Below are 218,057 nucleotides of genomic sequence, written 5' to 3'. Positions count from 1 at the left end.
CAAAAACCTCCCCCCTTTTCTCACATCCTACATCCAATCCCTCAGTAAGTCTTATTGCTTCTATCTTTCTTATCTGCCTAGAATGTGACTATTTTTCATTATCCTCACCCACTACCACCCAAGTCCAAGCCACTGTCTATTGGACTACTGGTCTCCCTCCATTCTAGTCCCGCACTCTCTATACTCTACTCTCCACACAGCAGCCAAATGGATCTGTTTAAAACGTGTCATATCATTTCCTCTACACTGCTCAAAACCCTCCAATGGATTTTCATCTCATTCAGAATAAAATCCAAAGTTCTTACTTGATGCCACCTACACAACCTTCTTGCTCTTCCTCAAATATGCCAAACACATTCATATCAGACCTCCCCACTGCTAGTCCCTCCACCTGGAATGCTCTTCCCCCAAATACCCACAGAACTCACTCCCTCACTTTTTTCGAGTCACTGTTCATCTGTTACCCCATCAGAGAAAACTTCCCTGAGTGCTACATAGGAAACCCTTGTCATTCTCTATCCCCTTACCTACCTGATTTTTTTCCATAGCACTTATCGCCAACTGACATATTATACATCCATTTGATTTTTGTCTGCAAACAGGGACATTGTTTTCTAGAATAGGCCTTCACTGCTTACTGATGAAGAGCGAATTTATGGCACCTCTGCTCTGGGCCAGACCTAATGCTAGGGCTGGGTACAGAAAAAGAGAGAATGATTAGGTTGGAAATTAGTGGAACAAACAACGAAGAGGTTTCTTAAGCCCAGATAGAAAAGGCTTTAGCAACTGACAGTAAACTTTGAGTCAAGTAAAATATCCAGGCCAGCACTGGGAATTGTTGGAGCTCACTGATGGGTAAATGGGGGTTCATTATACTATTCTCTCCACTCTTTATATGTTTGAAATTTTCTATAATAAAGGTTTTTCTTTTTTAAAATCTTCAGGTAAATTACACCTCAGAATCTTATAACTAAAATAGCTCAACCCCTAGGGGTGCTTTTAGAGACACTGTGGAGACTGGGAGAATTCATGCCAATTCCAATCGGTGGTTTATGAGGATAGTCATGATCAATGGTAATCAGCACAGCTTCACTAAGTTGGAGTACACCAAACTAACTTCATTCTATTTTAATTTAAGCGTTCAGGTCTGATTTACCAGGGGACTGTAGTAGACAACATCCCTAGATTTCAGCAAATTGTTTGACAGTATCTTATGATGTTCCCTTGAGAGGCCCGCAGTCGGGTGGAAAGGCCTGCTTTGTTTTATACAGATTTAGGGGAAAGAACTTCGTCCCAGAGTTAACAGACTGGTTTGAATTCTCACTCTTTTCTAGCTGTGTATTTGGTTCTGTTACTTCACCTCTCTGAGCTTTAATTTCTTCATCAGTAAAGGTAATATTTACCTTCTAGGGTTGTCGGAAGGAAGAATAACTTATACTAAAGTACCTTAATAGTGTACCTGGCACATTCCATTTTCCAGCAAGATGAAGAGGAGAGGAAACAGGAAATAGCCCAAATTGAGGGCCATAATGATCTCTATGTAGAGCCAGTGCAGGCCTGTAATTCCATTACGAAGAAGGTCAGGGGCAAATTGCAGGAAAGATCTGAAACAACAGCCTGTGTTCTACCGTGAGCCTAAGGGAGGACGACTCCAAGAATGGAGATTACTCATCGCACCTCCTAAAGAGAAACTCTTCCAACCAGAGATGTCCAGCTTCTGCATCAGCACTTTGTGAAATCCTGTACTGACCTTGCTGCCACCAGCGTTCAAGAGGACGTTGAGAACTATATAAAAGGCAATTTCCTACATCGGAAGAAGTTTGAAATATTAAGATTTTAAATGCATTTTAAATTCTAACATGAGTTCCTGAGCTCAAGTGGGTGTAAAAGTCTGGCTCACTGTGAACCTGTCATTTATAGAAGAGGTTTTAGGTCGGTATTCTCTCTTCCAGGGGAGACGGAAGGGAGGATTACAGAAGCTCCGTGAGGCTCCAGAGAGGCCACCAGATGGCGCTCTGGGACCGACTGCACAATCAACTTCCTTCCTCTTCTCTAGCTCTTCCCCGCAGCAGGGTCCCGCTCTAGGCGAGGGACCAGAGGGCTGGGGCCCGCCAGCTTCCCCCTGGGGTTCCTCGGCTTCAGAGGTGGCCAAGCGTTAGGCACAGCATAAGCCAAGCAGCGGCGAGGACTGCCAGCCGTCTGGGGCAACCCTGGGCGGGAGAGGAGACCGGAGCCGGGGCCCTCGGCCTGGAGATGGCAATCGGTCAGCGGAACCCACCTCAGTCTGGGCCCCCCCCCCCCCCGCCCGACCGTCATCCCAGCTCGCGGCTCCGCGCGCTGTGCGAAGCTTTCCCCTCTAAGGGGCGCACCTGAATCGCTCCCGATTGGCTGCGCGGGTCAGGGAGTTAAACTTTCGGCCAATGAAAAAGGGCATGGAGCGTGACGCACGCACACGTCACGGGAATTCCCCCCCCCGGGGGGCGGAAAAGGGGCTTTCCCGACCTGAGCCTTGGTGGCTGCAGAGGTGTCGCCACCAGTCCGAGGTGGGTCGGGCGGGGAGAGAAGCCGGAACCGGAGCCGCCGCCGCGGTGAGTGGCCGGGTTCAGACCCCCGGGTGGCTGGGACACGGAGAAGGGTGGGAAGAGGGCCCTTACCTGACTCTTAGCCCGGGACTGGAGAGCGGCTTATGCACGCGCACACACACAAAGAGCACGCACACGAACAAGACACACAGATACACAGCGACATCCTTGTATAAAGACATGCTGACCCGTACGTACACCTACACGTATACCAGCGTGTGCACAGCATTGCCCATGCACTACACCCGCACACATTTGCACACGCAAACATGCTCACCCATGCACAGGTGCCTAGATCCATATTCTTGACGCACAAACTCAAAGACAGGTTCACCTGTGCCCTTACATATTAAAACATATTCAGACATGTGTCTACACTGAGAAGTTTAAGGACGCTCATCTGTACACAGACATGCTGACTTGCACACGCACGTAAGCACATGGGCCGAAACACACTTGTTTACCTGTGATGGAGAAACACACATACACACGGCTATGGGACTGGGGCGGGGGGCGTGGGCACCCAAAGCAGGTGCGGTGTGAGAATCAACAGCTGTTGGGATGTTTCGGGGAGAAGGAATAGAGGAGCCCATCCCAAGGAGGAGACGGCTTTCCTCCACCCTCCTCACCCCCATCCCCCCGCCCCGCGGCCCCAGAGTTCGGTTCTCGGGGCAGAACCCCGGGGCCCCCCACTGGGAAGAGCCCCCGCCTACAGGCCTTCGGGGAGGAGGCCTTCCTGCAACAGGAATGTCCCCCCAAAAGCCCCCGGGGTGAATCAGCCGTGGCCTCCCTCGGGGTAGAAAATCCCAAGGTTGCTCCAGGAACGGGGGAGGGGATGGGGGCAGGTCTGGCCCCGGACTGGGAGCCTCCCCAGGCCTTGAAAGACCCTCCGGTCCCCGGCGCCTGCCTGGAGGGAGGAGGGGGGCTCAGTTTCCACGGGGGCTTCCCTGGGTCTGGCTGCCCCTCTGCCCGCCGAAAGACTACCGGCGCCCGCAGGCCAAAGACGACCTCGCGCCCCTCCCGCCGCGGGGGCGTGGCCAGTGGCGTCATTTCCAGGCCCGCCTCCTCCGGCCCCGCCTCCCCCTGGTATTTTCGGGACTTTCCTAAGCTGTTCTAACTTTCCTGCCCCTTCCCCGGCCCAGCCCAGCCCCGGATCTCGCCCTCCACCGGATCTCGCCCGCCACACCCGGACGGGTGGCTGGAGGAGATCGGACCCTCCCCCAAATCTGGACCTCCCTTTCTCCCCCCACTCTGGTCCTCATCTGTCTCTCTCTCCCCCCGCCACTCCCCCCGACCTAAGGCGGGCGCCTGAAACTCTGGGAAACAGAACCCGGCCGGAGCCACCAGACAGAGCCGGGCCTAGCCCAGAGACATGGAGAGTTGCTACGACCCAGTGAGTCACGCCACCTGACCCGAAGCCGGCGGCTGCCCCCCGTGTGTGTCTGCTTGTCTGCCTGTTTGTCCGAGCTCTCTCTGCTCCCCTACACCTATAATGCCCTCAGATTGTCTCAGCCTGCCTATCACTCAGCCTGTCTGCCTGCAAACTGTTTCCAATAGGAGCTTTCTTATGGGCCTGGTGAGGAGAAGGAGTGATTACTAAGGGCTTCCAGAGCTGGGAGGTGGAGGGCTCTGGGGGTGGCTCAGAATCAGCTGCCACCTGTCTCCAAACCAGGGTCTGGATGGTATTATTGACTATGATGATTTCAAATTCAACCCATCCATTGTGGAGCCCAAGGAGCCGGCCCCAGAGACAGGTTAGTAAGTCCCCTAACATCCCCTCGTCTTAGGGGGAGGGGGAGAGAGGAGCATGTGCCCTTTGCCTTGTGGATGAGCTCAGAGATCCTGGCTCAGCAAGGCCCCTCTGTCCCCAGCTGATGGCCCCTACTTGGTGATCGTCGAACAGCCTAAGCAGGTGAGTGGAAGGGATGGTGTGGGATTGCCTCAGCTTTGGGAGAAAGTGGGGTAGTTGTAGCTGGGTGGCCATGGGGAGGGTCAGTGACTCCAGAGGCCATTTAGGTTGAGATAGTTGGTTGCTGCTGATCACAGTGGTATGATTGTGGTTCAGGACAGACACTACCACTCATCATGGTCACTGCTGTCTGGGGGTGTGGCTGCCTTGGGGGGGTCTCTCCTGGTCACAATGTCACTCTGCCCTGGGACCTTCAGCGAGGCTTCCGATTTCGATATGGCTGTGAAGGCCCTTCCCATGGGGGACTGCCAGGTGCCTCCAGCGAGAAGGGCCGGAAGACTTACCCCACTGTCAAGGTGAGTGGGGATGGTACTGGAGGGTGGGCTAGTGGACAATGTGTCCAGGGGCATTACTGACAGCCCTCGCCCCTGCCAGATCTGTAACTACGAGGGACCAGCCAAGATTGAGGTGGACCTGGTAACACACAGTGACCCGCCTCGTGCTCACGCCCACAGCCTGGTGGGCAAGCAGTGCTCGGAGCTGGGGGTCTGCGCCGTGTCTGTGGGACCCAAGGACATGACTGCCCAGTAGGTGCCTTCTACCCCTCGCCCCCACTGGCTTGCCCTTTCATTGCCTGCCAGTCCTAGGCCGCAGCCCACCTCTATGATCTTAGCATCTGACCAAGGAGAGAGACTTGGGTTGGCCCCAGAACCCAAGGCCCCAAGTAAAACCCAGAAAACTTCCTAGAGGAAGTAGGGCTGAGCTGAGCCCTGGCAGTGGGGAGGGTGCCTTAGGTGGAAAGAACTGCCTGTAAAGCCTCTGAGTCCCTCCCCAACCAGATTTAACAACCTGGGTGTCCTGCATGTGACCAAGAAGAACATGATGGAGATTATGATACAAAAACTTCAGAGGCAGCGACTCCGCTCCAGGCCCCAGGGCCTTACGGGTATGGAGGGGAGAGAGGGCGTGACGGGAGGTGGTCGTGCAAGGAGTAGAGGAGCAGTTCTGGGGTCATGTGTGTGCCCACTGCCCAGAGACTGAGCGGCGGGAGCTGGAGCAGGAGGCCAAGGAGCTGAAGAAGGTGATGGACCTGAGCATTGTGCGCCTGCGCTTCTCTGCCTTCCTTCGAGCCAGTGACGGCTCCTTCTCCCTGCCCCTGAAGCCAGTTATCTCCCAACCCATCCACGACAGCAGTGAGTATCCTGACCACCTGGGGTGCCAGAGGGAGATGGGGGGCAGCCTCAAGCTATGGATTCAGATAGGTCTGGGTTTGAACTTGGCCTTACCATGGATGAGCTGAATGACATTGAGCAAGTCATTTCCCCTCTCTGAATATGGCTTCCGTCTTTGGTAAATGAAGATTCTAGCAGTTTCTGTACCTCTTGAGGTTGTTCAGATGATAATACAAAGCACCTGGCTGCATAAATGGGGCTATGGCTATTATATCATCTCAAGTAATTGCTATCCCACCCCCTAGAGTCTCCTGGGGCCTCAAACCTGAAGATTTCTCGAATGGACAAGACAGCTGGCTCTGTGCGAGGTGGAGATGAGGTTTATCTGCTTTGTGACAAGGTGCAGAAAGGTGAGGCTGGAGCCCAGGCTGGGAGCTACGGACAGTGGGTGTCAAGACTGAGGGTCAGGGCAGCTGCAGGACACATGGCCCTGGAGATTCCACTAGGAGCTGTGGCTAAGCTTCAGTTTTCCCTGTAGATGACATTGAGGTTCGATTCTACGAGGATGATGAGAATGGATGGCAGGCCTTTGGGGACTTCTCTCCCACAGATGTCCATAAACAGGTACCGTAGGGCCAGGGCTTGGGGCCTAACTAGGCCAAGGCCTCAGTGACACCTTATGTTCTTCTTCCCCTAGTATGCCATTGTGTTCCGGACGCCTCCCTATCACAAGATGAAGATTGAGCGTCCTGTAACCGTATTCCTGCAACTGAAACGCAAGCGTGGAGGGGATGTCTCTGACTCCAAACAGTTCACCTATTACCCTCTGGTAGAAGGTGGGGCTGGGCTGAAGATCCCAGGGGGGCTGGAGGGTGGGAGCTGGGCTGGACAGTCCCAAGAACTAGATCAGGGGACCCATGAGTCAAGTCAGAAGTGGGGAAGGTCCCAGGAAGAGGTGGTCCTAAGAGCCAGCCTGAGGGCTTTTTGGGGAAAGAGCCATTACCAAACTTGGGATAGGTCTCTTGAGGCCCATGAGTTGGGGTTTTAACATCTCATTTCCCTCTGCCCCCAGACAAGGAGGAGGTGCAGCGCAAGCGGAGGAAAGCCTTGCCCACCTTCTCTCAGCACTTCGGGGGTGGCTCCCACATGGGTGGAGGCTCCGGGGGCTCAGCTGGGGGTTATGGAGGAGCTGGAGGAGGAGGTGAGGGGGTGCTGATGGCGGGAAGAGGGATGGAGGAGGGAAGGGTAAAGGAGAGAGAAACTGGGGGAAGAAATCTGGCAGAGTCCTGGCTGGTGCTCCCTCCCTGCAGCCCTGCCTGTCTCCACAGGTGGCAGCCTCGGCTTTTTCCCCTCCTCCTTGACCTACAACCCCTACCAGTCCGGCGCGGCCCCAATGGGCTGCTACCCGGGAGGCGGGGGCGGGGCGCAGATGGCCGCCGGGGCGCCTAGTGTGGATGCTGGGGAGGAAGCGGCAGAGCCGAGCGCGTCCCCCGTGATCCCTCAGCACGAACCACAGGCCCCGGAGCTGCTGCAGCAGGGTATGGCCTCCGGAATCCGGGCGGTCGGGACCCTGGGGATGGGGACCTAGCCCGCGCCCATGCCCCCTGTCTCCCCCAGCCCGGGAGTACAACGAGCGCCTGTTCGGCCTGGCGCGGCGCAGCGCCCGAGCCTTGCTCGACTACGGCGTCACAGCGGACGCGCGCGCGCTGCTGGCGGGACAGCGCCACCTGCTGACCGCGCAGGACGAGAACGGAGACACGTAGGTGGGCGGGAGGGTGGACGATGGGGGCTAGCGGGGGAAGGCGGGAAGAAGGGCCCGGGCTCGACGCCTGATGGAAGATAATGGGGTGCGGGGCAGGAAAGGGACCTGCAAAGAGCCAGGGCCCTGGAGTTGGACAGACCCGGTTTCAAGTCCGACCTCGATCTGTACTAGTTCTGTTCAAGTACTTAATCTCTCCAGACTTCAGTTTAGTCGACTTTAAAAGGGATACAATAATAGCATTTATCTACCGCAAAAGGTGCTCTGAAGGATTAAGTTTACGTGCTGCGATGCCCTTGGAGATGTCTGGGCTCGACGGGCCCAGCGAGGGAGGTTATGGAGGCAGTGGGCTTTTCAGGGTAGAGGGTGCTGTGAGAGGCTGGGCTTGCTAGGCTAGAGTCTCACTCCCCAACCCCCAGGCCGCTACACCTGGCCATCATCCATGGGCAGACCAGTGTCATCGAGCAGATAGCTCACGTTATCTACCATGCCCAGCACCTCGGCGTTGTCAATCTCACCAACCACCTGCACCAGGTGAGGGGCACCTATTGGTGAGGGGGTAGGGGTTGGAAGGCAGGTGGGTCTCGGCCAGGGGCAGGCGTGGCTCACTTTGCCTGTGTCCCCAGACACCCCTGCATCTGGCAGTGATCACCGGGCAGACAAGGGTGGTGAGCTTCCTGCTGCAGGTAGGCGCAGACCCGGCACTGCTGGATCGGCACGGAGACTCAGCGGTGCACCTGGCACTGCGGGTGGGTGCTGGTGCCCCAGACCTGCTGCGTGCCCTGCTGCAGAGTGGGGTTCCCGCCATGCCCCAGCTGTTGCACCTGCCGGACTTTGAAGGTAAGTTCATCACCTCATCTGGACCTGGAGGCAAGGGTGGGGACTAGGGAGAGTAATTGGTGAGTGCCTAGAGTGGATATGAGGTGTCGAGCTCAGCTGGTCAGGGAGCCACGTTGGGGATCACAGCTGCAGCCTGAGTATCCTCTCTCCCTAGGGCTGTACCCAGTACACCTGGCGGTCCGTGCCCGGAGCCCTGAGTGCCTAGATCTGCTGGTGGACAATGGGGCTGAAGTGGAGGCTGCAGAGCGGCAGGGGGGCCGAACAGCCCTGCATCTGGCCACCGAGATGGAAGAGCTGGGGTTGGTCACCCATCTGGTCACCAAGGTAGCTCTAAAGATTGTGCAAGGGGTTGGGCCAAGGGTTGTGGAGGGACCAAGGATGGTGAAGATACAGGGGGAGGGGTAGCCAATCTGTGGTGCTGTGATCACCCACTCCCTTGCACCCCACAGCTCCGTGCCAATGTGAATGCCCGCACTTTCGCGGGAAACACACCCCTACACCTGGCAGCCGGACTGGGATCCCCAACTCTTACCCGCCTCCTTCTAAAAGCTGGTCAGTCTCACCCTTGGGGGCATATGAACAGGGCTGGGGAGGAAAAGGGGTGCCTCCCAGTTTCCCCTACTTTGCAGTCTTTAATGTGGGCTTCCACTGTACCTCCCCATGACTATCTCCCTCCCCCAGGTGCTGATATCCATGCAGAGAATGAGGAGCCCCTGTGCCCACTGCCTTCACCGCCCACCTCTGATAGTGACTCAGACTCTGAGGGGCCTGAGAGGGACATCCGAAGTAGCTTCCGGGGCCACACACCTCTTGACCTCACTCGTAGCAGCAAGGTGAGGCCACCCTGAGACTAGAAGTACCAGGGAATGGGCATCTGGGCTTACGGATGGGGTCCAGAGAAACCGGTACCTGGGCTTAAGGACTGGGATAAGAGAGAGTTAAGGCTGAGGCTGTCTCCCCAGGTGAAGACCTTGCTGCTAAATGCTGCTCAGGACACCATGGCGCCCCCCCTGACTCCACCCAGCCCTGCAGGTGAGATCTCTCCACCCACTGCCAGACCCAGAGCCCTGCTCACAGAAGTCTCTTCTCCTTCAGGAGGCCTCTCTTTCTCCATCCTTGTCCTCCATCCATTGCCCCCAATGGCCCTGTCTGCCTTGTCTGTCAGATTACCATGGGAGAGGGGTGGCGTCCAAGTGTCTGTGCCTGTGCCCATCTGTGGGGGCAACTAACATGTCTGTGTGTGTTGCCTTCAGGACCAGAGCTGCCACTCGAGGATACAGTCCTGCAGAACCTGGAGCATCTGCTAGATGGGCCAGGAGCCCAGGGCAGCTGGGCAGAGCTGGCAGAACGGCTGGGGCTACGCAGTCTGGTGGACACGTATCGAAAGACAGCCTCACCCAGTGGCAGCCTCCTGCGCAGCTACAAGGTCAGTCAGTCCCTGTCCCCTGCTCCACGCTCCAGCTTCCTTTCCCCAGTCTCAGATCCCAGGTGCTTCCTTGGCCTCAAGGCTCCTGACCCCATGCCCTAACCATAACTCAGGTCTCACGCCTCTTCCTTCTCCTCAGCTGGCTGGTGGGGACTTGGCAGGCCTGCTGGATGCCCTGTCTGACATGGGCCTAGAGGAGGGAGTGAGGCTGCTGCGGGGTCCTGAGGCCCGAGACAAGCTGCCCAGCACAGGTAAAGGGGTGCTACCTGGAAGGTGGATCTGGGCCTGGAGGGTGGGAGGCCTAAGCCTTGACTCTTCCCTATCCCCGCTCCTGTGTCCACTCCCCCAGCAGAGGCGAAGGAGGACAGTGCATATGGGAGCCAGTCGGTGGAACAGGAGGCAGAGAAGCTGGGCCCACCCCCTGAGCCACCAGGAGGGCTCTGCCATGGGCACCCACAGCCTCAGGTGCACTGAACTGTCACCCACTCAGCAGCCCCCTTCCTGGGCCCCTCTGTACAGCATCCCCCCATTCCAGTTCTTATTTAACACCCCATGCCCACCCCTCAGCTGGGGCAAATAAAAGATTCTCATGGGAAAGGATTCTTATTCCAAACTTATGGCAGCCCCGATGTGACTCTTGTCCCCAGAACCAGCTGCCTACCCCTGGCCCCAAGCCAGGCACTGGTGAGAGAAAGAGGCCCAGCCAGCAAGTCCAGAGCAGTTTTAATGGGAGTGGAGGCTGTACAAGGGCAGGGCCCACTGAAGGAGGGAAAGCAAGGCCATGCTGCCCCCAGCCTGTGTATGGGGGCCTCGGCATGGACACCCTTCCTCTGCCTCTGGAAAGAGAGAGGGTGAGCCCTCAGGGAGGAAGGAGGGAAAACCAGCTAGCCCCAACTCCTGGCCTCTGTCTGAGCCAGGCCCCAGGATGGAGGGAGATTGCTGGTGTCAGGGGTGGGAGTGGTCTCAGCAGAAAGCAGAAAGGTCAGGCCTCCCCCACAAAAGAAAAAAAGCATCAAAAGTCCAGGAGCCCTGGCCCCTCCCGCCCCAGCCCCCCATACGAAAAAGTGCAAAACATTATCACAAAAAGGGGATCTCAGAGGGGCCCTTAGCCTAGGCTCCCGAGGCCCATGGCCTAGCCCTGCCCTGCCCCGGACACCGCGTCCGGCGCGGTCGGGCCCTGAGCCAAGGGGCCCTCATGGGTGGCCCGAGGCCGGCCCGGGCTTAGGCGGGGCCATGTCATGCAGGTACCCAATGGGCACCACCCCCCTACACACCCACCCCCGACTCAGGGCTTCCACCGTCCGCTGCCTGCGCCTGCCCGAGCCTCTGAGCCATGACACTGAGCCCGGGGCTGGCTGGAGGTGTTGGGCTGCAGGGAAGGACTGGAATGAGGTGGGGGGAGTCCATCCTCCGTGCTCCCAGCCTGGGCCAGTGCTGCCTCTACCGCATCCAGCTCTTCACTGCCCGCCTTCAGCTTGACCCGAAGCAGCGTTGCGTATGTGCCATAGCGGGATTTCTGAGGCAGAGGGTCAGGGCTGGGAGCCTGCTCTCCACCCTCTGTCCCTCCCACCCCCATCTAGACCAGGGAGGGAGGCCAAAGAGGATTACGTGATAGCAGGTTCTTGCCTACCTCTGAAGCCCCAAAAGCCCCCAAGAACTGTGACATGATCCCCTGGTAAGTCGGTGACCCTCTCTGGGCTCTCTCAAGACTGCCAATTGTAACAGCTAATGTTTCTGAGCCTTTACCAGAGTTGAGAAAGCCAAGCACTTGACAGACAGCATCTCACTTCGTTACCCTGGTGGAAATGGAATGTTACCCCTGTCCCACAGAAGAGGAAACTGAGGGTCAGAGGGATTAAGCAACCTGCCCAAGGTCACCCAGCTGGTCCCACTCTTAGAATCTGTGTCCTTAACCACTAGTCTGAGCTGTGTGTGGAGATGCAGAGGTCCCACTGATGGAGAAAGGAGCCAAGAGATGCCCAGGCAGGGAGGCTCACCTCAAACTCCAGGTAGGCCTCCTTGTGCCGCTGCTCCTCAGCCTCCTTGCCCCGGGCCTTCTTGCCTAGTTGGGCAGCCCGGTGCTCCCGCAGCTCACTTGCCATGGCCCTCAGCTTGGCCTCGTGAGTCCGCACCTGCTCCTCCTAGAGGCCAGGGGTAGCTGGTCAGGATCACTAGCAAATACAGTGCCTTTGTGTAAGTTTTTTAAAAAGGTGTCCCTTTCTTTGGGCGAACAAAGCACCGTGTCTGGGTTAACAGCTTGGCAAGTGGAGTGGAGACTGGATTACAGCCTCTGCTCACCTCCATGACCAGTGTCCTGGTGTAGTGGGCATCTAGGTAATCGTACACTGCAGCCTTGAGTGCAGTCTGCCCCCCTCCATCCCACTGGCACCAAGTAGACAGAGCTGGGGGGGTGGGTACCTGGGAGAGGCGAGTGGCAGCACTGGGCAGCAGAGGGCGGCTGAACTTCTTCTGGGAACTAACAGCAGCTGGGAAGGGGGGTGCAGAGAACATGGCAGCCACCACATTGATGCGAGTGATCCAGGACTGCATCTGCTCCAGGCTCCTGGGGAGACAACACAGCCATTTGGGACCTGGGCCCAGGGTTCCTGTCCAGGGATGCTAGTCCTGGCTCAGGGTATGGCCTGAGAAGGAATGAGGCAATCCAGGGACAAGGGAGGGGAACAGGTTGAGAGTAGGGTGAAGGGGTCTGGGATTGGCAGGAAGAGGAAAACTCACGGGGCCTGGAAGAGGAAGACCCGCCAGTCAGCTGTGCGTAGATAGAAGACATGGGGCCTCTTGCTGTAGTCGCTGGCACGTGTGGCCAGCGCGTGGTGGATGCTGATGGCGTTCTTAAGTTCTGCCTCTGATAGCGCCTTCCCGGGCTGGTACTCCTCCTGGGGGGTGCCCATCTTGTCCTGGCTGCAGTCCCAGCCTGGCCCAGCCCAGCCCCCCCCCGCACTCCCCTGAGCCAGCTCAGCCCCAACCCCTTGGGCTGTCCCCGCACCTTCTGCAGGTAGAGGATCATGCCCTTGAGGATTCCGTGGAAGCTCTTCCAGCCCCGCTTGCCCCGAGGTGCTGCGGGGAGGAAGACAGGTCAGGGGAGCCTGACTCAGGCCTACTCCCAACCATCCCCCAGACCCTCCCACCCAGCCACGTACTCTTCCTGCAGTCAGGGTCTGCGTGCACCTTTCGCACCAGGGCCCCGTGCTTGTAGACTGCAGCCCCAGGCTCAGGAGTCAGGTCCAGGAAAGGGCTGGAGCCGCTGCCACTGCCCCCGCTGACCCTCTTGATGACCTTGGGGTTGGGGTCGGCCAACTCAGACAGAGAGCGTCTCAGCTCCTCCTCGTCTCTGCAGGTGTGATCACCTCAGAGGGGGCTGGCTGTGGAGCCACAACCCCCTCTTCAGTCCTGGCCTCCACCCAGGAAGGCTCCTCCAGTGGTGATGGAGATGGGGGTGGGGAACTGCTCCTCTTGTAGGGTGTGGCTCCCGTCAACCTGAGGCTCCCAGAGCCCTATCTGCCGCTTCAGACCAGGTCTCCCCAGGGTATAGCTGAAGCTTCCCTGCTCAGATCAGGACTTGGGAGGCAGCATGTCACCTCCCTCAGACTGGAGCTCCCAAGGGTAGGGCCAGGCCTATCCCTGCCTCACCTCACATGTAACCTGCCCCAGCCTCTCCATTTCTGCACACACATCCCCAGCCCTCACACCCTGTTCCACTAGGGCAGACACATGTCTGACTCAGCTGTCTCAACCACACCTAGCACCAAGCTTTGCTCATGGCTCGTTGGCTAAATGGTGGTAGAAGTAGCTTCCTAGTGGTCCCCTGGTACATCCTGGTCTGCAGGCTCGGTCAGATGCCATCTAAACATATCATCTGTCTTGTCACTCCCTCACTCAGAAACCTGCAGTAGCTCCCTGTTGCCTCCCACATGGAGCCTATGCTACATCCCTGCCAACGCTGTCTCTTTCTCCTTCTACTCTCCATTCCAGCCAGGCCCGCCGCCTCTTGGTCTCCCCACCCTACACTCATTTCAGCCACCACATACTTGTCTCCCAAATATCAGCTTCTCTCTTTACCCAAACAAATACTTCCCCCCTCCTTCAAGGCTTGCCCCAAGTCCCAATCCTCCAGGAAGCCTTCGCTGATCTCTCCCTGCACCCCAAGCCTGAGCTCTGCCTCCTCTGAGGTCTTCCCTCCTGCGGACTGGGAGCTCCCAGCTAAACTGAGCAGTGACTGGACTCTCAGCAGATACCAGCAAATAGGAGTGATCTATTGACCATTTAGGTGAGGGCTCTACCCTCAGACTGGAGGATCCCAGGCTAAAACTGGACCTCTTCCCTCAGCCTCTTCCAAACTTACTCTGAGTCTCTCTTTCCACTGAGGCTGCCAAGAGTAGACAATGTAGTCCTTTGTTCTGTGACACCCTGGGCTCCCTAGGACCCAAGAGGGGGCTCTTGCACTACTGGTTAGGGCCCTACCTCCAGAGACTTCTGCTTTCCCACTTGGGTTGCCAAGGGACCTCCCCTTTTTGTTTCCACACCCTCCTCCCTGGCCAGCTGACAGTGGCCACCCACCCCAACCCAGCTTGTCATAACAACCCAGCTAGAGACAAGACACAGAAGCCCGAGTACAGGCAGGCATCTCCAAAGAAGGAAGTGAGGTAGCCTCACTGCCTCTTGCGGCCTCACCCACCTCCTGCCCCGTGGCCCCAGGATTCACAGGGCCTACCTCACACTCTTGGTTTCTCCAGGCAGACCCTTCCCCACAGTCCATCCCCACCCCCCCTCACAGCCCCAAGACTCACATGGCCCACTGCAACTTTTCATTCTTGATGGAGCTGTACAGGGCCTGGGAAGGGAGGAACAAATCAGGGAGGTTTGGGTCAATCCTGTGGGGGCAGTGCATCATGTACCCCAATGCCAGAGTTAGAGCCCTCCCTCCCAACTTGGGGGAGGAGACAGAACTGTGCTGGGGAGGGGGAGGCAGCAGGGTGTAACAACCAAGAACACAGGCTCTGGAACAGAGGATTAGGACCCGGGCCCAGCTCTGCCATTTTAACTGCATGACTTTGGGCAAGGAGCCATGGGGAGAACAAACGTGGTAATAAGTGTTTAACGTAGGGCAAGCAATCAGCGCAGGGCATCCTGACATAGTAAATGGCAGCTGCTATTATTATCTTTAATGTTATTGCTATTGTTAAGGGTCATCCTGTTCAGATCCTGGGTGGAAGAACCACCCTAGAGGGAATGGAAAAGAGCAGCCCAAGAAGCTCTTTCCCCAACAGTGTGCTCTGGCCTTTTTCCACAGGATAAACCCACACAGAGTATATGGGGAAATTGAGGCCTAGGAACAGGGACTCACCCTGTCACCTCCTTCCTTGGCTAATAGAGAACACACTCTCATGGCTCCCAACCCCAAGACAAGCTGAGAGCTTCCCCTAACCCAGACAGCCCCATCAAGCCAAATGCCAGGGTGGTCCAACCCCCTGCCCACTCCCATACTTCATGTTACTAGGGAGTGAGCACTAGTCTAAAAGGCAGTAGTTTTAGCTTTCAAACGCTGCACACCCTAAAGTCCCTGTGTGCTCCTAAACCAGTCACTTCGCCTCTGTATATTTGGCCTGGAGTACCTGTGGGGGCCTTGGGGTGGTCTCAGAGGAGAGAAGGGGCTCCAGGAGTGGCATAGGGGACTCTTGGGAGTGGCCTACAACATGGGGCTACACCAGTGCCTCCCACTGTGGGGGCGCTTCTGCCAGCCTGTCTGTGAGTGGGTGTGTCCCTGGCATGTGCGTGTTGGGCTAAGCGTGTGGCGTGTGATGCTGCCTGCGTGTGAGCTGGGTGCAGTGGTGACGTCGGTACCTTCTCCGCGATGGGACACAGCACCCCTCCAACACATCACACTCTCTGACTCTCTCACTGCCCACGGCCATGCCCAGCCACAAGGCTAGCCAAGCATCCCAGATAAGCACACCCTGTCTGGGGGTGGGTACACCCCACAACCTCCATCCCCCACACAGCACAACCCAGGCTTATACACACACAGCCCTCCCAGCACACACCCAGCCCAAACCCAGCAGAGCTCAGACCCTAAACCCTCAGTCTCCAACTCTCTGGCCAGGAGGCTGAAGTGGCCACTGAGGTCCCACCTGCAGTCCCTGTCTCCAGCCTTCCAGTTCATCCTCTGTCTGCCCCCTCTCAAGACCCTCTTTGGCCCACAACCAGGTCTTCGTTGAAAGTCCTAAACCCCATTGTTGAGCCCCACGTCATACTCCCATCTAGAAGACCCAAAGACCCCTTGGTTTGAAATGCCCACTTTGATCCGAGGGTCTGTGCCCTTCCCCCTCAAGTCCATGCCCACCCCTGGCTACCCATCGGCTCTGTCCCTGCTGGGCTCCCCCCTCAGCCCCACCGATGTCCTCCTCGGCTCATGCCGCCTTCAGTGCCGCCCTCAAGCCACCCCCTCAGCTGAGCCGCCCTCGGCAACTCCCTCGGTCGCCCCCCCAGCCCGGCGTGGGCCGCGGCCCCAACGCCCTCACCGCCTTTTTCTTCTTGCGGCTCTGCAGGCGGCTGACCACCAGGTCCGTGTAGAGCACGGGCTTGAGACTGCGCGAGCGCTGCGGCCAGCCGTAGCACAGAGTCTCCGCGCCGCGGTGGGTGCGCCCGTAGCGCACGGAGCACAGCGAGCGCGAGCGCAGCCGCCCGGCGCTGCTGTGGATGCTGTTGACGCCGATCATGCTGGCCCGGCCGGCGCGCCGTGGCCCCCGGCCATGCCCCCGCCCGCCCTCGGCCCCCGACGGCCCGCGGACGGCTCCCCCGACAGCCGGCGCGAGCGGCCCGGCCCGGCCCGGCGCGAGCCCGGCCCGGCTCCCACCGACGCACGAAGCGCGCGGCGGCGGCGGCGCTGTCTGCTCTGCAGCTCGGCGAGAGCGGGAGGGGGGGCGCCGATGGGGAGGGGAGGGCGAGGGCTGGGGGCGGGGACGGCGCAAATTGGAGGCGTCCGACCGAGAGGGGGGCCCGCAGCGCGGCCGCCACGGAGGAGGGGCCTGGGAAGGCCAGTGGGGCACTTGCGTGGGGGTGGGCTGCTTTGGGAATGCTGGGAGGTTGCGCTCGCTCGGAGCCCTTACGTTACGCCTGGGGCTGTGGAGGTGGGCAGACCCTGCAGGGTCTGGAACTCCCTCCTGGCTCGTCAGGGTTGGCGGGAGAGAGAGGGGCGAGGTCGGAACGCCACTCTGCGGCCCTTTTTTACCAAGCCAGGAGGGGCCGCGAGGCATAAAGGTGACACAGGATGGAGGCAGCCACGGAATCACAGTGGCCTCATCCAACCCAACGACCCTTAGCTACCTCAAATGCCCGTGTATATACCCCAACTCACGTACTCAAATCCCAGTTTACAGACACACATCCCACTAGCTAGATGCACCAATTCACATTCACCTCAACTCACACTATAAATTCGGATGCACATCTCAAAATTTATAGTCTTTAACTCACATACACCCCCGACTCATGGACACATGTAATAAATCAGACAGCCAATTCGTAGATGTACACCCCAACATACATAAACACCGAACCTACACCCCATCTCAGACACACACGCTAAATCATAAGCCCTAAAGCACAAACACACCCCAAGTCAGACAAACCCCCTTGATTCACCAACACCCTAAATCATACATACACAACTCAACTCAGGCATCACCCCATCTCAATGACCCCCAACTCATAATGGACCCCCCCCCACTCAGAGACATTCGTAAACTCAGAAGCCCAACACACCCCATGCTCACAAACAGGCCCAAGGACACTCCTGCGCAGTCACATGTATCTGGTGGCCCAGAAACCCTGCCAACCCTAGGGGTTTCAAGTGAGTCCAGGCCTCCCTGGATGAAACACCACCGGACCAGGGAAATGAGTGAACCCATGGGACCGGGGCGCCCCATTCTCCACCCAGCCTCTGTATAGCTAACCCCTCAAGTGCTGACCCCTGGGCGCGGGACCTGCCCACAAGGGAGCCAGAAGCGCTGTATCTAGTCCCAGCTTGGCGCTAACTCGCTGCGAGACCTTGGAAAAGCCATCGTCCCTCTCCTGTCCCTCTACCTCCGAGTTCCTCCAGCGCAGCGGTACCTGGGAGGCTTTTGTGGCTTTATAACCTGGGGCAGGAGGTGGAGGGGAGGAACGAAGTGGTGTATCTGTGTGACCCCGCCCCCTGCAGGGACCCCCTCCCATCCTCAGTGAACACAGGAAGACGTCCCCTGATAAAGGCAAAAGCAGAGTCCAGGGCTGCCTGATCACGTGTTTTCGACATCCGTCTCCCCTCCCCCGCTGCGCGTGGCCGCGACTGCACGCTAGTGCGCATGTTCCGGGAGAGGAGAGCCTACGTGTCGGGACTGGGGGGAGGGGGCGGTCCCCAGGCTGAGTCACCAAGCCCAGGCTCCCGCGGCAGGAGCTGGCGGCTGGTCGGCCCCTCACCTCACCTCCCTCCAATGCAGCTGACAGGTCCCCTAACCCTCCCCTCCAGCAACCTCTACCCTGCCCCGCCCCCCACCTTGAGCAGCTCCCTGGGGAAGTCGCCGCCTTCGTTGAGGCCCTCCAAGTTCCCGATGAAGTCTCCGCAGGTCATGCGCTTCCCGATGTTCTAAGGGAGGGCACAGAGGCCTGTGAGCTTGGCGAGACCCTTAGCCTCCCAGGCCTCGAAGTCTCTGGACCAGGTCTGTTTTCCAGGCTACCTCCCTCCAGCCCCCCACTCACGTGGCCGTGGAGATCTGTGTTGAGTAGCATGAGGGCGCAGGTCAGCGTGTGCGCACCGTCTAGGGGAGAATTGATGTTCAGTCTTGGCCATCTCCCAGGGACTCTTCCCACAGCTGTCTTCCCCAACTTCCAGTTCATCCCTTGCCCATTTTCAGGACGCCCTTTGGCCCACAATCATATTTTTGTAAGTCCTGAACCCCATTAGTGACACCCTGATCCCAAGCAAAGACCTTTCTTTTCCAGCAGATCCCTCAGAAGGAACCTCTCTCTCTTCTCTGGTCACCCTCCCCAGCTCCCTAAGGTGCTGGGGGCTGCCCACTGCTTGCCCCCGACGCCCACATGCCTCTATGTCTATGTGCTAAATACAAGCAGGTGGGCCTCACACAGTTATGCAGACCAGTGCAGCCAAACAGAATCCCCACTCAGGCCAAGCACTGTCTTGTACATGTATGTGAACGATGACATGCAAACACACCTGCTGCTTGCCTCTTCACAGCACACACTGGACTCTAGCAATATGCCTGCCCACATGGAAAGTTCCACAGCCATGTCAGCGCTGCCTGCACACAGAAATGCTCACATGCCTGCAAGCTTGTGCATTCATTCACTCCTGCACACACACTCATGCTGCTATGCACACACGCAGTGCCGTTTGCCTCAGTAACCAGCCGGGAAAACCCTGCCCCCGGCCTCCTCACCCTCTGAGGACAGGGCTCCAGGATTGCACTGGAAGTATCTCTGGGAGAAGTGGGCCAGCACACGCTCCCGTTCCTGGGTCTCACCCATTAAGGCCAGCTCCTTCAGAAACACCCTGGGGAGAGGGGGAGAGGGAGCACGTCACCCCATCCAAGGTCTCCTTACCAGGCAGCCCCAGCTCTTGACCATGCCCAGCCAGCTTGGGAAGGGTGACATCAGGGCAGCTTAGGGGAGGCACAGGGGCTCAGAGGAGGCATAGCTGAGGCCAGGCACACCAGGCCTGGAGAGAGGGGGCTGCCCTCAAAGGGCTCAACACCCACCTGAGAGCTTGGTCCAGAGTCATGCCCGTGAAAACAAAGAACTTGAGGTACTCGCCAGCCACAAGTTTGCTGAAGTCATTGCTGTGGGCAGGGCAGAGAGACAGGTGGAGTCTCAAGGGGAAGTATCAGGGGGCCAGGTGGGGGTTACCTAGACACCTGGGAGCATTAGATAGAGGGGATGTGGAGGTACTGCCCACAAGATGCATCCCCTCTCCCCCCATTCTCAATCCCACCCCAGTGGCTGTACTTCTTGCCGAGGTGCCTGGCCACGTCAGCCTTCCTGAAGCCATCTAGTCGGTAGAGCCTCTTAGCTAGGCGCTGCGCAGCCTCCAGGTCTGCTTTCTGCCCATTGGACAAGGTATCTGTGCTTCCCAGGGCCAGCCGCTCTGTGCTGTCCAGCTCTGAGTCTGAGTCAGACACCAGCTGGCTCAGGGGTGGTTCACTGCCAGGGTAGAACACCAGCTCAGAGGTGGGGCATGCCCTCTGGGGGTCATCCAGATTCTTCCTATGCCTCCAGACCGGAAGACAGAGAAGGGGAGACTGGGACGTGGGGAAGCCAGTTTTCTTTTCTCCAGAGGAAGAGATTGTGCAGGTTCCCTCCACCAGCTAGCTCCATCATTACCACCTCTCTCTGGAAGTCCTGCCTCAAATCTAACCCACATCCATCTTGCTGCTATGGGCGTTCTGGCTGCTTCCCTAAAGCTCCCTTAGTTTGCTACTAGACATAGATTCCCTGTCCCCACACTGGCCCTACTCAAAACATAGTCCTCTATCTCTGAAAATATGGGCAAAGGTGGGATAGATAGGCTCCCAGGGAGGAACAGTGGAAGGTCAAACAAAGATTTGAGGGCAGCAGGGACACCTTCACACTCCTTTGTCTTTCCTCCTCTGGCCTTTTAGGGAGAGGAACCTCTCCCTTAGTCCTTCTCTTCTACCCGCAAAGAAGTAGGCTCTGGGGTAGAGGGAATTGGGGGTCAGACTGAATCCCCTCATCCCTTGTCTCCTCCTCCCCTTCCCTTCCCACCCCAGCTGCTCTATTCGCAAAGCCACCTGTCACCCCAGAGACAGAGGCCGGAAACTCCTGGTTGCTAAGCAACCCTGTCTCCTTGGCCACCCCCTTCTGTTGCTATGGCTTCCATGACAGAGAGGGTAGCCGGCAGAGGGGAGAGCAGAAAGGTTAGACTGGTGAAAGGACTTCCTGGAGAAGGGTGAGAGACTCCTGCTTGGAAGGGGAGGCAACATGGGAGGGAGGCAGTGGGAGAGCTGGGGGCTGCATCTTTGGGAGAAGCCTCCAGGCTGGGTGGGGCTAAGGTCACGAGACTTCTAAGCAGGTTAGAGGCTCTGTCTGGGGAGGGAAGGGCCCTCCTGGAGAGAAAGGAGGGTGCTCTTGGGGGACCCTTCAATCCTGAATCATGGTTTCTCAAGTCACTGGATCTGAGACGAAGGGGGCAGGCTGTGAGGGGCTCCCCCTCACGGCCAATGGAAGTAGTCCTCCAAATGGGAAAACAGGCACCAGCATCCCCTAATCACCCTATCCAGGGTCAGGAATATCAACTACATCGTCGCACTCAGGCTCTGGCCCTTGGAGCAGACATTCCCAGAATGTTCCAAAGGAATCACTCACCTGCCCAGGGGTGCTGCCCCCAGCCCAAAGCTGTCCTCTGAGCGGCAGGGACTAGGGGGCTCCCTCCCAGGGGCTTGCTTGGCTCCAGCCTCTGCCTCCTCTTCCTCCCCTCTCTGTGTCCAAGGCCCATCGGCAGCAGAGCTGGTACCAGAATCCGGATCGAGAGGGGCAAGTGGGGCAGGAGCAGGTGGGTCAGGCCGGGGGGCAGGGGGTTGGGGAGGCAGCTCAAAGGTGAAGAAGGGGCTCTGGGTTGGGCCAGGTGAGGCCAGGGCTTCCAGCGAGGCAAGGCTGGTGTAGGAGGTGCCCTTGGCCCGATGTGACTCCAAGATGGCTTCAAATACACAACTGAAAGAGTCAGGCCCATCAGCCGAGGGGCTGGTCCCAGGTAGAAAGGGCACAGGCGATTTGAGAGGCCCAGGGTGAGGCATTCGGGTGCCTGGCCTGCAGGGGCAGGGAGAATCTCTGATCAGGTGCACAGGGAACAACTCTTGGGTGGCATTTCATTGAACTTTCATACCGACTCTGTGAAGGGGCTTATCATCTCCTTTTCACAGGCCCCCACCTCCCCTAAAAAGAGCCACCTGGGTAAGAGGCCCCACCACAGCGTTCGCCAAGCTATTCAGTGCGCCTGTGGCAACCCAGCACAACCTCGCCCCAGCACCCAATCCCTTCCTCTCTCCCTCCCCGCTAATCTCCCTTTCTCCTCCTTCTCCCTGATCCTCTCCCCTCCTGCCATCCCATTTCTATTTCTGGCAACATCTTAGGAGAAGAAGATGAGGCTCCAAGCTGCAATGGGGTGTGAGAGGGAGAGGAAAGCCCCCACACTCCCCACTCTCCCACCGGGATCCAGGACCCAGATTGATGTTCCCACCCCTCCAGGCTTGATTCTGGCCTCTGGCCTCTCACCCTGCCCCTGCTTCCTCACTAGTACCACTTTCCTCCTCTATCCAGGCTGCCCCCTACCCTCCTGGGTTCCTGCTGATACCCCCCCACTATTCTGCCAGGCCTCAGGCCCCTGTCCCGATTCTCCTGCTACACCACCCTGTCAGCACCACCAGCTTGGTCCTGACCCTCCCAGCTTCTCGTCTCCCTTCCAGTCCCTCTGACCCCAGCTCGGCCTCTGGGCCAGTGGGAAGGAGCAAGTCACTTTCCTCTCCCACTCCCCCACTCACCGGGCCCCCTCTGAGGCCTCAAACACCTCGTCGTCCACATCCTCTTCCCCACCTGCCTCATCCTCGTCCTCATTACCACTGCCCAGGCTGGAATGAGGGCCAAGGCATGGGCTTGGACGTGGGGCAGGTGGGCGGGCAGTGCCAGGTGGGCCCTCAGAGCTGGGCTGACTCTCGATGGCTGAGTCAGCCTCCTCCCGCTCAGCCAGCACCTCATCGATGTCGGTCTCGCGGTAGCACCTCAGGGGCACTGTGTCCAGGTCCGTCTCGGAGTACTTGGCTGCTCGCCCCACAGCCACCCCAGAGCCCTGTCCTGAGCCCACCCCAGGTGGAGATGGGGGGGCCTGCTCTGGGGGCTTAGCACCTGCAGTATGCATAGGCATCCCGGTCAGGAGGTTATCCAGGTCAGCACCCTGTCCTGATTCTGTTCTAGGAAGGAACTCTCCCCCACTGCCTCATATTGGCAGGAAGTTCTTTCACTGTCTAGCCACCATTTCTCCTGCTACAAACTCAGCTTATTCCTGGTGCCAGTGGAGCTCATTTCAAATCAAGTTCTTATCAAACAAATTTGAGGGGCCTGAGGGAGACCAGTCTTTTCTACTCCAAGGAATGACCCTGATATCCTGTCATCCCCTCCCTCCAGGGGCCCAACCCAGCCACCATCCCGCAACCCCCCATCATAACACAGAAGGAAAGACTGAGGCCTGGAGAGGCATTAGCTGACTCATGAGCCCAGGAAAGGAGTGGGGAGGTTTAAAGGAAGGCTCCCTACCCCACCTCAGCTGCTGTGCAGAAGGCTGGCCCTGTTCCCCTGGCCTCAGTTTCAGACCTTACCTGAGCTGGGGGGGTCCAAGGAGCCATAGAAGAACTCCCATTTGGCTCGAGCAATTCTCTGGGCATGAGAAGAGACTTCCCGGGGGGAGAACCAGGTGTCCCCCTAAGGCAAGGAGGAAGAGAGAGACACAGGCACCCAAAGATAAAGTCAGACATACAGAGACACAGAAACAGGACAGAAACCAGAAACACAGAAAGAAAAACACACAGGGACCAAGAAAGAGGTGCAGAGACACAGGGACAAACACAGAGGGCAAGAAAGAGACAAATTTAGGATAGACTGACGGATTCAGAGTGAACTGCCAACAGGCCCAATATCGCCAAGGGGCCAAGCCTCGCCCCTTTGCTGGGACTCTGGGGTTCCAGGGAGGTCACGACATACCTGGTTCAGGAGTCCAGTGTCAGCAGCTCCTCGGAATAGCGTGGCCAGGTGCTCAGAGTGGCCCCCCAGTCCATTGGGGAGAGAGGAGTAAAGGCCATCTGCCCCAACCTGAGGTTGGCCTGGTGGACCATGTGAAAGGCCCTGGCTGCCAGGCAGGGCTGAGCCTCTTCCTGCTGGGAGTGGGTCTGATGTGGATGCCTCCAGCCGCAACTTCCGGTTGGAGCCAGGCCCAAAGGCTGGGGTGGGCCTGGGAGGAGAGACCCCACCCAGGTCCCAGCTCCGACTCAAGCCTCCAGGAGAAGGTAGCCCATTCAGTGGCCTCACACTGGCCTTCTCCACAAAACGGAATATGACCACAGAGCTCTGGGCCCCTGGTGGGGGCTGCCCAGTGGGTGAAGAGGGTGCCCAGGGTGAAGGAGCAACACGGGGTGAGGGGGGGCCACGCAGGGGTGTACAGGGTGCCGTCACACGTCCCAGTTCCCGGCCTCGGGGACCTGGACCTGCCACCCGCTGTAGCAGGGAGCCTGTGCTGCCATACATGCTGGCCGGGGGACTCTGGGGCACCGGGCCTTCGGGGAGCCACCGGCGTGGGCATCGTGGTGGGGAGATGGCACAGTCGCCTTCTGAGCAGAAGCGCATGGCACCCTGGGCCATGCTGGGGCCGGGGGTCAGGCTGGGGGGGCAGGGATGGCGAGGCCAGGCGGGGAGTGAGGGGGCAGCATGCTCTTCAGACAGGCCTGCAAAAGAGGAAGGGGTGCAGGGAGTGAACTGCCAGGGAGTTGGATGGGCAGGAGAGCAGAGATAGGGAGGGAAAAGCTGGCTGGGGCAGCTGAGCACCAGGGGCCTAGCCCACCCTGGGAATCTGGCATCATTGATCCCACCCCTGGGGGTAATCAGGCCTGTTGCTTGGGCTAGTTCCATGGAAGCCTGGGGAGAAAAGAACTGTACCCTCAACAAGCCCTTGACTCCTCTCCTTCTGCCTGGGGGCTCTGAGCATCACACTGGGAGGGGCCCTGAGCATCACCTCAACTATTTCAAAAGTTGAGGGAGCCTAGAGTCATTGTGGCATTTTGGAGTTACTTCTGGTGGGGGAAGGGGAAGGCTGTTACCCCATCCTCTGAACCAGGAGTCTCAGCTAACCATCACCATCCATACAGCCAGGGTTCCCCCCATAGTCCCTTTCATGGAGGCCCCTCACTCAGGGAGATAGAACTCAGGACCCCTGGAAGGAGAAGGAGGGATGGCAGGGGGAGGGTTATATAGGGACCATGAGGGGCTGAGAGGCATAGGGTGAAGGGGAAGCCCCTAAACAGAGGCCCCTACCCCTAATACATCCATGCTGAATGGGAAAGGGACATTCTTGTTCTCCACCCAGGTACACACATTCATGAACACACATGTACATAAAGACAAATAATGTCAGTACACAGTTAAACACATTCATAGGCAACACTCTCCAGCACACATAGACACAGGCACACACACACACACACTGCTCAAAGACACACCCTCATACACTCTCACAGTCATAACAAAAAATGCGTGTAATGGAAAAGCACATGCTTGTTTTACACACACACTGTCATCAAATGGGAACACACAAAGAGATACCCAGATATACACAGGGGCCCTCATTCTCCAATGCACACAGAGACACAGGCATATCAGACACTCACAGAGACCTACTGGTCACAATCACACACAAATACAGATGCATACTCACATACATACTCAAGCAGAGGCACACACCCTCTCCCCCAACCCCCACCAGTCATTGGTCTCTGGGGGAAGGCTGCACCAGACCCCTCTCCCCTCTGCCCCCCAGGGGTATGACAGATCTTGTCCAGCCCAGGTGGGACCATAAAGGGGTAAAAGGGGCTTCTGGTGGCAATGCAGGGTAGGGGCAGAAGTCAGGAGCAGCAACCCTGCCAGGCAGGTTCCTGAAGCTCAGTCGGGGCCCACCTCCTCCTCAGTGCAGCCCGGGCTCAAGCCGCCTCAGTACTCACCGCTGCTCGCCAGGAGCTGGGGCCGAGGAGAGGCAGGGGAGAGGCTGGGCCCAGCTTAGCTGTGAAGGCAGCGCGGCTCCCGCTTGCTCCCGCTTGCTCCAGGCCCGCCCGCCTCTCAGTCCCTCCCCTTCCCCCCCTACGCGCGTCTCAGGCAGAGCTAATCCCCCCACCCACCCCCTCGCCCTCTCCTGGGGCCCTGAGCCCCGGAGGCTGCCCCTCCTTCTCGACGCTAGATCCCTGCTGGGCTCTCCCGCCAACCTGAGACCCGCCCCTGACAAGGGGGAGGAAGTAGGGAACCCCCAGTTCTGTTCCCCAGACCCTCACGTGCCCCACCCCAATCGTGTCCACGTCCCTCTCGTCCACCGCCCCTTGAGGCACATGCAGGACCCAGCTGCACACGCCTGTCCCGCTCCAGACCCCACGCGTGTCCCGAGGAGGTTGCCACATGACCTGTTACATGCCACACGCACTCCCGCCCCCACCAGCACGCGGCCGCGCCAAGCACACGGTATAGGTGTCGACCAGACCCGCCCCCTAAACCCAGGAGACCAACATATGGAAGAGAGATCTAGGGAACGCCACCTCAAACCCTCTGGGGTTCTCAGTCTCGGACCCAGGAGACCCAACCCTAACCACTCGCCCAGGATGCAGCAGGAGGGATGTTAGTCGGACTTCAGAAAGAACTTGTTTGCTGCCTGTTAGGTCTACTGCCCGACTCGGGGTAAGAGGTTAGACGGGATGAAGTGGGACTGGAGGAAGTGGGGGACAGGCAACCTTTGTGCCCTTGGCCAAGGTAGAAGAGGGCCCAGGTATTTTAAGAAGGCGCCGCTAGAGCTATTATGGCAACTGCTTTCCTTGGGAATGCCAGGGCAGGCAAGTGGTGACCTCGGAAGGAAGAAGGGGTCTGTTCGGGCGGCCAGGGGGCGCGAGGACGTGCGAGGCGGGGGCGCGCGGGGCTCACCGCGGGGAGGGGCGGCACGGGCTCCGCGTGGTGCTGAAGGGGACAGCGCCAGATTTGTCGCACTGCGCAGGCGCAAAGGCTCAAACAAAATGGGGAGGGGGAGGAGGCGCGCAGCCCGAAGTGGTGCGCGGCCCTGTGGTTCTACCTTAGCAGAGGTCGGCCCTCCCAGCTACTCCCTCCCCAAGCTGGCTGAAGAAGAGGGAGCAATTCCCTCACCCAAGTTGACCCTCTTTGATCCTTCCCGGCGAATAGCTTTTCCCTTCTCGCTGCACTGGGGGATGGGGGAGTTTGGAAGGGATTCTGGGAAAACCAGGAGGCCTGAGTTCTCTATCCCGACTCGCTTGACCCTGGACAAGGCGCCGACTCTCCAGGGCCTCGGCTTCATCTTTAAAGTGAAGCGCCCGAACCCCTGATGAGATCATGAACGGGAAGTAGTTTTCGCTATGAAGAGGCAGGTGAGGCGGTTGCGCGAAGGGAGAGGGCAACCCTCCTGGGGGGTAGGGGGGCAGCTCTCAGCGACAGGGTTAGCCCTCGGCGTTCTTCACACCCTCCCCACCAGTGGTTGATGGGAAAAGCACTGCTCCGGGGGAGCCGACCCTGGAACTAGGACCTGGGGACGCGATGAGAGAGCAGCCCCGAGTCTGAGCCTAGAGCTCGGGGGCGTCACTGCCCCAGGGTGGGCCGGCCCCATATCCCACAACTAAGCCCCCAGGCCAACTGAGAAGCAGTACTCCCGGCGGGCTGAGCTGAGCACTAATTCTTCTCAGGACTGTAGACCTCCTGGGGAAAGGAAAGGGACCCAGCCGGAGATATAGTCCTTCTCAGCGCCCCCTACATCTCTCTCCCCAAGGTGTAAACCCACTCCAAATCATCCGGGAATGGAAGGGGCTGCATAGTCCTGTACTTCAAAATTAACCACAAATGGGAGGTTTTGGCAAGTTGGCTTGATGAAGAAAAGAAAACTCTAGCTTCGCCCATTCAATTCATTCTCCAATTACTGGGCACCTACTACGTGCCAGACAGAGGTGGAATAATTTCTCCCCTTTTTCAAAGTCGCTAAAAGCGACCAGAGGGCATAGGGTAGGACCCGAACTTGGAGTCCTGGCTCCGCCCCTTCCGTATTTGGCTTTGCCTGCTCTTCCCATCACCACTTCACTCAGAGGCGGCCACTGGCCCAAGACGAAAAAAGAAGCCAGTCTCTGCAGCACCATCACGTTTTCCAGCTTCAGGTCTCAGGCCACGTAGCTGAGGAGAGCTCTGATGTTACACCACCGGTCTGTTCCGCCCTCAGTTTCGGGATCCATCCTGAACGCTTTCAGATAGGATCCTCAGTGAGACGACACTCGATTGAATTGGTCTGTCTCTACAGCCCAAGGAGGCGGGTTCGCTGCGGCTGCTCAAAGGCCAAAGCGAGAAGACCTTATTGCGCACGCGCAATAGACAGCCGATGGAGCCACCAATGGAGCCGTCCGGAGGGGAGCAAGAGCCGGGAGCCGTCAGGTACCGAGCACCGGAGGGGCCGACCGAGAGAAGGATCTCGGGGAGCGAAGCTGAACCAGGGCCGGTTTGGGGGCCGCTTTTAGGAGGCGGGGCGCAGGAGCACAACGGAGGCGGACTAGCAGGTAACAGCGGCCCGGGGCCGCCGCCGCCAACGCCCCTTTACCCGCAGGCTCCTGGACCTGCCCTGGGAAGACGTGCTGCTCCCACATGTCCTGAGCCTGGTGCCGCTGCGCCAGCTGCTCCGGCTGCAACGCGTCAGCCGGGCCTTCCGGGCACTAGTGCAGCTGCACCTGGCGGGGCTTCGCCGATTTGACGCCGCTCAGGTGAGCCAGGGGCTGGAGCCCCGCCCCCGTCTGGGTACCGCCCCCGCCCCGCCCCCAGCCCAGCTCCCAACCCGGCTGTTTACCCTTCCGGACCCCCTTGGGCCTCCAGGAATGGCCGGGAAGCGATCTATCCAGCGGGAAGTATTCTCAAAGGGCGAGTACTGGGTATCAACTCAGAGGGCGCGTGGGGTCTCTCCTGGGAGGGCAGGTGGCAAGCCCCGAGGGCAGGCTGTTGCCGGGAAAGAACTCAGGGCTGGATAGGCAGCGCCTGCCCGGGCCCCGGGATCAGCTGAGAGTCGAGGTGCCTCCCCACCCGCAGGTGGGTCCGCAGATCCCGCGGGCTGCATTGGCCTGGCTGCTGCGGGACGCCGAGGGGCTGCAGGAGCTGGCGCTGGCGCCGTGTCACGAATGGCTGTCGGACGAGGATCTGGTGCCGGTGCTGGCACGGAATCCGCAGCTGCGGAGTGTGGCGCTGGCAGGCTGCGGGCAACTGAGCCGCCGCGCGCTGGGGGCGCTAGCCGAGGGCTGCCCCCGCCTGCAGCGCCTGTCGCTCGCACACTGTGACTGGGTAGACGGGCTGGCGCTGCGGGGCCTTGCCGACCGCTGTCCGGCCCTTGAGGAACTGGACCTCACCGCCTGCCGTCAGCTCAAGGATGAGGCCATCGTGTACCTGGCGCAGAGGCGCGGCGCGGGCCTCCGCAGCCTCTCGCTGGCGGTCAACGCCAATGTGGGGGACACCGCTGTCCAGGAATTGGCTCGGAACTGCCCAGAACTCGAGCACCTCGACCTAACCGGCTGCCTCCGCGTCGGAAGCGACGGCGTCAGGTGCCTGGGCCTGGGGTCGGTGGGATGGGAGGAGGCAACACTTAGCCTCTGGGTGTAGGCGTGGGCTGTAGTTGCCAAAAGGCAGAACTGGGGTTTCTGGATCTTTCTGCTACCACGGCACCCCGATTCTGAACAGGAAAGGCCTCTAGAATTGCCTAGACCAGAAAGCCCACAGTTTAAAAACTCTTTGAATCGCTATTTACACATTGGGAGATTTCACATACAAAGTCAGATTTCTGGCTTTTCTTCAACAAGTGGAGAACCTTGCAATCCCAGGTGGAGCCGAGCAGCAGGTTCCCTCTTTAAGAGACAGGAAGTCTCCGGTTCACTGGAGGCATTGAGTGTATGACCCCAACCCAGGCCCCCTCCCTCCTGCATGGAGGGAAAACGTATGCCCCAAGTTGGAGGGAGACAGGGGCTTGACTAACGACTCCATGCCCCTAGCCTCACCCCCCTCCTCCCCCAGGACACTGGCCGAGTACTGCCCAGCGCTGCGCTCACTGCGGGTGCGGCACTGCCACCATGTGGCCGAGCCCAGCCTGAGCCGCTTGCGGAAGCGTGGCGTGGACATCGACGTGGAGCCGCCACTGCATCAGGCCCTGGTGCTGCTGCAGGACATGGCCGGCTTTGCACCCTTTGTCAACCTGCAGGTCTGACCCACCCGCCAGTAGGGCACAGCTGGACTGTGTGGCGGGGGCTGGCTATGAACTGTAGGGAAACTGGACTGTGGGGGCCTCTGGTCAGAGACCAATGCCCTCCCCACCCTGGAGTTTCAAATAAAGAGCTTTTTACCCCTTCTTGCCTGGCGCTGCTGCCATGTTGGGGACAGGGGATGTGAGATTGGGAGAGAAAGTCAGACAGACACAGTACCCCAGCACCCCAGCTCTGAGGCAGAAATGACCAGAGTGCACTCACACCTTCTTGGGGCTACCTTTACTGTGCCCATGGGTAGCTCCAAGAGGAGGTTAACAGTGTGGAGAAAGGAAGTACAGAAGGGGGACAGGAGTTAGGGCCGACCCTGTGTGGGGGTGTAGGGCTCCTGCATCCCTCTGGGATCTGAGACTAGAAGGCTCCGGCAGAGTCCAGTGAATGCCTCAGTGGAAGCGGTACTTTCTGGCCGGTTTGAGGTTGATATATGTGGCCTTCATCTCCTCAGCCTCAGGGTTCCGCACATCTTTGAATCGCTCCCCTTTGGTGCTCACTACCTGGTTGTCGATGTATCGGATCAGCTTCTTGGGGGCCTGTCAAGCAATCAGGCAGTGAGTCACAGAGCCCAGGAGACAGTCCCACCCACTCCACACCGCTAGCAGCCCCAACCCTCTCACCTCCCTGGGAGCCATGGGCCGGTGAATCTTCTGATCCTCTGCACTATCCACCATCATGTACCTGCCAAAAACTGGCTGGGTGAAGTTCCTGCCACCCTGGGAAGACCCTCTAAGGCCCAGCTTAGCCCAGCCCAGACTTACTTCTGCAGGATGAAGGACTTCAGTTCATCCTTTTGGGGGCCTCTGAGGCGCCTGGGCAGGTCCTGCAGAGAGGGGAAGCCTGGTCTAGGTCCTAGGGCACCAGCAGGAGAAGCAGATAGGGAGAGGCTAGGGACGGGGGCTTAACACTAAGGTAGGATGTAGCTGAGGCTACATGGGTTGGGGGGCATCTAACAGAGGATACCTGGTTGGGGCCATCCCAGGCTGGAGGCCCTTCCTCTTTCCCCTCTACTAGCATCTGCACAGCTTCTTCCAAGTCCCCCCGAGCTTTGGCCAGCACCCACTGGGCCTGCTCCACCGAACAGGTAGGGAACACCTCCAGGAGTACATCCACCCCTGGCAGCAGCTCCTCCTCGGTGCCGGCTGCCTGTGGGCATAAATGTTGACAAGAGGCAGTACTCCCTCCTTTCCTGCCCCCTTGCTCCCTCATCGGTACCCTCCTCTAGCAGTACCTCATCTTGAGTATCCCCAGCAGCAGTAGGAGAAGACCTAGTCTCTTCTTTGAGCTTTTCGGGCCGCTGCAGGGTCTCTGGGGAGATGAGCACCTGACCTTGGACCTCAGAGCTCTGCGGTTGCAGGTTCTCTTAAAGAGGCAGAGAGAGCATCAGGTTTGCCAGGGCTTTGGGGGTTGGGGGTTATGAGCCACCCGAGTGCCTGATCCCCAGACTCACCTTTGTTCCTGGCACCACTCAACTGCCCTGAGAGCTTCTGCATCATGTCCCCTATTGTAACCCTAAAAAGACAAGGAGGGTGGTAAGAAGACAACTCTGCCCGCCCTCCACAATCAGCTAGCCCCCCTCCTCCTCTTGGCTCCAGCCAGGCCCCACCTTGGAATGTGGGCGAAACCAGGCACGTAGGCTTCCATCATCTCTGTGAAGGCCTCCATATCGAAGTTCTCCTCTGACGGGCCTGAGGGGCCCAGGTCCTCCAGGACCCCGAGCACATAGGAGAAGATGACCTCATCCAAGCCGCTGCAGGAAGGGGACAGGACAAGCCCTGGGTAGGATACTGGATACCTCCAGCACCCCCACCTAGCCTGAGACCCCAGCCCTTGGCTTCACGGGGTCCATGAGCCAGACCTCAAGGCTTGAGGCCAGAGTATCCCACCCTCCCTCAGAACTTTGGGTTCCCATCTATCCAACAAGGGTGACAGGGACAGGATAAGAGGAAAGGCCATACCAGCAAATCATAATCAGCCCTCCCCCACCTCAGGAATAGCCAAGTGCTTCCCACCCCAGTCTTTCCATTGACCAGGGCCCAGAGTACGGCCCAGCAGCTCCAACCCTGGCCCTAGCATGATCCTTCTAGGAGAGCTGCTTCTACCTGAGGTCAGCCTCTGGGAGGTGCGTCTGGACAAAGGCAAGGAGGGCTGCACTGACAATCCTCTCCAGCTCCATGCTCTCTCCTCTTCTGAAGGGACACAAGATGTTGGTTTGTCAGGCCCTCTTCTGCCTGCCCCTACCCACTAGGCCCAGGGGCTGCCAGCTCCTCCCTCCTGCCCTGCTATGGAAACCATTTGTTGATGCTGCCCATAGCTTCCAGCTCTCCAGCCCTCCCCCGCTCCCTCAAGGAGAGCCACAGCCCCCTCCCTGCCTGTCTCTCCACCTCCTCCAGCCTGAGACAGGGCAGGGCACTGTCTCAACAGAAGGCCTCCAGAGTGGGGGTGCCCCTCGCCCCTCCCCCTGACCTCTCCCCATCTCCCCACCCCATTCCCCAGCAGCAGGCCCAGACCCTCTGGCAAGAAACCAAGGTCTTGGAGTCACATGCCTCCTGGCTGAGGAATCTCATCATTGAGAGGGCCACTTGGCCCCCAAGTCCAACCACAAGTGCCCCATTGTCCAGCCCCCCAAGGAGCAGGCCTCAGGATAGAGCACAGCCCTTCCCCCACCCAGAGTGGGCCACCCACCCTCTGCACAAAGGGGCTTTTCTGGCTCTGGGGCCCAGATAGAAGGGGAAGTCTTTCATGAATTCTCTCTTCCTGCCCAATCCTTGCCCTTCCAGCAGCTTGGGACTATCTCCAAAGGACTTTCCATCCTCCTTCCCAAGGTCTACAGAGACCTACAAGATTTGCCTACCTCTCCAACCTCACCACTCTCTCCTCACTCACTCCACTCCTGCCCCACCAGCCTCCTTGCTGTTCCTCAAACTTGCTCAGCTTCTTCCTACCTACTCCCCAGACATCCACATGGCTCACCCCCTCACCTCCTCCAGAGCTCTGCTCAGATGCTGCCTCCTCAGAGAGACCTTCCCTGGCTAACCTACCGAAAATAGCTATTCCTCATACTCCCTGATCCCAACCCTGCTTTATTTTCTATATAGCATTTGCCACAGCTTAATGTTATTTGATCTTTATTTGCCTATTGTCTGTCCTCCCCCATAGAATGTAAGCTCCAAGAAGAGCGAGGTGGAGGGACTTTGTGTTATTCATTGGTATAGCCTTTACACCTAGAAAAACGCCTGCACTTAGTAGGTACTCAGTAAATACTTACTGACTTACTTCATTCCCACCTGCATGCTTTTGGCTCTCAAAAGTCTGTATTTAGGAGTCAGGAACATGTAGGTGGGAAGGAATCCCATCATTCCCCCTCGGAAGACTCAAGAGGCACCTCAAATTCCACCTACTCCAAATTCATGATATCCTCCCCATCTGTGTACATCCCCTCTCCAAATATACATCTCTTCCTGTTTCACCGGTTGACACACCATTCACTCACTCAGCTGCCAAACCTGAAACTTGGGGATTACCCTTGATTTTGCCCTGTCTCAGCCCCACCTGCTGCATTCTATCAACCACCAAGTCCTAGATTCTATGCCCTTATTATTCTCCATTCTAGCAACTTCTCTCCAACTCCAGTCTCGCTTCTCCTCCCAAATCTTTCCCAGAATTTCTTAGGCTAACGTCAAGAGTTACTTTTTCAGGTTTTGGTCTAATTAGGTTGAACCATATGAGCTTGCCAATACTGCCTGTTTTTGAGAAGGAAGGAAGGAAGGAAGGAGAAGGAGAAGGGGAAGGAGGGGAAAGAAGGCGGGGGGAGGGGGAGAGGGAGAAAGGAAGAAAGGGGCAATTTCTTATGGTTTCACCTAATATTTGCCTTTTCAAGCAGCATCACTGTTGGTTTCTGAGGCACCACACTCTCCTGTTTCTCTTCTACTTCTCTGCCCCCTCTCCTCTACTGCCCTCTAAATGTGGCAGCAAAGCTCAGGCTCAAGGCTGCCCCTCCTCTGTCCTCACTCTGCACCCTCTCTCTCTAGATCTCCAGAAGATCTCATCTGGGCCCACATCTTTATGTACCAACTCCATGTCACCAATTCCTAAATGTCCAACCCTCCAGTCCAGTCTACTCCTCTGAGCTACAAAATTGTACATAGACCTCTCTGAAACTTCCATGTGGATGACTTAACATGTCCCAAACTGACATTCTCCCAAACCTTTTACTCCTCCAAGGCTGTCCTCAGTAAATGCACATCTATGCAGCCAGCTGTTCCTGCCACCGTCTGAGAATTAACCTTGACATCATCCTACGCCTTGCCATCCCATATCCAATCAGTCTCCAAGCCCTGATCATTATCTCTCAACACATCTACTTCTCTCCATCTCTGCTCCCACTCTGCTCCATCTCTTGCCTTAACTGCAAGAGCTTCTTAACCCTTCTCCCACTACCATCTTGGCCCCACAAACCTATTCTCCTCAAAGGTCATAGTTGTGTGATCTTTACCAAAAATCATGTTTTTCCTGCTTAAAATCTTCCCCCTAGGGCAAGCCCGGTGGCACAGCGGTTAAGTTCCCACATTCTGCTTCTTGGCAGCCTGGGCTTCGCCAGTTTGGATCCCAGGTGCGGACATGGCACCACTTGGCAAAAGCCATGCTGTGGTAGGCGTCCCATGTATAAAGTAGAGGAAGATGGGCGTGGATGTTGGCTCAGGGCCAGTCTTCCTCAGCAAAAAGAGAAGGATTGGCAGTAGTTAGCTCAGGGCTAATCTTCCTCCAAAAAAAAAAAAAGTATAAAGGAGCCGGCCCTGTGGCCGAGTGGTTAAGTTTGCACGCTCCGCTGCAGGCGGCTCAGTGTTTTGTCGGTTCGAATCCTGGGCATGGACATGGCACTGCTCATCAAGCCACACTGAGGTGGCGTCCCACATGCCACAACTAGAAGGACCCACAACTAAGAATATACAACTATGTACCGGGGGGGCTTTGGGGAGAAAAAGGAAAAAAAAAAAAATCTTCCCCCTTCCCTTCAGATAAGTCCAGATTCTTTTTGTCGCCTTTGATTCAGGGCCTTACCCCTGCCTACATCTCTCCAGCCTCACCATGCACCACACCCTCCCTGGATCATTCCTCTCCACCCTGGCTTTCTTTCAGTTTGCCAACACTCAAGCCCTTTCATGGTAAGGGCCTATTGTTTGCTCTGCCTAGGCAACCTTCCACCTCCACCCCTTCATTTGTCTAACTCCTCACCTTTCAGGTCTCAGTTTAAAATTTCCTTCCTCATGGGATGCTGCCCCTGACCCTCTAGAACTGGTTTGGTCCCTTCCATCTTACACCCTCATTGCAGACTGCACTTTTCCTTACTTAGCAGCACCTTTCACAGTTATAATTAAGTAGTTGTTGGGCAATGTTTAATGTTTCCTCTAGTTGTTTCATGAGAGCAGGTGCTACACACCTGGCTTATTCATCAAAATACACTCAGTATCTCCTGTGAAGTAGATAATCGATAAACAGTTACTCCCTGCCTTACAGATGAAGAAACTGAAGCTCAGTGAGTATAGTGACTTGCCCAAAGTCACCTGGCTTGACTGTGGGAGTCAAGATGTAAATCCAAGTTGCCTAGCTGACTGCATATTCTAGGGGCTACTCTGGGGATGGGGAGATAGCAAGACTCTCCAGTGGGTTGAGACAGGGCTACCATCTACGATCACAGTTCCCTGGTCCCAAGTGGCAACACAGAGTTGCTGTGTTAGCACAAGGGTCACTTTGGACAGCAGGACTGAGAAGCCCTAGCCTACCAGGGGGATGCCTGCCTCTTGCTCCAGACCCCAGCATGGGCCCTGGGGAGGAGCAGAACTGCTCAGACCAGGCATACCAGATCCCATCATGCAGCTCTCCCAAGAGGTCAGCCCCCTGTGGAGACCTACATCCACACTGGGTTACATCAAATCCTGGCTGCTGTCAGTTGCTGACAACCTCTGCTGGGACAAAGGCCCATGGATGCTGCATGAAAGCTGGGTTACTAGGGAAGAAGCTCTCAAGAATGTGTCTGATGCCTCTAGGTTTCTAACCAAGGTCTGGAGCCAGGGAGTTGTTACTGGGAAACTCCTCACTGTGCCCAAGATAAATGTCTTCCTCCCCTGAGCTTTTGCTCTAGCCTGTCTCCTAAAGGAACATCCTCCCGCCTCCTGTTCTTGGGCTGCCCAAACTTTATCCAGCCTTCAAGGCTTTCCACTTCTTACTTTCACCCTTCTCCATTCCCCTAGCCTTCCTCAGCATTTCTTTCCTGCCTAGAGTCTTCTCCTCCACAGTTCCTGAGTCGGGGAAACTGCAGCCTGAGCAGCCAGCCTTCTTCAGGTTTAGAACATGCTACCCAAGAGACTTTTCAAATTCTAGTTGTAGCCTACAGAACTCCATTACTTTCTAGCGGCTCCAAATCAGGGCTCACTGGTTAGTGGCACTCATAAAATGTGATTGTCGTCTTGTCATGAGTCCTGTTTAAACATGTCTGATGATGCTAATAACACCTAGCATTTACTGACTGCTTACAATGTGCCAGGGATTATTCCATGCACTTTACATGTATTAATTTACCTAATCCTCAAAATAACCCTAAAATATAAATACTAATATTATCACATTATCCCATTTTACCTAAAAGGAAATGGAGGCACTGAGAAGTTAACTAACTTGCCCAAGGTCACAAAGTAAGTTAATGGCAGATTTACACCCAGGCAGTCTGGCTCCAGAACCCTCACTGTTAACCACTAACACTACACCACCTCTCAGGATGCAAACCGTGTGGCCCCAGCCTATATTCTGATCCTCCTCTCCTCCATGGCTGGTCCTCTTGCCTAACTCAGAATCTTTGCTCATACCATTTCTCCCTACTCAGAACGTCTTTCCTTCTGCCTCTCATTCTGCAGGACTCACTTATTCCAGGCAGCCAACCCCAACTGCCCATCCTCACTGCCCCCAGCTGGCCTGAGAGCGTCCTCAGGACCAAGCACATCTCCAGATGCTTGGTATAGATCCTCTGGACAAATTTAAGTGAGACTGAGGTTAGGAGTACTATGCTGTTCCCTTGGGGAGGGGAGGTGCTCAAGGTGGAGGGAGAGCAGAAAGCCATGTGGGAGGAGTCCTGGGAACCAGGGTGAAAGAAGTCCTGGGCACCCAGAGGATCTAGCACGGAGGTCTTCACTGCTTGTCCCAGCCCCTATGAAGCCCAGCTCCTGGGGCCCTAGTCCCATAACGCAGGTTCCAGAGGACATCATTGTCCCCTGAGCCCCAAGTCAGGTCTTAGAGGCGCCAAGGACACAGGGGTACAAGGAATTCCGGCATCCAAAGTCAGGCGGGAGCACAAACGCGGGGAGGAGGGAACACAGGAAGTGGGACCGCGATGATGGCGGACCCCTGAAGCAGGAGCTCGCTAAACAAGCTAGCGCGGTACCCGTAAGGGTTCAGAACAGTGGGCTAGAGGGCACCGGGATGCGGTTGCGGCCCTAGGGGACACATGACGAGGGAGGCCTGAGCAAGCTGGGATGTGCCTTGATACAGGCTATGGGAAGAATCAGAGATGGGGGTCCGGCGGGCCCCGGGGGAGGGTGCCGTGGGGGAACACACAGAATGGGTACCCTGGGTCAACGCTCTCCGCGACTCTCCTAGCCCTGGGTCGGGGGCTGGAGGGGAAATCACCTGCTCCGTCGGGCGCCGCCGGCGACTTGTCCCGCGCGGTGCAGCTCTCATCCCCCAGCCCCACCAACGAGATCAAAGGCGGGGCCCAGAGCGGTTCCCTTCTAGAAGCGCAGCGGTAGCCATTTTGGAGAAGGGCAAGTGCCCAAAACTGGGCGGGGCCTCTTCTCCCACTCTCGTTTGTCTCCGTCTTTGGACTCGCTTGGCGGCGGCCGTTTTTCTTGCGGGTAGGGAGGAGTTAGGCATGGAAGTGCTGCCAGTGGGTGGAGTAGCAGCGGCTGATTGTATCCCCGCCTAGTTCCTTGTCATCTGCTAGGGAGCGAGAATCTTTCGACCTCACCCAGAATCTTCCCGTCCGCCTTATTTCCTCACCCTAGAATTTCTGCCCTCAAATCCTATAGCTTTCTCCCCCTCTCCTTGTCTTTCCTGTCCTTCCACAGACCCGTTGCTGCTTGGTTGGACCTGGTGTTCTTCCCCAAATCCCAGTGTCTTTCCCCCTTCATGTCCAGTTCAGGTTTAAGCCCTGTCACCCAATGAACTCTTAGGTGCTGATTTCCCCACCCTGTTTGTCCCTTTTGCATTCGTTTAACAGCAATGTCCCCTCAAGATCAGGGTGGGTTACAAGGGTCTGGGTCTTGGAACTGATATCGAGCCTGAAGTGAGTTCACTCACCCTCGGAGCAAAAGCCAATCTTTGACATAAGGTGTAGTGGAAGAAAGTAGGAATTTTATTGCAAAGCACTGATCAGGGAGAATAGGCAGCTAATGCTGTAATCCAGAACTCTCAAAAAGCTACAAGCAAGGGTTTTTATTTGGGGTTTTAGGTAGGGCAGGGGGAGCTGACGTTCTCGGCGCTGAAGTTCTAAAAGTCCTTGCACAGGCATGATTATCTGTTGCACACGGTGGAGTTTTGGTCTGTGACATCCAAAGTTTACAATCAGTCATTTTAGCTTCTCAATGCTAGGGCAAGAGGCTTAGGCAGGCAGGAGGCTGTCAGCAAGTTTCTCTGGTATCAGTGGTCCTCCTGCTGTTCTGCAAGGCAAGCTCAGAAACCTTGGTTATTTTGTTTCCCACATTAATCTTGTGGGTACAAGGCACAATTTCACCTTAATCCAGCGAAATTTTGACTGCTTCATCCTCAGTTTCAATGCCCCCCTCTCTTTTGATCATTCCTCAATCTTGGGAAATGGGGGTGAAGACTGCTCTAGCTGCGTCTTGCTGTGAAAGGGCAAAGTTTGAGGTCAGAGAAATGAAATTGTTCTACCTTTATTTAAAAAATATTCTTGGGTACCAGATGGGGGAGAGTGAGGTATGTTCTGCATGACTAATATTTTACTACTCTGATCAGTGTCTTCAGAACAACACATAAGTCCACATTTTATGATTACATAGACAACCACACATATTAGCAAAATACACAACCAAAATTTTAGTATCCCCTCCACAATGGACCTTACTCCTTGGGGAATCCAGGAGAAGAGGCCTGTAAACCAATCAAGGTTAGGGCCTGAAACTTCAAGTGAAATCTGATGTAACTAAATAGCATGCTGTTTAGTAGTCCAACAAGTAAGGTAAGAATCTGAGAGTCATTTATTATCTTTAGGAGACTGTCTTCTGTATAGCAACTTGAGGTCTATCAGAGGTTCATTTGTCCATTCAGAGAAGTGAGTGTCTAGAGTATGAAGCCAGCCAAGATTTGGGTGATCCTGGTTGTGATGTTCTTCTATGGCATGGTTTCTGTTCCCTTGTGGCATTTCTTGTATGGTCCCATTCAGTGGGGATGAAGTTGATCTTCTGGGTGCTTGTGTTTTCAGGACTTTAATAGGATTCAGTCTCCACTACAAAGATGATGCAGAGGAACATCTGACAGCGTCTAGTTCCTTAATTTGAGTTCTCTCTGGTTCTTTTGGATCATCTCTAGAACATAGGAAGGGTCTCCCAAAGCTAGGCCTATATTCTGTAAGCAAGTAACCAGGTACTTAATAAGAAGCATTTCTAGAGAAACAAAATGAAAACAAGGTTAATGGGTGGAGCAAATTATAAATAAATTCCTGAGCCCAGGGGATGACCCATCAAGATTTATAGATGTCAGGGTTGAAGTATCCCCTGCAGTTTGAAATGTCTCTGATGATGTCATCAGGTGCTCAGGCAAACTTTTTGAGTGGTTTATACAGCAACAGGCATGAAGATTTTCTAAATATGGGCTAGCATGGTGTTCTCTCTTAAGTTTACATCAAGTTGTCAAGCTTCAGTTTGCAGATAGAAAACTAAAATCTCAAATACAATTAACAGAACCAGAATCTAATATCCACAAATGTGTATTATAATTTCTATTGAAACACAATTTTTCTCTCTAAAATCACCCTCATTTTTACTGAAGATAGTCAAATTAAGACTGATTGGTTCACAAAATAAGTCTAGTTTCAGTAAACTTGAAACCATTTACAAAACTACAGCAGGAACAGCAATTGATCATAGAGGCTCCTTTAAATCTGCTTTGATGGAACATTTTGTAAGGAATCTCAGATTGAACTTTAAAGGCCTCTTGAGGCCAGGAAAGCCAAGCGAAGGACTTGTCATCAGATTCTGCCTGAAACACCTACAGATTTGGGTGAATTCCTCTCTTCTCGAGATCCTTCAAACATCCTTAGGTTCTTGCACCTGCCAGGGAAGTGACCTTCTTTACTCACCTGGTAAGGTTCCTGGGTATCCTGTTCGCAAGGTACCAGGCCAATATTTCCAAGTGGCTTTATTTCATAAAGACAACCTTTGTTCCTCAAAAGTTATATGGTCATATCTGAGTTTATACACTTTTTTCAAATATGACATTCCAGTCAAAGTCGGGGTAATATAACCAGTGTTTCCACTTGTGTCCTACTATAAGGAGAACAGATTCTTATTGAACTTACGTAAATACCTGTATCACCATAAAAATAAGAATACTCACTCATCAAGAGTTTTTAAATTCTCAAAGTATCAGGTAGGGAGAAAGAGATAAATGCTTCAATTCTGCTTACAAATTGCTATAAGGCATAGTTCCTTAAGAGAAAAGAGGGGCCGGCCCTGTGGCCAAGTGGTTAAGTTTGCGCACTCTGCTTCAGCGGCCCAGGGTGTCACTGGTTTGGATCCTGGGCATGGACATGGCATCACCCATCAAGCCATGCTGAGGTGGCATCCCACATGCCACAACTAGAAGGACCCACAACTAAATAATATATACAACTATGTACTGGGGGGCTTTTGGGAGAAAAAGAAAAAATAAAATCTTAAAAAAAAAAAAAGAGTGAAAAGAAAAAAAGATTTTCTTAAATCTGAAAAAACAAAACATTAAGAAATCAGCATATTTCAAACAAAAAGTCATAAAAATTATGACTCATCAATTTATTCAGTCTCATGTAATAAATTCTTTTTTAAATTTATTTTTTATTTTTCCTTCTTCTCCCCAAATCCTCCCAGTACATAGCTGTATATTTTAGTTGTGGGTCCTTCTAGCTGCTGCATGTGGGATGCCCCCTCAGCATGGCTTGATGAGTGGTGCCGGGTCCATGCCCAGGATCTGAACTGGTGAAACCCTGGGCTGCCAAAGCAGAGCGCATGAGCCCAACCACTCAGCCATGGGGCTGGCCCTTGTAATTAATTCTTGATCCTGATCTTCTGTTAGCAGTTTTACGAGGCCATTGGTTTCTCCATGAGAGTTCTGTAATTTTTTATCCAGCTCAGTTTATAATCTGCAAGTTTATCAGAAACCTGCATTCTAGAGCAAGTGTCAGAGTCCTTTCCATGAATCTCTCTAAAGATGAAACACATCTGCAAAAACATCAGAGTAAAACAACAACTGTCTGCAAATAATGAAACATTAAAAAATGGCAATTGACAAAGACACTTGACCATTTCTGTGACATATAACAGTTTGAGATAACAACCAGAATTATGACTGATAACCAAGACAGGTCAGAATTTTAGGAATGTTGTATAATTTTTAAAAACACTGATATTAATAACATTTTCCCCCACAAAATAACGCCAGGAAGGTTTATCATCATTTATATGACAATGCTTCCCATGTAATTTAACACACCAAATAGGTCTAATTATTTTAATATCTCTCTTTATAGAAAGAGAGAAGACATTCTTTGAGAAGACCCGGGGCCCATTGGAAATTCTCAAAGTTCCTTTTTAAGTCAAAAGAAAGACGTTACCCAGGATTTGAACCTTGGGAGAATTTGTCAAAAATATCAAAAGGGTTTAAAACACTTGGTCAAATAGGAAACAATGCTTACTTATCCATTCAATCAAGGTGACAACAGAAGATGTCAAAGGCAAATAGAGAGAGTTTAAACAGATTAATAATTTTTTTTAAAACCTTAATAAAGAGACCTCAGTCTTTTCGAACATAAGAAGTTATTTTAACAAAACATAGATTTTTTTTTGCCTTTTAGGTAGACTCACTCAAAAATAAAGAGAAATCTTTTATAGCCTCTTTGTCAAGAGCAGACCAAAAGTTCAGAAAGATCATCCTTTCAAAAGAGAGAAAGCCAAATGCTAATTTTTCACCAGCTTACGCTTGATATTGAAACTCATTCATTTAATTGAATTCATTTAAATCTCAGCCAACTTGACCATGCACAAAATTCCTCAGGGTTTTATGTCCACAAATCTTCTGTCACTTGCTTTTTACATTCAGCATTTGTCCCCTGTTTTCTTTCCTTTTTTTCTTTTCTAGTACTTTAGGACAAATTTATCTTTCTTAAGAAAACTAAGAAAAATACCTCTATTCTTTTTACCTTCTTTCATGAAAATATACATTTTACTTTCCTTGTATACGGAAATATGTACTTTCTCATAGAAAATTCCCCATCATACATGAAACATGTTTATCAGTAAATCTAAGCATCTTTCAGTTTCTCTGAGATAAGAAACCAAAGGCAGACAAATCTATGCTTAGTAATCAATTTCTAATATTTTTTATTACATGGAAATGACCTAGATACTCAATAAATTTCTATTATTTAATTTAGCAAAACTCTGAAGTTTCAAGTTGCCAAAAAGATTTTGGAAGCTGTTTTTCAAGTACACAGACCATAAAACACAATTATTGCACTCAAAAACTTTTACCCATTTTCATCTATCTAAGTCATTTATTCCCAACAGTTAGGTTTAGATTACTCACAGAAACTTCATGTGACATTAGAGCAGTTAGCCATCATTTTAAGATGTTTTAAATATGTACATCATAACACATAATTATTGTTAAAAAGTTCCCCAAAAAACTTTCATCCTTTTTGCACCTATTTAGTTTACCTGTTCTCAACAATTATATTTAGGTTGCCTACAAAAACCTCATGAGACATCAAACAAAATTAACTATTATACTAAGTTATTATTTTTTGCTGACAAATTTTGTAATAGAGATAACATGTTTGTATCATATCCAATGTTGATAACGCTGAAATCACATTTATTTCAATTAAACCAACAAACTTAAACAAGCTCTTATTTGCCAAAGATCATTTTATATCATGTTAACTTGAAAGACCTCTGGGCTAGTTTCTATAACATTTAGAAAAAATTTATATAAGTGCTGACTTCAAGCCAATTAAATAGAACTCCTTCAGAAATTATACCATCCAGGGGCTGGCCCGGTGGCGCAGCAGTTAAGTTCGCACGTTCCCCTTTGGCGGCCCGAAGTTCGCCGGTTCAGATCCCAGGTGAGGACATGGCACTACTTGCTATGGTAGGAGTCCCACATATAAAAAGTAGACGAAGATGGGCACAGATGTTAGCTCAGGGCCAGTCTTCCTCAGCAAAAGGACGAGAATTGGCAGCAGATGTTAGTTCTGGGCCAGTCTTCCTCAAAAAAAAAAGACAGAAATTATACCATCCAAGAAAGACAAATACATAGAGAGACTTACACATATAAACATACAGATAAACACAAACAGAGATCTTCAAAATTTTAGCCATGTCTCTGATACAAAACTCAAAAGAACAGTTGGATCCAAACTGTGCCTCTGGCAGATGAACCTGTTCAGATGGCCAAAGATCTTTACAAAAGATTCTTTTCTTTTCTTTTTGCTGTTAGGATCCTTTTAAGAGATGTTTTAAGTCATTTTGTCTTTTAGAAGCTTCTTCATATTAATCAAAGAACACATTTAGGTTTTGAATTCTCTCTCTCTTAACGGTGACCCTCAAAGTGGATTCATCTGAAACAAGGTTCCCCAGAATGGCCATTTTAAAGTGAAATCTCCTTTAGCATGTTTAACCAACATTGCCTGAAGGATGGATGTATATGCTCTTACAATATCAGGCAGGGGAAACTTTCACCAGTGAGACACAATGTTTATCCCCACAACATAATCTATCAAACAGGCAAAAGAGATACAATCATTTCACAAAAAGCCCACTTAAATATACCAATTTTTTTTACAAGGTTTTATCTTTATTTTATCAACTCTTATACCTCTAATCATAGCTTCCATTAAGATTCCATTAACAAGGGGAAGCATTCCCAGCTAGAGATAACATCCATTCCCAAAAAACACTCAGGCAAAGTTGACATAACCTCTTTATAAAATATTAGCTCAAACATTTTAATCTTTATAATTTTATCAACCTTAGTGGCTTAACTGTTGCCCCAAATGACGGTTGGTCAGATTTCTCATTGTAATTTCTGCCTTCTGGCTTTTTTTTTCCCTCTTCATAGGTTCATAATTGAAAACATTTCAATTTTGCAATATACACCCTAGACGGCTGCCACGGGGAACTGAATCTGAGTTCCCATTGTGGCACCATTCACACGCACACATATCAAGACAAACGGGGCCAAGAGTTCCTCTGTGAGTGAAAAATCTCTAGTCTTTTCAACAAATTGGGGTCCTCCATGAACAAACTCCAGTAACCTTGAACAAAACCCCTGAAACGGGCAAACAAATGAAAGGAAAAATAAGATTCCAGTCAGTTAACAAGGAAACTCAACAAAAGGATTGTCCATTGCAAACCAAAGCAAATGGAGCCCAGAGGGCTGCCAGGTACCCATTATTTCTGGCTGGTCCTGTTGGAAAAGGTTGGCACAAAGACAAAAACAAAAACTGCCAGCTACTTACAAGAGATGTCTTCCCAAATCCCCAACCTTGCTTCTTCCACCACCAAAAGCAAAAGTGCCGTGGGCCAACGATGTCTGGTCAGCAGCCAGTTGCTTGGGGTTCTCCCTGAGACAAGGGGCTCAGGCAGCTGCAGGACAGCCTCCAAGAGAGGCCTTTAGCCAGAGGCTGGTGTGCCAGAGGTGAGACGTCCACATTGAACACAGTCCCATCTGGGTCACCAAATTTGATATCGAACTTAAAGTGAGTTTACTCAGCCATTGCGCAGCAAGCCAATCTCTGACACAGGGTGTAGTGGAAGAAAGTGGGAATTTTACTGCAAAGTGCTGAGCAGGGAGAACAGGCAGCTAATGCTGTAATCCTGAACTCCCCGAAAAGTTACAGACAAGGGTTTTTATTTGGGGTTTCAGGTAGGGGAGGGGGAGCACATGGCCTTGGCGCTGAAGTTCTGAGTCTTCTGCACAGGCATGACTATCTGTTCTATGTGTTGCACACAGTGGAGTTTTGGTCTTTGAAGTTTAAAGTTTACAATCAGTCATTTTAGCTTCTCAATGCTTGGGCAAGAGGCTTAGGCAGGCAGGAGGCTGTCAGCAAGTTCCTCTAGTATCAGCGGTCCTCCTGCTGTTCTGCAAGGCAAGCTCAGAAACCTTGGTTATTTTGTTTCCCTAACCATGTGGGTACAAGGCACAGTTTCACCACAATCCAGGGAAATTCTAACTCCATCCTCAGTCTCAGGACCATGGAGCCTGGTTTGGATGGAGGGAGGGCAGCAGGTGCTCTGAGTGAGGATGCACCTGAGCCCAGACCCTGGATGGCCTGCAGGCCATGCCTACCCCAGTGCCTTCATGCCCATGTTGGTGGGGCTTCTCATTTAAAACAGGGCAGCTGAACTCCAGGACCCAGCAGGCCTCAGCTTCCTCTTTTCTGTTCCTGCCACCTCAACTTCCTGGTTCTACCCTGAGGGGAAGCCCACAGTGGGTTGTGAGGAAAAGAATTCCCTTAAAGGATAAGCTAGTTCATCTCCAATCAGCAGGGATGAATCCCTCTTCAGAGCTAGTCCTCTTGTAGGGTGCTGGGGACTCAGAGACTGTGCCTGCCCTTAGGAGCCCACAGCCCAAGGTAGAAAGTTGCATCCTTTCCCCTAAGGACTGAGGCAGTGCCAAAATATGGAGAAAAAGGGGATCCCTGCTCCCTCCTCCAGTCCTGTCCCTCACTGCAGGCTCCCACCTCCCCACCAGGGTCCTCCGGCCTCAGAGAGAGCAAGATGTTGGCTGCTGAGGAGAGGAGGCAGGAAAGGGGAGGGAGGAAGGAAGGAGCCCGTTTGGCGTCGCGTCTCCCATAAAAACACACTGGTGCTGCCAGCCTGGCGCTGCTGGGGTTAATGAGGGGTGGGGTAACAGCCACTTTGAACTCTGGCCAGGCAGGCCCCTGGGAAGGGGGTGATGGGTAGTTCAGTCAGGCCCCAGCCTCTGCCAGCCCTCTAAGGATATGGCCACTCCTCCCCTCACCCAGCCCCCCAGCCTCCTCCCCCTCCATTGCACAATACCGATGACTCTTCTCTCCCTACCACCCTCATTACGGGAAATTTCAGGTTTCCTCACTAGAACTGTCCCTAGTTCTGGCCCAAGACCCCTGCAGCCATCGCTGACACTGCGCCTTTCCCTCCTCCCCGACTGCCTGTTTCTTGGATGCCAGTTGGATGTAGCTAGATAACATCATCGGAAAGAACTTCCAGAGCTTTTGGGGAAGGATGATGGGAAAGATCACTTAGGGGGAGCCTCTCAACTTCCAACTCAAACTCTGGAGGGTCCCAACTCTGTGCAGCAGGGGTCAGGTTCTGGGGTCAGAGGAGAGAGGGTGGGCTAAGGAGAGGGACCACCACAGACACAAGGACACACACAGACTATAAGGTAGGGGCTCCAGGGAACACTCTCCTGCTTGGCATTCCACAGCTGGCCAGACCTTAAGCCGTTGATTTTCCATCCCCTTGGGTCTTAGTCTCTCCCTCCCCAAGACAGGAATAGACTCCACTTGCCCTTTGAGTGCTGCTTGAAGCCACACGGGGTGAAAGGAGGTCCGTGATGGCTCCTCTCTCTCCATTCCCTCAAAGGAATTCTGCAGCTGGTGTTTGGGAGCCTGGGTCTCCTCATCTGAGGGGAAAAGCTAGAAGCCTATGCTGAAGCTTCCCCGTGCACACCGACGCCTCACCATCCAACCTCAGAGAGAAATTAGGCTCGAAGTAGGCATAAAGGGCAGATTTCTCAGACATTAAGAGCAGAGAAAGAAGCCAGCTGGCTGGTCTCAACGGGTGGGAGGAACTCAGTCAGTGGCTGAGTTGAGGAAGAGGATTCTTCGAAGGATGGGGGGGAGGGGGTGCTGGAGAAGTGTCCCCCCTCTTGCTTGAGGTCAGAAAGGGCTCTTTGGGCAGGGTGCCCAGCCCTCCCACACCTTCCTCCTTTCTCAGAAGAGCCAGGATGGGGCAGGGGTGGGAGTTGGCTGGGGCGGGGTGGGGGCCCTATTTAAGGAGCACTCTCTGAGAGCATCACTGCAGATCCAGCCCCAAGAGCGAGAGGAGCCTTCACTGGTAAGTGCGAGCCCCTTTCTCCCAACTCAAGCAGGGTGGGGGTAGGGTGACTTCTGAGCCTGCCGGCTTGCCTTTCCCTCTCCAGGGATAGGCTCTGCCTTGTGAGTGGGAACAGCACCGCAGCCCTCAGTTTAACTCTCCAGAAAGTGAAAGTGTGTTTCGGGAAATCTTTCCCTTCCACTGCCCTGCCTATTCCAGGTACTTCAGATTTTCCCTTCAGGTGTGGAGATTTTCAGGGAGCTGGGACTCCTGGGCCCCTATGTTGGGGATCCACATTTTTGGCGTCCCCTTTGGCTCAGGAAGCCCCTCAGCCTCTAGAGAGATGCCCTTCTCAGTGTACATGTTCTGGCTCTTCCCCCAGTCCTTTGCCCCTCCAGCTCGACATCTGGCTCCACCAGGAGCATGTCTGGGCAGGAGATGATGGGACTAACTCCCAAGTACCTATGGAATCCCTACCTGAGCCCCTGAGCCCCCTCCCCTCATGTCCTACATCAATTCCTGTTGGAATTTAGAGAACCCTTGCCCTTTCCCTAACTGTGGGGCCCTATTTTCAGGTCCAAGCTCAGACCCTCCCTGGGATAGGAGGAATCTTGAAATCCCAGGTTCCTCATCTGACCCATCCTGGAAATGGGAAAAATTCCCAGAAGAGAGCATGGGAGGGCAGCATCAAGACTGAGAGAACTTTGGCCACCTGGCTCTGAGAACTGAATTCCATAGGCTGTGAGCTCCAGCAAATGCCCTAGGGACTCAGTTCTGGTGCCCGGCTGTGCTACACCATCAATACTGAGGTCAGGGGGAAGCCGCTGGCTCAGGTTCATAGCATCCCAGCAAGGCGCTCCTCCAGGCACCCATCCTGCCACTGGGCAGATCTTTTAATAACTGCAACTTGGGTTACTCTTCTGCTCAAAGACTTTGATGGCTCCCCAAACCTCCTTACCTTGCCATTAAAGTTTTTCCACTTAGAAGCCTGATCTTCCATTGCTCCCTGCTTGTAACCTGCCCTCCATGCTTTTACTCATGCTGACCCTTCCTCAATTCTTCCGGGGACACCTCCTTCCCATCACTATCCGTTGGAATCCTATACATCCTTCAAAGCCTCTCTCAGATGCCTCTTCCAAGAAGCCTCTCTCAACTCCCCAGCGGTACATATTATCTTCTGCAAATCCCCCCACTCCTCTCCAGTGGGGCTCGATTCATGAGCCCCATAATATCTAGCCCAGGGTTCTGCACATAGTAGCTGTTCAATAAGTGTTCCTTGCATTTTGCTGAGTGTGTCTCATGTATATGAGAGGCACTTTGGTCTAGAGGTTAAAGCTAATCAGATTTCCCAGTTGCATTTTCCACGTGTGACCTTGGGTAAGTTGTTAACCTCTATAGCCCTCAGTTTCCTCATCTGTAATAATTATATCCACATCAAGCTTTTGTGAACATTAAATTAAGTGAGCTGATAGTTTCCATACAGGGCTTTAGCTCAGTGCCTGCACATAGTAGGTTCTCAGTTAAGTGTGTGAGGTTGTTATGATTCTTATTATCCTCCCTTAAGTAGAATGTGAGCTATCCAGTTGGGAGGTAGGATAGGACTTAAAATTTGTCAGTCAGGGTTTATTGAGTGAAGGGCTCCAGACCAGATGCCAGGGTTGGGTAACACTGGGGCCAGGAGGAAGAGGCCATCAGGATCAGGGTTTGGTGGTCCAAGCCCTGCTGGGATCTAGGAGCTCTGGATTCTCACCTACTGTGTGACCTTGGGTGAGTCACTCCTTCTCTCTGGCCTTGGTTTCCAAGCATAATGTACATCGAGGGGGTTGGGCCAGGTGAACAGTAAGGTCCCTGGCAGCCCAGATGTTTTATGAGTTCTAAGCTTCTAAGGGTTCAGTTCAAAGGAAAGATCAAAGAAGGAAGCATCTAGGCTCCCTGCAGGGCTCCCTTACGTCTACAGGGCCTGGAGAGCACGCACTGGGGTTGGAAGTACGTGTGTGGCATGCTAGGCTGGGCTGAGTGACAGCACCTTCTTCAAAAAGCCTGTAATCAGGGGCTCCCCTCCCTCACCAGGGCTGGGGGATAGAGGTAAACTTGTATGCAGCCTGTGGGCATTTCAGGGCATAAGTGGAAGCCTTGGGGGGAGTGTCTGTGAGCAGTGCAGAAGTTGTTCAGAGATGGGGGAAGCTGGGAGACCTCAGGGGTCTGGACTCAGAGGATAGAGAGGGAAGGGGACACAGAACACATCTTATTCAGTGTGGGACTCATGATTTACTTGAGACCTGCCTTGTTTCCAAAAAGGATTTGAGGAGGCTTACCAACATGCAGACAATTCTCCAAGGTTAAAACATAAAATCGAGCCAGCCCTGATGGCCTAGTGGGTAAAGTTTGGCACTCACCACTTTGGTGGCCCGGGTTTGCTTCCAGGTCGCAGAACCACACCACCTGTCTGTCAGTTGCCATGCTGTGGCAGCGGCTCACGTAAAAGAACTAGAATGAGAATGACTTACAAGTAGGAGATACAACCATGCACTGGGGCTTTGGGGAGGGAAAGAAACAAAACAAAACATAAATTCTGTGACATAGATATATGGTACATTTTTTTTCTTTTTCTTTTTTTTCTTAAAGATTGGCACCCGAGCTAACAACTGTTGCCAATCTTCTTTTTTTCTCCCCCCTGCTTTTTCTCCCCCAATGCCCCCAGTACATAGTTGTATATTTTTAGTTGTGGGTCCTCCCAGCTGTGGCATGTGGGATGCCACCTCAGCATGGCCTGATGAGCAGTGCCATGTCCGCGCCCAGGATCTGAACCCGCAAAACCCTGGGCCGCCAAAGTCGGAGTGTGCGAACTTAACCACTCGGCCACCTGGACCAGCCCCGATATATAGTACATTTAAAATGTGTATCCTTTTTGACCCAGAGATTCAGTTTACTTATTATTACTATTTTTATTTAGTTAGAAATTATTTTAAACTTACAGAAAAGTTGCCAGAATAGTACAAAGAACTCTTGCTTACCATTCTACCAGATTGACCAACTGTTACCCTTTTGCCATGTTGCTTTCTCTAATCTATAGTCCTTATTCAAATCTTACTACTTGTCCTAATAATGTCCTTTGTAACAATTTTCATTCTGGTCCAGAATCCAAAACAGGATCTTGCATTGCATTTAGTTTTCATGCCTCTTTAGTCTCCTTTGACCTGAAACAATTTCTCAGCCTCCCTTTGTCTTTTATGACATTCACATTTTGAACGATAAAGACCAGTGGGGTTATCTCTCAATTTAGGTTTATCTGATGTTTCCTCACAATTATGCATTACTGCTGAATTGATGTTGTGCTTTTTCACTTTAACATATCAGAAAGTACATGATGTCAATCCCTCTCTGTTAAAGAAAAATTTTTCAAGACACTTGATAAAGACGGTAAGCAAAACTTTATTCAAGTGGCACTACTGCAATGAAGTTAAAGTGTCATGGACCAGTTTTCCCTACCACACTACTAGGTTACTAGTTTTTACTTTGTAACTAATAAATATTTTATTGGAACATACTTTGAAACTATTTAAATATCCTGTTTCTCATCAAACTTTCACCCATTAGTTTTAGTATCTATGAATGATTCTCACCTGAATCAGTTATTACTATGATGGTCGAGAATGGTCATCTTTCCAATTTCATTATTCCTTTTACTGTTAGGAAGAGCTTTCCTTTCATATTTATTTCTTTAGTTAATGTGAGTATGCACTTACGGATCCTTATTCTATTCAGTAGGTTATAATCTGCTACTGTGATCATTTGTTTTGATGCTTAAATTGTCCTTGATTTGATCAGTGGAAGTCCCTTCAAGCTGGCTCCTTTATTCTTTTGACATTTTTGAGCTGTCCTTTATTTTCTGGTACACGTTGTTCCAGGCTTATCTTGTGTCTTCCCTGCTGCAGCCCTGGAATCAGCCATTTTTCCAAGAGGCCTGGTTTCTCTTAATGGAGAATGGACTTAGAACCAGAGATCTGGGTGCTGGCTGGCTGTGCTTGTTGCTACTAGGGTGTTATTGTTCAATGATTCCATTTCTAGTTCTTAGACTTTAGATTCTACAATGTAACACTTGTACATGTGAACAAAGATGCACATTCAAGGCCATTTATTTTCTCATCACCCTGACTACTTCCAAATAAGCCGAAGGTATCATCTTCTTTTGCCTATATTACTTTAAAAGCCTCCTAGCTGGTCTCGCTATTTCCACAATGGCCCCTCTGCAGTCTCTTTTCCACATAGCATCCAGAATAACTAAAAAAAAAAATCTGAATCACATTCTCCCCTGCTCACAACCCTCCACCCCCTAAGAATTAAACCCAAAATTCTCAAACATGGCTTCAAGGCACCACAGGATCTGGCTTCATCTTTAATCTCATTAACTACCACTTTCCCACTCGCTCACAGGACAAGGACATTCTAGCCACAGGGGCGTTGTACTGGCTTTTCTCCCCCAGGTATTCAAATGAGTTTAAAGGTCTTTATTAGGTCCACATTCAAGAGTTACCTCTTCAGAGAAGCCTTCTGTAACTATCCTATTGAAAACAGCACCCTATCACTTACCACTACCTGACATTACATGTAATGTCAGATTGTTGTTTGCTTGTTGTCAGTCTCTATTTCTGTACATTATACCTCTAAAGTAAGCTCCCTGAGGGCAGGGACTGGTGTGGTTTTCTCCTGTAGCCCCAGTGCCTAGAATACTGCCCGCATCTCGTGGACTCTCAAATGACTGTTGAGTGAATGAAGATAACTTTCACTCCTTGGCGCTTTTGCACCCACCATGCTCTCTGCCTGGCTTCTCCCTCACCCTTGTCTTTGCATTCTTTAGATCTCAGTTTAAATGTCACCTCCTCAGAGAAGCCTTCCTTGATTGCCTTATACTAAACTAAGTTTCACTAGCCCACTCGCATTTCTATTTCCGTCTCTTATTCTGGCTGTAGTACTTATAACAACTTCCCTTTATCTATTTGCCTGTTGCCTCATCCTCATGTCTCCCCACTAAAATGCAAGCTCCATAAGGGCAGAGACTGCCATGGCTGTCTCATTCACTACCATATCCCCAGAGCCTACAACAGTTCCTGGCAAATAACAGGCACTCAAGAAATTGTTGGGGGGCAGGCCTCATGGCCGAGTGGTTAATTTCATGTGCTCCGCTTCAGCGGCCCAGGGTTTTGCAAGTTCAAATCCTGGGCGTGGATGTGGCGCTGCTCATCAAACCATGCTGAGGCGGCGTCCCACATACCACAACTAGAAGGACTCACAACTAAAAATACACAACTATGTACTGGGGGGCTTTGGGAGAAAAAGGAAAAATAAAGTCTTTGAAAAAAAAAGAAATTTGTTGGATGGGCTTTTCATAGCTAAAATCTGGAAAGAATCCAAATGCTATAGAATATTGGGTGGCTGTTAAAGAATGAGGTAGCTGTATGTGCACTGGCATGGAATGATGTCCAAGATACACTTAATGTAAAATGCAACAGGCAAAACAGTGCAATTCCTTTTATGTAATTAATACTACGTGCACAGAAAAAAAAAGAGATTGGACCCCAGGGATCATGTAGGGGTGAGGGATATTAGAAAAGATTTTAACTTCCTATATTACATATTTCTGTATTGCAAACTATTTTTTTAAACAAACACTAATATTTGAGCACTTAGTACATGCCAGGCACTGTGGTAAGTATTTTGTGTGCAGGATTTCATGGCATCGTCTCAATAACCTTATGAGATATGTCCTAATACCATTATCCCCATTTTCAATGAGGAAATTGGCTCAGGGACATTAAGTAATTCACCTAAGGTCACACAGCAGACCCATCACACTATACCACCTCCTTGTGTTTTTATACTTTAAAAAAAGGGGCTGGCCCCGTGGCCGAGTGGTTAAGTTCCTGCCCTCCACTTTGGCGGCCAGGGTTTCACAGGTTTGGATCCTGGGTGCAGACATGGCACTGCTCATCAAGCCATGCTGAGGCGGCGTCCCACATGCCACAACTAGAAGGACCCACAACTAGAAATATACAACTATGTACCGGGGAGCTTTGGGGAGAAAAAGGAAAAATAAAATTTTTTAAAAAAAGGAAAGGGAAATATGATAACTAGGGGTAACAGTTCAGGATCAAGACCTTACATAAAATATTCTAAGCAAATTTGGCCCTGAGTTCTCTAGAAACCAGGGCAAAGAGAAAAATACGATCAGTTATGAGACCCTTGGTGCTTCAAAGATAAAAGAAAACCATTCCTCAGGAGAAAGCTTTCCCAAGTTCTGAGGTTTGTGAGGACTTCTCCAGGAAGCACTGTTCAGTCAAGTGGTGGTCTACAGCTTTAATAACATACCTATATACCCAGATAGCTGATGGCCAGCTACAACTGGAAGTTCAGTAAAAGCAATTCCACAAGGAGCCAAATTTATACAGCCTGGGCATCAGATCTGGCGGTCTGGATAGACCCACAGTTAAAATTGGATATGTGGCCCAACCCTCCAGCAAGCTCGTAGAATATTGCCAATTCAGCCTATTTAAGACTGTTAGCAAGAATCAGGAGACAAAAGTGACATTTATCTTAAATTTTCAACCCTAGCGAATTTTCCTGGTAGGCTGGGTTGGTTTTACACTTCTTTAACAGATGAAGAAACTCAGGCTCAGAGAGCCTAGTTACGTGACCAGAAAATATCAGAGCCAGCTCTAAATCGATGTCTTAGGCATCCCTTCCTCAGCCATGCCCACCGCACATGCTTCAACAAAAGCGTTTATGCCCTTAGGATCTCTCTGCGGATGGTGGGCCGCAGTACCCAGGAGGGTGTTGTTCTACACACTTGAGGAGAGCTAGTGAGGAGGGGAACTAGGCCCAGCCAGTGAGGAGGCACACTTTTTCCAGAGGTCCATTGTAATCCAATCCCCCACCCCTCTTCCTGGCACAACTCCTTGTACCCTAGGCAGGGAAGTAAGGCTAACATTACACAGATGGGGAAATACTTCCACCTCCAAACATAAAAATGATCTTGCAGCATACACTTGACTTCACTCATTTATTCACTTTTCACTACAAGGTGGGAATAGGTGGGCCCTCAGCTCGGGGAGATCTGGGAGCTTTGCTAGAGGAGGAGAGGAAAACGGGAAAGTGGGGCCTTATTGCAGGGTAGGCTTCTAAGGGAAAGAAGATGGGGAGAAGAAAGGAGAGAGGAAACACGGATCCAGGCCCGTCTTCCATCTCTCGTCCAGGCTTCCCAAGCGCAAGTAGAAAGAGTGACAGGACACTCACACAGACATGTCCTTGATCCCTTCTCGTCCTTCCCCCACCATCCAGCAATAACGTGAGAGAAATCAAAGAAGTACAGGAGGTGGGCAGCGGACAGTCTTGGTAAGAAAAAAAAAAAAAACAGGTGCACTGGGCTCCAACGCACAGCTGAGACCTCCCTCCTCCCGGCTGGCGGCGGAGGGCGCATGGAGGAGAGCGGCGCGAGCGCACGCGGGCCGGCCGCCGGGCCGTGCGGCGCCCTCAGCTGAGGACTGCCCTCTTCTTCCCGCCGCCGCCGCGCTCCGCCGCTTCCCGGCCCGGGCCGCTGTCCCCGCAGCCGCTGCTGCTGCTGGCGGGCGGGCGCAGCACGATCCTCCGCACACGGTCCTCGGGCTCGCGCACGCGCGGCGCCGCCTGCAGCAGGAACTCGCCGCCGCGGTAGGTGACGCGCACGTCGGTGCGCGGGTACGTGCCGTACACGCGCCGCAGCTCCCGCCGCACGAAGTCGGGCAGCTCCAGGCGCGGACCCAGCGCTCGCACCACGTGGCCCCAGCGCAGCTCAGCCTGCAGGCGGCCGCCCTCTGGCCACGGCGCCGCGCTCTCGGCCGCCGCCATCCCAGCCGCTGCGGGCGCCTGAGGCGACGGCCCCAGGTAGCCGGGGGCGGTGTAGGCCTGCGGGAAGACCCACAAGGGCGGCACGGCCCCCAGGGGCGCACCCGGGCCGTGGAAGCAGTGGTATTCCCGCGGGGCGGCCCACTCGCCCGCGCTCAGGCTCCGGGGCCGGCTGCAGAAGTTGTGGGCCTGGATGGGGGGCAGCAGCAGAGGGGCCGGCAGGTAGGCGTAGGTGAGGGGCTGCAGCGGAGGCCAGATGCCGTCCCCGGGCGCCAGGCAGCTGAACGAGTACATGGTCTGAAGCTCAGGCGGCGGGCATTTTTACTGCGGCCTGGTCCCCACCTGTGGTGGGGGTGTGTGTGGATACACTTTGTTCTTACCTCCGCCATGCGTCCTTGCCGCCTGCTAACCCAGGGCTCCGGGTCACAGCAGGAGCCCGTGTGCGTGCCTAGTGGCTTTGGGGAACTCCCCTTTAGGTGTTCAGCTCCCACCTTACCTGTTGTCCCAAGGCTGGGCCCGAACCCCAGGCTCCCAGCAGGCAATGAGGACCCAAGGCTTTTTCAAGCCCTCAGCCCTGAAATGCTCCTCCCAGGTAGCTCCCCGCTCGCTTGTCTCCTTCAGCCCCGAGAAACTGGTCCCCAACATTTGGGGGAGCCGGAGAGGTCCAGAGCAGGATTCCCCTCCACCACTTTTTAGTTGAACTCTCCTCCGTGGCCTGCCTCAGCCACACCTCCCGGTTTCCAGGCAAAGGGAAACACCTTGAGCTGGCCAGGAGCCAGCCAGCCTTTGTCTACATTGGATGAGCCTGCTGGCTCCAAGCTAGACGCTGAGGCCTTTACTCATGGTTGGCTTCACCACAACTTGCCCACATTCACCCAGCCAGTTAAGGTAAGGCAAAATTCAACTCCATGTTCTGTCTCAAGACATTAGCCTTATCATGAATTCATGCTGGGGCTTCTTTCAGACTCTCGCACAGTCCTGCTTTAGAACTGTTATGTAAGAAGTGATTCTTAACTGTGAAAAACGTGATATTCTCATTTGATAAGGAACCAGAGACTCAGAGATGTTAGGCCATTTTCCCAGGGTCACACAGTCTGTAAATAGTGCAGTGGTATTTGAACTCAGTCCAACTGATTCCAAATCCCAGAAGCTACTTGGAGCAAAGAAAGATTACTTCATCCAGATGGGGAGCCCTGTCTGAGCTCCAGGCCCTTCTGGCTGCAGCGCACAACCCTCCACCTCTCTCCTTCCCAGTGGGGTGGGTGGTAGTTGCTGGATGATGAAAACCGATACTGTCTCCCAGCTGCTGGGCTGCCAGGCCATCAGACTTTCCTTCCCCCTCTTCTGCGGACTCAAGCAGCATTACCTGTCACCTCCACAGGTTCTCCCAGGTTCTCCGCATCCCTTAAAGCCCAGGTACCCTCTGGTAACGTCTTTGACACTCACCTTGGTGATGTGACATTTGTTTATTCCCAACTGAGCTACTCTCCCAAGTCTAACTTGGGCCAGTGACCTAGTTGAGGGCAGCTGCTAGGACTGGGCTAGCGTATCTACCTAACACTCCCTACCCCACAGTTCCAAGAAGGGAGCCTCACCCTCTGTCCACTCTAAGAACTGGTCCCAGGACACAGCGGCCTTTGTTGGGGGAGGCCTCCTGTGGTAGGCAGAAAAACGTGTGCCCTCCCACTCCTAAGATGTGCACATCCTAATCCCTGGGAACCTGTGAATACGTTGTTACATGGCAAGAGGGAATTAAGTTTGCAGATGGCATTAAGGTGGTTAAGTAGCTGACCTTAAAATAAGATGATCCTGTGTTATCCGGTTAGATTCAATGTAATCACAAGAGTCTTTAAATGTCGAAGAGGGAGGCCAAAGAGTCGGAGTGATGTAACGTGAGCGTTGACCAGCCATTGCTGGCTTTGAAGATGGAAGAGGGGCGTGAGCTGAGGAATGCAGGCAGCCTCTAGAAGCTGGAAAAGGGGAAAAAATGGATTCTTCCCTGGAGCCTCCAGAAAGGAACGCAGTCCTGCCAACACTTTAATTTTAGCCAGTGAGACCCATTTCAGACTTCTGACCTCCAGAACTGTAAGATAATAAATTTGTATTGTTTTAAGCCACTAGGTTTGTGGTAATTTGTTACAGCACCAATAGGAAATCCATACAGCACCTCTCCACTCCTATTTATAACTTTGCCCTTCCCCCCAAATCCCAACACCTGAGCAGTGTCCAAGCCTACCTATAGACTGACCTCACCCCAGCCTGGAGCTCAATAATGGGCCCCTTGGGACTGGCCAGTTTCTCCACCTGTTCCTGCTCTCCCAGGTGGATCTGGTCACACCTAGGTGGGAGGTGGGGAGGGTGTGAGACCAAGATGGAACCTGGGAGGGTGAGAAACCTGTATTTTCATATTGGACCCTACATGCTTGCTGAAGACCTTTGCTGGTCTGGGGAGGAAGTCTGGCAGAAAGAGAAAAATAAGGCCCAAGCTGTGAGTTTCTCCACATTAGTTCATCCTTGATTCCAGTTATAGTCCCCAGATTTTTGGGGTCCCACAGCTTATTCTCAGTAAAGTGATCCTGGGGGAGTTGGCTCTATTTTATCACTAATTAGTCAATGATTTAGGGCTAAACCAATCAGCACTGTCATCCCTCAGGCCATTGTGATTGCTTTGGGGTAGCCATGTGACTCAATTTGGGCTAACGGGAGCCAAGCCCAGGGCTTTGTTCTCTTGTTGGGTGGAGAGGGAAGTGCTCTTTTCCCCCAGGACAGAAGTCTGAAAGAAAGCATTCTGGGTTGAGAGGTGAAGGCCTGACTGAGCATGGAGCCACAGAAGAAGTGGAGCCAGGGGACAGAGAGAGAAATTGGGTCCTGATTACATCGTTTGAGTCCTGGACTTTAAAGTTACATGAACCAATAAATTCCTTTTTTGCTTAATCTAGCTTGAGTGGAGTCTTCTTTTGCTTGCATCAATGATACACCCCTGCATGTTTTTCTCTCAGCATTTTATTATGAAAAATTTCAAAATTCAGCAAGCTGAGTTAATCAGAAGCTCAGTTGTGGGCAAAGTAGAGGATAGATTGGCGTGAGAGAGGGGCTGGAAGCCAGTCTTGGAGGAAGTTCTCACATTAACCCAGGAAAAGTGACAAACAAAACAGGTGCAGGGGATGGGAAAGAGGTGGGAGCAGATTCGCCTGGACTTGATCCCATATAACTGCCTGGATGGAGATGGTAGGATAGAGGCAGATGCACATGCTTTTGGCTTGGCTGCCTGACAATCCTGGAGATTAAAAAACACTAGTGGGCAATTGGAAGTTAAGGGAGTGGTGAGTTCAGGTGGGGCATCTGGGGACCTGTCCAGCAAGCAGTTTTATATTCAGGCTGAAGGAGGGAGGGTGGTTAGTCATAAAGAGAAAAGTAGCAGGTGAAGTTACCAAAACACCTGCTACCCTTGGCCCATATCACACTGTCACCATGGCTGCCAGTTTGTTGGGTTCCACTTATTCCTTTTGATGGCAGCAATCTTGTTTCTGAAGTCCATTTTACCCCATATAGTCTATGGTCTGGAAAGTTTTAGTTAATAAATGAAAAGAGTATTGAAAATGGAAACTTGGGGGACCCTCCCTCCGTGTTTAGAAAGCCCTGGGAAAAAGTGACCCAGTGAAGGAGAGTGAAGAGGAGTTGTTAGAACATGGTGGAACCTAGATCAGAGAGGTCAGAAGCCAAGGGAAGAGAGAATTTCAAGGAGACAGAGTGCTTGTGGATTTATCTGTCCCATGATCCAGGGAGTCTGATACATCTCAAGAAGGCATGTGATATGTCCCCCAGTTGCACCCCATGTCCCCTCCCAGTTAGGTCTGTGCTTGGCAGCTGGGAAGGGCAATCAGAGATAATCACAAGGCCCGGCCCTGGTGCTGACATAAAAGGATAACTGGTTACACTGTCTGTAAAATCAGAGGGCTGAGGGACCTCAGAGTCTAACCATGGTGTATTAAGTTCAACATAGCCAAAATATTTCCTATTAGGTCACATCCATTCTGCCCCTTTGTAGCCCTCCCCGTTCCCCCATTCCCAACTGGACACCCAGGAAGGGCTAGGTAAAGACTTAGGGTTTGTTCTGAAATAAAGGCACATGCTGGCCAGAGATGGAAAGGCAGGGGGACCCCTTTAGTCAATCTACAGAGGCCCTAGTGTGCCAGACTCCATGCTGAATGGTGGGTTTACCTGCTGTCTATACTCACAGCCAGGAAAGTACAGATGTGGGTAAGGGGTAGGGATGGAGGAGAAATGGCGACCTTCCTTCTAGTCAGGAGAACTTTCTGGAGCAAGAAGGGTTCCTGCAATTGCTTGAAGTCTAGAAGAGAGGTGATGTGTGTGTGGCTTAGGGGGGACATAGGAAGTAAGAAAAGGGTCTGAAGGGGCAGGATTGGGGAGGAGGGAAATGAGATAGACCGGTGGGAGATGGATGCTGGGGGCAAGGTTCATGGGATCCCTGGGGGCTCCCCAGGAACTGGTTGAACAGACTCTAGCTTCTGGGCTCTTGCATGGGCCATTTGCTGTGGGTGGGCCCTTTACCAGATTGTCAGGAAGGAGGAAGAGAACAATATTTTTTTTTTTTTGAGGAAGATTAGCCCTGAGCTAACACCTACTGCCAATCCTCCTCTTTTTCCTGAGGAAGACTGGCCATGAGCTAACATCCGTGCCCATCTTCCTCTACTTTATATGTGGGACGCCTGTGACAGCATGGCTTGACAGGCGCTGCATAGGTCTGCACCCAGGATCCGAACTGGCGAACCCTGGACCACTGAAGCGGAATGTGCGAACTTTAGCCACTACGCCACCAGGCCAGCCCCGAGAACAATATTCTTGTTGACAATCAACAAAGGGGTAAGGGCCAAAAGTTCGAAAACCTCTTCCACCAGTTTCCCATTTAATGCCCACAAAATCCCTGTAAGGCATAAGACAGAGGCTCACAAAAGGAGGGACCCTTAACAAAGAAGCAGTGGGGCTAGGGGACTGAGTCTCAGGTCCCCCAGAAGCCAAAGGCTATGCTCATTCCCCTGCCTCATAGGGGAGGGAAACAGCAGGTTTGGAGTGTGTCCTGTTTGATTGTCTGGAAACTAACAAGGTTTACAGGCCTGGGAGAAGACATGGGACATCCTTCACAGACTAGACTGAGCAAAACACAACTTTGAGGGCCTGGGCTGGGAGAGAAAGAGGAAAGACTCCTGTTCTGGGAGTCAGGAGAGCTGAGTTCCAGCTGTATGGGCCTCTTGCTTGTTGTGTGGAAGTCACTGAAACTCTCTGAGCCTCAGTTTCCTTATCTGTAAAATGAGGAAAATGGCACCTACCTCGAAGGGATGATGTGAGGACACAACAAGATCATAAGCACGTAGAGTGCTTCACACAGTACAGGGCACAGAGTAAAAGCTCCGTACTCCTTATATTTTACTATTACTATTATCAATACGAGGAGGTTGGGCTGCATGGTTGTTCTCTCAGGGTCTGGCGCCTCTGGCCTGAGCCCTGATGCCCACAGCTCACGCTTGGCCTGTCTACTCTTGAAGGACGCATAATTCAGCAACAGGGAGTCCCAGGTCGTGCCACTGCCATCTCCTTATCGGCCTCAGCCGTGTATCCAGTCAGACCACAAGGCTTGAAGGAAGGTGCCGAGCTCTCTTCGATCTCCGAATTAAGGAGGGACAGGGGAGCGGAAAGGGGCGCTCAGAAAAAACTTGATTTGAACTGAAAAGGACACTTCAGCCATTTCAGAGGGGGTTAGCAGGTCAGGAATCCAGGCAACCTACCCTCTTCTTGCTGGAGTCCACTGTCTCCTCTTGGTCCCTAAGGGCAAGAGCCCATGACAAACATGGCGGCGGCAGCCTCGGGCGTGGGCACCTGCCGGGCGGCGGTCCCGGAGCCGCGCGGAGCCAATCGCTGGGCGGGGGCGGAGGGAGAGGCTGGGGAAGCGGCAGGCGGCGTGTGCGCAGGCGCAGCGGCTCGCACCTGGCTCCTGGCGGCCGCGGAATTAAGCTTCGCCTGTCACGATTGCGGTGAGGGGCTGGCCCGCGGCCGGGGCTGGGGGCAGGAGCGGGCCGGACCGGGGACCCGTCAGACACAAAGGACAGACCCCGGGGGGCACAGGAATGCTGTCCGTTCTGGGAGTCCTGGGGCCTGTCTGCGGGGGTCCCTGAGGTGGTCAGGTTGTGGGTTGAGAGTCTGGGTGGGAGAAGCTTGGGCTCAAGGGGCGAGGGTGGAATCCTTGCAGAAGGGCTCCCTGGGGTTGGGGTCGCGGGAGGCTTCAGGCCGGGATCAAGTTCATTAACATGATGGCTCTTAACCCTGGTGGCGTAGTAGAACCACTTGAGGAGCTTTAAAAGAACAACGATGATACTGGGCCCCACCCCTGCAAATTGCGATTTAATTGGTCAGGGGTGAGGCTTGGGCCTCGGTGTGATAATACCGGCAGCTTCTCAGGTGATCTTAAAGTGCACACGGGCTGGAGGACCACCACATGTTTCAGCGCCAGCTACTGAGTAAATCCCTCGTGGGGTGACCCCAGACTCCTCAGTGGCATGGGAGGGGCGGGCGGTCCTTGGGGGAAGTTGCTGAGCCCCCAGTGCTGTTGTAGTAACCTGCCCAGGACGGGGAGGGAAAACGTCCCTCCTCCAATAAGGTGAAAGTCCGTTTCTTGCCTGAGGAGGAGGACGGGCCCTTTAGTAGTGGGGTGGAAGGTGGGCTGGACCCTGCTGTGGGGAGACTGGGTGGGGAGACAAGACTCCGGCTGTGAAACAGGAAACACAGCAGACAATTCAGAAGTCAGCTGCTTGTTGAGAAAAGGATACAACTAGTGTTTGTGTAGGGTAGTGTACCTTTCAGCTGCATTTGATACCCCTGAGGACAGGCAGGGAGTGGAATTTTATCCTGCTTCAAAGACGTAGCAACAAACTTTCAGATGGCTACTTAGTGGTAAGATTCAGATCTGACCCGGGGTTCCCAACTCCAAATTATGCTTATTAGTAGCCTTTTCCCTCTGCTCTAACTGCGTCTCATAGTCTTTAGTTCTTCTGAAAGGATTTGGAAGCAAACACCCACCCTCCTTCTGATGCCCCTCGCCCTGTGTGGCATTTTTGGTTTCCTTCACCAAATCCATCAGCATGCCCCCCCAACCCCCACCCCCGCCAAAGGTTGGCTTAGAAGTCAGAGAGATGCTATTTCCATCCCTTTCTAGTTCTTTATCTCCCAGTACCCTGATGGGGTGAAGAGGGGAGACTCTTGTGTGTTGTTTACAAGACCCTTCCTGATCTGGTGTCTTTCTACCTCCTTGTTCTGAGCTTTCTTACCATATTGTTTCTCTTTTCCTTAGCATAGTGCTGGGCACATGGTAAAAGGTTAATAAATGTTACTTTTTGTTATTATCACTATTCCTCTTTGTACACCTGTTGCCTTGCTGGACATGTTTTACTTGGCAGGGCACCTCAAGGTTCCCCAGGTTGCCTCTCTGTGACTCCCACAGCCAAGCAGAAGGCACTGCTGAGGGGCACAGTGGGATCTGGGGGTGACACTCCTCCTATGTCTGCTGCTCTTCCCTAGGGTTGAGGGTGCCCATATTGGCCTTTTAGGGACAAATTGACCCAGCACCTACTATGTGGTGAAGAAGCCTGGTGGAGGCAGGGAGCAGAAATCGGGGGCCAGTCTGACCTGGCCCTGTCATTATGGAGCTTGGGGGCTGGAGGAAGGCAAGGGAGGCATTTAGATGCTGATACAGGAGTCACAGGACCCGAAAAGGGGAGAGGACACCTGACTAGGTGTACTGGGGAAGGCTTGTGCCACTGAACTGGGCCTTGAATCAGCAGGATTTGGTAAGATAGTGGTGGAGGGTGGGCATAGTGACGTAGAAATGCTGAGATTTTTTTAGTCAGAAACACCTGTTTTGAATCTTGGCTCCAGCACCTAATAGCTCTGTGGTTTTGGGCCAGTTATTTAAGCTGCAGAGCCTTGGTTTCTTCATTTATAAAATGAGAACGGAAATAGTAACGAGAGTTGTAAAGATTTCTGATGATGGATATAAAAGCCGGGAGTGTCCTAAATGCCTGAGAAATGGTATGTACAGTCATGCGCCACGTAATAACATTTCAGTCAATGACAGACCGCATATAAGACAGTGGTCCCATAAGATTAGTACCATATAGCCTAGATGAGTAGTAGGCTGTGCCATCTAGTTCGTGTAAGTACACTCTATGTCGTTCCTACAGCGACAAAATTGCCTAACAACACATTTCTCAGAACATATCCCTGTCGTTAAGGGATGCATGACTGTAGTTACATCTAGGGTATTTTAGGTGGAAGGAACAGCATGAACAAAGGTGTAGAGGTAGCATTTAAAAAAGAATTTGAGGGAGGGCAGAATATACCAGGCGGTGAGAGGCATCATTGTTGGATCCTGGAAAGACAACTTCAGTCATGGATTTGGCAGAAGGAGACACTGACTGGAACCCTTTAAAGATCGTGAAACCAAGCTTCAGAGACATGGGCAAGAATAATATTAATAGCTACTGTCTATTGAAGTTCTTCCATGTGCCAGGTACTATGCTTGCTGCTTTATATACCTTTTGCATTTCAGCCTCACAGCACTCTCAGAGGTTGGCATTATTGTCCCCACTTGATGGATGAGGAGACTGAGGCCCAGGGAGGGAGTGGCTGGCTCAAGGCCACATAACTGGGACATACCAGCAGAGGGGCAGGGATAGGCTGTGGGGGCCTTCAGCAGGCTCTCCTGCAAGGTGTCAGGTTGGGGTGGAGCTGGTTACAGGTTACAGGATATCTCACCTAGGTTGTACAGGTAGGCTGGTGTGGGCTCCAAGCTGTTCCTGCCCAGGAGAGGCAGGGCTGTTCTCTGTTGAGGTGGATTGAGGGTGGGGAGGGCTAGTAGGAGAAGGTGTTTCCTGCTAGAGGAGCACAATCCGGAAGAGGAACCACTGGAGTGCCCTGCACACTCCTCCACCAGCTCCCTCTCCTGGGCAGAGACTTACTTCGACAGCTGGCTTTGCCTGCAGCTCTGGTCTGTGGTCGGGGTTAGTCTCTGGCACTCCAGAACATCATATGTCTTCCTGCTCCTTGCAGGCCCTCTTCTTCTGACTTTCGTTTTCGTACCCTGTCATTTCTCTTGAACTGCTTTACCATGGGAAGGGGCAGGATATTCCCCTGCTCCTGCCTTGATCTAAGTGAGCCCAAGAAAAAGCCAGTTTCTGAACATCTTCCGTGTGATGGGCACAGTACTCTGGGCTTCCTGGACTTTAGTTTAATCCTTCATGCACCCCTGTAATGATAGGCCTTATTACCCCCATTTTACAGACACGTTAAGTGACTTGCCTGAGGTTATACTCAGTAGGAAGTGCAGTTGGATTTAAACCTAGGCCCTTCTGATAGCAAAAGTCATACCCTTTCCATTCTCACCACCCTTTGAGGTTTCCTTCTACTGTTGCCCCAGAGTGCAGGAAGCCAACTGTGGAAGCTGGGGACCTTGCCTGCAGGGTTCGCCTTCCACAGCAACCAGGGCTGGTCACTGGACATCTGGGTACAGGGTGGGGAGGTGGGGGAGGGTGCTTCACTTCCTTGGCCAAAGGCTTCGGAGGTGAGGTGGGGGAGTTCTGAAAGGCCCTGGGGAATCAGAGAAAGTGACCTGGGTTAAGGATAGTAACAGAGGTGTACATTGTGTACATAATTAATCCCCGCCCCATCCTGTGTGGTGGGGATGGAAGGCCTGAGAGGTTTGATGGTAATAATGTCTAGAGTGCTCACCGCATTTACCGTGCCAAGAGCTTTAGAGTATCTTCTGTTGACGGCTAACAATAGCTTTAGGAAGGTTGGCCCCCCACTGCAGATCAAGAAACAGGCATAGAGAGGTTAAGCAAGTTGCTCCAGGTCTTCCAGGTAGTTCAATGGGAGAGTCAGGACTTCAGGACCTCCAGTGTGTCTTCTTTCCACTACATTACTTAGAAAGTGCCGAGGAAGCTTTAGGGTGACGGATCTGTTCGTGGTCTCAGTTGTGGTGATGGTTTCACAGGTGCATACATATGTTAAAACTGATGAGACTGCACACTTTGAATATGTGAAGATTATTGTATGTCAGTTATACCTCAATAAAGCTGTGAAAAAAGAGAAGCATTTTTCACTAAATGTTCCCTCGGGCTCAAGGGCCCCAGGGAGAGACCACCTGGCCGTCCTCCTGCTTTGGGGCAAGGTAGCATCACTGTGGCCCAGGGAAGATTCTCACAGACTTAATGGCTGCTTTCAGGTAGTTTTGTCCACTTCTCCTCTCGTTCTCCCACCACTAGGCATAGGCTGGTCCAGGGGTGGGGGGTGGGGCTGCATACAGCTCTCTTGAGTGATTACACTCGGCTTCCAGTGACCCTGAGAGATCCCAGTGAGATTCCCTCCTTATTCTCCCCTCAGAGCCTCTTTCTCTACCAGCCAGTCCCTCCCACAGCAAGAGTTGTCGAGTCAACCCATTCTCCCTGAGAGGGAGATAGAGGGCCAAGACCCAAGCCCTGTCCTCAAAGACCCCACAGTCAGGTTGGAGTGGGGGCAGCAGGAGCGTCTGCTGTGCAGGGGCAGGAGGCATCAGTGAGCACCTAAGGAGTGAGAGAAGGTCTGGACACAGCACTGGCTCCTGAAGGATGAGTGACATTGGAGATGAGGAGATGGGGGCGGGGGGGGGGTGTTTCTGGTGGGAGGCGCTAGCAAGAACAAAGGCCTGGCCAGAGGAGAGGGTGGCTTGAAGACCCAAGGGAAGCTGGGCTAGACAGCCTGGGAGAGGCGGGATTGCAGAGGCTCTTGAAGGCTGGGCAGGGATGGGGACCCCTGGTGGGTGATGGGGCAAGGACAGGTCCTGTGGGTCATTACTCTTGTACTGGGGCTGAAGTTGGCTCTCCAAGCCCTGACCCTGATGGGAAACAGAAGTTTTGGCTCCGTGTGTGAGTGTGTGTGCACAGAAATGTAGATGAGGCCCATGGGCAGGCTTGGGTCACAAGGACTCGCAGAGGAACAGCCCCTGGAGATGTGTATGTTTCCTGGGCTGCTGTGACAAGTTACCACAAACCAGGTGGCTTAAAACAATCCAAATTTATTCTCTCATAGTTCTGGAGGGTAGAAGTCTGAAATCAAGACGTCTGCAGGGTCACGCTCCCTCCGGGGGTGCTGGGGGAGAAGCCTTCCTCACGTCTTCCTAGCTTCTTGTGGTTGCCTGCAATCCTTGGCGCTCCTTGACTTGTAGCTGCATCACTCCAGTTTCTGCCTTCGTCTTCACATGGCCGTCTTCTCTTTGTGTATGTCTGTCTCTTGTCCAAATTTCTGTTTCCTTATAAGGATACCAGCCATTGGATTAGGGCCCATCCTAATTCAGTCTGACCTCATCTTAACTTGGGTACATCTGTAAAGATCCTATTTCCAAATAAGGTCACAGTTACTGGTACTAGGGGTTAGGACTTGAACATATCTTTTTTGGAGACACAATTCAACTTGCAACAGGGAGTTTGAGAGAAGGAAGACCCCATAGCTTCCCTCTGGGGGTCAGATAAGCACACATGAGGTTATTTTTCTGAAAAGAGAACAGCAACTTTGAGTCTAAAATAAGAGACAGATAGACTTAATGCCCCGCTGCTCAGCGTGTGGTCATGGACCAGCAGTCTCGGTGTCACCTGGGACATCACCTGGATTAGAAATGCAGAATCTCAGATTCCTCCCCAGACCTACTGAGTCAAAATCTACATTTTGACAAAGTCCCCAGGTGACTTGAAAGCACATTACACTTTGAGAAGCGCTGCTCTAGTAAAAATCCGACTTTTATTTCCTTTCCCACTCATGGTCCGTCTAGCCTGCCAGGCTGTGCACGAGTCGGCCTGGTTGGAAGCCAGGCACCCTTGCTGTCCTTTGTTCTCTCTTCATGTAACATGTTCTTGAGTTTCTGTCCCATGTGTGGAGGTCGCCCACGTGATTGCCCTTTCTGGAGAGCATTGGGCTTGCCGAGCCAGTCCCTTTGTTGCCTTCTTGGGCTGTGTCCAACTTTTTGCTCTTTATTAATGTTGCTGCCACGAACATCTCTCTACACGTTCCTTTGGGATTAGTTCCTTCAACTGGAATTTCTGGAATCAAAGTGTGTAAGCAGTTCTGGACTCTTATCGCATCTTATCATTGTTATAAACCTCTGGAACCTGACATCACAGCAGCTTTCTCCATTCCACCCAGCAGTTCACAGGAGCCCAGTTTGGGAGGTCAAGTGGCAGAAAAGGCTTTGGAGCCAGACAGGCCAGGGTTCCATCTGCTACTTTTCTGCTGTGTGACATTGGGCAAATTACTTAACATCTCTGAGCTTGGCGTTGCTCTCATATAACACTGTAATAGTGCTATAAACTTTGTAGGGATTTTATAAAGATAATAATGACACCACCAACATCCATTTATTGAGCACTTTCTCTGAGTTGTCTTACTTAATCCTTGCATTCCTCTGCAGAGTAGTCATGATCGTCCCCTTTTCCCTCTTACAGAAGGGGAGACAGGCTTGGGTTAAGCAGCTTGCCTGAGGTTACACTGTAGGTACATCATGTGCCCAAGCCCAGGGTTGTTATGTCTGGACCGTTAAGGTTGGATAGTGTGGACGAAAGAAGATACTGAGCACACTGCCCAGCACACGACCTGGCTCAGCACTTGTTGGATGCCTGCCTTCCCTTCCCACGCCTTTATCAGCTTCCTTGGGTTGCTCCCGGGTGGTGGTATCTAGCCCAGCATTGTTTCAGCTCTGCGTCATTAATGATTCCCCAGCTTTGTTTTACGCACAAACTTTCTCCCAGTGGAAATGAGTTTTTAAATGACTCAGATGTCTGGGGTTAGGAACAGAGCTGGCTCTGATCCCTGCAGCTAACTGGCTTCTTCTTCCCCAGAGACAAGGATGGCCAGACTGCCCATGGCCATGAGCACTCCTCAGTTCTCCCGGGGCTGAGGCTGGGCTGGCAGCCATGGGGCTGGGCAGGCCCCAGGCCTGGTTGTTGGGCCTGCCCACAGCCGTGGTCTATGGCTCCCTGGCCCTCTTCATCTCTGTCCTGCACAACGTGTTCCTGCTTTACTACGTGGACACCTTTGTCTCAGTGTACAAGATCAACAAAGCTGCCTTCTGGGTTGGAGAGGTAGGCCAGTGCTGGGGGGCCAGCCCAGGGGAGCTGGGCAGATTGCAGTACAGGGACCCCTGGTCAGGAGCATGGGGTGGGCCAGGTTGCCTACCAAGACTCAGCAAGAAAAGCTGGAGCTGGAAGCTTTGATGACTCCTCCTCAGTGGGGATTACACCAGCACCCCTGGCCACTGTCCTGTGAGCCAGGCACTGTTCTGTGTGTTCATATATGTAATAAAATATATTCACATATATTAATTTATCAGCTGGTTGCATTTACCAGCTGGGCCCTGGATGGGTGGGAGTTTGATTGGGGCAGTGGCTGGTAGAGGGGGTTTTAGCAGAGGGACTGACCTGAGCAAAGATTTACAGGCAGGAAAGCTGGAGTCATCTTTGAGGGGTGGCGAGCAGGCTGGGGTAGGGAAAGGCCTGGAGAGGAGCTGCCCGGAGCCCACCTGCCCCGTCTCCCCTCTGCCTACAGACGGTGTTTCTCCTCTGGAACAGCCTCAATGACCCCCTCTTCGGCTGGCTGAGTGACCGTCAGTTCCTCAGCTCCCAGCCCCGGTTTGTGTCCTGGGGTTGGCTCATAACTGGTCCAGTCCCACCCCACCCTACCCCAGTGCTGGAGGACCCCTGCCTGTGTTTGGGTGGAGAAAAAAAGGGAGACTATTTTCAGCTGTCGTCCAGGCTTCCTCCCTTCCCCAGGGTCAGGGCAGGCTGTGTCCGGGTTGGAGAAGTGGCCTGGACCAACTGTTGCTTTGCTCTCCTGGGGGAGAAATTCACCCCAGCTTGGCTTGTAGGGCACTCAGAACTGGGCACTGTACAGCAAACACCCTCTGCTGCTTCTGGCAGATTCCTTCACCCCATCCCTGCTTGGGTCCATCACTGCCCCTAGCACTGAGAAATGGGTATCCCCCACCCTTTGGCCATCAGCCCTGGCAGGCTGGCAAGGGAGCAGAGAAAAGAGTGTACCCAGTGGTGAGTTGTGCTTCCTAAGTTGGAGGCTGAGGACTCGGGGCTCAGTGGCGCCACCCTGTGAGAGTCTCACCCTGTGTGAGTCTCACACTCTGGGCCTCTGTCCTTCCTTTGGGGCAGGGGGAACTGGGGCCTGCCAAGGCTCTGAGGGCATCTCCCAACAGCCCTCCTCTCCCTGGCAGGTTGGGCACCGGGCTATCCTCGAGGGCCGTGGTGCTGGCACGGGTGCGGGCACTGGGCTGGCACGGGCCGCTGCTGGCACTGTCATTCCTGGCGTTCTGGGTGCCCTGGGCCCCAGCTGGTCTGCAGTTCTTGCTGTGCCTGTGCCTCTATGATGGCTTCCTGACGCTCGTGGACCTGCACCATCACGCCTTGCTGGCTGACCTGGCCCTCTCAGCCCACGACCGCACCCACCTCAACTTCTACTGCTCCCTCTTCAGTGCGGCTGGCTCCCTCTCTGTCTTTGCCTCCTATGCCTTCTGGGACAAAGAGGACTTCTCTTCTTTCCGCGTCTTCTGCGTGGCACTGGCCGCTGGCTCTGGGCTGGGCTTTGTGGGGGCCACACGGCTGCTGAAGCAGCGGGTTGAGGCAGCTGGCAGGGATCCAGGGTACCCAGCCCTGGCCGTGGATGGCAGGTGAGTAGTCAGCCCCAGCTCTCCAGGATCCCACCAGCACTCTACCTGGTGTGATTTCAATGCTGGGTCCCCTGATGGTGGCTGCCCTGTGGCCCAACTCTGGGCCATTCTTGACTCCCCTCTGCCCGGTAGCCTGTGTGGAGAGGAGCCACTTGCAGGCGGTGAGGAGGCGGGCAGCATCACCTTGGGCCAGTACCTCCGGCAGCTGGCACACCACCGGAACTTCCTGTGGTTCGTGGGCATGGACCTGGTACAGGTATGGGAGCAGTCCCCCCACCTTTCACCCCAACTCAGGATGGCTACAGTATGCCTCACTCAAGGGAACAGGCTCCTCAAAAACTGGGAAATCAATACTGGCCCTCGAGTGAGGACTGCTGGGTGATTTGATGTCAGGAACACAGGTTGGGTAGTTAGGACACTGGATTCTAGCACCATCTGAGCTCCTAACTCCCCGTGTGATCTTAGGCAGGTCTCAGTCTCTTTGGGCAGCCACATCCTCACCAGCAAAGTGGGGATATAAAAAAGAGGTGCCCCTTTGGGGACTCTGTGACAATCTTTTTAAAACACCAAGTGCCACACCTAAAACACATGTAGTATGTAAGCTAGCCAAATTTAGAAGTAGATTGTTTTTATGTCATTAAGCTTCTTTTACTAAGGTGTTTTCAATAAAAATAAAAAACTTTTAATTTTTCTAATGATGATTTGATCATTCCTGCTAACTTTTAGCAAAATTAGATAAGCAACAGGAATTTGGTTTTAGGTTTTCTGGCATGTTGCATGTTGAGGGACATGGGGATAAAAGGCTGCTCTTGCTCCTGCTGCTCTCCCGTGGGCTTTCGCCCTGTTCCCGGCACCCCCCTTCCCTGCACTTCCTCACTGCTGCTGTTGGGTTGCAGGTCTTTCACTGCCATTTCAACAGCAACTTCTTCCCCCTCTTCCTGGAGCATCTGTTGTCAGACCACATCTCCCTCTCCACGGGCTCCTTCCTGTTGGGTGAGTGGGTGCCTCGGGCAGCCTAGAAGGACAGTGGCTTGCACCCTAAAACCCCTAGCCCAGCTGCAGGCACAGCCACCTCTCCAGCTGGGGCCCAGGTGGCAGAAGTTGCACCTCCGCAGCCCCCAGCTCTGTTTTCTGGAGGAAGGGACGGGAGCCTGTTATGGGTGTGAAGGGGTGGGGCTGCTCTCATGGTGGTCCTCTTGGTGATGGTGCCACCCAGAGGTAATGTGGTGCAGTGGCTGGTTAACAGTGAAGATTAAGTCTGACAGGCCCAAGTGTGCGTCTTGACTCTGCTTATTCACTGTGCGGCCTTCCGTGTTTCTATTTAATCTCTTTGGTCCTACATTTCTCGTCTGTAAAGTAGGGATAATAATGGGACTTACCTTAAAGCATTGTGAGGATTAAATAAAAGGACATGAAGCTCTTAGCACAGAGCCTGCACATGGTTAGTGTTCAATCAATGCAAACTCTGATTCTGAATCTTAAAGTGTGGGTGATAGTGGGAGCTGTGGCAGTGTCCCCTGACGAGGCTTCACCCCTTCTCTTCAGGCATCTCCTACGTCGCTCCCCATCTCAACAACCTCTACTTCCTGCCCCTGTGCCGGCGCTGGGGAGTCTACGCTGTGGTGCGGGGGCTCTTCCTGCTCAAGCTGGGCCTGAGCCTGCTCATGCTGTTGGCTGGCCCCGACCGCCCTGGCCTGCTCTGCCTCTTCATTGCCAGGTATGCTCTGCCCTCCCTCACCCTCACCCCTCTGTCTCACCCCTTCATTCTGGCCCGCTCTCTCTGCTGGCAGCAACCGTGTCTTCACTGAGGGCACCTGTAAGCTGTTGACCTTGGTGGTCACTGACCTGGTGGACGAGGACCTGGTGCTGAACCACCGCAAGCAGGCGGCCTCCGCGCTTCTCTTTGGCATGGTGGCCCTGGTGACCAAGCCAGGCCAGACCTTCGCACCACTGCTGGGCACCTGGCTGCTGTGCTTCTACACAGGTGGGGCCTGGGGGCTGGCACGGGGTTCTCAAGGCTCCAGGGGGCACAGCTTACCTGGTACACCAGCTGGCAAGCCTGGGCTGTAGGTCCAGTAAGGGGAGAGAATAGCAACCAGCCGACAGAGGCTGGGCCTGGGCCGCCCAGGGCTGCCACCCCTCCTCTGCCTCTCCCCACATGGGGGAACTGGGTCTCTGATTCTTCCGTTCTTTCAATAGTTCATTCATTCATTCAACAAATAGGTCTAGAATACCTTCCCTGCCAGGTGCTGCTCTAGGTGCCTCTCAGGAGGTAACGATGAATAAGACAGACAAGGTCTTTGCCATCATGGAGCTTATACTCTAGTTGGAGGAGGGGTTGCAATAAACAGCCAAACAAGAGAATAGCAGGTAGTGGTAAGTGCCATGGGAAAAATAGACCGTGTGACTGAGAAGCTACTTAGTGTGGTCCAGGAAGGTCTCTCCGAGGAGGTGACAGCAGGATATGAACTGAATGGCAAGGATTTGGTCTAGAGAGATCTCGGAATCCCAGACAGAGGGAGTGGCAAGTGTGAATGCCCGAGGTATCCGGAGTGGCTAGGGGATGAGGGCTCTGTAGATCAGGGCAGAGTTTGGATATTTCTCTGTGCAAACAGAAGCTATTAGGAGGGGTTTAGGCAGGGGAGTGGCATGGTCTGATTTGCGTTGTTTTGAAGTTCCCTCTGACTGCTGTATGGAGAATGGATTGCAGGAAGGCTGTAGCAGAGGCAGTGGAGGCTTGGAGCAGGTGGGGCCAGGGGTTGGGAAGAAGTATTTGGGTTTGGGTGTGTTTTGGAGTTGGGGGAGGTGAAGGATTGGCTGCTGGGGAGTGGTGAAGTTAACTGAGGAATCTAGTAAGACTTTGAGGTATTGGGTGGATGGTGGTGCGGTTCCCCAAGAAGGCAAGAGCAAGGAGAAGCAAGTTTGGGGGAGGAATCAAGAGTTGTGGTTTGGACGTGTACGTGCGACATTTGAGATGTGGCTCTGTGGACTTTGGAGGAGACCAGGGCTGACTGTATTCTTCATGCTCTCATCCTAGGTCATGATCTCTTCCACCAGCCCCCACTGACCCCTGTGGGGAGTGCCCAGCCCTGGCCAGAGCCCCCGGCCCCACCCCCAGCGCAGGCCCCGACACTCCGCCAGGGCTGCTTCTACCTGCTGGTGCTGGTGCCCATCACCTGTGCTCTGCTGCAGCTGTTCACCTGGTCCCAGTTCACGCTGCATGGGAGGCGCCTGCATATGGTCAAAGCCCAGCGCCAGAACCTGTCACGGGCCCAAACCCTGGACGTTAAGACGGTGTGAGAGGTGTGGCAAGGCCAGCCTGCTAAGGACACTGCCTGCAGCCCCGGGCAGGAGCCGCTTTTGCCAGCCTAGCGTCCTGCTCCTCCGCCTTCCTGGGGTGCTGCCTGGAACACCGATAACATGGGAGCTTCTGGGACTGAGCCAGCAGTGTCACTGAGGTCTAAGTTCCTGCTTCGCTCTCTGGCCCAGCTTGGGCAAGGGCTGGGCTGTGTGTGCTCAGGGACCTGCTTCTCCCTATGGGGCAGGAAGAAGAAGAGGACCAAGAAGGGGTGGGGCTGCCCTGTGGTCACATGGGGTGGCTGTGGGGCGTGGAGGCTTCTCCCACTACCTGGCTGGGGCTGGCCCTCCGCGTGGGCTCAGGAACCACTTTCACCCAGTCAGGGAAAGCTGACTCTAAGTACCCCCTGCCCCCTCCTGCCACCCTTCCACTGGTTTCTCTCAGAGTTCTCTGCTTCAGTTGTGCCTGAAGTAGCATGTCCCACTGTGGCAGGGCTCCCCCACCCCTACCTGGCCTCTAAAAGAGGTTCATTTCATAGACTGATTAAAGTCAGCCATTTCTATTCCCATTCCTGAGGTCTGTGCTGTGTGTGGGAGTGGTGGGTTGGGGAACAGGATTCTTCACTTAATCAGAAAAGCACCCTGAGAACATTTTCCCAAGGGTGAGTGGCAGCCACCTGCATCAGATTCACTGAGGTAGCAGGGAGTGTGTGCAGACCCGTAGCTGTGTGGGCACTGGGGAGCGAAAACTTGGGCCATAGCCCCAGTGCGTTTCCCGTGTACCACTGCTGGACATGGTGAGCAAGGAAGAGTGGCCGCTTGTCCTCAGCTTGGAGTCATTGGGGAGCTTTCAAAATGGCTGATGTCTGAGTTCTGTTCCCCAAGATTCTGATTTCCTGGGTCTGGGGCATGGCCTGGGCACTGGGGTTTAGGAAAGCTCTGGGGATTTTAGCCTGCAGCTGGGACTGAGAGCCTCTGCTCCAGGCCATGTTTCTCAGCCTCAGCACTGAGACAGGTGGAGCCGCGTAGTTCCTTGTAGGTATTTAGCAGCATCCCTGTCCTCTGCCTACTGGATGCCAGCAGCATCTCCCCCGCAAGCTGTGACAAGCACATCTCCGGACGTTGCCAAGTGTGTCCTGGGGGGCAAAATTGACCTTAATTAGGAACCACTGCTCTAGGCCAATGGTCTTTTGAGGGTCTGCATAGTGGCTAATAAGGTAGGCTCTAGGGCCACATTGCCTGAGTTCAAATTCTGGCTAATGTAGGGCAGAGCTTTGGGAAATGACATAATCTTTCTGTGGCTCTATTTCCTCACCTGTAAAGTGGATGATAAAAATACCTGCACTTTATAGGGTTGTTGGGAGGCTCAAATAGGTTAACATTTGCAAAGTGCCTGGCAATCTCCACCCCACAACATACAGGTTTAGAATGGAGGACTGATTAATCAGAATATCTGAACTGCATCTTAATAAGCTCTCAAGCTTCTTGTCCACATGGAAGTTTTTTTTTCCCCTAAAGATTGGCCCTGAGCTAACATGTGTTGTCAATCTTCCTCTTTTTCTTCTCTCCACAGCCCCCCAGTACATAGTTGTATGTTCTAGTTGTAGGTCCTTCTACTCGTGGCATGTGGGATGCCGCTTCAGCGTGGCTTGATGAGCAGTGCTAAGTCCGCGCCCAGGATCCGAATTGGTGAAACCCTGGGCCGCCAAAGTGGAGTGCGTGAACTTAAGCATTTCTCCACGAGGCCAGCCCCCACATGGAAGTTTTAAGAGCCTCTGACTTCAGGGATGTCAAGAGTGGCTCCCTTTATTCGGGATGGAGTCTGATCTGTGGGCTTGAGTGTGTACACAGGACTGGGACCCTCAGTTCCTGAACCTGGGCTTTGGCCTGAACACCCTCTTTTCTGCATCCACCTGACCGCTGGGACTTAGGCTAAGGTCTGGACAAGTCTGGCTGGTGCAACAGTGCCCTCTAGAGTACGACCAGTCCCAGTCACTGCCTCAGTTTCAGGGTTTGCAGCTTGGCCTTCCCACCCAGCAACGTGTACAGATGACCAGCCAACGTGTCTATGGGAACGACTTTATTTAAGTACACTGGGCCCCACCAGGCAATGTGGTTTGTGCGAGGCTGTGCAAAGGACAGGCTTGGGCTAAGAGAAGGGAGGTGATCTGGTTAAGCACACTGCAGTCCGCGGGTTGCCACATAGCTTTCACACACACCTGCTGCTGTGGCCCACACCTGGCAGGGCCTTTGGTCGTTGGACGGCGTGGGGGAGAATACTGCTTGGACTCTGGGATTGGGGCAGGTCTTGGTGTTACAGATGAGGGTGCCGGTGAAGATTTGCTAGCCCCAGCTTTGCACCATCTGGGCTGAGGAGCCTTTGGACCACTGCTAGGCCAGCCCAGTCCAGGGTCGGCACCTGGCCCCACTGGACCAGAGAGATGAGTCTCAGCCCATGAGCTCCTCGCACTCTGGTCTGACCCCCTCCCACTCTAACCAAACAAGTCCAAAGTCTAGAATGGCACAAGTCAGCCCAGAGGGGGCCTTTTTGCCTCTACAGTCTAGCCCCGCTGGGTTGGCTAGAGTGGGAAAAGGCAACTTGGTTAATTGAGGCTCTTTCTCCAGTCCTAAGGGGGCTGGATCCCCAATACCCCTCTTTTGCTAGGGGTCTCTGCCAAAGAGTGATTCTACCTCCTGTTTCAGAAAATACAACCAGCAACCAGCCTGTTGATTCCAGGGCAGTGAGCAAGTAGAAGACAGAGAAAGAAAGAGGCTATGGGAGTGACTTTGAGTGTAGCCTCCGATCCCAAATGGTCCTGAGGCCTATGGATACTGTCAGTTCCCCATTAGCAAGGAGTGGCAGGGCCCTGGATGCTACGCTAAGCTTAGGTGCTGTAAACATTAGTGTGAACATGGTGACTGGTGGGCAAGAGGTGATGAGCCCCCTCGCTCCAGTCCCCATACTGAACAAACACTTCAATAAATAAAACTGTTTGAAGATGGCATTGCCCAAGGATGGATGGAAAGCAATTAAGAGGGCCTGGGGCCAACAGGCTTCTCAAACTCTCCTGAGACCCCCTGGATGGGGCTGGGAATTAGAGCACTGACTCCACTGCCAATCAGAAGTAGCGCGACTCTTGCCCTTCTCAAATGCCCAGTGTGGTCCTGGTCCCCAGGGGAAGTTGAGGGCATCCTGCCTTCTCCTCACCCCAGAGTCTCAGTAACTCCTGGAGTGCTTTTCCAGCCTCCAAAACCCAAACTGCAACAAAACCAGACAGAACTCAACCCTGGCACCCGTCCTCAGTCCACGATCAAGAAGCATCGAGAGCAGAATGATGAGCAAGGGAGGAAGCAGCTGCCTTGGGCCTCAGGGCACCCTGAGGGTGCAGTGGGGGTGGGGCTAGCCCAGCCTAGGATGGACAGCAGCAAGGTCACTCGGGGGTTGGGTTTACCTCCCTCTCTGTCTCCCTATGGTAGTAAACATAGTCCCACACAACCAGACAAAGGCCCAGCTGGCGAAGGAGTGGGGCCCTCTGCCGGCACTCTTCCTTGCCAGGGGCCAGTTAGTGGTCAACCCCAGGCCTCAGGCCATCACCATCGTGGGTAGTTCATCGTCCTTTCTGGGCCCTGGGCTCCCTGGGCCACACGGCACTCGCATATGTACACATACTCGTACCCACACACACACTCACACACACAGGCAGTTCCTTGCAAACACTCTGACTCAAGAAAGCGAGTTTTAAAGTGGAGTTAACTTCAGAGAGAGGTGAAGATGATGTCCCAACATTAGAAGGTTTTCCTGTGGATAGATCGGGCACCGTCTTCCTCGTACTCCTTCTTGGAGACCCACATCTTCTTAAAGGTGTCGAGGGAGGCAAGGATAGAGCCCCTGGAGTGGAGGGAATCCAAAGGAACATCGTGAGAGAGAGAGGGAGGGAGTGGGTATTGGTGGAGGCAGCCAGTCCCCATGGGGCCAAACTAGATCAGGCCTTTCTTTAAAGGGGTGGGGTAGTGAGGGGTAATCAATGCCTTCGCTTCCTCTTCCGCTTTTATTTCCAGAAGAGCTACTCACCCAATCCATGTGGAATACAGTCTCTCCTGAGGTGCAGATATCTGCAAGGGTGGGTGGAAAGAGGAACCTGAGACTTTCATCCTCCCTTCTCCCTTTCCCTTCCAAGGCTCATCTTTATGGCCAATTCTCACTGCCCAAGGCAATGGATATATTTCACACAACAGGCTTTAACTTATGGCCCTGTTGGACTCTGTGGGCTTTCTGGGGGGTACTGTGACCAGCCTGACACTCATCTGGAGAAGACAGCTTCTAGCAGCCCTAAGTATCCATAGTTCCCAGGGAAACTGGGGCTCTCTGGGGGCAAGACTCGGCTCTGTGAGGGGCAAAGGGGAAGCAGATTCCATGGCAGGAGCCACAATCCTTCATTTAGGATCCCTCCTTCCTCAGCCAGGCTAGCTCCCCTCAGCCGTCACTAAGATGTTGGACTGTGTCACAGGGGAGCAGTAAAAGCCAATCTCCTGTCATTGTTAGTCCCCCTGAAAGAGCACATGTGGGGCCCTGAGCCTAGCACCCTGCCACATCTGGGTATCAGACCTGCCCTCCTTTTGTGAAGAGGGAGAGTGAGAATGGGTCCTCCCCTCTGGCAGACCTCAGGGTGAGCGTGGAAGCAGGGAGCCATCTGGCAGTGCCTGTATAGGCTTGGCTGCCCGAAAAGCTTGGGCAAAGCTGGAGGGGAGGCCATACCATGGGCACTCCAGACCCTTGGAGGCCCAGTTACACCCAGCCCCAGCCCCCAGCATGCTCCTACCCTGATCTTCACGTCTTTCGGAGCCAGTTTCTTCACTTCACTCAGTAGCCTGTCACCAAAACCTGAATGGACAGGAAAAGAGAATCTCGAGTCAATTCTCTGGGTGTCTGGGTCCAGCAGGATCTGGAAGCTTCCTGGGGAAGGGCCCCGAGAGCAAAGACCAACCTTTGAACAGGGTGGAGCCTCCTGAAAGGACAATGTTAGAGAAAAGTGTGCGCCGCAGGTCCATGTCAGACTTCTGGATGGCAAACACCAGCACCTCATGGATGCCCTCACTCTCCTCACCGATCAGGTCTGGCCTGAACAGCAGCTCAGGTGCCCGGAATCGGGAAGGACCAATCTGCAAGGTGGAGGGCAAGCTTCAGAGGCTGGGACTGGGGCCAAGGTCCCTTTTGGGGTGGGAATGGAAGAGGCCCCTCTGCCCATCTCTTAGTAACCAGGTGGCTATGAAGGCCAGGCTCAGGGAAGACCTTGTATGTCAAGGGTCTCAAGGAACAAAGATAGGGCTCCTGGGAAACTGGAGAGAAGAAGCTTCTAGTTTAATCCTAGCTCTGGCATTTTCCAGCCAAGAGACCTTTGACATTAATACATGGATTCACTCATTCATAGAAATTTCTTCCTATCAGTGGAGGCCCAGGGAGAGGCAACTTGCCCTACACTGTGGCCAAGTGGTTAAGGACAGCACTTACCACCCCTCTTCCTAATCCTATCCTGACCTAAGAAAATGCCTCTGGTGCCTCCTCCCCTCCACACAGGAGAAGCCAAGTCCCTGGTGCCTATCTCTGCAGGAGACAGTGCTGCTCAAGAGTTACACTGCTCCAGGCAGAGGCTGTATAAGGATGGATACATCTGACTCCAGCCTCCCCATGGGGAGTTCTGCTTGGGCCCAGAGCTTTTGGGGACTGGTCCAGCTGCCTACCTCAATGGTGCTGCCGTCGGGCAGGTAGTACTGAGCCTTCTCCGTCTCTAGTGTCTCATCCTTCTGGGGGTTTATGGATAGGTAGCAGGCTCTCTGCAGAACCAAGGGCAAGTCAGGCAGGCAGGAAACCTGGCACCTACCTGGTCAAAGTCCCAGGGCAGTGATGTGCTGCTGCAGAAATGTGTGCATCCACGATGACTGCCCTAAAGGCTGTTAGAGCTACTGCCCCAGGGAGAAGCAGGCAGATTTCTGCCGGCCTTTACTGGTTGGCATTTTGGATATGACTTCCTACTTGTTCCACCTTCCTGGTGGGCAAGCACGGAAGCTCGGCTCTCTGGATCTGGGTCTGAGACCATAACCTAATTTTAGTCCAGAGTGCGGCACCTTTCTTCTCTACTACTCACATGTTCTGGGTCCTGCCTACCCAGCTCAGAGGTTTCCCTAGAGCCATAGGTGGCAGGAGGATTCAGTTTACTTCAAAAGAAAAATGTATTCTGACTTCTTCAAGGATATAAAAGAATATATGTACATAAAATATAAAATACCTAATAGCCATGCACCCATCACCCAGGTTAAGAAATAGAAACAGCTCCCTTTCCCCCACAAGAGGGCAGCCCTTCGGGAAGGTGAATCTGTTGGTGTGAGGGGGCCCGGGGGGAGGATCACACAGCTGCCAGGAGGCCTGGCTGGGGAGAACAGAGCCTGACCCGAGACCCCCAGGACAGGAGCTTCGCCTTTCTTCACTCCAGGTCATAGACATCCTGGCTGCTCTATTCCCATTCCCCATCCCATCCCTGGGCCCATGGGGCAGCACTCACTTCTTTTATGGCCTTGACAATCTCAAACTCGGAGGATGAGTGGAAATCATAGCCCTCCTTACGCAGGTAGAGGCGAAGGAAGCGAGAGACGTCTCGGCCAGCGATGTCGATGCGCATGATTGAGTGGGGCATGGCAAAGCCCTCATAAATGGGCACGGCATGGGTGACACCATCCCCAGAATCCAGCACCACACCTGTGGTCCTGCCTGTGGCATAACTGAAGCAAAGGGGGCAAACCATCACTACCCCTGCCTCCTCACTCTGGGAAGAAACTCACTTCTTTTCAGAGTCCAATGTCAGCTAAACTAAAGCTGGGGCCCGCCTTTCTCCAGGGCCCTCAGACTGGACTGAGGACTAAGGAAGCCGGAGCACTGAAGCAAGCCTTGAAAGACCTGAATGAAGGAGCCGAGCCTCTCTAAACTCCCTCCCCCACTTCCAGAGGAGCGGGCCTTCCAATCTCAGAGATGGCCTGCCCTTCAATTGCTTCTGGGACAAGGCCTGAGGGGCAGTTTTTACACTTTAGACAAGAGGAAAAAATCCAAATGCCTACAGGGGCCAGGCAGGGAAAGTAAACAAGTAAAGGAAAATAAAAATATTTCCACTTCCACAAAAAACTAGCTTTTCTCCCACATGGCCCTTTAGGTCTGTCCTTAGTTTTCTTCTCTTTTGGTAGAGACAAGGGTACAGATAGTATTTCTGTGATATGAGGGAAAAAAACCCACAGTGTTTGACAAACAGCAAGCGACACTCTGCCTTCATGTTGGGAGGACAACAGGGAATGGAGCAGACTGTGGGGAAGTCACATTTGCAAACTCTTATCTCAAATGGCGACTGCTGCTTCAGCTCCCACTGAGTTTTGCCCTATAGGAATGCAGGCCTAGCATTACCAGATCTTCACATTTTTTTCAGAGAAGCCAGAAATTTGAATTTTGGCAGGAAATCTCCCAATTTTTAAATGCTAGCCCACAAACTTTTAATGGGGTCAAATACATCCCATCTGCAGGTCACCAACGTACAGTCTCGACAATAGACCTAACCCTGGTGTGAGGCAGGCTGGGAGTATGACAGGAATGACAGGGGTGTGAGAACAGGACCATGATGGTGTCTTCATCACAACCCTATCACCCGCCTCGCAGAGTATCTGGCACAAGTAGGCACTAAATAAATGTCTGAACACAGTACAGGGGCCTTCCCAGCAGGCCGAGTGGAGAGCCTTGGGTGCCAAACCTGCTGAGAGTACCAGACTGGGAGACAGTGTCAGCAGTCCATTTCCCACCATCTTAGCCCTGCCCTAGCGCGGGTGCTCAAGTTGCTCAGAACCAACTCAAAGGAGAGGCAGAAACTAGAACCTACTTTCCCCCGTGAGGGGCCAGGCTAGCCAGCCAGGCTGCTACTCACAGGCTGAGCACAGCTTGCATGGAGATGAAAAGGGCTGGCACATTGAAGGTCTCGAAGAAAACTTCAGCAGCTCGTTCTCGGTTTTTCCGCGGGTTTAAAGGTGCCTCCGTCAAGAGCACAGGATGCTGGTGAAAGATGCCCAGATGGCAATCAGGGTGAGGCCAGATTCCCACCCCTCATTAGTACTGGAGGAGAAGCCCCTGTGTGGCTGGCTAGAGCCCAGGGAGGGCACAGTTGTCAGCCTCCCTCCAAAAAAAATGCAAGCTGGGTCTGTCACCTACCCCTGCCTAAATCAGTTTCTCAACTTTCTAAATTCACGCCCTCTTTAAAGTCTCATTCTGTCCTCGCTTCCACTCCCTACTCCCCTCCTTGTTCTCCAAGATTCTTATATTGGCCCTGTATCTACTGTGTATCTCCAAGTGTCGAGAAGATTTTGCTAAACTCCAAATTTGGAATTATTATGATAAAAAACAGTTAAAAAAATTCAAAATAGAAAATTAAATTTCAATATTGAATGCACTTTTAAAAACAGAACATATCCCTCCCCTATAAATTCTGACACACCTAGTATACAACTTCTTTTGTTTCTGAGTTGGGAGTTACTTCTTTAGGAGTTAAAGAGCATAGGCTCTGAAGTCTGAGAGACACGGGTTTGAACCCCAGCTCTACCACTTTATTCACTGGGTGATCTTGGAAATACTACTGGCTTCTCTGAACTTCTGTCCCCTTGTTTGTGAAATGGAGATACTACGACCTACATCTCATAGGAATGGTGTGAAGATTAACTGCGAACATGTCTGAAAACCACGTGGCTCAGTGCCTGGCACATAGTAAGACTCAAACACTCTTGGCAGTTATCATTGTCATCCTGCTTATCTCTGGGGTAGGGGTTCTGCCCAGCTCCGCACACCACACAGGGGTGCCCTGGGCACAGGACCCTCACCTCCTCTGAGAAAGTCTGAAGCTGGTCCTTGGAATAGACGTATTGCCAGATGCGCTCCATGTCATTCCAGTCCTTGACGATGCCGTGCTCCATGGGGTAGCGGATGGAGAGCAGCCCTCGGTGCTCCTGGGGGCAGAGAGCAGGACTTACAGTAGCAGCCAGCCTCTCAGCCGGGCTGCCCAGTGGACCTTGCTCTTTCAGGACTAGGACTTCCCACCCCATAGTCCTTACCCAGGGCTAAGGGGGGGCACCCATTCTCCAAGTCTCTAAATGGTATGCTGCAAACTGCTCTCACCGCCCAATCAGCTGGCAAAGCTGAGGGCTTCTGTGTTTCCATGGGCCCTCAGGTGCCCCTAGGGCAAGTGACAGGAGGCCCCCTTCTCATTGCCTGGTCCCAGGACATAACCTCTTGGCTCCCAACTCTGGGCCTCAGCATTTGCAGCCAAGGTTGGCAACAATGATTCTGTTGTTCTGCTTCTAGAAGATGCCATAGAGCTCTGCCAAACTGTGCTAATTAACTCATCCCCAGGGTATCCCAGCCAAGATCTCTCTCCAAATACCTCTTGCCAAAAAAATAACCAAGCCAGTCAATTTGAACATTGGCAAGGTAGTGACAATACAGAAGGAAGGCAAAAGCTGTTTTCTAGACTGGTCTCTGTTTCCCAAAGTGGGGTTCCAGCTGTTTCCTCTCCAAAACAACAGGCCACTCCTGGGATAAATAAACTGATTAGGCCTAGGATGAGAGAACCAAAGGGGAGATTTGAAGAGGAAATTGCTCCTTTTACTCATGCTATGTCCCACTGCTGGGACACTGCCCATGTGGGGAGTAATGAAGGTCTTCTGCTGGCTTGAGGCTTCTTCAATAGAACTGGGAATTACCTCGGCTTTGGGGCCAATGAAGATGTCACCTTCGAGGGCTCCCGCCATGACTCGAACGTGCTTAGGTCTGCCCACACTACAAAAGAGAACGGGGAGGACCATCACTTTTCATTTCACGGCAGAACACAAGAAGGATACGCAGACGTACATACTCAGATGGGAAGAAACATACTCAGTTCTATTGTGATTATCTTTAAGGAGTGATGTTAGAGTTGACTTTGATTTTCTTCTTTCTACTTTTCTGCATTTCCTGCAATTTCTACAATGAACATGTATTAATTTATTTGTCTATTATTTCCTATTTTTATTATATTTATATTTTTACATTATTAAAAAAATTTTAGAGGATTCACTGTCTCTAGTTCTTCTCTTTCCCCAGTGTATGTGCAGACCAAGAGAGACAAGGAAACGAGAATTTCTAAATGAATGGGTAACTCAAACAATTTTAGTGTCCTTAGCCCCTGGCCCAGGACTTCTACGAAGGAAAACTGCAGTGTTGTCGCTGCGATAGACAGCCTTCTTCCTTCTTCTCCTGCTTTAAGCCCCTTCTCCAGGCACCCATGCCCCTCTGCTGCCTGTAGGCTCTCTGCCTTAGGAGGCAAGCACTGAGAAACTCATTCTCACTAAGACGGTAGGGATGGTTTAATATTAAACCCATCCTGGGTGATCGGAGGATTTTAAAAAGAGGCCAGGAAGAGGCAGTTATCCAAACCAATGAGTCACCAATGATAACATTTTTGGTGTCAGATAAAATCAAACTTAAAAAAGAGTTCTCTTGCCTGTGCCTCTCAAATTGTACCATGTAGGCAATTATTTCCTTTGCTTATTCCAAAAGCCAGCTCCTGTCCCTTGCTCATGGTTGTTTTGAGTACCAAGGCTGACCCAAAAGAGAGACCCCTTCTCCTTAAAAGATGGAGGGTTGACCCTGTAACAAAGCTGACAAGCCTCCCAAGCTTCTGGCTAAGCTACAGAATGACTTACTAGTTTGGAAAGCAGTATTTGGGGATCTGATCACCAGCAAAACCAGCTTTAATCACACCAGATCCCTGAGGAGAGAGGAGAGAGAAAGGGACGTCAGAAGTATCACAAAAACAAGAGGAGATATACCTCAGACAATACATACAATATGGCTCCATTTTTATTTTAAAGAGACAGAAACCTTATATTTGTGAAGAATGTACCCATTTCTTTGAGCATTTGTATAGTGTACGCCACAGGGAGGGATGTGGGATTGGGGATGGTGAGAACTTTCAACGTACACTCAAAATATTATTTGATTTTTCTGTATTCTTTGACTTTTCTACATTGAACATGTTTTACTTTGGGATTAAAAATGATATTAAAAAGAGAAGAAAAAGAGAAAACCTGACGAGAGAAAAGGAAAGTCCCTATAAGCATCAAAGAACACAAGTGTCTGGTTCTCACTGCAGGGGCAGAGCACTGGCTTTGCAGGGTGTTTGTCGGGGCTGTTTTGTTCTGTTACTATGCTTTGTTTTACTCATTGGTCTCCTGATGGTAAAGAGCAGGGAAGCCTAAAGCACTGTCTGAGAAGAGAAGAGACCCAAGATTACAATTCTGCTGCTCCAGTCCTTGGTATGTTGGGTGAGGTGCCTAGCAAAGAATCTGACTTCTCACCCCAGCATCTCTGGTACCACCCAGGACCCAACCAAAGTAAACACTGACTCTAGACACAGATACCAACTCCATGCAGGACAGATGTCGAGGCTTGATACTGCTTGCAGATACACCCCGTTCTCTTCCTTCTTAACCTTCCCTCTACCCCTACATCTGCTACCTTTGCCCTTCCACCCCAACAAGGTTTGCAGCTGCACAGGTAATTGGGGCAAGCCTTTTCCTGCTGCCAGTCAACTTCCCCTGGGGTGGAGTGTGATATTTCCAGAACCCACACAGCAAGCAGTAAACACATGGGGAGACGCTAAATAGCCAAGGTTATCTTTGTACCAAAGGCTTCCCAGCAACATCCCTGGTTCCCTCTCTGTCTCTCATTCCAGTTCTTGTATAGGAGAAGGGGGGGTGCTGGACTCTGGCAAGACAGAGGGAGGAAATAAGAAGTGGTTGAAGGACAGGGAAAGTGGTATGGCGGGAGAGCAGGGCAAGCCACTTCTCTAAGACAGCAGGAAGCTCTGCCAACAGAAAAGAGAGAGAACAAGAGACAATGTGCAAACTCATCGGCCTGGGCAGAAGAGCAATGAGCCTGGAAAAGGTGCAGCTGTAAACTGAGCTGAAAGATGGGGAAGGAGGGAGAACCATCCTACTGCAAACCCGCAGGCTTGGCGACATGGTTAGTGAGAACAGCACTGTACAAGAGAACTCCGAGAACTTGTTAGCTCAAGCTTCCCGTAATTGCTCACCGCCTTCCTCTGGGTGTGGTGATGTCAACAGACTAATTGGATCTCCTGGCAGAGGTTGAAAACAAGAAAAGTAAAGATGAGAGCTGTACTTCAGACTTTGGATATCTTTAAGAGGTGATTTTCCTGGATATTTCATTTTGAGTTTACCAGCAAAAGGACTAGAGTCTGAGTAACAAAGCAGGTTAAGATGTTAGGTTCATTTTTTTCCTCTCTGTCCTTCCCAGCAAGAGTATAACAGGCCCTGTTCAAATATCACTGCCTTCCTCCTGAAGAATAATCTCTAGTTGGAATTAATTATCCTCTTCCTACTATCTCAAAAAATCACCATTACTGTCCCACTAGGTAGCATGCATTTCATTCTGCTATTTGAATTTATGGTTTGCATTTTTGTCTCTTTTCAGCCCAAGTTCCTCGAGGTCAGAGACTCTGCAGATCAGCAGTACCTGGCATTTACAGGGTACTCAGATGCTGGCTGACTAAAATTAAAATCAAGCTCAAATGATTGGCAGATGAAGCTGAAAGTATGGAATCTGAATGAGCAGCTGGAATTCCAGAAGCCCCAGGCAGAGGTGGTGCCAGGAAGGTGAAGGCAGCATTAAGAATGATGCACAAGGTAGAACCAGACCCAGCTTGTCCCTGCAGCCCCATGAGCTGGCCTGCCAGGCCAGCAGTTGAGTGAAGAATAGGTGGGGATGGGGCAGGAAACTGAGCTGCCTCTATTGTGCTCAACCATACCATGAGAGCATATAAGAGGCTCATTGCAATTTATTTTATTTTTTTATTTTTCCTTCTTCACCCCAAAGCCCCCCACTACAAAGTTGTATATATTTTTAGTTGTGGGTTCTTCTAGTTGTGGCATGCGGGACACCACCTCAGCATGGCCTGATGAGTGGTGCCAGGTGCGCGCCCAGGATCTGAATCCACGAAATCCCAGGCTGCCGCAGCACAGCGTGCAAACCCAACCACTCGGCCACGGGGCCCGCCCCCGCAATTTCTTTAACGGTATTTGTAACTAGGAACTGTGTATCTGGCAAATGAGCTGCCATTCTTTGTTATTCACTCTGGCAAAACCAAGTAAACGAATACCTTGTAGGGGCCTCTTGAAAAAGTAGTCTCACTAAATATTTGATTTTTGAAGACTCAAGTCTGCTGCCAGCCACCACTGACCATTCTCTTTCTGATGCAGGCAAAGAACTAGCAAAGCTCTCAGCAAGGTTCTCCCAGTACCTGCTGGCTTTGGCCTTGTGGCTTGGGCAACCTTTATCCTAAGCACTCTTTTTTTTAGTGAGGAAGATTGTCACTGAGCTAACATCTGTGCCACTATTCCTCTATTTTGTATGTGGGATGCCACCACAGCATGGCTTGATGAGTGGTGTGTAGGTCTGTGCCTGGGATCTGAACCCACGAACCCTGGGCCGCCAAAGCAGAGCATGAGAACTTAACCACCAAGCCACAGGGCCGGCTCCTTTCCTAAGCACTCTTGATTGTTCTTGACATGCTGGGAAGGAGGCTATTTATCTCCCATTTCACGGAGGGGAAAAGGGTGCTGAGAGGTGGAGACTCAAGAGTCGAGGACATTGGTGGCTCATTTTCGCCCAAAGACATATTTTGTTTGGCTCACAAAGTACTTCTTAAAAAACAACTTTATTGAGATAAAATTCACATACCACACAACTTACTCATTAAAGGCGTATAATTCAATGGTTCTTAGCATATTCACAGGGCTGTACAATCAGCACCACAACCTAATTTTAGAGGTTATTCATCACCCCAAAGAGAAACTGTACCCACTAGCAGTCACTCTCCATCCTACAACCTCACCAGCCCTAGGCAACTACTATTCCACTTTTTATCTCCATAGACCACAAACTACTTTTACATTAACTTTCAACAGTTAAAAACTGGAGACTGCATATGAAATTTAATATTTCTGATTTCTCTTGAAAAATCAGAAGATCTGGCAACACTGGGTCTGCACTCCTGTCTGGGGACAGCTGGTTGGAAATGAGAAGCAGTTGGCCCTTTGGTTAGTCATGCTCAACGCATCTTCCAGATTCCTCACACTGTCTTTAAGGCTACCCTCTTCCTGCGTCTTTTTAATGTTCCTGCTTGGCCTCTGCAGGTATTGAGTTTGAGACCCCTATTCTAGGCATTCTCACCAACTAATTCAGCATGTTTCTTGTTCCACATGGCATCTGGTTTCTTTCTTACCCTCAGGGCACCTAGCTTGGTGTGAAGCATATCCTTGGCTCTCAAAATACACATAATTGAACAGTGAGCTATCTCAACAAGTCGCCTCTTCTTCACCCTTTCCATCAAGCTGGGAATGGATTCTTGCTGAAGTTGGATAACCAATAGCCTGAAGGTCACATGACAAGTGACAGTGTTAAATATAGTGACTTCATCTCCTCAGCTAATTCTAGTGTTCCTTAAACTTAAGTGAGGGGTCAGCCTTGTGGCCGAGTGGTTACGTTTGCCTGCTCTGCTTCAGCAGCCCAGGGTTTTGCTAGTTTGGATCCTGGGTGTGGACCTAGCACTGCTCATCAGGCCATGCTGAGGCAGGATCCCACATAGCAGAGCCAGAAGGACCTACAACTAGAATATACAACTATGTGCTGGGGGGCTTTGGGGAGAAGAAGAGAAAAAAAAAAAAACAATTTAAGTGAATCAGCAGATTTTAAGAGCTATAGACAAGCTTTAAAAAAAAAAATGGAGACAATAAAATTTGGATATTGACTGGATATTTGATGATATTAAGGAATTATTGTTAATTATTTTAGGTTTGACAATAATATACTGATTACGTTTTTAAAAGAGTGCAGGAGAGGGAAGTGGGTGGGAATGTGGTTAAAAAGATTGGACAGGAGTTTGGCATGCTCTGCTTCGGTGGCCTGGGTTTGGTTCCCCGGCGCAGACCAATACCACTTGTCAGTAGCCATGCTGTGGCAGCGACCCACATAGAAAATAGAGGAAGATTGGCACAGATGTTAGCTCAGGGCGAATCTTCCTCAGCAAAAAAAACAAAGAAAAAGAAAAAGAAAAAGATTGGACAGGAGTTGATAACTGTTACAGCTAGGTGATTGATATGTGTATGTTTGTTATACTAATACTATTCCCTCTCCTTTTGTTTTTGTTTGAAATTTTCTATAATAAAAAGAAGAGCTGGCAAATAAGATGATAGCACTTAAGTAAAAATTCAAAACATAAATACTACGCATACACACACACACACACACACAATAAAATACATAGTCCATAAAATCATGGATGGAAAGGAACACATCAATTTCATGATGATGATTTGCTTCTGGGATTACTTCTGAAACAGAAAAAAAGGATAGGATTGTGGAGGGGTACAAAGAGTCTTCAGTTATATCTGTAATGCTTTATTTTCTAAAAAACAATCTGAAGCAAATATGGCAAATGTCAACTTTTATTAAAAATGGTAGACACATGCTACTTGGGTGCTTGCTATATACTTCTCTGAATATTTCTGTATGTTTAAAGTATCTCATTTTTTAGAAAGGTGGCTAAAGCAGCATAACATGCCCCCAAAACAGTGAAACACTGACCTTATTGATGAACTTGTAAAGACCTAATACTGTTCGTGCATTTAGGCCCACATAGTCCCCACAAAGACAGTTTTAAGATTGACCAGAATATTGATTCATTTTAGGACAGAACTTAGCCTTTGGGATCTTAGCAAAGATTTCAGCTTCAGAATAAACATAGTATTCTGATCAGTGTTGTGGTCCTCAAAATGTGGCCTGGGAGCTGCCCTCCTCTTGTGTTACTATCTGTGATATGCCTTTGGGAAGAATGACTTATGTTTAGTTTTTAAAAATACCTATCACTTTATTGTTGTCGTTAAAGTGTGCACACCTCCCCCACTCCATTTTCCTCATTAAATTCTGAGAATTGGTTTGGTGCCAGACTAGGATGAAAGGAGTGGTCAATAATTGTGAAAGGCTGTGAACTGATATTAGGGCTCCTCCCTCTTTTCCCTGCTTTCTTTGTTCTTCTTTCTTTTAATTACACTCTCCTTAGCCTAGAAAATAAAATTGTAGCAACATGTTAAACTATGGAGCTGTTAAATCTGCTAGAGACACATTATTATCATAAAGAGTTGGCTCAAATATTTCAAATGATTTTTCCAATCCCTCTTTCACTTTGAAACAAAACAAAACTCTCTAAATGTCAAACAGCAAGAACTACCTGAGGCCTGAAATCCAAAAATGTGGCAGATGCTCACTAAATTCTAATGGGAAAATTACTTAAGTTTCTCCTACTTCACCTTTTGGGAGAATTGTTGGCATAATAAAGGAAATGTTTTCCCAGGAAAAAAAACAAGTCAATTCTTTAAATCTTAAAACTGAAAATTCACCACTGATTTGATGCCTTTCAAATACACTATCAAGAAAGAGAAAGAGGAGACTAAGAAGCATTAATTTAAGTGACATTAAAGAAAATGGATGGAGATGGAACTAGTGGCCAGCAGCAATTCAAGAAGCAAAGGACCTGGTGGGATGGACAGACTGCTCCTTCTGCATCGCTGATGAAAACAGGAAATGGCTAATTTCTTTTTTTTTCCTTTTTAAAACTAAGAAAAAGGCAGATGACGCACACACAAACTGGCTGAAGACAGAGATAGTGTTCTCTGAAATTCAACACAAAGAGCAAGGAGTTCTGCTCAACCCTCTGCAGTAACTAACTAGGGTCCCCATTGCCCCCATCCTGTCTTTATTTAGGGACATCTTTGTTAATGGGATAGAGCTACTCAACCATTCATCCACCCACCCATCAATCCAATGAAAAAAGATTTATTGAGCACATAGTGGTGCCAGGCCCTAGGTAGTGTGTGTGTGGAGTGAGGTGGGGAAGAGAAGAGTAACGAAAAATGAAGGAAAACCATTTTTTCCCCAGAAGGATTTAATAGTCTAGTGAGGGAGACAAAAAAAAGTCCTTCCCAAAACGAGGTGTCTCATTGAGTTCAACCTCCTGCTTTTCAAGGCAGAAGCCACATCCCTGGAGAGAAGGAAAGCTAACAACAAAAAAAGCACCTTTCCTTGGAAAAAGTGAGGAACTTGGAACCCAGTCGCAATTGGAACCTTGGCTACTCAATTCATAAGCCAGGTAGTTTGAATATTGTTGTTTAACCTCTCCAAGCTTCACTTTCCTGCATAAACCGGGGTAGTCATTCCTATCTACCTACCAGGCGCTTAAACGAGATGATACAATGCAAGAACCCTGCAACGTGCCTAAGGTGTCCCAAGGACTAGGTCAACAGAGGGCATATGACAGTCAGCTTAGGACAGGGAATTGAGTTTTGCCTCAATCGAGGGGCTCAGAAGGGGCACAGAAAAGGTATCAACCAATCTTGGTGGAACCAAACCTTCGAGTGGAAGACAGAAATGTAAAATAGTTGTTTTACAATTGTCCCCCTCCACTCACAATAAGAGCAGTACTTAGATTCTCTCCATTTGTCACTCTTCATTTTAACGGATAAAGCACTGGATTTAGGGCACCTCAACTGTGCGACCTTGGGCTCACATTCTCTCTTCGCGCTTCAGTTTTGTCATTTGTAAAACAAGGATTAAACTTCCTGCTTTAACCATCCACCTAGGTTTTGTGAGGATCCAATTCGAACGTATGTCAAACGGCCCGTCAGCGCTAGAGCGCCTGGCAAATACTGTGTCCTGAAATTTTTCTCCCAGTAACTAGGCGTTCCGAAGAGGAAGGTACCTCCCTGCTTGCTTTGTCACTCTCCTTTCTTCTCGACCTTTATTAACGGTATAATTTATAATCACAGAAATAACCGAAATCCTATGGCCATTTTTGGCACCAGATTCTCGGGCCCCACCCAGATACACCGCCAAGCCTCGGACCGGCTGCGGACGGAGGGAAACTTATCCCTTCTGCATCCACGGGCCGGCCCTAGCCCATCAGGCCCCAACACTGGGAAACCCCGAAGCCAATCCCCACAGCCCTCGTGCACCGCCCCGCCCCTTAAAGAGAGGAAACACTATGGCCGCCTGAAAGAACGGCAGGGGCGTGAGCCAATCACTGCAGAGGGCTGCCCTCATCCGGCAAGGCCCAGAGGCGGGGTCACCGGTCAAGATGGACAGCTAGAGCAGCCAATAGAGTTATCGGAAACTGGGGAGGGGATGGGCGCCGGGCGCTCACAGCGGTTAAGGCCCCTCAAGCCAAGGGCCCAAGAACCTGGCCCGGACTACAGCTTTTCCCTTTACCCACCCCAAAGTTCTCCATCCCATGGTTGCTGGCCAGCCGCCCTGCCTGCATATTATGGGTTGGGGGAGGGCGGAGGCGGCGGCGGCGGCTGAACCCGCCTGACAGGCCGGGCCAGTGACAAAGAACCGGCGGCCCAGGCTGAACCCCGGGAAGCAGTCCCTTCGGGAAGGAGAGCATAAGTCCCTTTAAAGATAGGAAAGACGCAACTCACGTTATCGATCACGACAGGTTGGTTGGCGATCACATCGTAGGACTCCATGGCAGAGGAATCTCTCCTTCCGAGGAAGGAACTGCCAGCCGGGTCCGCCGCTAACGCCACTGACACGCATGCGCAGTCTAGCCGCCGGTACAGGGCGGCCAGGGAGCGGCTCGACCTCGCCTCCGAGGAACTACAACCCCAGCAGGCCTTGCGCCTGGGTTAGCCGGCCAGTCCTCTTCGGAGACCCGCCTAGTTTACGAGACGGGGCGTCGCGTTTCCGACGCACAGTACCCTGGGCTTTGTAGTCTCCATAGATAATAGGCACACTGATTGATGGTAGTATTGCATGCTTGGGTCTGTAGTCCCTTTGAAGGGATTCACAGTGCATGCTGAAGTATGTAGTCTCCTTGAGTACTTGTCTGTAGTTCGGTTTGGATTGGTCAGTAATTCGTGCATGTTCGGATTTTACAGATCAGTCCTACCATTCCCCACCACTTCCCCTGGATAATACAAGGTTGCTATGTCTTCATCTGGGTCTGTAAGACATTAATAAAAATCTATCACCATCACACTCTAATAAAGGAAATTTTAATACACGCACACACACACAGGAGAAAGGACATATTCCCAGAACAAAAGAAAATAAATTGCATAAAATTTGATTTTGAGGAAAAGAAGTACATTTTTTTGCTTTTCCTATTTTTCCTGGATAGGTGTAAACTTTGTAATAGGCTAACATTGGTCTGAAGACTGACATTTGAAACTACTGGTACAGGTGATTTTTTTGGTCATTAAAACATCGTTCATCTAACAGCTTCAGGAACTGCTCTGGTATCTCTTTAATTTTCATGGCGAGCTAGAATTTACGTTGATGAGTGAGAAAATTGAGGTGAAGAGAGGTTATGTGTCGCTGCTTTCAAATGAGCCCAGTGCTTTGTTCTCTAGATTATTTCCTCCCCGCCTTCAAGCTCCAGGGACCTTTAAGTCAACAGTACTGGTAAGCAGGACTCCCTTCTATCCCTTTCTCTTGGAGTTTCTTTAAGATCATAGAGTGGAAGACATTACTATATGAAAAGTTATTGTAAACAGGAAAATAATTCCCAACCCAGTGCCTTAGGAATTAAAAATATTTCCAGTTACAGAGTCAGGGTAATAATGAAAGGCGGGCCACAGTAGATAATGAATGTTGATGTTCCTCAAGGTAATCTGTATACATCTACCTAAAACAGAACAAAGAAGAAAGTCATCATCGCTAAAAGCATTTATTAAATAATTACCGTCTTTTTAATTGATCCTAGTTTACCTAATTCTTGTTACTTTCTGACAGAATTCAAAAATAGGTATTTCAACATATGACCCCTGAATTTGGCAGTGTTAGTGTCAGTCAATACGGTCAATGGACATTCAAAGACGGTAGGAAACATTCAGATCTATTAAAACGAATACCACATGGACGAATGAATCAATCTACTGTCAGATTTATGTTTAAATCCTTGTTAGCAGCGTATCAGTAGAACAGTGACAAGCCTTTTGTCGATGCACTTCCCCTGGCTTTCCTGAGACCCTAGCACCTCAGAAGGATCCAACATCTCTATTTAAATCTGGGTTCCTCCTAACACTAGGGGGAGGCCAAGAGCCTTGGGACACCCCAAACACAGGGAGAAGGAGGCGGGACCTATGGTCAAACCACGCCTTCCTCACTTGTGACTGGCACAGACACTAGCCAATGGATGCTGGGACAGGGCGCGCCGGCGCCCCGCCCCCTTGAACGCCCCGCGGCCGCAGAGGCACCTTCTGGCCGTGTCTGCGGCGGCGACTGCCTGGGCGGACGGTGCGCCGTGCGCAGGCGCGGAGCCTACACCTCGCTGCAGCCCCCATCGCTTCGGGGAGTCGCACCCACGGAGTCCGCCCGCTGGCGCATCAGTGCTCTCGCCTCGTCCGCCTTCCCTGGTTCCCCCAGTGCCCTACACGCCGCGATGGCGGAGCTGCGGCCTAGCGGCGCCCCCGGCCCTGCTGCGCCCCCGGCCCCTGGCCCTACTGCCCCCCCGGCCTTCGCCTCGCTCTTCCCCCCGGGACTACACGCCATCTACGGAGAGTGTCGCCGCCTTTACCCTGACCAGCCAAACCCGCTCCAGGTTACCGCTATCGTCAAGTACTGGTATGCCCTGGGCCGCGGGGGACGGACAGGGGCTGGCTGGGAAGGGTTAAAGTGCCCGAGGCGAAGTAATTTGCAGGGTTGGAGGCGGAGAAGGAGAATGGTTAAAGCCCTTGGAAGGAGGGATTCCTGCTGCGAGGGAAGGAGTTAAGGCTCAAGTTGGAAATGGGGACAAAGGGGTTAACGGAGCCTGTGGGTAGCGAAGGGTTAACGAGGGAGGGAAGGATGAAGGGTTAACTGGGATTAGGAGAATGGAGTGAATTGGGGGTGTGTGTAGGAGCTGAGAGGGGAACGGTAGGAGAGAGGGAACTGTAAACGTGGTGAAAGGAGGGGGCGCCTGTAGGGGGTCATTAGTGGGCGAGGGGAAGCCAAGGGGGGAAGGCTGAAGCGGGGTGGGGGAGGCGAGGCGGGGCCTGGGGAGCATATGAGAGAGCTTTGGAGGAGCCGGCCTGGAGGAGCTCAGAGGGCACGAGACTGCATAGGGTTGGGGGCGGTCTGGGGCCCCGGGCTCTCCTGTGGGTTAGGAGGGGAGCAAGCTGTGAGCGTCGTGCTTGTGAAGAGATGAGGAGGAGGTCTTCTTTTGATACCTGCCTAGTAAGCTCAGACATCGTATCAGCGCAGTGCTTTTGCGTTTGAAGTTTCACGGAGCAACTTTTCATGATAAACTTTCTGCTTCCTCTGCACACAGTTCTCGTTCTCTACGCAGAGCTTCCTCTGGCTCTGCAGCTGCTTTGCTTTAGGTCATTGACTAGAACAGAGGCAGGTAGGGTCAGGAAGATCCTTGGTTTGGCTCAGGATTGAAGGGGACCACAGTAAACGATGAGGACCAGGGACTTGGACAGGGAGGAAAGAAGTGCAGTGAGATGTTAAGAGGAGCTTCCGGACCACCAGCCTTGGGATTTAGGCAGCAGTTTCTCTCGGGGAAGCCGAGAGTAACCCTCGAGTGGCTCTGTGAAGGATCAGATCTGTTTACAGATGGGCTGCCCTTGGAGTAGGAATGGTCTTTTCTAGTTTCTCATTCCTCTTTGCAACCTGTCTCTTCCTGCAGCCTCTGGGCAAAACGGGTTTATGGGGACTCTGGAAAACAGCCTGTCTTCATGGTCTTTCGGGACCAAAAGTTGACTGAAAAATTGGTTGAATCTGTCCAGAACCACATCCATGCAGGCCCTGTATGAGATGATCCCCTTCGTTGAATCCTGAAAGACTTTTCAGGTAGCTGCTTGGCCTGTGGCCACTCAAGGCGGAGGTGAATGAAGGGGATGTCTTTGCTGATGACCTTTCCCTTTAGGACTGAGTCCTTCTCCTCCCTGACAACCTCTTACTTCCTCCGTAGATGGCAGAAGCTAGGCTGTATAGAGCTGAGGCCAGCTGCCTGTGTCCTTCGGAGGATGTGAAGGGGCTGACAGTGTGGAGGGCCTGAGGACCAGCCCCCTGCTCCTCCTAGTGCCGTGGGGAGCAGCCTGTCTGTCTGGTAGCCGGGAGGAGGTGTGGCCAGGGGTAGAGTTCTCTCTGATAAACACACTGTTCTCTGGTTGAGAGGAGTTTTTGAAGAGAGCTTCTGAGTGAAAAGCAGCTCTTGATAACTTAATCACCCATTCTAATTGCACCTTTATGTTTAAATATGTGTTGTGATGAAGTCTTGGATTTTATCACGAGAATTGGGTCAGCTCCTGCCATGCTGTTTTCTCAGGCTGCATTTGAGTGTAAGGAGAAATCCCTGCACAGACTTGGGCAACTGTTTTTATGTCACCCACATGGCCATGAAGGATAGAATTGTGTGTGCAAGGTATTGAAGCACATGCAAAGGACTAAGACTGGTTGGGACTTTTTTTCTTCTTGCTGCAAGCTTGTTAACCAGGCCAGAGATGGGGCATCATGTAATGATCACTAGAAAGGAGTGTGAAATTAGAAATGTTACCTAGATAGAGAAAAATATGAGGGAACAGCTCAGAGAGTGGTCCTTTCTAAGATTCGAAGGGGGGTTGCATAATTAAGATCCTGAAATTAATTGATATTCCTCACATTTGGGATCCCACAAGGCCTCTTCAGTTCTCATAGCAGAATGACTGACTGAGGCTGTCTGGGTTTGGCTGTGGCTCGGGGTACCTTGAGATTCCTTTTCTTGAGACAGAAGAGTGGCTCTTTGGCTAGTGGTTCCTAGCCAGCAGGACATCCTGGCTGACAGCTGAGACTTGAGTGAGCAGGGAGCAGAAGCAGAGAGACAGAACCTGTGCCCTGGGGCCACTCCTGTCCTGCTGCTGCCCTGCAGAGTGAAGTCAGTTGTTTAAAGAATTAAGTTGAGGGATGGTCTGGGTCCTTGGATAGCATCTTTTTTCTAAGTGCAAAATATGACTATTTTCTATATACTCATCTGCTTCCCATCAAGTCTCTGAGTTAGTAGAACATTGCATTCTGTGCTTGGGGACCAGCTTAATTTTGTCTGGACTCTTGGTCATTCTCTGCAGTTGGAGTTTTAAGGTAAAGTCTTTCTCCTGGATGCAATACCTCCTGGGAGACTTGGCCAGAAAGAGAACTGCAGTGAGGTGGCAGCTGGAGCATGGAAGAGTGGATGTAGTTTTGCCACTTGTTGCTGGACGGACCTAAGCTAAGGGAGGGGCAGGACTGAGAATTTGCAGCAGGAAACTGGAGCAGATATGAAGCCTGTAGTCACTCCCATCTGTACCAGAGTTCTGCAGCCTTCATGGGGTCCTTCCAGGGAGAGCTACCCTTTTCTTTCCTCCTTCCCCCGACAAACTTTTTAAAATCCAGCTGGTTGTGGAATTAGTCAAGTGATTTGGTAAAATCAGAGTTAAGGAAAGACATGGAGATTTGTCCCTTTTCCTAATCCACTCAGTTGAGATTCTAAGCTATTTGTAGTGACTTTCTTACAAGTTCTATAAATAACTTAGCATTTCCTAGCAGAGAATAAGGATTTCTACAGAGGCGAATAATATTCTGGCAAAAGAGGATGAAACCAGACCTAGTGGTTTTAAATAGTGTTTAACTTGCGTGGTACTGTCATGCTTGCTGGGATCACATGTAACATGTCTTTTATTTGGTTGTTAATATCTCTTCAGCATACGATCCCAATTGTGAAGTGCACTCCGTCAATGTCCCAGGGACAGGCAAAATTTTTGCAGTCTGTGGAACAGTCAGATGTCTGAGGCAGCTCAAATGCAGAATGTTTGTGGGCTAAATGCAGACGTCCTTCCACTGATGGTTTCCATTTAGTCTGTTTCTTAAATCTACCAAGGTTCCGTGTCCATTTGGAAGAAAAGCAGGATTTTTTTTTGAAGAGCACTAATTACTCTACTAAGGAGAACCCTTATTGAATTAAATCCTTAGAGTGAGATAATGACTGAGTCTCTTTCTCAACTGCCTCGCTGTTGGAATTATGGGTGAAGTTTAATGTGGTCCACAGAGGCCCCAAATCATTTAATGTTCCAGCTCTACCTTTGAGGCAGCAGTCTCCTGGGATCATCTTCTAGATGCAGGTGCTCATGGGGTTTAGCCAAGCTCCTGCTGCAGTCCTCTGTGCAGAGCTGAGCTAGCCTAAGTTTGGCCTTTGTCTCTTACATGATAAAAGACTAGCTTTGGTCTGTGGGGTGTGAGCTGCGGTTTGGAGGCATTGGATTTGTTTAGAACAAACTGTATTTAACATAGGACACAGTATAGTCTTTCAGGAATTAGCTGTCTAAGAGGCAGGAGTGGGGCTAAGCTTCTTCTCCCAGGCACAATGCCCATTGGGAATGCTCAGGATGGTCTTTCAACAGAGGCCAATTGATTGATGCACCTCTTGCCACAATGCTTGGCATGTTTACAGGCACCACAGAGGAGAAGTAATCTCTGCCAGTCCCATTTAGGATTGGTAATTTGAAACAGGAGGAAGCAAAAGGGGCAACTACCCAGTCTGTTTTATCTCTAAAAGAAGTCCTGGCTGTTGGGGATAGAAAGGAGCCTCTTGTGCTTGTGGATGGGCAGCCATCCTCCAGCTGCCCATCCCTTGGTCTTATCCCAGAGAGGTGTGGCCTCCCTTTAGTTGTTTTATGCCCCAGGTTCCTCTAGGATGGGGCCTTTAGGTTTGTAAGTCAGAGCCCCTTAGCGTCACATTGGCTGCTTTAAGGCTCACACTGACACCCTTGTGTTTTGTCTTTTGCAGGTTGGGCGGCCCAGACCCCTTGGACTATGTTAGCATGTACAGGAACGTGGGGAGCCCTTCTGCCAACATCCCTGAGCACTGGCACTACATCAGCTTTGGCCTGAGTGATCTCTATGGTGACAGCAGAGTCCATGAGTGAGTGTGTACCACTTGCCCACCCTTCACCTGCCTGTTCCTTAGCCTTGAGCCTTATTTCTGAGGTTTTCCTGAGCAGGGGTGATAATGTCACAGTCCAGTGAGGTTGGCACTTCTCAGGTGAAACTTCTGGGTTTCTGCCCTCTGCCAGTATCTGCGTGCTGAGATGGTTCAGATCAGCACCTGAGCTCTGCTTATCTGCTGTAGGAAGATGTCAGTGATGATCAAGAGTTCCAAAATCGTCATATTTTTCCCAAGCTTCCTCTGGTGTTTGAGCTCAGAGGACAGGCAGCATAGCTATGACCCAGAACTTAGGCTGATGCCTCTAAATCTACTTCTTTTTTCCCTCTAGCTTATTATGAAAAATTTTAAATATAAAGCAAAGTTGAAAGAATTTTACAGTGAACACTCATATACCCACTACCTCAATTCTATCATTAACATTTTAGTATATTTGCTTTATCATGAATATATCCATTTCTATCCCTCTTTTGGTCTTACCTACTTCCTTTTAACCTGCAGTTAGCTGTGCTCAGATTATCCACAGTACATTTTTTTATCCTAGTCTGTCTTCCATTTCCTGCCCTGGACACTTCTAAACCCTACCTGCCTTCCCTACTTCCCTCTGTAATCACTGAATTTAAACAAATTTTAATATTAAGTTAAACATAATCAACTTAGTCTTAAATTGGCTGAAACAATAACAACAACAGTAATAATAATAAAAGCTAACATTTATTCAGCATTGATTATGAACCAGGTATTCTTCTAATCACTTTCTTTGTATATGTATTAATTTTATTTTCATCACAACCATATAATACTGGTAGGTACTAATATTTGCGCCATTTTACAGATGAGGAAACTGAGACACAAAGAGATTCCATAACTTATTTGAGGTCACATCGCTTGGAAATGGTGGAGCCAGGATTCTAATGCAGGCGGTCTGGCTCCAGGGTCTGTACTCTTCATGACTGTGCTCTATTGCCGCTTAAACATTACATCACATACTTCAATACACTACTATCTAATAATTAAAAAAAAATTGTTTCCATCTGTACTCTATTGAGGGAGGGGTTCTTTTCTTCAATTTAAGTATAGTCTTCCCTCTCCCTCATTGGCATGGTTAATCAAGAACTGATTCTATTTCTATTATCATATCCTCTTCTGTTTTTTTGCTTTTGTACTATCATTTTTGCCTCTTATACCATCTTTTTGGGATCTTGGTGGTGGCTGCTTAGCATGTGTAGGTTGAAAGAGTAGCAGGGTTCTTCCTTCCCTGCCTCAGCACAAGAGGCTGATTCTGTAGATGATGATGACTTGAAGATGATAATAGTCCTCCCCACCCTCCACTTTGTTTTAGTTCTTACCTTCGTGTCATTGTGTCAAATACTTTACAGTCTTATCAGCTTCTTTTGTTATCTCCATTTTATAGATGAGGAAATCGAGTCCCGTGCAGGGTTAAATGACTTGCCTAAAGTCACACATCTAGGCTGTGTAAGAGTTGGGATTTAATCAAGCTGTCTGAGTCCAAAGTCTGAGCTCTTAACCACTGGGCTACACCACCTCTCTGATCACAGGCCCAACCCAACTTACTCTTCTCTTTTGTTAAGCTTGGAAGCCCAGGCCTCATCTCCTCACTGATCATGTGTGGGGAGCGGTGTCTGGGCCTGCCTTCACAGTCTTCCAAACGTATCTATTGCAATGTCAACAGGAGGCTTTGGGAACAGGGAATTAATCTTGCCTGAATGGGGACCCTGCATTACAGTATTAATAATGGAGCCAGAATAGCAAACAGATGCGGAGAGGAAGGGGACTATGCTGGACTTTAATTTATATTTTTAATAAGAACCTGCAAAGGGTATTCAGTGCAGCTAGCCTATACCTTCTTGTTGACAGATTTATTCCAGTTAAAAGAATACCATTTCCTATGTGGCTTAAAGATTCTTACAGTCTACCTGCTTATCAGATATGGGTCCGAGGCCCAAAATGACGTGAAGGACATAATTGAGAAAGCCCTGTATTTCAGAAGGAGCCATCTCTGAATTTGAAAGAGGGCCTTCCTTTGTTTAACGTACCCCCTTATATGTGTATCATTTCTATGTGATAAAGCACTTTGATATTCATATGTCATTTATGACAATAGTGAGGCCTCCATTTGGGCTTTCACCTCACCACTCAATCCTAGTGTTTCTGGTATTATATCCTGTCACTAGAAGGACATGGAAGGAATGTTCTTGGATATTTACCCGGTTCTGGTCTATATTGCAGAAGTCAAAAGTACCTTTGTAATTGGCCTTGTGCTGGTGTGACTGGTCTCTTCCCAATCCTGGTAAGTTTCTTGAAGAAAAGTTTGCTTTTCCAAATTTTTCATATGGCGAGGCCTCTCTGAAACAGATTCATGGATTCTCATTTAATCTAGTGCTTGAAGCTGAGGTCAGAGGTGAGTGTTCTACCATCCAGCTTAAGTACTAAGAGATGTTGGATTGTAATTATGGCAAATGAATCTCTGGCAATGTTCTTCTTCTGCTGTCTTTTGTCTTCTCACTTGTAAAAAAAGGGCAGAAGCATTGGTTCATTTATTCGGCATACATTCATTAAGCACCTATTTTGTACCAAACACAGAACATCATAATAGCTGTAAAATGCCAAGGCATAATTCTTGTCTCAAGGAGCTCGTGTTCTATGGGGGAGATAAACATAAAGAGATGGTTATTGTAACTAGTAATAAATGCTACAATCCATGGATGTAGAACATGACCTGGGAGTAGAGTGGAGCGAGTGACTTTTAGTCAGGCTGCTGGATGGGAAGAAGCTCCAGAGAGGAGGTGAAGTTTGAGGGGAACCTTGTAGGAAGGGGCTGGGGTGACTGACATCTGCAGCCTGACACTCTAGGGCACCAACATTCACTTTTAGGACTGAGAGCGGCTTTAAAAATCTTCTAGCTCAGTGTTTCCAAAACTTCTAGTGCCACCTTCATAATTTTTGTCACCTGTAGTATATTATCTACTTTATGTTCCCTTTAAATTAACCCTGCTTTTTATTTATTTATTTATTTTTATTTATTTATTTTTTTTTCCTTTTTCTCCCCAAAGCCCCCCGGTACATAGTTGTATATTCTTCATTGTGGGTCCTTTCTAGTTGTGCCATGTGGGATGCTGCCTCAGCGTGGTTTGATGAGCAGTGCCATGTCCGTGCCCAGGATTCGAACCAATGAAACACTGGGCCGCCTGCAGCGGAGCGCATGAACTTAACCACTCGGCCACGGGGCCAGCCCCATTAATCCCGCTTTTTAAAACTGGTATCAATATATTTTTAAATGCTAAGTCACTACCATATATAGAAACCAATAATTTAAAGGTCATTATGGAAATAAACACAGTGATAACCAAGCAGTGTTATTAAATTCTAGCTTAATACTGTGACCTATCACAGAAGATTCTAAGCCTGAGGTCAGCTTTCTCTGCTTGTTTGCTTTGCTGAGGAAGTTTTGCTGCAAGCTAACATCTGCTGTCAATCTTCCTCTTTTTTGTATGTGAGCTGCCACCACAGCATGGCCACTGACAGACGAGTGGTGTAGGTCCATGCCTGGGAACTGAACCCGGGCTGCTGAAGCAGAGTGTGCCAGACTTAACCACTAGGCTACCAGGGCTGGCCTTATTTGGCATAGTTTCAGCTTTCTCTTTGTTCAAACGATTAGCAAGTATGGGAAAGGTGTTAAAAAGGTATGCTAACACCAAGTAGAATCTGACCGTAGACATGATTAGAAAAACTGAAAGAGAATTGAAAAGGGAACCTTTTATTTAAAAAGTATGATTCAGTATTTTTTGTTTTAAAGATTTTATTTTTCCTTTCTCTCCCCAAAGCCCCCCGGTACATAGTTGTATATTTTTAGTTGTGGGTACTTCCAGTTGTGGCATGTGGGATGCCTCCTCAGCGTGGCTTGATGAGTGGTGCCGGGATCCGAACCAGCGAAACCCTGGGCTGCTACAGTGGTGCGAGTGAACTTAACCACTCGGCCATGGGGCCGGCCCTGATTCAGTATTTTTTATTGTCACAGACAAATAGGAAGCACTGATCTAGTCCATCTCCCTCAATTGTACAGTCGAGGAAAGTACAGTAACTGCCGAAGGGCATCTAGCAAGTTCATGAGAGCAGCAGGATTTCCTGACATCCCCACTGGTCCTTGCTCACTTGTGATTGGGGAGAAAGAAATACATGGGGCATTATCTGTCTTTAAGATAATAATATAAGCGAACTTTTTTTAAAGTTTTTACTATATTCCAGGTTAGTGCTAAGTTCTTTATATAAAATTACCATTTTATGTTATCCTTGTAGTAATTCTGTGCCATAAGGAATTCTTGTTACCTCTTGCTTATAGGTACAGAAATTTAGGCTTAGAGTTTACTGCGTGGGTGTTAAATTAGAAGCCAAGTCTAGTGATCCCAAAGCCTGTATTCTTAGCCACTATGCTTTATTGCCTTTCCATATTAATCTGTCAACAGCATTTAGTAAATGCCTCCTGTGTACCTCCTCCCGTTAACATCTTTCCTTCTCCTCACACCTTTTTGAGGATAGGGACAAGCAGAAGCCCAGGGGTCCCCTGCATTTCTTCTTGCTCTTGGCAGGCTTGCTTCGGAGGCAGGAGGGGAGCCCCATCCTGGTAACCCCAAGAGGGGTGAAGAGCAAGCTGGGTGGCTGAGCCCTGGGATGGCCAGTTCCCCCAAGTTCTTTCCCTCTTCACCTTCCCTAAAGGAAACAGGACAAAGGAGCACTTGTTTGGCTTAAAAGGTTCTTAAGAGGCTGTTTCTGAAGTTGGAGAGATGGAACAACTTACAGCTCGGAGCAGCCACGGGGGAGACTGAAGTGCTTTTCTAGGAACCCTAAGGCTACCCCCAGCTGACTTCAGTGGCAGAGACTGTCCTGTTGCTCTTCCCGGGGACTTGGGAGGTGTGAGACAGCTGAGCTTCAGCTGCCAAGTGCTTGTCGGAAGCCTGCAGCTCTGGCCCTTCCCTTTGTGGCCAGGCAGCTGTGGACTGGAATGTGGGGATTTGTGGGGCTGTGGAAGAGGTGGCTTCAGCACGGCTCCCCATGAGGATTTCTGGCTGCCCCCAGTACTCACCAGCAGCCCTGGGGATCTAACCAAGGCGGGAGAGGCTGGCTAGTTGCAGGGTGTGTTTGTGATCTCAGGCAGACTTCCCTGGTGGGATTCCACTGGGCAGGTCATCTGCTGTATGCATCGGGCTGGTTCCAAAGACAGGCTTTGTGTGGTGTTGGCCTGAAGGCTGGCAGTTCCACATGGCAGAGCCCACACCTCACCTCTACCACCATCGTTGATCTGGGCTCTGCCCCACGAACGCTGGCTTCTTGGAGGGTATGTCCATGGAGTGTGGAGTTGTTCTTGCACCCCTTGGGGCTGGGACTGCTGCGTGCTGGCTTTCTGTGGCTTCCTCTCCTGGGTTGGTGGAGAACCTCCTTTTCCCTTCAGGTTCCTCTCAGCTGGGCTCTGCACGAATGAGTTATTTATTAAAACACTGGATACAGATTAACTTTTCCATTTGTTGTTTTGTGTGGCCTTGGTCCCCTGCAGTTGGGAAATGCTAATTTTTCCCTCCTCAAAGCTTGATTTGCAGGAACTTTTTAATGTGCCATTTCATCCCCTGGGGTTTCCAATGGAAATCCTGCCTTTGCTATAACACACCTGTCTTGCGAGTATGGTCCCTCCTCTGGTTGGGCCTTTGCTTTCTTCCCAGGCTCCCCAGAAGCTGACAACTGGAATGCATCTCTAAGCCACCCACAGATGGCGGGTCCCAGCCCTGCCCCCGGTGGGCACAGCAGGCTGAGGAAGTGCTCTGTAGGCTCATTGGAGGGCAGGCCTCCCTGAGGCTTTGGTCCCTCCCTTTCATCTCAGAGGTGTTTGACTGTTTGTGTGAAATGGTGGTGCTCTCTGCTAAGGGCGGGGGATCTGGGCCACCTAGAAAGAGTGAGGGGCCTTTGGTCTTGGCCCAGGGTGGGAATAAGGGTCAGCAGCGGGGCTAGAGCTCTCCCTGAAGCTGAAACCACCATTCTGGATTGGATTTCAGGCCCCAGATCTCAGAATTTTGAAACATTGAGAATTCCTTTTCTTTTGTAACCACTGGAAGACCTAAGGCATTATGGGGTTCCCAGCAGATCTCTGTGGGTATGTGGCTTCATCCTTTATAAAGCATTTCATTTGAAGCATGGGTTATCTCTTCCTCATAGGCTAGGGATTCCAAGTTCTCCAATTCAAAGAGTCCCTCAGCAGCGGGGGGACAGTTGGAAAGAGATTCCTTGAACTGGCCCAGTCAAACTCACTTTAAAAAGCCCGAGAGACCTGATTACTGGGGAGTGATTGCCCGGCCAGAGTGGCACCGGTTAACACTGAGAGGTTTCCTTTTCTTCCCACAGGGAGAGGCAGAGACTTGGAAGCCTCTGGGTTTGACATGATCGGCTCTCTCATCCCAAGATTTTTCCCTGTTCAGCCCACTGTTCTAGGCTCCCATCTTCCACATCACGGCTTTTTCCATATTGAGTGCTCATCCTCATGGCTGCCATGTTTTGGGTCTGGGTTTACCGGCACCTCCCTTGCCCAGTATTCTGACTCAGAGGCTCTGACTCTGGACTTTGGCCTTTGACTCCTAAATTCATTCCTCCATCCTACCTCTGGGGTGTCCCACTCAGCTATATTTCCTGTTTCAGTAGCTCAGGTCTATGTCTGGTCGTAGGATATGTGTGGAGTGATCTGTCCTCTGGGACTTGGGCCCCGGAGGAATGGTGTCCTCACCCCTGCACATACTTTTGCAGCTCGCTGACCTGCCTGCTGAGCTCTCTGCCACAGGGCATTGGTCTGTGCAACACACTCCACCAGCAAAGCTATGTTGAGTCCCCGGTACAGGCAGAACATTGGAGAAGATGATATGTTCCACTGGGAGTGTGACATTACAATGAGAAGTCATACCCAGCTCCTGTCCTTGAAAAACACAGCATCTTCTCGGTAAGAGATGGCAAAGTCCCTGGGAAAGAAGAGGACAATGAGGATTGGGGCTGGGAGCAGCTTTTGGCTTTGCCTGACTTCTGTGGCTTTGAGGCTGTCTCCCCTCACCCTGTGATCGTCCATGCTTCAAGAAACTTAAAACGTAGTAATAATTGCAAACACTTAAAGCTCTTACTGTGTGCAAGGCTCTATTAATCCTCACAACAGCTCTGTGGCATAGGTATTATTAATCTCATTAATCTCAGAAATTGAGGCACAGAGATGTTAAGGGACTTACCCACCCAGCCAGTGAATGCTGGAGCTGGGCTGTAAACCCAGGCAGTTTGGCTCCAGCTGTCCTCACCCTTCCCTTCCTCTACCTGTGCAGAGAGAGAAGGCGGGGGCGCCTGGAGACTCCTATTACAATTAAGCGCCTAAGTTCAAAGGTATCTTGGATTAATGGAGTGTGAATAGTTAAACAGGAAGTGCTTTGTAGGGGAAATGTTGAGCTGGATGTTGAAGCAGCTTTATGGAGAAGACAGAATCCTGCTAGATAATGGCAAGGAGGGTAAAACCGGAGAGTAGGTGACCGGATCCTGTGTCATCTCTCAAGTCAAGGCTTCTGCAGCTTGGATGTCAAATTCACATGGTCACGCTTCTTGTGTGGTCAGCGATGTGTCCAACATTCCAACAGTCCAGCACATGTCTTGACCAGGATGTATGGAGTAGCTGATCATTCTCCTGGGGCGAGAGGGGAGGGGGTGGAAATGAGGAACACTTCAAAGCTGGGGGTACCCATACCATCTAGCTGAGGTGTCTGCAGTGCCAATCTGGGAAGGATTTTTGTTCTGATATAAAGATGTCTTATCACCCTGCAGAAGATATTTTTTCCCCTCTGTCCTTATATCTGTGCAGATTGTTTTTAATATTTTAATTTCTGTAATGACTTTTTTAATTAATAGACTTTATATTTTAGAACAGTTTTAGGTTTATAGAAAATTAAACATATAGTATAGAGAATTCCCATACACCCTTTTTATCCTCTCCTTATAGTTTCTCTTATTATTAATATCTTGCATTACTTTGGTACATTTGTTACAATTGATGAACCAGTACTGATACATTGTTATTAATTAATATTCCTAGTTTACATTAGGGTTCACTCTTTGTGTTATACAGTTCATGGGTTTTGACAAACACATGTCCTGTACCCACATTTAGAGTATCATGCAGAATAGTTTCCTGCCCTAAAAATGCCCTGTGATTGGCTTCTCTATCCTTTCTTCCCTCCTCCAAAACCCCTGGCAATCGCTGATTGTTTCACTGTCTTTTTAGTTTTGCCTTTTCCAAAATATCATATGGTTGGAATCATACCGTATGTGGCCTTTTCACAGTGACTTCTTTCCCTAACCAGTGTGTGTTTAAGGTTCCATCATGTCTTTTCATGGCTTGGAGGCTTTTAAAAGCTCATTTCCTTTTATTGCTGAATAATATTCCATTGTGTATGTACCATAGTTTCTCCATTCACTTATTGAAGGACATCTTGATTGCTTCTAATTTTTGGCTATTTTGAATAAAGCTGCCATAAACATTCATATGTGCGTTTTTGTGTGGACATAAGTTTTCAACTCATTTGAGTAAAATTACTGGATCATATGGTAAGACTATGTTTAGCTTTGTAAGAAACTGCCAACTATCTTCCAAAGTGGGCTGTACCATTTTGCATTCCCACCGGCAGTGAATTAGAGTTCCTCTTGTTCTGTGTTCTCACCAGCATTTGGTACTGTCGTTTTTTTTTTTTTATTTTAGCCATTTTAATAGGAGTGGAGTGGTGTCTCATTGTTGTATTAATTTGCAGTTCCCTAATGACATACGATGTTGAGCATCTTTTCATATGCTTATCTGCCATCTGTATCTCTTCTTCAGTGACATATCTTTGTTCTTGTTCCTCACCTCCCATTCCCTACTTCATCCCCGACCACATAGACCCTTTTTCTCACATCAGGAGTTCATACAATGGGGCTAATTATGTTTTCTGGCGTATTTTCCTTTTGGTCACTTCTCAAGCCATTATGTGTGTTAGTTCCCGTGAGTGGCTGCTGGGTCCACATCTGAATTCCTCCGTCTCTGTTGGTTTTAACAGGGGCTGGCTGATGAGTTCTATACCTTCTTTTCCCCAATGATGATATCTTCCATAAAGTCTATAGCTGGTACTGGGCCTACAGCCTCAGTCCCAAGGTTCAAGATTGATTGTGCCATCCAGTAGAGACTGTAGAAAGACTGGTGTACAAACTTGTCCTCTCTAGACCCTAGTGAGCTTAACCTTGCCTTAGATGAGAATTGAGTACACCAGGCTCCTGAGGCCCCAGCCAGACCTCAGACTGTCTTAGTTGAACCAACTTCAAGAAGCCTTTCCAAAATCCAAAACTTTCCTGGCCTGTGCTTTTCCTGTTCCATCCATTATTGTAGTCACTTTTTAGTTATAAATGCACTTTTTTCTTTTATAAAGACAGTTCAACCATTTTACCAAAAATGTTGGAAATTAGAGAAGGGGAAAAAAAATCATTCCTAATCCTTTTGTTTGCAATCCTGTATCTGTCCTCATGATGATTTCTGTAAATAATCCCTCATGAGTAATGCCCATGTCCCAGGTGTGTGTAGGGCTTCTGTCTTCTGTGAGTTCCCTCAGTTTGGGACTTAACATCTTCCAAGGCTTCCCCACTACCTGGCTAATGCTATTTCCTAAATACAGCTGGCCCGAGGCTGCTAGGGTTCCAAATTCTGAAAACAGCACTTTTTTTTTTTTAAAGATTGGCACCTGTGCTAACATCTGTTGCCAATCTTTTTTTTACTTCTTTTCCCCAAAGCTCCCCGGTACCTAGTTGTATATTCTAGTTGTGAGTGCCTCTGGTTGTGCTCTATGGGACGCTGCCTCAACATGACCTGATGAGTGGTGCCATGTCTGAGCCGAGGATCCTAACCGGGGAAACACTGGGCCACTGAAGCGGAGGATGCAAACTTAACCACTTGGCCTGGGGACCAGCCCCAGGAAACAGCACATTTGCTTGGGAAGAGGGAACCTACCCATTGCCATGTGCATTCACTACATCCTTTTTTTTGCTGCTTGACTTTTCATAGAAGTGAAGAGCAGTTTAGGTCGTAAATGTACCAACTGTGCTGGCCCTCCACCTCTCAGTTAATACCTTGATCCTTTAAAAAGAAATCACCACACAGGGTGGTGGTGGTTCCAAGGGTGTGTTGTTCCTGTTGTTCTCCCCTTAGAGAGGTGATCAGTGATTAGGTTTGATGATCACTGTCAGCTGGAAATAAACAGAGTATGCTTCCTTATTTCTCCCTTTCTTGGCTATATGGATACAGAAGACTGAGACTGGGCTTACAGAGTGCCCCACGCTCCTTGTTCCCAAGGTATACAGAAGATTCACCAGTATAAACACAAAGACAAAGAAGAGTGAGACCCTTTTTAGGTAATTGCCTGAAATAAATGGGCTACCATCTATGCCGTAGATGGGAATCAAATAATGTAATAATGCTGTATGTTTGCAGCAGGATCTGATCAATGGATCTAGGAGAAAGGGTGGCCTGCTGTTCTCTTCTAGCACTGGGTCTACCAGGTGATGGGTGGGGACACTTGGTTTCCATTCAGCATTGATCACTGGTCTGTCTTCTTCGTTTGGAGGCCAGCCATTCATTCGTTACAGGGATGGTCATTGTTGGGACAGTTCTGGGCACGAGGTGTATAGTAAGCAACAGCAGACTTCTAGTGCTGGTCTTCGTGAAGCCTCCAGTCTTTTCGGCTGAAGGGTCCTTGAACTGAAATACATTGTGTGGAGGTGGGCCTGATACAGCCTCGGAGCCTAAGGTCATCACACGGAACCTCCTTGCCTCCTTTTCTGCAGTCCATGCGTTGAGGCCTAGTGGAGGGCTCTTTGCAAGGAGGTGTCCTGAGGCTCAGAAACATGGCCAGGGCTATGTTTGGGGCTGGGCCAGTTGCCCATTTGTCAGTGAGAGTGTGGGTTCATAGCAGCTTCTCAGAGAGATATGGTTCACTGGACTCCAGGCCCTTATTAGCAGGTTAGTAAAAGATAGTGGCCTTCAAAGATCCCTTTCCTTCCTTCTCCCTCCCACATTATTCAGGCGTCTTGAGTCCCCATTCGTAGAACCAGCTTTGCCATAAGGAGGCCAATCCAGGAGACATTTTTGTTTTTCCAGTACTGACCTCCCTGTGGTGCCTGGGGGCGCTTGGAGCCCTGCCTCTGACCACTGGTTTCCCTTACTCTGATCTCAGGCTTTTCAACATGAGGTCAGGAGCTCAGGAGCCATGCCTGTGGGGAGGGGCAACTACTAGAGAATGGGGCCTGGCCCAGGCTCCTGCTCCCACAGGGTCAAGCTGGCTGCCTGCACTTTCTGCCTGTGATGGATTTGACTCCTAAATGCTTCTGAAAAGCTTGGTTGGTTAGAGGGAAAAATGTAGAGAAAACCGACAGACGACACCATGGCTTGCCCTAACCCCTTCTGCTTCCCGCTCTAGCTTTTCCAGTATATCAGGTTGCAGACATGTTGGATTCCCACCCTCCTGGAGCCAGTCTGGCCATTTTTCATTCCTGTAGCCAGGGGTTTTGCACAGAGAAAGGACCCAGAAGGAAGGCAGTAGCTGAGTAGTGAGCCGTTGGGATTGGAGCTTTGTAGGAACATTGCTGATGTGGATCTCTTAGTTCTGTGCTAGCTTTGTAGCTGGGGGCAGTACCCACAGCATCTCATGCATGTCACTCCTCTGCTCAGAACCGTACAGTGGCTTCCCACCTCACTTGAGTAAAAGCCAACAACCGGAGCCTCAAATGTCCTTCAGTCTACCTCATCCCTTGCTGCTCTCCTTCTTCCTCGCTCTGCTGCCCCCATTCTAGTCCCTTGCTATTCCTCCAAAGTGCCAGGCACTCTGCTGCCTCAGGACCTTTGCACTTATTCTCCCCACGCCTAGAAAGCTCTACCCTCAGATAGCTCCATGCCTTACTCCCTCACCTCCTTAGGTCTTTCCTCAAATATCACCTCTCAGTGAGGACTTACCTGACCTCCTTATTTAAAGTGGGAACCCTGCACCCCCTCCACAAGGCGCTGTCTCTGTTTCCTGCTGGATTCTTCTTTAAAGCACTTATCACCATCTAACTTTACTTTTTTGTCTTGCTTGTTGTCAGTCTCCCCTGCTTTCCACTGGACTGTAAGCTCCTGGAGGGTAGGGTGTATCTCTTTTATGCACTGATGTTTCCTCAGTGCATCAACAAATATGTATTGAGTGAATGAATAAGGTGGAGGCAGCCCTTGCTTTGGGGTTTCTCTGACTGTTAGGAAAGCGTTCTCACACCAGAGGCGAGGGATTCTTCTGGCCCAGCGCTGAGTCTGAGCATTTAGCTCATTTAGGGGGCTTTTCTTCAGGCTGGACCCTTGTTCCCATAAGAGGATTGACACTCCACAGGCATTTTCATAGGGATCAGAGCCTTTTTCTGGGAGGAGGGGTGTGATTTTGATAAAAATGTCTGAACCTTGCTTTATTGAGGTGTGGAGTACCCCCAGGACCTGCTTGGTACAAGGTAAGCCCTTAACTGATTTCCCTAAGTGTTCAGTGCACATTACCTGAATGTCTGGCGCTCTGTTAAATGCTGGGGGTATCATGGGAGCAAGACAGGCAAGGTTTCTGCTCTTATGGATCTTACATTTTAATAGGAGAAACATGTAAAATATATACGTAGTTTTAGATAATGCTGGTTCCATGTTGAAAATAAAGCAGGGGTGATGTACTGGAGAGAACCCAGATAGAAGTAGGGGTTAAGGTGGGTGGAGAGGATGCATTTAGCAGGTAATCAGTGATGACTTCCTTGAAGATATACCATTTGAACTAAGACCTCCATGAACTGTGAGCTTTCCCCACCCTGCAGAGAAAGGGTCTGCTGCTCTTGGCTTGGTGCTTTTCTTAGATTCAGTGTCTGTATGGGAAGCTCTTTGCTCACTGAAAGCTCAGGATAGAGTTAAGCCACCCTAAGTGTTGGGAGCCAGGTGAATTTGTCTGGATCCTCAGCTGAATCAGTCCTGGGAGCTACTGTTTTTAAACTTGAGTAATGCTGTGGGAACGCAGTCCTTGGCTCCCAGCAAGGGATCTCAGGAAATATCTACTTGAGTGAGGCAAACGCATTCCATGAATCTGGTTGGATGGTGTGTAGTGGAAAGAGCATCTACTACTCAGAGTTAAAACTCAAAGGCAGCTGCCCTGCGCTGGAGCTTCACCAGACTCCCAGCTCAGTGTGGGGGTGCAGAGTCTCAGCTGATGTGGTTTTGCTCTTTCTTTCTTTTTTTAAGAGTATACAAAATTAATATAATATAGCTAGAAGTTTTTTAGAAAACCTTAGCTATGTCAGAATATTACCATATAAACATATTTCAAAAGAATTTTACAGAGTTTTACTACCAGTACTATAGTACCTTGTATAGTCACCAAACACCATTTCAAAACAGCTAATGAAATATCAGTAATTGTGAATTGTTCAGAATGGAAACATAATCTTTGCAAATGTTTATTTAGTAATTGTTTACTGAATTCTATTTTAATGTCCCTCAAAGAATGTTGTCAGTCAGGAAGAAACTTGGGCCTGGTTTGAGGATTCTGGGAGGGATACGACATCAGGAACTTGGGCAAAGCTCGAAGACCTGGGCAGCTCCTGAAGGACGGGGCTGATAAAGCTTCAGAGTCCAGAAGTTGGGGAAGCTAGAGGTGTCTGCTAATGTTAGGAAGGAATGATGAGCAGGGACTGCTGTTAGTGAGCACTAAGCAAAGGAAGGATGAATACTAGCATCCGTGTATGGGTGCTTGCTGGGTGCTGGACCCTGTGTCATGCTATTAAAAGCCTCCCAGTTGCCCTGTGAAGCAAGTATTCTTGTCCCAGTTTAACAGATGAGGAAACTGGGGCACGTGGAAGTTAATCTGCCCAAGGGTCAGCTGGAGAGTGGTGGAGCTGGGGTTTGTGTCAGCTCAGGCGACCTCCACTGCCTATGTTCTTGCCCATGTCACTGGGCTCCTCACTGGGATCCTAGGGTGGTATAATTTTATGCAGTTTGTACCCTAAGTCCCCCCTGGGACCTCCAAAGGGTTCAAGGAACCCAAGACTAAGGTTCTTTGACGTCTGCCTTCCTTACTTCCCAGCTTCTCTGCAATCTTGGCAGGCTCACCACTCTGCCTAAGCCCTTTAGTCCATAACCTTGGGCTGGCCTTTACTGTCTTACCCCTCACCCATTATACTAAATCATGTAAAACTGTGCTTCTTTTCTCAGATTCAGTCTAGTTAGTAAACGTGTATTTAAGTCTCAGCATGTGTATGTCACCAGTAGTCAGTCAATTGATATCTATTACATACCTACTAAGTGTGTAGCATCATTCTGTGTTCAGCGTTTGTCACTTAGGGAGACTATGGAGGAGTAGAAGAATGGCAAGAGTCCAACAATGTGAGAGATCCCTGCTTAAAATGTAAGGGAGACCTTGTGAGGTACTGTCTTAGAGAGAAAACAGTACTTTGAGAGAACATGGCATGGGAAAAGAACATGATTTCACTTTCAGACATGGTAATGTGATTTGAAAAGGGCTTTGACAAGAGGACTTGAGAAGATAAAGCTGGATTAGAAGGGCCTTCCAGGCTGAGGGGTCAGCAGGAGTCATGGTATGGGGTGGAGGATGTGTTTGGGGAATGAGGATTGTTTGGGGGTCACAGCACAGGCCTGCCTCATTTCCCTGACCCACCAATTTGGTGACCCGACCCAAAAAGGGGGATGAAGTTAGCCCCAGATGATACCATGATGCAGTCTTGGTTATACACACACATGCACATACACACACAGCTGCATCCTGGAGATAACACCTCCTTTGCTAAGTGCTCACAGAATATCTTTTTTTTTTTGCTGAGAAAGATTTGGCCTCAGCTAACATCCGCTGCCAATCTTCCTCTTTTTTTTTTTGGCTTGAGGAATATTTGCCCTGAGCCAGCATCTGTGCCAGCCTTCCTCTATTTTGTATGTGGGTCACTGCCACAGCATGGCTGCCAAAGATTGGTGTAGGTCTGCACCTGGGAACCGAACCTAGGCTGCCAAAGCTGAATGTGCTGAACTTAACCACTAGGCCATGGGGCCGGCCCACAAACCAACCTTTAAAATCTCTTATTCTGGGGCTGGCCCCATGGCCAAGTGGTTAAGTTCATGTGTTCCGCTTCAGTGGCCCAGGGTTTTGCCAGTTTGAATCCTGGGTGCGGACATGGCACTGCTCATCAAGCCATGCTGAGGTGATGCCACAACTAGAATGACCCACAACTAAAAAAAATATATATATATATATATATATATATATATATATATGCAACTATGTACCGGGGGGCTTTGGGGAGAAAAAGGAAAAATAAAATCTTAAAAAAAAAAATCTATTATTCTGGGACTCCTAAACCCAAGGAAATAATCCAAATATGGGTTGTTTGGGGGAAAAAAGCTATATGCATAAAGATGTTTGCCAAAGCACAAAAGAGTGCAGCTTTGGAAGCAACCTCATGTCCAACAAGAAAGAAATGATCGAGTAAAGGACCATATATGATTTCCTGTTTTTGTAACAGATGATTGTTATACTGCTCTCATAATGGGGAAAACAAATCCCACTATGAAAAATTTAACCACATTTGCGAACCAAGAAAATAGTTATTTCTTTATCGTGTAAACTGACAGATCAATATATTTAAAAATATTTGTTTGCGAGTCTTGACCAAGGTGTCAGGCACCCCAGTGGTTAGTTTCAGAAGCTCTAAGTCGTGGCACTGGTTCGGACTTATTACCTTCCCCCTCCCCTCCCCCCGCCCCCACCATGTGCACAGCCTTCAGAGTCCCAGCTGGCTTTGCCAAGCAGGTCACTCATCTCGTTGGGCTGTTCCCTGTTCCCGTCTTCAGCAAGCCTTCACTGAGCATCCCTGCGCTGGGCACTGGGGGTGCAAATCCAGTGGTTTTTTTTTTTTTAAAGATTGGCCCTGAGCTAACATCTGTTGTCAATCTTCTTTTCTTTTCTTCTTTTTCTTCTTCTCCCCAAAGCCCCCCAGTACATTGTAGTTGTAGGTCCTTCTAGTTGTGCTATGTGGGATGCCATCTCAGCATGGCTTGATGAGTGGTGCTAGGTCTGCACCCAGGATCTGAACCAGCGAAACCCAAAGCGGAGCTCGTGAACCGCTCGGCCTCAGGGCTGGCCCCAGGCAAATCCAGTCTTAATGGAGGAGCTAGGAAGGCAGTTACAGTGCAGCAAAGGGGGTCCTGTGATGGATGTTTGCACAGGAGTGAGGAAGAGGTGGTAGGTGCCCTATATTGGTGAGGGTCCCAACAAGAAAGAGTTCAGCCCCTCCAAAACAGGATAACCGGAGGAGGGTTTGTTTATAAAGGAGCGGCATCATAGAGGATAGTACACTAAGGTGGGGCTCATCGTTGGCTTGGCTGCTACTCTCCTAGCACTGAAGGGACCAGAGGAGGGAGTGAGTTGTGTAGAGTGTCCCTCTTCAGAGTGACCTATAGCAGTAACCTTCGGTGAGGGGCATGACCAGCCCCAGGCCATCCGCAGGGAGGGGCCTCTGGCCTCTCTCTCCTCCCTCCCCCTGACTTCCTGTCAGCGCTTGCTTCTGCTGGCTAACCCCAGTTGGAAACCAGAGGGCTCAGGGGCCCCACACAGGTTGGCTTCTCAGGGCAGAGAGCAAGGTGGGTGTGTTGTTTTCTATTACTGCGTAACAAATTACCACAAGTTTAGCAGCTTAAAACGACACACATAATTTCACATCTCCTTTGGGTCAGGGGTCCAGCTGTAGCTTAGGTGAGTGTTCTGCTTAGGGTCTCACAAGGCCACAATTGCAGTGTCAGCTGGGCTACATTCTCATCTGAGGCTCCACTAGGGAAATTTCTGCTTCCAACTCCCTCAGACTGTTGGCAGAATTCTTTTCCTTGCAGGAGTTGTGGAAGCTTCGTCAAAGCTAGGGACAGAGATAGTGACTGCTAGCAAGATGGGGTCTTACATAATGTAACATAATTGTGGGAGTATGGGAGTGATATCCCGTTACCCTGCAATGTTCTGTTGCTAGAAGCAAGTCTCAGGTCCTGCCCTCATTCAAGGAGAGGGCATTCTACAAAGCATGAATACCAGGAGGCAGAGATCGTAGGGGCTACCTCAGGATCTGCCTGCCACTGTGGGGGTGGACCTGGAAGGGCAAACAGAAAATATTCAGCACAGGCACCCAGCTCAGAGAAGGTAGCACCTTAGCCTTCCTGAAGATTAGCAGAGGGCAAAGAAAAAGGGAACAACCTGTGCAGAGTCTCAGCGGCGAGGAAGTCATCAGCGTGTCCAAAGCTCTGCCAGTCCATTCATTGGGGCCTGGTGCTTAGAATGTGAGGCAGAAGAGGTGAGTGGGACCCAGTTCATGGTGGTCTTGTGAGACTAGCTGAGAAGTCCAGGTTTAGTGGGGGTGGGCTTTGGAGAATTTTTTAAAGAGGAGAGATATATCATTCTATTTTGGGAATGTCGGAGTGAAGAACTAAATAGGGCAGGCGGCCGGAGATTGGTGAGAAAGAACGTTGTTGGCCATCTAAGTGAAGGATGAAGAGAGCCAACCGTGATGTGGCAGTTAGGATGGAGAGAAGAGGACAAATTTGAGAGCTGCTGAGGAGGGAGGAGACAGAGTCAACAGAACTTGGTGACTGCCTGCCCAGCTGCACAGGGGTCGAGGTGGGGCTGGAGGATGACTCCTGGGACTCTGATTTGGTGGCTGGATTAGTTTCCTATTGCTGCCATAATAAGTCACCATACTTTTAGTGGCTTAAAACAACCCTCATGTGTTATCTTAGTGTTCTGGAAGTCAGAAGTCTGACCTGGGTCTCACTGGGCTAAAATCGAGGTGTCAGCCGGGCTGTGTTCCATTCTGGAAGGTCTGAGGGAGAATCTTTTTTCCAGCTTCTAAAGACCATGCGCCTTCGTTGGCTCATGCTCCTTCCTCTGTCTTCAAAGCCAGCAACGGCAGGCCAAGTCCTCATGTCACGTCTCTCTGCCCTACTCATCTACCTCTCTCTGCCACTTTTAAGGACTTGTGTGATTAGATTGAGCTCACCTAGATAATCCAGGATCATCTCCCCATCTCAAGGTCCTTAATTTAATCACACCTGCAGAGCCCCTTTTTCCATAGAAGGCAGCAGACAGGCTCCAGGGGTTAGAATGCCGACAGCTTTGGGGGCCATTATGCAGGACACCGCAGAGGTGCTCTTCTTCAGTTAGGGAGAGATGGAGAAGGATCAGATCTGAGGAGATACTGAGTTCATATTTGTATATACTGAGTTTGAGGTGTCTGGGTTTGGTCCTTTGCTTGGGGATAGATTTGGAAATCCTCAACAGAGGCTTGGTGCCTGAAGCCATTTTATGAGGTTACCTGGGGAGACTGTGTGTGGTAAGGAGATGGCAGGAACCAAGCCCCAGAGAAAGCAAGTCTCTGGCTTTTGTCCCTCTTTTTTCGCTTAGGAAGTCCCCTAGGGGACAGGTAGAGGCCATGCACAGGGAAATATTCACATTCTGTTTTCCCTGGTGAAGTGATTTCCAGTGGTGCCCTCCCTTTGCCAGGCAGCTCTTTATTCTCTGCATAGGTGTAAGGGGCAGAGCAGTGGCTAATTCCAGGGCATCATGGGGCTTGGGGCAGCCCGAGGGCTCTGGAGCAGATTTACCTTCTTGAGAAACTTGGTGCAAATAGCAAAGGCAACTGGCAATCCAAGCATGTGCCAGAGTTTGGATGAATGGTCCTTGGGCTTGCTCGGCATTGCCCTGGGAGACAGACAGCTCATAGAGAAGAGGTGGGCAGCCTCCTGTGCAGAGCCCCAGAGCTACTGGACGTCTTTGGTTCAGGTCTTTCTGTAAGCCCTGGGTCCAGCTGGGGCTAAGGCTAGGCTTCACCCTATGCCTGTTAGAGATGTGCATGGAAGATGTGTGTGTGTACTTGGAGGGAGGTTTCGGAAGGAAAAAGTATGGTGTCTCTTCCCCCAGGACAGGACCTAGAGGCTCTCTTCTTCTGGGGGCAAATATCCAACCCGGTAAAGCAGGGAACTAGCCAGCCTTGGTAGTCTAGTGGTTAAGATTCAGCACTCTGACTCCGCGGCCTGGGTTCATTTCTTGGTCAGAGAACTATGCCACCGGTATTTCAAATATCAGCAAGGTCACTCATGGTGGGCAGGTTTCAGTGGCACTTCCAGACTAGACAGACTAGGAAGAAGGACCTGGCCACACACTTCTAAAAAAAATTGGCCATAAAAACCATATGTACAGCAGTGGAGCATTGTCTGATATAGCGCTGGAAGGTGAGAGGATGGTGGAAAAAGACCAGGCAGCGTTCCACCCTGCTGGACACAGTGTCTCTAAGAGTTGGATCAACTCAACGGCACGAACAACAACAAGGCAGGGAACTAGGCCTAATTCCCAAGGAGGAGGTCTGGGTTAGAAGGGAAGACCAACCCGAAGATGGAGGACTGGTCTGCCCAGTTCTCTAGCCAGCCCTGGACCAGCGGGTAGGGAAGGAGGGACATCAGGAGCCTTTGTAGGGAATGAGGTGACATTACCCCTGGTTCTGGAATTGGACTGGACTGGCCTCCTCTGCCCTATGTTTCCTGAAGCAAATGGTTCCCTCTTCTTTTTCTTCTCACACCAGCATTGAGCTTGAGGCTGAGCCACAGTCCCTAGACCTGACTTGAGAGGTACCACCTTCACAAGGTCAGCAGCAGCCTTAGCTGGCCCAGCATTCCTTGCTCCAGATACCAATGGAAGTATCCAGGCCACCCCTAGAGAAAGGGGGCATGACTGTGGTTTCTCCTGTCATAACCTTGGTGCACCAATATGTACAGTTAGCCGACAGATTCTGTGAGAACCCTGGCAGGCAAGACCTGCAGGTACAGCGGGAACGAGACACGGTCCTGCCCTTGCGGGCTTTATGACCTGAGCTGGAGATTGTAAATGGTAGAAAATTTAGAAAATACAAAGCAGTTTGAAAAAGAAAAATTGCACTGTGATAGCCACTATATTATTATTATGTTTTCTTCCTCTCTTTTTCTCATATATTTTTACATTGTGTGTGTATATACACAAATATTTTGAATCACGCTTTATATTGAATTTTGTTTCATGCTTTCTCGTGACCATTTGTTTGTAGTAAAATATGCATAAGAGGAAGTTTACCATTGTAACCATTTTTAGATGTAGAGTTCAGTGAAATTAAGTACTTTCACATTGTTGTGCTATCATTACTACCATCCATCTCCAGAACTTTTTCATCTTCCTAAACTGAGGCTCTGTATCCATTAAAATGACTCCCCACTCCTCCTTGCCCCTACCCCTGGCAGCCACCGTTCCATTTTATGTGTCTATAAATTCGACTGTGCTAGGTACCTCATATGAGTGGAATCATACAATGTTTGTCCTTTTGTGTCTGGCCTGTTTTACTTAGCATAATGTCTTCAAGGTTCATCCATGTTGTGGCATGTGTCAGAGTTTCCTTTCTTTTTAAGGCTGAATAATTTTCCATTGTGCGTACATATCACATTCTGTTTATCCATTCCTCCGTCGATGGACACTTGGGTTATTTTCACCTTTTGGCTACTGTGCATAATGCTGCTATGAACTTTGGTGCACAAATATCTGTTTAAGTCCCTGTTTTCATTTCTTTTGGATATATACCCTGAAGTGTAATTGCTGAATCGTATGATAAATCTATGTTTAATATTTTGAGGAACCACCATACTGTTTTCCACAGCAGCAATGCACAAGGGTTCCAATTTCATGACCACTTTAAAAAGAGTTATGTATATTTTTGTCCTGTAGTTAACAATAGGTGATCAGCAAACAACAGAGGCTGTAGATGGAGTTCTAATGTCAACTTCCTCTTTTTCCTCCCCAGTTGGAGGTGGAAAGCCCTTTGCCTCTCAAAGCCTGGAGACTAGTCCTCTGCTTCCAGAACTCTCGTGTTTAAAGACTGTGTAATGTCCCACCACACAATGGACCAGAACTTGTAATACCTTTACTTGTAGACCATTTAGATTGTTTCTAAATTTTATACTCTTGTGAATACGACTGAATATATTTACACAAAAGGCTTTTTCCAAATACAAGTTATTCTCTTAGGGTAAATTCCCCAAACTGGGAGCTAGTACTATAGCTAATAGCTGACACTTAGGTAGTAGCCCCTGCATTCCAGGCGCTGTTCTAAGTGGTTTCTATATATTACTCATTTAAGTAGTTACCGTATGATAGCTACTCATATCTCCATTTTTTAAAAATTGACTTTACAGGGGCCGGCCCCGTGGCCGAGTGGTTAAGTTTGTGCGCTCCGCTTCGGCGGCCCAGGGTTTCGCCAGTTTGAGTCCTGGGCACGGACATGGCGCCGCTCACCAGGCCACGCTGGGGCAGTGTCCCACGTGCCGCAGCTAGAAGGACACACAACTAAAGATGCACAACTATGTACCGGGGGGCTTTGGGGAGAAAAAGGAAAAATAGAATCTTTTTTTTTTTTTCTGCTTTATCTCCCCAAACCCTCCCTGTACACAGTTGTATATCTTACTTGCAGGTCCTTCTAGTTGTGGGATGTGGGATGCTGCCTCAACGTGGCCTGATGAGTGGTGCCATGTCCGCGCCCAGGATCCAAACCCTGGGCCGCCGCAGCAGAGTGCGCGAAGTTAACCACTTGGCCACTGGGCCAGCTCCGGAAAAATAAAATCTTAAAAATAAATAAATAAATAAAAAATGAAATTGACTTTACTTTTTAGAACAGTTTTAGGTTCACAGCAAAACTGAATGGAAGGTACAGAGTTCCCGTATGCCCCTTGCCCCAACAGATGCACAGCCTCCCCCACTATCAACATCCAGTGCCAGAGTGGTACATTTGTTACAATTAATGAACCTACATTGACATATCATCATCACCTGGAGTCCTTAGTTTACCTTAGGGTTCACTCTTCATATCTGCATTTTTACAGATGAAGAAACTGAGGCACAGAGAGGATAAGTGATTTGCCTAAGGTCACACAGCCAGGAAGTGGCAGAGCCAGGACTTGAGCATAGGCAGCTTAACTCCAAAGACTCTGCCCCTGCACTGCTCACATTTTGGTGGCCCTTGATGCATATTTGATGGTTTTTGCATGTGGTAACATTTGGCTTTGTGTGGGCCAGATAGTGATACCTCAGTGTCGGGTGACTAACTGTCCCAATTTGTCTGGGACTAATGGCTTTCCTGGGATGTGTGGCTTTTAATTCTAAAGCCAGGAAAGTCCTTGTCCAACAAGGACAAATTGGTCACCCTGCTTCAGCAACACCAGAGTCCTGGGGCCCACGATGAAGTCTTTTTAGTAGCTAGGTCAAGAGCTGGAGCCTCCCCAGATCATGGGAGTCTGGAGATGGCCAGGAGAAGGATGAGGGGAAGGGCCAGATCCACTTCTTGTTTGCTGGCCTCTTCACATTTGTTTCTGGGCAGACTGACCAGGGGTCCTACTCGGTGTTGTGGAATTTAAACTGCCCAGACAGAGCAGTAGATGAGATTATGTGTTTTTGGAGAGAGAAGTAAAAGAAGCCTGGACGTGTGGGCTGGCTGTCACCTCAGCCTTCCCCTGCAGCTCACTTCTTCAGCCCGGAGCCCAGTTGGGTGTGATTATACAATGCTAAGAATGTTTACCTTGCAGCTTCAGTATGTTGCAACATCCCAAGCTGTGGGCTTACAGTGGGCAAACACATCTTGAAAAGATAGGTGGGTGGTCACATTTGTGACGTGACATGGGGAAGGCTTGTTGCCAGCTATGCTGTAGGATTGCCAGAGCACTTCTCCTGGGTATCAGGAACTGGAGGTCAGCAGGGCCACTTCCTCTGGAGTCAGGCTGGATCTAGATGGAAAGGGCTGCTGCCTCAGCCTGTTAGCTCACTCGTTAAGTCTTAGGAGCACCTATCATGCACCGGGATATATATTCAGAGAAATATCACCCCTTACCCCGCAGTCCTTTCCACCTCGTTCTCATCCACCGCCTATAGGCAAGCAATCTTAGAGGCTTCTGATTTACCCCTCCTCTGTTTTTTTTTGCACAAATGCGCAGGTATATGTATGTTTTCCTCTCTTCCCTTCTTCCTTCCTTGAAAGGTAGCATATTATAGTCCTTTTCGCTTTTTTTACTTAACACTATCCACATCAGTTTGTAGAGCTCTTCCTCGTTCTTTCTTATAGCTGCATAGTACTCTTTGAACCACTCTTCTATGAGTGGGCGTTTAGGTTGTTTCCAACATTTTGCAATTACAAATTCTTAGAAGTGAGATTGCTGGGTCAACAGGTAAATATTTATGTAATTTTGTTAGGTATTGCTAACTTCCCCCCCAAAAAAGCCTGTACTAATTTGCAGCCCCCCATCTGAGAAGGCCTCTTCCTCACATCCTCATCAGCAGAACGTGATCTCATCGTTTTTAGTTTTTGCCAATCTGATAGGTAAGAATGGTATCGCATTGTTTTAATTTGTATTCAAGTTGCATTTCTCTTATCATGAATGAGGTTGAACATCTTATTGTATGCTTAAAGCAGATTTAGCTATATCTATAGTTTGAATTTTTTTACTATTGAGTCTGTTTTTTTCCACTCAATTTTTAAAAACAGCTTTATTGAGATATAATTCACATACCATACATTCACCCTCTTAAAGTGTACAATTTAGTGGGTTTTGGTATATTCACAGAGTTATGTAACCGTCACCATAATCTAATTTTGGAACTTTTTAATCACCCTAAAAAGAAGTCCCACCCCTGTTGGCAGTCACTGCACGTTTGTCCTCAGTCTCCCAGCCCCAGGCAATCACTGCTCTACTTTCTGTCTCTATAGATTTGCCTATTCTAGACATTTTATATAATATACATATAATTTATATTACATGTTATAAATTATTTATCCTGCCATATAAATGGAGTCATACAATGTGTGGTCTGGCTTGTGACTGGCCTCCTTCACTTTATTTAAGTAATATAATGCTTACAGTGTTCCAGGCAGTTTCTAAACATTTAATCCTCGTAACAACTCCGAAATAGTTACTGTTGCAGTTATTATCCCCATTTTATAGATGAGGAAACTGAGGCACAGAGAGGTTAAATGTCTTGCCTGAGGTCACACAGCAATAAGAAGATGGTCTTTGGAGTCAGACAGACCTCAGATCGAGCTCTATCACTTGCTTGCTGTGTGACTTATGGAATATTACTTAAACTCTGTCGTGTCATTTTCTTATATGTTTAGTTAAATGGGAATAACAATGGCTGAGTCATAGAGTTGTTGGAGAATTAAACGCTATGACATAAGAAAAGTGCTTAGTCCAAGGCCTCCAACTTAGTAGGTATTCGGTTAATCATAGTGCTTCTTAATAGGTAGAGCCAGGCAAAGCCCTGGCTTACTTGGTGTGGTTGGCCCTGCCTTCCCTAGCATTTAGGTGGACCTTCAATGCCAGCTTTTTTTTTTTTAAAGATATAATTCATTTACCATGAAATTCACCCATTTAAAGTGTACAATTCAGTGGGTTTAGTATATTCACAAGGTTGTGCAGCCATCATCACTATTTAATTCCAGAACATTTCCATCACTCCAAAAAGAAACTGTACCCATTAGTACTCACTCCCCATTCTCTCCTCCCCATATCCCCTGGCAACCACTAACCTACTTTCTGTCTCTATGGATGTGTTTATTCTAGACATTTCGTATAAATGGACTCATGCAGTAAGTGGCCTTTTGTATCTGGCTTCATTCACTTTGCATAACGTTTTCAGGGTTCATCCGTGTTGTAGGAAGTATCAGTACATCATTCCTTTTTATTCCATTGTGTGAATATTCTACATTTTGTTTAGGCATTCATCCATTGATGACATTGTGTTGCTTCCACTTTTTGGCTATTATGAATAATGCTGCTATGAACATTAGTGTACATGTTTTTGTGTGAACATACGTTTTCATTTCTCTTGGGTACATACCTGGGAGTGGAACTTTTGGGTCATATGGTAACCCTATGTTTAACTTTTTGAAGAACTGCCAAACTGTTTTACAAAGCAGTTCCACCATTTTACGTCCTCACCCACCATGTATGAGTGAGTGTTCCAAATTCTCCACATCCTCATCAACACTTGTTATTGTCTATCTTTTATTTTAGTCATCCTAGAGGGTGTGAAGTGGTACCTCATTGTGGTTTTGATTTTAATTTCCCCAGTAACTAGTGGTGTTGAGTGTGAGATGCCAACTTTTAGGTCAGCTCTTTCTGCCCATCTTGGCCATTGTGTTTCCTCCGGAAAGTCTTTCCTGGGTTCCTGTTCATCTTCTGCCTGTACTTAGTGGTCATTTTGGCATCTTGGAGGCATTGGTACCTTCTTAGGTGCTTTGGGGCAGACCTTTGGACAGCTTCCAGTGGTTGGGCAACTGTGTCTAAGATGGAAGGCACATGTTCCTCCTGTTGGCAGGTTTGATGTTGCTCTTGAGGCTGGCACAGCCAGTGCTAGGCTCACCAAACTGCTGAGGCAAAGCCAGCCTCTCCCCTGGGCACCTCAGTGAACAGGATCAGAAGTTCTTGAGCTGGAAACAATCTCGAGAGGCCACCTAATCCATCCTTCTGCAACAAGACAGTTAGAACCCCTCATCCCCTCCCTGCTAGACTGGGGAGATTCTGTAATGTATTCCTTTAAAAATCCCTCTAGGAATTCCACTGGCCCCCTTTACCACCAGCTGATATTTTAGCACCCTTCTGTGTTAGAAAAATTCTTTGCTCTGACCCAGATCCTACCTTCTGCAGCACATGCCAATTTCCTCCCCTGCTTTCCTTTCTCATAGAGTCTGAGAGACAGCCGCTCCCTAGGAGGGCCTTCGTCCTCTGGTCAGACAAAACCGCTTTGGCTGGAGAAGCCCTCACGTGAGGAAGTCCAGACCAAGCCAGGCTCCTCCAGGGAACTTTAAAGACTGAATGACCTTGTCACTTAGCTATTGCCTGGGCAGTCTGCTTTGAAAAAGAGACCTTCTGACAGGCTCCAGGTTGTATGTTTATCCTGAGGCTGGGCCGTTCCAAACTCATGTTTCAGAGTTTAGAGGTTGCGTCCAGCCAGCCTGGTGGGTGGTAATCAAACGCAGGTGGAGACCATCTGGCGGGGCCTGTCCCTCCCAGACAGCCAAGTGAGGGCTGGCCTGCCCACCACAGAGTTGGCCCAGAGAGCGCCCCGTGTAGAGACAGATGGTGTACACGTGCATGTGCGTGCAAGCACACTCATACATGCGTGTGTGCACAGCCGTCTTTAGAGAGGTGGTGCTGCTTGGATGCGTATGATTTCTCTCTCTGCATCTGAGGGTTCTCCCCATTGCACAGCCTGAAGAATGTGTTTCTTTTAGTCTGTTTCTCAAGTTTTTGTGGTTAGAAATCATGTATTTTTCTTGGCCCGAGATGAAAGCCCTGGAGTAATGGTCTAATACGTTTTACAAAGCTGCCTCTAATTGGTGGCTGCTGAAGTCTTCCCTTTGCCCCAGTGACCCATCTCCTTTTGTAGAGTTTTAACTCCAAGGCAGTCTTGCGTTACCCCAGGTTTTCACATCCCTCTCAAGCCTGCAGCCCCGAGGAGGCAGCTCTTTCAGCCTCAGTTTGCTTAGCTATTCACTTAGCCTCCCTGCACAGAATTGCCCCAAACAGGGCAGATCAACAAGGAAAGAAAACAGCTTACAGTGTGTCCTGCCACGCATCTTCTTCTAGCCTGGTCTCCAAAATTCTAGGTGTATACCCTCAAAATGGATTCTGCTTCCCACATTGTCAGATACCCAGAGGAAATGCAAAGCATGGACATCTCCTTTAAGTGTAATTGGGTATGACCATGATGACTTTAAGGATTCCTTTTCAGTCCTTTAGAGAACTTAGCTTATCAGAGGTGACCTCCCCGCTGCAGCAAGGGCAGGAGGGCTGAGCTCACCCAGGTACATAAGCCAGGCTAGGACTGGTGTCAGAGCTTCTGACACTTTGGAATCTTCTTCTGTCCAGTCTCCTGGCCTGGGCTCTTGGGAGTGATGATGAGGATGAAGGAAAAATGCCAGGTGGAATTCCAGGGTTGGGCACTGACTGTATCATCGTCCCTTCAGCATTCTCCCCTCTGACCGCCTGTTCCAGTAGCTTGGCTAGCAAGGAGGTGTTGGCTGTCATCTTAGTTTATGGTTTGTATTTGTATGCTCAGGAGTTTACATGTGTATAATCATTGTGGCTCATGTTTGTACAAGATATAATTACTGAAAATTATATCATAAACTCATAAACAGACTTAACTTTTAACCCTTCGCGTGGTGGCAAGGCTCCTGCAGCTCTCAGGCACTCCTCCCTGGACACTTCCCTCACCTGAGAAGGCATGTCACCCCCAGTCAGGCCTTGCTCTCTAATCGACATCCTTTTCCTCTCTGGCAGAAGTCCATTTCAAGGACTTCCCTGGAGACTTGGGGCTGCTGAGCGTTTCCTAGCATTCAGGGAGGGAGGCATTCCTTCCTTGCCTCATTGTCTCTGTGATGCGTGTGGCCACGGAGGCAGTAACTTTCTTCATTCTGGGCCACTTGGGGATGGAAAGGAGGGCAAACTATGTTTCCTTAAGGTTCCAGTGACTGAAAGGTGCATGTGGGGCGCCTGGTTTCAGGAAGAGCATGTGCTGACTGACGGGTGCATGTGGGGTGCTGGGTTTCAGGAAGAATGTGTTCCCTTCCAGTGTTTGGAATCTGCCATGGGACTGGTCTGCAAATGCTGAGTTTGGAGGCCAGCCAGCTCAGCCCGAGGACTGTACCCTTGTGGGGTGGGGTGGAGCTGGGAGTGGAAACAGGGTCTTGTCCTCACAGAGTGTACAGGAGGAATGTATCCTTAGCAAACTAAGTGGGTGCTTATTAGTAGCTTGAAAAAATAAGGAAGATTTTCAGTAATGGAACCTCAATTACACAGAAAGGAATGTTCTGGAGCCACAAAATGTGGAACTTGTAATTCAGAGTGCTAGCAGGGGAATTTGATTGGCTGGACAGAGGTCATACATGTATACTGTGGCGGGCAGGAGGGCGAGGCTGGAGTTCTGGCTTCTTACAGGCTATTGAGGTCCTTCCTCCCCGAAGGCTCACACCCTGAGAGATTCCTCTGACGAGGGGTTTGGATGCTGAGCCCACCAAAGTAGGGGAGAACTTTAATTAGACTTTTCAAAACAGTGTTTTTCCTAAGGTATTTGAACTAAAAACATTTGCTTTTTATTCCTTTCAGATTTACAGGAACAGACGGACCTAGTGGTTTTGGCTTTGAGTTAACGTTTCGTCTGAAGAGAGAAACAGGGGAGTCCGCCCCTCCAACGTGGCCAGCAGAGCTAATGCAGGGCTTGGCCAGATACGTGTTCCAGTCAGGTAAGAGCCCCAGGAGCTGGCTCGTGTGCTGGTCCTTCTGCCCTGAGCCTGGTTGGCTTTGGGAACTCGCAGTATATTTTAATGTCTGCGGAGTGACCTTTCCTGAGAGTACTATACCCCATTTGTACCATGAGGGTGGCTTATTTTGCCTGATGTTTCTGGGGTTGGAAGCTACGTGGGCCATGGAAGAGAAGGATACATCACTGTGACCTCCGGCAGCAAGTGGGAGTCTCTGCCACTGATCTGACACCCTGAGCCCTTGTTGCAGTCTGGCAGCCATGCTTGTGATTCCCAGTGAGCCCAAGGCCGACTCAGCATGCAGTGGACAAGCTCTTTCTGTCTGCCCCATTTCCCATCATTAGCACAGTCCTTGCTCCCTGCTACCAGTGGCCTAGGCATCTCTGTTTCTGGGGCCACCAGCACACATGTTAATCTTGGCTGAGCCTTGGGTTAACCAACAATAGAGAGTGGGGCAGAGAGAGAGAAAGAATTGCCAGGAGCTTGCTCCCTCACAGTGTTGAGGGGAAGCTGGAATCAGGCAGGACTTTAACAGTCAGAAATATTGTTTGAGGGGCTGGCCCGTGGCCGAGTGGTTAAGTTTGCGCGCTCCGCTGCAGGCGGCCCAGTGTTTCGTTGGTTCGAATCCTGGGCGCGGACATGGCACTGCTCACCAAACCACGCTGAGGCAGCATCCCACATGCCACAACTAGAAGGACCCACAACGAAGAATATACAACTATGTACTGGGGGGCTTTGGGGAGAAAAAGGAAAAAAATAAAATCTTTAAAAAAAAAAAGAAATATTCTTTGATTCAGATGATTCAAGTGCCCTCCAGGGAATGGTCCTGTGCTGCTGGTGCCCCTCTGAAGACTACTAAGATGGAACCTGAAGTGGGGCTTTGTGCTGGGAGCCTTGGTCTCCACTCTTGGCTCAGCCTGCCTGTTAGCCCTTCAGTGGGATGAAATGTTGGAGTGACATTTAGTACCTTTTATGGAGGGTTTCATATCATCTGAATGTTTCCGTGGCTAATTAATTGCCCAGGAACGTTTCCCATATCATCTCAGATTTTCTTTCTTGGGTTTGAGGCCAAGATACTTTTATCCAACTCTTTCGCTCTTTGACTGCCATAGATAAGGGCAGAGCTACATCTAGGCCAGGGTCCCTCAAAGTGTGGTCCTCGGACTCCCTGCATCAGCAGCACCTAGAGAGCTTTGCAAACACATACTCCTGGACCCTACAGGAGAACTCTGACTTAGAATCTTTAGGGGTGATGTTCCCAGATGCTTCTGATAGAGACTAAATTTGGAGAACCATAGATCTGGCAGCTTCTCTAAATACAGTGACCTTCTTTTTCAGCCTTGAGTAGGTTATAAATTGGGGGTGCTATAGATTCTCTAACTTGAACCCCTCTGCCCTCGTTGCAGACCGCTGAGAGTCAGTTGTTGGCAGGGTGGCTGTCACGTATTGAGACTGTTCCTTAATTACCATTAAGGTAAATAAATTCCATTAATCTACCATTGTGTGTCTGTGAGATCGTCTCCTTTTGGAGGCTACAGTGGATCTTTCCTAAGCAAGAGTTCGCAAACCTGACGTCTCATGAGATCCCCGGGAAGCTTGTCAACACGTTGATTCCAAAACCCCCCGCAGGGCTCTGATTCAGTTGGCCAGAAGTGGGACTAGGGCATCCATTTCTTTTTTTTTTTTTTTTTTTTTTATTAATGTTATGATAGATTACAACCTTGTGAGATTTCAGTTGTACATTTTTGTTAGTCATGTTGTGGGTACATCACTTCCCCCTCCGTACCCTCCCCACACCCCCCCTTTTCCCTGGTAACCACCGATCAGATCTCCTTCTCAATATACTAATTTCCACCTATGAGTGGAGTCATATAGAGTTCGTCTTTCTCTGACTGACTTATTTCGCTTAACATAATGCCCTCGAGGTCCATCCACGTTGTTGTGAATGGGCCAATTTCGTCTTTTTTTATGGCTGAGTAGTATTCCATTGTGTATATATACCACATCTTCTTTATCCAATCATCAGTTTCTGGGCATGTAGGCTGGTTCCACGTCTTGGCTATTGTAAATAATGCTGCGATGAACATAGGGGTGCAACGGACTCTTGAGATATCTGATATCAGGTTCTTAGGATAGATACCCAGTAATGGGATGGCTGGGTCATAGGGTATTTCTATTTTTAACTTTTTGAGAAATCTCCATACTGTTTTCCATAGTGGCTGTACCAGTTTGCATTCCCACCAACAGTGTATGAGGGTTCCTCTTTCTCCACAACCTCTCCAACATTTGTCGTTCTTGGTTTTGGATGTTTTTGCCAATCTAACGGGGGTAAGGTGATATCTTAGTGTAGTTTTGATTTGCATTTCCCTGATGATTAGCGATGATGAACATCTTTTCATGTGTCTATTGGCCATATTCATATCTTCTTTTGAGAAATGTCTGTTCATGTCCTCTGCCCATTTTTTGATCGGGTTGTTTGTTTTTTTGTTGTTAAGCAGTGTGAGTTCTTTGTATATTATGGAGATTAACCCTTTGTCGGATAAGTGGCTTGTAAATATTTTTTCCCAATTAGTGAGCTGTTTTTTTGTTTCAATCCTGTTTTCCCTTGCCTTGAAGAAGCTCTTTAGTCTGATGAAGTCCCATTTGTTTATTCTTTCTATTGTTTCCCTCAACTGAGGAGTTACAGTGTCCGAAAAGATTCTTTTGAAACTGATGTCAAAGAGTGTACTGCCTATATTCTCTTCCAAAAGACTTATTGTCTCAGGCCTAATCTTTAGGTCTTTGATCCATTTTGAGTTTATTTTGGTGTGTGGTGAAAAAGAATGGTCAATTTTCAGTCTTTTGCATGTGGCTGTCCAGTTTTCCCAGCACCATTTGTTGAAGAGACTTTCTTTTCTCCATTGTAGGCCTTCTGCTCCTTTGTCGAAGATTAGCTGTCCATAGATGTGTGGTTTTATCTCTGGGCTTTCAATTCTGTTCCATTGATCTGTGGACCTGTTTTTGTACCAGTACCATGCTGTTTTGATCACTGTAGCTTTGTAGTATGTTTTGAAATCGGGGATTGTGATTCCGCCGGCTTTGTTTTTCTTGCTCAGGATTGCTTTAGCAATTCGCGGTCTTTTGTTCCCCCATATGAATTTTAGGATTGTTTGTTCAATTTCTGTGAAGAATGTTCTTGGGATTCTGATTGGGATAGCATTGAATCTGTATATTGCTTTAGGTAGTATGGACATTTTAACTATGTTTATTCTTCCAATCCATGTGCAAGGAATGTTTTTCCATCTCTTTATGTCATCGCCTATTTCTTTCAAGAAAGTCTTGTAGTTTTCATTGTATAGATCCTTCACTTCCTTGGTTAAGTTTATCCCAAGGTATTTTATTCTTTTCGTTGCGATTGTGAATGGGATAGAGTTCTTGAGTTCTTTTTCTGTTAGTTTATTGTTAGTGTATAGAAATGCTACTGATTTATGCACGTTAATTTTATACCCTGCTACTTTGCTGTAGTTGTTGATTATTTCTAATAGTTTTTCTGTGGATTCTTTGGGGTTTTCTATGTATAAGATCATGTCGTCTGCAAACAACGAGAGTTTTACTTCTTCGTTACCTATTTGGATTCCTTTTATTTCTTTTTCCTGCCGAATTGCTCTGGCCAGCACCTCCAGTACTATGTTGAATAGGAGTGGTGAAAGTGGGCACCCTTGTCTTGTTCCTGTCCTCAGAGGGATGGCTTTCAGCTTTTGTCCATTGAGTATGATGTTGGCTGTGGGTCTATCATATATGGCCTTTATTATGTTGAGGTACTTTCCTTCTATACCCATTTTACTGAGGGTTTTTATCATAAATGGGTGTTGGATCTTGTCGAATGCTTTCTCTGCATCTATTGAGATGATCATGTAGTTTTTGTTTTTCATTTTGTTGATGTAGTGTATCACGTTGATTGACTTGCGGATGTTGAACCATCCCTGTGTCCCTGGTATAAATCCCACTTGATCATGGTGTATAATCTTTTTGATGTATTGCTGTAATCGGTTTGCCAAAATTTTGTTGAGGATTTTTGCATCTATGTTCATCAGTGATATTAGGGCATCCATTTCTTAACCAGCTTCCCAGGGGATTCTAATGCAGCTGGTCTGGGGGTGGTATTTGGGCTCTAAAGGACTGTTGTTGACCAGGAAGAAGTAACATTCACAGCGGCAGTGAAAAGAGGCTGCCTGACACGGCTGGCCCATGTGATTGGTACTTTCCTAGTGTGGTTTGCACAATCTTTTAAAATTGTGCCAGGAGTCTACTGCCTGAACCCTTTGTGTCCCCCTCACTTCCTTCTTGGGATGCCTGAAGCTGACTCCGATATAGAACTGTCTTTGGGAAAAATTTGATCTGCCGTAGGAAAGGGGGCTGTAAAGGCTAGGCAGTCTCTTGCTTGCATAGACAGGTAACTTCTTGCCTACTACTTAAGCCAATGCATTTATATGCTTGTTTCTGCTTACTGTACCTGCTCAGGTAGATAAGAGATCAGAGAAATGTAAAACAGGTGTTATGAATCACTGTCAGATGGAGTCAAACAGATGAACTTCTGAAATAGTTCTGATATTATAGTTCTGAAATAATAATGTAAGTGAGTGGAAAAATAGGATTTAATTTGCAAGGGTTCATTTCATCCACACCGTAAACATCACTAGTGACTGTTTTGCAACACTAATATGGTGGTTAATTCAGGCAGATTATCAACAGTTGCTAAAACCATTGGATGAGAAAGACCGTTGGGGGCCTGCCCAGTAGCTTGGCGATTGGGTTTGCACACTCTGCTTCAGCGGCCTGGGGGTTTGCAGGTTCATATCCCGGGCGCAGACCTGTGCACCACTTATCAAGCCATGCTGTGGGAGGCATCCCACTTATAAAATGGAGGAAGATGGGCACGGATGTTAGCTCAGGGCCAATCTTCCTCAGTAAAAAGAGGAGGATTGGCAGCGGATGTTAGCTCAGGGCTAATCTTCCTAGAAAAAAAAAAACATTGTTGGGGAATAAGATATTCACAAAGACTCAAAGACTCCCTCCACAGATTACTTTTGTTACAAAGAGAAAAAGAATACCTTTACAGTGGAAAGATTTGAGAGGACATCACTTTAACCAGATAATCAAAAGTAGCAACACCGGGCCAGCCCCAGTGGCCTAGTGGTTAGGTTTGGTGCACTCTGCTTCAGTGGCCCGGGTTCGGTTCCTAAGTGTGGACCTACACCACTCGTTAGTGGCCATGCTGTGATGGCAGCTCACATACCAAAAAAGAGGAAGATTGGCAACAGATGTTAGCTCAGGGTGAATCTTCCTCAGCCAGAAAAAAAAAAAAACTAAACAGTAGCAACACCAATAATGGAACAAATTATTGTTATGTACCACCTTATGTATTGCAGTGTGAAGTATAAAACATCAGCTTTGTAGCACTTTTCTAAAAATATTTCACCTGAATTGAATCATGAGCAAACAGTCCGACAAATCCGGATTGTGGGATATTTCACAAGACAACTGCCTGGACTCTTCCAAAATGTCAAGGCTGTGAAAGATATAAAAAGTCAAGGGGCAGAACTTGTCCTAGATTAAAGGAAACATGACAGTTTAAATGCACTTAGGATCCTTGATTGGATCCTGAATTAAAAAAAGGTCATTTTTAGGGCAATTGGAAAAATATAAATATAGACTGTATTTTGGATTATACTGTTGTACAACTGTGAAATTCCTTGGGGGCGAATATGGTATTGTGGTTATATAGGATAATGTCTTTGTTCTTAGGAGATAAAAGCTGAAGTATTTATGAATAAAATGACATGATGTCTGCAACTTAATTTTTGAATGATTCAGCAAAAAAATTAACTGTGAGAGAGAGAGAAATAAGAAAGCAAATGTGGCAAAATGTTACCAACTGGTGAATCAAGGTGAAGGGTATATGGGTATTCATTGTACTGTCCTTCTAACTTTTCTGTGGGATTGAGAATTTTCAAAATAACAAGTTGTAGCTGTTTCCTGAGTGTACGTTGACTGGCGTGTACTCCACAGTCCCTTCTGTGCCGATGCCCCTTTTATGGTGCCAACAATGTGATGGCTACAGTTTGTACCTGCAGATCGCTTCAGGCGTTTCACAGCAGTGGCAGGACAACTACACTCCTAAAATAATACTGGATTTTCTGTTTGCCAGATTTCCTATAATATGATTGTACTACTTAAATAGTAGCTAAAACGAATCTACCTTAAATTCTTTTATGGAACATGGCAGGGAATAATAATAAATTATTTAAATAATGGTAAAGTAAAATAAATGTGGTGACTGATGTAAGATAGGTGACCATGGCTATAGGTCTAAGTGGTGAGGACAAGAGCTAACATTTAGTGGTGTGTTCTCTGTGCCAGGCATGGCTGTAGCGCTCATCTCATATGTAGTAAAGCCCTGTAAGTTAGGCACTGTGCTATACCAGCTTTACAGTTGCAGAAAGCAAGACAATACAGAGAGGTGAAGTAGCATGTTCAAGATCACACATCTAGTAGGTACAAAGGCTAGATTTGAACCCAGGCATTGTATCTCTTAACGCCACTCTCTTAACCATGATGCCATGTTGCCTGTAGCTCAGCTGACATCGGGGCTGCTAATGTCTTGGGCTGGACAGTGAGATTTGAGAATCGTCTGCATGGATGACAGCACTTGTGCACACGGCCTGCGAGCTCCATGATGCCTTGCTCGGGCATTCTAGAACATTTGGAAAATAGAGGATGGCAAAAGCCATTCATATTACTCAAATCCTCTTAAATCCATCCTTTCATCTTTTAACTTTTTATTCATGAAAATATGTATATAAAAAGTACAGCTCAGGGCCAGCCCTGTGGCCTAGTGGTTAAGTTTGGCACGCTCTGCTTTGGTGGCCTAGTTCAGTTCCCAGGTGCAGACCTACACCACTTGGCAGTGGCTGTGCTGTGGCAGTGACCTACATAGAAAATAGAGGAAGAGTTGCCACATGGTTAGCTCAGATTGAATCTTCCTCAGCAAAAAAAAGAAAAAAAAAAGTACAGCTTAATGAGAGTTCACAAACTAAACACACCCACATAACCACACCCAAGTCAAGAAACAGGCTAGTTCTCCAGAAACCTCCATAGAGCCTCCTTTTAGTCACCATCCCTTCCTTTTTTTTCTATTTCACTGTGTAGTACAGGTCCTTAGCACCATGTGCCTGAATTCGTTGGTAATAGGCTAAGGAGCTCCCATTTCCATGCCTCTCCCCGTGGTCTTTGCCACCCTGCTCGTGACTGCCAGATCAAGGGGACAGCATAGTATGATGGTTAAGAGCATGGCCCTTGGGTGCAGACTGTGCGTGTTCTTATCTCAGCCCTGCTTCGTACATCCTCCTGACTTTGGGCAGCGTAAGCCACTTGCTCATCTGTATAGGAGGGATAATAACCGTAACTATGCATGAAGTTATTGAGAGGATGAATTGAGTTAATGCCTGCAGAGCACTTAGAACAGTGCCTGCTACATAGTAAGTACTATATAAATATTACCTGCAGTTATTATTATTACTCAGTCTTTAAAAACTTCATATGGATAGAGAAGGTGGGTACCTTGGTCTTTTTTTGCAGTGACAATAAAGACCCCATTTAACAGCAAAGTGCTGTTAGGAAGGAAGTGCCTTGCTTGTTCCTGAATCAAATGCCTGCCTCAGCTGATCTGATGACGTTTGGTGCCATTATCTTTCTCCCACACAGAAAAATCAATAATAGTGACACAAATAAAATTACCTTGTTTTGTACATCACGTTATACAACCAAAAAACAAATTCGGCTCAAATGTGGTTCCTTGATTTACGTGGTTGATAGTGCCTGTAAAGTCTCATACAAATTAAGTCCTATTCTAAATGCAGTAGGAATAGTGGGACCTTATAGTAAATCCTTTTATAAAGTGAGGAAGCTTTTTACAGTGTGAATAGTTTCCTCTTATTGTAACTGTTTTGTCAGACTGAGTTTAGGCCTTTCAGGTTGTCTCAGAGCAGGACACAGTCTCTTGAGGCTGCAGAGAACCTCCATTGTGACGGGCAGGCGTTGCTCTGCCCCCGAGTGGTGACACTTCACAAGGGTTACACACACGCTGTTGTACAGCACACGTATTTTATGTCTGATGTGTACATAGATATACCTACATGTGTAACTAGCTGTGTAATTCTGTTTGATGGTCTTGCCTCACCTGTGCTGTCCACTTTAAACTCAGTGCCTTTATGTGGAGCACCCCGCCCATTTGCATGTGAGAACATGCTGAGCGGTGTCATAAAGTGAATAGAGTGCTTAGACCTGCTTTTCCAGGTCTAAATAGCATCTACAGCTTTACCATCCAGGCTTGGAAATAGCATCAGGGCAGTGGTAGGCAAGGAAAAGAGGAATGACGAAACTCTAGGGGGTGGGGTGGGGGGTGATCCCCACATCCAGCTGTGTGGCTGTGTGAGGCTGCCTCTGAAGCGTGCGCTGAAGAATGACTCAGATGGGTCCTGTAACTGCCAGAGGACAATTACCTTTTGGTTGGTGCTCAGAAGTAGGAAGCTGAGCTGAAGAGAAAAGGAAGTAGAAATGAGAGAGGCCTGCGAAAGAAGAGTGTCCAGAGAAGCTGAAGGATTCAAGATATGAGGGTGGGGCAGGTTAGTGTTTATTTTAGTTGGGATGCTTATTATAAGAAAATGACAGAAACCAACTCGGAATACCTTAAACAATAACCAACTATTGGCTCAGGTCACTGGGACATCCAGGGTTTCAGGTATGGCTTGTTCTATGTGTTCAACCAGAGTCCTCAGGGCTCTGACTCCTGTGTTGTCTTGTACTCTCGGCTGACTCTCTCCCTGTGCCAGGAAAGATGAGCACCACCAGTCCGAGTTCTTGTTCTCTCCATTTGTAGTCCCAGCAGGCAGACGGCTTTTTTCTTCCAACATCCCTACTTCAATCCTAGGGAAGGACTCAAATTAGTTCTGCCTGGGTCCTGTGACCACCCTGGTTGGTAGTAGTGGTCCAGATGGAGCACCAGGATTTCTGTTTGAAGTTCTCCCCACTCCTCACTTTCAGCCACATGGAGTGAGAAGGAGGTCCTCTAAGGCAAAGGGTAACTACTGGCAGAAAAAGAATAGGTATAGTTCTGGGTAGGCAGAATCAGTTGCCAGGGCCGTAGGGGCATCTGTTACCTTAGTAATCCTGGTGTGCAGTTATGCTTGGAAGTCGAACCACTAGAGAATGCATAGGTGGAGTGGGCACCTTTTGTTCTGCCTTGTATCCGTTGGGATGGTTTTGACTACAAGTAATAGAACACCCTGACTGAAATGGCCTAACAGAAAGGGCTCTTATCTTACACAGCAAGTCATCTGGAGGTGGGCGCTTCCGGGGTTGGTTGTCATCTGTTCAACGACGTTGTTAAGGACCTGAGTTCTAACTTCCTGCTCTGCCTTCCTCAGCACTTTGGCTTGTCTTTTTAAGCTGGTTCCCTCATGTTCCAAAGATGTCTGCCATAATCCCTACCATCATGGAATCACACTTGACAGAGTCTACAAGCAGTAAAAGAGACGTTTCTGTCCTGTGTCTCTTTTAAAGACCAGTCCAAACCTCCACAGAACTGCTCTTATTGATCCCTCCTTGGATCTCATTGGCTAGAGTTAGTCAGGAAAGTGAGACAGGCACTTTGGTTTGCTAATCAATATCCACTTCCTAGGGCTGGGGATGGGCCCTGGTTCCCTGAAGGTCATGACCTAGGAAAAGCAGAGGAAGAAAATTGAGGTTCTGTTAATAAGGAGGGGAATGGCCACCAGGTGGGCAAACAGTATCTGCACTCCTGAGAAGGCCCAGCCCTGCCTGGGGTCAGAGGAGCCTTTCATAATTGATCTGGATGCTGGGCCAGTACAGAAGTGTCATATGGGGAGAGAATGTTCCAGTCATAAGGACGGGATGGCTGTCATTTCACCTGCTACAGCAGGCTTAGAACCAAATCCCACTTCCAGCATGAATCATTTGGAAAGTTCTGCAGTAAATACATCAGTAACTTCGCCAGTATGTTACCGAACCTGAAGTGAGTTCGCTCACCCGTTGTGCAGCAAGCCAATCTCTGACACCGGGGGTGGTGGAAGAAAGTAGGAACTTTATTTTTGCACAGCGCTGAGCAAGGAGAGAGGGCAGCTAACGCTGAAAACCCAAACTCCCCGAAAAGCTAAAAGGAAGGGTTTTTATTTGGGGCTTTAGGTAGGGGAGGGGAAGCATATGGCCTTGCTGGTTGGAGCTTTCCCACCAGCCTGTCTTTGGCCTTGAGACACTTGCAGAGAGGAGGGAGCTCGTGACCTTGCTGGTCAGCAGCTTTCCCACCAGCCCGTATCTCTTTGTGGGGAGGAGATGGTCCAGGTGCTTGTCCTTGATGGTGTCTGTCTCCATGGAGGATAGTGGATTTTGGAGGCAGGAAGCCAGAGAGTAAGCAGGGAATGAGTGTTTTGGTTTTTTTTTTTTTTTTTAAAGATTTTATTTTTTTCCTTTTTCTCCCCAAAGCCCCCCAGTACATAGTTGTATATTCTTCGTTGTGGGTCCTTCTAGTTGTGGCATGTGGGATGCCGCCTCAGCGTGGTTTGATGAGCAGTGCCATGTCCACGCCCAGGATTCGAACCAACGAAACACTGGGCCGCCTGCAGCGGAGCGCGCGAACTTAACCACTCGGCCACGGGGCCAGCCCCATGAGTGTTTTGGTTTTAACCCCATATATGCTGGGTTTAATGTGGGGAAACTGATACCAGGGTCGGTATCAAGTAGACACTTCAACTTCTTCCTTCCCACTTTGCAGCCAGTTTCTCTTACTTCCCCATTCCCTTTTAATTTTATGATCAGCTTATTCTTTCTTCTCAGATTGCCAGTGACTGCTCCCCTGCCCCCCACACTCTGGGTTTCATTAGAAAGAAACCGTTCCCCAACTCAGCAGGGCTTGATTTCTTAGCTGCGCTTTAGAATTCTGCTGGAGAGGCTGTCTGCTCTTCGTTCTGCCGTTGGTAGGCCTTAACCACAAATTCCAAGGCAATTTCACTTGAGTTTTAGGAGAAACATGGCCCCGCAACCTTGTAACTGATGCTGTGGAAATTGAAGCGCCTTCCCTTGCTGCTGTTTAATGGCAACCTCATGACATGTGCTGAGTCGGCTCAATTTGTGATTCGGGCCCAGGCAGGGAGACGGGGTGGCCCGGCGTGAGCATCCTGAGCCACCAGAGCTCACGGCTCATTGAACTCTGGGGTGTTGACAGACTAACGCTAACAGAGATTTTTTTTTACATTTTCTTTCCATTTCCCATTTATAAAAGAAATACTTGGTCATTATAAAAACTGAAGCATAGAAACGTATGACACTGAAAGTGAAAATCCTTCATAATTCATTCCCCGACTAGGAAAACATTGGTGTTCCTATTTCCACATTTTTTTTTCAATGCATATATCTATATAGAATTATCATTATTTTATAAAAATGGACTCTGCTTTTCATACTGTTTTTCAACTTGCTTTTTTAACGTAATATCTTTTGAATATCTTCCCATGTTAGTATGTTCTTTCTAACTGTGCACTTATTTTTTGTCTAGATGTACTGTACTTTGTTTAATGTCTCCTGTTGTTGGGCATTTGGGTAATTTCCAGCTTTTCCCTCCCACAAACCTGCCGTGAGCATCCTTGTACATGTGTGGGTTTGTACTCTTGCCTAAGTATTTCTGTGGGATAAATTCTTAGAAGTAGGATTGCTAGGTTAAGGGAAATGAACATTTTACATGTTAATAGCCATTCCAGATGAATGATTGTATTATTATAATAATATTGTTGTGATCATCCAGTAAATGTTACAATTGTTCTCAAGAAACAACAGAATGATTGTCATATAAAATGATTTTTATAGCAACAAAGTCCTCTTCTGAGTCCCCGAGAATGAGTCCCCTTTCTTAAGTTACTTGGCCTGAGAGAGATCATTAATACCTGTTAAATGGCGTACATTTGGGGTTAGGAAAGAGAGCAAGCCCCTATACGGTGTCTCATGCAGTGCGGATTTAGCACAGGAACCCATCCATCATGCTTCCTGTCTCTGAAGTTGGAAGTGGTGAGGGACACAGCCTGCCGCCTGAGGTCAGAGACTTTTCCAGATACTGACAGCAGATCAAGTTTTATATAAAGAATCTCAATGAATTGTGGATTTTTCTTGAGTTTTGCCTCCTCCTTCCTTTCCTAAAGTTAAAATTACCCATGCAGTTCAGTCTTTTCCTGTTGAGGTCTTTTTTTATTGTTAATTTGCTTTTTTATACAGTCAGCCCTCTGTGTCCTCAGGTTCCACATCCCTGGATTCAACCAACCATGCCTCAAAAGGCCTGTGGTGGTTGCATCTGTACTGAATGTGTACAGGGGTTTTTTTCTTGTCATCTTTCCCTAAACAATACAGTATAACAACTATTTACGTAGCATTTACATTGTATTAGGTATTATATTAATCTAGGGATGATTTCAAGTGTACTGGAGGATGTGCAAAGGTTCTGTGCAAATATAACACCGTTTTATATAAGGGACTTGAGTATCCGCAGATTTTGGTATCTGCAGGAGTCTTGCAACCATCCCCAGCAGATACCCAGGGACGACTTTAATTGAAAGTAGTAAATGAGACAGTAGATACTGAACACCAAGCTATCTTAGGCAATTGCATTCTCTTATCTAACCTCTGCAGTAGGTAGCCTGATGAGGAAGATAGTGACATTGCCACTTTTCAGATGAGGAAATGAACTCAGAGAGATGTGGGCCTTGCAGAATTTCTTGCAGCTGGTGAATGGCAAGAGCAAGCCTGGGATGCCCTAACCAGCATTAGTTTGCCTGCTGTAACCTCTGAGCCTGCAAGGATCCATTTAAGTGGAGAGAGAGGACTTGGAGGAAAGGAGCTCTTTTTCATCAGTTGCATTTTTTTTCCTTTTTTTGAGGAAGATTTGCCCTTAGCTAACATCTCTTGCCAATCCTCCTCTTTTTTTGTTTGAGGAAGATTAGCCCTGAGCTAACATCTCTGCCAGTCCTCCTCTACTCTGCACACACGATGCCTCCACAGCATGGCTGATGAGTGGAGTAGGTCCGCACTGTGGATCCGAACCTGCAAACCCCGGGCCACTGAAGCAGAGCATGGGGAACTTTAAACACTGTCACGGGGCTGGCCCCTCATCAGTTCTATTTTTTATTTAAGTACCTGCGACATGCCAGGGAGTCTGTCAGATTCTGGGTAAACAGTGTGGAAAAACAGATAGGATCCCTGCCCTTAGGGGAGAGACACTGAACACAGGCGAATAAATGTTTGATTCCCTAAGATTGCCGATAGGGAGAGATCAGGGTACTCCAAAAGAGTAAAGCGGTGGACTCATTTTAGATTGTAGAGTTGGGCAAGGACAGGGCTGAAGGCAAAGAGTGAGGAGAAGAATTTTTTTTGGCGGAGGGAATGGCTGTTGAAGGCCTCTGAGGAGAGAAAAAGCTTGAGGAATATGAGGAACTGGAAGAAGGCTCCTGTGGCTGGAGGGAGGTGAGGGAGAGGAAAGCGCCCAGGGAAAGCTGGAGGCTTAGCCAGCGTGGGAAAGTGCTGGGCCTCACACTTGCACTCAAAGTCGGGATGAAGAGTCTGGATGTGATTCTAAGGGCAGTGGAAAGCTATGAAAGCATTTTAAGGAAGAAGGTGAAATGACCAGTTTGGGGAGTAAAAAACTTTGTTTTTTGTTTTGTTTTAATTAAGACATGTTTGAATTTGAAGTACTTGAGATTTTCTGCCTGCATTTTGAGAGTGGCTCTTCCATAGAGGGTGCTGGGGCTGCTGCAGCACTTGGAGCTCAGCCATCAGAGTCGTGGATGCTTCTTGGCTCTGCCATTCTAATCCTTGGGACCTTACCTCAGTAGAAACCTGCCCCCAGGGGCCGGCCCCGTGGCCAAGTGGTTAAGTTCACACACTCTGCTTTTGCAGCCCAGGGTTTCGCTGGTTTAGATCCTGGGCGCTGACATGGCACCACTCGCCACGCCACGTTGAGGCGGCATCCCACATGCTACAACTAGAAGGACCCACAACTAAAAATATACGACTATGTGCTGGGAGGATTTGGGGAGAAAAAAGCAGAAAAAAAAAAAAAGATTGGCAACAGTTGTTAGCTCAGGTGCCAGTCTTTAAAAACAAAAAAAGAAACCTGCCCCGAGCCTGCCTCTTCCAAGGCTCTCCAGCCCAGGGAGGAGACCCCTCTTCTCTCTTGGGGATGTTAGCAGCCTCTGCATACCTATGCCCAACAGCACACCACAGTCTCTCTTTCCAGATCCGGGAGGTAGATGGGGCTTGGCTTCCTCATCCCTGCTCTGCAGGTGAGTGAAGGAAGTCAGGAAGATTGAGTGAGGAGCTTCGAGCATGTCCCCAGGTGTGCGATATTGCTGGGCTGCAGTTCAGCTTTTCATCAACAGCTTACCTGGCTTTCTTCTTGCTACATGTCCCAAGTGTATGGGATCTTAATATCTTTGCCTCAAGTAAAGTTTTCTGAAAGGCGATGCTCCATCATTACCAATGAGAGCTGTCGAGTCCTCTCGTTTCCTGGTTTGGCTAAGCTGCCCATTGCCCCAGTCAGCTAACTGAAGCCAAATGGAGCTGCCTGGTTATATTAATATCATTTTTCTTCCTCAGACACTCTTTTATTTTCCTGACGTTTTCTTTCCCTCAGCCTGATTTATCCTCTTTTTTGGTTGCTATGGATCTGTAAAATATTTTCCCTTTCATCTGTTAGTAATACTGACTAGCTATAAGGCAAAACAATCCTTGATTTCTCTGCACTTTCCCAAGATTTTAGATTAATAGTTGAAAGATTGTGTTCCTACTCCACTGAAGAAAAACAGGTCAACCCCTCAGAAATGAGCTTATGCCCTAAAGTTTAAGTGGTTTACATGTAAATGATAATCCAGCCAATATCTAAATCTGGGTGTTTTTAGAGAAGAGGTAAACCCTAAGAGCAGAAGTTGCCTTGTGGGCCAAATACTGACGATCACTTGTTTTTGTAAATAAAATTGTATTTGAACGCAGCTATGCTCATTATGTATTATCTATGGCTGCTTTTGTGCTCAGCAGCAGAGTTGAATAGTTATGACAGAAACTAATGTCCCTCAAAGCCTAAAATATTTGATATCTTGCCTTTTACTGAAAAAGTCTGCTGACCTCTGACATAGTGTTTTCCATTCTGAATAATGACCTAAGTGGAGAGGTCACCGTCTTTAAATCTCTGTGAGATATCCAGAGGCCCTGTGAAATGAATCGCTTTAGCTGGGGCGGGAATGCATCCCTTGCTGAGCTGCTGCTTGGTTTGAGACAAATCCTTTAGCTTCCATGGGCCTGTATCTAACTTGGAGAACTGTATGAAATGCTTTGAGCTTCTTAGTAGAAAGGGGCTATTGGATAAAGCCATTAAGCTGGGATAATTCACCCTCAGACTAGTTCTCTCATAGCTGGCCCCTGTGGAGTCTTAATTGGTTGGCTCTTTCAGCAGAAAGTGGCTCCTTTGTCTCTAGCACCTGCATTTCAGGGATGCTCCCTGCAGGGGGCAGTGAAAGCCCCTGGCAAGTGGAGCAAAGCAGCCGGAGAGTTAGAAGTAGACCCAGCACCTCTGCAGGAGGTAAAGCCCTTTGGTAACCTGAAGTGGCTCATATAGAAGGTTCAGTGAAGGGGGCTGGAGAACAACAGCGCAGGAACCCAAGAGACAGGCTGCCAGTTTGCCCATGTGCGCCCTGGGGTCAAAACTGAACATCTCTAAGATTTGGTTACTTCATCTATGAAGTGGGGTAATAGTAATATCTACTTTATAATATATTTAATGACCCTAGTACAGTACTTGACATAAAATCTGGAAGCAATTAATATTATTTATGTTGTCATTTAAGAAGCATGTTGCAGAACAGAAGGAAACAGGCTTAAAAGGAAAAAAAAGAATCCTATTACAACACTATATAGAGTTGGGTTCTAATTCTATTAGTATGTACACGCCCATAGATGGCTAGAAGAGATTCATGAAGATACTCACAGAGGCCACCTTAGGGTGATGGGTTATGAGTCATTGACATTTTCCTTTTGGTACCTTCCTGCCATTTTAGAATTTCCTGCATAGAGTATGCGTTTTATTGTCAGAAAAGGAAAACCAAAAGGATAGCCATGACTGAATTTTTCAGAGAACTTCCCAGAGGACAGGACAGTGAGCCCTGAGAAGCAGCCCCAGGCCACTACCACCAGACAAGTCACCACCTCAAGGTGTGCTCTCTGGCGCAGTTACCTTCTTGCTTAGTTACTTTCTTGCTTAGTTTCTTCATTGCTCTGTCACTGGAAAATAGATGGCTCCCCTAAGCCAGACACAGCTCTGCTCCTGCTCCCCTGGCAATGAGTCTCCACAGCCAGGCCTGTCTTCTTGCCTTGCAGGGCAGGCATGGTGATAGGCTTGTTGTTTGGTTTCTCTCCAGAACTCAGGGGCCAGGAGACCGGCCTGCCCCTCCCTGCAGAGTTCTGATGAGGTTCCAGCAGCATGTCTGATCCCTCACAGAGCTCCTTCTCCAAGAATATGTCATTTGAAACTAGTACCAGGGAAGGAAAAGAAAAGAACTTGGGTGCTTTTCAGGAGAGATTGCAGCAAGGCTGGGTGGTGGGTTGTTTTGCTGACATCTGGCAGGGGACCTCTAAAACGGGAGAGGGGTGGTCATCCTCTGCCTTGGTCCAGTGAAAGCTGACTCTGGGGCACTGCACTGGGCAGGGAGGCATCTCTGGGACAGGCTGCAGCCCAGTGGCCGGGCCTTCCTGAGCGCCGGGGCTTCCTGAACCCCAGGCCTTGCTCTGGCAGTCCCTCTTTGGGTTTGAAGATTTAGGAAGAACAGGACACTTACCAACTTCCTGGGCCAGCTGGGCTTGTCTTGGTCCCCACCCATATTGGCCAGTCTGGGGACCTGAACACAGGAAGCCTTCATCCTGTGCCTCTCTTCAGTGGACCTCTCAGATCACACATGCATTGTGTTCTCTCCTGACTGGATGCACTTTTATTCCCCCAAACAAAAATAACCTTATTGTTTTTTCCAGTTTAAAAAATGATGTTTAAAAAAAATCCATGTTGGGGCTGGCCCCATGGCTGAGTGGTTGGATTTGCGCGCTCCGCTGTGGCGGCCCTGGGTTTTGCTGGTTCGAATCCTGGGTGCGGACGTGGCACTACTCGTTGGGCCATGCTGAGGCGGCATCCCACATGCCACAACTGGAGGGACCCACAACTAAAAATACACAACTACGTACTGGGGGGCTTTGGGAAGAAAAAGGAAAAATAAAATCTAAAATAAATAAATAAATAATAAAAAAAATCCATGCAATGTTGAAAACATGAAAAAAGTAAGTCACAGAATAATGGGTAGAGTGGGTTTGTAATTTTACTTTTAAAAAAGTATGAATTTGGTTATATATGCTTTTAAGAAAATCTTGAAGAATGCACGTCAAATGTTAACAGTGGTTCTATCTGAGAAATGGGACTGATGGGAAAAAAGTTTCATATTTTACTTTATATATTTGTCTGTTTGGATTTCTTATAAGCCTGTATTACTTTGTACCTTAAGTAAATATATAATTGAAAATGAAAAATAAACATTATCTAAATCCCAGCCCCTGAGACAACCACTCTTAACATTTGGTTGCCATCCTTCTAGACATGTCTCTATGCATAAAATAACTAGACAAGCTAACTAACTTAGTGTTATATGTATATGCTTTCTTCACCCAGCATTATGTCACGGAAGTCTTTCTAGCTAAGTAAATAGAGATCAATAGCAACGTCTGTAATGTTTGTATGGTGTTGCACTGCATGATAGCCAAAGGAAAATGGGGTTTTCCTCTGCTGCTCTACTTACGTGTGTGACCAGATGCGTAGGTTTTTTCATACCAAGCCGTTCTCCAATTCTCTGCAGATACCAACTGCGTGTCCTCCAATTCAATTCAGTTCTGATACTATCTACCTGGAGTTAGTATTGGATCCCTCAAGTCAGGGCTCAGTCCCACAAGACTGCCCCTACTTCACACGTGCCCATCACAAGCCCCAGGTTGTCGCCTGCTCTTCTGACCAACAGCTATAAATCAGGGTTCCCGTGACCCCCTCCTTGGGTTTGATAATTTGCTAGAATAGCTCACAGAACTAGGGAAAACAGTTTGCTTACTAGATTACTGGTTTATTATAAAAGGATACAACTCAGGAACAACCAGATGGAAGAGATGCATAGGGCAAGGTATATGGGAAGAAGTGTGGGGTTTCCATGCCTTCTCTAAGTGTGCCACCCTCCCAGTACCTCTACATATTCACCAACCCAGAAACTCTCCAAACGCCATACTTTAGGGATCCTTATGGAGGCTTCATCACGTCGGCGTGATTGATTATTAACTTCACCTCTAGCCCCCTCCCCTCCCTAGAAGATGGGCAGTGAGACTGAATGTTCCAAGCTTCTAATCATGGCTTGGTCTTTCTGGTGACCAGCCCCCATCCTTAAGCTATTCAGGAGCCTGCTAAGAGGTGCCCCATTAAAACAAAAGATGCTCCTATCATCCAGGAAATTCCAAGGGATTTAGGAGCTCTATGTCAGGAACCAGGGTCAAAGACCAAAAATAAAAGATGCTTCTAGCACATTTATTGCTTAGGAAATTACAAAGGTTTTTGGAGCTCTAGCCAGGAGCCAGGGACAAAGACCAAAAAATATATTTCTTATTATATCACAATATCACAGATAGTAAGATAACAGACCCCTCCAGTATAAACAGACCCTTCTTGATGAACTTTCGGATAGTTTCCAGTTTTCCCCACTTTAAAAAACACTCTAAGGAACATGCATGTGTGTACATTTTGGCAACCGTGTTCAATTATCTCAGCATAAATTTCTAAAGTGGGGTTGCTGGGTCAAAGGGTCTGTGCATTTTCCAGTTTAGTTTTTATGCCCAGCTGCCCTCCATGAAAGTAATTCCACGAGGCTGGATGGTACCCAGCCACGACTGTCACTGTGCTGTCACCTGCAGTCACGGCCACTTGGCAGCCCAGGCACCACGGAAGCACTGTGTAGCCTTTCAAGTCCACAAAATGAGTCACAGAAGTCTTCCAGCTTTTGATAACTTCAAGGCTGGCTTTATTCCAATGTCAAGGAATTCTTTGAGGCTTGGAGGCCTATAGGCTGAGAAAACTCCATGGCTCTCAGAAGGCCCAGCTAAATGCACTTCCAGGGTCACCCTCACAGCTCAGTCCCTACTCCGTCCCTCCAAGCAGGAAGAAACGTCCTGGCAAGGAGTTTGGCCTAAACACCAAAATTTATTGCTGCTGCTTCCTATAACCAGATCACCCAAAATTGGTTATCCCTAAACCCTTTCCTGTATCTGGTTGGTGGGGAACCTTAAAAGTACATGGGCAGACACGTAGACAGTCTGGTCTTTACACATACACTCAGAAGAGTAAGTGGCTGCTTCGTGTTCCATCTCCAACCCAACAGCCCCTCCTGGGTGCCGCGTCCTACGAGGGACATTGACAAGTCAGACTGTATCCAGAGAAGAGTGGCTTTCAGACGGGCAAAAACTCTCTTAAACTGTGGTATGTGAGGAATGGCTTTAAAAGTGAGGAAACTGGAAACGTTTTAGTCTGAAGAAGAAAAGACTTTGGGATGAGGTGTGGGGAGTGGTGAACTATGACCCACAACAGGTGTTTTAAAAATATTTGAGGTCTTGCCATATGGAAGAGGGATTTGACTTTTTCTTTGTTACCCAGAGGAGAGAACCAGAAAGCTGTTAACCATTCTTTGGGATGTGGAAGCATTTCCTCACGTGGGCAGCCTCTGGAGGCAGCACACTCACCATCTCTGAAACACACGAATGAAGTCTGGGCATCTCTGGCCCAGGCCTTGGTAGAGGGGCTTTAAGTGCTGGCCATGGGATTGGTGATGTGGGAGCTCAGACCACTGAAGCCAGAGGCTACTTAGTACACGCTTGTTTTTCTTCTAATCCAGCATGCTGAGAACCACTTCTGCCGTGTTCCAATCTGACTTTCTGCAAACGGCCTGCCTCCTTCCCCTGCCTGGTGCTTTCTGTTCCAGGCCCCTCCGGGTCTGACCCAGCTGGGTGATCTCTGAGAACACTCATAAATACTGTAGCTGTGTTTCTTGATGTAAACTAAGGAAGGAGTGGGGTTAGTTTCCTGAGCCAAAAATTAGAATCCTGGCTCCCTGAGGAAGTGGTCTGCTTTGCCCCCGGGGATGGACTCTCTGTCTCACTTCTCGCTGCACCCTTCTGCCTTCACTCTTTTTTCTTGTAAACAGTGGCCATGTTTTCCAGTGGTAGAATCTTTCAAATAAATAACAGTTGCTTAATTTGTACGGCATTTTCATCACACAAGGCAATTTTTATGTATTTTAACTTTTTTATTTGATTCTAAAAACTACCCTGCAAGGTAGACAGTACCGTCATGTTTTGATACACAAAATAAAGATTACAGAGAAGTTAAGACACTTTTAAAGTTACACAGCAAAGGAAAATCTGAGAATAAAGCAAGAGAAGTGCCATTATGTGGAGAATCTTCACTTGAGGATCTGTTTTTGCCTTGGACTTGAGGGTAAACATCATGCATTTGAGGTGACTGTCCCCTGATGCTCTCACCTTACGCTCTGGTGGCCAGTGACAGAGCTAAGAGAAGTCAGTGTTTTATTAATTTAACCCTGGGGGTTGCCATGGATGAGGTCAACTAAAAAGCTCTCTGGGTTAAAAGTTGATGTTTCAAGCAAATGGCCCATAAAGACATGAAAAGAAAGATGTTTGCCTCACTCATAATAAGAGAAATGCAAGTTAAGCTACCCTGAGATACAACTTCTCACTTGTCAGATTAGCAGAAATCCAATTTTGATAGCATACCCTGTTGTCAAGCTCGGAGGAAACAGGCACTTTCATCCTTTCATGGGGAGATGCAAAATGGTGCTGTGTGGAAGAGAACGGATGAGTATCTAGCAAAATGCTTATCTGTTTACTCTTTGACGCAGCAATCTCACTTCTAGGAATCCCAAAGATCTGAGCAAAAATATGAAGACATTCACAAATGGCTGTTTACTGAAGCACTCTTTGTAATAACCAGTGCAGGCATCTTCTCACAGCAGTGATGGGTGCATGGGAAGAAGTGGACATGGGTGCCTGCTTTGTCAAGCCTCTGCTTGTGTTTGCTCCTGTCCCGTTGGCCAGAGTAAGTCCCATGGCCAAGCCTAGGGTCAGAGGGGGAGGGGATTAATGAGTTATAGGTAAAATACGTGAATGCAGAGAGGATATTAATTGGGGTTACTAATGCAATCAGTTTGGCACAAGGAAATTAAAGTCTTTCTTGTAATTCATACAGCATGTTTTATGTGTTTATGATCTTGGTCATATAAATAGAATACATTCTAGGTTAACGAGATATCTCTTAATATGTATAAATCCAACCACTGTATTTCAGATATTTCAGTATACATTAGGCAGTTATGTTTGGGAATATGAATAGTCATCATTCTATCTGTGCAGTAAAGGACTTGATGGTAATAGTGATAACGTTGGTGAGCATAACCAGTGGAACTGCCTCATCAAAAATGTCTGTGGGGCTGGCCTGGTGGCATAGTGGTTAAGTTTGCACCCTCCGCTTTGGTGGCCCAGGGTTTGCAGGTGCAGACCCACACGCCGTTTGTCAAATCATGCTGTGGCGGTGTCCCACATACAAAATAGAGGAAGATTGGCAGAGCTGTTAGCTCAGAGCCAATCTTCCTCACCAAAAAACAAGAACAAAAACAGAATGTCTGTGCAGTGTCCTCAGGTGATTATTTAAAATGGCAGGCAAATGAATCAATGCAAAACATTTTCTTTTTCATTCAGCCTAAAAAGTTGTCAAATATTCAGGGATATAGAATCAAATAGAAGGCATTGTGACCGAAATAAAACTATGGCTATTGTAATCTTAAGAAAGAAAAAAGGAAAAAAAAAAAGCAATGTGGAGAAAGGTATGTATAGTAAGTTATTTGCATAAGAAAACATGTTTTTCTTTATATTTTTAAATGGAAGGATAAACCATAATATTTTTTAAATGGCGATCTATGGGAAAAGGAGGGAACAGAAGGGGGAGCACAGGAACCCAGACTTTTCTGAGTATGCTTTGTTTTTCAGATTTATGACTTTGGAACCATGTAAAATTTCATATAATTATAAAACAAAATTAAATCAAAATGAACATGAACATTTTTTTTTTTTTTTTTTTTCTTTTTTTTTTTTTTTATTAATGTTATGATGGATTACAGGCTTGTGAAATTTCAGTTGTACATTTTTGTTAGTCATGTTGTGGGTACACCACTACCCCCTCCGTGCCCTCCCCCCACCCCCCCTTTTCCCTGGTAACCACCGATCAGATCTCCTTCTCAATATACTAATTTCCACCTATGAGTGGAGTCATATAGAGTTCGTCTTTCTCTGACTGACTTATTTCGCTTAACATAATGCCCTCGAGGTCCATCCACATTGTTGTGAATGGGCCAATTTCGTCTTTTTTTATGGCTGAGTAGTATTCCATTGTGTATATATACCACATCTTCTTTATCCAATCATCAGTTTCTGGGCATGTAGGCTGGTTCCACGTCTTGGCTATTGTAAATAATGCTGCGATGAACATAGGGGTGCAACGGACTCTTGAGATATCTGATATCAGGTTCTTAGGATAGATACCCAGTAATGGGATGGCTGGGTCATAGGGTATTTCTATTTTTAACTTTTTGAGAAATCTCCATACTGTTTTCCATAGTGGCTGTACCAGTTTGCATTCCCACCAACAGTGTATGAGGGTTCCTCTTTCTCCACAACCTCTCCAACATTTGTCGTTCTTGGTTTTGGATGTTTTTGCCAATCTAACGGGGGTAAGGTGATATCTTAGTGTAGTTTTGATTTGCATTTCCCTGATGATTAGCGATGATGAACATCTTTTCATGTGTCTATTGGCCATATTCATATCTTCTTTTGAGAAATGTCTGTTCATGTCCTCTGCCCATTTTTTGATCGGGTTGTTTGTTTTTTTGTTGTTAAGCAGTGTGAGTTCTTTGTATATTATGGAGATTAACCCTTTGTCGGATAAGTGGCTTGTAAATATTTTTTCCCAATTAGTGAGCTGTTTTTTTGTTTCAATTCTGTTTTCCCTTGCCTTGAAGAAGCTCTTTAGTCTGATGAAGTCCCATTTGTTTATTCTTTCTATTGTTTCCCTCAACTGAGGAGTTACAGTGTCCGAAAAGATTCTTTTGAAACTGATGTCAAAGAGTGTACTACCTATATTCTCTTCCAAAAGACTTATTGTCTCAGGCCTAATCTTTAGGTCTTTGATCCATTTTGAGTTTATTTTGGTGTGTGGTGAAAAAGAATGGTCGATTTTCAATCTTTTGCATGTGGCTGTCCAGTTTTCCCAGCACCATTTGTTGAAGAGACTTTCTTTTCTCCATTGTAGGCCCTCTGCTCCTTTGTCGAAGATTAGCTGTCCATAGATGTGTGGTTTTATCTCTGGGCTTTCAATTCTGTTCCATTGATCTGTGCACCTGTTTTTGTACCAGTACCATGCTGTTTTGATCACTGTAGCTTTGTAGTATGTTTTGAAATCAGGGATTGTGATTCCGCCGGCTTTGTTTTTCTTGCTCAAGATTGCTTTAGCAATTCGTGGTCTTTTGTTCCCCCATATGAATTTTAGGATTGTTTGTTGAATTTCTGTGAAGAATGTTCTTGGGATTCTGATTGGGATAGCATTGAATCTGTATATTGCTTTGGGTAGTATGGACATTTTAACTATGTTTATTCTTCCAATCCATGTGCAAGGAATGTCTTTCCATCTCTTTATGTCATCGTCAATTTCTTTCAAGAAAGTCTTGTAGTTTTCATTGTATAGATCCTTCACTTCCTTGGTTAAGTTTATCCCAAGGTATTTTATTCTTTTCGTTGCGATTGTGAATGGGATAGAGTTCTTGAGTTCTTTTTCTGTTAGTTTATTGTTAGTGTATAGAAATGCTACTGATTTATGCACGTTAATTTTATACCCTGCTACTTTGCTGTAGTTGTTGATTATTTCTAATAGTTTTTCTGTGGATTCTTTGGGGTTTTCTATGTATAAGATCATGTCGTCTGCAAACAACGCGAGTTTTACTTCTTCGTTACCTATTTGGATTCCTTTTATTTTTTTTTCCTGCCGAATTGCTCTGGCCAGCACCTCCAGTACTATGTTGAATAGGAGTGGTGAAAGTGGGCACCCTTGTCTTGTTCCTGTCCTCAGAGGGATGGCTTTCAGCTTTTGTCCATTGAGTATGATGTTGGCTGTGGGTCTATCATATATGGCCTTTATTATGTTGAGGTACTTTCCTTCTATACCCATTTTACTGAGGGTTTTTATCATAAATGGGTGTTGGATCTTGTCGAATGCTTTCTCTGCGTCTATTGAGATGATCATGTGGTTTTTGTTTTTCATTTTGTTGATGTAGTGTATCACGTTGATTGACTTGCGGATGTTGAACCATCCCTGTGTCCCTGGTATAAATCCCACTTGATCATGGTGTATAATCTTTTTGATGTATTGCTGTAATCGGTTTGCCAAAATTTTGTTGAGGATTTTTGCATCTATGTTCATCAGTGATATCGGCCTGTAGTTCTCCTTCTTTGTGTTGTCCTTGTCAGGTTTGGGGATCAGAGTGATGTTGGCTTCATAGAATGTGTTAGGGAGTTCTCCATCTTTCTCAATTTTCTGGAACAGTTTGAGGAGAATAGGTATTAAGTCTTCTTTGAATGTTTGGTAGAATTCTCCAGAGAAGCCGTCTGGTCCTGGACTCTTGTTTTTGGGAAGGTTTTTGATTACCGTTTCTATTTCCTTTCTTGTGATTGGTCTATTCAGATTCTCCATTTCTTCCTGATTCAGTTTGGGGAGATTGTAGGAGTCTAGGAATTTGTCCATTTCTTCCAGGTTGTTCAATTTGTTGGCATATAGTTTTTCATAGTATTCTCTTATGATCTCTTGTATTTCATTGGTATCTGTTGTGATTTCTCCTCTCTCATTCCTGATTTTATTAATTTGCGCTTTCTCTCTTCTTTTCTTGGTGAGTCTGGCTAGGGGTTTGTTAATTTTGTTAATTCTTTCGAAGAACCAACTCTTTGTTTCATTGATCCTTTCTATTGTCTTTTTTGTTTCAATATCGTTTATTTCTGCTCTTATTTTTATTATTTCCCTCCTTCTACTGACTCTGGGCTTTGTTTGTTCTTCTTTTTCTAGTTCTGTTAGGTGTCGTTTGAGGTTGCTTACGTGAGCTTTTTCTTGTTTAGTGAGGTGAGCCTGTATTGCGATGAATTTCCCTCTTAGGACTGCTTTTGCTGCATCCCAAATGATTTGGTATGTCGTGTTCTCATTTTCATTTGTCTCCAGATAATATTTGATTTCTTCTTTAATTTCTTCAATGATCCATTGTTTGTTGAGAAGCGTGTTGTTTAGTCTCCACATTTTTGCACCTTTCTCTGCTTTTTTCTTGTAGTTGATTTCTAGTTTAATAGCGTTATGATCAGAAAAGATGCTTGATATTATTTCAACTCTCTTGTATTTATTGATGTTTGCTTTGGTTCCCAAAATATGGTCAATCCTTGAGAATGTTCCATGTGCACTTGAGAAGAATGTGTAACCTGCTGTTTTTGGATGAAGTGTTCTATATATATCTATTAAGTCCATCTGGTCTAATTTTTCATTTAATTCTATTATTTCCTTGTTGATTTTCTGTCTGGATGTTCTGTCCATTGGTGTTAATGGTGTGTTGAGGTCCCCTACTATTATTGTATTGTTGTTGATGTCTTCTTTTAGTTCTATTAAGAGTTGCTTTACAAATTTTGGTGCTCCTGTGTTGGGTGCATATATATTTATAAGTGTTATGTCTTCTTGGTGGAGAGTCCCTTTTATCATTATATACTGTCCCTCTTTATCTTTCTTTATCTGTTTTGCTTTGAAATCTACCTTGTCTGATATTAGTATAGCGACACCTGCTTTCTTTTGTTCATTATTAGCTTGGAGTATTGTTCTCCATCCCTTCACTCTGAGTCTGTGTTTGTCTTTGGGGCTGAGGTGTGTTTCCTGGAGGCAGCATATTGTTGGATCTTGTTCTTTGATCCATCCTGCCACTCTGTGTCTTTTGATTGGGGAGTTCAATCCATTTACATTTAGAGTGATTATTGAGACGTGGGGGCCTACCACTCCCATTTTGTGTCTTGTTTTCCGGTTTTCTTCAGTTTCCTTTGTTTCTCGTCCCATGGTTTAATCTGTTCTGATGTAGAGCTACTACTCTCTGTTGTTGTCCTTCTACTTATCTCCTCTGCTCTTGGTTTTGTAGCCCCTTTCCTTTTTTGGATTTTTCAGGAAAGAGGGTTTTCCTGAGGATTTCCTGAAGAGGAGGTTTTGTGGCAATGAACTCCCTTAATTTTTGTTTGTCTGGGAAAGTTTTTATTTCTCCATCGTATTTGAAGGATATTTTCGCTGGGTAGAGAATTCTCGGCTGTAGATTTTTGTCCTTCAGATTTTTGAATATATCATTCCACTCTCTTCTAGCCTGTAAAGTTTCTGCTGAGAAATCTGCTGATAGCCTGATGGGGGTTCCTTTGTAGGTTAGTTTCTTTTGCCTGGCTGTCCTTAATATTTTCTCCTTGTCGTTGACTCTTGCTAGCTTCACTACTATATGCCGTGGAGTTGGTCTTCTTGCATTGATAAAGTTTGGAGATCTATTGGCTTCTGTCACCTGAAGATCCATCTCCCTCACCAGATTTGGGAAGTTCTCAGCCATTATTTCTTTGAATAGGTTTTCTGCCCCTTTCTCCTTCTCTTCTCCCTCTGGTATACCTATAATCCTTACGTTGCATCTCCTAATTGTGTCTGATAATTCTCGGAGAGTTTCTTCATTTCTTTTAAGTCTTGCTTCTCTCTCCTCCTCTGCCTGCAACAATTCTATATTGCCATCTTCCAAATTGCTAATTCTTTCCTCCATATTATCGGCCCTACTGTTCAGAGCATCTAGATTTTTCTTAATCTCCTCTATTGTGTTCTTCATTTCCAATATTTCTGTTTGGTTCTTCTTTATCGTATCAAACTCTTTTGTGACATAGCTCCTGAACTCGTTGAGTTGTCGGTCAGAATTCTCTCTTAACTCATTGAGAATCTTAATGATGGCTGTTTTGAAGTCATCGTCATTTAGGTTATACATCTCATTTTCTTTGGGATTGTTTTCTGTGTATTTGTTGCTTTCTTTCTGTTCTGGAGATTTGATGTATTTTTTCATATTGCTTGATGTTGTTGATTTGTGCCTCCGCATGGAGATAGAGTTTAGTTGCTCCTTTCACTTGTTTCAGCTGCTGCGGTGGGAGGAGCAGCTGTTTATATTTCACCAACCAGGAACCCTGTCCGTAGTTGCTAACTGGGCCTGGGCCCCTCTTCGTAGCCACAGTGGCCCTTTGGATTCCCTCCTCTGCTGTGGGGGCCGTCACAGGGGGGCTTCAGGCTGCAGGTGCCTACTGTTGCAGCCCACCTAGATGTGCTCTCTCCTTGGGGTCTGCAACGGTGTTATGGGCTTTTCCAGCAGCCAGGGGTGGGATCACTTATATTTGTCGCTCCGTTGCTGTCGGCACCCACCAAATCTCACTTGTCCTCTATAGGTCGCAGGAGAGCTATTGGCATCTTCTACAGTCTGTGGTTAGTACACCTAGTTATGCTGCTTTTGCCCTGGGGTCTTCCAGCCTTGTGGCTGGCGGCTGGGTGCCTTCTACTGGTGCTGTGCAGAGGCTTTCCCTAAGGCTGCTGTGAGCCTGTAGGGTTTCCCCCTAGGCTACTAAGCTGGGTCTCTGGAACTCTCTCCAGCCCCAGTCCTCTCCGAGATCTCCGGCAATCCCTAGACCCACGGGGCGGGCAATGGCAGCTGGGGGTCGCCCCGCCCTCAGGGCTTCTCTCCTGGCCTCTCCCGGAGCCGTGAATGCTGGGCGTGGCCCCTCTGCCAATGACAGACAGGGAGTTTTGTCTGCTGCCCAGCGGAGCTCCAGCGCTTCCCCTCCGGGTCGCAGAACCGGCCTTTGAAAATTCCCCCGGCCCCGGTCCTCTCCGAGATCTCCGGCAATCCCTAGCCTCACGGGGTGGGCAACGGCAGCTGGGGGTCGCCCCGCCCTCAGGGCTTCTCTCCGGGCCTCTGCCGGAGCCGTGAATGCTCAGCGTGGCCCCTCTGCTAATAGCAAACAGAGAGTTTTGTCTGCTGCCTGGGCGGAGCTCCAGCGCTTCCCCTCCGGGTCGCAGGACCGGCCTTTTGAAAGTTCCCCCCGCCCCGGTCTTCTCCGAGATCTCCGGCAATCCCTAGCCTCACGGGGTGGGCAACGGCAGCTGGGGGTCGCCCCGCCCTCAGGGCTTCGCTCCGGGCCTCTCCCGGAGCCGTGAATGCTCAGCGTGGCCCCTCTGCTAATGGCAGACAGAGAGTTTTGTCTGCTGACCGGGCGGAGCTCCGGTACTTCCCCTCCGGGTCGCAGGACCGGCCTTTGAAAATTCCCCCCGCCCCGGTCCTCTCCGAGATCTCCGGCAATCCCTAGCCCCACGGGGCGGGCAACGGCAGCTGGGGGTCGCCCCGCCCTCAGGGCTTCTCTCCGGGCCTCTGCCGGAGCGTGAATGCTGGGCGTGGCCCCTCTGCTAACCGCAGGCAGAGGGTTTTGTCTGCTGACCGGGCGGAGTTCCGGCGCTTCCCCTCCGGGTCGCAGGACCGGCCTTTGAAAATTCCCCCGGCCCCGGTCCTCTCCGAGATCTCCGGCAATCCCTAGCCTCACGGGGTGGGCAACGGCAGCTGGGGGTCGCCCCGCCCTCAGGGCTTCGCTCCGGGCCTCTCCCGGAGCCGTGAATGCTCAGCGTGGCCCCTCTGCTAATGGCAGACAGAGAGTTTTGTCTGCTGACCGGGCGGAGCTCCGGTACTTCCCCTCCGGGTCGCAGGACCGGCCTTTGAAAATTCCCCCCGCCCCGGTCCTCTCCGAGATCTCCGGCAATCCCTAGCCCCACGGGGCGGGCAACGGCAGCTGGGGGTCGCCCCGCCCTCAGGGCTTCTCTCCGGGCCTCTCCCGGAGCCGTGAATGCTCAGCGTGGCCCCTCTGCTAATGGCAGACAGAGAGTTTTGTCTGCTGACCGGGCGGAGCTCCGGCGCTTCCCCTCCGGGTCGCAGGACCGGCCTTTGAAAATTCCCCCCGCCCCGGTCCTCTCCGAGATCTCCGGCAATCCCTAGTCCCACGGGGCGGGCAACGGCAGCTGGGAGATCTCCGTGCCCTCCGTGTCTCTCTCTGGGACCCTCCGGGCGCCCCGAGCACCAGGCTGGATCCCCCCGCCAATGGCGGGGAGAGACTCTCCCCGCGGGCTCAGGTGTGCAACTCCAAAGTTTCCCTCTGCGTTTAGGAGTAATTGCAGGGGGTTTAGGTAGGGTTCTGGTCACCTGTTTCCACCGTCGCTCCTCTGTTGTGTTCTCGCTCCTGCCCTAGACGTGCGTGGATCCTCTGGGGGCGTCCGTTGGAAGAAAGCCGCTTGCGGGTACCAGGCTGCCCGTCGGGGTCGGAGAGCCCTCACCTATTTCCACATCCTCCCGGAGGAAAGTCCATCCGCCTTCCGATGTATAGTCGCGTGGGTGTCTCAGACGTCCTGAGATGCTGTCTGGATATCCTTTGTCAAGCGATAAGTGTCCAAATAATTGTAGACTCGAAGGGCGAGAGACAAAGAGGACTACTCACGGCGCCATCTTGGCTCCTCTCCACCGAACATGAACATTTTTCCTGTGTTCACTTTCTGTGCTATAAAACAAATTATCACAAAATTAGTGGCTTAAAACAACACACATTTAATATTACCTCACAGTTTGTTGGGTCAGTGGTCTGAGCACAGCTTTCTGGGTCCTCTGCTCGGGGTCTCACGAGGCTGAAATCAAAGTGTTTGCTGCGCTGCATTCTTATCTGGGGGCTCTACCGGGGAGGGACCTGCCTTCAAGTTCCCTCAAGCTGTTGGCAGAATTCCTTTCCTTGCGGCTATAGGATTCAAGGCAGCTTGCTTCTTCAAAGCTAGCAACGCAGAAAGAGTCTCTGACGTGTGTGTGTGTGTGTGTGTGTGTACAGTCCTTTTTAAAAGGGTTTTCACCCGATTCAGTCAAGTCTACCAAAGAAAATCTCCATTTGATTTGGCCTCACACCCATTAGGATGGTTACTATTAAAAAAAAAAACCCAGAAAGTAGTAAGTGTTGGCAAGGATTTGGAGAAACTGGAATGCTTGTGTGTTGCTAGTAGGAATGTAAAATAGTGCAGTCACTATGGAAAACAGTATAACGGTTCCTCAAGAAGTTAAACATAGAATTAGCATATGATCTAACAGTTCCACTTCTGGGCATATATCCAGAAGAATTGAAAGCAGGGTCTCAAAGAGATATTTGTACACCCATGCTTATAGCAACATTATTTGCAATAGCCAAAAGGTGGAAGCAACCCAAATGTCCATCAACAGACGAATTGATAGACAAAACATGGTATATACATACAATGGAAAATTATTCAGCCTAAAAAAGGAAGGAAATTTTAACACATGCCACAATCTGGATGAACCTTGAGGACATTATGCTATTATTAAGCCAGTCACAAAAAGACAAATATTGTGATATTCCACGTATATGTGATATCTGGAGTAAGTCAAATTCATAGAGATGAAAAGTTGAATGGTGGGTGCCAGGGGCTGTGGGGAGGGGTGGAATGAGGAATTGTTGTTTAATGGGTACAGAATTTCAGTTTTTCAAGAAAAGAGTTCTAGAGATTGGCTGCACAACACTCTGGGTTACGTGACACTGCTGAACTGTACGCTTAAAGGTGGTTAAGATGGTAAATTTCATGTTATGTGTATTTTATTACAACTAAAAATCAAAAATCAAAAAATTTAAAAACCAACTGAGTTGGGATCTTAATTACATCTGTAAAATCTCTTTACTTTTGCCATATTCTGTTGGCAAGAAGCAAGTTATCAGTCTTGCCCACGCTCAAGGGGAGAGAATTATACAAGGTGTGAACACCAGAGGAGTGGGGGTTGGGGGGCAGCCTTAAAGTCGGCCTGCTGCATTTCCTAAAAATTAAAAGCAAAATGGAACAAATAAAATTCACAGCAGATGAGTGTAATGTCAGAAAAATACACATAGATTTTAAAACACAGTAATTTAACTGTATATCCCTAATAGGTATATCACAAAGACAAAAAACACTTTTCAGTAATCATATTGTTAATAATAATATTATTATTCTGAAACTAGTGTATGTATGTAATAGGATAAAGCAAATAAGTAATTACATTAGAAACCAAGATTTTCAGCATAAGAGAAAAAAGTACAGATATAAAAATCAAATAAGTAAAAATGCTGTATTATTAAATTTTAACTGGAAATATCAGGATGAACTCAAGGTGTGTTTTCTCTTTTTAAAAAAGAAATTTAATATCTGTTCACCAAAAAACTCTTGAAACAATAATCAATCCAATAGCAATAAGCACTTCTGGGCCCAGATTGTGGTCACTATTTACCATTTCTTATTAAAAGAAACCAGGTCTTTTTGGAGAAATGGCTGATTCCAGATATGGTACAGAAAATATACAAGATGAACTTACAACATCTTTTTATACCAGAAAACAAGGAAGCTACCAAAGATTGCAAGGGTCATATCAACAGACCCAGAAGTCTATTGTAGAGACTTCCACCAGCCAAAGATAGGACAATATAAGTATTAATACAATAGCAACTGCAATGGATTGAAACACATCAAATATATTAAAATCCATATGTTCATAATAATATTTAAAAAGGCAAACAACAAAAAAACTTGACTGATCATCTTTAGAAGATTGACAATTTATTATTCTCAAACTGGCAAATAAAGGAAAAGGGCCACACATTTAATCTACTTTTCCTGTATAAATTACCTTAGGGTAACTTTAGAGAAGATTTCCAGCTAAAAAATTATAAAGAATGATAGAATCATATTTGGAACATCCTAACAAAATACTGGATCTAGGCAGTTGTCATCACTGGCTGCTAACGTCACAACTTCTAGTTCTCACCTTTGGTATTTACGGGAAACGCCAAGGGACGGAGGAATATGATAAATGACACCATGGGAATGCAATCAGCAAAATTCAGGCTGTGGGAAATTCTGCTGGACAAACAACTGTGTTTCTTCAACAAGAGGGAAAAAAGAGGAAGAGGGAAAAACTTTTAGAATAAAAAGCCTTGGGGCCAGTCCCGGGGCCGAGTGGTTAAGTTCTGCGCTGTGCTTTGGAGGCCCAGGTTTTTGCTGGTTCAGATCCTGGGCGTGGACAAGGCACTGCTCCTCAGGCCATGTTGAGGCGGTGTCCCACATGCCACAACTAGAAGGACCCACAACTAAAATATACAACTATGTACTGGGGAGATTGGGGGAGAAAAAGCAGGGAAAAAAAAAGAAGATTAGTAACAGTTGTTAGCTCAGGTGCCAATCTTAAAAAAAAAAAAAAAAAAGAATAAAAAGCCTTAAAAAAATAAACCAGGGGGGCTGACCCAGTGGAGACCTATACACCGCTTATCAAGCCATGCTGTGGCAGGCATCCCACATGTAAAGTAGAGGAAGAAGGGCATGGATGTTAGCTCATGGCTAATCTTGCTAAAAAAAAATAATAAATAAATAAACAAACAAACAAACCAAGGGCCAGCCTGGTGGCATAGTGGTTAACTTTGTGTGCTCCACTTCAGGAGCCCTGGGTTCACAGGTTCAGATCATGGGTGCAGACCTATACACCACTCATCAAGCCATGCTGTGGAGGCGTCCCATATACAAAATAGAGGAAGATTGGCAGAGATGTTAGCTCAGGGACAATCTTCCTCAAGAAAAAAAAAAAAGATTGGTGGAGATGTTAGCTCAGGGCCAGTCTTCTTCACCAAAATAAATAAAAATAAAACAGCCAATACACTGTGTGATCCTTGTTTTGATAGTAATTTGAACAAACCAACAGTAAAAGACATTTATGGATAGTCAGTTTGAACAATAACTTTGGTATTTGATAATATTCAGAAACTAGTGTCATTTTTCAGGTGTGATGCTTGTAATGGTGGTTATGTTTTTAGAAAGAGTCCTTATCATTTAGAGATTCATACTAAAATGTTTATGGATGAATGATAGGATGTCTGAGATTTGCTTCAAAATAATCCTATGGGGATAGGGCGGGAAGTTGGTGGGGGTGGTTATAGATGATTCAGATTGTCCATGAGTTGATAATTACTGAAGCCAAGTAATGGTTAGATGGGAGTTCATTGTATTATTTTCTCTACTTTGGTTGAAAATTCACCTTAAGTTATTTGTTTATTTTCTTGTTTTCAGCATCTAAGTTTCACACGAGGAGTGACAAAATTTTTTTCTAATGTGCTTTCACGAGGTACAAAGTGCAAAGAAGCTATCTGGTGGGGTGGGCAAGCCCTAGTGGATTAAGTGAGAAAGAATTCCTTAGAAACCATGTCCTCCTGTTCTCTCAAGTCACCTCCATACCACGTGCTTTCCTTTCTCGTCAGACGGTTTCAGTGTGGTTGGTGGCTGGGAAGAAGGGTTGAAATTTATTGTTTTGGTTTGATTGATTCATCCAGTTTTCTCTGCCGCCAGACTGAATCTAGTGACTCTTTCCTGAGAGTGTTGGGGTGAAACCCTGAGCTGCACCAGGCCTGCCATTGAACGGTTCCACTCTCGATTACGTTTGAACTTGTAGTCTGGGTGAGGGTAGACTTGTTTTCTGTGATCAGGACAGCACTTGAGATAAGAATTTCTTTTTTGTTCTAAACTTCTTATCTGGCTCCAGAAGGTTTCTCTCTTCGTGTTAATTGAAAACCAAATGCTTCCTGTACATACAGCCAGGGCATAACCAGGTTCTTCTCCTGAAAGGTGCCGGGACCATTCTATCCTCATTACCCTCTCTCCTGAAGGAAGAACAGAGATGCTTATTCTCTCTGCACCTCCTAGCCTATAAATGTCAAGAATACAACTCTCTCCCTTCCCAAAGCAAACGCAAATTGACAGTAAAGCAAAAAAGTTTGTCCTAGAGTAGTGTGTCCCTCCAGATTTCCAGACTTCTGCAAAGGGGCAAAATGCCCTCTCTCTTTGGAATTAGGCAAAATTAGGGCTATGCTAAAGTTCTTTGACTCAGGAATGATTATAGATAGAAATGCAGCTGTGCCCCGGAGCAGAAGGGCATCGGCTCTGTCCACCCCTAACAAATGGGACTCTTCGGTGTGTACACTCCTCTTCACTGGGCCTGTCTGGCTGTTGGCCTATAAATGTATTTACCATTTTGATTTTAGATTTAGATGTTTTAAGAGCAGTGTTAACCCTGAGCTGCAAAGCAGTAAGAATGCTGAAAGTACTAATAAGAAACAGTGTACCGTGTACAGAAATGGGACTAAGAACAAAAACTGCAAGGGAGAGAAGGGGTATTGTTTTTAGGTAACTGACCATAACCACTAAGAGAGGAAGAAAAATAAAGAAATGGGGAAAGTTTGAAGTCCGTGGCAAGAGGACCAGCATCATTCGTTTGGTTAATTCAGGAGAAGGTGGGGCGTTTAAGAACTTAAAAGCTTAGCTGGTGAAAGTGCCACTGGTGACATTTTAGATGTGAGCCAAGGATGGTCCAGTAGATTCCAGGCCTGTCCAGATCTGCGCTCAGAGTGGTGGGGTAGCCAGTGTGATGGCTGTCGGAGCTGCTAAAGGACTTCCTGCTGCACGTCAGAGATAGCAAGGAGGAGTTCTTCTCTCTAATTTTATTTTTTAAAAATATCCCGATAATTAATAAATGCATTTTGGAGGTTGAAAATTCAGACTCTACAGATAATGTCAGAGTGCCCCTTGATTGCATGACCCAATCCTAGGCCTTTCCCTAAAGGGAACCACTTTTCTGTTTGGTGTGGGTCCTTGCAACCATCTAGACTTTCTTCTGTGTATTCATGTTCCTTCTAGGTACCTATAGAAATGGTTTGGGTTTGTATATATATTTTTTTCCTTCTTTAATGTAAGTGAAATTGTACTGTCTTTCACAATTGGATTTTTTGGTTAACGGTATATCTTGGAGATCTTTCCATGTCAATATATGAAGATTGATCTAATTCGTTTTTACTGCTGCCTGTGACTTTGTAGTATGGATAAGCCATAATTTAGCCATTCTCTTAGTGACGCACATTTAGATTGTTTCCATTTTTCCACTATTGCAAACAGTGCACGGATGCTGTGAACATCCTTGTTCATTCCTCCTTGTGAGAATGTTTTGCTGTAGTATAGATACTAAGAGGTAGAATGATTAGGTTTTATATTAACAGGTTCTGCCATGTGGCCCTCCAGAGTGACTGTACTAGTTTACATGTGCCTGGCAAGTAAATAGATTTTCATTTACTCTCGATCATGTAGATCGAGCTAGTCTATTCAGGAAAAAAGAGGGAAGAAGTAGAGTCATAGGCTTGATTTTAAAGCTTTAAAGGATCTCCTGGCATTTCTTTGGTTGAAATGTATATATGGACTGCAAGTTTAAAACCCCCTGTCACTGTGGCTTTAAGAACAAAGGAGCTTGTACTCTGACCTGCATGTGGGTGGTTGGGCCCTCTGTGCTGGTTAAGGAGAGTGAGAGGAGCAAGGGCAGTTTTTGCCCTGTTACAAGCCTCTGGGCAGAAGACTCTTCCTTCCCATACTGACAGGCATCTAAACAGACAGAGCTGTTTAGAACAAAAGTGAAAGCAGCTACTAGCTTAGGACTCAAGGCTCCCTTGAAACGGTGAGCAAGGACCTGTATTCCTTACAGGAGGGCATGGCACATAGTGGATGAATGAATAGGATTTGACTAGTGACAGCTACAAGCTGTGGCGGGTAAACCCCTGCCAAGCTGTTTACAGTCAAGGTACCCACTGTCACCTTGGAGAGAATGAGGTTGTCCTGCCGTGGCCCTGTGCGTGTGCGTGCAGACTCAAGGTGAGTGTCAGGCATCTGCAGCCTGCCTCTGGGGGAACCACACCATTGCCGGGTGGTGAGCCAGTCTGAAAAGGTCTGCAGTGCCCCCAGAGACTCGCTTTTGGGTCAGAGCCCCAGAGCCCCAGCAGCCCATGAGCCTCCTGCCTCCCCTGCTGCAACCCCTATTCCAGTTTGCTGAGCTTATGAAAGAGATTTTCCTTACACTTCAGTATTTGCCTTTGTGATTGTGGCTTTGAGGGAGAGGGAGGAAGCTGGAGAGCCAGAGGTTTTTAAGAAAATACATAGGGAAACAATTTTGAGTCTCCTTTGACTGGCTTTCTAATCCTTGGTGATTTGTTTGATTCTGGGCAAAACCTAAAAGGAATATCCTTTATGTTTCCTTACAGTTTTGTAAGAACAAACATGCTTTCTCTTGCTCTTTCTGTAATCAAGCGGTACAGCACGTCTGTTTCCCGCACAGTGTCTTGCAACCACATTTAGCCAAATTAATATCGGACAGAACTGGTTGAGGGAAGCTCTCTAACCAAACACTCAAATTAACTTTCAAGTCATGAAACTGCTTTCAGAACTTTAAAAAGGTGGGAGAGGGGTTTCATTCTTGCTTCCACCCCTTGACCAGGTTGGAAAAGTGACGACTGGCCACCATCCACACTATCCGCCCAGCCATGAAGAACTTCGCCTGCTACCCACAGAGGCTCGTTCTCACCCGTGCGGGGAATCTGCCTCTCCCTTCTGCACACACAGTTTGTTTTATTGTTATGTTGTCGTTCTTGAAGAAAGGCTTCTGTCTTGGCCTTTCTTTGGAAGTGTTTGATTTGAAACCCTGTAGTGGGGCTGTTGTGCACTCATGCTCCTGGAGTCTCCTTCTCTATAAGCATCTTGTCTGCTGTGCATGTATGTGGAGAAGGGCGCGGGTGCCAAATTCTGTTGTTTTCCACCAGTTGAAGCCCCTGAGCTCCAGAGTATCCCACTCTTATCTTCTCCTTGCAGCGCTCAAGCGTTAAAGGGGAATTACCCAGGACATACCTGTTTTTTGCTCCTATATGATGTGCATACATCGTTGCTCTCCACTGCTATCCAGAGTACCTGGGGGGGCCTTGCCTCACCATGCTGCAAGGCTCTGGACTGAACTCTTAGCTTTGGCTTGGGGATGGGGAGTAGGGCAGGCAGGCAGTGCTCACTCGCAGCTTTGTGAGGATCCCTGGAGGAAGGCGAGTTTCTGTTACCAGGAAGAGGTGAGTGCTGATCTTCCCCAGTGGGAAAAGGGCCTGTGTCCTTCCTTTGGTGGGTGCTGTCAGGTGGAGGTGAAGGAGGCCTGGATGCTCTTGAGTCCTAGGGTGCTAGGATAGCTAGGGCAGAGCCCTCTGTGCAATGCTGGGGGTCACTCCTTCCCCAGAATGAGCATAGCATCTCATGGGTATATTAAGGGCTTCAGAAATGTAGTCTGTGGCAGTGGCATCAGGCTGTCCTACACCCTATGACTTCCTAAAATTTTGTAGGCTCTTCATTTCTGGAAATATACCAAGAAACAAGTAGACTAGGCACACGCATCCCCGCTTACCTCCCCCTAGCTTGGATTAGAGTGCGGAGAAGACATCTGGGCTTCAGAAATTAGAATAGGATTATGGGAGGGGTCCAGCAAGGGCAGTGGGCACACTTAATGGCCCCAATTAGGAACATCTGGGCTGGGCAAAGGCCAACAGGACTGCCTTTGAACTTTACCTCCTCCACGCCTCAGCCAGGGCTGGTTCATCCAGCAAAACCTCCAGGTTGTCTTGTCTCACTGTGGGTCATGAGGCTGCCTGGGCCTGTGCAGACTTGTATTTTTGCTCTCATAAATATAGTTCAGTTCATGGGCTTCAGTTGACTTTAAAGGGCTCTCTTCCAATCTCAGAGGAAACCTTCTCTGGGCCCAGCTCTGCCAAGCAGCCCACAGTGGCTGCAGCAGCAGCCTGGGCGTTCTCAGGAAGGAGGGTGAGGTTAGGCAGTTGCCAGATTCTCCCCATGTGTGTTGGCTTCATCCTGGGACTTTCTGGAGACAGGAGGACAGGCTCCCTTACCCTTCCTTATCAGCAGTCTGTGTTGCTGGGAGCATCTAGGGGTGTATCTGGCATTTTAGGGACGAACTGCTAAACCCCCTTAAACCAGCACTGTGTCTTCAGTAGGATATTTAGGCCCTGGTTGTCAAAGTGATTTTTGAACACAAAGAAGGCAAGAAGGATGGAAACTGTTTGAGAGACTCTGATGGCTACCCCATTGTTCAGAAATTTGACCTTAAAGTTGACAAACTCCAGCCTGCTTTGGGCCACCTCCCACCTTCCTGCTCTCTCTAAAACACCTCATGCAGACCAGCCACTCATTTGACACCTAGCACTATTCAGCTGGGTTTCCTTCCCTCACCCTCCATCCCTGGAACATGTAACCATCTCAGACCACTCGAAAGGGCGTTTAACTTCGGGACTTCAAGCTACAGCCATGGAGCTTTTGGGCTCCAAAAGACGACATTAACGCATTCTCCTTGCACCAAGTGTATTAGTTCTGACCACTGAGATGGGGAGTGGGACATAGGGCATTGCTTTCTGAGCTATTGTGTAAAACATCACTGGCACTGTACTTTCACACAGAATTGAGACAGTCATTCTCCAGAGTTGGGATGAATTAAGGACTCCTGAAGAATGTATTTGTTTCTCAGTGTTTCAAAGGCAGCACTAATTATTTTGCAAACAATAGCTGTTTTCTTCTGCAACCCATTTCTGTCGATTTTGCTAACTTCTTATATCCAGTACAGTCAAGCTTCAAACCACCATGACTAAAGCTGGATGCTTTGGAGGTAGGGGTAGAGTGACGGCCAATTTGAGGGCCAGTTAGAATCTGCGCACCCATGCAGCGCCCCCAACTTTTAAGAGTTCTTGCCAGGGAGTTGTCTGTTAATGGAGAAGGAGACAGAGTAATGAAAACTTTCAACTAAGCAAGGGGCAGACTGCACCTGGAAGTGTTTGGACTCTTTGTCACCTTGGAGAGGTGTTTCCCCTCCGGTGAATTTGCCAAACAGGCAGCAGCTGCCGGAGGTTTCTCGTGGTACTTGGAGGCAGGCCTCAGAGAAAGAGGGAAGGAGGGAATGGAAAGTGAGCAGTCGGGCCTCACCTGGAATGGCCTGCCTTCAGACCCCAGGTGGTGCCTCTGCTGTGTCGTTGGGTGAGTGTCCCAGGGATTTGCATCCTAATGTCTTGGTAAGGATTCTTCAGCGATCTAGAGAGAGAAGGGAGAGGGAGCCAGCTCCTCTAACTACTGCACTGAACAGCTGGGCCTCCTACTGAGGCATTATTAGCATTTGAAAACCCCTCTGAAGGGGCTGAGAGCTTCCTGGGGTGGGTGCTGGGGCCTGAGTGCTGAGACCCATGGTGGCTCCACACAGAATGGGGCCGAGCATCCAGGGCATAAAGACCAGACCAGACTTGAGAATGAGCCCATTGTGGCTTTGTCCCAGGCTTGAAAACTGTGACCAAGGCTCTTTCATTGTTAAGAAAGACTGTTTCTTGGCCACAGCAGAGCTAGTAAGTCTGGTTCCGCCACCAGGCGGGGCTGGGGAGGAAAGACCCTGCCCCTGGGCTAGAAGGTTTTTAGCATCCTGCTCTCCAAACCTTTCTGTGGGTAGCTCTGCCTTCTCTACCTCTTCTCCCCTCTAACTCAGTCTTGATCACGCACGCTCAGGATGGAGTGTATTGGTCCTAGAGCAGCACCTGGGTCTGTCTCCCTTTCCTGCCTTAGAGTCTCCCCTCCTAGCTGTCTAAATTAAGCCCCTTCCCAAATGAAGTCCACAAAGTACATTCTGTTCATTCTAATTTCATTTAAACAGTTTGCGTTTGCACAGCATTTATTTTTAAATCATTGTCAATTCTGGTTAATAAAAGGTCATGACTCCAAATCTTTCCAGCCTAAGTCCCTGCCAGGTTTGGGGTATTTATTTCTGCAGACCAGACGTCAGCTAGACAAGGGGCACTGGAGGGAACGGGCCCAGCTCTTTCTTAAACCAGGGGTGATGGTGCCACCTACTGGCACTTGCTGTTAACAACAGGCTCTGTGGCAGGTCTTGTTTTCTGGTAACGGGACTAGGACCTGGGTGGGAGTAGCTGCTGTCTTATATTCCAGTACGGGAATAACAACATGCAGCAGGGGAAAGAACACTGAGTAGGCACACTATTTCCTGCGTACAGATGAGGAAACAGACTTATAAATTGTGATTGGGCAAGTTGCCCAGGGTCACAACTAGCAAGGGGCAGAGGCAAATAGGAGCAGGGCCTTCCCACCTGCAAAGTTAACCAGTCTGCCAGAGTTTGCCAGAGCCAGCAGGAGATTTTAGGTGGTAACTGGACAAGACGTTCAATAACATGATTAGTGAGGACTTTCTTCCCCCTTCAGTTCTCTGATTCAATCCTGCTGGTTTTGTCAATTTGATACGACTCTTTAAACCTCTAACAGCTCTTTACACCGTGTTCATTTCAGTTTTTAACAAAGGTAGGGAGGCAACAGTATCAGTTATAAATTAATAACATTTTATTTTCATTGAATTATTTTGAAGTTATCAAATTATCTTCCACTTTACGATAATCGACACTAATTTTTTTATTTTCCTTATTTAGTATAGTGATATGAAGTTTCCTTTTAAAGTAAGTTTGTTTAGGTTAGGAAAAGTCAGTCAAGTTTAGGGGGAAAAATGCACGTAGGTAATGATCCGGGTGGCACATAGATATGTCAACAATCCTGAGGGGTGTTAGAGATGACTCAGAAGTTTGGGAAATGTTGCGCTGTGCCCACATCGCTGACTTGCCCCGTGACTTTGCTTTCCTCATTTGTAGAAAATGCAAATGTTGGACTAGGTGATCTTTCAGGTCATGTAGACTTATAAAATGCTGTGATGTCTGGGCATTATGTGTCATGTTTCTCCCAGGCCAAGTTGCCTTCCCTGAGGTGGTGGTCACAAGGAACCCAGGGCCTTGGGCTTGCTTCACCCACTTTGCCTTTCCCCCAGGATTCTTCCCTTTCACCTACTGCATCCTTTCTTTTTGTAAAACCTCATTATTGGGATATAATTCACATCCCATGTAATTCACAGTTGTGAAACCATCACCACAATGAGCCCTAGAACATTTTCATCACCCCCAAAAGCAACCCTATACCAGTCTTTCCCCATTCCTCCCTAACCATCCCAGCCGCAGGCACCCACTAATTTAGCCGTCTCCATAGATTTGCCTATTCTGGAGATTCCATATAAGTGGACTTTTGTGACTTCTGTGACTGGCTTCTTTCACTTAGCATGTTTTTAAGGTTCATGTTGTAGTATGTATCAGCACTTTATTCCTTTTTATTGCCAAATAATATTCCGTTGTGTGGATATACCACATTTTATTTATTCATTCATTAGTTGATGGACATTTGGGTTGTTTCCACCTTTAAGCTCTTATGAATAATGCTGCTGTGAACATTCATATACAAGTCTTTGTGTGGACATGTTTTCATTTCTCTTGGGTATGTACCTAGGAGTGGAATTGCTGGGTCATATGGTAACTCCATGTTTAACATTTTGTGGAATTGCCAAACTGTTTTCCAAAGCAGCCCCACTATTTTATATTCCTACCATCACTACACAAGGATTCCAATTTTTCCGTATCCTCACCAACACTTGTTATTTTCTTGGATGGGGGGGTATTTTATTTTTTATTTTTATAATAGCCATCCTAATGGATGTAAAGTAGTGTCTCATTGTGGTTTTGATTTGCATTTCTTTTTGCTTTCTTGATGGTACTGTTTCCAGCACAACAGGTTTTAATTTTAGTGAAGTCCAATTTTTCTGTCTTTTGTTGCTTGTGCTTTTGGTGTTTGTCTAAAAACTATTGCCTAATCCAAGGTTAGAAGATGTACTCCTATGTTTCTTCTAAGAGTTTGATTGCTTTAACTATTACAGTTAGGCCTGTGATCCATTTTGAATTAATTTTTGCTTATGGTATAAGGAAGGGATCCAACCTGATGCTTTTGTATGTGGCTATCCAGTTCTTCCAGCCTCATTTGCTGAAAAGACTGTTCTTTCGTATATTGAATAGTCTTTGCACTCTTGTCTAAAATTTATTGGCCATAAATGTGCGGGTTTATTTCTGGATTCTAAATTCTGTTACCTTGATCAAAAGTCTGTCCGTAAGCCAGTACCACACTGTTGATAACTGTAGCTTTGTAGTAAGTTTTGAAATCAGGAAATTAAGTCTTTCAACTTTCTTTGTCTTTTTCAATATTGTTTTGGCTATTCTGTGTCCTTTGCATTTTCATATGAATTTTAGAATCAGCTTATGAATTTCTGCAGAAAAGGCATGTGGCATTTTGATAGGGATTACAGTGAATCTGTAGATCAATTTGGAGAATATTGCCACCTTAACAATATTTAAGCCTTCCAATCCATGATCATTGGATGTCTTTCCATTTATGTAAGTCTTCTCTAATTTCTTTCAACAATGTTTATAGTCTTCAGAGTACAAGTTTTACATTTCTTTTGTTAAGTTTATCCCTAAGTATTGTATTCTTTTTCATTCTGTTATAAATGGAATGTTTTTTTTAAAGATTTTATTTTTTTCCTTTTTCTCCCCAAAGCCCCCCAGTACATAGTTGTATATTCTTCGTTGTGGGTCCTTCTAGTTGTGGCATGTGGGACGCTGCCTCAGCATGGTTTAATGAGCAGTGCCATGCCCAGGATTCGAACCCGAAGCACTGGGCCGCCTGCAGCGGAGCGTGCGAACTTAACCACTCGGCCATGGGGCCCACCCCACTGGAATTGTTTTCTTAATATAATTTTCAGATTGTTCGTTGCTAGTGTGTAGAAATACAACTGGTTTTTGTATATTGCTCTTGTACCCTGCAACCTTGCTGAACATGTTTATTCTGATAGTTTTTCAGTGGATTCCTTAGGGTTTCTATGCACAAAATCATGTCATCTGCAAATAGAGATAGTTTTATTTACTTTCCAGTCTATCTAGATTTGTATTTCTTTTTCTTGCCTAATTGCCCTGGTTAGAACCTCTAATACAATGTTGAATAGAAGTGGCGATAGTGGGTACCTCTCTCTTGTTCCTGATCTTAGGGGAAATTAATCCAGTTTTTTACCATTAAGTATGATGTTAGCTGTAGATTTTTTGTAGATGCCCTTTAACTGGTTGAAGACTTTCCCATCTATTCCTAGTTTGAGTATTTTTGTCATAAAAGAGTACTGGATTTTGCCAAATGCTTTTTCTGTGTCTATTGAGATGATCCTGTTTGTTTTGTTGTTTTTTTTTTACCTTTATTCTATTGATGTGATATATTACATCGATTTTTTATGTTAAACCAACCTTACATTTCTGGGATAAATCCCACTTGGTCGTAGTGTAAAACTCTTTTTATACGTTGCTGTGTTGGTTTGCTAGTATTTTGTTGAGGTTTTATGTGTCTGTATGAATAAGAGATATTGATCTATGGCTTTATTTTCTTGTAATGCCTTTGTCTGGTGTTTTTGGTATCAGGGTAATATTGGCTTCATGGAATGAATTGGGAAGTGGTACCTCTTCTTTTATTTTTGGGGAGAGTTTGTGAAGAACTGGTATTAATTCTTTTCTAAATGTGTGGTAAAATTTACCAGTGAAGCCATCTGGACCTGGACTTGTGGGGAGGGGGATTACTAATTCAGTCTTTTTACTCGTTGCATTGTTTCTTACATGTACATCATGCAAGTTGCTTATAGACACACATTCCTGTAAAAGAAGAGGAAATGTAGAGTGAGTGGGCCCAGCAGGAGTTAGGAAGTTTGGAGGTTTCTAGAAGGCTCTGCCTGGAGCCATGCCTTCTCTCTCCTTTATTATCCCCTGTCTCTTAGAGGAAGCAGTCTTCCTTCTCCATCCTGAATGAATACTTTTGAGGTTAGCCTGTTCTTGCATGGACAAGGTGGTTATAACTTCACCTGACAAAGGAAGGAGTTAGGAGTTAGTATTCAGACTGAGACAAGTGAGAGCAGAAGCGCTGTCAGACCTTCCTGGGAGCCTTCAGGCTGGTGTGTGTGTGTGTGTGTGTGTGTGTGTCTGTGTGTGTGTGTGTCTGTGTGTGTGTGTGTCTGTGTGTGTGTGTGTCTGTGTCTGTGTATCTGTGTGTGTGTGTCTGTGTGTGTGTGTCTGTGTGTGTGTGTGTGTCTGGTGTGTGTGTGTGTGTGTGTCTGTGTGTGTGTGTGTGTCTGGTGTGTGTGTGTGTGTGTCTGTGTGTGTGTCTGTGTGTCTGTGTGTCTGTGTGTGTGTGTGTGTGTGTGTTTGTGTCTGGTGTGTGTGTGTGTGTGTGTCTGTGTGTGTGTGTGTCTGTGTGTGTGTGTGTGTGTGTCTGGTGTGTGTGTCTGTGTGTGTGTGTGTGTGTCTGTGTGTGTTCATTCATGTTCTACCTTGCCATAAATATTGATCAAAAGGAAAGGGACTTCAGCTATTGAGATTCCTACATCATAAGTGATAGACCACGGTGAACTACCATACAGCCATTTAAAGAATGAGGTAGCTTTCTCTCTGCTGATATGAAATGATCTCCAAGATATGTAATTAAGTGAAATGTACCAAAGAGTGTGCTGCCATTTGTATTAGAAGGAAGAAAATGGAGAGTACCCATAGATGCATGTAGGCTGGTAAATGCAGAGTACCCGTGGAAGGGTACCCAAGATCAGAGCCAGGGGTGGTGGGAGACTTCATACCACATGGGTATTTTTTCCCTTGTGGTTATGCTACCTTAAATACATTTTTTTAAAGTAATAGGCTTGTGTGAAGTGCAGTGGTGAGGCTATGAGGTGGCTGTGTGTACACATTCCTCTTGGGCAGCCTGGGAATAACATCTGTGTCCTCGTGGAGACAGCCACCCCTCCAGACTGTCCATGTCTGCTGAGGCATGTGAGGCATGATCCAGACCTCCATTTACTTGAATCCTTCAGCGTTCCTCAGAAATCCCTGAATTCATCTACCTGTGGGAAACTGGTGACAGTTCTCAAAGGCCCTCCAGGGTTTGCGGTTCCCTTTCGAACACTGTTTCAGCAGCACTGAAATCCTGGTATGTGTTTCCAAGGTGAAGGGCTTTCACTGCCCTCCAGCCTTCCTGAGGACTTCTGACCAGGTGGCCGATCAGTAAAGCACTTTATTCTTTCTTAGCAGACCTGATCATGGCTGCCTGCCCCCCGCAAATAATGGAAGGTGCTACAGAAGTGAAGGTGCCAGAAGTCTCTGGCCTTGCAAGCCAAGTGAGCATCCATGCTAGCAGCCTGTCCCTTTCTACTGAAGACTGGCAGAATTGACCATCAGGAACACATTTGTTTCTGGGGACATATCCACATTCTTTACTTCCATTCAAGTGAAGGCTTCCCCTCCTTCACAGGGGCTACCTTGGAAGGCTGGGGAGCCTCTCAGCCTGGGCTTCTCAGATCCCAGGTCGGGTTCCGGGCCTAGATGCAGGGCCTCAAACACTGGGGGTCCTCATGTCTCTCCCACAGAGAACACCTTCTGCAGCGGGGACCACGTGTCTTGGCACAGCCCTTTGGATAACAGTGAGTCAAGAATTCAGCACATGCTGCTGACAGAGGACCCACAGATGCAACCCGTGCAGACACCCTTTGGAGTAGTTACCTTCCTCCAGGTGAGGCACAGGTTGGACATGAGCTCGAGCCTTCCCTGTGGGAGAAGTCCTGGGAGATAGGACGCTTGGGTGGGGGGAGTGAAGGGAACAGGAGATTTCCTTTGGTCTTCTTCCATGTTTCCTTCCTTCTGATGGTTTGTCAGGTAAATTCAGATGGTCTGATATGACCTGCTGAGATGGGAGAAGAGGGGGCCATTCGAGTGGGAGAGAATGGCTGTAGCTGAGGGGGGTAACAGGGAGGATATTTCTGCGAACTAGTGAAGGCCCGGACAGCCACAGGCACAGGAGCTCCCCGCAGGAGGGCAGCTTTGGGCTGGACTTGCCCTTACCCAGGAGGGGTGCACGTCTCCCCTGGCTGCACTTGGGCTTACTCTGGTCATGATGGGGTCTGTGCAGGTTCAGTCCTTTCCCTTGAGATTTACTCAAAGGCTCAGCCCCTGATAAGGAAGGGAGCTTCTCTGCAAGCTGCTGGGGCCCTTTGATCATCGTTCTGAGCTTGAAGGGTCTCAAAATCTCCTGTTTACATTCCCCATGGTTCTAGACTGGACAGGAACATCTCCTTGGACTTCCCCTGCTTCTAGACACAGGGGCTGGGCCCCCACCCTGAGTTGGCAGGGCGCTGATTTTCTCCTCTGCAGTCTAGAGCTAGACTGTGTCACCCAGGGACTCACCCCATCACAGCAGGGCAAGGGTCAGTCCTCAGTGCCTCAACTGTGGATCCATCCATCTCCGTGCTAGGCAGCTATTTGCTCCTAAGGGAACCATCCCGTTTTGGACACACCAGCCTTTGAGCATAGATCCTGCCTGTGGTCCTTCCACTTGAGTGATACTGAGAGAGCCTGGGTGGCTGATCTTCTGGATGGGTGGGAGGAATGGCCATTAATGCACAATGGCATCTTCTCCCTGGGTCTCAGATTGTTGGCGTCTGCACTGAGGAGCTCCATGCAGCTCAGCAGTGGAACGGGCAAGGCATCCTGGAGCTTCTGCGGACAGTACCCGTGTGAGTACACCCCTGCCCTACGAGCTCCCCAGGCCTGGGGGTGGGAGTCCCCTCTTCCGCTCACATGTGGGATCCCCCTTACACTGTTGTTCAGGGGCTGTTTTTCTCACATCAGAGCTTCCTGACAGCTCTCCCTGGTGGTCCCTGACCACTAACCACTCCCTTGTGTTCTGGGCCTGGGGCAGCAAATGGCAGGCTGTACGCTCAGCCCTCAGCCCCAGACCCTCAGTTACCATCCTGTCCCCTTTCCTTGTCCACAGCGCTGGCGGCCCCTGGCTGATAACTGACATGCGGAGGGGAGAGACCATATTTGAGATCGATCCACACCTGCAAGTATGTCTTGAGTGAGGAATACCTTTTTAGCACACTGTGCCTAGGCCTCTTCCACATAACACTGGCTTTCATCCTGGGAAAACGGAGGAGCTTATTCGTGAGTGAGTAGAAATATGGCATAATTTGGAACTTGTCCCCTGAATTCTGCAGAGTGCATAAGGGAGCAGAGATTTCAGGCCAGGAAAGCTTGTCTCAGACACATGTATTTTTGCATTTAAAAAGGATTAATTTTATTGTATGCAAATTGTACATCAATAAACCTGACTTAAAAAAATTAGATCACCAACAATGAAAGAAAAGCAGGATAGTGGATATTGCTTGCCCAGTATTCATCTTCCCACATTCCCCTTCGTAAAAGAACACAGACTTTCTTTCAGGGCGCCACCCCACTGCCGCCACTACCCTGTAACAGACAGCAGAATAGGTGATTCTGAGCCCGCAGCCAGGCTGCAGGGAGTAGCGCTGATTGGTCTAATGATCCCATCCCGCTTTAGATACACTTTTTCATCTTGGGCAGGCAGACACCGGGCTCCTCCCCTGGGTGGGTTGACATTCTTGATGTGTAAAAGGAAGTCTTTTTTACACACAGGCCTGCAGTTGCTCACGCACTGTGAGCCGCCTATACAGGATTTCAGTGTCATCTTTGGTTTTTTAGAAGAAGCACTCTTTTTCCATGCAGGTGAATTTTGAAAGCCACATAGAGCCTAACTTTTTTTCTTGGAGCTGCTTCATGAAGCAGGAACAGCAGACAGCTAATAATGTGCCTGGCACGTGTCTGCCTCCTTCTACCTTCCCCCTTCCAGTTGCAGGTCATTGCCATCTCTGAACCTCTTATGCCTCTGTAGAAATCTGGTAGGCTTGAGGCAGCTGCCAGGAGTTATATGTCCTTTAGGAGGAATGAGAAGTGGCTGGGGCGAGCTAGCGGGCGGACATGGAGCCAGCAGTCCTTGGGTTCTTGACTGCAGACCTGTGAGTTCTTGAGCAGAAAGCCTACTCGTTCACAGATGATGCTCCTCTATTTTCCTAGTGCCTTTAACACTGAAGTTTTCAAATTGCTGCCAGGATCCTCTGTTACCTCTACTTTAACTTGGTTTCCTTGTAGCTTCTGCTTATGCAAGAACCAGGAATCATGAAGGCTATGTTTCCATAAGCTCTTGTTCTGCACCCACACTGGGATCCAGCATGGGGCCCTGTGGGCTGTGGTTCGGCCCCTGTTGTAAGTGCCAAGTACTAAGAAAGAACCTGATCGTTTGAGCTAGTGGGGTAAGCAGCACGCCGAGAACAGTTTTTCTCCCGCATCGTCAGGCTTCCCTGAGACCAGCCAGCAGAACCCAGAGCACCAAGTGGTCTTTTAGAAGCAAGCAAGGGGACCTTGGTGAGAAAGTCAAACTTTCTTTCCTGGTGGCTCTGTGCATCAAGTGGGAACTCCTCCGTGCTCACTTGTGCCTTGCTGGGGCCTGCTTGCAGGGTGTTCATTTTAGAGCAGGCTCCTGTTCCTTTGCTCCCAGCTCTACCACTAGCCGGCTGTGTGCCTAAACAAATCCCTCAACTTCTCTGGGTCTTAACTGTTTCTTTTTCACTTATAAAGTAAGTGGGCTGAACTAGTTGAGCCAAGAGTGTCCTTAGCTCTTTGCGTAGATGAGGGGCCTCAGGGCAGCAGTGGAGAGGGAGAAGCTCAGACTCTATCCCCAGCAAACCAGGGCCCACATGCTCCTGCCTAGAGCACAGAGAGCTGCCCCCTGTCATCAGCCTCTCCCTGACTGTTCAGAACCCCCTGCTTTGCCCAGGCTGATGGTAGCACTAGAAAGGAAGGGAGTGTGATTGATGGGAAGGAGGCATCAGGACAAGGCCACCTGCTGTTGGGTCTCAAGAAATAAGGACCTGATGTAAGCTTAACCTGTGCTTCCCCGGGGAAGCTCCCTAGCCTAGCAGCAGGCCGGTTTGGACCTGTGGCACTGTGGGGAGAAAGTCAGGCAGACAGGGAAGTGTACACTCCTATTGAGGTGCTCACTGGGAGCTTTATTTGGCCCACATGGCTGTTTATGAGCCAGGTTGCAAGAGCCTTCCAGATGACCTTTCATCCAAAGCCCAACATCACAGGACCTGTGGCACTGTGGGGAGAAAGTCAGGCAGACAGGGAAGTGTACACTCCTATTGAGGTGCTCACTGGGAGCTTTATTTGGCCCACATGGCTGTTTATGAGCAAGGTTGCAAGAGCCTTCCAGATGACATTTCATCCAAAGCCCAACATCACAGAACTAAGTTTTACCAGAGGTCCCAGGGATGTTTGGGTACAACTGCTCCTTGAGGCCATTTGGAGAGTGTTTGGACTCAGCAGTGCCAAGGCCTGCATGAAGGCAGCGCCTCTGGTCAGGTCTGCAGATGGTCACTGCCCTCGAGGCCATTTCAGTTTAAGAAATGGAAAAGAAACTCCATCCAAAGTCCTTTGCCAAACAAGTTAGCTGTGCAGCTAGTGGAAGGCCTGCCCTTCTGCTCTCTGGTGGCCCTTCGCTGCGTGACCACACCCTCTGCTGTTAGACGAGGGAACTGCAGGTGTGTAGTCAGAAGTTGGGCTGAGTCCTGGCTTCTCCGGCCTGTGGCAGGCTTCCAACCTGGCCTCTGTAGCATTGACTGGGGGGTTCTACTGGATGATCAGTGAAGAGAGGAAGTACTGTGACTTTCCACAGAGAAGTAGTTCCCAGCTCTGCCACATCAGCTCCATGGGCCAGCTTAGGGGAGGTGGGAGGAGGGGGCTGAGTCAGGGCTCTGAAACAAGTGTGAAGGTCATTTTACTGGAAGGTTGATGCTGGAGGAGAAGCTTCCCTTGGGATTTTCCTTCTTCTCAGCTTCCCCTAATTCCTGGTTCCCTTGGAGGAGTCCAGGGGCAGCAGAGACTGCCATGCATTAGTAGCCAGGGAGAGTAAGATCAGAGATCCTGGTCTTCTAGCACCTGTCCCATGCGCAGCACTAACAAGGGCTCAGTAAATGCTGGAAAGGTGGCTGTGACCTTGGGCTACCAGTTCGCTGAAGGAACTCTGGCTCTTTGGTTCTTTCCAAGCAGGAGAGAGTTGACAAAGGCATCGAGATGGATGGGTCCAATCTGAGTGGTGTCAGTGCCAAGTGCGCCTGGGATGACCTGAGCCGGCCCCCTGAGGATGACGAGGACAGCCGGAGCATCTGCATTGGCACACAGCCCCGGCGGCTCTCTGGCAAAGGTAGGAGACGTCCCCCTTCCCTTTCCCTAGGCCTGGTTTTCGGGCTCTCTAGGATGGGTCACTAACAAAAAACAGCCCATTCAATAGTTTATTTCCTGGCAGGATTTAAACAGCAAGTGGAGTCTCCCAGTATTGGGTGAAATTAAGGGAGCTCTATTGAGCCATTTCTCCTTTGTTTCCTGTGTGTGTTTCAAATGCACCACCAGCAGTGACATTGTGTTTTAGATTTGCCCCTTGCAATCTGAGGCTGTGGAGGTGAGTGGAAGCCATAGAACAGTTGCAGGAAAAGGCCATAGTACACCCAAGTGCAAGAGAACAAGCCCCGGCCGCCCACGGAATTGATGCAGGGCCTGAAAGCCATGCCAGACCCGAGGGTCACTCTGGCCTCAGGCCTTCCCAGGCCTTAGATGAGACAGGCTTGAGTGTGAGGGCAATTTGCAAACCTCCCCACCCCACTGTCCTGCAGATACAGTGTAAGGGGCCATGGGCAGGGCACCCTTACCCTCTGCATTCTGGGTGTGGCCTCGGGGAAGGAGGATATGGCTCTCCTTTTGGAAGCTTACTATGCTTACCATGCTGGTCTTAGCCAAAGAAACTGTTGTGGTTTTTAACAAAGGGCATCACTAAGTCCAATAGAAACACATCCATTTACAAATACATGTATTTACAGTTTCTTTTTTACTTCCTTTCTTTATTTCTCCACTTTTCTCATTTTTTGAAGAATAAGATACCTCCAGTCCTGAATAAAATACCTCACACGTGATAGCATTTATAAAGGTTTTTTCTTTCCATAAAGAGCAACTTAAACCCCTGCTGCAAACATCTGACTCTTCTTTCCTTCCCGCTTGTTCTAATGGTGTGCCAAGCCCATGGGGGTTGTGAGAGAAAGTGTACAGTTAGTAGATTCATTTAGTTGCTTTTGACAGAAGAGGTAATTTAAGGAGGGATTCCTAGTTTTGTCCAAAATTTTAACTATTATTGGCTATTTTTTAAAAGTTATAAAAGTAGGGGCCGGCCCGGTGGCACAGTGGTTAAGTTCGCACATTCTGCTTCGGTGGCCCGGGGTTCACCAATTCGGATCCCGGGTGCAGACATGGCACTGCTTGGCATGCCATGCTGTGGTAAGCATCCCACATATAAAGTAGAGGAAGATGGGCATGGATGTTAGCTCAGGGCCATTCTTCCTCAGCAGAAAGAGGAGGATTGGCAGCAGACATTAGCTCAGGGCTAATCTTCCTCAAAAAAAAGTAAAAAATTATAAAAGTAATCCATGTCACTATAACAAGTCAAACAGTTAGAAAAGTTAGTAATTCCCTCCATCGCTACTCTAAGCCTACCCATTGAGCAACCACCATTAGTTTGCTTTTTTGTGTGTGTTTGTAGTTTACAGAAGTAAATCTTAGACCAAAAACCTCAATATAGGGGACCAGACTAGTATTCTTCACCCCAAAGACCAGCAAAGCACCTTGCAAAGAAATAATCCCTCCAAGGAACTGCTCTCTCACCTCCTGGCCCTTGGCAGACCCATGGAGAGGCAGGGTTTCCTGGGATAGGACCAAGGTGAGGAGATGACCTCAGCATTCCTCTGACACAGCCCAAGGGGAAGAGTTGACAGGGCCAGATACCAGCTGATCACCTAGAACCGAGAAACTTGTGTAAAAGGTGCCTGCCCATTCCTGGCAGGACATTTGCAGCCCCTAATGGTGTCCATTTCAGCGGACAGATCTTTGGGTGGTCTTGGGCAGTAGCAAAGGCCTTGTCGGTCGCCGTCTGGAGATATGTTAAGGGTAAATCTAGGGGCTGTGATGCAGGAAGGGAAAGGACAGTGGAGAAGAGCCCGGTCTTGGAGGGTGCCCTTCTGAAGCCTGGAGGCCACGCTTTGTGTTATATAAGAATGGCACTCTTCAGATCAGAAATTGCTTGAGAGCACAGTGTCTCATCTGCCCTGTGTCCTCACGCTGTGTTCACTCAGATCTCACAGCTGATGCCTCGAGTGGGCCTCAGGACCAGCCTTCACGGGGTTCTTTCCCTAGCACATCTGCAGAGCCGGGTTCCAAGGGCAGTGTTGGGGGATGCTGGGAGCCCAGAGGGCCATCAGGCAACTTAGTGGTGTCGTTGCAGACACGGAGCAGATCCGGGAGACCCTGAGGAGAGGACTTGAGATCAACAGCAAACCCGTCCTTCCGCCAATCAACCCTCAGCGGCAAAACGGCCTCACCCACGACCGGGCCCCGTAAGTTCCCCGCCCACAGAGGGGTTAGTACAGCTTCCTGACAGCAGTGTCCTGGGGCTGGGACAAGGGGGCAGTTTTATTCTGAAGGGCTTGTCCCTGTGGCTTGCATGAGAGAAAACAAGGTCCATAGTCCTTGCTGGATGGGCCCAGGGTCTCTGGAGCACACAGATCTGTGGGTCAGAGGAAAGGGCCTCAGAGGGGACCCAGCAGACCAGGAATATAAACATCAGTAAATATTTACATGGGCTGTGTGAGCAGACGGGAGGCCAAGTTGGGGCAAAATCTGACTTGGGGCCTCCCAGCCTTGTGGGAGCCCATTGTGCTGAGCACAGTTCCCCTCCTTATCTCAGCCTCGGCCAGAGTTGCCCTTCCTTCCTTCCTGGAGCCTGGTCTCCGGCTGATAGCTGCAACCCCAGGGGCCTCCCTGTCTGGCCAGCTTCATATTGGACGCCTGCTGCTGAGGCCTTCTTCCTGCCTCCCTTCCATGGGGGCCCAGGGAAGGGAAGGGAAGTCCTTTGCAGGCCTCTGCTGCCTGTCCGGGGGCCCCTCTAGCCCTTGGGAGAGACTGTGGCCACCCCAGAGGTCAGATCCGCTTCCTGCTGACCTCTCTTCCTCTGGTAGAGGACAAACGATGGGCAGGGCTGGAGCTGGGCACCCCCTCTGCCCTTAGTCCCAGGGCAGCTCTAGGGAATAGCTGCTGGCAGGGGATGCCTGGGAGCTGGCAGCCCAGAGCAGGAACCTTGCCTGCCAGGGAGGAAGTTGCTGTGCCCTGGGCTAAAAGGGAGGGAGACCACTCCTTCAAGACCAGGGTGATCCATCGTTCTTCTAGGAAGTCTTTATTACATACTCACTATGGGGCAAGCTCAGGGCCTGGAGAGCCATCTGGGGTGTAGGCTCTTTTGGGGATGCATGAGCTAAAACAATGGATTAATTAATTAATTGGCATGAGTCTGGCTGTAGGTCCAATTTGATGGAAATAGCTACTTCTTTGAATTATAGCTCCACTTGCTCCTCCATGATCTTCAGAAGTGGTAGTGATTTAATGCACTCCAGAAAAGACAAGACAGCATGATCTGGAGAGTTAGGGAAGGCTTCTTGGAGGAGGAAGAACATGAGCTGGACCTTAAAGGCACCCTAGAATTTTAACAAGCAAGGGAAGGAGCTGACAGGGATGAAACAGGGGCAACCTGGCTGGTTAAAGTTGAGGCTGCAACCTGGGAGCAGATTGTGGAGTAGAGAGAGTTGTTCTGGCCGCCCAGGATGGCTCCCTAGAGAATCTGCCATCAGAAGCCATGAGAGTTGAGCTCTTTAGCAATAGCCTAGAGAAACCTCCACTGCCATCTTGAGCAGCTTCCAACTCAGCCAGTGGGTTTCTCTGCCCAGCTGCCTTAAAGTAGATGGCTTACGGCACATGATCTTGCCGTGGCAGCAGCAGATGGCCAGGCTGGGGCATCTGAGAACTCTCCACCTGTGAGTCTATGCCCTGTCCCAGGGCTACACTCCTTCCTGTGCCCTGAGCTTGGCTTCTCCCTCTGGGTCCCATTGGTACTGGTGGGAGGCTGGGAGGTGCTTGAGGACTTAAAGGCTCAAGCAGGTTGCCCTGTAACTTCTAGACAGTTTCAGTCCAGATGGTCCTCCCACCTCTGGAAGGTGCAGGTTTCTGGGCAGAAGAGCCAGGGCTCCTGCAGAGACACCCCACTTGCCCCTCTTGTATATCTGGGACAGGCCTGAGATCTCACCCCCTGTCTTAGGCATACTTCCAGCTGATGCATCTCCCAGACATTGTAAGGGGGCACAAGGCTCTGGGTTCCTGGATGCCCACATACAGCCCAAATTCAGCCTACCCTCTGACTGGGCAGCAGGGCATCAGAGCTGGTCCGCTGGCTATCTGTGGTCACAAGGCAGAAGCTGCAGCCTCTACCCTTTGGCCTGAGTTGGCTGAGCTACAGAGAGGTAGGTGGGAATACATCAGAGCTGCCAGCCCTCTGGGGTCATCTCCCTTCCCTGCAGGTCAAGTACCCCGTCAGGTCTCCAAGGTGCCAGAATCTGCAGTCTGTGGGGAATCAGAACATTTCCTCTGAAGTTCTCAGTGCTGGTCACCAATTGGTTGAGAAATGGCTCCTCCTCCTTTGCCAAGAACATTGTCCAACACACCCCTCAAGACTCCAGCTCCCTGTTATACCTCAAGATCGATGGTGATGGACTCAGTTCAGATTAGCAAGCACAATTGTAATATCTGTGCTGCCCACTCTGGGACCTGACCCCGTTTCAGATAAACTGCATGGATTGCCACTAAGAAAGCTGACCGAAAATGTGCTGGCATCAGTGTTTGCTCTCTCCCTATGAGGGAGCATCCAGCGTGGGCCTAATTGTGTCTTCGTGTCTGATTTTCCTTTAGTCAGGCTTTCTGGGCTGGGCGCTCTGAAGCGTGGGTCTTCATGGGTCTGAATGTGGTCTGAGGAGGCCTCAGAGATAGGCCAGAGGTTCAGAAGAGCGGGTGGAACCTGGACATTAGAGCTGGGCTCTGTCTACTTGGCGGAGTCAGGCACTTGATCTTTTCATACCTCAGTAGCAACTAACACTTAGATGGTGCTTAGCGTATGCCAGGAAATGTTCCAGGTGCTTTATTCTGTATTAATTTAATTCATCCTCATCGTCACTTTATGAAGTAGATAATCTTATTATCCCCCTTTTATAGATGAGGAAACTGAGGTACAGAGAGGCTAGTAAGTAACTTGGCCAAGGTTAGAAGAGGGTAGAGCTTAGGGCAGTCCATCAGCTATTAACACTGTGTGGTCTTCTCACTCCATTCTCAGAAACTCCATGAGAGACACATGAGACTGTGTGTCTGAAATAGTAAGAACCCTCTTTGATGGGCCTCATCTAACCAGTCAGAGCATGAATAGAGATCTCTCACATGACCCCGAGGACAAGGGTAGAGCCCCGTGTTAGAAGCTCACTGTGCGCATTTAACTCTAGGGAGGACCTGCTGTCAGCCTCGGTGCTTCCAAATCCCAGAGATAACAGGCTGTGTCATAATTGGCTCATTTATACCAGAATTACTTTTTGACACAAAGCCTTGTTTTCCTCATGTTCAGAAACAAAACCAACACTGTCTCCAGCCCCTCCAACTCCTCAGGGCTAGGGGAGTTCTTTCTTTCTTTCTTGAGGCCTTACTTCCTGCTTCCCAGAAAGGCAGGCCCCTGTGGGTAACCTGCTCCTCTCCCATTCCCCCTTGCCGGCCCTCCTCCCACCGCCTTCCGGGAAGGAGAGTCCTTGGCCCTCTTTGGGGCTTCTTCCAGCGTTTCACAACCATTGCATTCCAGCCGTGAAATTTGTATCTGGCTTTTCCCAAGATGATCAGTTGAGAAAAGCCTCCTTCGGCTTGCTGGCGCCTCCCTTCCCACGGCCCGCCCGGGTGAGTTTGGGAAGCAATCCCTTTGTGCCACTGAGGGGAGCCTGGCTTACGGACTGCGGCTGCCAACATTTGTAAGGGGGGCGGTTCACTGGGCGTCCTCTCTGTCTGAGGTTGCCTGGTTAGACATGGACTGTTCAACAGAGTCTGGCCTTTGCTCCAGCCTCTCCACAGTGACTTGGAGGACATGCGTGGTCAGGTGCATCACATGGGGAGGTTCGCATGTCTGTAAACTGTTGCTCTGATGCTGGGAACCTGCATCAGTGCACCAGGACCTCCTCCTCCCTCTGCCAGTGACTCACTGACTGAGCTTGGGGGACCTTTGAGGAGCTCTCTGGGTCGCATACCCTCCCCAAGAAGAGCAGGGGTCATGCATGTGTGTACACATGTCTTGGTGGAAAAGGTTCCTGACTGTGGGAGAAGCACTTTGGAGTTGAGGCACCTTTAAAAAGCAAACTAACCATCATTGCTGAGCCAAGTTTCTCGGTATTCTGGAATTGCACCAGCAGCTTTTAAGACTTTTTTTTTTCTTTTTGCCTTAATTTTCTGGAGAATTAAGGTTTTGTAGCATCAATTCTCCTATTGTAACATTCTCAGCTGCACCCACCCCCCAATCCACACACAAGTACACACATGTATTTTCCACTTTTATGAGTGTCTCTGTTCTCATCTTTTTGGCCTTTTGGTTGCAGTGACTTTACTGCCTCCCATCTTGAATAGTTTGTGACCTGGCCAGGGAGTCATCCTTTAGAGAAAATTGTGTTTTGTTTTGCTCAGCTTATGAGGTCCATGAACATTAATTAGAAGAAGAAAATATCTAGTTTGCATCCAGTGAATTGAGTGAAGGAAGGTGAGTTTCTGTCTGGGAAAACAGCTGGGCTGTTGCTATGGCCACTTGCCCACAGGATAGTCTTGGGTAACCCTGCTTTAAGGGGTCTGGCGCATCAGGCCACGGCCAGCCCGGAGCCTGCGTCTGTCACATTGGCTTCCCTCACCACGCCCACGCTGGGGAAGTAGGGTTGTTTTCACGGGAGAGAAACAGCCCTGCTTTCAGGGCCCCAGCCAGGCCCCGAAAGGCTGATGGGATGAAGGGTCCAGGCCTCTGTGATCCATGTATGTCTTGCTAAGTGCCTGCCTTTATGTGCCTTTCTCAGAAATACACGTTTTTGAAGGGGAGGAACAAGGGGCCCCACAGCAAGGCCAGCACGGGTGAATTTCTATTTAAACTCCCTTCTCTGCTCCACTTCCCCAAAGAGATGAAGCCGTGACCACTGTTAACACCCCAGCCTCAGAGTTCATGGCTAACATGTTGGATTCTCAGTCCAAACGGCATCCCCCTTCCTTGAGTTGCACAATCAGGAACATTTTTATCACCCATCAGTGTCACCCAACACTTCAGCAGTGAGTCACTTCTCCAGAGAAGGGAAAAGGAAGGCTCAAAGGTGAGAGCTGGAGAGAGGAAATGACTCAGTGTCTCAGAAATCGGAAAGCCAAGGGCCCTGGCCAGAACAGGCTCATTCAGGAAAGCAGGGGTCCTAACCTCCCACCCAAGTCGGAGCGCAGGTCTGGGGATGGAGGGCCCTGGTGCCCAGAGGAGTTAATAGTTGATTAAGGAATCCACTAACCTTAATGCAAGTTTTAGTCACCCTCTCTTCTTCGGCCACACTCTGACCCACTGTTCCAGTATCACATTCCATCCTTGGGATGTTCATAATGAAAAGATTGCATTATATCGTTTGGTTGTTGCTGTTTACTGATAACCTTTGAGACCTTTTACCCCTCGTATCTTCCCCATGAGAGAATTTGTCAAAGTGACCAGGTGGTACAGCCTTGTGCTTAACAGTAGCTGTGGAGCCGAGCAAGTGAGGCACCCCCACCATGCCCACACCCTGTTCCAGTCCTGCCCTGAGGGGAGACCTGCAAGTGGTTCTTTCTCTGGAAAGTTCAGAGCTTTCGTCAGCAATCTGAAAGCAAAAGGAATAATCTCCCAGGCTAGAAGCAGAAGCCAGAGGTTGGGCTGGGCTCAGCAGGCCAAACCCACTTCACATCTGAATAGTTGCCAACCCTGATGCCCTGGTTCCTGCTCCCGGGCGTCCCCAAGGAGAAGGCCCCAAGTCATGTGGCCAGTGCAGACGTCACCACTGTCACAGGACTGGAATTGTGGCTAAAAGGAGTCTCGGTGGTTCAGCTCCTCTCCTTTCCATGCCTGCTGCCATTGATAGAATATGACCAGTACCCTTGGGCTAAAATGGAAAAATTAAGACTTTTAAATTTGAAGAGACCAAGGTGGAGAGGCAACCTGGGTAAGGTTCTGTTAGTCTCTAAAGCATGGGCAGGGTGAACAGGGGCATGCACAGCACTAGAAATCTGGGATCTGTCTTGACACTGGAAGGAGAAGTTGTTTTCAGATACTTAAAAAGTCACCTTATCCAGTGGGAAGCGTAAATATAGAATGTGTTATATAGTCAGTGGTAAAGAGAAGAAATAAATGGAAAAATGTAATCAATTCCTGAATTACCAAATGTGTGCCTGTGGTATTCCATAAACTGCCCCTCAGTGCTCCAGATACAGGAAGAGTCCTGGGCTGGACGGGTTCCTGAGGCCGAGCAGGCAGTTTTTATTGAGTATCGCCATGTGCCAGGCCCTGTGTTGTGGGCTGCTGTTGTCCCCATTTTACAAATTAGAACGTGGAGGCTTAGGTAAGATTATGTAACTTATCTAGGGTCAATATTGCTGGAATAACTGTCCAGGCCAAGATTTGAACCTTGGGTTGTTTGACTCCAGATCTGGGCCTCTTCACCACTGGGTACTGCCTGTAAAAGAAGATAAACATGGAGGAAGTGCCTGCCAATTCACAGGAAAAAATAACTGGAAAGAGGGCCTTGGAAGTCTGCATACTAGTGCACAGGGTGAAGTTGGTATTTTAGTTTGCCTGGAAACCCAGAAGGGTGGCAGGTCAGAGGGGACCATTTGGCTGAGAGAGGCATACTAAAAAATAAAGTGAAATCTGCTAGAGGATATGCTCCATCAAAATGAGTGAGAAAGACATATGGACTACAGGAAATGGGTTCCAACATGAGAAAGAAGCAAGAGGAATCATCAGGGTTAGAGGGACAAGTGATCCCATGAAGACAGCTGTGCAGCAAGAACAGAAGGCACCAATTCAGACTGGAGTAGTTTGGGAGGATCCTCTGAAGAAATGTCTTTAAGAAGATAAAATTGATAAATACTTGATGTATTTGAACCTCTTAGGAGAATCTGTATACCGTTGGTAGTTACTTTAGGATTGAGTTAGTGATAGACACATAGAAAACCAAGACAGTTACTAAATCGAATGAAATAGAAAGTTACACCAGAAAATAGAAAGTTACCCCAGAAGGGAAAAGTAGTCCTGGTATACCACATGGCTCAGTTGTAAATAGCATTGGTATAGCCTAATAATGTAAACACTTAATACTGATCCAAACAAACTTGTGACACGGTTACCCTGGGAAGATGGGAAGGTGGTAGTGTGGGATGGAAGGGAGCTGAAAGCTCGTCTTCTGTAGTGGGAAGTGAGTAGGTAAAGCTGAAAAGGGAATACCAGGAAGTAGAAATAAAGTATATTAGAAATAGTGAGGAAAATACCAAGAGAATCAGCTAACAGGGATGAAAGTGGTTGTCTCTGAGGAGGAGGGAGTGGGAAGACTGCTGGCTACTGTAATGAGCCTTCTAGAACTATTTGACTCTTTAAACTTTAAAAAGGAAAAGTGAAAAAAAAAAAAGGTCAACCAAGTATATTGGAGGAGCTGTTACAGCTTACCCTGCCCAGTAAAAAGAAAGGATGACACATTTCCAGGTAAAAAGCACAAAACTGGCACCAAGGCAAGCTCTGGTCAATACAGAGGAACTTCAGCTTCCCGGCATCATGCTAAGGGCTGGAGATGAACAGTGTATGACTGTCCAGCAGGCCTCCTGAGCTCGTCTGTCTTGGGGTGAAGGAAATGATGAGGGGCACTCGGCTGTGCACCATATTCTGACCAGCAAGGACGTTAATGGAGTAGGAGTGACACGGCCTTGGAAGAAAGCAGCTTGGTTACAGCAGAGTTCAAGAGGGAAAACCTTGAGCCCTGTCAGAGCAGTGCCTGGCCAGTGGTCCCCAGAGGGGAGGGTCCCCACACAGCCTTTTAGGGGGTTTTGTTGGATAGTAAGTGAAAAGAGGTTCGTTTGGCTAAGATTGGAAGATACTGGCTTACACAAAATGAAACTGGTTTGTTTGCTCTCTGAGTCCTCCTGAGTCTTCAAAATGCCAACATTTTGTGAATCTCTAATCTGAGATATGCATATTACTGCATCCAGCCCTTTCCACATCTGCTTTTCTAGAAGCTTCTTTTAAATGAAAATTCCATCAAATACCCTTTGAGAAGCCCTACCCTGGCTTCTAGGAAGCAGTTCTTTTAAAGAGTTCAGGGGAAAAATAGATGTCCTCATGGCCTCGAAACCCCAGAAGGAAGGACCACTCAAAGGGATGGGAGGTTCCTGAAAAGAAATATTGTGGTTATGTTTTAGCTAGCATCAGGAAGATCTGGGGGTTTTGTCTCAGCTCTTTATTTGCTCATTGTGTGACTTTGGGCTAGTTATTTAAGTCCCTTAGTTTCAGTTTCTTCATCTGTAAAATGGGAAAAATAATATCTATTTATAGCATCGTCATGGAAATGAAAGGAAGCAAATTATATAAAGGGTTTAGCATAGGACCTGACAGCATAATCTGCACTCAATAAAACGTACCTCTTAATATTATTATTGTGAATAGTCTCCTGAAAATTAACAGGAGGTATAATACCTCCAGGGACCAGTATAGATATATAGAGAATCCTTTATATAACTCAGATTTTTTTTGAAGAATTTGAACAAAAGCTGGAAGGAGAAGTATATTGTACCAACACAGACTTTGAGGAACAGGATCAAGACAAGTTGAAACTCAAGAAGAACTTAGTCTTGCAAAAAAGTGCTATGACCAGCAAAAAGGACTTTATTTTTTATACTTCTGTTTGCGACAAGAAGAAGAAAACCTAGGCCTAATTGTTTGGACAGAGTAACGTTAATCAGTGGCAGAGAGAAAGTGCAATTTACTCGAGTTCTGTTATGCTTCCATCTCAAAAAGAATGGTTATCAGACTAGGAAGGGTCACATAGGCATTGATAAGAGGATTGAGGCCATGATTTCACATCTCCTGGGGCACATGTATTGTTCCCCAGAATACCAGGCAAATCGGCAGATGAGATTCATGAAGCTGGTGTCCGTAATCTTTGAGAGATGGGGGAGAGGTGTTGCCAGACTGAAAGCACTCAAAAGTTTCAAGATGCAAAAAGCATCTTGGGGGGCTGGCCCCATGGCCGAATGGTTCAAGTTCCACAAGCTCTGCTTCAGTGGCCCGGGTTTGTGGGTTTGGATGCCGGGTGCAGACCTACTCCACTCGTCAGCCATGCTGTGGAGGCCTCCCACATACGAAAAATAGAGGAGGATTGGCAAAGATGTTAGCTCAGGGCTAATCTTCCTCACACACGCAAAAAAAACCACAAAAAACTTACACTCTCAGGCCTGGCCCGGGGGCACAGCGGTTAAGTTTGCACGTTCCCGTTCAGCGGCCTGGGGTTCGCCGGTTCAAATCCCGGGTGCAGACATGGCACTGCTTGGCATACCATGCTGTGATAGGTGTCCCACATATAAAGTAGAGGAAGATGGGCATGGATGTTAGCTCAGGGTCAGTCTTCCTCAGCAAAAAGAGGAGGATTGGCAGCAGATGTTAGCTCAGGGCTAATCTTCCTCAAAAAAAAAACAAAACAACTTTGTATACTAGTGAGCCTTGTGTCAACTCTCAGGAAAAATTCTGGACTAGATTATTCAGCAAGTAGGCTGTGAACACTCTAAGGGAAAACCATGAGCCCTGAGAGTCAGCACAGATTCACAGTCAGGCCTGCCAGACCATCCTCACTGCCTTTTAAGAAACAGTTACCTATTTTTACCTGGTAGACAAAGGAAGTGCTGTAGACCTTACATAGGTGGGGTTTAGCAACTCATTTGGAGAATGTTTTCTGAGATCATTGTTGGCAAGACAGAGAAATGTCCACAGAGCACCCAGGAGGGTGAGGGGCTTGGTGATGGGATGGTTGGGTTGATTTATAATTGGTTGGATGAGCATACCCAAAGAGTAATGATGTCAGTCTGTCAGCCTGTCTGCCTGGCCCTGTCCCCTTCACTGTTTAATCAAAGCCTGGGATGAGAGCATCAGTGGCGGGTTTATCAGTTTGTCAGTGATGTGAAGTCAGGAGGGAATGCCGACATGATGGATGCCAGAGTCAAGTTTCAGAAATATCCAGACTGCTTGAAACACTAGCCAGATAATGCAGAGTTCTACTCTTAGCTCCAAATTATCCATGGTACAGGCAAGATGGAAGAGAAGAGGTCTCAGCTCAGCCCATGAGAGAAAGCCTGAAGGAAATTTTGTTGACAGAGGGAGTGCGGTATGAGTTGCTAGTGTGTTGAGGTTACAAAGAATAGACAATTTTATGACAGTTCTAATAGAAATAAAGTATCCCAAACAAGAAAGTTCATAGTCCTTCTGTGATCTGCCCTGGTTAGACCACATACTGTATTTATTTCCGCACATGACACTTTATGACACTCTGGCTTTGACAAGCTAGAGTGAATCTAAGGGAGACTGACTTGAATGGATGGAAGACTGCAGAACCTTGTCTTAAGAATATAGTTGAAAGTTGGGGCCACAAATACTGGAGAAGAGAAACTTGACGGGCAGTGAGAGCAGCCTCAGGGACTTGAAAGGCTGTCTTGGAGGATGAATTAAATGACTTCTGGGCGACTTGAGGACCAGTAGAGGAGAATTGCAGGAAGGCTGATTGTGCTCCGTAGAAGGAAGACAGCCCTGCCAGTGCCTCTCTCAGGAGAACAAAGGCCTCAAGGGTTTTTGTTGGCTTGTAGTCAGGCCTTCCCAGAGCACCAGCAGTTGACCAGGGCCCACAATGTCTGCTCAGGGAGTCAGGAGCCCTTTCAAGCGCCTTCTCAGAAGTCCCCTCTCCTAAGCTCAGGGGCAGGGACCTTTGCTCGGAAGGGGAACTGACTTGGCCAGAGGCAGTTGGACTCTGGGCCCAGGGTAAAAGCAAATAAGTCTCTGTTAAGCTATCAATATTCTTGCAGGAGAATCAGATAGACTTCTAGAGGCAGCCAGCTGACATCCTGTTAATGCATTCCAGATATATTTTGCGTACCTACTGCATCCCAGGCACTGTTACGTGCTTCACGTGAGTCATCTCATTTAATCCTTATAACGAAAGGGTATTGTTATTTATTCCCATCAACAGGATAGTGAAGCTTAGAGAGAAGCTAAGTCATTTGCCCAAGGTCATAGGGACTCAAACTCAGAACATATGCTGTTAGCCATTCTGCCTCCTGGAGCAATAGCTCATCCTTCATCCCCTGGTCCCGTACCCCTAACAGTCCCTAGTGGGTGCGGGCCGTGCCTCCCTGGGAGCCCTTCTCCCTTCCAAACCCCCAAAGCTCGACCTTCCCCTCCACTGGGAACTCAGGGAGAAAACAGCCCGGCTGAAAAATTAGGCCACTCTGGCGAGCACACTACTTACTTTTTTATGACTAAGATTAAGCTGACAACCATGCAAAACATTGCAAACCTGTGTCGGCTGCAGATTTAATACCTCACCCAGCCCACACAAATAATTCATGCTTCTGCATCGATGTCCAGAAAAAACAAATCAGCAAAAAGCTGGGCTCCTGGTGTGTGTGGAGCAGCCGCGTTTCCATTGAAGCAGCGTGCCGGAAATACCCAGGCTCCAGGACTGCAGATCTAGCATTTTGCAATTTTTTTCTCTTAAAAGATTAAAGTACGTTTTCAAATGATTGAAGGTTGGTGGGAGGTGTAAATGTGGGCACTTGTCACATTAATTCTTCAGATGATTAAGTTCTTTTCCATTTCTTTAAAGCTGTTTGCAGTGGGGTTTATGTCCCCGTTCCGGGTGAGTGTGCTGTAGCAGTTACCAAGGTGACTTTAGCTGACTTTCAACAATTTATTTTTCCCTCCAGCTTGAGACGTCTCTAGCCCTGTGTGCTGTTGATTCCTCCCCCCCTGCCTCCATCCCCACCCCCAGTTGCTATTCATCAGCATTTTCACTTGTGCCAGAGAGGCGGGGATCCTCCAGCAGGCCCTGCAGGCTCGGGGCCCCGCCTGGCAGCCAGGCCTCCGCTCCTTCCGGGAGCGGAAACATGGTGGGCTGTCTCCATGTGGGACCCTCGACAGAAATGATTGTAAGAGTCACACGCTGGCTCTTCCACTGAAACTCACTCTGTGACCTTAGGCTTGTCACCTCGCCTCTCTGAGCCTCAGTTTCCTCATCTGGAAAAGAAGGGGTTAACCACAGAATCTTGCCTGGGGTGCTTGCTGTGAGGACTCAGCAGCGAGTGAATCTGTGGACTTCTTACTGGAGAGCAGAGTAAGGGCCCACCACAGGAGGGTTCTGCTCCTGTCTGGGCCCAGGACACCCGCCGAGAGCTAGTGCTTGGTGTTGTCCTCCTCCTCGCAAGAAAGACGTAGCAGCCGAAGTGTAAGGGAAAGAGAGCTGGTTAGAGGTCCTAGGCTTCCACACTGGCCTGTCACAAACCAGCTCTGTGGCCTTGGACGCATTACCGGCTCTCTTCTGTAAAGGAAAGAGGTAGATTAAACAGTCTCAGAGTTTCCTTCCAGTCCTGAAATTCCGTGACCTTCTTGGCCATAGCATTTGTCTCCTTCACAGATCTTGTGAAAGGGTTTGTCAAAGGAAAAGGTAGGGCAAAGGGCGGTTTCAGAATTGGCTTTGGGAAGCCAGAGGAAGAGACTGCTTCGTGAAAGAGCAGCTGGACCCACCCAGCTGGTAGGAATGGTCCCCATTACCTCAAGGGCTTTTATAAACCACTGCCTCGGCAGGGCCCTGTGCTGTCTGATGTCACCCACCATCCTTTTGTCTGCTGACCTCATACCCTCCCTCTGGGGAGGGGCTCTGCTTGTCAGGGTGCCTCATTGGCCGCAGGCCCTAGCGCTCAGCCCCCTAGTGTGTGAGGAGGTTGGGCCCCCACTGGCTGTCCGATTCTTACGCCCAGACACCCTGGGTAGCTCCTCCTGCTTGAATGGTAAATAACTAGAGCTCTTCACCTAGTATTTTGATGGACACCTGGGGAATTGTTCTGAGATTCACAGCCCAGACCAGGATCCGGCCTTTTGAATGGGATCAGTGGGTAACCCTCATTTCCGGCTGAGGCAGATTTAAAAGTTTTTCACTGGGGGCAGCTGAATTTGAAAGGTCAAACCTTAGATTGCAAAGGGACCCTGAGGCCCAGCTGTGGAACAAGCTGTTGGTGGGAAGCAGGACAGAAGGAAATGTGAGATAGCAGTCACAGTTCACTGTGGCCGAGGCCACAGTCTGGAGGAATCTGGCACAGGGCTCCTGGGGCCTTGAAGCCCAGTAGGGTGGTGGCCCGGTTCCGCTGCCCAGCCAAGCCCACTGGTCTGAATCCTGAGAGCCTGGCTTCCACCCCCTCAATGAGGATTGTGTCACTTCCTGGTTAGATGAAGGATATGTGTGTCACTGCAGCTCCTGGCCGTCAGTAGGAGTGTGCGTGCTCAGAGCCTGCTCTGATGTCACAGCCTTTTCAGGGTCAGCTGGAAGGAAGCTCTTGCAGCCACATCTCCTGGTATACTCTAGCACCCTAGCCTTAGAGACCTTGGGGTCTGAGGCTCCAAGGCAGGGGGAGAAGGGCTTCCAGAAGCTCCTACTGCTATCATAGGGAAGAACAAGCCTCTGTGACATAAACTTTTATTAGTGTGTTGACCAAAGATGAGGCTTTAGAACCAGACCTACCTGCGACCAACCCCAACTCCACACGCCCTGCCTGTACGACCTGGGCAAGTGCTTAACCTCCCTGGTCCCCAGTTTCTTATCCGTAAAAGGGATATAAGAATAGTGCCCACCTCGTGGCAGTGTTTGAGTAGTCAGTCAGTGAGGAGTGCTTTGCACAGTGGCTGGCACTTGGCAAGCACAGAGTGAATGGTGGCTGTTGTTACCATCGGTCACTGTCATTGTCATCATTCAGGAGCCCAGCCTGAGAAACTCTTGTCTTGCTCCTCCCTGTGGTTTTTACCTTGTGCTGAACCTGTTCCTCTGCTTCCTTCACAGGAGCCGCAAAGACAGCCTGGAGAGTGACAGCTCCACGGCCATTATTCCCCATGAGCTGATCCGCACCCGGCAACTCGAGAGCGTGCACCTGAAATTCAACCAAGAGTCAGGAGCCCTCATTCCTCTCTGCCTAAGGTGAGCACCACATCACACAGCTTGGCCCTAGGAGCCCCCAGGCCTATGCTTGCCATCTCCCCCAGACGTAGGTGGAGTCTGGGGCCCAGGGAGGGAGGGGAACTAGTCAGGCAGCTCCATCTTGGCCTGTGGGGGAGCTTGAGGTCTCTGAACCAGCTAGTATCCGCACTGTGCTGAAGAACTCTCCTTTGTCCAGAGAAGTGTCCCTCAGCCCTGCTTCCTGAGGAAGGTTCAGTGACCTAGGAGTCTTGGATGGCCCTGGCATCCCGTGAGCCCAGAGTCAGGGGTGGCAGGGTCCCCAGTAGAACTGGGGTAGCAGGGCAGGGGCTCTGGGGTTGGGCTCTGTTTTCTCCTGCTTGCTGCTTTTCCCATGCAAAACATTCACTTCTCCAAATCCAGTGGCCAGCCCAGCAGACTCCTTGAGGGACTTAGAAGCCCAGCTGTGTCCCTTCTGCTGCTGTCCACAGTGCCGGAAACCCAGCCCTGTGGCCAGAATTCAGCCCTCTGCTTGGGGATGCTGCACAGGGCTGAATCTGTTGCAGCTGGCTTCCTCCAAGCCCTCAGGGCTTCTACCCTCACTTTTATAGCAGGGAAGGCAACAAGAATAACTCAACTCAGACAACAGTGACAAGGAAGAAAGGACTTACCTGGTTTGGACCCTCCCCACTGTCCCCGGAGCCTGGGGAAGGAGCTTGCATGGTAACCAGCCTTGGCCAGCCACCCTGGGCAACAGGGCAAAGACAACACGTGATTGGAGTAAACAGGGACTGGCAGGGCCCCCCTGGCAGGACCCCAGCCATTCCCTCCCCAGCTCCCTCTCTGGCCCACCTCAGGGCCTTTGGTCTGGTGAAGGGTTAATCTGAGGCAGCCTGAGAAAGCAGAGAGCAGGTTTTGCTTCCTTTGCTGACTGGCATCTCTGCCCCATGGGTTGCCCCTGCCTGCCCTTCTCCCAGGTGTATTTCCAGACGGGGGATTAGCAGTAACTTCTTGTGGCTCCCTCAGAGTGACCCCACTTGGCTTCAGCCATTTATTTATTTATTTATTTATTTATTTTTTGAGGAAGATTAGCCCTGAGCTAACTACTGCCAGTCCTCTTCTTTTTGCTGAGGAAGCTTGGCCCTGAGCTAACATCATGCCCATCTTCCTCTACTTTGTATGTGGGACACCTACCACAGCATGGCGTGCCAAGTGGTCCGCACCTGGGATCGGAACCAGTGAACCCCAGGCCACTGAGAAGCAGAATGTGTGAACTTAACCGCTGCGCCACTGGGCCATCCCCTATTTTTTATTTTTTTAAGATGTGCTTGTCGCCTTGGAGCTAGCCATTTAAATCTTGTGGGAGGGCCCAGGAGCAGGTGGAAGCTTCTACCCTGGGCACAGGGGTTGTGCTGTGAAGGCACTATGCCATCATCCAGGGGTGTGGGAAATTCGTTTAGGTACAACTTCACCCCCACCCCCCAAACAAAGGGGGACATGACCTCCCCTCTTAGCACTGGGCATGACCTTGCAGCACATTGCTAACTACCCTCTCTGCCTCAGTTTCCTCATATGGACACAAAGGAGGTGCATTCACTACCCCTGCAGGCCCTTTGAACACTGAGCTAGTGTCTCTGCTAGCTTTGAGCGCTTTGGAAGAATGACAGTAGAGAACTTGGGAGAGGCTTCTCTTGGAAGGTGTTGAACTGAACATGCTTGGTTACAGTGCCCTGTTAGTGGGCAGGTGGGCAGTCAGGAGGGCATTTTCCAGGCACCCTGTCCCGAGGAACATAGTCCCCACAGTCCCTGAGCCTTAGCCAGGCCTGCTGCTCACTGTCTCCTTATTCCCGTCCCCAGGGGCAGGCTCCTGCATGGACGGCACTTTACATATAAAAGTATCACCGGCGACATGGCCATCACATTCGTCTCCACGGGAGTGGAAGGTGCCTTTGCCACTGAGGAGCACCCTTACGCAGCTCATGGACCCTGGTTACAAGTGAGAACGCTCTTTTTCTTCTCCCTACCTCCTTTCTGTGGGCTCTTCCCGCCCCCCACTCCCTCCATCTCCTCCCTTGGCAACTCCTTTCCTGAGGGGCTGGTTGTGAAATTCCATGTAGAACGTGGATGCTGCTGCCTATCCTACCAGCTCAGGAGCACTTCCTGGCCTCTCTGCCTATTGCCTGAGACATGAGAGATGACTCTCCAGGCCCTGACCATTGATAGTTCTGTTTGCCGTGGAAATCCAGGTTTGAGGGATCTGACACTTTCTGCACCCTGGGTAAACCAAGGTATAGGAAACCGAGGGTGAAACAGGATGGGAGGCAGTGTGGAAGCCTCTCTCTACTGCTATATGGAAGTCCCACCAGAATTCCTAGAAAGTAGGCATCTGGAACTCAACCTGTGGCTGGGATGGGGACGCCACGGCAGACACAGCCTCCCCCATCCCCTCATCTAATGGCTTTTCCATTCCTCCTGATGGAAACCCAGCTTCTCTGTGCAGAAACCTGCTGGCTTGTCCAGAACACTTCCTCCCTCCTTTGCTCTTCTGGCTGGAGCACTGCTTCAGAGCCACTGCCAAGCGGGGTGCTAGGGCCTGAAAGCCATAGGCCTCCTTCCAGACCCCACCCTGTCCTAGGTCTCTCATGGGTCCTTGGCCTGGTCCAGCACACTCCCAGATGTATTAGAGGAACAACATCCTTTCTTGTTTGTTGGGGGTGTGGGAGGAGGAACACTCTACCATACCTCTCTCAGGAGTAACGAGAAAGGGAATCTGACCCTAATCCAAAAGGTGATCATGCCTTGTTTGTGGTGTATGGGAGCAGGAGGGATTACAGTAGAGGGGAGGAGAATTATGCTGGTTTTGTGAGCTTAACCCAGTCTGGGGGGTCTGTGAAGCATATATACTGTTAACGTGGGCATACTTTTTGTCCGTGTGTGTGCCGGCTTGCAGCCGAATTTCTCCTCCTTCAGGCCAGCTCCCTCCTCCCCCTCCCACCAAAATACTAACCCTTAATTAAAACAAACAGCAAACAAAGGACACCAACCGCACTCCCCAGACTGAGCCAAGGTCAAAATGGAAGCTGATGCTTTAGGGATATTGTGTTCCATAAATTATCTTGCCTTTTTCTACTGTTGTTATTACATTGTTTCATAACAAAATTACTTTGAACCATAAAGTTATAAATACATTTTAAAAGTCCCACTTGGTAACATTAGATTTCTGTCCATGTGGTGTTGGTGGTTACTGTAGCAAAAGCTCTGAAGTGTAACCTTTGAGATTAGCCCAGCACAAGTGGAAGGGGCCTCTCCCCAGCCCCAGCCGTACTCCAGGCCGCCAGGCTGCATCTGTGGAGAGCAGGAAGGCAGTAGGCCTCTTGCCTGGGCAGAGCTGGTAAGAAGGGGGGAGGTGGGGTTGGGGCAGGAGACCCCAGGCCCTGAGAGGTCGCAGGTCATCATTCCCAGTAGGCCACAGTGTGCCAACAGGTCTCAGCAGAAGTGTCCTCAGATAGCTGTTTGTGTGTATGAAGGCTCAAGCACATTTCCTTAAGAAAGTAAGGACTGGGGTCTCCCCAAACTCAGGAAGAAATTCCAGTTACCTTTCACATGCTCAACTCTGAATCTGTCCTTGGAGTCCTGCCATCTCCCTTAGAACATCTTTCTTCCCTGAGGAGGTGGGTGGTCAGCATCTCCAAAGCTCAGCAGCCAGGAGACCTTGGCCCCCAGAGGATTCAGCAGATGTCATGTTTCTCCTTAGTTCCCCCAGAGTTCTGGACTCAACCCCAGTTCCCAAGCCCCTTATCCCCTGCTGATGTTCCACTCCTGCTCCACTCCCCCTCACCTCGCTAGCAGCCCCTCAGTGAGCTTGAGCACTGGGCAGCACCGCTGAAACTCAGCACATGGTCCCCTCCCATGCACTGTTGCCCTGGGAACCGGGAGCGGTGGGAACCAGCCGCTGGCCTCGGCATGTTTCAATAAAGTTGCTGTGCTGGGAGCTGCTTAATCAAAGGCCTGTGTTATGGGCTCATTAGTGTGGTCCACCACAGGGGCCAGCTCACAGGGGAGCTCCCAGGAAGGTTGGCTGGGGCCCCACTCCCCAAGCACGCACCCTCGTTCACTGAGGGGTTTCTCAGGCCCTTTCCAAGGAGCCCTGGGAAACTCTCCGCCCCTGCCCCCAGCCCAGCTGGTCCTCAGCTGTGGAGCCAACACCCACACCAGCCTTCCTCCCTGCCCCCAAAGCAGTCAGTGTTTTCTGCGTGTGATTGCCAGCCCACCTTCCTCCTTAGGGTCTTGCCACTGCAGTCACAGGCAGCTCCCTAGCTTGTGGGAACCTGGGCTTGTAATTATTTGTGGGCCTCTAGGTCTCCCTCTGGGGCTGGCTGTCTCCTTAGGAGTCTGCAGGACCTCCTGGAGGCCTGAGGTTAGGCTTGTAGTCACCAGTGAGCCCCAGGCGCCTCTGGAGGGAGAACCCAGCACAGAAAGGCCTGCCTTCACCCCTGCAGGACGCTCTTGCTCATGCTCCCAGGATCAGGGGTGTCTCCTTGGCTCCTGTGTGCCCAAGCCTGTTGGGGGCAGAGGAACAGGAAGTTGCTGAATGCAGCAGACCTAGGACTTGAAGAGACCCAGACTTCTGTTCCCTTGGCTACTGCTTGACTACTCCCTGTTGGTCCCAGCTGAATTGGGAGGGACTGGGATGACTTTCTTGCATCAGCCTTCAACAGCCTTGGAAGCCCTAGCTCCCAGCCTTGGCGCCTTGTTCTGGCTACTAGCCCAGGCCTGTTATCTCTTGGGGAAAGGGCATGGCAAAGACACCCCACATGGGGGAAGAGTGACAAAGGAGAGGCTGAGAGAAAAAGGCAGGTGAGGGAATCAGCCCTTGCCAGAGCTTGTGGGGTGGCCCCAGACAGGCCTCCACACCCACCTACTCCTGGGCCTGCACCTGCTCTCCAAGCTCCCCGCCCCATCTCTCCAGCCCCAGGAACCTCAAGACCTCAGCAGACAGAAAGGCAGGGCCATCTGAAACCCCAGGTTGAGCACAAGGGACACTCCCTGCTTCCTGGAGGAGCTGGAGAGGCAGGAATCCTGTTCCAATTCCGCAAGCTTTTCAGTTTCCGGAGGTCGACACCTTGACTCTGTCTGCCCTACCATTTGCTGTTTTCATCCTCATTGAGATGGTAAAGCCCATCAGCCAACTTCAGAGCTTTGCAGGAGGGTCTTCAGACCCTAGGGGAGGCCTGCCAGCATCCTCTCCTGCACACCTTCCCCCAGCATTCCTCATCCCAGTGGCTCCAACAAGCCTCTCTCCCTTGAGTCTGTCAACACCAGGCTGTTAGTCCTCTGAGTGGGAGCCGAGCCCAGAGATGAGTCGTTCATCCGTCCCCAGCCAGGGTTGATCTGAAGCGGGAGAAGTCAGCCCCAGAGGTCACATAGGGGTCACATCACCAAATATGAGAATATTTTTTTAAGCCCTTTAATGCTTTCTCAGCTGTGTGGTGTCTGACAGCTCACCCAGGTGGCGCCCCCATTTCTAGCCATTCCCCACCAGCCCTGATGGGAGGCCCCAGGCTTGGGAGAAGACACTCGGCAGCTGTTCTGAGTGGGCTCTGCTGCTCCAGCCAGGCCTGAGAAATCATGGCTGGGCTCTCCTCCTAGCCCAGCAGCTGACTCACCACGGTCCTCTGGACAAGCCCCTGCCTTCTCCTGTCCTGATCCACCCATTTGGACATTGTATAGAAGACACTTGGCAATCCGTGGCCCAGGTGCTGGGCAGCTCCTCTTTGGTGCCTCTACTTTTTCTCCTTCCACTGATGCACCTGGAGACGTGTTCTCCCTGGAGACTTCTGCTTGGGCTGTCATGGTGACCTCATCACCCAGGGGTCCGCCCATTAGGGTTAAATCCCAGTGCTGTACCTGGGGAGTCCAGCACCCTCCCTTTCGGGAGAGGACTGTGATGGCCCACAGTCCTTAATGCCTGGCTCTTGGTGAGTTTGCCCTCACCAGCAAACAGCCAGGGCAGGAGGAGTCAGCCTGCTCCTGGCCACCAAGGCCAACTTCTCACCACCCACCAAGAACAGGAGACAAGTGAGGCCTCACTGTGCCACCACCGCAGCCATACCTGCCACACGCACCTCTGCCCCCGAGCCTGGGGGGGTCTCCAGGCTGTTTTCTGGCTTTTATCTGGCCTGTGGGTGTCGGGGGGGAACACAGACTGGACTACTTCCTTGTCCCTGCCTCCTCCACTGCTCTTGTGGGTGCCAGAGCAGCTCCTTGGCAGGCCCTACCCTGTAAACAACCCATTTCCTTCCCTGAGAGAAGGAAAGGGAGGGAAAAAGAAAGCCAAACTTGTTGGGAAGCAAGAACAACGTGTCAACACGAAGAGCGAACAAGGTCCCGGACAAAGTGTGGATTGTCGTACCAAGGGGAAGGAGTGGGCATTGTCAGCGCTGTTTGCAGACTCAGAAATATCATTGACCACAGACATTTGAGTCAGATCTGCAGCAGCTGGGCTCCTGCCTGCAGCACAGCCAGGCCTGCCCAGGGCAGGCGCTGGCGGAACATCACTTTTTGGGTTCCTTCTGCAACTTGCTGGGGCCTAGGGAATTGGGAGATTGTTGACAATCCTCCCTTGTCACCAACCAGCCAGATTATCCTAAGGTACCTGGTGTGAACACCTCGGAGTAAGCTGCTGGCCTAGATTCCCAGCCCCCTCCCTGACCAAAGGTGGGGTTGGAAGAAGGGAACTGGGAGCCACTACTCCCTCACAGCTCGGCCAATTAGATGGTGGGGGCTCTGTAGCCGTGCCCACTGCCCCTTCCCCTGTGAGCCTCAGTATTTCCTGGCACTCCCCCCACCACGATCTCCTGGGCTGCCTTTTTAAATGCTGATGTCTTGGCCTTGCCCGGGATATTCTGCTTCAGAAGGTCTGGATTCGGAAGGTCTGGATGGGGCCTAGCATCTTCATATTTTTGAAAGCTTCCCAGGGAAGTTTGCTGCTCAGATTGGTTGGGGGGATTTCCCCTCACTAGAGTATGCCTACCTCCAAGGGCTGTTTGTGCACAAACATAAGCATTTTATGCCCGACTCTTGGTGAGTACAGATGTCAGAGTGCTATTATCGTTTTTATTATTATTATTATTATTATTATTTCTACTGCTGTTTTCTGGGCCAGAGTAACTGTTTCCTTCTGTATACATTCTGTAAGCTGGCCTGGAAATTTGTCCCACTATTCCCACTTGGAAACTATCTTTGGGCATGATTTGCCTTCCTTTCCAGGTGGTCAACCTGGTTTTTGAGCAGTTGTGTGTCTGTGACACTCAGGATTCCAGCCCTCTTGAACTGAACATGTGGCCAGGAGGTGTGTGCCTGGTTGGGTTGGGACTGCTAGTTTTCTAGGCCATTGGTCAAAGCCAAAGTCACCTTCACCTACCCCACTGGAGGAGCGAGAGGACACAGCACTGAGTACACAAGGCTTCTAGATTTGGGGTATTTTCCTCAGACAGGAAAAGAGCATCCTCTACCACCATGAGGTCAGATCACTGTTCTTCTAAAGTCCAGGAGACTTGTCTCCTCTTGACACCTGCTCACCTGCAAAATGAGGATGATAAGTACCTCCTTTGCAGGAGCACCATAAGGGTTCAGTGAAACGATACCGTCAAGCACTTACACCTGGCACATGGAGGCGGCACTGTTCCTGCTATTGGTGGTGTTATCGTTACTGCTGCCATTGTCATAACCATTTCTGCTATTATTTGTGGCAAAGCCAGGCAGCTCCATGGGGACCCAGCAAGCTTCAAGAGCCTCAAGCCCCAGAATTGGACAGGCTTTTCCCACAGTTGCATCACAACGGCGAGTCTGTTGCTCGTGAGAGCACCCAGGAGCCGCTCCATCATAGCTGTCTATCTCCAGTGTCCTGTTGATAAGATCTGTGAACATTCTCAGCTCCAGGTCTGAAATATACAAAGAACAGGGCCTGTTTGTTCAGTCCAAGCTTCTAAGGTTTAACTCCCAAAGGAAATTGAATTAGATGCCTGGAGCTATGACAGTCTGTCGTGTTTCTTTGCAGGGTATGTCACCCTTAATATCATGCAGATCTCATGTATAATTTTCCGTTTAATTCTTTTAAAATAAGGTGAAGTTTCCAGAAGGAATCAGCAAATCACCAAAAGTGAAAATTGAGTAGCGACTAGGGTTTGTCCCCTTCTGTGGTCTTGCCATGCCCTCCCCCAGCTGAGTATGAAATGAATCCACACACAGATGGTACACACTTGGTAGTTGCTCTACTAAAAGCTGCCATAACTCACCCTCTCTCAACCACCAATTCCAGATCTGTGTCGGAGGAGCTGGCTTAGGACTGAACTCGGTGCTGGTGGGGTTGTTGAAACACAGCTCTTTGGAGTCTCGCTGGGTGGCCACAGTTCCTGTGAACCCTCCCCCCACCCCAGCACTAGTTACAGCCCCAGACCTATTTACCTCTCTGGCAGAAAATCCCTCCTCCAAGTTATTTGTGGGTTAGAAATCAGCCCAGCCTGGCCCGGACTGGAGCCATTGTAATATAATTGGGTTTTAGGTATGCTCATGTTTGTGCTAGCATTTGCAGAGATGGCAACAAGCCCCGGAAATGCCAAAAATATGAATGTGACTTTTGTACTACTCAAGCAGACTGGTGATAACTGGTAGAGAAACTCTGGACTTTTGGTGGGGGGGAAGCCCCTGGGATAAGAGGAAGAGGAGCACGGGCTCGGGCTGTGGGAGGATCGGGGTGACTGGGAAGGGGCCACTGCAGTCCGTGAGAGGAGGCAGCTAGCCCTGTCTTGGAGAATGTGGAGGAAGAACGGGGCAGGGAGGGGGCATCTCGAGTGGCATCTCCCTGGACCAACTTTGCCTATCTAAACCTTGTCTCTGTCCTCACTTGAGCCCTGAGCTCCTGAAACAGAAACTTCGGTGAGATATGGGCCAGTGGTCAGTTTTGTTCCTGATGTGGGCTTGCAGCCTGGGAGGGAGACGTCCTTTGGCTCCCTGTCAATCAAGGGAGGGTGCATGTCCAGGTGGGAATGGACTGCCTTCATGCCTGTCTCTGGGGCTCCATTCAGGGCTGGGCCTAGCAGAGGCTCCCAGAGAATGCTGTGAAATCAAATAGATTGATGGACAGATGAATGGAAGAATGAGTAAATGTCGTGGGGGTAAGAGTTCAGAGTTTGGAAACAGTACTTCAGGCACTAACTTTAGAGTCCAGACATGAGCAGAATATGGCCTTGTCTCAACCACTCACAAGCTGTGTGACATTGGGCAAATTACATGACCTCTCTGTGCCTCCGTTTCCTCATCTGTAAGCAGACTGAAGGAAATAAGATATGTGAGCAGTGAGCACATTGCCTGGTGGGGGTTTGTCTGCTCACCTGAGTAGTTTTCTCATTCCTTGTCCCCACCTCCACCCCGTCAACTTCCTTCCTTTGGAGTCCTCCATCCTGGGGGGCCCCTAGTGACCCTGCTTTCTCTTCTTTGCCATTTCACTTCATCTCACAAGCTGACCATTTCCAAGTGTTGAAACTCTTGGACAACATTTGGGATATAGTCAGCTTGTGAGACGAACAGAGTGGACAACTCCCAGGGGAAACCTGATGGGTATTTTCTCAAGTTCTTGATCCCCATCCTTCTCACCGGAGGGTTTCCCTCAGAGGAGCCCCTCACCTTGGTCTTCACCCCATTGTCTCTCTTCCTGTGGGCCCCACCCAGGGCATTCAAAGTCTGCTGGAGGAGGCAAAGCAGAGGCAGGTAGAGCCAGCCATACAGAAGGGTCTGGTGCAGAGGCCAGGAGGCCCCATGGACCAGCCCAGGGAGGAGAGGGGTAGAGGTAGGGGTCAGACTGGGAAGAGGAAAGACATCCTCAGCCTGGGCCTGGTGTGGTGCAGGCCTGAGGTGAGCTTGGCCTGGCTCTGCAGAGCCAGCCTGAGCAGAGGAGCTGGTTGAGAAAACAGCCCATCAGGCTGAGGAAGGCCTGAGTGCCCTTGGACATTCCCATTGGCTGTGAAATCTTCTTTAGGGGGTGAGGGCGGTGGTTGTACCAGCTGAATAGCGGGGCCAGGCTGTCCTAGACATCAAAGAACAAGGTATCAGACTAGAGCAGCAAAGTGGGCCAGCTAGGAGGTGACCTGGAGAAGTTTTCTCAAAGGAAGTCTTGAAGAGCTCAGTGGCTGAATGGGGCCTGCAGGGCAGGGAGTTGGGAGCTCCCGGCCTGAGAGAATGCGGATACCTTGATGGAAATGGGAGTTGAGAGTCCCTTTCCCATCTGTAAAATGAGACAGATTGGTGCACAATCTCCAAATTCTCCAACTCAGACATTCTTGGATGTACCTTCCGGGGCATTTCCAGATTCCAGACAAGGCTTGTATTCCAAACCCAAACAGATTCCTTTTGTCCTATCAAGTGGGAGGTGGGGGGAACATGTGAGCCTGGTTGGGCAAAGAGGATGTTGGCAGTCGCTCTTCTCTGCCCGTCGGCTTTTCTGTTTCCCCTCTACCGCACTGCAACATGCAGGAGGCCCGAACAGCCAGAATAGGGTAAATTCCCACCCATGTCCGTGCCCCTTCTGCAACCCGCACTTCCATCCACCACATGGCCCCAAGCTTCCTCATTGTCCTCTGGTGCCTTTCCTTCTGATAGAATTGCAGGCAGGGGGTGGGGACGGACCTCACGCCTTGCCTCTGTCCCTAGAGCAGATCACTGTGGGCTCATACCTCCTCCGTGGCCAGAAGAAAGGTCTATAGCTTGGCGGTTGGCAAAAAGACCACATATTAAAAAAAATAAAAGCCTGTCTTGTGTCTTCTTCCCAGATTCTGTTGACCGGAGAGTTTGTAGAGAAAATGTTGGAGGACTTAGAAGATTTGACTTCTCCAGAGGAAGTAAGCATGTTTGATTCTCACTGATAGTGGGTTCCAGCTTCCAGGAGCCTCTGTGTGTGTGTGTGTGTGTGTGTGTCTGTCTATCTGTCTGTCTGTCTGTCTGTCTGTCTGAGGTGTGGGGATAGGCTGGAAAGGAGACCCTGGAGATGTTAAACATCTTTACTTCTCTCTGTCTTCCCACTACCCCCTGCCCCACCCCCAGCCCTCGTAAGGACACCCAGCAAATTGTCTGAATTGCCGGCTCCTGAGAACCTCATTGAAGAGTCAGCCAGGGCCTTCAGGCTAGTCTGAGTTCTCCCCAGCCCCTGCTGTTCCCTGGCAGGTTCTGAACAGAAAGCCCACGCCTGCTGCCAGAGAACATTCCACTGGGGAGTTCTGGTGGGCAGCGAGGGACTCCTGCTCTCGACTCAGGCCACCCAGGAGTCACTCTCCTTCTTCCCTTCCCCAACCATAGGCCCTCCCCTCTGGTCTGCCTCTTCCAGCCCTAGCCCAGAGCCCAAGGAGCTGGCAGGCCAGGTGGAGGTTTGTGCCTTCTCTGGCTACTCCTCCAGGGTACAGGAATGGAGCCCATAATCCCCTTTGTTTTTCTTCCTTGTTCCCGGCATCCTCATTTGTGGGGACTTACCTCATCCTGGAAAGTCCCTTCCCCTTCCCCTCCCCCGGCCTCCTACTAAGCAGCACCCCAGCAGGATCTGAGCCTTCCTGGCCTCAATGCCTGATAGGTTAGTGGAACATTAGCAAGCGGCCTGGCCTCTAGAGAGCTCTTCTGGGCCCTCCTCTGCCTATGGCAGAGACAGACCCTTCCCTCGCCCTGTCTGCCGGGAAGTGTGTTTGGGGGAGAGCTCCTTCACCTCCCAGGGACCAGGCTTTCAAGCGAGAGGGAGACCAGGCAGGAGCTAGCTTTCAGCCAGTGCTGGAGCTTCCAGCTGCACGGGCTCCCAAGCTGCATCAGCCAGGACATGGTGGCCTGTGATGTCCACGGGGTAGAGGAGCGTGCACGGGGTGGGACTGTCCTGTCCAGGTTTCCAGGTGAACAGGAACTCCTCAGAGCCTGAAGTCACCCCTAATAGGATAGTGTCTTCTCTATCCTCTGGGATGCAGCTTGATAAATAACTCATTTATACATTCAGAAGTCACCAAGCACCCAGTCTATGCCAGCCATTCAACCCCCACAGATCACCAGTCCCTGAGGCCTGGCTCCCATTCAGTCAGACCAGAGCCAGCTGCCCAGAAGCGCTTTCCAGAGAGGCCATGTTGCGCTGGGATGGCGCTGTGCCAGACTGCCGCTTTGAGCTTGGGTGTTGAGGGGATGGGAGGGGGACAGTCCAGGCAGGAAGGACACGAGCCAGGGGGAGCTTAGGAAAGTAGGTCACTAAAAATGACTTCTTTTTTTTTTGCTTTCCTGTCTAGAGGCTGTCCCCACACCCTGCCCCACTCTCCACTTTGGTCCTGGCTTGGACAGTCCCCCATCAGAGGGAGAGACGAAGCCAGCCAGGAAGTGTCAGGTCTGTCCACTTCCAGCCTCAGCTCTAGGCAGGCTGAGGGCTCTGTTCGTCCTCCTCACCAGCCTGGCCTGACTTCTTTTTGAGACCTGGGACAGTGAGAGTCATAAAAGGCAGACCCTGTTTCCAAGTCAGTGAGCATCTATTGAGCACCAGCTGTGTGCCAGACCACATGCAAGGTCCTGGAATACAGAGGGAATAAGATATGTCAGCCTCTTCCCCTACCCCAACCAGAAGCTCAAGAAACAAAACTGTAAGCAAATCAGTGATTCCTGGTTGGGACAGGAAGGCCTTGGGCTCTCCTTGGCCACCATTGGGACCACTCTCAGGCTGGTAACCCTGGGAAGCAGATGAGAATGAACAAGGGGGAGCAGGATGGGAGTTCACGCCTCCTGAGGATGCACCAGCCCAAGAAATCACCTCCAGCTGCACTCATCCTGCTGCTCTGCCCCCACTGAGGCTGAGGCTTTGCAAAGACTACAGAGGGCAGGTTCCAGGGTCCTTCCACACCAGCTTCTGAAAGAGAAGCCATGGTGGGGACAGGACCACAGAGTTCCAGACCTCAAGCCACTTCCCTGTAGCATCTGCACCCTCCCCCTGTCCCCCATCCTCTAGCCCCAGGGCCTCAGGGAGCAGATTCCTGACATGCTTGTGGCCAGAGGCAGAACCAAGGAAGTGAGCTGGAGGGAGGTCAGCACAGTCAAGAAAGAGTTAGAAAACAGGCCTCCTCCAACCCTGGTTAATTATTGGCAGGGCAAGGAGACAAAAGGGGTCACCGAACTCCAGCTGCTTGACCCCAGCCACCCACCTGGGTCTAGCATTTGAGATTGAAGCCAGGCAACCAGGGGCCTGTCTTGCCCCCAGTACCCAGGGGACAGGGCCTGGGTGAGGATCCTGGCCTCTCTCTAGGCAATCCGGGAAGAAGGGGGTGGGTCCTGTTAAGTGTGCTCTCTGGTCTGTGCTTGCTCCCTCCACAGTTCAAACTTCCCAAAGAGTACAGCTGGCCTGAAAAGAAGCTGAAAGTCTCCATCCTACCCGACGTGGTGTTCGACAGTCCTCTGCACTAGCCTGGGCGGCCCTGCAGGGGCCAAGGGAGAGCCCAGCTGCTCCCCGGTGACTGCCAGTGTAACAACTGCGTGCGAGAGATTCCCACAAATAAAAGGACAAGTGTGAGGATGACCGCGCAGCCACTGCACCCACAGCCGGTGGGGAGCCGTGCACAGGCCACAGGCCCCACTTCACCTGCAGCTCAGGGGCCTCACCTCCCAGCCAGCCAAGCCCATGTGACCAGGCCTTGGCCCCAGCAGGCCGTGAGCGGGCAAATGCAGACCTTCCCCTCCTGCTGCCTCAGGTTCTGGTTTGAGATTTGACTCTGGACCTTCGCTGTGCCCTTAGGTGGAGAAGGGCCTCATTCCCTCCTACCGCCTGCCACACAGCCCCGCGGGAGGGAGGTGGAGTGGCGTGTGGGGCCACTGCCCAGCTCAACCCTGGGAAGCCTTTGGTAGTCAAGCTCCTGTGGCCACAGAGCAATCCCTCTGATCGGGTTTGGTTTTCCTCCTCCTCATTTTATTTTGTAGAAACTGGATGGTATTTTATTGCTCTTCAAAGATGTCCAGAAGCCATGTATATAATGTTTTTTAAACAACTTTATTCCCAGATGAACTTTCTCAGACAGGGTCTGGGGGCCATCTCCCCCTGAGCCGCCACCAGAGAAGGTGCTGGTGTGCTCCTGCCAGCCCCAGGCACATGGAGCCAGCTGCACAGAGAGGCTTTTCTTCCCGGCTGGGCCTAAGGGAGCCTGAGGCAGGGGGAACGCTGAGATACTCCCCCATGCAGCCTTGAGCCCAGTTCAGCTGGGGCCAGGAAAGGGTGCTGCTAGTTCTCAAGTGGACTGGGCCCCCACAAAGTTCAAGGACCATCAGGCTCTTGGAAACTTGATGGCCACAGCCTCATCTTCCAGGCCTTTTCCACCCAGCCAGGCCTGCCTGGGAGACAGCGAGGTCCGGCACCTCACAGACCATCCCCACCTGCCACTCAGGGCCTGGGTTTCCAGCTCTTTGACCACTCCTGTCCCATTTCCTCATCCCCCGGGCTCCCCAGCCTCCAGGCTGTAGGACTCTGGCTTATTAAAAATGGAAAAGTCAACCTCTCAACATGTCTTTCACTTTGACTTTGCAAACAATGCACTCTACCACCCACCCATCCTCCCTGTATCCATTCATTTCTCATCTTTCATTCCCCATTCCTTGTCCTGTCTCCTTTCCTGCATCCTGGCCTCCCATGGTCCTTGGTCCCTCACCCCAATACCACAGATCTCATGGTCTTCCTCCCAGAAGCCAACCTATCCCTGGCCCATGGTATGGGGATCCTCTTGGGTTATCTGTCACTTCTGACCTGGAATCCACAAGCCCCTTTCATGCCCTCTTAACCCAGATTCTAGGGACCACTATTTCAAGATCACCCTTCAGGCCTTTCCAAAGCAAAGTCCTTTTGTCTGTCAGGGACCACACAAGACCATGCACTGCCCCTGTCTGCACCCCACACTCACGGCTACCACCAGGAGTGTCACAGGAGGCCCATGGGGTGCAGGGCCCCTCTGATGAGAGAGCCAGCCAAAGAGCTGCCTCCAGGTGCCATGAGGGCAGTGGCCAGGCTCTCCATGGAGCAGGATCTGAACTTCCAAGGGGCCGCTAGGGCCTGGCCCCTTCTCTGCACACACCCTCAGGGCTACCAAGTTAACTCCATCAAACTCAGAGCTTCAAGGCAGATCAGTCTGGAATATTGGGAGAGACGGGCTCCAGGTCCCCACCAGCGAAGATGGAAGCCCCTCTGGACCTGATGTTGGCAGCAGCTGTGCCCTCTGCTCTGAGAACTTTTCCAAAAGGACATTTCCTGGCCTTTGCCCACCACGGCATCCCTGCCTTTGAAGCTCTTGTCTTCTGACATTTTGTGGCCAGAGAGGTACCACCAGCTTGCCTCCTTTCCTTGCCACCCTGACTTGCCCCTCCACAAATTCTTTCTCTCTGGGGACCTGCCTTCACCTGCCTGGTTTGGCTGCGGGGAAGGAGGGTATTTTCTGAGCTAAGCTTTGTCATCAGTATGGGAGGCAGGAGGGAAGTAGCTGAGCTCAGAGACAATGAGCCCAGGAAGCCTGTGGCCCCTTCCTGCCCTGCCATGTCAGGAACCTCCAAGGTCTGGCTGGGGCCAGGCCTCCATCTCCTTTCCCTACAGTGCATTGGCTCTGGGGGAGTGGCAGTGTCCACCATCTCTGACCAGACCTCCTTTCCTTGGGCAGTGGTGCCTTCTGGAGGTTTCTTGTGGGGGAGTGCTCTCCATTGAGCTTCTGGCTGGTGAGAGGGGACCCTCACTGAGGATCAAGTGAGACTGACCATGTAGCATGCCCAGCACAGCACCTGGCGTAGGGGGGAGTGCTCACTAAATGTACCCTGCTTTCCCTCCCTGCAGCTCTTTGGGAACCCTGACCTGAGAGTGAGCTGGGAGGTAGGAAGCCTCTTCTACCAGCTTCTTTAAGGCCTGCTCAATCCCACCCCCTCCCTCCAGGTCCCCATGGCTAAAGCTTCTGAGAGGAAGGGGCTCCCCCTTGCTGTTTGCCTGCTGCATGAGGCAGACTCCTGTGGCTCCCCAGATTCAGTGTGAGCTGCAAGAGGACTACAGACCAAGCTGCCATTCAGAGGGGAAGAGGCTCACGTAAGGTCTCAGGTCTGGTCGGGGAGCTGGTGCCTCTTCCTCTTCCAAAGGTGAGGCTTCAGGGCAAGGACTGGGAAGACTTCGGGAGAGTGTAAAGGGCTAGAGCGTTTAAAAAAATAAACACAGGGTCTTGGGATGGGTTTTGAGACTGAGTTGAGAGCAGGGAAAAAAACTGAAGGTTGGTGCCCCTATGGGGCAGACCAGTAGAGAATTCCCTTGACTGTATTTTTTTATCTGATGGTTATTCCTCTCTGGCTTCTGGGTCCTCCATGCCAAGTGAGGTACCTGGGTCCCTGTTACAAGTCAGGAGCCCTGTAGAGAGAGCCCTCCTTTTGTACAAGTACCTGAATGCTGCAATGAGCAGACTTTTGTAAAATTTTATATTAGTTTCTAATGTCAATGGCGACTCAGTTCCTGGGGGCTGCAGCCAGCCTGGGACTTTTGTAAGAATTTTTGGGTGACTCACTTAGATGTCGTTTCCTTCTTGCTCCCTCTTCCTCTGTGTAATCTAAGTGCATTAAACATATTTGCAGAAGTGCCTGTGTCTTGTGCTCCTTTCTGGCTGCCTAGAGTAAGGGAGCAGAAAGCCTGGGGCCTGGCAGAGGGGGTGGGCTGGACTCAGCCACTTAGAAGCAGCCAGGATGAGGAAAGGCCCCAGGACTGTTGGGAGTGGAGGGGGCGTCAAGGAGCAGGATCATGCAGCTGATGACTCTTCAGTCATGCAGAAATGACTTTGCAGGATCAGGCTCTTTCACTGGTCTTGAATTCCTCTAAGGTCAAGAGGGTAGGAGTGTGGGACACGGTCTGGGGAGACGAATGGGTGGGGAAGACCCTTTCTGCGACTTCATTCCTCTTCTACCCTTCTCTCACCAAAACACCCTTTCCCCTTGGGAAAGCGGGCCTTCCTCCCCTCCAGTTTGGAGTCCTTGTGCCCCCTTCCAGCTAGGGCCAAGAGACAGCCACTACCCTCACCAGCCATCTAAATTCAACTTCCTAATCCAGGGCCAGGGGCAGGATGGAGGGGCAGCCTCGGAACTGTCACACCCACTGGTGACACAGAAGCCAGCCCCCCTTCCTATCAACTCTTCTGGTCCTGGTCTGGTGAGGAGGCAGGAGGGTCTTTCTTCCCTGGATTGCCCAGCTCCTGACTCTCCAGGGCCTAATGTGGCAAAACAAAGCCTAATGCCCATGGGGGAGGAGGTGACAACCTGGAGGCAGGCAGGAGGGTGTCTACACCTAGACAGGGTTCCCGGAACCTGCAGGACTGCTCTGGGCCCGCACGCACTCTCCCTTCCTGCTAGGCCTGGGTTGTTTGTCCTGGAGAGTAGCAGGGTCTTTTCTCCCGGTCCTCAGGATGGAGCAGAACCCAAGAGGTTCTGCTAGGGCTGATGGCAGAGGTCTTGGGGTCATCCCAAGAGGGGAGGAAGGAGGGGGTGTCAGCTCCTGTGAAGGGACTCTTAGCTCCCCTCCTTGTCCTCTATGAGAACCAGCCATACCTGGAGGACCTTCCCCAGGAGGAGGTCAGCACTCCTCCCCGTGACCTCCTGCTGAACTGTGGCTGGCCCCTGGAGTAGTGGGGCAGGTCCCGTCTGGGGCCCTAAGTCCCTCTGGCAGTCAGAGAAAGTTTGCTGGGAGAGTCTGGAGCCAGGCTGACAACCCCAGGGTGGCCCAGGCCACACCCCTTTCTCCTTGGAGCTTAGACAGAGGGATCTAATCCTCCTCATCTGACTAGCCTAGAAGGACCTAGGATCAGGGTGAAGTTCTTACCGCAGAAAGTACAGAATAGTGAGATCCTGTGCTTAGGTAATTCCAGGAGACAGGACTAGGCTGGGGTTGTTTCTGGAAGAGAAGGGCTCCTTGGCCTAGAGCAGAGACCCCATCCCTAGATTTAGGGAGGGGAGAAATCTACCATGTGATCTTTAATGTCTCCTCCAAAAAGGCCTGTACATTCTTCCAGGTGTCTGCCCTGCCCCATCTAGGGCAGCATCAGGGGCGCTGGGGAGGGGGGCCCAAGGGCTCCAGAGCCATGGGGCTGAGAAGCCTGAGAGATTTGCCAAACTTGCCTGACCAGAAGGAGAATGCAAGCTGGAAGTGACTCAACCCAGCCTGCCAGGCACTGAGGCAGCTGCAGCCTGCAGAGGGGGAGAAGGGGGGAGGCCAGGGTAGGGGTGAGAGGAGTGATTTGCTGGGCAGGAGAAGAGAGGGATGCATGGGCAGGTCAGGATGTGTTCTGGGAGGGGCAGCCACCTCCAGGCCCCTTCCATGGGGGCATGGTGACACTGACGCAGTCTCCTCTTCTCCTTCGTAGTGCCAGGAAGTCCTTGGGAGACAGCTAAGGGCAGGATGGAGGAAGGGGCAAGATGACTGCTGGTGGGTGTCCGTGGTTTGTGTGAGCATAGCTTTCTGAGGAACTTCAGGGGCAAGGGAGACTTTGAGGGGGTTGTAATGAGAGTAGTGGCCTTATTGGGGCCAGAGAACTGAGGGCAGTCACCCTGTGCCTTTGTTTTTCCAATTTCACCCACTGCCACCCCACACCCCATCTCAGGCCAGAGAGCACTGAAAGAAAGGAGGATGGGGCTTCTGGGTCACAACCTTTACAAGACAGAGGAAGGCCACCTGCATTGTTGAGCGTCTGCAAAAACACTGTGGGAAACGTTAAGAACTAGAAAATATGTTCATTCACTTGTTCTTTGAACAGACGTGTGCTGGGCACTCTGCTGTGTGCTGGGAGACTGGACACAGGCCTGGCCTTAAGGAGCTCTTAGTACAGTAGGGGAAAACAGACAAGGAAACAATTACAAGGAAGAGCCATTTAAAAAGGAAAGCCAGTAAGCTGCTTTCTGTCCTACCCCAGCTCCACCACTTATTACCAGTGTGATTTAGCCAGGTTAACTAGCCTGTGCCTCTGTTTCTTCATCTGCAAATGGATACTCACTTCATAGAGTTTTTACAAGGATTATATGAGATAATATACCTGAGATGCCTGGCACATAGGAATTGCTCAATTAGCGTTTACCTTTTATAGGTAAACACAGAAAAGGTGCCCCGCCCAGTCTGGGAAGATTAAAAATGTCTTCCTGAAAGAAGTGACATCTAAATCAAAGCCTGAAGGATGTTAAAAGATGAACTGGGCAAAAGCAGAGGGGGTTTTACTTTGCAAAGCTCTCCAAGCAGACAGAACAACAAAGGCAAAAGCCCCAAAACTTTTGGGAACTGTAGACTTCAAATTGCCCAGAGTATATGGTCGAAGGCATCAAGCTTTCATTTTAGGACCATGCCCCTGCCTGCTGGGTGGAGAGCATTTTGAAAGAGAGCAAGACTGGAGGCAAGGAAACCAGTCAAGCCTGGATCAGGATAGAAGCAGTAGGGATGGAGAGAATGGGACTGTCATTGATTCAACAAATCTTTATTGGGCACCACCTATGTGCTAGGTCCTATTCTAGACACCGGAGATAACAGCATTAAAGAAAATCTTTCCTTTCATAGATGCTATATTTTAATGATGGGAGATACATAATATTTTTTTAAAGTAGAATACATAGTAATGGAGATATGCACTATGGAGAAAAATAACGCAGAGGTGGAGAGATAGTGAGGGCTGGGGGAGGGGTGCGGTTTTAAATACAGAGGCCAGGGAAAGCCTCATTGCATAGGTGACATTTGAACTAAGGATCTCCATGACAGGAAGAAGTGTGCAATAGGGATATCTGCACACTTGCACACATAGACAAAGAGAAGACCAACTGTAAAGTCCCTGAGGGGTTGGGGAGACACACCAAGTGTATTCAAGGGACAAGAGGGGAAGCCAGTGTGGCTGGAGCAGAATGCGACAAGGGGAATAATAGGAGATTACTTACCCAGAGGCCAGATTGTGGAGGACTTTGCAGGCAATTACAGTCATGTATCACTTAATTACAGCAATATGTTCTGAGAAATGCATCGTTAGGTGATTTCGTTGTGTGAACCATCATAGAAAGTACTTACACAAACCTAGGTGGTATAGCCTACCACACACCTAGGCTATTTGGTATAGCCTATTGCTTCTGGGCTACAAACCTATACAGGATGTTACTGTACTGAATACTGTAGGCAATTGTAACACGATAAGTATTTGTATATATAAACATATCCAAACATAGAAAAGGTAGGGTAAAAATCCAGTATAAAAGAGAGAAAAATGGGGCCAGTCCCAATGGCCTACCAGTTAAATTCAGTGTGCTCCACTTCAGCAGCCTGGGTTCGGCTCCCAGGCACAGACATATGCTACTCTTTTAGCAGCCATGCTGTGCTTGTGGCCCACATACCAAAAAATAGAGGAAGATTGGCACAGATGTTAGCTCAGGGGGAATCTTCCTCAGCAAAACAGACAAAAAAACAAAAGATAAAAAATGGTACACCCATATAGGGCACTTACCATGCCTGGAGCTTGCAGGACTGGAAGCTGCTCTGGGTGAGTCCATGAGTGAGTGGTGAGTGAATGTGACGGCCTAGGACATTACTGTACGCTACTGTGGACTTATAAATACTGTATACTTAGACTACACTAAATTTATAAAAAAAACATTTTTAACTTTAATTTTTTTAACCTTAGCTTACCTTTAATCTTTTTTACTGTATAAACTTTTTAACTTTTTTAAACTTTTACTCTTGTAATAACACAAAACATAAACACATTGTACAGCTATACAAAAATATTTCCTTTATATCCTTATTCAATAGGCTTTTTCTATTTAAATTTTTTTTTTTATTCTTTTATTTTTATTTTATTTTTTTAGGAAGATTAGCCCTGAGCTAACTACTGCCAATCCTCCTCTTTTTGCTGACAAAGACTGGCCCTGAGCTAACATCCATACCCATCTTCCTCTACTTTATACGTGGGATGCCTACCACAGCGTGGCTTTTGCCAAGTGGTGCCATGTCCGTACCCAGGATCTGAACCGGCGAACCCTGGGCCACCGAAAAGAGGAACGTGCAAATTTAACTGCTGCGCTACTGAGCCAGCCCCATATTCTTTTACTTTTTAAACTTTTTTGTTAAAAACTAAGACACAAACACACACATTAGCCTGGGCCTACACAGGGTCGGGATCATGAATATCACTCTCTTTCACCTGCACATTTTGTCCCACTGGAAGGTCTTTGGGGGCAATAACACACATGGAGCTGTCATCTCCTAGGATAACAATTCGTTCTTCTGGAATACCTCCTGAAGGACTAGAATTTTTTTTTTTTTTTGAGGAAGATTAGCCCTGAGCTAACTACTGCCAATCCTCCTCTTTTTGCTGAGGAGGACTGGCCCTGAGCTAACATCCATGCCCATCTTCCTCTACTTTATACGTGGGACGCCTACCACAGCATGGCTTTTGCCAAGCAGTGCCATGTCTGCACCCGGGGTCTGAACCGGGGAACCCCGGGCCACCAAGAAGCAGAACATGTGAGCTTAACCGCTGCGCCATCAGGCCAGCCCCCAGGACCAGAAGATTTGTTTACACCAGCATCACCACAAACACATGAGTGATTTGTTGTGCTACGACATTACGACAGCTACAACATCACTAGGTGACAGGAATTTTTCAGCTCCATTATAATTTTATGGGACCACCATCATATATGCGGTCTGTCGTTGACCGAAAGGTCGTAATGTGGTGCATGACTGTATAAAAAGTTTATTTTTATTCTAGTTAAAGTAGGAAGTCATTGGAAGATTTTGAGCAGAGGACTGACATAATCTGACATATTTTAAAAGGATTATTCTGGTATTCTGTTGAGAATTGACTTCAGTAGGTAAGAGCAGAAGCAGAGAAACCAGGTAGGACCTACTGAAATAATCCAGGCTAGAGATTATGGTGAAGTAATGGAGATGTTAAGAAGTAGTCAAGATCTGCGGAAGGGTTGGCTGTAGGACGTTCACCGAGAAGCAGAAGACTGCAGCATGACCAGGTTTGGGGGAGGAGCAGAAATCAGTATCGTCTTGAACATGTTAAGTTTTAAAATGTTCATTGTATCTCCAAGTGAAGATGTCAAGTGAGCAACTAGTATATAAGTGGATGACCTGAGAGATGTTGCAGAGAAGGATCTAGAGGACCTGATGACTGATTGAATGGATAAAGGAAGTGAGAGACAGGGAGATGTCAAGGTTCCTCCCTGATCCTTGGCTTGGTAAGTAAGTGGGTGACAGTTCCACTGACCGAGATGGGGAACACAGTGGAGGGGAAACAGGCCATAAATTGAAAAAGATGAAGAGTTTAGTTTCCAATACACTGAATTCAAGGTGCCAGTGGGACATCTGGGTGCAGAGCACAGTTGGCTTCATGGATCTGCAACCAGGAGGGTGAGGATCCACGCTGGAGATACTAATAGAGGAGTCGTCAGTATACAGAAGTGAAAAAGCCTTAGGAGGAAATGAGACGCCCCAAGGAGTAGGTGTAGATTAGTAAGAGAAAAGGATGGAGAGCAGGACTCTGAGGACTGCCCACATTTTTGACATGGAAATTGACAAAGTCTGCGGTTATAAAGACAAGAAGAAAACCAGAAGAGTATGATGTCTTACAAGTCAAAGGGTGTGGTCTAGAAAGATGAGAAATGAAAGGAATCCTTTAGCTTTATTATTCTGGAGGTCATTGGCAAGGAGGCCACAGAAGCTATCTCCAATTGCTCCAAGTTAGACCTTGTTTCTTTGCACCATTTTAAGAGCACGGAAATGAGGATTAGGACTTGAACACCATTTTCTTGTTTGTTCATTTAGAAATGTGTGCATTTATTTATTTGCTCATTTATTCAGCACAAGTCCTCCCATGTGGCAGGATGCAAAGTGCTAAAAGACACAGGCCCTGTCATTGAAGGACCCATATTAGCCCCCACATCAGGAATAAGGAGATGTGGGTCCTGCAGTAGAGAGATCCTCTAGTTTTATGGAAGGATCAGGAACCCATGGGTCATGTTGAACTTGATTCAAATCTGAGTTCTACCATTTAAAACGTAATCAATGATGACTCCGAAATCCATAATCTCCAGTACAAACCTCCCCCTCCGTCAAGTAGGTATACACAATTGTCTCCTTAACAGTTCCACTGGGATCTGAGCCAACTCACACTTAACTTAGAACTACTGAAACTCTCCCCACCCAAATCTAATCTTCTTTAATTCTCTCCTTCGTGTTAAATGGCACCACTATCCAGCCTGTTGTTGAGGCCCAAATCCTAGGAAACATTTTAAAACATATGGGGGTGGGGGGGAGTTGGTAAATATATATATACGTACAAACCTAGTAAGAATGTTTTTAAAGTTCAGAAGGATAGACTATACTGTGATAAGCACATCTTGATCCCATTTCTACCCCATTACTATTATGTGTTGATTCCTCTCCACCCCATATCTAATCCATGTCTAGTCCCTTTGACTCGTCTTTGAAAATGTATCCCAAATCAGACAGCTTCTCACAACCAGCTTCAAGTCTAAACTCCTTACCATGACTGCCAAGGCCCTATCTCACTTGTCTTCTCCTTCTCCACAAGGCCTTCTTTCTGCCCTGGAACATGCTAATTGATTGCTTTTACATTTGTTTTTCCTTTTGACTGCAGCACTTGTCCCCCAGAGTGTCACTTGCCTGACTCCTCCTGAACATTCAGGTCTCAGCTCAAATGTCACTTTTTGCGGAGAGCTCTGTGTGACCCCCTTACTCTCTCTCACATCTTTGTACATGTTCTCCAGGGAATTCCCAGGACCTAGAAAAATTCCTGGCACATAAAATCTTTTGTTAAATGTTTGTTAACTGACCGACTGACCTTCAGCAGATTACTTCAGTTCTTTAAGCCTCCGTTTCCTTACTAATAGAAGAGGGCTAATAATGCCTATCTTGCTTGGTAGTTTTAAGCGTCAGAATGGGAGGGGAAAGTATTAAGGACATGGGGAAATGGCCCCACAATGAAACTTTGCAATTCCTTGCTCAGTTCCATCAGGCAGATGAGCAGACTGACAAAGCCTTCTTTCCCTCTTAGGTAAAATGAACTACGGGCGAAGAGGCCCAGGAATAGGTGGCCCCACTACGGAGAGGCATCACGGCCCTTTTAAGAAGCACGGAACCCGCCCCACCACCTCAATGTTTAATATACCGAAGTTAGTGCAAGTCACGTGAGGCTCTCGGGCTTGCCCCGCCTTAAATGGGCGGAGCCTCAGCTTGGGGACCAATAGCAGGAGCAGTCTCAGGAACAGCCCCAACTCCACACAGGGAAAAGGGGAGGAGCCGGGCGCCCCGGCCTCTGTACCAGCACTTCCGGACAATACGCCCCGCCCCCGCCCCGTCCCCTCCCCCGGCGGTTTATTTCTTCAGCGCCGGTGGGCCGAACCAGCGGGTGCTGATTAAAGGTGCCGCCGCTGCGCTGCCGCTTTCTCCTCGCCTCCCCCTCCCCGACTCCCCGCCCCCTTCCCGAGTAGCGGGACCGGCCTTGGTGTAGGGACACCACCCTCCTCTTCTCTCCGCCCTAGCTCGGGAGTCCGGCTCACCGCAGCCCCCTGCCCTCCCGCGTCCCCGCCCTGCCGGCGGCACTCTGCCGCGAGCCCATTGTACCCCCCAACCCCGGGTGCACACTCTGAGGCCGGGCAGTGGCGGGAAGATCGGGGACCCCCGTGCGCCCCTAACAGCCAGTCCCGCGAGCCGGGGCCCCTCCCTCGCTCGCTCTCCTCGCAACAGCGCGGCAGCGGCGAGGGCGCCCTTCCCTCCCCGAAGAGGCGGAGGGGGCCGACTGGCGGGCAGCAGGGACGCACCCCCCCGCCCGCGCCCCCTTCCTGGGGGAAGCAGAGCCGGAGCCCGAGAGAGCCAAGGCAGGAAAAGGCAGCCGCGGACTGCCCGGCCCGCAGATCATTTTTATTATCGAGATTATTATTAAAAGGGGGCGGGGAGCCCAGGGTGCAGGGGAGGGGGCTAGAGACGCAGCTATTTTTATTAAACAGATTATTCCTGAAATAATAATAATACGCGCAAGATGGCTGAAGGTGGCTGTGATGAGAGTGTTGGGGGTTTTTTTCTTCCTCTTTTTTTTTTTTTGATCTGAGGATAAAGCTCTGA

General features: G+C 49.4%; 8 protein-coding genes across 18 annotated transcripts; 4 read left to right on the top strand and 4 right to left on the bottom strand.

Annotated features, from left to right (window-relative positions):
- The first annotated feature begins 2,458 nt into the window (after nt 1-2,458).
- Nucleotides 2,459-10,288, top strand: NFKB2 (nuclear factor kappa B subunit 2). Of its 2 annotated transcripts, none has more exons than XM_014851835.3 (23): nt 2,459-2,588; nt 3,883-3,975; nt 4,255-4,336; nt 4,454-4,494; nt 4,749-4,847; nt 4,927-5,078; nt 5,331-5,437; nt 5,526-5,684; nt 5,969-6,073; nt 6,202-6,287; nt 6,361-6,499; nt 6,736-6,864; nt 6,992-7,201; nt 7,281-7,422; nt 7,842-7,956; nt 8,049-8,262; nt 8,417-8,586; nt 8,712-8,814; nt 8,944-9,095; nt 9,225-9,294; nt 9,516-9,688; nt 9,828-9,939; nt 10,041-10,288. In XM_014851835.3, the coding sequence occupies exons 2-23, from the start codon at nt 3,955-3,957 to the stop codon at nt 10,160-10,162; spliced, it is 2,703 nt and encodes a 900-aa protein (XP_014707321.1). In that variant the 5' UTR covers nt 2,459-2,588; nt 3,883-3,954; the 3' UTR covers nt 10,163-10,288. The 2 variants fall into 2 exon arrangements, with proteins under 2 accessions (XP_014707321.1, XP_014707313.1); XM_014851827.3 differs by having other exon boundaries at nt 10,038-10,288.
- A 106-nt stretch (nt 10,289-10,394) lies between these two features.
- On the bottom strand, nt 10,395-26,485 carry PSD (pleckstrin and Sec7 domain containing). 3 transcript variants are annotated; one of them, XM_070484400.1, is made up of 18 exons: nt 26,432-26,485; nt 25,471-25,529; nt 23,465-24,201; nt 23,083-23,185; nt 22,252-22,612; nt 21,080-21,520; nt 19,703-19,897; nt 19,456-19,536; nt 19,138-19,250; nt 18,440-18,498; nt 18,237-18,326; nt 14,494-14,537; nt 12,847-13,037; nt 12,693-12,763; nt 12,425-12,582; nt 12,107-12,251; nt 11,686-11,829; nt 10,395-11,204 (listed from the first exon to the last, which is right to left on the bottom strand). In XM_070484400.1, exons 3-18 carry the CDS (start codon nt 24,116-24,118, stop codon nt 10,974-10,976), a joined length of 3,081 nt encoding a protein of 1,026 aa, XP_070340501.1. In that variant the 5' UTR covers nt 24,119-24,201; nt 25,471-25,529; nt 26,432-26,485; the 3' UTR covers nt 10,395-10,973. The 3 variants fall into 3 exon arrangements, with proteins under 3 accessions (XP_070340501.1, XP_014707299.1, XP_070340509.1); XM_014851813.3 differs by lacking the exon at nt 26,432-26,485 and having other exon boundaries at nt 25,471-25,607; XM_070484408.1 differs by lacking the exons at nt 10,395-11,204; nt 11,686-11,829; nt 12,107-12,251; ... (1 more) ...; nt 12,693-12,763; nt 26,432-26,485 and having other exon boundaries at nt 12,929-13,068; nt 25,471-25,607.
- On the top strand, nt 20,595-29,876 carry FBXL15 (F-box and leucine rich repeat protein 15). Of its 4 annotated transcripts, none has more exons than XM_014851867.3 (5): nt 20,595-20,663; nt 27,801-27,931; nt 28,101-28,254; nt 28,574-29,079; nt 29,546-29,876. In XM_014851867.3, exons 2-5 carry the CDS (start codon nt 27,879-27,881, stop codon nt 29,733-29,735), a joined length of 903 nt encoding a protein of 300 aa, XP_014707353.1. In that variant the 5' UTR covers nt 20,595-20,663; nt 27,801-27,878; the 3' UTR covers nt 29,736-29,876. The 4 variants fall into 4 exon arrangements, with proteins under 4 accessions (XP_014707353.1, XP_070340570.1, XP_014707330.1 ...); XM_070484469.1 differs by lacking the exon at nt 20,595-20,663 and adding an exon at nt 25,954-26,191; XM_014851844.3 differs by lacking the exon at nt 20,595-20,663 and adding an exon at nt 26,514-26,886.
- A 117-nt stretch (nt 29,877-29,993) lies between these two features.
- Nucleotides 29,994-37,803, bottom strand: CUEDC2 (CUE domain containing 2). 2 transcript variants are annotated; one of them, XM_014851887.3, is made up of 9 exons: nt 37,465-37,803; nt 31,887-31,973; nt 31,391-31,534; nt 31,235-31,296; nt 31,016-31,146; nt 30,748-30,930; nt 30,546-30,607; nt 30,405-30,465; nt 29,994-30,320 (listed from the first exon to the last, which is right to left on the bottom strand). In XM_014851887.3, exons 2-9 carry the CDS (start codon nt 31,958-31,960, stop codon nt 30,174-30,176), a joined length of 864 nt encoding a protein of 287 aa, XP_014707373.1. In that variant the 5' UTR covers nt 31,961-31,973; nt 37,465-37,803; the 3' UTR covers nt 29,994-30,173. The 2 variants fall into 2 exon arrangements, with proteins under 2 accessions (XP_014707373.1, XP_014707383.1); XM_014851897.3 differs by having other exon boundaries at nt 31,887-31,970; nt 37,465-37,600.
- Nucleotides 37,804-49,664: 11,861 nt separating this feature from the next.
- On the bottom strand, nt 49,665-57,918 carry C2H10orf95 (chromosome 2 C10orf95 homolog). The gene is made up of 2 exons (XM_014851917.3): nt 55,498-57,918; nt 49,665-55,343 (listed from the first exon to the last, which is right to left on the bottom strand). The coding sequence occupies exon 2, from the start codon at nt 55,293-55,295 to the stop codon at nt 54,651-54,653; it is 645 nt and encodes a 214-aa protein (XP_014707403.2). The 5' UTR covers nt 55,296-55,343; nt 55,498-57,918; the 3' UTR covers nt 49,665-54,650.
- Nucleotides 57,919-60,942: 3,024 nt separating this feature from the next.
- On the top strand, nt 60,943-73,637 carry MFSD13A (major facilitator superfamily domain containing 13A). Of its 2 annotated transcripts, XM_014851937.3 has the most exons (9): nt 60,943-61,051; nt 67,937-68,179; nt 68,643-68,725; nt 69,319-69,771; nt 69,904-70,027; nt 70,668-70,764; nt 71,317-71,488; nt 71,562-71,755; nt 72,809-73,637. In XM_014851937.3, exons 2-9 carry the CDS (start codon nt 68,012-68,014, stop codon nt 73,069-73,071), a joined length of 1,554 nt encoding a protein of 517 aa, XP_014707423.3. In that variant the 5' UTR covers nt 60,943-61,051; nt 67,937-68,011; the 3' UTR covers nt 73,072-73,637. The 2 variants fall into 2 exon arrangements, with proteins under 2 accessions (XP_014707423.3, XP_044607769.2); XM_044751834.2 differs by lacking the exons at nt 60,943-61,051; nt 67,937-68,179; nt 68,643-68,725 and adding an exon at nt 68,925-69,139.
- Nucleotides 73,638-75,133: 1,496 nt separating this feature from the next.
- Nucleotides 75,134-91,901, bottom strand: ACTR1A (actin related protein 1A). Of its 2 annotated transcripts, XM_014851959.3 has the most exons (11): nt 91,678-91,901; nt 83,827-83,891; nt 82,846-82,921; nt 81,967-82,092; nt 81,024-81,148; nt 79,626-79,842; nt 78,808-78,900; nt 78,054-78,228; nt 77,889-77,950; nt 77,141-77,181; nt 75,134-76,957 (listed from the first exon to the last, which is right to left on the bottom strand). In XM_014851959.3, the coding sequence occupies exons 1-11, from the start codon at nt 91,723-91,725 to the stop codon at nt 76,855-76,857; spliced, it is 1,131 nt and encodes a 376-aa protein (XP_014707445.1). In that variant the 5' UTR covers nt 91,726-91,901; the 3' UTR covers nt 75,134-76,854. The 2 variants fall into 2 exon arrangements, with proteins under 2 accessions (XP_014707445.1, XP_070340386.1); XM_070484285.1 differs by lacking the exon at nt 83,827-83,891 and having other exon boundaries at nt 91,678-91,821.
- Nucleotides 91,902-93,424: 1,523 nt separating this feature from the next.
- On the top strand, nt 93,425-209,532 carry SUFU (SUFU negative regulator of hedgehog signaling). 2 transcript variants are annotated; one of them, XM_014851981.3, is made up of 12 exons: nt 93,425-93,823; nt 97,980-98,114; nt 126,448-126,584; nt 172,223-172,365; nt 173,280-173,365; nt 173,626-173,698; nt 176,760-176,913; nt 179,035-179,146; nt 192,779-192,913; nt 194,747-194,885; nt 203,716-203,784; nt 206,264-209,532. In XM_014851981.3, exons 1-12 carry the CDS (start codon nt 93,642-93,644, stop codon nt 206,351-206,353), a joined length of 1,455 nt encoding a protein of 484 aa, XP_014707467.1. In that variant the 5' UTR covers nt 93,425-93,641; the 3' UTR covers nt 206,354-209,532. The 2 variants fall into 2 exon arrangements, with proteins under 2 accessions (XP_014707467.1, XP_014707457.1); XM_014851971.3 differs by having other exon boundaries at nt 93,435-93,823; nt 176,757-176,913; nt 206,264-209,525.
- Nucleotides 209,533-218,057: the final 8,525 nt, after the last annotated feature.

This window comes from Equus asinus, chromosome 2 (assembly GCF_041296235.1).
Source record: "Equus asinus isolate D_3611 breed Donkey chromosome 2, EquAss-T2T_v2, whole genome shotgun sequence".
Classification (NCBI taxonomy): domain Eukaryota; kingdom Metazoa; phylum Chordata; class Mammalia; order Perissodactyla; family Equidae; genus Equus; species Equus asinus.
This window is presented reverse-complemented; position numbering and strand designations above follow the sequence as displayed.

What these genes read in the sequence shown, in the direction of transcription:
- ACTR1A (XM_014851959.3), bottom strand. Translation starts at nt 91,725, where the DNA reads ATGGAGTCCTACGATGTGATCGCCAACCAACCTGTCGTGATCGATAAC. An exon ending in AGGCTCCACCCTGTTCAAAG is followed by an intron (nt 77,951 to 78,053) that starts GTTGGTCTTTGC and finishes CTGTCCATTCAG; the next exon opens with GTTTTGGTGACAGGCTACTG. An exon ending in CTGTATTCCACATGGATTGG is followed by an intron (nt 76,958 to 77,140) that starts GTGAGTAGCTCT and finishes CCTCCACTCCAG; the next exon opens with GGGCTCTATCCTTGCCTCCC.
- C2H10orf95 (XM_014851917.3), bottom strand. Translation starts at nt 55,295, where the DNA reads ATGTACTCGTTCAGCTGCCTGGCGCCCGGGGACGGCATCTGGCCTCCG.
- PSD (XM_070484400.1), bottom strand. Translation starts at nt 24,118, where the DNA reads ATGGCCCAGGGTGCCATGCGCTTCTGCTCAGAAGGCGACTGTGCCATC. An exon ending in TGGAGCCCTGTCCTCAGAGG is followed by an intron (nt 18,499 to 19,137) that starts GTGAGGAGGCCG and finishes ATTCTCCCCTAG; the next exon opens with ACGGTGCGCACACGCTGACC. An exon ending in GTCTTCCTCTTCCAGGCCCC is followed by an intron (nt 12,252 to 12,424) that starts GTGAGTTTTCCT and finishes TTGTCTCCCCAG; the next exon opens with GAGCCTGGAGCAGATGCAGT.
- FBXL15 (XM_014851844.3), top strand. An exon ending in GCCGATTTGACGCCGCTCAG is followed by an intron (nt 28,255 to 28,573) that starts GTGAGCCAGGGG and finishes CCCCACCCGCAG; the next exon opens with GTGGGTCCGCAGATCCCGCG. An exon ending in GTCGGAAGCGACGGCGTCAG is followed by an intron (nt 29,080 to 29,545) that starts GTGCCTGGGCCT and finishes CTCCTCCCCCAG; the next exon opens with GACACTGGCCGAGTACTGCC.
- CUEDC2 (XM_014851887.3), bottom strand. Translation starts at nt 31,960, where the DNA reads ATGGAGCTGGAGAGGATTGTCAGTGCAGCCCTCCTTGCCTTTGTCCAG. An exon ending in GGTTTCGCCCACATTCCAAG is followed by an intron (nt 31,297 to 31,390) that starts GTGGGGCCTGGC and finishes TTGTCTTTTTAG; the next exon opens with GGTTACAATAGGGGACATGA. An exon ending in CCTGGGATGGCCCCAACCAG is followed by an intron (nt 30,608 to 30,747) that starts GTATCCTCTGTT and finishes CCCTCTCTGCAG; the next exon opens with GACCTGCCCAGGCGCCTCAG.
- MFSD13A (XM_014851937.3), top strand. Translation starts at nt 68,012, where the DNA reads ATGGGGCTGGGCAGGCCCCAGGCCTGGTTGTTGGGCCTGCCCACAGCC. An exon ending in CTGCCTTCTGGGTTGGAGAG is followed by an intron (nt 68,180 to 68,642) that starts GTAGGCCAGTGC and finishes CTCTGCCTACAG; the next exon opens with ACGGTGTTTCTCCTCTGGAA. An exon ending in TTCCTCAGCTCCCAGCCCCG is followed by an intron (nt 68,726 to 69,318) that starts GTTTGTGTCCTG and finishes TCTCCCTGGCAG; the next exon opens with GTTGGGCACCGGGCTATCCT.
- SUFU (XM_014851971.3), top strand. Translation starts at nt 93,642, where the DNA reads ATGGCGGAGCTGCGGCCTAGCGGCGCCCCCGGCCCTGCTGCGCCCCCG. An exon ending in CTTCTGCGGACAGTACCCGT is followed by an intron (nt 173,366 to 173,625) that starts GTGAGTACACCC and finishes CCTTGTCCACAG; the next exon opens with CGCTGGCGGCCCCTGGCTGA. An exon ending in CTCACCCACGACCGGGCCCC is followed by an intron (nt 179,147 to 192,778) that starts GTAAGTTCCCCG and finishes CTTCCTTCACAG; the next exon opens with GAGCCGCAAAGACAGCCTGG.
- NFKB2 (XM_014851827.3), top strand. Translation starts at nt 3,955, where the DNA reads ATGGAGAGTTGCTACGACCCA. An exon ending in CCCGGAGCTGCTGCAGCAGG is followed by an intron (nt 7,202 to 7,280) that starts GTATGGCCTCCG and finishes TGTCTCCCCCAG; the next exon opens with CCCGGGAGTACAACGAGCGC. An exon ending in GCACCTGCCGGACTTTGAAG is followed by an intron (nt 8,263 to 8,416) that starts GTAAGTTCATCA and finishes CTCTCTCCCTAG; the next exon opens with GGCTGTACCCAGTACACCTG.